This window comes from Pipra filicauda, unplaced genomic scaffold (assembly GCF_003945595.2).
Source record: "Pipra filicauda isolate LSUMZ 115617 unplaced genomic scaffold, ASM394559v2 scaffold331_size1881853_pilon, whole genome shotgun sequence".
Lineage (NCBI taxonomy): Eukaryota > Metazoa > Chordata > Aves > Passeriformes > Pipridae > Pipra > Pipra filicauda.
In genome coordinates this window covers 746,429-994,846 of record NW_024104456.1, presented here as the reverse complement: position 1 = coordinate 994,846, position 248,418 = coordinate 746,429, and the positions used below count along the sequence as shown (strand labels likewise).

Sequence of the window (248,418 nt, the reverse complement as noted above, 5' to 3'; positions counted from 1 at the left end):
TAGCCAGCTTTGCTTTCACTGACCCCACACTGCTCAAGGGGGCTTCTGGTCCCTGATGTACACTCAGATGATCTAAGAGATGGAAGGAGCTGCAGATGGGCTCTGAGGAGGCCACCTAACTGAGGGTCTTCACAACCAAGGGGTCTATCTATGTCTTCTTTTCTCCATCTATTCTCTCCTTTTGAATTGCATTGATTGTGCTTCCTGACTCCTTTGTTTTAGGACGGTCTGCAGAGATTAACTGTGGAAAAGGGCCCAAGCACAACCAGTGGTGGACACCTTGCTCTCTATCAATACATTTTGAATGGAAACAAGTGAAGTCCTTCCTTTTCTGTTTAATGTAGAAGCATTAAAACAAAACTTATTAAGTGTTGTCTTTATTTGTCATTATAAGGAGTTTCAGGGCTGACACGAGTATCTATCTCTTCCTACTTTTTTGGCAAGAACAATCTTTACCTCCAGAGTATGATTTTTTTGACTTTAACATGGGACTTTCACAGTTTACATCTGACTTTCTTTTATCCGTATAAGACCAGTGTGATCCACTACTGACAAAACAAACAGCTACAGACCTGAGTGATGTCAGCCCACCAAGCACCTCAGTACACCTTCATCTGTAATGGTCATATGAACCCTGAGAAATCCTGATTCTGGATTCAAAGCCAAAAGTAGTGAAGCCAGTCAGCAGGGCTCTGAGGGAAACTGCTGTAAGCAGGAGTGTATGGCAGAACCAGACTAGCAGGCATCAGCCTGAATCAAGATTTCACCAGCCCATGAACCAAGAAGTCACACCACAGCATGACCAAATATGGAGAGAAAACAAGCTGGAAATAGAAGTCAATCCTTAAAAAAAATTCTACTTGACTGTGCCCCTCTGAATGAGCAGGACTTGGCAGTGGAACACCTCACAGAGTTAACTGGAAATCTGTGTGTGCTGGCAGCAGCGTATTACTGGATTCCTTATTCTGCATGCTTTTGCCCTTGCAGTTACTAAGACTGCCTCCTTTTTGCCTTTTGCAGTCTTTTTGTTTGCCTGTTTTTAAGTCTAAGGTTTGAATCTATTCACATCTCCTTTGTTTAAACACATCCTTTATGCCTTCAGGTGTGTTTGTTGATCCCTTGAGCTGAAGCTAGAAAAAAAAAGTAGTGTTGGATAACAACGCATTGCATCATCCTCAGAGTGGGAAAGCACTTCACTTCCTCACAGCCTTTAGTCCGTGGATCCTTTCAGGTTTCTGCAGCAGCTCAGCAAGCTGACTTCACTCCCATGGTTCTTTCATCCTGATGGATTTTGTTCATTAATCTAAAGGAACTGGCAGTTTAGGAGAAAAAACTTTGATAGTAATGTTGAATAGGCTAGTAGTTAAAGCTGCATTCCTTGAAATTTCTCCAGCTAAAATTGCTAGTGTGCCAAGTTATCTTACCACTCTTTGCTTTTCGGAAATCTGCATTGTGTCTGACAGCAGTTACATGTCACTCAGAAATTACCCTGCCAGTGGATGCTTGAATTAGGTTTTGCCTAAAAGTATGCCATGACCTTTGGTTTGTGATCTTGAGAAATCAAAACGTTGAGTTACTGTGTAATTTAATTTAAAAGAACAAAACAAAACAAAACAAAAAACCCTCAACAACACATTAAAAGTTTAGTATCGTATCAGGAAATCTTGTTTTAGGATAAATTTCAAGTGGTCTACACAGATCGCCCAATTTTTCTAGGTAGTCATATGTTCAGCACTGGCATTGCTGTGTATCACCTTGTGGCTCCTCTTGCTTTTTATGTTCTAAGGAGTAGGTCTCAGAAAGACGATGTCCCAGGGTCATCCTGGAGTCTGCAGGGCACAGCTTAATGCAAACTGTTCATGCCCCTGTCTGAGAAAAGGAATGGAAAAGTGCAGCTAGAGAAACAAATGCAACCCTTTTGGTTCTGTGCAGTGTCTGGAAAGCAGAATTTGTATCAGTAAATGTTCACCTCAGAACCGGTCATGAGGTGTCCCCTTTACAGACAACGATGAGTGAATCAGTGCACAAAGGGAACTAGGGCATGGTTCGCCCCCTAAAAGAGAAGTCAGGAACAGCTCAGGCGACTTGCACCCTCAGTGTGCCTAGTGCTCTCCTCTGACTGTAGAGACCACCTCACATACAGGGATTTACACAACAGGTGTCCAAAACTCAGTACAACCTCTACTCAAAAAACATGGATGTAACAAGAGAACTTCCTAAAGCCTTTTAGACCTGGCAGTCCTGGGTCCAGCATGTGTTGTTCCTCTCATCTGCATGCAGTTGCTGTGGGTGTGTACTTCACTAATGCCATGCTTGGTATCTTTGTGTTTCATAACCTCACGGCTCATTTCTTCCAGGTTAAGGAAGCAGTTTCAGCACTGTTTCTCTCAAAAGTGAGCTTCATCCCTTCCAAAGAGAGCACTGGTTCCCTTTCCCCTCCTTGCCCCAGTCCTATACACTTGCTTTACAGCAGATGTTTACAGCAATACCTGGAAGCCTTTTTCAAACAAACATTATTCTACTGAATTGAGCATTTTAAGGTCCTTTGGTCAGAACAGAAAAGCAAAGATTACCCAAACGGTCTGGATGACACCATAACATGCCTCTCTGCACTAACGTATTCAGGACTTGATCTTCATATTGCACTGGCTAACAGAATTATTACCTGTAGTGGGAAATCTAGGGTGTTTAAAGAAACAATTGCTTAAACCTGTTCCATTTAAATGCCAATTAGTGTCTGCCCTCATACTTTTGGCATATTCCCAAATCAGTCTTACATTGAACAAACTTTGATCAGTTCCGTGGAAAGCTAATGACACATAATTGTAGGTTACAGACAGATACTGAGGTATCTGTCAAATGTAGCATTATAAGGAAGCAGATGAGAGGATGACTTGGTTATTTTGTCACTTCGGTGACAGAAGTGGAGACAAGCATCAATTGCACAGTTATTGTAAACCTGCGCTAGTTTTTTTTCAGACAATGATTATAATTATAGATATGAGCTTCTTGGAAGATCAAGGACCACAATTACGAGATGTTTGTCATTTGAATGGTCTTTGCAATAACTCACACACAAATGTATGCATCAGTTTGAATGTTTGGAGTCTGTCCAAAGACACATGGCTGATACCACTTCATACTCTAATTTCATGATTACAACAGAATGCTGTTGTGTACAAACTTAACTCTTCATAATGTTTTTGCTGAAGTTGACAGTACTGGTTCATTTAGCTTATTAGAAGGTTTTCAGATTTTAGGATTTGATGTTTAATCGAACATGTTCACTCATCCAAATGTTATCTCTAGCACCAAACAGCCTAGCTTCAATTGATACTTTTCACTTCTGTGCTATAAAAAGTTGGAATAAACTCACATTGCGCCTTCCATGTCCAAAGGCTGGCTAAGAGCTTTATTTCCTTACTTGTTCCATCCACAGGTAGAACTACAGCCCAACACAGAGAGAGAGAGAAAAAAAATTCCAAACTATTTATTGTGCAATTTTTATATTATCTCTCTACAAGAAGCCTTTCTTTTTTCCTATGAGTTCTTTCCACTGAAATTCAAATCAGACCACGCTAATCTGATGCCCAATATGAGTTTGATAATGTCACTCATTTGAGAATGTGATTATTGAGAACTCTTCTACTGCAACTGTATGTATTCAGATAATACAAATGAATACACACCCCTCTGCAAATGCACTTCCAAGAGTTTCTGATCTTACAGCTCTTAGTGATTCACTTCTTACTGTAAATTGTCAGTGCAGTATCCTTAGGACATCCTAGAACATGACTCTGAAGTTAATGTATTATGGAGTAAGAAGCAAGTAGGTTATACATTTATTATATACATTATTAGCCTGGTCTGTAATAAAGCTGGCTGGCCATGTTAAGTCATGTAGAGAATTACGTTTTAAGACTCAGGTAAGCTTTCAGAATGTGTCAGTATTAATGCACAATCAAGGGGCATTTCGTTAAAAGCTATTTCCCCACATCCAATTATCTCCGATTCAGCATTGCCCATCTTAATTTCTGGGCTATCACCCATGTTAAGGACTACCCAGGATTTCAGTCTAAGGAGGGCATGGATAAATACATATCTATTGAGAACTGTCTTACAGAAAGAGGATGCAGAGGGAACAAATTAGTAACTTCACTTCTTCCCAGACCACACAGACAATATAGTTCCTGAAAGCTTTTGCAGCTGCTGTCTTCCCAAGTAGAGCAGGTGAAAAATTATATTCTCTACACTCCAGAGGAAAGTTAGTTCACTGTTGTGCCCTTTGCAATTCTTTTCATCGAGGAAGGCTCCTCAGTGAGCAACTCTGTAGAAGTGGGCCGAATACATGCACAGAACCACGGAATGGTTTGGGTTGGAAGAGACCTTTAAAGACCATCTAGTCCAAGTCCTCTGCCATAGACAGGGACATCTTTTACTACACCAGGTAGTGGTGTAGCACTGACCGTCTGACCTTGGACACTTCCAATGGTGGAGCATCCACAACTTCTCTGAGTTCCTCTTTTGTTTCGTTGACTGAAGTATTAAAATAAGTACAAGGCTCCCATGTGAGTGAATTCAACCTCTGGGAAATACAACTTTGAATCAATCTGCTCAAGCTTACCTGCATATGAGAAAAAACATCCCACAATCTTTGTAAGTTTTGTTGAGTTATAGTTTTCAAAGAGAGAGAAAGAAAAAGAGGGTGAGGATTTAGACCTATTGAGTATAATGTAAGTACTCACAGGCTGTAAAACGAGATGTTTTATTTACCCAGGTGAGAGAAAAGCAGGAAATTGCCATATTACATCATTTTCCACTGAGGAACCTGTGGTGGACTTGCTGTTTCCAGGAGGGTGTAGTGTTCCTAGAAGTGAGAATTGATTTAGACTTTTCTCTCATCATTCCACTGTAAAAACAGAATCTGAACTTTTGCCAAAGGAGTCTCTCTTTTTTAAAATCATTATTACCATAAGGTCATGTTCCTCTTAAAACAAAACACTTTACATGTGTAAAATCTCACATGCTTGCTGTTTATTTTCTGCCTCATCACAATATTTTACAAGTGTGCAATAATGATAGCTTCCTCTTTCATGCTGCATTTTGTAAAGAGATATCAAAGCATTTTCCAAAGAAAGTGAACTATAATTATACATGTGTTAGAGATGGGCAAACAGAAACAGTAGGAGGTAAAGCAATTTGCCCGAGGTGACAGAGCAAATTAGAGGCAGAGCCAGGCATAAATCCCACGTCTCCTGCTTTTTGGTTCCTTGCTAACGACAGCCTTACTTACGACAGCCTTACTTGCACTCAGTGATGGTATCACCAGCTTGCAAAAGCAGCAGGAGTAGAGAACTGCTGTGGGGGTACTACAAGATGTGCCCTGATGTGAAGCTGATACAGGTCTTGATCAGGGTCCACCTGTAAACCCACTTGATCACAGGGGTAACAGATAAATGGAAAGTGAGCTGTGAGGAGCTTGCAGGGCAGTGTTGGGGGTTCCTCAGTGATAGGTGACCTATCACTGTGGATAGGTAGACATGGGCTGCTGAAAGGCAGAGCAACCTCCATGGTTCCTGCATGGAGGAATCCTCCCTGTAAACACTGAGGCACTAATAACCTCACGTTCCTGGGATTCATTTCTCAGAAACAAGGTCCATTCGATTTTTTCATATCAATGCGTTCAAGGCATATCAGAGTTGCTGTTAGTGGAGACAGAGGCCTCTGTAGCAGAGATATGGAGCTGCTTTGTCCCAGGGGACATCATGCCTTGCAGAAATGCGGTGGCAGCCCTCGCCACCTCATTGCACAGCAGAAGGATTCCTGCTCTCCTACAGCGGAGAAGCATCCAAATTATACCGCTAGCTGTGGTTTATTTGGCAAGTTAAGATTGATTTTAAATTATTTCCTGCGTATTTGCAAACCCAGCAAGTAGTTTCCTTTTAAAGTGCACCAACTGTGACATTGGACAGGTTCTATAATTTCAAATGAGGCGCTAAGAGACTACTCCTTTCAACAGCTTTTTTTTAATGAGGGTGGGTACCTGTTGCAATGAATCAATTAAAACTCTTCTGACACACAAGATGTGTGTTGCCAGACCTGTTTCGCAGGTTTCTCAGGAGGGAGGATAGCATGTGACAGCACACAGAAGCCAAGAGTAAAGAGAAGATCAGAAGCTTGCACGAGTGAGCTTAGCTTTCCAAAATATTTTCTTAAAGCGCTATTCAAAAGACCACTGACCTCTGCAACAGACAGCACCATGGTGGAGCAAGAGATGTTGCTGTCGTGTGCTTATCCTCAAGAAAAGTGTAAGTGACCAAATATGATTTTGTATAAGAAATGAAAACAGGACGCTGGAGAAAGGAAATGAAAGAAATGATCTAGCTTTATAATTGAAAAGACAAAGGGAATAGAGGGGAAACGCTGAAATAAGGAAGCTATTAACTTTGCATTGTAGGCATGCAATTGAAATATGATTAGTGTGCTTACAAGCAAAAGAAAGGGTGCTTGTAATGCAGAACTCTGATATAAAAACTTCTTGAAGAAACTTACTTTAATTTTTGACTTTCTACTTGTATTTGCAAAGTGCTGTGGTGTGGGGCTCCTTGTGTGTCAGCTTTGTGAACAATGAGCTTTGATTTAGTAACTTGAGTGGCAGACTGGAGTGTAAAGCGTTTTCTAGAAAGACATAGTGTGATTAAAAACAGGGGTTTAAGTTTGTGGGGGTTTTTTGACAGCGCAATGCCTCTTTTTCCAAGGCAATCAGCAAGCTTGCTGATACTTTATCCAAATGACAGCTGAGATTAGGGTACTGTGGGAATATTCCCAAATCCATCCCTCCCTCTTGAAAGCACACTGTCTCAGAACTTCTTTGCTAACCATAAATTTTGTTTTTATTACATGAAGATGTAATACAGGCAACATAACCAACAAAGCCAGTACATACTGGTTTTTAAAATCACTAGGAATGTTTTAAAAGACTAGTGAAAAAAACAAGTCAGATTTCCAGCATGCCAAACATGAGTATGACAGAAAGGTAGAAATGTAGCTGACTACAGTCAGGTAACTAAGTCTGGATTGGACTTGTCTGAACAAAATATTAAGTAAATGTAGAAATGGAACTGGTATGTCCTGAAGCCACTTCAGTACACTGCCAGAACAAAGTTCATTCCAAAAATCCCTCTTTCCCTCTCGACTCAAGAAATATTGCTTTTTGAATGGCCTGGTTTGCTTCAGCAACTTCAGGAGGATATTATTTAAAACTTACTCCAGATGGAAGGATCATCTTTGTTCTGTTTGTAGAAAGGTCACTTTGTACAGGGCTTTGTGTTGGTTATCAGGAGCAGAACAGGACATGGATGTCAGCAAAGATGCGGTTTACCTGTGGACAGCTGTTTTCTGTTTTGTCTTTTCTTCTGCTTCCTACTTTGTATCTGCAAAAGGCAACAGACAGATAAAAATCATCCTTATGCACAGTGTCCTACTGAGCTGACTTAGGAGCCAGTCTGCTCATAACCAGCTGTCTGTAAGAGAGCTTAAATGAAACCTGAAGTTAAAATATCTGTGCTACAAAAAAAAACAAAACAAAACAAAACAAAAACAATAAAAAAACCAAACCAAACCAAAAACTAACAAAAGCAAACAAACAAACAAATAAAAAGCAAAAACCAAAACAAAAAACCTCCCACACTTTCCTTTTTGTTGCCTAGTGTCCTATTAAAGGTTTTTGAAAAGCAGGATGACAATAATTTGGTTTTAACTTTACTGTACCTGAGCATTTTCCTGTTTCATGGACTGATTTGATTTTGAGTTTTTTTTTTCCTTTCTGTTGTTCACTTTTAACATAAAAAAGAAAACAAGAGTCATACTGGGTTAAAACCATCCAATTGCCTTTTATGGAAGACATAAAAGGTAATCAGAGCTCTCAAATGTCTGAGTTTTATACACAGAATTTAACTTTATACTGTGTGTCATTGTTTTTGCATGTGTGTAAGAGAGAAAAAAAGATTTCTCAATCTCAGTTTGGTCCTCAAATTCGAAGAGCCATGCTGCACTGTACGGGCTAAAAAATTTGCATGGAAAAGTCAAATCAAGCCCAAAGGGATCAAAACCGTAGAAGGAAGGAAGCCATGTAATACCTCAGAATGGATGAGCTGGATCTGTTAATTATACCTTTTTGGTGGTATGAATCAACAGTGACCCCCGCTGAGGCCAACTGGGTTACCCCATGGGCTGAAGAAAGGACTATATGGAGGACCAGCCTCACTGCATTTACAGTATTAAGAACTTGCCCAGAACAGGTAGAGCATGTATCTGACATGTTAAAAAGACAAATTAAGCACTGAATGGGCCCATTCTAGCTCTATAGGGTTGAATTTTGCCTCAGTGGGTGATTCATTTCAGCTCAAATCTAAGTGCTTTCTTGGATTGATCCAAAACATCAATGCGCTGTCGATTTTAGCTTATAAATAGAAAACTGAGTCTTTTAAGAAATTCCTTCTGCTAAATAAAACAAATATTGTGTGTCTTTGGGAGTTTGTAGATACTTGTTGGGAGTTGTTGGTTTTGTATCTGTTGCTATGTGAGGTCAGCAAAAACCTCAAAACTTTGTACCTGAACCAAAGTTCTAGCTATGTGTGAGATATATTTCCATGTGCTTTCTACTTAATGTCATTTGTCTTTCAAGATAAAACTAAGACATTCATGGTTTGTGGTTTGTTTGGTTTTTGGTTTTTTTTGTTCTCCAAGACACAGTAGGGTGGTCACAACATTGAAAGATTAACCCATAGCTGCCATGGGACATGGTTTTCATAGAACCATGAAGGTCCAGTGCTGTAGCACCAGGTATTCACTCCACAACTGAATACTTTCTCCTCCCTTGTGAATATGAATTGGGATTTTTCTATGGTCTGTCACCCTGTTTCACCTGGCAGTTGGGGCAAACTACTGATCAGTAATGTCTGGGGCCAAGTGTCTCCCCGGGAGGCTTGTCTCATGACAGATATGGCAATACCAGGAAGATAAAATGCCCTAAAACAGCAACACAGAGGTTAAGTTCCCATCATCCCCTGCTACTGTTGTGGGTTTTTTTCCTGTCTCAAAAATTCTCAATTACCAAAGCAATGTGGGAGGTGTACATATGGCATATAGGCACAGCTAACAAACTGGGCTAAGGACACTGCCTTCCCCATCAGCCTTTTTGAAGCCATTATAAATTGTCTTGACAGTGATGGTTTTCAAAGAAAAAAAAAAAACAAATTAGCTATTACAATGGATTTTACTCCTCTTAGAAGGCAAAATGTGTGTCAAATACGTGTTTCCTTCTAGACATAGACAAACAGACTTCTAAGGTATGTGACATAGTCCTAGGTATTCCTAAAGAGCTGTTTGCAAATGTAAATTTCCATGGAAAATAATAGAAGGTATCTTTTTGCACTTGTCCCTTTGTGGTTTTTTTAATAACAGTTTCATAATTTTTCATGTATTTTAACTATCTTCAGTTAGTCTGATTCTTTTGTAATATTTATATATTCCTAAAGCCCAGATATAGATTTTTTTTTTCTTAGCTCTAAAAGAGCATATGACAAATGCATACTGGTCTAAGCCTTTACAAAAAAAAAAAAAAGGCACTTTTTTGATTGTGTTTTAGTAATCTCTCACACACTTAATAACTACTGAAATTATATTTTTCAATCGCTCCAAAAGCCAATCACCTTTACATTAAAACTGAGTAAAGAAATTTCAACCAAAAATTATTTGGTTTTGGGACGAGGGTTTGTTTGCTTGTTCGCTTATTTTTATAAATATGTTTCTCACTTATAAAATGTCAAATGCATTTTCAGGATGGCTTGCTTAGATTGCAGATTTGAAAAAAAATCTCCAAAATTGTAAAATTAGTATATTCCATTTCTACTGCTTACGAATAGCACTGTGGTGTTATCTGTGTGCTGACGGGAAAATGTGGAAGATCTCTCTCTGTCTCGAGAAGGTAAAAATGTGGTGACTGCCTAGGAGGAATTTTTAAAAAGTCCTTAACTGGAACAGTTTTCCCAGACATTTGTTCACTCCCAGCCTCATTTTTATATTTTCATTTTTTGTTTTGAAATCTGAATTTTTTTGTTTGATCATGTCAGAATGCATTCTTTTAGACTTTGACTTTTAAATGAATGATCACCATCAAAGCAGGATGATTCCCTGTTAACGACAACTTACTTTATTTTTTAATTACTTATCAAATTCATCAGTAAAGACAACTTTGCTGTTGTTGTTGTTTTGTTCTGTTTGGATTGTGGATTGACATAATAAGTCATGTCAATCTAGAAACTGGTCTCATATGGATCACAAGAAAAATAGCCCCGGTTATCTCCTGATGAACAGCTACCTTTTTAAGATCTAACAGGGAATCAATTTTTAATCCATCTAACACACACCATGTAGTTTCCCATTAATGCACGTTTTAAATCAAAATGTCATGTACTGTTAAATTGCATGTCATGGAGAAATCAAAATATACTGTTTCCATACCGATACTGTCCGTGAACGGAACTGTCATGCTGTCAAAACAAAAGATTTATTTAAGGAAATCTGTTTTCCAGGGAACTGTGTTGCCTGACTGTCAGCTTTTTTGGCTCTGATTTTTTGATATCTTGCCAAATTAACACATCACTGTGTGTCAATCCAACCTATAGCTGTAGTCAGCTTATAGGAAATTAAGCCTGCGTTGTGCCTTACTTTTTGATGATTAGATATGTCCAAAGGAAATAAAAACAAACTGAAAATAAGCCAAAAGTAATACACATGCTTTTCACATGCTTCTCCTCTCAGAACCACATCAAAAGATATTTCTATGTGAATAGAAATATCTTTGTTGATTTATCTCTGGAAGAAGGGCTTATGCAATGCAAGGGAGGAGCCCAGGCAGATATATAAGAAGGACAAATCTACCTGTTAAAGGTTACAGAGAAGTATATTTGGGGAAACAGTTTAAGTTACACTCATTCTGAGTAGGTGGGCCACTAAAATTCTCTGCATAAAGTTGGTATAACCATTGCTAACTAATCGTTTTGCACACATTTTCTCAGTTGTCCCAGAAATACGCCAGGCTTCGCTGGAAAAGGAGAGGGAGCAAACACCTCAGCTCTGCAGGCTCCTCCAGGAGCCTGGCAGCTGCATAAAGGCTGCTCATGAACCTGGAGGATGCAGGGACTTTGCCCACGCAGCATCCTTGTGTTTAATGTTTTGCTGTTTCTGCTGCTGTGGTAACGCGAGTGGGAATGCTACTGGCAGCTGGAGGCATTCAGCTCCCTATGAAGGAAGATGGGCTCTGAGGGACAGTGGGCGGCTGGCCTAGGCTAACTTTGCAAGAAAGGGAAATGATGTTAAGGGAGAAAACAGCAGGAGTGAATTTAAAATGGACTTGGAATATATTTACAGTATCACTCAGTGTACATGTCACATCTCTAAGGCACCATATATACATTTATGGTCCACTGAAGTCCTGGGTCTGGGAAGGTTTCTGACTCAATTGAATTTTTTTTTCTTCAATCACATCTATGAGGTTTCTGCTGCAGTGGATTCCCAAGGAATAGAGGCTCTACTGCATTGACCACATAAAGCTGTTGATAGTGAGGGGTCTACTTGCATTTCATGCCATACCACAACGTGATTTTGCCTATGAAAAACAAAATGAAAAACTAAACAAAACAAAACCAGAGCAAACAAAATCAAACAAACAAAAACCCCAAACCAATTCTGCTATCATACTTTTGGCCAATTCTGTCAACTGCATCACCACCGAGTCAAAGTTGTATTGATGTAAATGAGAACAAAACTTTGCACCATATTTCCTTACAGAGGTATGGATTTTGGAGCACTGTGGTCTGCAGGAGACTCTATCCCTTGCTGCTCACTTAAAGGGAACTGTGTGTCAAAACTATGCAAGATTTTCTGACCTGGGACTTGACCCAACTGAGACACTGAAGACTAAAATCCAAACAAAGCTGGTGGTGATTAAGTCCAAGAACTTATCTGCTCTTCAGTTTACTGGGAGTTTGGAGCTGTACTTCTGAGCATATCCTGAGCTGTCCCAATCTTGGTGGAGTTGAGTGAACAATTCAAGGGTTGCTTTGTACATATCCCTAACTAAGCCTATTGTAGGGACAGTTGGTCCCACAAGTGTAGTCAAAGTACAGCTTTCAGGGACCCATTTCTCACCTTATTACACGCAGTGACTATTGCTTTTTGCTGCCAAAATGCAAAGTTCCTCTCCTCTGCCTAAGCATTACACAGTAGACTGAGTATTTATGTAGAGGACTTGGAAATTTTCCTTCACTATTTGAACAGGGAATAATCAAATATATTTTCACCCAAATATATTTGGGTTCAAATCTGTTCAGTCACTTGAGAGAAAGCCAGACCAGCAGCGGAAGGGCTACTCTGGCAACGGGCAGTCCTGCTTCAACCATGCCACCAGCCTGGTGCTGCTTACAGCACTCACTCCAAGAAGAGCTGGACAGACCTGAGTTTTAGTTTCCCTGCTGGGATTTCTTTTTCTTGTCATTCATTCAACTTACTGGTTAAAACACAGAAAACCAAGCACAGACATGGGCCAGAAACCTGGATGTCCTCATGCCAAGTGAGTGTCCTGAGCATGAGGAAACATGACTCGGTTGCTTCATATGCTCTTTCTCTTTATGGACTAATGAATATTGAAATGTTTTCTGCACAGTTGCAGATGGAGATGAAGAGCATATTCCTCCAGCCCACTCACACTGACCTACCTTAGAGCTGCTAACAGCATAATCTTGTGGTGGAGGCGGGCCGGAATTGAAACCCCCTTCCCACACACACTGCAGCCAAAGCAGGGAACCAAACTTAGGAAGGTTACTGCTTTAGCAGTAGGATGTTATATGAATGTGTGCCAAATGTGGTGAAGAGGGAAAAAAAGAAAAGCATAAGACCTGCTCAGTTCCCTGAAGGGAAGGAGAAAAAAAAAGGGGGGGGATAAAAAAAGGGAGAAAAAAGCCCACAACGTTTTATTTTGGAAGGAATCTGGTTTGCAGGTCCCAACTGAATGCAAATATCTTCTTGCAGGTCTGCCCAGTGGGTTTTAAGGTTCCTCTCCCTACCCAGTCAGCTTTATTGGCTAGGTCTAAGCAGGTACAGGCTAAGCTGCTTGGGGTTGTTACTGCAAGCATCTAACACTCTTTGTGCACTTTATAGATCTGTTGCTCAGGATTCAGACTCTGCTCAAAGGCCTGAGATCTTAAATACAAGGTATTACACCAACTTAACGCTGAGTCACCTAAGCCCTTTATTGAATCTGGCCCCAGTGCATTTTTCAGCTTTATTTGCAGAGCAGCAGGTATTATTACCAGCAGTAACTGGGTTAATAACAGGGCCTCCAAGAGAGAAAGCAATTTGTAACACCTATGATGCTTTGACTGAAACATGTTCATTATCCCTGTTCCCTGTTATGTAACATGGAGAACAATAAAAGACGGAAAAAAACCCAAACCAAACAAAAAAACAACCAACTTTTCTTTGCAGAAATCTCTGTGGAACCCACTGCCTGTATATGGCCACTGTATTCTGTTTGCTCAGTACTTGTGCAGTTACAGTTGCCTGGAACATCCTCATCAGAATGCCCCTGGAGTTTTAGTAACTAGGCATGGATTAAAAAAATAAATACAGCAAATGTCAGAAAAAAAAAAAGACATTTATCTTTATTGTGGACAGAGAGTTGTACACGCGAAGCCTGACAGATGTGGTTTTCTGGCAAGTAGGTGAGAAAAAAGCAATATCTTAAACCGTGTTTGGGGGAAGGGTGAGGCTTTTCTTCTTCAGTTTGAGAGAAAAAGGTTTGAAAACTTTCAAAGTTGTTCATAGCAGCTCTATATGCAACATATGGTCCTTCCTGAGCTTTTGACCATTCCCAATGTGGGACTTTGCCAAAAGAAAGTTAAACAAAAGCTACCCTTACAAAAATATTTAGGAAGCCCTGTTTTAGAAGTGAGTGCACATGTTGGCTGTGACTCAGAGCACACCCACACACTGGGTAGACAGATTAGCATCTAAACCACTAGGCAAGCTCCAATTCTTGCTCAGAAGGTCAAAAAAGCCTGGGAAATGTCCATTGCTCCCTTTCTCCTCAGCACAAATATTTTTTTCCAGATTACAAAGTCATTTTGGATGGCACTGCAGCAGTGAAGTCAACTGATTTATTGTCATAAACAATTGTGTTCCAAGCTGGGAATCCAATCTTGTAAATTCTGCACAGTAGAATAAAATGGAGATTAAATTAAAAAAAAAAAAAAAAAAAAAAAAAAAAAAGAGAGAGAAAAACACCACAATCCCAACACTCCAAAACCCAAACTTTTTCCTTTTAATATTTGTTTCTGCTCCACAGAAACCAGTGGGATTTGCTAGTAAGATGTTTGCTAGGGAGGCACATATTAATGGAAGAGAGATAAAAGCCAAAACCCTCCTTGATAATACATTTTGTCCAGAACTGGAAAAGGTCAAATCTGATGTAGGGATTTTTTTTTTTTTAATTTGTTGTCATATCAGTTCTCAACAGCTCAAAAGACCAAGACTGCCATATGCATTTCATTTGGTTTGTACATACTGTAGCTGGCCTGTTTCCAATACACCTGTGATTGAAGTCGCTGCAGCTCCCTTGGTGTTGCTAGGAAGGTAATAGATGTCCACCTTCCCTGCCCTCTTTCCTATGTTGAGGAGACATAGATTTCCAACCATAATATCTAATCAAAATCTGATTGCAAATGGAAAGTGGCTAGTCAGGCAATATGTGACATCAAGCATTCTAAGTTAGATCTAGGGTTTTTATTTGTGCTTCATTCTGTACTTTTACTGTTGTTGTTGAGATAATGAGAAGGCAAATAATATATGGTGGGCATGGAGGGTGACAGCAGAGTTTGAGTAGAAAAAAAACCTTTTCTTTTTAATGATAGTGGAGGAAAAAGGGTCAGAAAATCACAATTATGTGAGTTTCAGTAATATAAAAATGGCCCAGAGCTATATTCACTATTGCAGACTTGCTGTGGAGGAAATACAACAGATCTACAAGACCTATGGCTATTATTAATATTGCAGCTGTACAGGCAAAACAGAACTCAGTTAAATTTTTATGAATAGCTAACCCTTACAAAACCATGGGTGGAAATACTAACTCACCTTGCTGGTTTGCGGTTTGGATTTCCTTTCCCCCAATGTGGCTTTTCACTGAGCTGCCTATTGATCTCCGTGCTTCAGAGACAAATGGCCTTTTGGTCCCCCTAGAGAATTCTCTCCCAATATTAAAACCAGCAGGAATGAGAAACAGGAGAAATAAATGGCAAGGACGAGATGGCTTTTCTACTTTTATTCCTCCCACTGGTGCTGTGTCAGTGGTAGTCCAAGAACTCAGACAAACATCTACAGAAGTGTCTAGAACCAGTGCTCGGTAAAACCTGCTTTTCTTTTGCATTTGCAGTGCCATTTCAACAAGTTAGATCTTGTTCCCTCTTCCAGAGAAATCATTGAGTGTTCAGCAGGAAGGGTGCTCTTGCCAAAATCTTTTTCTTATCTGGATTATTCTTTTGCAGGATGAAATATCAAAGGCTAAGAATGATTAATCTTTTGAACTTTTCTTGTTAATAAATACAGAATTCTCTCTGGCCTCAGAAATGTTTTCCATTAACTCTTTTCCTTTGAATGGAAGTTTTGAAGTTTATCAGATCTATTTTAGAACACTATACTTATTTGGATTTTTCTTCTTTATTAAAAAACCCCCATCATTCATTAAGAATATTTTTCATTTTAATTTAATTTTATTTTACTTATTAAATTATTGAGGATAGATCCTCCCCTCCCTTCCTCCTGCTGCAAGGAGCTACCCAACCAGTCTGCAAGTAGTAGTTCACACTCAGAGAAAGCAATACTGGGCGATTTTGTTAGGCTTCACTAAAGAGAAATTACCCAGAAAAAAAAAGGAAAAAAAAACACAAAAAACCCAAACTAAACAAACAAACAAACAAAAAAAACCGAACAAAAAACAAAACACCAAAAACAGGTACTGTGCTATTTGTGAAGATCACCCTCAGGAGCAGTAGGTGACCACTGCTTCTCTGGAGCCGTGGTGTTCCCCAGGCGTGCAGTGTGACAACTGCTATGGTCATGACACAGGACAGCCTGGCAGCACCTGTGTCCCTGTTGTTTTGTAACCATCTGAGATAACAGGAAGTTATTGGCCATTAAGTCTGTTTTAATAGTTAAGTCATGGCTCCTGTGACCAAAAAGCCTATGGATACTGTGGTTCTCCTCTGCCAATTCAGATTTTGCCTGTGGCATTTGTTTATATGTTGTGGGAGGGCTCAGGCAAGTTATCTTCTTTCCACACCTCAGTATCATTATTTGCTGTTTTTCCTCACTGCTTCCTTGTTAGCTTTCTCTTCCTTTGCAGTACCATCTTCCCCTCACTGAGGATTAGAGACAGCTCCTCTCTTGTCTGTGGTGGGAGAAGACTAGACAACTGTCTAGACATCTGCCCTTCCCCCAGGGAGATCAGAAAGATGGAATCCTGTATTGGGTTTGCGTGGTGAATTTTTAGTTGCCAAGGGCAGGGGGAGGCGCACTACAGGCATGGGTTTTGTGAGAAGTTGCTAGAAACTTCCCCTGTGTTTGATGGAGCCAATGCCAGCAGGCTCCAAAATGGACCTGCTGCTGGCCAACACCAAACCAATCAGCAACGGTGGCAGCATCTTTGGAATAACATATTTAAGAACGGGAAAAAGCTACTGCACTACAGCAACTGCAGCTGGAGAAAGGGGTGAGAATATGTAAGAGGAACTGCCCTGCAGACACCAAGGTCAGTGAAGAAGGAGCAGGAGAAGGTGCTCCAGGTGACAGAGCACAGACTCCCCTGCAACCCATGGAGGTCCTTGGCGGAGAAGAGATCCACCTGCAGCCCATGGAAGACCCCACACCAGAGCAGGTGGATGTGCCTGAAGGAAACTGTAACCTCATGGGGAGCCCCCACTTGAACAGGTTCCTGGCAGGACCTGTGACTCTCCAGAGAGAGAAATCTACACTGGAGCAGGTTTGCTGCCAGGACTTGTAACCCTGTGGGGGACTCATGCTAGAGCAACCTGTTCCTGAAGGACTGCATCCTGCGGGAGGGACCTGCACTGGCTTTGATGGGCACCTGGCTTTAAGCCAGGGTCAACCTACCACAGATACCTTTTACCTCCAAAGTCCACCTGGTGGGGGAGTGTGCCTGGCCTTCCCACTGCCTGTGGACTCAGCTGGAGGCATCTGGCCTTGCTGCGAGGGCTTGATCCAAAGCTGTGTAGAAACATGGTATTCATTATCTGGTGAACCTCAGGTAACTCTTTCCATCAGTCCCACAGTTTTACTCAGACCACCTTGCTGGTGTGATTCACTCCAACTCTCCATGAAGAACTCACTGGCATTATGGTATTGGCAGCTAAAGTTCCCTGGTCAATTCAGAAGAAAGATGAGCAGGTTTCTCTCTAAGTGTCTCCTTGAATGACCTTCTGTAGCATGAGCTCACTTGCTGCACAGGTCAGCATGTGGAAAAGCATTCCTTTGGAACAAAGTGAGGCCACCAAATCTGTTCTTTGGTCAGACCTGATCTGAGTGAAAACTTGTGGAGAGCTATCAAGTTGATATGCCACAGACATGTCAGGAAAAAAGTGGGAAAATGTACAGGCTTCTGTTGGCATAGAGGACAATTCTTTCCAGGGTCCAGATGGACTATTAGTTGAATACCACTGTCATTTTATTTGCTGCTGTTGGGGTTTTTTTTCTGCTGTATAAAGGCTTAGCAGCAGTAACAACTGCCAGAGAGCAATCATCTGTCCCAGTTCTTGCTGAGAATATATAACATATATCTGTAAAGTGAAATATTAGTTTTTGGCTCTACGAAAAGGAAGAATTAGGGATAGTATCCAAAATAAAAAAAAAAAGCATTATAGCAATCTGAACTGTACTCTTATTAACATTGGAGTATGTTATTTTCTTAAGTATATTTGATTCCATTAAGCTGGAACTGGTTTCTTTAACCATTTTTTGTTGCTATTCTGGTATTATTGCTTGAATTTTTAAGGAGACCAATGAAACTATTCATCAGATTAATTTCTCTGAAGTATTTTGTCAATTCTAGGAAATTAACAAAAAATTATATAAAATAAATACTCTGAGACATGAAGCAGAGCATATTAGCAATAATCAAGTTCATCCTTATTATCTTTACAGTCCCATAGGTACCCATGGTGCTTTGTAAGCAAATATAATAACATGGCTGTGCTTTTTTTTCACTAGGCTATAATCTATCAGATGACTCATTCTGCCATCTTGATTTTATATCCTCAGATAATCTAATATTGAAAACCTGGAAAGATGCACCAGACTGGTTGCCGTGATGAGTAAGCAAACAGCATGTACCACAGGCTGTCAGTGAAAAGGCAGGGCTGTATTTTAATCTCAGACTCACAATTTGGTATTTTTATACTATGTATTTTTAAAGGTGGCCACCAAGCATTTTAAGAAATTAATTCATGCTTAACCAAGGGAGGAAAACATATCTGCAAGGCATTGTTTGAATCAAGTACACCTCTATAGCTGCATGTCAGCACCGTAACAAAACTCTTGCAAATTCTTCCTGCTGCCCCCATAGACATTGTCCTTTCCTGAACTGGAGTGCAAGTGTTTACAAAACATGAGTGTTGATTCCTAAGAGAGTAATAAGGAAGAGAAAGAAAGATAAAAAGTGACAACAGAGTGTATCTACTTGACAAGTTCTGGGAGCTTGAAGAAAAGACAGCTAGGACATTGGATGGGATATACTAGCGTCTTCCCTTCATATACTAGCTTATTCCCTCCAGAAAGATGCTTGCATCATTTTCCGCTGTTACTTCTCTGCATGGAATGTATCTGCTGTGTTTTGTGCCAGATAAAATGAGTTAAACAGAAATCTGATTCATGGAACTGGAATCTTGAGGGGAGAAGCTTCCTGGCAAAGGAGCCTCCTCTCCTCTGTGGTCTGATTAGCACTGATGATTCTGCTGGAAAGGAGTACTTAATAAATAACATACTATGGGTTATAGAGATATATAGGTGTAGAGGATGTTACCTCTGGGGCACAGTGGCAGCACAGCTTGCATATGTTAAGTGAAACAGGGCAATTCCCTGCCCTGCAGTCCATGTGACAGTGTGTACTGGAAAATTTGCCTTTATAAGGGCATGGCAAATTCCTTCCTCACTTTTTGTGCCACTGGAAGATGTGTCTACTGTGTCCAAGTGGGGTGTAGTGATTTTCCTGAATCTGAGTCACAAGACATCTGCTGGAGGACTAAAGGGAGGAGAATTTCTGTGAGTAATTGGTGGTGATGGATGATAACAGCTTCCACAGGGCTGTAGGCTCTCCACTGTAGGAGGGGACCAGGCTAGGCAGACAGCTGAGGTCCAGCCCGGCTCAGCAATACCACCTTCAAAACAGCTTGTGCTGCCTTCCTTCCTCACCTCTCTAGGGTTTCATCCCCATACCACTGCAGACCTGCTGCCAGCCAGGGGTCTGGAGACCCCTTGTGTGGTGCTCCACACGTAGGCTGACCGGTTCATGGCTTGTGCTCCCTCATGAGTCTCTGCAAAGACAGGGTCAGGTCATTGGCAGTGACAACTTTAGAAAAGCTTTGACAATGTCTGGTACCTCTAGAAACAGTGCTCATGAGTTTCTTTGTTGTCTTCAACAAAACACTTGTAGGCCATGTGTGGATACAGGACATTTTAAAGAATCTGAGTCTTTTGTGTATTCCACTACCAGTCAGGGACTGTAAAATGCAGAGTTGCATAGGTGTTTTGGAATCATAAGATTAGCAAAAAAAGCTCATTTAAAAAAAAAACAAACAACAGGGAGCTGGCTGTACAGTGTCTACAAATTGAGAACGGATTAGAAGCTATTAAAAAAGAGTCCATCATGTCTGCAAAGTACATAGGAAAGAATGGGAAAGAGCAGATAAAGCAAACAGGACAGGTGAAAGATACTACTTTCATTTTCTGGTAGGGTGCCAATTTGCAATTGCTAGATATTAGCAAGGTGAAAGGTGTGAATTACAATGACAAAAGAGTCATTAGACCAATTTTCAACAAATATCTTCAAACTTTGCCTTGTTTCTGATGTAATATAATCTCATTTTAGATCTATGTTTATGTTTAAAGGAGCAAATTAACCCTCTTGGTAATTGCAGACTAGTTTATCCTGCTTCTGCTTACTGTGAGGGAATACTGTCATGGGGCAGCTGCTACAGAGCACTCAGTACGCCTAGTTGTTTATATTGCCTTGCACAGGCAATCACACTGCCACCTGGCTCTGTACTGCCCCCCAAATCCCACCGATCAGTAAACCCAGGCAGCAAACCTGGAAAAGAACCACTTATGGTAGAGAGTTTTGTTTTGAAGAGAAAACGGTGAGGTGGGAAAACAGTCTGCTCAAAAAAAGAGAATTATTTCCTCTATCAATGATTCAAGAACTGTTGTTTCAAACTTTTTCTCTTTTAAAATGCCTTTTGGCTTTACACCTTGTTTCCCTCAGGCTTCCAGTGCAAACTGTGTTTTTTTTTAATCCCTACTTTCAACAGTTCTCAAGTGTGTTCTTTACTCTTCCTCTACCTTGGGCTCTATGAACCCCTAGTACAACCACTGCAAGTGGGAACCTAGTATTGCCATACCCTCCCCGTCTAGTGCACAGCAAAGCCCAGCTGCATTTGGAAGTTTAAGGCCATTCCTGTAGAAGATAATACCAGTGATTTACTAATAACCTGTGAATGGTTTTTTTATTGATTCTTCTACTCACAGTCATAATACATTATAACAATGGATGAAATGGGTCCGGTTCCCTATCTCTGAATATTTCCTTGAAAACATATGTATGTTCTTTTCAACCTAGATCTCTGTCGTTGTCTGGGAGCAATGTGCTGTGTGATGGGGAAGCTTTTTCTTTTCCAGGGCCTACCTTTTTGTACTTTAAACTTCTCCATAATTCTCACAGATGATTTAGCCTCAGTAGATTTCTAGATCCAAGCTGTAGCAAGAGTTTTGGGATCATTCTTTTTTCTTATTTTCTTTTTCATTTTTCCCCCCCCCACTATGGTCAGTTGTGGGAAGACAACATCCTTTTAGCACATTCCCAGCTGAACATAATTCCTCAATATTTGCCTTCCCAATTGTTTCTTTAGAGCCTTATCTTTGTCTCTATTTTGCTGTTTCTTGTTTCCTTAAAACTTTTGTTTTCACCCTATGCATTCAGCTAGAAGAACATCACACAAACAACCTGAGTTCCCCAACACTGATAATGGGCTGTTCTGTAAGTGATGGGACTGTACTGAGAAACTCTGGTTCTCAGATTTTCTCAGTATCATTTCAGAATCATGGCAGATTCTCCCATGCTTGATAAGATTCATATTTGTTTTCCTACCCTTAATGGTCTATTAATAGTCTTTCTTTTCCAACTCTACTTACCAGCCTACTTTCCTGAGATTGTGAGAATTGCAGAACATTCTGACAGACTTCATCAAAACTAGATTCAAAACCTTTTGAGCGTGTGGGAAGAGAGAAGGAAGGCAGGCAAACAGAGAAGCACAATGAGAACATGTAATGTAATCCTTATTTCCTTAGGACACCAGAACAAAGTGTATCACATTAATTTCTCCTCCTCCACAATATTCCAAAATAAAAAATTAGTGAATCTGAATAAAATGTCAAAATTTGAGTTTGTTGAATGGAAACATTTCAATGAGTTAAAAAAAGATGTGGATTTTTTAAATTCTTTTCATGTCAGCTCAAACCTCTCATCTAATTTTTTACTCACTGGCCGACATTCAAAAAAACCACTTAGATGAAAAGCAGGGAAATACAAATCTTTAGATTATGTAAGTAACAGGATCAGCTCTTTGTTTTCTGATTATAATGACAAATTGTAGCCATTCTGTTCATACATATTTCCAATCCAAAACCACTCTGAGAGTTGCTCTTTCTGACCAACAATGAAATTCTGCTGTTAGGATGGAAAGCTCCACAGCTTTCCCAAGTAGGGGATGCTACTGATGTTTGTGTTGGTTCTTTCTTTCTTTCTTTCTTTCTTTCTTTCTTTCTTTCTTTCTTTCTTTCTTTCTTTCTTTCTTTCTTTCTTTCTTTTTCTTCCTTCCTTCCTTCCTTCCTTCCTTCCTTCCTTCCTTCCTTTCTTTCTTTCTTTCTCTCTTCTCTCTTTCTCTCTTTCTCTCTTTCTTTCTTTCTTTCTTTCTTTCTTTCTTTCTTTCTTTCTTTCTTTCTTTCTTTCTTTCTTTCTCTTTCTTATGGACTTTCACAGAATCACAGAATCAACTAGATCAGAAAAGACCTCTGAGATCCATTAATCCAACCTTTGAACTTTTAACTTTGGTTAAACCTGATTAAAATGATAATTTTCCTTTTTATTAGGAATCCAAAGATTCTGAAAAAGGACAAAATATTCCACAGTGGCAGAACAAAAAAAAAATAAAAATTTGATGCAATCAAAGTCTTTTATTTAGGAATGAAATTGAGCTTTAAAGTTCACTTTCTACTCCTTCCATATGAATTTTAAGATCTAGTGAGAGGAGGGACCAGTTGTGAGATACATCTGGAAACTTCTGGTTGAATCAATTGGGATTTGAAGCTTCCCAGTTCTGTATTGCAGAGCCTAAAGCTAAGTTTCAGTGAAGCTAAAACCTCAAGATTACTGGACCCTTGTTTCTGTGGTAGGAACATTAGGGGGTTTTTTGCTCCATGTGACAAGGTTGTGCAGGAATCTGACTGGAAAACCCACAAGGAATATAAACATTGCAAGCTGTGGGAGCACCACAGCTCATTGGGTGTCTTCTCAGGATGCCTTGTTTCATTGGAAGCTTTGGGTGATTTATTTCTTTAACAGTCACACTTTGGAGAAGTATTTTAGGTTTCAGAAATGGAACTTTCCAGTAAAAGCATTTAATGACTCTGAATTTTGCTGCCTTTATCAGACAGGTTCATTCTAAGAGGATTTTTAGGAACAAGTAGGGTGTAAATGTGGTGGACTTGGAGAAGGTAGAGGGTTTACTACATAGACACCTTGAGGTTGCATTATAATGGGTGCTGTCCGACAGGGAGCTATGACTACATCTTGTGTATTATACAGGTTTAGCCACATTTTTGTGAGCTATTATTAATGCTGAGTTGCAGCATACGCCTTTGGAAGTAGTATAGTCAATGCATACCTGCTTACAGGGAGAAACAAAAAAGCCTCAAATTTCCTCTTGGCTGGCTCGTTCCTCCTCCACCCAACTCAGCCTGTGCCATTCAAAAACAGAAGTTGACATGAAGTAATTTTCTATTGTTGGAAAAACACTCATAAGAAAACCCACATCCCTTGTTGTAAAGGCATTGGAAGGTTGTGGAACAGGTAAATTTGGAGACTGATTCTTTTAAGATTGTTTGCAAATGTGTCATCTCCAGTTTTTACCCTCATCTAATATTATTTTAGCTGTGGTAGCAGGAATGGGCACCTTAGCCATTCTCTAATCAAATTAGCTAGGCCTCCTCCCACTCAGGTGGAAGTCTGGTTGGATTTTCCAGCTTGGATTTATACCCTATGGACATGAGTTCAGAGGCACTTTATGCTGTCTCACAGCTTTAGTTGTCTTGTCACTGAAGTGTAAGTACTGCAGTAGTTGCAAGTGTTACTTTTGTATGGCTGCACAAAGATTGATTAGCTATTGCACAAAAAGACTGACCTATTTAACTCAGCCAAGATGATCAGACTTGTTATTAAAAGTATTAAATCCAAAAATCAGACTTAAAATCAGAAGCAGAGAACAGGATAGTGGAGACTGGCAGGTTAACAAGGAAAATGACTGATGAATTCGGACTTGGCTCATTTTATTGTCAGGTCAAATCACACGGATTTTGAAATATCCATAGAATAGGCAGGTATCAAACTGCAGTTCTCTTCTGCACAGAAACCTGGATGACTCAGGTGCTCCGACGTGATTTATCAGTACAGCTCCAGTTATTTCAGTGGTGCTTTGATACTTCACAACAACAAAGGGGTTTTTGCCTAAGGTATGTTTTGTCTCACAGTCTTAATTTTGCAGATAAGAAAGATTATTTTTCAGGAATTTCTTATAGCCCATAATTTCAGCTTTACTGAGAAAGAAAAAAAAATACATTTTCTATTTTAGATATTTGTGTTCTAACAGCTTTGTATCTATTTTTGTATTAAAGATATGCTGATTTCCAGCTTCATTAATTAATTGGTGCCATGAGTGTTGCATCTGTAAAAGATTAATTTTCTAATGATCCCTTTGGAAGTGGTTCTTCTTAAACCACCAGGTATTTAAAGCTACCTTCCTGTCTGAGATTGGATTCACTCTGGGAACAATCCCTGCGTAATTAAAAATTATTTTTGGAATTTTTATTTATTCACAATTTTCTAATATGGCTGAAACTCATTAAGATGCAAGACTTCATTTATTAGAATATCCTTGAGCAGGAGCAATAGCAGTAAGATCCACTTCATTAAAGACAAATATAATCCTTACAGTAATCGACCTACTGTTCACAGTGAAGAACTTCATTAACCAATTTTAATTTGAGGCAGAAATCTGCAAAAGTAAAAAAAAAAAAAAAAATAACCTCAAAGTGAAGGTTACTGACTTTCTTTTGTCCTTTCTTCCTTAGTGGCTTTGCCATTCTGGGGTTGTCTTTCCACATATCATACAAGATGAAGCCAGGTAAATTAGCGATGGCTTCAATAAAGTTTTCCTGGATTATGGTAGCTGTACACCTAATCACAGTTGTGGTTTTACCTTTGGGAAGATTGGTAATATTTTGATTCTCACTGAACCAGTGTTGGATTCATTGTGTAAATAAATATATCTCTTTTAAAAGAAATAGTAGCTGTTCTCTTAAGGCTATCCTACTATTTCACATCAGTTCATCCTGTGTATCGAGGCATACAGAAAAGGTAAAAGCTGAAAGTGTGTTCTTCACCCTTGCTTCCTTCTTTTTCTGGAGAAATGCTGGAGGCTTCAGAGCTCTAATTCCCTGGAGTGCACTCCATACACCTTGTCCCATCAGGGCCCAGACTGGTGCAGGGCAGGAGGAGGAAACTACAGGCTTCCTTGCTACTTAGCCCTGCAAAGGTTCATACCTTTAGGAATGCCCTTTCTCTTCCAGGATAGGATCTGATACAGGGCTATATACCACTTTCTACTGCTTGCACTCTCACTTAGTATTTTCCAGTTGTCTTAGGGATGAAGAAGCCACGGGTTACACTATCTCTATGCAGCACCTAAATCATCATTCTCCTCTGAACACACTCTTCAAATTCACATAGTTTACTGACTAACAATGAATGTAAATCTCGAGGAGACCCACCCAAGCCCAAAGAGAATGTTTTCCTAATACAGAGGATTGAGCAAGTCTACACTAAGCCATAACTTCCAGTCACCATCAGGAGTTTCCACAAGCCTGTATATGAAGTTGCAGCATTCAGTGATGCTCTACGTTACATAGTATGAATATTTCCAGTGGCCAAGCTACAGATTAGCCAGGCAGCTAGGCATTTCTACCGTGACCAGCCTTTGTCAGGATGATATTTTACAGAATCACAGAATCACAGAAGGGGTCAGGTTGGAAGAGACCATAGTGAGTCACCTGGTCCAACCTCTGCTCAAGCAGGGTCATCCCAGAGCACATTGTACAGGATTGCATCCAGATGGTTGAGTATCTCTACTGAGAGTGAGGGAGACTCCATAAGCTCTCTGGGCAATCTGTTCCAGTGCACGGTCACCAGCACAGTAAAGAAGCTCTTCCTCATATTCAGGTGGAATTTTCTGGAAATCAGTTTCTGCCCATTGCCTCTTGTCCTATTGCTCAGCACCACTTAGAAGAACCTGGCTCCATTGATACTTATATTGATACTTCAGATACGTATCTGAATATCTCCAATTTTTGTTTTTCTTAATGTGATTTAAAACTGCAGCTGAGTGACCGCACACAGCAAACATTTCTTTACCAATGCTTTTATACCATTACAACTCTCAGCAGATTACTATAAGTTGTGCATGAAAAATAAAGTTATAAATGAAATCCTGCCTTGATTAATTCTGAAGGTCCAACTTCCACAGCAGTAAGTTTGGGATTTGTTATCACAAGACCCTGGAAATTCTGTGATTAAAAGATATTTAACACCATAATGAAATGGGAAAAGCTAAAGCCCCTGAAACAATGTTGTGTTTACTCTCATCAGGCCATATATTGGGATGAGGAGATATAGGATCATGTTTTCGCTCCACAAAACATCAGCAGGCAGCATTACAGCCTTATGAGTCTGGGGAACTGCAGTGCATGATGTTCTTGTGGATTTCCCTTTCAGCTGAGCACAAAAGCATTGAGGTCCAGGAAAATTATAAGAGAAAATAAGAGGTAAAGGACAGCATGTCTTGATCACATCTTCCTTCAAGCATGCAGTCCCTAAAAGGCCGTGACATTTACACCCTTGTTCATTTCTGAATTAATAGCCTCTGCTATTGGAGCTCCCTGTGACTCCCAAGATTCATTTATCCGAAGAAGCTTTATACGTTTGATACTTGATTCTATTCTGGACAGTGTTACTATTAGTCTTTCAGTTTTACAAACATCTGTGTGCAGATGAGATATACGAGCTTACTATTGTTCTATCCGTGTGCAGGGTGGTTCACTGCCCAGTCACCAGTCACAAGCCCAGTGGGCAGGCAGGAATCTTCATGGAGGCACAGCCATCACAGCAGCACTTAATATCAGATTTCAACATGGTTGTTGCCAACAAGGGTCTAAGTCAGTTACTGGTTGACAGGGATAACTGAGAGCAGAGGAAGGTTGCTTGGTTTTATCTTTGGAGATCACAGGTACTTAGATGCTGTCACTCTCTGATCACAGTACCAGGTTATCGGCAGCATGACTTTCTAGATAGCACCATGTATAAAAACTTCACAGCTCTGGGAAGACAGGGTTAGCTGTTTCCATGCAGGAGCTCACTCAGAGCTCATCTACAGCAGCTGCAGCAGTAAGGACAGTGCAGCCAGGCCAACCAGCACATACCAGCACGTCATCTGGGTCTGCAAGCAGGGTGTGAGCAGGCAGAGCTGAAGTCACTGCTACTGTGGGCAGTGCACAGTACATCCAGGGAAAGCAAGGGTAAACCCAGACCTAGACTTTTTTTTCTCTGGAAACAACTACAATTCAAATTTTACTGTAAAATAACACTAGTAATGGTATGAGCTGATCAAATCAGGTTAGTCATAGTTCATTTTCCCTCTCCTTCTCCAGTGTCAGAACTGGAATAGTACACTTTCTGCCTGTGATTATGTTTCCTATGGTATTTTTTCCACATCATAATACACTAACATTCATTAATTTTCTTAAAAAATGGAACGTTTACTTCCTTCCTGCATTTGGCATTAGTTAATGAAGTGCTAGTAAATGTTAACTGAATTCTCAAATTTGTGCATCTGTTCTTTCCTTTTTCTAATGTTCAATGCAGCCAAATGCGTGTGGTGAGAATCTTATTTCTCTTCTGGAAACAAATGCAAGATTCAGGATCAAATAAACGTTAATTTCAAAAGTCTTCATTGCTAAAAATAGGAGAAATTACTGTTATTTCAGAATCAACAACTGGAAGAGTATAACATTGATTTTGGGTTTAAAATCCAAAGGTCAGTGTTGTAGCCATCTTCAAACTGCTCATTAAGGAATGTTTAAAACCCATATTAAACTAATGCAATAGATATTGCTTTGAATTAATAGGAGGTTGAAAATTTGTGCTTGTATTTTCCAATTCATTATCTTTGGAAAAGGTGAAAGTAAAACTAGAAAATAACAGTAAGTGTCATAAATACTTGGTCAAGCCTGTTGTTCATCTGTTTCACTGATCCTACTGTGTTTCCTTAAATGTCACAAAAGAGCATTAATTTTACCTGGCTGTGCTGATTTTAATGCTCAGTGATAAAGGAGAACTACTTCTTTATCCAGTGTCAGGGAAGGAAAATGCTATGAAAGAACCTGTGGGGTGTAGTCTCCCTCATTTTGCTATAGTTAAATCTATGTAGCCCCTTAGTGGTCCTAGCAAAATCAAGAAGAAGTTTCCTATTACCTTCAGGGGAGAGATGGATCCAACCCCAAGCCTTCAGTCCAGCAAGTCTTCATGCACATTGACAGTTGCATCAAGGAGCCAAAGGGTTATCATAGTAAAAAATGCTAAAGAGAGGTTCAGGAACTGAGTAGGCAGTTGGGAGAAAGCTAGGAATCTAGCTCTTGGCCAGAAGAATTACAGCCATGGACACTGGCTATAAATGTAGGACAGGTTAAGTCTTTACCAAAAGTAAGTCATAAGCACTTATAGCTTGCAGGTCTTAGAGTTTCTGCTCTAGGTTATACAGGAACTGGTGGGTTTTTGTTTCCAATATGTCTCATTTGGAGCTAGGATTTGAACCTCCTCAGAGTTACAGTGGAGGTAAATCCTCAGACCTACCAGCAAAATAGATGGAGTGATAGGTAACCTCTCAATCTCTATGCATGTGACAGAAGCTGAACTGTGTGGCATTGTCCAAACACAGGTGAGCTATACATGAATATAAGCAGCTCTTCTTCCTTAGACTCTGCATGTGTATAAACAGTCGGGAGATAGAGACAGGAGTATTGTGGGTATAACCTCCTTTTATGACTATATGTGTCCAAAAATATTGCTGTCATTGGGGGTTCCTGAGAGTGGAGATGGTCACCATTACATGAAGTGACCCAGGACTGATATCTGGGCTGCAGTACTAAATAATTTAGACCAGGTTACCACAGTAGCTTGAAAACTAAAATTAAGATTTTACAGCTTTGTGGAGAATTCTAACACCTACACAAAGGTACTACCTGTGACAGAAACTATAATAGCATTGCTCATGTCCAAAGAGAGGTGAAGTCCTCTCTGTGATAAGCTTGTGTGTGCAGTTATGGGTGTATCTGTAATTATAGGCATTGAGAAAACGTATGGCTTCCTCAATAACATACCTCCACCCATCATGACAGACACAGACGGGATTGGTCACACTCTTATTCCTCCTCTTTTTCTCTGAGCTATTGGCTTCCCTCATCTCCTCTATTCAATATTGGTTCTGAGCTCTGCAGCCAGCTGCCTCCAGCAGCTCTGTACATGACGTGTCTCACAAGCTCTCATCTTAATTTACATTGTTTCCTCTCTTCAGGGAATCCCATTTGATCTACGTTGTAAGGCTCAAACACTTATAAAAGTGTATCATCATTACAGAGATAAGTAGCAAAAGAGAAGTAGAGTGTTTGGAAGCATTCTTGGGAAATGGCAAGCTGCTTTCCAGAAAAAAAATACAAAACTTGAAGATAACCTCAAAAGAAAGAACTCTGACGTGGGAGGGTTGCATTACACATCAGAAAGGGATTTGAGGAGAGAGGAAAAATGGAGCTATGGAATGAGATTCTTAGATAGGGGATTTGTACTTTGTGTTTAACTATTTTGGCTATTACTGCATATGATTTCAGTGTCAACACACCAGAAACCACAGGACCATCAGCAACAACAAACTCTCAGCTCAGTTTACCAGGGCTAATACAGCTGGGAATGCCAATGTTTTCCTTACAGCTAATGTCACATAGTTTAAAACAAAAACAAAAACAAAAAACCACCCAAATCAAAACCCCTTCATTTCCAGAAGTCGTAAATTGTTATTACCACGCTGCAACCTAGTGTAAACAGGTTCCTGGCCCATGACTAAGGCTGGTCGGCTGCCCTGCAACACAAACAGCAGTGTGCATGTCTTCCAAAGGCCTTGTTGGATGTAGGAAAGGCTCTGCTTGCTTGGAGTTCCAAGCTTCCACTTTAAAGCTTCTTGCTTGATTGAGAGCTTCAAATCTGGGACATTTCTACAGGAAATGGAAAGCTTGAGGGCTGCAAATCTGCGGCTTTATGGAAACTACTTTGCTCAGGAAAGAGGAAGCTGAAGGAGTACTGGGGACACCCCGGTCCGGGTCAATGGAAAGGGCACACCTTCAGCAAATGAAGGAATGAGTTTCTCAAGAGGTGCAAGTCTGTGTAAGTACCACCCAAGGTGAACTGAGCAGCACGGGCAGGATCGGCAATTTCTGCAGCAATGGTCTGTTTTTCTTCCTTTTCCCTGCGCCCCGCCCTTCCCCGCTCCCGGCGAAGGGAGCGGAGACGGGCCGCGGGCACCAGAGGGCGGCACAGGACTTGTGCAGAAGCACATCAGTATCTTCAGTAGAACGGGGAAAAAAACCCTTGCAAAGTTAAAATTGTAAACCAGGACTCTATTCTATCAAAGCCAGGACAAAGTGAATTAGGTTTTTTCAGTCTAAAAGCCAATTTTATGTTTATTTCATGCTCTCTTCCCTTTTTAGAGGGGAAAAACCTCCCAGCAAAACCTGCAGCAGTATTTCCAGAACCTTATGAACTCTCAGAAGTGCTAGGACTCTGAGAGGTTTTTAGGTTTGTTTTGGTTTGGTTTTTTGTCCAGTTCTTTTTGACAATGACCATTTTGTTCGTGACTTTCTTTTAGTAATTCAAGGCCACTTTTGCCACAAGGCTTGGCTCTTGTGGCCTGACTGATCTCGGCTCTCTGATTTGTGAAGACTTTTATTAGCAGAGTATTTGGTGTTGCAGACATGCATACTTTTGAAGGCAGTTTAAGTGTGAAGGGTTTATGCAAATTACAATTCTTGCAGGCTTGCCACCAGAGTTGTTCCTGACTCACCCATTAGTTACCAACCTGCAACACAGCACTCCTCTCTCACAACCAGCACATTCAAGCACAAAAGTACTCACAAATGTCTGGCTACTGTTGTTTACACTCACTCTTCAGTTCAAGTGTTGACTTTACTCAACAGATATTTCCTTTTGCATCCAACATAAGATTGTGCTCTTCTTTACTTGTAGTTCTAGAAAGAGGGCAGGGGTGAGCAGGAGCTTTGTCCTGTTCTTGTTAATCACCAAGCACTGTAAATTACCTGGTAAAATTCCTACAATGCATGCAGAAATGGAAGCAATCTGTTTTCTCTTTAGAAAGATGCTACAGACATTGCTGGTGTATACTATAGCCATGAGATTCCATGATCAAGCACAGCATGCTTGGTCTTTCAGTTTATCTAATAAAATTTTACTTCTTTCTACAAACGCTGCTTTTTTGAATTTTACCCTTCAGAATCCAATAGGAATCCAATAGGAATCCAATAGAAACCTGTAAACTTTGCAGTTTTGCACCATGTACAGTGTATCCATTTGACTGGATGTCACTGGAAGTAATGATTATGAGCTCCTCTGTCTCCTCTGCAAGTCAAGTATCCAGGCCATTAGATTTTAACATATACACTTACTATAAGTCCTAGTTGTAAATTTAAATAAAAGTCCACGATTACATCATGAGAAAGGTATTTTTGGCCTCCAAGGAAGCAGTGTATTGACTCACCAGCATGGTCTGCTGGCCAAGTATAGCTTTATTTCTTACCCTTTAGTTAAAGTACTGCGAAGGCAAGTAGCCAACAGAAAGACAGGGAAAATATGGACTGACACAAACCTAGAAAGACAAGATTGGCAGAAATCCACAGTATTTTTGGCTGTAAAAGACTAGTGGCTTTCCCGGCTCAAACTCCTTCAACAACATTCAGGATACCCTGGGATTTTTTTCATTTTAGGTTTTTTTCTTAAATCTTCATGAGCTTTTGGTGCCATCACAGGAAATGCTATACAACAGTTTCACATGTGCTTCCTAATTTATTATTTTCCTAATTGCCACACATTTCTGGTAATTTTCACTCCTTATAGTAATTTTCATCAGTATTCCAGACTACTGAGAACAGAGGGGGCAGTTCTTCAGAAGAAAAATATTTTCTGAAAGGTCATCACCTCCAAAAAAAAAAGAAAAAAAACAGAAAAAAAAGAAATGCCAGGCTTTTTCTTTAGTCTTTTAATTGAATCTAAATTGAACTAGGAGACCACAGCTAGCCTGTCAACAAATTAATTAATGTAACAAGAAAATAAAGTGATGCTTGTAGGTGTGCCCCAATACAACTCTGCCATTATGCATATAAACTATAACTTGAATTTTAGATGTTCCCAGCTCCTATTAAGATGATAGCATTTCATTTGTATTGGAACTATAAAATAAAATCATAACCTCTCTATGGTAAAGGAGAGGAGCTGGTGGGAAGAATGTTTTATGTTTGGGAGCAGGGGACTAGTCCTTTAAAGCATCATTCCTTAGATTAAACTTTCAATATGGATCACTTTAGTAGGCCCTAGAATTAGAACAAATGAGTTTCATATAGTTTTACTTCATATTAGTGAGAGGTCTTCAAACTGGGACAGAGTCAGAGAAAATATCTGTCTCCTCTGAGACGGCTAATAATAGCAGTTTAAGGGATTTTTTTTTCTGAACGTCACTCCAAGTCACCAGAAAAAGTGTTCTTTAAATATAATCTATTTTCTCATTCTCAGCTAAATGTGTGACCATATTAAAAGAGTTTTCATCTCTTCCACATGCTCAAAAAAATACATGTTGCAATTTCAGAATAGAAAGTTTTGTTTGGTTGATCATATCATCTTCTGTTAATTATAAGGTCAATTCCTTTCAGTAAAAACACGTAGAATTAAGTCTGGAAACCCATTCATCTATAGGCCCAATTATCTTTTTCCTTTAAAGCTATTTCCTCTGTAATGATGTACTTCTGTAAATGATAAAAAAAAAAATACAGTGCGTGGGCAGGTATGAGCTTTTGCTTGCATTTTAAAGTGGACTATTAAATCACAAAACCTCAGTCTTCCCTAGAAAAGTTTTTACATTACCAGAAAACAGCAACATGCGCCTTTCTTATCAAATAGAAAGGCCTGGTCTCCCAGGCAGTCACCGTCACAGAAACTTTTGCTATGACTCAGCTTTACCAAGTAATCTGAGTTCATGCTCAGTTTATTTTGTTGCCTTAATCCTTTTCAAGTTGTCCTCAGAAGTGACTGATAGGCAATGCTTTCCAGTGCTTAGATCCCTGGTGTCACTTTCTAAGTCTAAACTCTCATATTGTTTCCTGAGATGCAATCTGGAGGAGTGGCTTTAAAATATTGAAAGAACATGTCCCACACTAAACTTCTTATATAATTGTGCTGACAGTGATTTTTATTTCCTGAATTTCATTTATCTCCTGTGATGTGTAGAGTTACAGAGCAATTTTGTCTGATTAAAAAATATTTAAGATACCAAATGCATGTATCTTTAATACATTTTTTAAACTAGCTCTTAAGTTTGCAAGTGCTTAGGAGAATGCTTTAGTTCATGCATATGAAGAGACCTCTTCAGTTTCCATGGGACTCTTTATAGGCAGAGAAGAAAGCACACAGGCATATGCAGTTTAGAGTCCCTAAGTACATACTGTGCTTTTTTAATATACATTTTAATACAAAGATATTAGTTTTGTCACCAGGGGTCTTCTTATTTCCACCCTCTATTAGAATAGAAATAAATAATAAGTTTTAAAAGAGACTAAAATGGTTATTGATTTTTGGTGTATACCAAGGTCTGCCTGACTGAAAATTTTAATGAAAATCAGTCTTCATGTTTTATACCCTTTGCAGAGTATTATTTTCAGCAGTAAAATACTGCATTGAAACAACTTCTCTTTAGCACACAAAATACAAAAAAGATATTTCAAAAGTATCTACCTTCATACAAAAATGGCATAAGTTTTGCTCCAGTGTTACAGAGATTACCACTGTAAATTTCTTCAAATAATTTTTTAACAAACTTTAGCAAGTTTCTTATAATAACCCACTCAAAAAATCAGAGTTATAATGTTTTATTTAAGACTTTTTTTCTGGATCTTAACTATAAAAAGTAAATAACTAGTTCTGAACATTTACATGCTTTCTATGTGAAAATCTGTGCCATCATAATTAATATTTAGGCATTTGGTACTCAGAGTATCAACCAAGCTTTTGTATCAAGTTTGATAGTGCAAACTTATTGGTAATAGCATTCTACAGCTGATATCCCCCAAAACATTTCACATTCTAAATACTCCTATTCTGGCATGGACTACAAATTCTATTTAATTCTACACTAAGCTATGAACATTACGAAACCAGGTTATTTGAAACTTCATGTCTCTAAAAATTCTAGAAAAAATAGAGAGAGAGACAATATATGTCTAAGTGTATAACACACACATTTTCATTGTGGCAATTGCCTCATTGTGTGGAAGCAAGAAATTTAACTGCAGGGGATTCCTGGATAGATCTGTGAAAGCCCTCAAAGGTATGCACAGGTTACAAATGAAAGGTTGCATCGCCCTCCTGACTTGCAGGAAATGCCAGCTTATTGTTAGGACTCATCACATAAATAAACGCAGGGAGATCACAAGCTCTTCATTATTTGCTGCAGTACTGCTGTATCTGCTCCATTTCTTTGAGCTACACTTTCAGAATTTCACAATAGATGGGAGAAAAGAATTTTATGGATGTATGGTCTGTAACCCCAATGCTGGTTGTCGGCACTGTTGCCAGGGTTGAATTTATCGAATATGCTAACTCGAAGAAGCTCTGTTTTCTTGGTATTGAGAGGAAGAAATTAGTGAGGCCTGCATGCTATCACATAAAATAATGTTATGTTTCTGTACTACTTTTGTCTATGAACCTTCCAGCTTTACATATATGTTTTCAAGATGAAGTCATATACACACGCCAGATGATCTGAGTAGCGACAAAGGACAAGTTGAATTCGGGTACAGTTAAAATATTCTCTCTTAATTACTTCTTTGGTGTCATTATAACCAATTTAAACAGCGTTGTATTAACGAGCAATTGGAGAGCTTATAAAGAGTTTTTGCTAAATCAGCTTAAACTCTGAGCTCTATTGCTCTGACAGGATGAGCTTGGGCAATGGTGTGCAGAAGTCACCCACGCCAAGAGGCAAACCCCGTGCTCTCATGCTGTGTTCACTCCTAAGAGTAAGCCAATTCATTTGAACTGTAGACATGAGAAAGGCTGGCTGGATTGGTTCTTAATAGCTTTTAAATACCAGATGCTTTTTGTGGTTTCATATCAGTAAATGATGCCAATTTTTTCCAGAGAAAGAAGGTTGCTCTTCGTTTCATGTATTTTGAGAAATAAATCATTGTTTAAGTTTTTCTCTATGGACTTCTGCAGCAGAGCAGCAATGAAGTTCGTTCCTCTTATCTCTTTAGAAGTATGCATATGTGGCACAGAAGAGGGGAAATAGGAAAAAGAAATAGGTTACCATTTTTTTATCATTATTTTAAAGTTGCCTTTCACTTTTTCATGTGTGCAAAGAAATTCTCTTGAAGTGAAGAGACATACTTTTGCATATAAGCTCTCAGAAGCTTCTTATAGCAATAAATGGTCCTCCAAACCCACAAACCTTTTAGCAGACTATGTGAATTACTTTTTCACTTCATGCAAATTGTGGCTGAAATTAGAAATGACCCTCAGAGACAGCACTGCAAATGATAGGAAGAACATTTGCAATACAGTGTCTGGGTTTATGTTTCTGAAGGCCCTTGTAAAATTCTTCACTTTCTTGCCTGTAGTATTTTGGTGGCCAGCAGAGCAGGGGTCATTTTGTTTGTTTTACCTCTCTCATGTCTTTGTTTTGCCAGACATGTGTCTGTAAGACACATCACAGTTCTTTAAAAACAAATTGTGTCATCTAGTAAAAAAATCACTGTAAAAGCATTGTGTCAAAGGCTATTTCTGTTCCCAGCTGTTAAAATCCTAGCACGACTTTGCTATTTTCTTTGCCTTTAGAAAGCTGCTGATCTTATATTAGCAAGTGAGCCGAACTTTACAATTGGAACAGCTTATGAAATACAGTGAAATCAATAGTAACAGTGTTTAAATAAATATTGTGAAAATAAATGTTACTATTTATGCATCAGGAAAGGTCACAGGCTATAGAAAGTAATGAATGCATTTATCTGAACCACTGTATCATAGTCAAACTGAAAGGTCTCTGATCAGTGAGTCATCCCTTTGCAAATGTTTCTTTTTTATATCACCTATAATTGAAATTTCTTGTGTGGACTGTGCCTTTGTTGTCAGTGTGTGAGTCTCTGAGGCATGGCTGTATGAGCCCCATCATATAGCCCTCAATCCTCTTGAATTCAAGTGGAGCCTTGTTTGATGATAAAACTATTGCAGCAGGGAACTATATTTAAAACCCAGTGACTCATTCATCTTATGCCTTTTTTTGGAGTCATTAGTGGGTCATATAACTGTATATATTTCATTCAAATTCCCATTATAGTCCCTACCTATAATTGTCACTATTTTGCTCCATCTAATTCTCTTACCAGAACAGAAGTCTCTAAACCCACTGTAAGCAACCACCACCCCTCCACCCCTACTTTATTTTGTGGTCTGTTCTCTGACAGTTTTTTGACAGAGTCTAATCTGAAATTTCCAGATTAGCAGCATACCACATTACAGCAGTATTTGGCGTGTGCTACTTGGAGCTGTTGACTCATAAAGAAAGGTTTGAAGGAAAAACATCAGGAATCCTACTGTTCTATTGTAGTGAAACAACTGATTTTTTAATTGCATAAAGGCCATATAGCCTACTTTTATCAGCTTAGTTTGTTTCTTTCTGTACTTAAAATAGTCTTTCAGCAGTTAGAAAATTTAAAAAATTCTTTTGCTTTGCCATTTCCATCCAGCAAAGAAGTTGCTATCTTTTTTACTTTTCACTTTTGAATAGATACGAAAACTTAAGATATGTTTCAATAACAAACACATCAGTTTATACAGAATCTTATCACAATGAGATCAGCTCTGCTTTGAAAATAGATTTTGTTAGCTATCAGACTTTACAGAGTGATGTTACCAGTGGAAGGGTTTGTGATTATGCCATCTTTGTAGTTCGAGAATCATAAAAATCCCACATGAAGTCGAAGGCAGTAAAGGAAGAACATGTGATGGTGTTATATATATGTTTATTTATACAAAAGGTAGTTAAACAAAAATACACAAACTGCTGACATCAGCAAACTATCTCCACACAGGATCCACATGCATTGTAAACTGCAGATCCAGTGGAACTAGGTGCCCGGTGGCATCCAAAATCCTTGGTTTTTTCCTACACTTCCTAATAAAAATGGCAAAATATCTATACATAATCCTTTAAAAATCACCACGTCCTCACCCACCATTCTGAGGATTTCAGAGCCATTAGATGCCACTGTTACCACATGTTTAATCTAGAAATACTGGCATTCATTCTTTACTAGGAAAGTAGGAGGTAATGATTAGACTTGGTATTCTAACTAAAGCAATTCCAAAGATTGCATAGGCATCTGGTCACTCCCACTCTGTTTTGAATAATTAGGAATTGAGTCCACCTGATGAAGTGCTGGATTCTAGATAATAAATTTTGTTCCTGTTTACTCTGGAAAGGAATGAGTAAATCCAAGTATCTAAAATTGCACCTAAGAGTCTATTTTGCTATTTCTGCCTTACACAAACACTAGGTTCACTGCAAATTCTGTTACAAGGTGTTTCAGGAAGAGGAAAGCCAAATGCCATTGTCTGTGTAGCTTTGTGCTGACTCAAAGTCTAACTTTTGAGAAATCATGTTGAACCTGAGAAATGATTTTGCAACAAAGAGGAGAACAATCAGGAGGTTATGTTTCTTCTCGAAACCGGCTAATATTTTAGAAGGGTTCAATAACCCCCCAAAAGATAGCTCTGTGACAAGGAATATATAATATTCCAATGTTAAGTGGGACCCTGAAGTTGAGGACTTTGCCAAGAGGGCAGAATTATAAATCTTTGAATTAACACGTTTCAATTGATCTCTTTCAATTCTTCTCTGTCCATGTGTACAATCCACAGAATGATGACAGCCCTTTCAGAGCTTCAGGTCATTTCTCACAAGAGTTAGGATAAGTATGAACAAGGTCAGATGTAACATGGGTGTTACATGTCGCACGTTTAAATCCACTCCAAGTCCCACTGGAGTAGATTTAAAACTCTCATGTTATAATCCTTAGTGTTTATCAGACAGCAAATTAGAGACTTCAGGGGCATGTGGCTTCAACAATGCACAACGTATGTCCCTTGAGCTGTGCTCCTGCAGACACATTTGCACTAACAGGGCTGTGAAACCACAGTTAGGGTAATACCCAGTCCTGATTAGAATCCAGAAATAAGGGGCATAAATCCTACCTACATTCAAGACCACACTTGTGGAAACAGATCCCAAGTGAATAGAGGTGCCTCTGGAGCACCTGAGGCAGAGATGTAAGATTTAACAGGTACCTGTATAGGGAGTACTTCCAACCACTAACAGTGGCATCTCTCTGCTGAAGATGTTGACAAGCACTCCCAATTCAGTGTGTTGGCAGTTCTCCAACACAACACGAGCTGGAAAACTTTCCCTGCATACTCTGTCAAAGTAGCCTGAGAGCTGCATGTAGGATTTTGTTCCGGAGCTGGGCATCTGTAGGTTCAATGCTACAACATTCAGCTTCTAAGTCCTCTGATATACACTGCTTTTTGTGCATGTCATAACAAAAAACACCAGACATATCTGACATGTTTGGAGGGCTCATAGGAAAAAAACCTTTTCAGCTTTACATCCTAAATACCTGGAGCACAAGACCTCATAGTTACTCAAAGTTACTGAAAGTTCTCACTTAAATTTAGAACTTTTTCTCATCCCTCCAAAAAAGGGTCTCATTAGTATTTTCCCTGTATAGATTTTTAAAACATCAGTTGGAAATCAATTAGTCTAGTCAAGCTGTTGCCTTCCCCAGACTCCAGACCTAATTCTTTATGTCGTCTACCCTTAGGTACATTATAACACTGTGTGCTACTGGACTGAATTGTGCTGAATACAAAAATGCTGAGGCATTTGCACATTTCATTAAGAACCTCTGAATAGAAGTATAGTTAAGGTTTTTGGGGGTTTTCTTGCATTGATGGTAACCTTTAGAAAAAAAATCCTGTTCTCTTACTGATGTCCTGAAACATAGTTTCCTTGTCAGGGGGTGGGGAGTGGGACCTATTTTTTCGTGGTGGGTTTTTTTTTCAATTTTTGAAAGCGTTAATGAACACCACTGTATGATATCACAGGCAAAAGGGAAGGCTATTTGTTCTGTTCATATAGGATGCCAAATAACATGGAAGCACTAATGGTATTAATTGGTCTGTATGCCATCTGTTGGAAGGTGCTCTTGATTTTCACAATGGTCACTGCAATCAGCAGCGATGCAGCAAGAACAGTTACTCAGTTAAACACTGTGGGCAGAAATGGTTCACAAAAAACCAGTTAGTGCAGAGTTGTTCTACCTTTTTTTCTTAAAGTCTGATTTTTTTCCTAAAGCCAGCATACAATAGATGTGCATGTAGTAACAAATTAGGAGACTGATTCAACCCCTCTGAAATGGAGTGATTTTACAGGATGTCAAGCAGTGGCAAGACACGGTGATCTGATGGCAGTCAGATATGGCATACACTGCAATGTAAATCAGAACAGTAAAATAAGCTTTAGGAGGTTTTTTTTTCCTTTAGGGGACATATCAAGTCTCATGATTAAGGTTTGTTGTTTGTCTGCTAAATTCAGAGCAGTACTTCTCAAGGAACCAGGACGGTGACATGTTAAATTTAAAAACTTTTATTCCAGCTTGTTCATATGCATGTGAATCAAGAAAACAAAAAAGAGAAGGCACTTAATACAGAAGACTAATAATAATGTATTGCAGCTTATGATATATTGAGTTGACTTAAATATCGCACTTTTCAAGAGTGTAAATAGTGCTATTTTATTTATTTTGGCCTGCAGCACAGTGTCTGTTCTAAAGCTTGTATGCTCGCCCCTCACTTTAAAGTTGAGCTTGTGCTTCACTTTAAAGCTGACACAACTAGTACAAAATTAAAATGGACAGCCTGATCAACAACATTCCCCACCCACATCATGCAAATCAATCAACCAGAACGACAAGAAAAGTGCCCAACACTCCCTGAAGGCTCAATTCCATATCTTTTAAGCTTCAATTAAAGCAGCTTTCTTCAATGCTCCATCTCAAATTCAAATGACACAGAACTTAAAATGGACTCCTGTTATACTTCAGAGAGTGGTAATTTTGAAAGAAACAAAATACGTTTTACAGAAAATTAACATAGTGCCATGTTGTTTTTCCTATGCAGTTATATTAAATATATGTACTGGGTTGATTTAAATAAGGTCCATTTAAATATGCTTTTCATGGTTAATTGCTAAATGTAAAATATTTGCAAATTTTAGACAAAACAAAAATTATTTGACACTTCTTTCCTATGAATCATACTTTTTTAGAATAAAAAAGATATATCCTGGAGTGGGGAAATACTGTTATAGGTGAATGCAAGAAAATATTTGAGTTATAAAAAAATTTTTCCCTCTTTCATAATTTACAATAATTATATATTATTAATAAGAGGAAATCACTGAGCTGCCATAAGGAGAGGTAAAGGAAGACCAAACCAAAATGATAATTTGAGATGTATATTTGTCAGTGACAGAAAGGCCAATGTTCATGTAAATATATATTCACCCTACTGAATAGATCAGATAACCAAATAGGTATAAAAATGATTACTTGATTTTTTATACATGTACATATAGAGTAATTTCCCAGCAACATATGTTAATGTACTGATATTTAAATGGTTGAGTTGATTGTATTTTCACTGTTTCCCTTAGAAATACATTTTTACACTCTGGTACAACTTTCACTGTTTAAGATTAAGTGCAATATTGTAGGTACATCCTCAATGTCAATTTTTTCCTTCACCATTCCACTCTGTTTAACCAATATTTCATGATACATATTTCACAAATCACCACATAACATGACTTGCTTCATACATGCTTGTAAGTAAATGTAGGCACTTTTGAAAATGTCAGCCAAAGTGTGGGAGGAAGATAATATCCGTGGAGACTGTGCAAGCACATAAATTACTTTGGCCAGACAAGTTACTGTCTAACTGCTGGGAACGTTCATTGTCTGTGTATTCACACTCCCAGTCCGTACTCACATAAACTGGTGTTTTGTGATAATGAGAACATACTTTAAGACACTTAGAATTTTTTGGAAAGGTCATTGTTGGTTTATGTTTTTAAACATAAGGATGGTTGTCAGAACTTTAGTGTCTCTGGAAGTGGAGAGAAGCCTACTTTGTGCTCGCATATGCAGATCCATCTATAAGGCAGTGACCTCAATGTCTAGAGCTCAGATCACCAAACATTTTTCTTATGGAGATGCAGCTTCAGTTACAATTGTGCCAGAATTTAATTATTTAGGATGAAATGTCCCATCCTGAGTTTCTGCTTCAAGCTGATATGATCATAATTTAGTCTTTTCAAGAAGAGAAAGAATTACTAACTAAAACCAATCACACAAACTACATGTTTGTAACTATCTATTGAGAAGCTGTAGCATGTCCATGTTCTGACAGCAAGGAGTCTTTTGCTAACATGAAGGAATTCCTCTTAAATCTGGCTGATTAATTTCTGAAAATCTGTGTGTGTATATATATATATATATATATTTATATATATATTTATACACACACACATATTTCATAGAATCATAGAATGGTTTGGGTTGGAAGGAAACTTAAAGATCATCTACTTTAAACCTTTCTGCCAGGGACAGGGACACCTTCCACTAGACCAGGTAGCTCAGAACTCCATTGAACTTGGCCTTGAATACTCTCAGGGATGGGGTGTCAGCAAATTCTCTGGGCAACCTGTTCCAAAGATTCACCACCCTCACAGTAAAGAATTTTTTCCTAATATCTAATCTTCCAGTTTGAAGCCATTCCCTTCTGTCCTGTCACTACATACTCTTGAGTAAATAGTCTCTCTATCTGTCTTGCAGGCTCCCTTTAAGTGCTGGAAGGCCACAATTTGGTCACCTCAAAGCCTTCTCTTTTTCAGGCTGAACAAACCCAATTCTCTCAGCCTTTTCTCACAGGAGAGAGGCTCCATTCCTATAATCAACTCGGTGGTCCTCCTATAGACTTGTTCTAGCAGGTGGATGTACTTCATGTGCTGGGGACTCCAGAGCTGGATGCAGTACTCCAGGTGGGGTCTCACCAGAGCACAGCAGAGAGATAGAATCATCTCCCTTGAGCTGCTGGCCACACTGCTTTTGGTATTTACTCAGTAGAGGCTTGCTGGTCTTGACAACAGAAGTCTAAAGCATTTGCCTTCCACAGGTCATACAGGCTATGGACATGGACTGATAAGAGGCCTCAAGAAGTCTTTTTCTTTATTCCTCTCTAGTCCTTTGATAGAGGATATTTACTTAAGCTGCACTTAACATGTTGTGAAAGAGGTTCTGCCATTTGCCTAGATAGCTTGGTTTACACCTGAAAGATTTGTTCTATCATATAACTGTAATCTTTTCTTTGAAAGAAGCATTTTGCACTTCATCGCAGCCACAGGGGATAATGTACCTGACTAAAGACAGTTGACTTGTGCCCATACCCAGTCTGTTCAAATCTTTAAATTTTCCCCATTAGAGTTGTTTGCTAAAGCAGTTATTCATGTTTTCTTCCTCCAGGTTGTCCAAAACTGAATACCAAGTTTAACAGAATCATTTTATACCTCTCTTAAAACATGTTCTGTGCTTTGCCTCCACCTAAGTCACAGTCCAGCAGTGATCAAGATGTTTTCCTACTAATCTTTGCCTGGCTACTAACACTGAGAAAAGAAAACCAGTCTAAACTGTGAAATCAGACTGTGGTTTCACAAACTTGTTAATGGGGAGCATAAGCCAGCTATGCTACTCGGATAAGCAGCCTTCCCTTTTCCCTCAGCTTTTCGCAGTGGCACACTTTCCCTCGTACACTACAAGTTAACCTAACTGTAGAACTTGTCTATGTTAAAAGTAACACTACCCATAGGTTTTTTCCTCATCTAGTTTTAATCAGTACCTAATCCCTGGCTAGGCAGCTGCACAAACTGCTCTCAAAGATGTTTGTTACTGCAACAGCACTTCTGGGTGATGCTGAGGAAGTCACTCCAGCAGGACTTCTTCCCTCTGATCAGTAACTGAGAACTCTCCTTTTCAGAGTAAACTGAGCAGAGGTTCAGGTTGTGATTTTTTTTTTTTTAATTCACATCAGAGATGTGAATAAACACACTCAGGAACTTAGTTGAAAAACTGTGTCCTAGATGCCTTCAGCTGGATACTCAGCAAGACAAGAGTAGCTATCCGGTCTATAGGTGTTCACATGTGCAGTGAAAAGTAAAGGCATCTGTTGAGACAAGCAGTGAATGGCAGACAATCCTGCAAAAAAAGTGTGTGTTTATGTCATTACAGAAAATAATAATACTCAGCCACAAAAGGGGAAAATAACAGACACAACCTTTATCCTGTTATTTTTTGGGGGGTTAGTTAGGGGTTTTTTCAGAGGGGAATTGTCTTTTTTCTTTTTAACCTAAGGATGTTATTCTCATTGAATTAGTATTTTGTCCACATTTTTGATAGTGTGATAGAGAAATGACTGGCAGGAAATGAATTCATATTTATCTAATTTAGCACAACTTTAAGAAGTAGGTGATTTATAGGAACATTCACATACAGACGTATTTGTTATTACCTAGTATCACATTTGGAAGGACAGACCATCTATTGGTGAGAGAAATGCACCAGAGCTCCTATAGTATCCTGTGTGTGGCAGTCATAGGTCTTTTTCTTCCCTGCTCTTAATCACTATAGGTTTCTGCGCCTTTCCATAAAATCAAGTAATTTGGGAAAGTGCTTTCCAAGAACAGGATTTCAGAGTTGAAAGTAATTGTGTGCAACAGAAAGCTGTGGTTTGTTCCCATTAAATCTGTAATTCCCAGTCAAAAGTGGGGGATGCTTTTCTTCATTGGTATGACTAATAGTACTTGATACAGTAGGGAATAGTTTTAACATATGTGAAGATTGGGATTATGCATTTCCTTCAAGATTCATCAGTTGAATTTCTGATGTTTGTAGTGAAAGGGTTGTCTGCTGCACAGATTTGGTCCTACTGGAAATATAGGAATTGTACAACTAAATCAAATGCCTAATCTCTCGTACTTCACCTGTAAAAGTCATCAGGCCCTAACTATAAGTAATAGGAAAAGATTGGCTATCACACCTCTAAATTAATGCTCCTACAGAATTACATGTGAAGGGCAAGATGCAGTAACATTTAATATGAGGAGCAGCACCTTGGCCCTTGGCCATGGGTTAACTTTGTGTATCTGTTACGACGCATGTTTTACTGCATTCCCTCTAAAGGAAGAAGTGATGACTATTGCTTACAAAGTATTTTGTTTTGAAAATGTAGAGTATCAGTTTAAAGAAAGTTAAACTTCCTTCCATGGTATACAAAGCGTTATATGAGTCTAATCCTCACTTATTAAGTAGGAGAGGTTCTGGTGGAAACACGCTGACCTAATGGGCTCTTTCAGGATGGCAGTGGCAGTGCTTTTGTACAAACTCTAACCATTCCAGAGTTAAATAAAATCACACTCTGGAGGAATGTTATAGAATTAATGAGTGAACTTATTCCCACCTTGAGTCTCAGAAACAGTTAATTAGAATGAAGACTGTCAACTTTTAATATTTCATTAGGATTTAAGCGTGCAGAAGATGAAGTCTGTGTACCTTTAATAAATGAAGATTAGATTATTAGATGGCTCCCTCAAACTAGTCTTTGGGATAAATAGTTTTCCAGGGTAGATATTAATGAACGCGAGCATAAGATAGAACTGTCCAGATAAACCTGAAGGAAATCAGCTGTGCTGAGCAGCAGTGTGCATTGTCCCTGGTGGAAAAACATGTGACATAGCTATGCTACTCCCAGTACTCAAATTTAGATAGGCAGTACTGTATAGACATGCACAAACTGGCTTCCATTCTCCTGTCTTCACTAGAGCTGATGCCTTCAAGTTACTTTCCCTAAACTAGCCAACAACGTGGCATACAGAGGAATGGCTCACTACAGGAGCAGCAAAGATCAAGCAGATGGCAAGAGCTAAGATGGATTTTGGAAAGCCCCATCTTCACTGCAGGCATATTTATACTATTTAATGTAGTATTTAGGGACAGAGGTCCCTAAATTAAGCTTGAACAGGTAATTTGAAAATTGAATCAACAGAGTTATGCCAAGGAATGGTCTGATATGCTTTTCTCTGCCTTATCTCTGTGGGTTTTGTTCTGAATCTGTGTCTCTTGCAGGGAGCTCTCCCTGCTCCCATCCCTGCGTTTGTGTTAACAGAGATGGCTGAGGGCAGGGACCATAATAGATCAGGAAAACACCACCTAAGCTTCACACAGGTTTGGAGAGTTTTTCTGTATACTTTTACCCAGACTGTTTCATTGGTCCCATTTACAGTCGCATTAGCACAACTGCGCCATAAGGCTAGGAACAAGCATCTGGAAATGCCTTTAACCGGCTTTGCCGCTGAAGAAAGCATTGCTTGGCCATTGAGGTATCCTGCTTCAGCTAATTAGCTCTGCTGAAAGGCTCAGCTAATTAGCATGGGTGTAGAGTTGCTCTGACACAGTTACTCCGCTTGCAAGACCTGACCTAATCCCGCCGCACGGCGCTGAAGCACTAGTGCCCTGTGAGAAGTAGGGAAGCGAGAAGGAAGCAGGAGGCACGACGTGCATCCCCATGCCTTGAGGACCTCAGCCTCGGCCTCGCCGGCGGCCAGACCTGCCCAGCTCCCTTCAAGAGGAGCGAGCGGGCGGGTTGTGCAATAAATTGCTGGCTGTGGTGACACTTGGCATCTCTCTGTGTCGGCCCCGTTATTAAGCCCGACCATAGCACGACTGAACACCGCTTCTTCGTTCCCTCTCAGGGTCCGTCAGGCGGCGAAGGCAGGCTGTGCCAAGCTCGTGCCAGCCTCTGGAGCCGGGCACAACAACTCCTCGTGCCCCGGCCCAGGAGTAGCTGCCGGCAGGGACCCGGGCGGGACCGGGTCCGCCACGGCCGTGCGGGGACAGGTGGCCGCGGGACGGGAAAGGGGGTGAGGGAACAGCCCCCAGTCCAGCCGTCCGGGGGAACCCCGCTCCCGTTCTCCCTCACGGAAGCGGCGGAAAGAGCCGAAGGCGTCCGAGTGGAGCCGAAGCGGGGAGCAGCGCCGGGGGCACGGACGGCGGCGGGGCCCGGCCGGTCGCTCCCTCCGCGAGGGGGCGAGCGCGGGCGGGCGGGCGCGCTCCCCGCCGCCCCTCCTCGCCCCACCCCGCCCCGCCGCGCCCCGCCCGCCCAGCTCAGGCGCAGGAGCCGGAGCCAGAGCCGGCGGCGGGAGTGGGATCGGCTCTGTGGTCCCGGGCTCCGCACCTGCTCTCCTCGGTCCGCACGGTGGCGGCGGCCGCGACGGCCGTGACGGCCTTCTGCGCCCCCTGGGGCAGCGGGGCGGCGGCGGCGGCGCGGGGCGGCGCGGCAGGTACCGGGCTGGGCGGCGGCAGCGGCGCGGGGCACGGGGAAAAGTTGGCGCCGCCGGGGCGCCTCGGGGAGGCGGGGGCGGTGGTGCCGCCGGGGCCGCCCCCGCACCTCTCTCCTCCTCTTGCTCCTCGGCCGGGCGGGCAGCTGGCCCCGCGGTGGTGCCTGGCTGCCCGCCGGTCCCGCGGGAGAGCGGGGGCGAGCGCAGCTCCCGGCGGCTGGCGGGGCTGGGGCGGGGGAAAGCGGGCGGGAAGGTGCGCGGCGGTGCCGGGCTGGGTGTCAGCCTGGGTGTCAGCCTGTAGCGCACCGTGCCGTGCTGGCCCCTCGGGGCGCGGCGCAGCTCCGCTCCGCGTTGTCCCTCCGTGTTCTGTTTCCCTCCGCGCCTGGCGCGCTGGGCGTCGGGCACCGTCGGGCCTCGAGGGAGGGGAGGGGGAAGGTTCTGTCCCGTCCCCGTTGAACCCTGCGCTTGCTTTTGCTGACTGCTACTGTAGGGCGATTTCAGCTCCTTCCCTCAGACAACCTTTTTTTTCCCTGCAAATCGTTGTCGGAGCACCTGGCTTGAGAGTTCTTTCGAGCCCGTCCGAGCACCGAGTGCCTCGGGCGGGTTTCGGAGAGGAGCGCTGCGGGCGCAGAGCGCCCGTGCCCGGACGGACGGGGTGTGCCAAGAGACCAGAAGCCAATAGCTCGGAGCTAACTAGTCTGTGGTACTGTATCAGCAGCTGCCTCACCACAAAGGCTGCCGGGGCTCCACAGCGGTTACTTTTCAGCACTGTGGGTGCTTGGTGGAGATACATTGGAGATTTTTGTATCTGTAATCGATCTAAGTTATATATAATCTATCCATATATGTGAAGTGTGACAATTAGTTGCTTCATCGATGGTGTGGAACAGATGCAGCAGTAGTAAAATATGATACTTCTTTTAATATAAAATTCCCATTCATCTTGCCGCGTTTCCCGTTTCCTTTCTTGACTGAGCCTATCTGAAGTAATTAGTCAGTCTCTCCTTCTGTTTCTCCTTGCTTTCCTTTCTTTCAAAGATACAGTTGGGATTTTTTTGTTTTCCCTCCTAGGATCGTTGCTTCCCTTGTGGCTTTACAGCCTGTCACACAAATTGCTACTGCTGTAATACTTCTGTTACAGAAATCAGAACAATTTAGTGCCTTGATACTATTAAATATTTGTACTGCTACTTTGATAATCCAAAGCTGAGTTTTTAGTAGAAATATAGAATAATATTGCTGAAGCGCTAATTTTGCATAATATTGCATTGAAAGATTATTTATATAAAGTGCATTTAGATGTCTGGAATACCTATCTAGCTTTGGAGAGGAGCTGCACTTTCACTTCTTTTTTTTATCTCAATTTATCTGAAACTAATCTGTACAAGAAACAAATTGTCCCTATTACCTGGACAAGTTTGATCATGAGGGAAACCGTTAGCAAACAGGAGTGTGGGGAAGAAAGGTCTGTTTAATTACCATAGCTGGATAAACTTGCTAATGAAATACAAATGCTAAATTTTTACGATGCTGACATTCTTTGGTAATGTCTTGTGGCAAAAATGTCTTGATAGGTTGGTGACGAATACAGAGTACCTTTTTGTTTTCTAGTTCATAAGAAAAAATATCATATTCCACATAGTTCTAAGGACACTTAACAGAACAGCTCATTTGAAGAACCAACTTGTGATAAGACTGATTTTGTTTCATTAAACACTCTAATATTGCTGGCAGTAGATTCCTGGAAGAACTCTTAACACTTGTCGTCTCTCTTGTGATTTAATAAGCATTTCTAATGTGTCCATGATCACCTTTTTTTATTTGTACATTCTAAGACTGGGATGGTTAGTTCATGATTTCAGAACATAGGTTTGGGTAATATTGCAGTGACATGTTTTACTGTACAATACTTAGCTCTGTACCTCCCTGCTTCCAAAATACTAGTAGTACAAAGTAAGGTACTAATAAAACTATAGTTAACTTTCTGGATATGCTATTAAATTTTAAAACTCTATGATTGCTTCTTAATTATCAATTTATATTATTGATGTAGTCTTAATACGGCAGGTAATAACAAAGAAGCTAGTGGTAGTAGCATCACCTTCTTGCATATGTTTATGACTTATCACGTGATAAATCCTGTTTTTACCCAATCTTTAAATTGAATTTCATTCAATCTGAGTCTAAAATATAAACTAATTTCTAAAGATCTTGGGTGGACTTTTTTTAATAGTAGTATTGTAGCAGAGGTGGTTTTCCATACTTTTCTAAGCTTTGACCTACTTTTTGTACTGGTGGGTAAAGGATAGCTTTACATAGACACTGAGAGAGTAACCTTACATAGGCACAACACCAAAAGTGTTGTGCACAGAAGTCATTAATGTTAAATTCTCCGACGTGGACTAAATGCAGGTACAGTGAGCAGTTCTTCTATTTTGTCACTTTGTGTGTTCACCAGTAATATTTGTCATGCTGGCATCTAGGCATAGGGATAATTGTTCATTAAAAATCAATCAGTTAAAATTAAACTGTAGTTAATTGGTGACGAGGACCATAGTTACCAATCACATTGTCTTAGATATGGCAAATGTTCATTGTAAGTTCTATAGAAACCTTGTGGTGTGGGTTTGATTTTGGTTGGGGTTTTTTTGTTCATTTTTTGAATGAAAATCATGTTCCATAAGCTTTACAACTGAACCTGAGAACTGGTTTCTGTCAGAGCCAACACTGTGTGGTCATCTACTGAAAAGTTTGCACTAAAGTGGAGAAGTGCGAGAGCAACATTTTTCAGTTGTTTCCCCAAAACCATAGTATGAGTATACTAAGCAAAATTATTTATTTCACTTTCTCCTTGTATTAGTTTGTGTTAGTCTGTAGTATTTGTTTCTCTTATCTTCTGGCTACCTATGTGTAGCAGTGCAATGAATATTTTTTCCTATGGTATTGAGTGCATGACGTTAGTCAGGAAGAGGGATTTGGCACAGCATTGATGAGCACCCATAGCTCTGATGCTTGAGCTCCCAGAGAGTTGGGTACCTTGGGCTAGAGCATGGGATGACTCACTTGAATAGAAATCAATCAACAAGTAATTCCAGGCTAGGGAAGTGTCAGTATCAGCTAAAAACTCTGCCTGCATTTTTGTTTTGGTGTTGGGTTCTTTTCATGAGCTATAGTGTTTTCTTGTTATCAAGGCCTAAAAATCAGAAGATGTGTATGGTCTTATCTCACAACAACTGTGAATTAATGGGATGTAAACTATTCTTCTGTCAAGGTGTTTACTGAGGGGAAAGAGCAGGCACACAGGCAGTTGGAGTAGAGTAACAAATGTGCTGCAAGTTTCATCCTGACTTACCTTCGGATAATTTATTCTAATCTCCCCATGCCCTAAGATACTATTGCCTTCAATCAGCATGTACTGAACCTCACCGAGTTCTTATTTCTATTATTAGCATTGTAATATGAAACTTAGTCACGTGTCCAGTGTGGGACTTTGTGTTCCTTCTCCTTCTTCTTTTCATATCCCTGCAAAGAAAATGCTTCATGAAATGCTGTGAAATCAGATAATATAGAAAACACTCTCTAGTAGATTGCTTTATAAGGCTTTTCTTGGTCCTAATTTTTCTTCCTATTGAGAAACTACATTCACAATCTTGAAAAGCCTTCTCCCTAAGGAAAACACTGATACTTCTGTATATAATTTAGTTTCTTGAGCTGTGCTGAAATCACTGTGATGCTGAAGTCTGGTCATGCTTGTCTGCTAGGTTTTGGTTTACATTTCTAAACTTGAGTAATGGCAACAAAAGTTTCCCATCTTCTGGGCCAGGAAGAATCAAGAGACTTCAAAACCTTGTAGGTTCTTGGTGCATTGCTGTACTGTTGTTCATCTGGTGAGTCCCACACGCTCTTGGCTTGTAAGTTAGAGCTGTGCAAGCAAAATATGGACTCTGGGCATACATTTGGAATACAGATAATCCATCTGATACTCCTCAGCAAGATGTGAAGTATTTTTTAATCAGTTTTCAGGAAAAAATTGGAGAAGATACAAGCGGAAATGTATCTGCCTTTTCACTGATCTTAGAGTTCCTCTGGTTTTGACTGGCACACTTCCATAGTTCTAGGGCCTTCTTGTCTCACATCATCTTACTATCTCATATCAGCATGTATCTTCATCCAATAACAATACCTCTCCTTTTAATAAATGTAGTTCTTCTTTCCAAGAATCTTCACCGTTGGTTTAACAGGAGAGTATATCACTGTGTAAGGGATGTGATGGATCTCTGCAGGCTGGAGGTCCCTTTGTCTGAACCAGCACATTATCCTAATTGCCTTTTTTAAAATGAAAATCATTAGGAGTGGGCTAATCTGATGGGTTTCTCTGACTAGATTCCCTCTGTTCAACTTTTGCAAATGTCTGTGCAATATGAAGATTACAGAACATTACACAAGTAAAGCAGTTCTACAAACAAAACAGAAATCACAGAAACAGTGAAGCTTGCACATGCTACAGGCCTATGTTAATCTGCCATATTGACTGTAATTTTATCACTTCCCTCTCTTGGCAAGTTTAGGTTTGATACAAGTACAGCAACACACATGTTAAGGAGAGAGAGAGGGAGTGTCCCAAGCTTTGAATTAAAACTAAAAACCCTGCTGAGGAAACTGTGTTTGTCAGAATTCAGAACTGAGAGGAGCTTTTCGAGATAAGTGATCTTACTCTGTTTTCTAGCAGAAGGCATGTGGGGCTTTCTGAAAGGTGGTATTTTGCCAGAAGTGTAACAGGTACTTTTACTTGCATCACAGAGTAGAAATATAGCCAAGGTAATATGTCGCACGCTTGCTTGTATTGACCGAGTCAATTAGTGTGTTTCAAGAGATAATGTAGTAACCCTTGTAACAGCCACCTACTCTTTGTCAACAACTAGCTTTTATCTTACTGATTTGAGCGAGTGGCCTGTGCACTCTGAAATTGGTTAGATAGTTATTCTTAGTCAATACTGTATAGTATTAAGGTAAAACTTTAAAGTCATAGGGTTCTCTTGTATTTGTTTTTAGAATTTTCCCACTAACCTTTACTGATGTTGCTCATAGAAATTAATGAAAAATGAAGCAAAAGCCAATCCTGAATTGAAACCTGTACATGTGTGTTATCACAGTGGGTGGTAAAATTTTACAGAGGATTCCAGAGATTTTTCATTATTCAAGGTGAAAATAAAATCAATATGTTTTTAAATTATCTCCAAGAAGAGGAAAACTGAATGTACAGAAAGTGATTTCAAACTACTTTGTCTTCTATTGTAATGTAATATAAAACTAATTGTGTACTCTTTGAGTTCACATAAGTTTTCAAACAGGCTAAAAGGTTTCATTTCTGAAATATTCAGGTGGATAAGACTCTTATGTTTTCTGAAAGAGAAATAGTGGTAAAATTGGTGTGAAATCATAAAATGCTTTGGCCTCTGTAGTTGGCAAATGCCATTTCAATGGTTTTATGGCAGCTGATTTTAGTGATTCTGAAAAATACCAGTAGTACTAACCAAGGTGTGTGCCACAACAGCATGGTTAAAGATCAAATAAAACATGCCATGTGCACAAATAAGATTTTGTATTTCAAGAAGCAAAACGCTCATTTTCTTTCCAAGTAATTTATCATTTACGTTATCAATGACATCTTTTTCTCTTTTTTAACCTAAACAAGACTTTAAAAGGTAGCTTAAGAGAAAGAGCAGCTGTAAGCAGCTGAAATCAACAGTGAAGTATTTCACTACCAAGTCAAATGCTGTTTTGTTTGTAATTTAAAGTATGAAGGTAGTTAAGATTTGACATCTTGTTCATTGATTTCCTGCTATCCTCTCCCTCCACCCCCAGACAGATTTTAATCTGGCGTGTGTAGTGTTATGGAAAGCAAGCGGTTCATAACACCAAACTGTGATGAGTAACCATGGCTATTTCCCTAGCAAGTTACGTGCTACAGTTACGCTCTGTGGAATGACGCATTTTATGAATCAAAGCTGGGAGCCTGAGCTGTGACTTGCATACATGTGGGATTTTGTACTGTAGTGTTGTTCTTGTGTTGTTTTGCCTACAATGCTGTGAGTATAGATCCTATTGTTCAACATGGGATGTACCCCAGGGATTGGTCTGAGTATGCAGAGGTCTGATCTCTGCTCTTTCACTCAGTTTTGGTGCGTTCTTTTTTAAAGCTTTTTATCCAAAGTATTGGATGTACGTGCAGTTGGCTTCTATTTCCGTATCTTTGTCAGTATAAATGCTTTTGCTAATTTTTGTGATTTTTCTGGGTTTGTTTTTTTTTTTTTTCATGTTCTTGCATAGATGGGGAGGGACTGCACCTCTGGAACTATAATGGTGTAGGCAGAGGCACAGATTTTGGTTATAGGCAAATGTGGACATGTACCTGAAGTTAAGCACATGCAAGATTTTTTTTTTTTTTTGATTGCTGTGGTTGCTTCAATGCTAGTTGTTTGTCTGTAAGAAAGCAGCTTCTTGAATGTGTTGCTGATATTCTAAATAACACATTAAAAATCTCTAGCCTGTAGATAAAGCAGATTGTACTTTGGTCAAGTTGAAGATCAGCTAGCGCATGTTAAAGTACAGCTTCCCTTATCTTCACATTGTTGTTTCAGAATATGTCAGTCCATGTTCACTATAGGAAAGAACTAGGTTGCTCGAGCAACCTAGTGAGCAGAAGTTATCCTGATTGGCTTTCAGAGGTTGTTATAAGATGGGATTATTTCTAGTTTTTGCATATTATTCTAGCCATATATATATATATCAGGATATCAGTAAAGATTTATTAATGCACTTTGGAAACTCGTTTAAACAAAATTCATCCAACACCCTGGCCCAACTGTGTGCGTTAACCTCATAGTTATGGTATAGTTCAAACTTTTATCATGTCCCTGGTATCTTATTTTTAGGTTCAGTGTGTCAATGGATTGTGTTAATTGTCAGAAGACTGTAAGGAGATAAAGTTATTAAACTCTGATAGTTTCCTCTTTCATGTAGCGCCATCTAGACTACTGTTGTTCGATTAAGGTTTCCCACCCCTGCCTATGCCTGACTCAGTGTTAAGTCTTGATTCTCTCAATTCGTGAATTAGTGCAGTTATTTATTAGAACCATCCATCTATTAGTGATAGGGTAAGCTCAGGTGCAATTTTGGTCTCTGTTCTGCCCCTTGCCCCTTTCAACTACGACTTTCTCAGATGCCTAAAAAAGATGTCACAATTTTCACTTGATAGAAACCCATTGGTGAACTTTGTTTTGGGTAGAGAGTAAGCTACTCTCAAAATCATCTTGTTCATTATTCTATTAATAATTACTTTGAAAAGAGATTGTGTCTTTTGGGAAGACTTTACAGAAAGATCCTATTTTTTCATGAACATAAACCTTTCTATCTTCACAGTATGATTCTGTAATTATAGTTTATTTAGTCTGAAAAAGTCACTAAGAATTTAATTGTGTGTGAGTTTGACTACCTAGTTAAAAAACTTAAATTGTCCATGTATTTAATAAAACTACTTTAAAAACACAATAGTAGAACAAGACAACATAAGCTGCTCATCAAAATATGCATGCAGCATTTGGTGTCTGTTTCTTAGAATATTGAAAGCCAGTGATACAATTACAAATGTTTGTTTGCAATTTATAATTGTGGAGAATTGTTTGGGGGGGGGAATCAATATTTTCTGGTTTACTCCAAATGTAGAGGCAATTTGAGGTATCATTGAGAAAAATCAGATTTTTAAATATTGGGCAACTCTTAATCTGTGAAAATACTTGTGATACTGTACTTTGAGTATATCAAATTAACAGTAACTTTTAATAAGATTGCACCAAAGTGTAGGGTTTTATATGTGCAGCCATGATGGAGGTTTTTTATTCTTCTTACTTTCAGATTTGTTTGACTTTAGCAAGCCAGTAGTTCTTTGAGGTAGTTGCCAGAAAGTTTCACAAGCTGTGGGAATTTCTGTGGGACCACACCAGTCAGGGAACACTGCTGATGTGGCAAGAAACCAAAATTCCCTGACATATTTCAGTAAATACTCTTGTAGTAAAGCTGAACTCCCCAGCAATAGTCTTGTAGTAAAGCAGCTGTCTTAATTATAGCTTTCCATTCATTAAATTAAATGGTTTTTAAGTTTATTCTCCAGCTTTGGTTATGTATGCTTCCTATTCATATTGAAAATGCACACCTGGAGAAAAAGATAGCTATCTGAAGGAAGCTGGTGATTTGGCACTTGGGATCTGAAAGGTTTCCGGGATTAAGGGTAACACAGTGGTTTTTTGTTAACTAGGAAGTGATACAGTGTTTAATAATAGGAAAGGTTGCGGGTTGGTTTTTTTTTTTTTCTTTTTGTCTTATGACTTTTCTGAGCAGATATGACTTTATTATTTTTCAGATATATATTTAATCTTTCAATTAATTCATGTCCTGATATGTGTTACCTTTGGTCAAATAACTGATGAAACATGTGAGTGTCCTGTTACTATTCCATTACAGAGCACTGAACTGACCGACAGCATTCTGCTTCTAGCCAGTGCACTGTGTATATCAAGTAGTAGCTCCCTGAAATGAATTGGGGACATCATACTTTTGTTGTAGCTGGTTACATAGGCTTGAAACATCACAGTAAGTTGTTTCTCCTTGTCAGTATGAACAGAACACAATTACAGAGTTGTTTAAAATCTGTGGTAAACTGATAAACACTGTTTATTACACGCGAACATGTATCGCCTTTGGGTCCTGAGATAGCAGTACATTTGATTTTACAGTAAGTGTCACTTACTTAACTATACTTAATTTCTAAATAGTTTTATCTGACTTCTGAGCCATCAAAGGTTTTTGGTAATCAGGCAATGATGCAGTGAAATATGGAGCTGGGCATATTCAGAATAGACCTAGTAATTCCTAGATATTAGAAAAATTTTTTTCACAGAGAGTGTTGTCAAGCTTTGGAACAGGCTGTCCAGGGAAGTGGTGGAGTCACCATCCCGGGAGGTATTTAAAAGATGTGTAGATGTGGCATTTAGGGACATGGTGTGGTGGTGGACTTGTCAGTGGTGGATTAATGGTTGAACTCAATGATCTTAGTGATCTTTTCCAATCTAAATGACTCTATGATTCTAACAGAGGTAATTCATCACTAGAATAACTTGCTGTTATTTGTGTTGACTTTTTGATTCTGAAAACATGATATAAATAATGTTTCTTAAAAAACCCCGTCCATCTTTTTGTAGCAAAAGGATTGTAGAGGAGTTGTGATTGTTTTATATAGGAAACCAACCTTACTCATAATGTGTTACCCATTTTCCTCAGCTTACGAAGGAGGACTCTGACCCTTCATTAAAAGAAGTTTTGAAGGATAATATACTTTTCGAACAGAATCTGCAGAGAGTAGTTAATGAATTGAACTGTGGTCTTAAAAGTGAGCCTCTAGAATCTGATGTGTTGAGGTCTAAAGTTAGCTCTGCCATCAAGTACTCTCAAGAGAGGGAGATTCTGTTACTATTATCAGTTACAACCTCTGTAACTTGTTAACCAGCGCGGACTATGTTAGAATGACTTGGGAGTAGTGTCATGTTGTGTGCTACAGTCATCCTTGTTTGTTTGTTGTGGTTTTGTTTTTTGTTTTTTTGAGGTTTGTTTTCTGATTATCCAGGAAGTAAATCTTTCCCAGTATAAAACAACTGGCTTAAAATTTCTCTCTTGAGTGTCAAAGCAAGCAGACAAAGACAATTATAAGCTGTGGAAAGTGGATATGAAGAAAATAAATCTGAATGTTGCTTAGTCTACCAAGAGTCCAACACTGTAGCTTTATTATCAACTCATTTACCAAAGTAAAAGTAGCCTTTTTTTTTTTTTTGGTCCTGTGTTTGTCCCTCTGCTTTCTGTTCCCCTCCCCCCCCCGCCAACATTTATAAACAGAACACATTAACAGAAACACAAAACTTGATTTCATCTCCTCCACTGCTTACCATAGAATCATTGAATGGTTTGGATTGGAAGAGATGTTAAAGATCATCAAGTTCCAACCCCTATGGTGTGGGCAGGGACACCTTCCTTTAGACCAGGTTACTCAAAGCCCCATCCAGCCTGGCCTTGAACACTTTCAGGAATGGGGCATCCACACCATCTTAGGACAACCTATGCCACCAGTGCCTCATCACCCCCACAGTAAAGAATTTTACCCTAATATCTAATCTGAATCTACCCTCTCCGAGCTTAAAGCCATTTCTCCTTGTCCTGTCACTGTGTGCCCTTATAAAAAGTCTCGCTCCATCTTTCTTGTAGACTCCTTTTAGGGACTAAAGAGCTTAGTTTACTTAATTAAGTAAAATTACTTTTAAGCCCAAGATAACATGCTTATCCTTATAACTTTCTCTACAACAGTGAATTGTAGGCCTAATGTTGCAGAAGATCTGATGAAAGTGTTCACGTAGGTGTCACCTCAGTTGTGTGGATGGTCACAACACTGGATCAGTCCTGTGTGTGTCAATAGTCCTCAGCTGTCACATGCACTCACCTAGAATTGTGTAATGGCCTCTCTTGCTTAGAGGTGGCTCTCAGCCCACTACTTGAAGCACATTTGCTTTCCTTTTCTGGCACTGAGGAGAAAAACTGGCTTTACAACCATTTATATGCTATAAGGCAAAGTTGAACTCTTAACGTGGGTAATAAAAAAAGCCTGTTTTACTGGATTGATTAGCTGGCAACTTCAAGGCAATTTGCAAATGTGCCTCTTGCCAGCAGATATGGTCAGACTGTGAGAAGCCTGGCTTTATTAGTGTCCTTCATTTCCATCCATTGAGATCCCTTTTGGCAGTTGATGTGTGACAAGTAAACGAGGTGCAAGTTTCTGTTTCTTCCATACCTTGATGTGCTGTCAGGTGATCTGAAACAACATTGGATCAAATGAACACTCAACTCCTGAGTTTTGTTGTCCAAAGAGTGTGCTGGCTGTCCGTCTCTGCACCGGTAATGTCTGATTCTGTCTTTTAGTTTCAACACATTTTATATGTATAACGTCTTAAAGACCTTAAGCTGTGAACTATGTGAAAATGTTAGTGCCTGCCCTAAGGATAGGGCTTCTGTGAGAAGATCAGCAGATGTATATATTGCTTTGAGCACAGCGTAGTGAGTGAGCAGGTGCTTGACTTATGTTCAGTCACTGACTATGTTGCCTCGGTCTGCAGAGGAATGTGTGGGACTTACAGAGGCTTGGGATCTGGGAGAAGAAGGGAAGGGCTCAGGCTTGGAGAGGTGGCAGCCTAGGATCCTAAGAGATAAGAGTAGTAGTATGTGCATGATCAGAGGCATGCTGGGATGCCTGTGTGACTCAGTAGGACAGTGGATGATGCCAGAGATAGCCACCAAAAGGGATTACTGAAAGATTACCAAGTTATTCAGTAATAAATATTGAATTTAGGCAGTTACATCTACTATAAGCTGCAGTTACTTGAAATATATATTCTGCAGACATTACTTTCTATTATTCTGCTTTTATTTAGAGGAGGCTTATGTTGTTTATTTTTTTTCATTTTGTTTGTGGTTTGGGGGTTGTCGTTGTTGTTGTTTGGGTTTTTTGTTTTGTTTTGGGGTTTTTTTTTTTGTTCGTTTGTTTTTAATTAGATGCCTGCATATCGGGAAGAATAATCTTTGCCTTGAGAACTATTAAACTCTGGAATAGATTGACTAGAGAAGTGGTGAAGTCTTTCTTGCTGGAAGTATTCAAGGTTTGACCCAATGGGACCTTGTAAAATCTATTTTAAAGCCCTACTTTCAAGAAGAGTTATACTAGATGATCTCCAGAGGTCCCTTTCAACCTAGATTTTTCTATGATTCTGTGATTTAGGTCATATATAGCCATGCTTTTCTAATATATTGGTCATATTATAATGAAAATTATATTAATCTTGTTAAAATAAAATATATTTTTTATTTTGAAAATAAATGTGAAAAATAAGTTAGTCCACCAATGCAATAATATTGCCAACACGCAATGATAGCCTTATTAAAGGAGTTTACATTATTGTTCTATATTAGAGAAATAGCTATAATACTGATACTCAGTTACTTTTATTTATATGAGAGCAGAAAGAGCTCTCAGCGAGGTTGCATCCTATAAGGATTTTGCTTGATGTACACCATGCTGCCTGAGTAGTGTTTTAAACTAGTGTTTAAAACCCTAGTTCCAAACATAATCAGAAAGCATTTGATTATTAGTACCAAATACATTTTCCCCCTTTATTATGGGTTGTATGTAAATGATGATTGCCTGAATAAAGAAGATTTTATGGCTGAGTGCATGTTGTGTGTGTATACAGAGCAAATGTAATATATATATCTTATATGTTTCTTACAGAACAAATTGAGCATGTTAAGAGAAACTTAAAAATGATGGAGATACATGTTTCAAGACACTTTGAAGTAGACATATCCTGGTTTTGGTTGTTTAGGTTTATTTTGGGAATTTTTAAAGTTTGTTTATCTGTTTATTTTCCAAAATGACCAGCTGTAGTGGTTGGCCTTCCTGGTGTAAGTCTTTTTGGCTTTGTCCCAGCAGTTCATTGTAGAAATCATTAAAAAGTCAATTTAATCTTTTGACATTTGCTGTATGACATTCCAAACTAGCTTTTCAAATCTTGCCAGAGAAATTCTGCTGTCTACTGGCTCAGGAAATAATCCTAAGATCTGTGTTAGCATGGTGATGTCTGCCTGTATATTATGTGAAGTCAATACAGTACTGCAGAAAACCTAAAAATTTAGATCTGGCTTTCAGAATGGAATGTGAGTATCTCCTACTGGAGATAACAGAATCCTGTAAGCTACTTCATTGGAAAGTATACTAAATATTCAAACCCTTATGTGTTAACCTGTGACCAACTTGCATATAAAATTAGGTGTAGGGACTACTTGCTTTATTTATGATTTAGGTAGAATTTATGTAGCAGCTTTTGGGCACTGTTTTAAATGCTTAACTGTGCAATTGAAATGGAGCACATATATATGGATATACTTTATAATCCTGTTTTAGAATGACTCCTTGTCCCTTACGTCTGGATTTGGCTGTTGCTCTCAGGCTCTTTTTTTTTTGTCCTCTTTCATTAAGGGGAAACCATGACAGTTGTCTTAGCTAATATAATAAAAGCATTTCAGCAGGGAAAAACCCAGTTACAAGGTCAGCATTTCTCCACGTGAAAACTTTCTATTTTTTTACCTGGTGTTGCTATTGATTTTTGTTTGCTTGTTTAAATTATTTAATATCTTTATTTTTCTTTGTATTGAGATTAACACTACCTTTTTTTTCCCGTGGCACTTAACTATTTTAGGACCTGTTCTTGCAGTGGAGAGCAAGGTGTTTCCATTGTGCTTGCCTGCAAGAAGAGATGTTTGATGTAGATGTTTCTTTTCTTCTGTGACTCCTTAGCATAATTGCAACTGTCACAGACCATGTTCAAACAGGTAACACTACTTCAGGCACTGGTGTGCTGCAACCTTTCTGTATGGATAGCTAGATTTATAATTAACTACTATTTGCACAGTTACAAATATAATTATTTAGCCAACAGCTTTCCTTGACAGCCCAGGGAAAGAAGGGGGGAAAGATCCTCAAATAGACTAGCCCTAAAATAAAGGAGTTGGTGGTTTGAAATGCCTGCTAGCAGCAGTGAGTCCATTTCCTCAAGGCAGGCAGCCCACAGGCTTCGCCTAGAGTTTGTTCTGGGTGATGAGGCAGTGAACCTGCTGTGTTAGCACACCTTGCAGGTGCTCGGGAAACACCATCTCTTGGCGTTGTTCATGAGCCTGCTGCTCGGGCCCTGATGCGGAGTTATGGCCTCTTGGTTAATGAGTTGCTTGAACATCCGTGTTCACATTTAGTGGCAGCAGCATGGAGTAGTCTGACAGTGTTGCACTGTGGCAGCAGTGTAGGCAGAGGTGTTCTAGGGTTTGGGGCCACTGGAGCCACTCTTTTGGGGAGCGGGGGCAGGGGAGTGTCCAGCACTGCCAGAGTTCTCTTCCTAACTCCGCTTTCAAGCCTAGTTTGTGGTCCACTTTTTGAGGTTTGCGTGGGTGAAAACCAGAGGAAAGTAGCCAGCCTGCATTTTGAATAATAACATGGACCTGAGGAGTTGGCCTGCAAGTGTTGAAAGTGAATGATGGCAAAATATTTTACACTGTGGCAGGTCAAACCTTTATCTTTTTATAAAACAAGAAGTTAAGACCTGTATTTAGGGGTAGTAGTGCGTGTCCAGCAGAGAAATTAATGTGTGTAGTGGTCACTGTTAGCTGTCTATACAGTAAGTGTTTGAGTTATGCTGGAGAAAAAGGTGACAAATTCAGCAGTAAGAGAATGCCAGACAGTTGAATGAGATGCATCCAACTCCTCACCCAGCTGTGTAGATAACATTGTTCGAGACTGGCTGGGACTAAAAAGCAGTGCTGTCAAGGAAACACTTCAGACTCAGCATGAAATCATACTGTCTAACATTTATGAAGGGAAACCCACAAGAGATACTGAAACTTCAAAGGGCATTTAAAAAAATCAACCCCCCCTCCACTCACTTGACCCAAATAACTCCCAAACTACCAAAACAAACAAACAAACAAACAAACAAAAAACCCCAAAGCCATGGTAATTGACAGTCTAGCCTCTCCACTTTTTTTTTTTTATTGGTGCTAATAGGAATTTGTAGAGGTCCTAAATACTTTTTACTTTTTTGTCTGGCACTGATCTAGTTCCTTAGGAATGAAATTCATTAATTGTTTTAAAGATACCAGATAACTCTCCTCCATTACCTTATCTAATTTTTTCATCCTCTAGTCTCTGCATTGTTGTCATACTCTTGTTACAGTTTGCTTTTATTCATCCAGTACTTGTTTTCATGTTTGATCTTCTGCTTATTCTCCTTGAAACCCCCTATATTCTTCAGAGCCTGCATTAATTGCTGATTCAATTAGCCTTATCAGTTCTGATTTATTTTTACATTTGAATATTATCTGATACAATGCTTTTGAAATTTATGGAAAGGGGAGTCCTTTCTTCATGAATGCAATAAGAAATGAACTAGGAGGCATTCTCTTTGTGATTTTTTCCTCAAGGTTTTGAACTGCTTCCCAGCCAGAGCTCTGCTGTGAAGTTCTCTCAGACTTCCCTTCCAAACATGCTGCTGTGATTTACTTTGGCTGCTTTGTGTTTGCTGGCTCAGGGTAGGCAGCCAGGCTATCATTGCATTCAGTACCCAACAAAACTCTTCTACCACTTATTCTGTGTAGTCTTGAAAATTTAATTCTTTGAAAGAATTCTGTTCATGTCATATTGCTTCAAAAGGGGTACTGTATGCTGCTGCATGAATTTAACCTGCTTGAAGGTTATTTCAATTGTTTATCAATTTTGGTGAAGTTTTGGCTAGCTTTGGCAGTTAATTCCCAGTATATGCTGAAACTGAACCCCTGTCCTATTTTTGCAAGGAACAAACTTGCTTAGGTGAAATTCTAAGTTTAAGTAGTAGTAGGACAGTGTATGTGGTGTAGGCCAGAATTTGTACTTTGATTCCAAAGATCAGGTGGGGGTTGAGAGCATTCAGCATGTGTAAATATTGATGTCACATTCAGAAAGCTCTTGTGGGCAAGCAGAACACATACCTGGTCATGACAAGGTACATTTTGCACTAGGAAAGCAATTAAGATTAAATAAACTAAGCTGAGTATTTTTATTTAGGTGTAATTTAGGGTAGGCAATCTGGAGTAGGGGTCATTACCTTTGTTACTGATTACATAAGCTTAAATATTAGAGATCTATGTAAAGGTTTAGCTAATAACATTCAAAATCAAGTTGTTAATCTACTTTATTCAGTTACTAAGGTAAAATAAGCTTGATGACATTGAAGAATCAATTTCAAATTAATTTCTCCTTTAAAGTTCTCACAAAAGTCAGTTCTTTCCAGGAAAAAAAGGGCTGTTTTGTCATTGATTTGCTGTGTTGCTTAAATTTGGTCAATTGACTAGTCTTATGCAAAACCAGAAATACAGTATTGTGTTTTCAAGTAGTCCTTGTTTTGATGCTTTTCCTTTAAAATACGCTTCCGGTGTGTTGCGGGGTTGAGAAAGAAACATGAAGGAAAGAAAGCGTTAGTGGTTGTGGACTGCTGTCCTCTGTGCTATTTTTCATTCCAGCTGTTCTGTGATCACAGCTCCAACTTGATAAGGTGCTGCAGTCAACTCCCTCTTTACGACTCCCAGCTCTTCCATGTTAAGTTTTGAGGAATTTTCCTACTGGGAGACATTGCCCATTATCACTGCCCTGCAAAAATGCTGAACAGTGGGGAAACTGGGGGAGAGATACCAGATCTCAGCACTAGAAGCAGAGCTCTCCCTTTTTTGCTCCTGCTTCAGTATAAACCAGCAATGCTGGCCCAGTGCCTGCATTCCTCTGTAATCGGTTGCCACAGCATGCTAAGATTGCTTTGTGGGAAGTACATAAATATTGTACCTGCCAGCCAGGAATACAAAAGCTGAAAAAGGAAGGATTGGGGAATGTCAGATCTACTTGGCGAAATTTGGTGTTTAAAAATGCTTGGCATTATCTTGTGCATTAAGTGATTTGAAACTTAAAAACTAAACTAGCTTCTGAGTTACAAACTCTGAAAAATAGCAGCAGTTGATACATAAGTTGATAATAAGGATGCATTCTCAAACAATGAGGTGATTTAATTCTGTAAATTATGTGAGCCTGGCTGTGCATGAGAGCTTCAACAACCTTGTAAATAAAGGGTTGAAGAGACTTGTATTACTTCAGATAGCAGCAGGAGGCTTTGTTACAAGTGCTCATTTGTTGGATAGCTGTGTTTAAAATGAACAAATATGATCTAAGTGGGCTTAAATTATTTGTGAAGGCACTGTATGTCAGTAGGAGAGTTGGAGAAGAAACAACAAAACCAACAGAACACCAAAAAACCTAAACCAAAACAACACCCCCTTCCCCACCTTTTCCCACCCATCCCCCCCCAAACCCAAATGAGTACTTCACTCAAGAGCAGTTCTTTACCAGGCTCCTTTACAGAATCACACTCTACCCCACTCCATTTTACTCCCCCAAACTCCAGCTGCGGCTTGCACGGCTTCTGCTCACTCCTCTCCTTCCCTTGACCTCCTGATGGGTATCATCTTCACTGGCATCAGGTTTCTAGCTTGCCAGTGTGTTCCCTTTTGTGTTGTACACCAGCTGCCAGAACAGCACCAGTGCTTGTTCACCTCATTTGTAACAACTGGAATAGGCAGCCTCACCTCTGTGAATTAAAAGCTCACATGACTGAGAAAAGGAAGCGTATCTCTTTGGTGGCTTCGTGGCAGAAGGTTTGGCAGGTGTTTGTCTAAAAGTTGGCCCAATATTCTCACCCACCCTGTGATGGTGGAAGAATGCTCTGCTTGCTCTGGTCCAGGGAGGTGTCTGTGCTGCCAGGGACATGGCTGTCCAGCCAGGCTGCAGCTTGTGGCTGAGCTTGGCACCACAGCTGCATTGAATGCCAACTGAGCAGCTGCTTTTAGGCGGTCTGGGGGCTTATGTGAAATATTCTACTGAAAAGAAAGAGCTGACCAAAAGATAGCTGCCACTGCATTTATGGTGGAGGGAAGATGTGGGAGTGTCTATCTTATAGATGAAAGCTTTTTGAAGCGTTTATCTTCTGGTATGGTACACCATGGTCACAGGGAGCATGTTAGTCTTTTAGGATGATGAAAAAATTGCGTAACAGGGATGTAAAGATGTAAATGTTTACATTTTGCTGGTCTGAAACATACACTGTTTAAATACTGATGGAAACACGGAAAGCACAAATTGTTTGCAAGCTAGGACTGTCTTGTAGCATGTTTATTCTATTTTTTTCTTCACTGTGTGCAGGAATTGCTTTCTTCTTTTAAAGTGAGGACACCCAAGCATGTGCAGGAATTGGAAATATGTCTAGCCAGTTTGGGTGGCAGTGTTGCTATTTTTTTGTTTGCCTATTGTCTTTGTGCAGGAGGAGGAGGACTTCTGCTACCTGTATGAAGTCAGTGCTACTGCAGGTCCTGGAGAACAGTTTGATCTCATTGATAAAACAAATCTTGTGATACTAGATGTTTTGAAGTCTGTGCAACAAACTGAAAAGGGAAGAAAGAGGTGTGCTTGGGTAAGGTTAAAATACAAATTTGTCAGCTGTTCATAGATGGGGAAGAAGATGAAATGAAGACGGATAGGGAAGAAAAACAGAAAACTGTTCATCCATGGCAATTGTTTTCAAAGTGCAGACATTCCCAAGCTGGCTTTTCGCAGTGTCTGTTTGCTTTTTCTTCTTGAAGACTTAGAAATTAATCATAGAATGGCTTGGGTTGGAAGGGACCTTAAAGATCATCTACTTCCAACCCTTCTGTCATGGGCGGGGATATGTTTCACTACACCAGGTTGCTCAAAACCCCATCCAACCTGGCCCTGAACACTTCCAGAGATGGGACATCCACAACTTCCCTGTGTTCCAGATCCCTTTGTGGACCTTTTGAAGCCGTAAGTTTTATAGCAGAAGTCCTCTGTCATGCTTGAAGGAATATATTTTAAAAGCTCGTGTCAACACGTGGATTATAAAATAGATGATGCATGAATTTATAGACAACGCTCACATGAAGTTTGAAGCTTTAAGGTCTAAAAGAAAGTCTGGGTGCAGAAAGATAATTCATAATAATTCTAAAGAGTGTTTTTTGTTCATTAACGCAACTTACAAAATAGGCTTTATTTTGAGATCTGGAATGGTTTCTTCCAAAAATTGTGGACTGAGTTTTTTTTGCTGCCAGTGATGAAACTTTCTTCCCAAGTTTGATTGGCACAGTTCTCTATTCAGAAGCAGATTGAGTAATGCCCACCAATGGAGAACACCAGGTAATAGTGGCAAGTCTTGATCCACTACTCAACTGTCCTCACGCAGGAAGGAAACCTCAGAGATCTCTAATTTCAGGCTATTTTTCAAGTTTAGTAACAATCCAGCACCAAAATTTGTGTGGAATTTGTTCTATTTAAAAGTGGAGTTAGCTTTCTGTGGCATTAATACTCTCAGAGCCATGATAAGGTGTTTGCTCTTCTTTTCCTGCCTCAGCAACAGATGGCAGTCACCACTGCCAGCAGCATCTATCTGCTGACAGATTTAAGCTCCATTTAGTTCTGAAGTTTATTCATAAACCAGTTACCTACCACACACTACCTGCTTTTTCAAGCTTTTAAAAAGTATGCTTTGGCAATTATTTTGGTGATGATCTGTGTTTAATTTGGAGAGGAGGAAAGCGACTGGTTCACAAAATGCCATTAGGGGCAACATCAGAAATAGAATATGAACATTAGGATTCACAGCCTTGTATTGAGTCTATAATCTCTTTTGTCTACAATTTGCTGCTTTCCTGCTCTTTAAAAAACAGCTTGAACTTCATTTGCTCTGAAGAAAGAGAATGAAATGTGAGGTATGATGACATCAGTCCTGTTGAAAAGACTGAAATCTTAGGTAACTGTAGCTTTTACGTACTAAATGTACTGTGTTAATAGGAGGCAAAAATTACAGAAACAGGTCTTTTGTTTGACTGGTTAATATGTAGATGAAAAAATTACTTTGAACATGCATTTGAGATATGAGGAGAAGCTTGTTTGGGAAAGCTAGTGGATTTTTTAACATGCCTGTACTTATAAGAGGCATTATTTTCTGCAAGTCATGATTATTTTTTTAAAGGCCATCATTGCTACATTGTTAAATGAAATGTTTCAACATAGATCAGTAGTCTTTAAACTCATAGGTAAAGGACAACAGTTCAAAATTACTATCAGAAAACAACATGTCTCGCATAGGGAACATTATATGGGGACTTGATGCTTTTCTGACATTCTCAGCAACATTCTCAAAAGTGAAATTTATAGTTATTTCTTTTACCCTGTAGGAGGTAGAGATTAATATTGACCTGCAAGCATAGTGAATAGTGTGACATTTGTGTGAGTAATCCCTGTCTTACTTTAAGGTGTTTTTTTTCTGTTTTAAAAACCAGTAGAAGTAGCACAGGTAGTTTCTAGACTGTTTGATTAGTACCATACTATGGATATAATAGAAAAGTAGAATTTCCCTCTAAAAGCATGTTTCGGATATGCGTTTTACTTTGTAGAGCTTTGATTATTTTTCTAAATCCCTTCCTGAATCTATTATGCAGATGATTAAAATTCTGTTTAATTAGCACAGCTTTACTTGGCAATAAAATTGACACGATGGTTCTTATCTGTCATACATAAGTTTCATGACATACAGTTTATTGCCTGCAAATAGAATATGAGAACTTTTTGTATTTCAATTTTGTTATGGTGATTAATTTGATAACTGAGGTTTTTGAATATTTTAGTAGCTTGTCTTCATAAATTTCAGTGGTGAAAGATTACTTACTTGGTTTTGAAAATTTGAAAGCATAAATTATTCTATATAAACTAATATATTAATGGGAAATGTTGGTAGCTGGGCTCTGCAGTCCTCAGCTTCCATTTTGGCTCAGTGTTCATGTTCTTCTGCTCTTCAATGTTGTTAGTGTGAGACACTACCAAGTCAAGGAAGGTGAACTTCAGTTTTCCCTCTGCAGTTTTAATGTTGAGTTCATGCAACACTGTTTGCAGCCTCCAAAAGGCATTATTTACAAAAATAAAGCAGTGACAGCCCTTGCATTTTCAGTGAGGTGGTTGTCTTTTGTGCTATTGTACTGTTTAAAGCTGAGGCAGGTGATAGAGGAACCACAGAGTTCCTGAATTATTCAATTGGCATGGTGCAGGAAATGGAGCAATGAGCCATTTACTGCTCTCAATACACTGGCTGAAGGTGTTATTTTATAAATATTAGTGGGTTTTTTTAAATAAACATCATAAAGGTCTCTGACATGAGCAATAAAGACTGCAGAAAATTTGAAAGCATTACAAGTGTGTCTCATTCTCATCTGTATTTTATAGCACTTGAACAGTGTGGGGAGCAGGGATCTTGAGATGCCTTTTCCTCCCACTGTTTTTCTTCTAATCTTACTTATTCCTCATGCAGTGGATATCTCTGTACTTTGGTTTAGTTCTATGTATGTAAAGCAACATCTGTGAAGTTAGCATGACCAGATTCACACCCTTGAAGTTAAAAAGAGTCATTCATACAATCTGGTTTGATCCTTTGCAAATGTGACCAAAATATTTGCTTCAGAAGTTAGAATAAAGGATGTTAAGAACCCAAGTATTGAAATTGATGTTCAGTATTGTTTTTCTACCAATAAGCTCTTCTAGAATTGAATTACCTTTAGGTTGTCTGATTTCAAGATTAAGTTTTCAGACAACCAGTCTATATGCTACTGAACATGTTGCTGAAAGGCTGGGATGATTCTTCCCCCTCAACCCCTCTCCCCCACATGTAAAGGCTATTACTCTGTAAATAATATAATTATTTTGGTCAAATAATCTTCATTAACCTGTAATGGTAACTTGCCCTGCTTTATTGCCATGAAGTCTATGTCTTCAGTTTTAACAGCAAGAACTGTTGGGATGCCTGAAGCTGTGCACATTTTAAGACTTAACAGGTAAAAATCTGTAGGATGCAGGTAATGTAAATCTTTTTCAAAAGGGAAGGGGGAAGAGGAAAAAGGATCTCAGAAAAGTTCAGGTGTAGTTTTTGTCTCTAAAGCTTCTCTTGGAATGAATATATATGTAATACATATACGAACAAAACATTTGGCATAAATACTCCTTTTTTTTAAGGATAATTCATGCCCTTAGAGTTTTTATTCTGTCACTGTAAGTGCAGCTCTGCTTTCTGTAACTTAACAATATTAATGTATAATTAATGGTCTGAAGAGGGTAAAGCCTTTTCTGTTACGCCTATACTGTACTTCAAGAACACTGAGTCTGTCATCAAGTCCCTCTTTGCCATCCATTGAGACACTGGGTAATCCCCAACAGAAATATTGTCCCCAGTCCAGCTGCATGAGTATATGTAGGTACCACACAGCAGAACTGAAATAAGAATACTGTGTTGCATGTCTTCTCTGCAACAGATATTGCTGCTTCTCACACTGCTTGCTTTTCCTTCAGTATGTTATTGATTTAGTGGGATCTCAGGGACATGTCAGTCAGGATACGGTATAATTCTAAAACTAAAACTCAGGCTTATTTCTTCTCCCATCCATCTCTTGTTGTCCAGCTTTGACATTCATGTGTGGTCTTGCTGAATCCAGAGTTCAAAATAGTTGGATTTCTCATGAAAGCACTGTGCAGTATGAGTTTACCAGAGATGTGTTATAAGGAAAAGCTAAATGAAATGCAGGGAAGGCTTGCAAACCACTTAATAACTCCATTTTCTGCACTAATTAAGCACCTAACCTCTTGTAGTGGTGTGAGGATTTTTTTTTAATTTATTCAACTGCATATATTGGATTCACTTCTAAGAGGCAATGACTACTGTTGGTAGGTACCTTATTTCTAGACAGGAGAACAAATCCAGTTTCTCTACTTACTTATTGGCTTTTAAAAGTGAAATAAAAAGTTAAGTTCCATTTTTATGGAGGTTAGAAGAGGAAAGAGTATTCAAAATTACTGGTGGTTTGGTTTTTGTGTTTAAAACCAGTCTCTTTTCCTTGTAACTACCCTCATTGAAACTAAAATGCTTTCAAGTATATTCTAAATAAACAAATAGAGGTATGATCATGTATGCAGTCTGCCCTGAAGGATTATTTGTGGGTGAACTCCAGCGTTAAGGTCTGTTAGATGAAGAAGAGGTATAATTATATTGGACTATGGAAGAACGTTTTTTCTTTGCTCAGTTCTGTACTAGTTCTGGTAAATATTGGGCTGGCAGTATGTGTTATACCTGTTTAGGATAGAACTTTTAAATGCCTATGTTTTTGCTTATATGGACTTATTTTCTGTAACGAATCTCTTCCCATAGGTTCTATTTTTCTGGGAAACTTAATAACTAAAATGATTTAAGCCTTGTTAGTGCAATTTTTGATAGCATTGTCAGAATGCTTTGCAAGACCTATTGGTTACTTATATGACATAATTCTGGTGTGCTTGAAAATATCACAGGTGTCAGCCACTGGAAGCAAGTATAAGAAAGCCAAATCTTTAATTTGTTTCATCTTCATTTTTAACTTTAGGGTGGTGAGCTTTTATTGTAATAATATTGCTTTCTGTCCTAAAAGTGATAGTTTGAAAACTTGCAGCTACTGCTTTTGCGTTTGCATGTGTGTCTACACACATGCACAGACTTTCAGTGTAGATATTAACCTTTATTCTTATTCTGAGTAAGACTGCTACAACAAGTCTTTTATTCTTTGTAGCTCAGTTTGGAGGTATTTTTACACCGTAAGCTGTAATGCTTAATCATCTAAGGCTTTCATGATTATTCTCTATTTATATTTAATTTATTTTGTTTTTTCAAGTGATGCAAAATTCGTCATGGTATGATGCTTCTGGCTTCCACATTTACTTTCTATATAACTTACAGGAGAACTTTGTGGGGAAATAACTACAGATAAGGAGCAAGTGGTGACTTGCACACGCTGCTTAAAATGAACTTTATCTTTTACTTCGGTTGTTGCTTTAGTAATGCCCAATAATTTGTATGGAAACTTGCAAATAATGTTTTGTGGTAAATATGCCATAGGATTTTCCTGTGAAATAGAAGAGTTGAATTTTATATTAGTGGCAAAACATGTAGTTTCTCATTGGGAATGTAGAAAAGATGAAGCATTTCCTCTGCAGAAGGGGAAAGCAGAAGCTGGTTTCAATAGGTATTGAGTTAAACTTAATTCTTCTTTTTGGAAAATCTGATTGAATAATTTAATCTCCATTAAAGTGCACTGTTGATAGATATGACCTTGAGGTGAGTAATTTTTAGCTACCTGGGCTGAAGCATGCTAGAGAGCACTTTTATTGGTTGTCTTAGGATTATATATTGTTAGAAAGACATGTTTAATTTGTTATACCTCTTTCTACTCCTGTTTAATTTATTTGTTATATTTAAGTGAAGGAACAGATAACCATGAAATGTAACTCTTGTTGAAAGGACATACAAGACCTGGCCATGTCTTTACTACTGCAGTTTTGCCTTTCATTGTCAGGGATGGTCACTCATAAAATGGAAGAAGCACTACCCTTTCATAAATGATGTTCCCACGGATTCTGTAATATTTATGATTTTTGAGAAGCCAACGTGCAACTATACTATATTCTCAGTCAAGACTACAAAGAAACTCTTGAGAATACTTAGATTAAAGTAGTACCCTTCTAGGAAAAAGCATGAGTGTACACACTTGCAGGAGTAAATTATCCTCATTTACCCAGTGAAATGAAGGTAATAAATGATTTATTAAAAAAAACCAAAACAAAACGACAAAAAAAAACCCACAACAAAACAAAAAGTAAATAAGGCACAAAGCAAAACAGACCATTCACAGTTATGCATAACGTGATTATAAGTAGAAGGTCCTTGAGTATATACTCAGCAAATCTTCCCTTGATTTAATTCCATGGTGAGAAAGAAGTTAATGGTAGTTATACTGAGAATCAGGTCTTATGTTTTTTTAAGAACAATTTCCAAGCAAGTTGGAAAGAAATTAAATGCTGGTATGGAAAAAGTATTTTTAAAAGTCAGTCTTCAATACAAAAGATGAGGAAAACATGTTATTTTTGTTCTGCTTGACTGCAGTGTTACAGTAGGAGAAGGCATGCATAACCAACCTTGTCCAGAAATGTGTTTAATGTACTTGGAAAACATTAACTTCTGTCTGTAGCTGTATTTGTTTCTCCTGTAAGCCTATTGCATGATTTCATTATGGGATAGAATTCCACATTTGTTTTATACCTTAGGGTGAAAATAACTGTGTTTTGGGGTCGGTTTTTTGTTTGCTTAATTAAAATATATCTCTCAGCTTTGTATATTTGACATGTTTATTTTAGGGAAAGTATTGACTTGTTGATAATGTTCAAATTTGTCTTACAGGTTTTTTTGCTGGTTTCATTTGTGTATCAGCTTCTTGCCTGAGGCTACAAAGCAGGAGCTGAGATTTGCATGTAATGGCTGGTCCTGGTTGCTCAGGGCTGGAGGCTGATTGCTGGTGCTTAAGAGCTGGCTTCCGGTCTTGCCAGAGATCTCAGTGACCCCACTGCCTATCCCAAAAGCAGTTGCCACTGCAGATTGCTTCATGTACTTCCATGTGCCCCTTTATATTGCACTGGGGTCGATAAGCCATTTCAGTCATCTGGCCCTATTTAAAATACAGCTTTAAACACAGGTTATGTATAGATGAAAAGCTGTAGAGCAGGTGCTAACAACTCATCTGCTTACCTCCATCCTGTTCTCCTTCCCTTGCCCTTTAGGCTATGAATTTTCCAAGTTGTTTCCTTATAGACTTACTGAGCTTACGGCACATTAGGATGGGATGTGGAAAATGGTGTAGGCAGGTGCCTGTGGTGTGACACCTGTAACATAGCTCCCTCCCTTAGGAGCTTACTTGCTGCAGAGTGAAGCTAAAGACCATGTAGGTGACAAGTACAAGGTATGGCTTTCTCTGCTCAGGATTCCTAGTGGATGGTGGTTTCCTGGGGTTTGATTAGGCCCCTTGAGCTCTGGTTGACTGATGGTGGTGACATCCAAACACTCAGCCATTTATCCCTGTCTCAGCAGTTTCCATGGTCAGCTGGCTCTCAAGGACAGCCTCAGCTGAGACTCTTTGCTTGCCTTAAACACAAACCATGAACTCTGTGTTGCAGGTGTGATTTTATATGAAATTGTAAAAATCAAGGAATTACAAGTTTTCGTTTGTGAACCCAATGCAAATTGGCCACTCTAGCAGCAACCACTCCTGAATTAGAAAACCCATTTCCTGGATACTAAAATTAGAAATTAACATACTGTGACTAACTGCAGACTGTATATCAAGAAAAATTCCAAAGCAATGGGAGTGTATGGTGGTTGATATGGAAATACTGTTCATAATTCTCCTAAATATTACCCCTTCCTTTTTATCCCCTCCTTTAAAAAAAAAAAGGAAAAAAACCGAAGCAAACAAACACCTAAAACCCCAAACCACACCTTCTCCTAAGAAAAAATGCAAAATGCTGACTAAATAAATGTCTTGACAGCTTACAGCTCTGATTTTAGAAAATATACAATAGCTAGCTATCAATTGGCTGACAAAAAAACATCCTATGAGAGTATTGTTGAAAGTGTTGAATGCTTATGTGTGTCTGAATTCTGAGCTGTCTGTGAGAAGGCAATTGTCTTAGCTGCTTCTGAGTATACATTACACATAGTTGTGTGAATATGGATGACTGTGCTGCTTTGTTGCCTTTGCAACCCCCCAAACCCTGCTTTATACAATTTTGCATCTCATGGCTTTTCATGCTTTTCATGTTTGCCTTTTGTAGTGATGTGTCGTAGATGCAGTTCTTCAGTATTTGAAGTGATTTTTTCCCCCCCTAAATCATTCCATTTCTTTAGGTGCTTAAAAGAAAAGCCAGCCTGTGTTTTAAGGCAGATACACAAATATAGGGAGATTGCAAAATAGTCCTGATATTGGACCTATCTAGCTTGGCCAGCAGTCTAGGAAACACTCATATTATGCAAGACTCTTTGTAGCTGGCCCCTAATAAGTGAGGTATGATTTGGTAATTGGTATGGTAATTAACCTGGAAAACTATCCTCTTCTTTGCTTGCCAACTGGCTTTAAACACTGTGATGTTAATTGGTAAACGGATCCAGTGGAGAGAGGCTTGAAATGTTTACAGGCTGGTCTGTATTTAATTCAACTCTTATTTCAATGAATGGCTTTCTTCTCATTAGTGGGATTTTTGTTTGTTTGTTTGTTTTAATTTGTAGATACTGGTTTTCAGAGTTTTGGTGAAACCTGAACAACAATTTTTTTTTCTTTGTGGCATATTCTTCTCTGATATGAACGTCTGGCTTCATGAATTTATGTATGTTAGACTGTAAAATATTGACATGTTTTAAGGTTGCTTCTGCTTGCCTTACATATGGTGTTTGTATATATATTCCCAAAACAAAGTGTTACTTGATAGAACTTGATCTGCATTAACTCAAAACTGTTTTGTCAATTGAGAGTAAACAGAATTATTTTATTGTGGTTAAACTTGCACTATAAATGCAGAAATATGTAGGAAATTTATAAGGGAGTGAGTGATTTACTAGTTACAGATGATAAAAACTTGTCTTGACATTATCTTCCTGCTTTATAATAGGTGATTGGAATTTTTTACCAATTTGCACTAAGGCAGTGGCCCATGCCTAATCTAAGTATACACTGTGGGATTATCTGTAATTCTCTTGAGACTGTTAACAGTTAGAACATGGAAGCTCCCCTATATATATGCATTTATATTCTGGTTTACAACAAACTAATTTTACAACTTATTCTTCTCTGTAACAAGCATTTGTTCATTTGGGGTGTAGTGAGGTCTTCATGATGTTGTAGGTTACTCTGAAAAATCATAGATCAAACATAGAGAATTATAAGAACTGTTATTAAACATAATTTTTGTTTTATAGGTTATTCAACAATAGTTATGAACTCCCGTTTACGAGCCTTAGGTGGGAGGATAAATAACATACGAGCATCAGAGCTACCAAAAGAGAAAACCCGATCAGAGATAATCTGTCACGTCCACTTTTTGGATGGCTCAGTACAAAGCTTCAAAGTCAACGTAAGTTTGGAAAACTACTTTATTTTTAAATACATAGAAATTTGTTTGAAAGCTGGAGATCAAATGTGGGACCCTGAGGCTTGGTGTATCCCAAAGATGTAGAAGACGTAACTTTGCCATTACCAATTGCAGAATTACTGCTTATGTAATGGGTTTATGAGGAGCTATTTTAATTTACTTTCAAGTCAACCAACTGAAATATCAAAAAATCATGGCATGCAGATTGTATCTGGAAAAAAGTCTTGTGTATGATATGGGAACCACAAAGAAAGAGATCTGCTGATCATTGTCAACTATGAATAAGTAATTAATATTTAAAAGGAACCCCCAAATTTAGATGTGCTCCTCCTTTTCTCCCATTAAAGGACTGGTAAAAAGGAGGAGGCCTTGTAAATTCCTGCAGTGATGTCAGTTACATATTTTCTGAAATGCAAAGATGATGTGAATAGTGAAGACATTGTGGCTTAGCAGGACAGTTTTGTTCAGTCTTTTGTACTTCGATATAGCCTCTTTATTTGGGTGTGGGGAGGGAAAGAGGATTAATGGAGGTTTGCACTTTGTATTTTTACTGTATTTTATTCTAGCAATATTTTGGTTTATAACTTTTAGTATTGATTAACAATATTAGCTCATTTTTAAATGAAAACAAAGGAAATAGCTTCAGTTGTCAAGCAACTTTCATTGAAATTATCTGACCCTGAAAAAAACCTGTAGATGAATTTAAATAGAATTGTGTGTATTTGTGTATATGATACTTATTTTATCCAATATACCCTATTTGAGAAGAAGCATTTTGCTGAGGAAGGTATGTTGCTACATCTTTTAGATTACACAATGTTTTCTTACAGGAGATTCAAAACTGCACCCAAAAGTTGTATTTTCCCAAGTCTTATTACAGTTCACTTTGCAGACTGATAGCTTTGTCTATTGGATATTAGTTGAAGTAGGAATTATTTGATAGGTTAAATATATTATTTTCATTCTAATATATACAGAATTAGTCTTGTATTAGTATATATTTTATATGCTGTGTATGTATATATGTGTGTGTCTATGAAGTAGCTAACATTGGGAGGCACAGTACAAGGTAAGTAGGTATGTAAGAGAAGAGCAACACATTAGTATACAATTGTTTGTCTCTAGTATGCCCTAAGAATTGCCTTGTCTGTCAGTGAGCTGGCATAATTACCATATACCACCCCCCCCGCACAAGGATCTGTGAAAAATGAGAAATTCAAAATGTTTTTAAATCCATGCGTAGTAGTATATTCATTCTTTGTAAGCAAGTGTTTACACAGCTTTACATTTAGTGCTAGGCTGTAAGTCCAGCACTGTACAAGTGAAAATTGTTTCTCATTTCACCCTTTAAGCAGTGACCACAATATGGGAACCATTGAGAAGGAACTGGCTAGACCTTGTTAGGCCTTCCAGTACCTAAAGAAAGCTGGAGAGGGACTTTGTACAAGGACATGTAGTGATTGTACAAGGACATGTAGTGATAGAACAAGAGGGAAATGGCTTTAAACTGAGAGAGGGTAGATTTAGACTAGATATTAGGAAGAAACTCTTTGCTGTGAGGGTGGTGAGACACTGGAATGGGTTGCCCAGAGTAACTGTGGGTGCTCCATCCCTGAAAGTGTTCAAGGCCAGGCTGGGTGGGGCTTTGAACAACCTGGGTTACTTGAAGGTGTCCCTGCCCACAGCAGGGGAGTTGGAATGAGGTGATCTTTAAGGTCTTTTTCAACCCAAACCATTCTATGATTCTGATTTTTCTGAAACTGCAAACCCAGCTGATTGCTCTCCCTACCTTCAGCGTACCCCTAGGGTATCCCTGCTGGTTACCTCCTGCATCCAAGAATTAGAAGAGCCTCCTTTGCTACAGCTGTAATGCTGAACTGTGTAGGAGTGACATAGGACTCATTACTGCTTTACTGAAAACAAGCAGGGAGCATGGCTGCCCCACTGTGTTATGGGCTAAAAAAGGAAGTTTCACAGCAGATTTATTTCTTTGAGTACTGAGCTGTCATACTGGTACTGAGGGAGGCCACACTTATCTGCCAGGATGGCCCTTCTTGGTTATCTAACCCTGAAGTCTGCCTAAGAATAGTTTTTGCCATGCTCTGGTAGTATCACAAGGTCCATTTCTCAAAAGGGTTTGAAGCCAGCTGCAGAAAATTCGCAACCAAGTTCTGCCTACAATAGCAGAAAAATTTGGCTTTGTGAAGTTTGTGCCTGACTCTGTGTGTTTATTTTAGTTGCTAAAATCGTTCAGTTTTATGTCTGTGAGCAAAGAGTGACTCTGGTCTGTGGTCAGTCTGGGAATCAACTAGGCACATACTGAAGGAAAGTAAGTTTTGCTCTGAACAGATTTTCCCCACTAATTAAGTCTTTCTCTGTTGCTTTAGAGAAACTGTTTCTCATATCAAGAAGTTCTTCTCTACATTTAATTAATTTCTCAATGACAGGTTAGCTGATAATTCTATATTTTAAAGAAAATAAATATGCATATCACATGGCACAATTATCCAGAAGACAAATTGACAGCAATGTATTTAATAATTTAGTAGTATATTATTAAAATGAAGGTGCTTTCCAAAGTGACTAGACATACATACAAGATACTTGGATAAAAAGACTTACTATGTCTTGTGAATTTTGTAAATATGCCTTCTAGTTTTTTACTTTATCAGTTTTTACCAGTATCGCTGAAATCTGTTGAATTTTTTTCTCCTGGAGCTGAACAGGGTCATCTCTTCTAAAGCATAGGGTGTAGTGTTTTCTCTTTAAAAGAATTTCAACGTATCAGTGGAAAACTAAGATTGGGTGGTGTGTTTGGGGTCTAGTGGTACTGGGTTCTGATCTGTGAAGGCTCAAGTTTCGATATATGTTACACTTTGAACTAGTATTAGTCTAATATTCATGTATACATAAGTATGATTTATGTTCATAGACTTTTCTTTGACAAATAGTGGAAAGTGAACAGGGAAAATCAGTGTACTTGAATCTTGGTCTTTATCGATTCAATAATGTAAATGGAACTGGAGACTTCTCCCTTTCTAATGACAATGTACTGAAAAATACTGAGCATTGCTTTGTCATGTAGCAGCCACCTGAACATGGAATTCTTATAAAAACAAGGTTTCTTTCCAAGTCGCAAGGAGATTATATAGGAAAACAACATCAAAGAAAAGAAACATTAAGGGTAAGGGAAACTTGAGATGAATTTGCTTTAATTTTAAACAAATAGATATTCTTCTATGTTGCCATTTCAAGTATCTTGTTGACAATGCACAGATGCTCAAGGCTACAAAATATGGGCTGGATTTAAATTTAATACAAAGATGATAGATTAAATAGTCTAAATTTACAACCTGACACTGAAAACAACTTATGTATTTTGAAATTTTGAACTAGTGCTGAGATCTTTAAAATGATGGTAGAACATTCATGGTATCTTCAAATAGTGAACCTTTCAGAGAACAGGGAGAATAGAGATATATCTTTCTTTTCATTCTGTAACAACAGGGTCTTTATAGAGCCCACAAAGCTGATTTTCATCAAATTTAGTTAGCAAATTGCATGGGCTCATGGCACTTTTGTAGTTATACCTATAGGACTGCTAAATGGTATTTTGATTTTCCAGTGGTTTAATCAGTAGCAGGGTGAATGAAAATCAAATATCCTAAATCTGGACAAAGGAAGAAGGATGGTGGATTTTGCATATGGAAATGACCAGAGGGACTTTCTATCTATTGAGAAACCTGAAGATAGCTGCATAATTTGATTCCTGAAAATTCTTATTAAGCACTTAGCCCAAAGAATAGCAGTATCCTGACCAACTGTAAATAAAGACTTAGTTGCAAGAGAACAGTGCCAGTTTTCTCCTGGATTTTTTGCTTTGGCAGAGTAGTGAAGTGATTTGGCTTTTTTGTTCATAGTTTTTATTTAAAGGTTTTTATACTGCACTTTTGGTGAATCTGAAATTTGTATTGATGGTATCGCAAAGAGTTAATGAGTGTAACTTGCTGCATGTGCTGTTCTTAGGTCACCATTATCAGGAAAGTTCACATGGGAGTACAGACAGACACATTCCACTACATTGCTTACAGTCCAAAGAGAAATGTATGTTAACTATGCAAGGCTGAAATGGCCTTCCTTGTCTTTCCACCATTAAGTGCTTCAGTACTTAGATGGAACATGTCCAAAGTCCAGGCAAAGAATAAAAGGTGCTTGTAAGCTAACAGTTGGAAATGTTCTTTCAAAACCCCATTTGAGACAAAGATTTGACTGCATTTAGTACTGAATGTTGCACTTGACTTTAATTTCATCCAAGTTTTCTTGAAGCCTCCCAGTAAATTTGAGGTGTTTGAATTTTGTGATAAGGTTAACTCACCTCTGTCTCTGATGTTACCTCTGTCTTGTTCTAAGGCTATAATGCATGGGCTTTCCACATGGAGAAAATGCTAGTTGTCATTCTAATATATACAGAATGCGCTCACATGCCATGTTTGAGTGTGTTTAATAGGTGTATATTGAGCAATAATGCAAATTTATTTGTATTTTTTCATATAAACATGCAAGAATTTTCTGGTTTTTCTCTACTTTGACTCATTTAGCAGGAATGACCACTTGGGAAGCTCACCTCTCAATTTCCAGTAAACTGACTTTTGTGAAAGGATAAAATTTATAGCATCAGATGACTTCTATATTACATTGTCTTTCTGAATTGACACTTTTAACTAAGTACCTGTGATTTTTGCTTTTAGAGTAGTTGGCTTTTAATAATAGGGTTGCCTTCTAGAAATAAGATGATGAGGCTATAATAATTCAATAAGTTGGAGGACGTAGTGTTCAAATTGTAAGGAATGTTTTTCCTTCTCTGCCAGCTCAGTTAAGCTCCTTCCAGGATTTGAGAAGGAACATGATTGTTAAAGTTAACACAAACAATTACTATTGGTATATTTATAATAATATTGGTGTATTTATAATTGGTATAACAGAGATACAAGCCTTAAAGGTTCTTTTTAATTGTGGGTCAGAGTTTTATAATTTTAAACAGCTCATAGAAGAATCCAATAATGCAGAATTGTTGTATCTTTCTCACCAAGTTTTCCTACTGGATATTGTTTGATAATATAAGACAGTTTAGTGCTACTCTGTGTCCCCGCATGTTGAAAGAGAAAGAACTGCTGTAAAAAGTCCCAGGCTAGCAACAAATATTTAGGTTTATATTGAGCCAGATCAGTATATTCTATGACTGGAAAACAATAAGACACTATGAAATTTGATGATGCCTTTGAGGACAGTGAGAAAGTGAGCCACCCTACAGCAGGCTTGTTAGTCTTAGCCCTTTGTGGGGCCTGACTTGATAATAAATGCTGAAGGAAAGAATTAAAGGAAGGGGATATTTTTCCAAAGTTAGAACTGAAATGACTAATCTCATGTATATGTTTATTTTAAATCATTTTTGAGGCAGAAGAAATGCATTGTGTCAAAACTCTGTCCTTGGATAAATATTTTGTATGACCTTTATATAGGAAATACTGCGCTACTGAGTATGGAATCTAGAAAGTTATGGGATGGGCAGGGAGTTGGCCTGAGAGGTGACAGTAGACCTTGCTGAAAAGGAGATGTTAAACAGTGCAAGGGCATTAATGTGTTGCTATTGAATCTTTTTCAGTAAATCAAAAATTTGAGGTTTGAGGCCTTATTAACAATAAAAAGATACAGGTAGCAAGTAGGCTATCTTGAACAAGGAGTAATTGCAGTGAGGGAAATCAGTAGTGTAAACTAATAGCTTTTATAAGATGAGGTAATATTTTTTTAAGCTCAATTTTCAGTTGCTAACAATAGAAGAGGAGAACACTGGTAGTTTGCAGGCTGGGCTGATCATGTGTTATCATTCTGAAAAAGGTGAGTGCTACTATGCACCAGGCGGGATTCTTCAGCCAGTATCAAGGAAGTATTAACAGTGTTAATCTTGGCATTGAGGCCACCCCCTAGGGAAGGTCATAAGTGGATCCTGGCTACTTGCAGGCAAAAGAGGGAAATTCCAGTCAGGCAGGCATAGAAAGCAAAGCTAGGATGCTCTGCAGAAGTCTGGGCCTTAGGAGAGAAAAGGCTGTTCTGTTTATTTTGGCTGAACAAAATCTTCCATACTCTGAGTAAGAGTGGGTATCATATGGGTAAATAAATTCCAGTAAGAGAAAAGGATAGAGTTAGCAGAAGACCAAATGAATTGATTGTGTGTAAAATTAGTGTGGAAATGGAAAGAAAGTTGTAGCACTTTGTTCAGGCTCATAGGTGTTTTGGGACCAAAGAACACAGTCTGTTTGCTTGTGGGTGAGTGTTACAGACTGAATTAGGAAAGGATGACCTCAAACAGCACATGAGGGGTGGTGAGTATTGTGTCTGAAGTGAGACTGAATTTGCAAAAGCTTAGGTGGTGTTTAAGTGGGAGGTTATCATTACCAGAAAGTGGGGACAAAACTTCTGTAGAGGAGAGGGACAGGCAGAGGTGCAATATGTTTCACTGTCCTCTTAAAGTGTCTCTTTGTAGTAATTAATTTGTAGAAGCTAACAAATTGAAAAACTTTACATGCATATTTACACCTTCACTCTAAAGAACTAAGAGTCTTACCTTATGTTTATGCAGTTCTTAGGACAGTGAGTCTTCATCACCCCAGCTTCTAGGCACTATTTGACATTAAAAAAAAAAAAAGGGATTTTTTTTCCTCTTCACAATTGTTTGACTTACTAGACATTGAACTTGACTAATCTAAATTCCCTAAATATAGTAGAAAATTTTTTTGACATGGTTAGAATGTAATAGGTGCTAATTATGACTGCTTTAAATATTAATATTTGGCCTATCCAACATAAATTGTAATTGATTTGAAGACATTTAAATGGAGGTGAATAATGTGTGGTTATGAGGTGGCTGATACAAAGCTTTTAACAGTTCAGAATAAGGATTAGTAGATGTTGTGAAGGTGAAATAGATGGAAAATTCTTTTCAGAGTAGAAACATGCAAACTTCTTGAAAATGTTTCTTTTCACTAGAAAACTTCAAAATTCTTAAAATTATCTTAAGAGCTTGTGTCATTGTAACAGTGTAGGCTAGTGACGAGAGTGCATATTTTTTTTAATCTCATTGTAGAAAGGCAAGAACTTTGTTAGGACTGTCTTAGCTACTTGCTCTAATGGTTGATAGGGTTAAGGAGAACTTGGTTCTAATGCCCAGTATAGCTGAGCACTGTTTATGTTGTTTTGCCCTCTTCCTATGGCACAGGGGAGTGAAAATATGTGTTGTAATATTGACACATAGTAATATTAGAATATGTTGTGGCCATGATCTTTCTGTATTGGAAAGCATGTCAAAATTCAAAAGCGGTGATGTGACATCCTTAGCCTGCCTCACTTTACACTTAGGTCTCGGGACTGTTTATGGGCAAACTAGATTGAAGATTGTGCAGCATGAGCTGTGGGGTCATTTTTAGGTATATAGGCTGAAAAGTAATTCAGGTGTTTCTTAAAATAATGCCAAAGCAAAGGAAATAAACATGTCCTTGAAAAACAAAAAAAAACTTTATCTTTGGAAATTTTAACAGAAGACTTGAACAATTTAAAAGGACATCTTAGCTTAGATTTCTGGAGTGGGTGCTTGATCTAGGCACTGTGAAAGCAACTTTGTACATTTAACCTCAGAGGGCAAGAACTGTAACCACATAAAAGTAGTGTTAGAAATTATTTTTTTTTCTAGGAAACATCTCCATGTTTCCTAGGAAGAGAAGTAAATAGTAGGTATGTAGGTGAATGAGTCTAGTACTGGCTGAGCAGCTGGTTTTAGGATTAGGAGACCCAGGGAATATTGCAGAGTGAACTGTGACTGCTGAGCAGGAATATCATAGCAGGGAGCTTGCTTATAGGTAAGCAATGAGAAGGGTTAGCAATTCATGTATGCTGGGGAAGAGGGGTAATGCAATTGTGAGGGGGTGAGGAGAGAGAAGGTGAAGGCATGTGAATTGGGATGAAGGACTGGAAGCATGAAAAAATAGAAGGAAATTAGGAGATAATGCTGTTGCAGAGAAAGGAGACCAAAAGGAATAAGAACTGTTGAAATTCAAACCAAAAATTAGCAGAAGAATCTGCCCTCTGTGGTCTTGTCCTGCCCGATTTGAAATGAAACCTGAGATTCCTGGGCACCTTCTTTCAACAAAGTATCTGTCCCAGCCCCTGTAATTACTGCTCTTAGTCACAATATAACTTCAGTTGCTCATTTAGGTCCTGTCAAAAGTATGCAGCACAGGTGGTGCAATTGTTGTTGTTTTGCAGGTATCATGTGGTGTCACTTGGAAGTGTTTTAACATTTTGCTTTTAAAAACCCAACTCTGGGGAAATGAATGTGGTATATATACTAAGGCAGTGCTAAAGACGAACTTATATATGTCAGGAAATCCCCATTATTTCAGAGGGTTAGGGTGGCATCTGCTGTTTCCGTAGGGCCCTCTTGTGTACATATAGGGATAATTTCTGATAGACAAATCTCAGTCTTTATTGTGAAGGCAATTTCATTGATTGTGCTGGACAGAACTGCCTGACAGGTGCATGGTGCCATGGCTTTGTGTGACAAGGAATGCATGGTCATGTGATCCTCACCTGTTGCCAAGAGTTCAGTTTCTAAGCTGAATTCTAGGCCTATGCTATTTCATTTAAAAATGGTGTTTGATCTATCATGGGTTTACTATCCTATGGAATGGTAGCCTGTTTGAAAGGAGAGGAGTGGGAATGTGCAGCTGGGGAAGAAGGAGGGGACAGAGCTGCTGCTTTTAGTGCCCACACAGCCCTACAGGCCTGAGTGGATTCACATTTATTATGAGACCTCAATTGTCTGTTGTGAAAGTTAAACAAGATGGGAGACTGCTGGAGGGGAAAGGGTACTCTCAACAGTCGAGTGTTGCCTACATTGTTTTCTGCACATGTGACTACTCGAAAAATGGGCACAGCTTTTCACAGGAGGCCAACAGCCTGAGGTAGTAACACTGAGCATTCAAGTCACAAATAAGATGCTAGGAGTTCTGCTCTAGCAGTAGAAAATGTTGGATAATATTCCATCCTCCAAAATAAGGTGGGCCAAGTGGGTGTCCTTAGCTTGAATTTTTGTTTTTCTTTTCCCATCTTTTTAAATAGGAAGAGTACTTCTATGAGATAAGGGAAGACTATGGAATATATTACTGTTTAAAGCACTCAATCACAACAGTGTGGTACCCTATAAAAAAATAATAAAAATCTGTCTTCTGAATTGGACTTACTAAACTGTTGTATAATAAAAAAGGTCTAAGCAAAGAATTGGGTTGGCTTATTAAGTAGACACTCTTATGAACTGAGCAAGATGAGGACCACCCACAAAAATGTTGTCACTATCACACTTGTACATGAAGTCCTTTGTTTCAGGAGATTATTTTTAAAAATTAAGAAATTTGTTCAAAAAATCAGAACTTGATGAAACCAGAACTCAGGTTTTAAGAAATTTGTTCCAGAACAAAGTGCTTGTCTTTTGCAGTCTAAATAATTTTTCCTCTGGTTGTGTTTTTTGTTTTGGTCTGTTGTTTTTTTTGTTTTGTTTTTTTTTTTTTTTTAAATGTGTGCCATTTGTTTCTGCTTTTAAGGGTGAGATTTGGAAAAATCTCACTCAAACTAATTTGAAAAATTTAGTTTTCTGTGATTTTTCTTGAATAGAAAAAATATGAAGCAAACTAGTCTGATTTTTATTCTATCTAGCAATTCTGTACCTAAAAATCTAGAGCTAAGATGCCATACAGTTTTGCAAGTGTGGTGGGTTGACTGTGACTGGATGCCAGTTACCCACCAAAGCTGCTCTATCACTCCCCTCTGCAACTGGACAGGGGAGAGAAATTATAGCAAAAGGTTTATGAGTTGAGGGAGAGATCGCTCACCAAACAGACTGAGATCGCTCAGTCTGTTTTGTCATGGGCAAAACAGACTGAATTTGGGGATATTCACTAAATTTGTTACTAACAAAATCAGTGGGATAATGAGAAGTAAAATTAATCTTAAAAACCTCTTTCCCCCACTCATCCCTCCTTTCCAGGATTTACCTCCTCCCCCCCAGCAGTGCACGGAGACGGGGAATGGGGGTTACGGTCAGTTCATCACATATTGTTCCTGCCACTGCTCAGGGAGAAGAGTTCTTCCCCTGCTCCAGTGTAGGATCCCTCTCATGGGAGACAGTCCTCCATGAACTTCTCCAGTGTAAGTCCATCCCTCAGGCAACAGTTCTTCACGAACTGCTCCAGTACGGGTCACTCTACCATGAGGTGCGATCCTTCAGGCACAGGCTGCTCCAGTGTGGGACCTCACAGGGCCACGGGTTCTACCAGGAAATCTATTCCAACTTGGGCTCCTCTCCCCATGGGTCAGCAGGTCCCTGCCAGGACCCTGCTCCAGCACAGGTTTCCCATGGGCTCACAGCCCTATTTCAGGCATCCACTTGCTCTGGCATGGGTCTTCTCCACAGGCTGTAGGTGGATCTTTTCACCCCCGTGGACCTCCCTGAGTTGTGGGAGCACAGCTGCCCCACTATGGTCTGCACCATGGGCTGCAAGGGAACCTCAGTTTTGGTGCCTGGAGCACCTCCTTCCCGTCCTTCTCCACTGACCTTGGTGTCTGCAGGGCTGTTCCTCTCACGTATTCTCACTCCACTCTTCTCTGGCCACAATTACATCTGCACAATAAGTTTTTTTTTTCCTTCTTTAATATGTTATCACAGAGGCATCACTATCATCCCTGATTGACTCGGCCTTGGCCAGTGGCAAGTCCTTCGTGAAGGCAGCTGGCATTGGCTTTACCAGACATTAAGGAAACTTCCAGCAGCTTCTCACAGAAGCCACTCATGTAGTCCCCCTGCTACCAGAACCTGGCCACACAGACCCAATACTGCAAGCTACTTATTACTTATTAGCATATTTCGGATTGCAGTCTTGTTGAGGGGATTTTGTTTCTTTCTTTTTGTGGTTGGTGGTTTGTGGTTGGTTTGTTTTTTTTAATAGGACTGGTTCACAGAGTTCTTTGGTAAAAGTTGGTTAATCTGTTCTCCACAATGCCATGGCATGGAGATCCTTTTTGATTTGGGAAAAATTATACCTTATACTTCTGATTTCTGCTGCCTGTAATTTCCTGTTGCACCAATTCTTCTCTGATACCTGTCACGAGAGACATCTATGCAGAAAATGGGGTCACTGAATGACAGCTGAGCATGTGAAGGCGGAGAGGCAGGTGAGAGTACAGGCTGAAGTACAGGATCTTATGGTTGGAGCACAGCATCCTCCTTCTTTTTTCCCCCATCCTAGTGTATACTCACTTGCCTTTTGGCAGATGATGTGGAAACAGAGTGTGCTGGTGGTGACAGCAGGGGCCAGAGCAACCTCATGTGTCTGTTAGCCATCCCTGCAGGCTACCACTCCAGAGAAGGGCATTGCTCCCACTGTGGGCAAGAGAGAGGTGGTCTGCTTACAATTAAATTGCTGCCCCCGCTTCAAGGGCTGCAATACATGTCAGTTCACATTCGGAAATTTCATGTGCTTAATGTATTTTGGAAAGAAAACCAAACTTTTATCAGAATAAAGTTTTTATTGCTGAGAAACTTTGAATTGATGAATTAGCAGCTATTTTTATTCATGAGTTACATTCAAAAAAGATATTTCAGTTAATTGTATCTTAAAATGTATAAGAGTTGCAGAGTTTCACTTCTAAGGTTTTCTCATTTTCAGAAACAAGACACTGGACAGATTTTGTTGGATATGACCTATAACCAGTTGGGTGTGACGGAGAAGGAATACTTTGGTTTACAGCAAAATGAAACTTCAGTAGATTCACCTGTAAGTACAGTTAATAATAAATGTGTGTGCATGTATATGTATGTATAAATATATATACATATGTGCATACACATATATGTATACACACATATTCATGCACACACATGCACATAAAGAAACAGTATTTATTTGTAAATATTTTAATCCATCTAATAGTTTTTCATTTCACAGCGATGGCTTGAACCAAGCAAACCTATTAGAAAACAGTTAAAAGGTAAGACTTGTTTTTAATATCTTGATTGTAACTTTGTAGTGCTGGTTTTCTGTGTTCTTATGATTAGAAAAAATGCAGTTTGTCCAGATGGCAAATTTTCATCAGGAACAAGTCTTATCTCTACCAGTCTCTTCAAGAGAGCTTTCTACTACTCCTTACTCCTATCCGACCTGCTAGGTCACTAACTTTGATGTTGTAATAGCATCTAAACCTGGCTTCTGAGCAGTGTTAGACTTCATGGCCATGAAAGCAGCAGTCATATTGTTGTGCCAGTGAATTCCTCCTGATAGGGAAGATAAGGAAGAAGGGGTTTGATTGAGGGAAGCATAGCCAATTTCCTGTATGGCAATTTCTTGTCTCAAGTACAGCAAGAAAAAACAAATTTTTGCTTTTTTATTAAAAACTAATGAAACAAAAAACACCACACACTTCCAAGTGTATGTGTTTTTCTAGTGTGTCTTGTTTATAAACAGCTTTGGGTAACACAGAATGCTTACCAAGAAGTACAGGTGGGCCAGTATGATGGTGCCAGATAGCAGCTTAGGAGGACTGAGTGACACTATTGCAATTTATGCTGTGGCACTTGAGCTATGCTTTTCAGCTCTCTTATTTTTACCCTGTGTTACAAATTATGTTTGTTTTGTTTTTTTTTTCAATTCATACACAAGGTTAGCATGGTGAACTTCTGTAATGTCAGGTATTTATATGTAAGATAGAATTGAGCGTTATGCCAGTTGAGACACCTTAAGCATATTTGGTTCTTTTCTCTCTTCTAATACTTATGAGGCAAAGGTACCTTAATAACACCTTTTATGCAAAGTAGCATATACTTTAAATGAAAGCATTACAGCATTTGAGTGTTTTCTTCTCAAAGTTGGTGTTAGGGGATCAGGAGAGACTTCTCATAGTTTCTTCTAGTTTCATGAGAAAAATACATGAGATTTCCCTGTGGTTGTTCAGGTAATTTTTCTGGAAATATAGAAATTAAAACTGTTTTCTGTTTTAAACTAAAAATTTTATTTGCTCTTCTAAAATATTGCAGGAGGTTTTCCCTGCACCCTTCGTTTTCGTGTAAGGTTTTTTATACCTGATCCGAACACACTTCAGCAAGAACAAACCAGGTAACTTCTCTTTGTTTGCTTCTATGAACTAGGAATGTGTAAAACCCTCCTTTCGCATGTCCAAAGCTTTGCAAACTATGCTCTATTACATAAATAACTTTGTATAACTCTTAATATTAAATGTGTTTGGATTGGACAGCTTGATGCAATGCTCACGATGAATGGTTTCTGCTACACACAGCCTACAACTCCAAAATACAGTAGGAATATAAGCAAGTACAAAGATGTCAGTTGGTTTATTTGCACCTTGAATTCTTTGGGTTTTTTGAGCCTGCATGCCCTAGATCTATCTTAGAAGTTTTGTATCAACATTGAGTCAGTTTTGAACATGTGCAGTAGATTTAATGCCAAGGGTGTGGAAGGGTGGGGTTTATTTTGTTTCAGGAAGAACAGATAACAGTTCTTGTTTCCTAGTTTGCCCATTACACTTGTAACATGCAAAGATCTATAGTCCTTTGGTTTACAGTAGACTTTTTTTTTTTTACCTGTCTCTGAGTTTTTAGGGTGATGGGGTACATGAATTATAAGCAATTTTCAATTAATTTGTCACAAGATTTTAATTGAATACTTGTTTTGTTCAGTGCCTTTGATTTGGAATTTAGAATTTGAGGGCACCCATTAATCTGGTATTTTTGTAACATTTTCACTGCTTGTTGATTTCAGTGTCTTGAGAATATAAATAACTATTGACCTGTTTTGATATTTGTTAATCATGCAGTTTTAAGCTGCTCTGCAGTTTAAAACTGAAATTATTTGGTGATCCGTTCTTTATGCTTCTTCATATCTCATTTCTTCAGTAGCACTAAAAAGTAACATTGTCAAATACACTAATAAGAGCAAGACTGAACTGCTCTTGGAGAATTGTTTAAGAGCTTTTTGTCATCATATACTGCTAGAGAAATGTCTCATTCTCAATTGAGTTGTTGCAAGATAGGCTTTCACAGTCTATCTTGATGGGGGTTGTTTGTTTGTTTGTTTGTTTGTTTTTGTTTTTGGATTTTTTTTAGTGTTGCATTCAAAGTCAATATTCCAGGAAGAAAGAGAGCCCAGTTCTGTAGTGGTTTGGTTTTTGTAGTGTTAGTTGTGACATTAATACTATGATCCTGGAGTTGCAGTACAGACTGCCAAAGATCTTTAAAACTTTTATCGGACTAAGTGGGTGTATGATTGCATATTTGTCAATGCCACTAATCTTTATTCATCTGTTTGTATAGTTTGCTGAGATATCTAATAAAATAAAACTAATATATGTAGCCATTTAAACCATACCTTTTAAAATAAATGTACATTTTTTCTTTTCCTAAAATACCTTTTCTAGGCACTTATTCTTTCTGCAATTGAAGATTGATATTGCAGAAGGAAGGTAAGAAGAAGAATCTTCAATTTCTCTATAATTATTTTAAAAATAAAATAAAAATGCCTTTTTCTGAGGGTATTGTTGCTATAAAAATGTGCCTTGTGAAACATTGCTTTAAGGGAAAATTAAATTGCTAGGAAATGTTACAAATTGTCACATAGCTTACTCATTAAGAACATTTGAGAAGTCTGTTGTAAATGAGCTGTAGGAGATGCCATGTGTCTGCAGGCACAATGTTAGCTGAATAGATATTTATGCAAGGCTTGCTGTGACAGGCATGGAATTCCACGTGGGACCAACTATCCACTGTGGTAAGCAGGAGGGAGTAGCAAAGAGCAGTTCATACTATCGTTTCTTCTGATTTCAGGGTTATATTACCTATATGGTGGGTATATACCCAGTAGTTCCTTTGACTGCAATTCCTGTGTGTTTGTACATTAAAAAAAAAAGGGGGGGGAGAAAGATAGTCCAAGTACTTCTGCCAAACGTAAATTGCATTTAGGATTTGTTTTTTTTCTTCTATAGAGTCAGTTTTGGTCATAAGATAAGAGCTGTCTTTGTGCTCGGCATTGGCTAATTTTAGTGTTTATGTCTAGTTTTAAAAAAACCAGAATGCAACTATTAAAGTAATGTCCAGAGCCTCATAAAAATCTCATCTCCTTTTTCTTTTCTGAATAATCATCTAGTAAGAATTCGAACATATTATTTTAGAACTACTTACTTCCATTCAGTTAAGAAACTGTTTAATGTCCAGTCCTACTGTGCTTTGACAATCAAACTTAGAAAAAATCAGATACTCCTTGAAGATAAACAAGTCTTCATATACTGAACTAATTGCAGAGACATTTTAATAAGTCATTTATACAGTCTAAGTAATAAAAAACATATTTATATATAATATTATATATAATAACTACATTATTATATAATATAATAATTATATATAGTATTATGTATAATAAATACAAATATTTCCTCTCCTTTCCAGGTTGTCATGCCCCATTAGTTCTGCTGTTGTCCTGGCATCGTATGCAGTACAATGTAAGTAATAAACAATCATTATTTTGTTAGTAAATATATTTGACCAATGACCTTCTCTGCTGTTTGGCACTGGAAAATCAGGAGAGATTTCTTTCTTTACCTATTTGTGTGGAGTATTCAACATGCTATGGCTGAAGTTTTGTAAAGCAGGTTCAGGTTGTTAAAGCAGCCTTCAGATAGCCTAAATAGAAAAAGTGTACTTGCTAGGCCTGTCAAAAAGTAAAAAAGTTGATACAAGGGTAATATTGTTCTTATTTATGTGTACTTGTACTGCTGACAAAAAAGTCAGGTTTTCATTGTCATCGGAAACAAAATAGTGAAACTTACTGTGTATTGCAATGCTATGGGAAAGCATTCCAGGGGAATAAGTGGCCATGTAGAGAACAGTTAAGAGGAAGGTAAACTCATTATTAAGAAATTACAGTGTTCTTATGTAATTTTTTTAATGGTATTTAGTTTGTTAGTTGTGTAAAACTGGCACTTTGCAATACATTTAAGGTGACTCTACATACAAGAACTTGCATCCTTCTCATCTGCCTGCAACTGGGTAAAAAATTACTGAAAGGTTGATACTAGAAAAACATCTTCTGTAGGAAAACCAAAATGGAGTCTGATCCAATGCCTCACAAGCATACTGGACAGATAGTGAAAAACAGCTGGAGGAAAAGCTTTCTCATTAAGCAAACAAAGAAAAAAAACAATGTTGAGGGTTTGATGGATGGAGTTTGCACATTTGTTAAAATAGTTGTCAGGGGAAAGTATGCTTAGAATAGTTACGTAATTATTTGGATGAATCTCATTTCTTTATGGAACGCTAGCAAGACCCACAGAAATGATTGAGGTAATTTTTGTTTGAAATAAGGGTGAAGCTAAATAATTTAAATGTGAGTTTCAAAGAAGAATGTGATAAACTCTTGGTATCTATTAAAATCCTAAGTGGCTATAAAACATTAACTTTTATGTTTAAGCATGTCAGATATTGCAACCTTTCATAAAATGGAACTGTAATCACATTCAAGCTTAGTAAGAAGAATTGAAACCAGAACAAGTTTTCCATAGTAGGGTGCAGTCTCAGTTTTGTTGCCAAATGAAACACATTCTGCTCTGGTGTTCCTGAAGAACAGTAAGGGTACTTGAAGGCTGAAACACTCTGTTAGGACTGTTAAATATACTTCTGCTGACCAATTGTGCTAAAGCTCAAAAATGCAAAGGGGCACTGAAGAATGTAAATATCTTATCACAAAGTAAAATTAATCATGCCACATCTAGTGTGCCACAAATCCCTAAGTAGTTTCTGTTTCCCCTTCAGTTCTATGACTGTTACCTTTTTAGTGCTTAGGATACCTACTAATGCATTTGTCTATACTGAAGGGAAATGATAGAAGGACAGTGAAGATTGTCAAAGGGTGCTAGTGTGTTTTAATCTTTTATGGTGGATTCTGGAATTTCCTATCCAGCTATTTGCCTGGTTTTTCAGCTCATAGATAATACTGATGTTACCAGGTGGTAGGGGTTTTTTTGTGGTGTTTTTTTGTTGTTTTGTTTTTTAATTAAAAGAAAAAAACGACAGAAAAAACACAAACCCAAAAAAACCCCCTAACCTTTCTTTTTTAGCTCACTGATGTCCTTTTTGTTGCTGTTTGTATGATGCCAATATTTATTCTCTTCATTCATAAAGGATGAAACATTAAAAAAAAAAGATGTATTCCCTTAAAAAAAATTAAAAGTTTTTGTTTTCCTACCAGGTTGTTGCTGTTTACCTAAAGGCGATGGCATAGGAAAGACTTTCTGAAATCTGAGGGAAATCTGTGTCTCCTTATCGAGTTATGTTTGGTGGGATTCTTGTCAACTGAAATTGTTTTAAATCCTATTCTATTACTGTTTTAATTTCTAATCATACTTAGAAAGGAGAGAAGAAGTTCTTGGATATGAGGTATCTGCTTATGAAAAATCCATTGTCTGAAGTTACCATGAATTGGTTCTACCTGAGCTGTTTATTGCCACTTCATGGTGACTTTCAATTTACTCTCTCCTGCAGTAACTTCCCTTGTATGCAGAAGGGAAAATCGTTGTTTGACGATCTCGTGGGTTATTTATTTAAAAGGTGTAGCAGTTGAAGCTGATGGGAGGGCTGAAGCAAGTGTCTTTCATTGTGTATGAAGGCTTGTGTTTGATATTTCCACTCTTACTTCTTAACTATAGTTTTTACATGTGCCAGTTGTATGGTTGACCTTCACAGGCTTTGTCTGAGTTTTGCGAAGGGACAGTTTTTGGTCAAATCTTTTGTGCCACTGGAATGCTGCTTCTCTGTACTGCCCTTTTGCAGGCATTAGGGTTCAGCACTGTGGTTCTGAAGTAAAGTTCTGATGTGTTATTCTGCACTGCTATAGCACACCCTGTGTTGCCTGGTGGTACTAACTTACAGGGGAATGCAAGTGGGTATGACTACTGTGTCTAAATAACGTGACTAAACCTGATTATGAATGCAGCTCAGACAACTCAAAAATAAGTTGTTAGTGTTTTATCAGTAGTGTACTTTGTGACAAAATGATCAGTGGATTTTGAAATCTTTTTTTAAAAAGGAAATTGTTAAGCTACGTTACAAATAATTTCAAAATTAAGTCAGAAGGATACTCTCATACTGAAAAAAATCTAATGATGAAGTGTACATCTTGGTTTTTACTAGTGTAAAATAGGAATGTTGTGCAGTGTATAAAATTAAATAAGAAAACCTTTACACTATGTCTATTACTTTTTTTTATTTAAAATGTCACAAAACTGATTTAGCAGCACTTGTTTTCTATCACTTCATGTAGTAAATTACCTTTTTCAGGCCATTATTTAAATGACTACCTACTGGTATGTAAGAAGTCCCACGAGTTTCATAAGAATATGCTCTTATGTGCATAAATCCATTGCTGAATTGGTACTTGAATCTAAAGCACAGCAACAAAGCCAACAAAGATGTTATGAATGCTTCTAAGCTTGCTTTTTCCTGAGCATCAGTTGCTCTTGTCTCCTGTGATCATGTTGCCCTCACAGCTCTGCTTTAAGAATCAGAAAGTTTCTCTAGCAGACTGCTATCTATCTTTGAGAGTTTGTCCAGAAAGAGGTTAACTTGCTTGAGATTCAAATGGACTTTAACCTCTTCTAAGAAGGCTAGCAAGGGTAAGGGTTCAAGGAAAGCTGAGCTTAATATGCAAGTCCCTCAGGAACTAGGCATAAGAGAGTTAGAATTCTGAGAATACCAGAAAACTGAGATCCCAGAAGAAGAGTTGGGCCGTAAGATTTAGAGAAACGTCAACAGTAGCTCCACGGTGAGGGTCACACTACACAATTCCCCCATCGACTTTCTTTTTGACTGACTCTTTTCTTCTAACTTGCCTTCATTTTGCCCCTCTTTCTTTTTATAGAAATTAGATTGAAACCTCAGACTTCCTAATTAGCCTCTTCATTTGGGGGTTTTCCTCTGTATGTGCTCCCCACCCATACTTTCTTGAAGTGCAATAGTGCTCAGAAGGACATAATCTAAGCTGAGACATTTGCTAAGAGGTCAGTCAGGTTTCTGCTACTTTCTGGGGCATCTGTAACCCTTATGCCTCAGAATAAAAATCAGATTGGATGAATAAAGAGAACTTTGAGCCTCAAGTTGCGCCAAGGAAGTTTTAGATTGGATATTCAGAAAAATTTCTTCACCAAAAGGGTTGTCAGGCTTTGGAACAGGCTGTCCAGGGAAGTAACCAAGTCACCATTCCTGGAGGTAGTTAAAAAACATGTAGAAGTGGCACTGAAGAATATGGTTTAGCCATGGACTTGGCAGTGCTGGGTTAATGGCTGGACTTGATGATCTTAGAGATCTTGTCCAACCAAAATGATTCTGTGATTCTAAAATGAGTAGTGGTGAGTGCTGAGAGACAACATAAATGACAGAAGATAAATGCATTGGTTCTGCAAAACCTTGTAACATTTGGGGAGTACTGATAACTACTCCCTGAAGTCTTTTATCACCATACTTTTTCAAAATGTACTTTGGATTACACTTTGCTTTTCTCATTAATTTTTTTTTATTGTGTCAGTATAGTTTCTGAAGTACATGTTGTATTTGAGATGCAGAAAAAGCAACTCAGTATAGCTTATATTTTCTAATTTGTTTCTTCCTTTTTCTTGTGATTATTTTTTGTGTTGTTGTTTAACTGTGTCCAGGGTTTGAGCTGCTGATTTTTATTTTTTTAATTCTTTTAATAAAGGACATTACAATGACTGGCTCATTTTTCATTCTGGAGTGGTAAATAACTTGGAGACCACCATTGTGTATGCATAGCTTTCTTTTTTTTCCCCTACAAGTGTTCCTTTGTTTTTATTAATGCCTAATTTCTCATTCTGTCTTACCACAAAATGACCAGCTGTCGTAAGTGGTCATAAGGAGCTATTTACAGTCATGTCTAGGCTGAACATTTTTTTAAGGGCTCTTGAGTGTGAGGCATTATTTCCTTTTACAAAACAAGTTAGTTTTACCCACGATAGCTAGTTCTGCTTGTCCAGTAGTGACATCAAAATTACTTACTGGCTGAGTGGGTTAGTATTCATGCTCTTGTTCTTATTTGGATGCCAGTTCCACTTGTTGAAATACCTTTCCTTCTCTCAACATTCCCTTTTGAGGGTTTTGGTCCTTTTAGGAGTTTCTCTCTGAAAACAATTTTCAACATGGTGTCTTTAATTGCTACGTCTACATCTCAATGAACCTTTTTAGTCTCTCTTTAATAATAATCTATGGTTTTATGTTCATTTTTAGAAACTGAATTCTACTGTAGCAGATTATTTTCTGATTCCAGAAGCATTTTACTACCTGAATACTTTGTAGTTACTGTTGAGAATCAGTAACTTCTTTGGTTTTCTCTACTAAACTATTTGATTAGATTCTTTTCTGGTGCACTTCTTAGGTCTTCAGAAAGTTGATATTAAACTAGATTTCAAAGACTAGCTTTTGTAGGCATTCCTTTGGACCAAAGTGTCCATATTATTTATAACTGATTTCCCATCATGGTTGCCCCGTGAGCCATTCATACATTTCCCTTCTCACATCTGTAGTTACTTGAAATGCCCATGTGCAGAAATAATGCTATTTCTTTGTATGCAAATTTTGTTTTAGTTATTATTTACAAGCAAAGTCTGTAGAATTGGAGACCCACTTTTCTTCTGTAGAGTTGGAGACCAACATGTCATCTGTACCTTGAAGAACATCACATATATGGGAAGTAGAAATCTGTCAACCTTTAAGTTATACAAAGCTAAAGACTTATCTTTTTTAAATTATGTTTTCTGGGACTGTAGAAATTGGGCCAGATTGAAAGTTGGTATTTTGGTACTGTTAGCATTCAAAATAACAACCAAATTAATTTCTAAGCTGGAACCAAACAAATAATTATTTTGATCATGTAGTGGAAAGCTTGGATGTCAACAATAACTTCATGTAAGTAAGAACCACAGACAAATTTGGCTTGGAAGGGGCTTCTTCAGTGTCAGATCAAGTTGCCCATATTCATTTTGCATTTCTAATGCTGCAATTTCTGTTGTCTGTCACTGTTTTGGTTTGCAACTCAAAGAAGAGTCAAACTGTCTTTCTTGCACCCTCTCCCTGGGGTAGTGGAGTACAGAAATGAGATCAGTGCTACCTTAGTCTAATATATAAACTGACTTATCAATGATTTCTTGGAAAAAACCCACTGTATAAACGAAGCCTCAGCAAGTACTGTAAAAGCTGTTGCATCAGTGACCTTTTTTTTGCTTCCGTATGTGTAAGATCTTCCCTCTATAAAACTCTCTTTTTTACCTTTTTTTTTTTTGTCATCTTCTTAAGTTCAGTAATATATCTACTACTCGAGCTTCTCTGTCTAGGGAAGATACATCTGTGCCCATAGAATTCTTATTGAAATCTATCAATGCTACATAAATACACTTCTTCCTGGTCTTCTCCTCCTCTGTATCATAATATTATTAAAATGTGTACGTTTAAAAAAAAAATTTAAATAACACTTTTCTTTGATGCTTTCCTTCACAGGAGTCTTTCTACTGCTAGGAGACAGAGACAAAAATGTACACATTTGTTCTAACTGAACAAATTCTTTTTTAAAGGTCTGAATAGATGGCTTGTTTAGACTTCAATAAGGCATAGGCAGATCATATGCTGTGTAAACGTATATGATCTCAAGACTTTATTTGTGTTTCAAGAATTTATAAACTCTTGTTGTATTGAAAGCTTGTAGAACTAGTGTTTTGGTATGTCAACATGGCTACTTGGCTATTGCACTCTTCTTTTACTGGGAGTTATAAAACAAATGTCTTCTTTTTATTAAATATGGTCTTCTAAATGAATGGTTTATCAAATTCTTTTCTTTGAAGCCTTTCATGTTAGATCTGACATTCAAATAGCAGGATTTTATTTGTTTTTTTGACTCATCCTTGGTTCAATTTTCGTTCATTTTACTCTATATTGTTTCCCAGTTATAACGTATTAAAGAGCAGCAATGGTCTAGAATGGAGAAATGTAAAAGTATGCTTTTTTTTTATACTGTAACTTTATCTTCACTGAGTATCTGCTGGCTCATGTCATCGGAACAGAAACTATGTCAGGAGAAGCTCAGATTAGAAATAAGTCTTTAAAATTTCCTTCTTCTCTTTTCTCTTCTAGAGAAATCCAGTAAAGAGATAGAAACATCATAGGTTATCATTCTTACTGATGTCTTGATATGCCCTAACTTTTTTTTCCCTACTTGGATAATTAAATCCTGTACACGATCATTAGTCTTCCAGGATGTTTACAAATCAGCATTTATAGTTTCTCTTCAATTGTGACAGTTGTCTAGGGAGTTGGAGAAGCAAGTAGTACTCTAAATTGCTCCCCTTGTTGGCATGACCTCAGGTAGCTAGGAGGAAGAGGAAAAAAGACCAGAACGACCTTCATATTTGGAATATGAGAAAGAAGACTCTACCTCATAATGTATGAAGGAACAGCAGTTGCCCTCTTTAGAGAAGGTAAAATTACAGTAAAAATATCTTTTCCTATTGCAAATAAAATTGAAGTGGACAACTACATTATCTTATTCTTGGCAATCTGGCCTTTTCCTACTGGCAAGATTGTAGTTCAAACTAGCTGCAACAAATCTTAAAAACATAGATTATTTCATAGAAAAGCTGGGTTGTGTTCATGACTAGTAAAGGAAAAGGTCCTCAATCAACTACTGTCATCTATGAAATTGTGTGTTTTATTTGACAGTGTTATTAGAATGCCTACTTTGTTCTAAAAACTTTTAATTTTTGTTTTTATTGTTGTTGCTTTAGTCTTAGTCTTGGCAGACTTAGACTTTTGTTAATATATAGATATTCCTAAAAATTATTTCAGCTTCTTGTAATAATTCTGAATCTTCTGTCTAGTTTTTTTGTGGTAGGTTTTTTTGGTTGGTTGGTTTGGTGGTTTTGTTTGTTTTATTGTCATTGTTGTTATGATGTTCTTCTTCAGATAAATATTATTTGACAGAAATGTTCAAACATGTTTTGGTTCTAATAGTAAATATTTAGTTTTGCTAAGTGATTTAAAGTTCAGGTTCCCTGTCAAAAAAAGGACTAGAGCAAATCAGGAACATCTGCATTCAAAGTAAATTACTTACTGTTTATAATTCACTTTTTTATTGAAATATTTGCCATGATGCTGACAATTAGATGTGCCACAATATTAGCTTTAGACCACAGTTGCCTGGGAATTGTTTTGTGTCACAGTAGTTCCGTTTTCTGGGCCGTAGAAATCATACTTTTTTAATATATATAAGGGGCAAATATTAGTTATCCCCTGCATTATAGATCCTCTGTAGTTGTTGTAGCTGTAAGTTATTTCTGATGCACACCCCCATCCCTCAACATGAATCATTTAAATATTGCTTTTATACTTTTTTTTTTCCTAGAAAATAATTTTAATAGTATTATTCCTAAAAGTATGCTCTTGAACTTTGATTTAGTTGAGGGGCTTTCTATGCTGAATTCTTTGCAGTCAATCAATTATTTTCTTTTGTGTTAATTTTCAAGTTATACAAATAACTTCTGGGAAACTTAAGTCTTTATATTCATTATTTCACACTCTTCAGAAAAAAGCAGATTAGTACAGGTTAGAGTGATTTGCTTATACATACATACCATCATTTTTGGTGTTTAATCTCCAACTGTTTAATCAAAACACAGATTTCAAGAAATATGAGGTTTGAATTAGTTGCTTAATTGAAACTAGGTAAATTTGTGGTAATTAGACAAGTAATTTGTTTGAAGCAGTCTCCTTGCTGCCCCAAACCTTGCTACTTCATAACAGCTAAAAGGTTTGTGTACATTTTCCAGGGTGTAAACTTATGCTGACCTAGATTTTAAACAAAACTTACACAGACTGAGGCTATGAACTTACGGTTTACATTCATTGCTTTTCAGATATGCCACTGACGACGGATAGGAATTAGCTTTTTACCTAGTAACTGTTTAAAAATATCTACTAATCAGTATCACTCTTGAAGGAATAAGGTTTTAGAGAATTTCTTTTTGGCTATAAACATATATATACTTTTTGTAGAAGCTAGGTAATATTATATGTAAATCAGCAGTTATTTCACATGCTTTGTTAAGTAACTTATGTTCAGCTGAGGAAGGTTTTGACAATTGAATTTCTAGGACAGCACCATAGTTGGGAGTTGAACAATTTCTATCTGACTGTGTGAAGAGTAGATGCTTTCTAGTTGACAGATCTTGTTGAAGACTTCTAATATACTATGGTCAAGTAAACATGTATCAAATTGATTTCATTTACCATCTCTTACTGAAGCAATTTGGTGTTCTCTAATGTTACAGTACTGCACATCTGTGCCATCATGGCATATAATGCCTGTCTGGTGGTGTTACAGCTTGTGGTGCAAAAGTGGGGCTATATAAGTAACTAAATAAATTACTGAGTCATTCAGTGCCTGAGATTACGGTAAGTGTATTTTGAAAAAAATCTTTTTTCACTGTGTTCAACACTGCTTGTCTGTTGGAAAATAGTTTGTAATTCCTGCACTTCCCCATATGTGTATGTGTTTCAATGAGAAGGAATTTTTTCTAAATAAAGATCAATTAACTATGAAAACTTTGTGTATGTGTTTCTTGTTTCCTAACAGCACAACTTGGAGACTATAATGCTTCTGTGCATCATTCAGGATATCTCTCAAATTATAACTTTATACCAGAGCAGAACAAAGATTTTCTTACCAAAGTAGAATCTCTACATGAGCAACACAGGTAATATGAACTTTTACTTCTCTCTCACCTCTTGAGTTTTTAAAGAAAAAACAAGATGTTAAAAGGAAGACTTAGGGTCTTAGTAGTTTTGGTACAATAGCTGTTTATATTTCATTACCTTCTGTTAAGTGAAATAGGTGCTAGCCTAATTATATTCAGAGTATAAGGTTAATGTGTTGAAACATTTAAATAAATATCTAGTTATAATCTCCGGTAAATCAGTTAGCCTTATACATTATTAATGGCAACCATCTAGAACACTGTATTAGATGTTTGAGGAACAAGGACATTTGACCATTTTTCAAATTCTATAGATTTTTTTGTCTATCTGTGTGAAAAAAAAACCAAAACAACAAACAAACCCACCATAACCATAAAACACCTCAATTAATATTGTGCTTTCTCTCCACTCTCATGAGTGTAATATAAATACAACATATTATTCCAGTCAGTGTACTGCTAATTACTCTTTCTGACCCTGATGATTTGTCTCTTGTAAGACTGCAATTTTAGAATTAGAGGTGTTGATCAGATATTTGCAAGCCGAATGCAAATATGCCAATCTAAGAAATTGTCTGTGAACATTTGGGAAAATGAAATCCAAATCTCTATGGACTTGTTTTCTTTGTCTGTATTTTAACTGTAGTAGAGCTAATTCCTCACTCTTTTAGTTTCTTTGATTCATAGCCTGAAATATTTCCATTTTCATCTCCTCCTAATGTTCCTCAGCTCTTTTTTTTATCTTTCAATACTCTTACCTCTCCCTCTTGTTTTTTTACTGATAGTGGGTGTAGTGAATAGTTCTGAATTTCACGTGTTCCCTAGCAGTCCAGAACATGCATTGGCATTTATGAAGTAGAGGAGAGATAACCACTGAACTCTTAACTGCAACTTCCCTTCTGATGTAGATACTAATCTTGATTGCTTTCATAGCAGTTCATATTCAGAAGCACAGCAGCTGATGCCTCTACTCCTTCCATATTAATTTGCAGTTTCCAGTGGGCTCAGTAGTTTTTAGAGGGGGACTTGTGGACAGGAAAAAAATAAATCTGCTTGTCTTTAGGAAGCAGTCATCTTGGAGGGAAGATTCTCAAGAGACTCGAAGTGGTTGGGTTGAACTCATATCTTTAGTGCTATGGTAGCAAGAGATATAAAACTGGTTATGTCCTACAGAGACCAGAAGGTACCTTTGGTCCTAAGATGTGGTGGAGTCTGTCTTTTCAATGAAATCAATGCTTTTATTGAGTGACTGTGGCAGAGTGAACCCTTGATGACTGAGAAGTTTAACTGCTGTATTTGAATTAGCGTAGATTGTGGTATTTGAAGTTCTGAATAAAAATACTGAGTAGACTGGACTAGAAGAAATATTTATTGTTTTAACACCTTTTTTTAAACTTGGCTCTTCAGGCCTATTTAATTCAGAGTGCAGGGAGAGGCAGACAAGTTATTATTTATCCTGGCAGTATTTCTTGCATACTCCTTTGGCGTGTATAGAGAATACTTAGGTCTGAGACATGATTTTGACTAATTCAATGCCATAATATGCTTGAAGAGAATGGTTCTGGTGCTCACCAGGCCTTTGGGAAGGAAAGACAGAAGGGGAGAATTTACTTTCTTACCCTTTGAGGAGAACATTCTTGCTTTGGAATGAGATTTCTGCTGATCTGTAGCAAATAATATTTGCTGTAGACCATATAAGTTATCTGTAAATTATTGAACCTTTGAATTAGTATCCTTAGATTACAGGATTTTCATTCTTTAGTGTCTGTCCTTTAGGAAACTTTCACAAAGGAAGATTAAAAGGCTTGAATTGGTGAAACACACAGACTTGAGAAGTTATGTCTTGTGTGTTGTAACTCGATGCAAGATTTTTGTTACCCAGGATTTATGTTACTTTGCAAACCTGAGGAAGTAGTTCTCTGAACATGTTCATGGCAGACACTATTCAATGGACAGTACATAACTGCTGAGAAAGTCACTGTTGTCATATTGAACTGGTATAGCTTCAGAAATTTTTCTTCTGTATTCATCCCTAAAACCGTGTGGGGGGGTTATGTATGTAGGTTCTTCTAACATGGTTTCCTTTTTTGTTTCTTGTTTAGTGCATAAGCAGCCTGAGATCTTAGGATGAAAACATTGTCCAAATTTATAAAGTTTTTGTATTACTTGCAAGATCCAGCCATCAGTTTGAGGAGAAGGATGCATTTGAAGCTTCATAGGATGCTTATATATATGCCAGATAAGATTTGTTAGGCCTTGGGTATCAACAGCTATAAAAATTGGGAAGAGACACCAAGACCAGTTTCCTCTTGCCTGTTTATCTCACCAAATAACTACCATCTGCTTAGGGACCTCAAAGTTTTGTTTCATCTGTAATTGAGTAGGAGGGTGTAACAAAAAACCCCATAAGTCTGTGCTGAGATACTTTTTCTTGTTGGCCTTTTAAGATACAAGGTCAGGTGTGGATGACATATGCAAATTGAGAATTAACATTTACAGACATTTCTTGTTGGTATGCAACAGACTTTCTGAACAAAATTCTTGATCAATTTTTTTTAAATGAAGGTGATGTACTCTTGCAAATATATTCAGCATCCTATAGTATAATAATTTTTTTGTTTTTTGTCCTTACTCTTTTTTTCCAATATTGTGATATCCTCAAGCCACACTACTGGCTATTGCTTTCAAATTCAAGGTAGCTTTAAGTTTCCTGGAGCATGATCTAATATTTCCTCAAGTGTCTGTTTCAAGGCATAGTGTTTTGATGGCTTGGCATTTAAAAGGATGGATATTAATTGGAAGTAATAGATGCCTACCTTTTGAGTTAAAACCTCTTTCAAAAATGAGAATTACTGAGTTATGTGGAATGCCTTTGTAGCTGCAGTTCTTAACACAATGTTATGTCAGCTTTTTGCAGGTTCTATTTAAATTGGGTTTGATTAACATAATTTGATGCATGTCATTTTGGAAGCTTACCTAGCAAAGTGTTGTTTTTACCTGCACTTAGTTGTAGATATGACAGGATGATATCAGATGTCTTTTCTACTTAAGTGTGTGCAGATATTACATGCATCACTCAGCTTCTGTTCTCACAGTTACTGCAATGGGGTGTAGCAGTGCCTGAATCACTGCTCTGTGCTGTGAGTCCAGGATCACTGTGGGCACAGCACAATGTCAGTAGGCTATGGCAGATTCCAGGATAGAGCTGCCTCTTGTCTGATTGTTTCTTTACAGGTCTTGGCCCTGCAGTTTATTGGAGAGGACTACTTTCATTATCACACCTAAAGGAATCTTGTTTAGGCCTCGTTGCATTCCTCTCATGTGAATGATTAGTAGGCTGCGTGGGAGAACCAGCTAAATGGGGATCACTGATGAACTCTTTGGGTTTTAAAACTCTTAGTAGATTCTATCCTTCCATAAGGATACGTAACCTGATTATTGAAGGTGTGGGGATTTTTGATTTTTTTGTGTCTGTTAAAAAAAAAAAATTAAAAAAATGTGTAAGTCTCAGAATTGTAGAAGCTTTCTAGAAGATCAGAAGATCAAATCCTTGTATGTCTTGCTGCACATAGCAGCAGGAGAAAGAAGTATTTTAGGACTTATAGATTGTAGGTAAACTCAGATGGCTTTTCCTTGGTGAGTTTCATAACTTTATTAATCTACTTTCTCCCTTTTATTTTATTAATACATTCCTGCTGCTAATCTTTCTTCTAAATGACTTCCTTCTGAGGGACCATGTAATATAGAATATTTACAGATAAAGCTTCTTGCTGTAAAGTAAGGTTTTAGGGGAGTAGTTTCCTCATACCTTTGAACATAAGAGATAAAAATTATTTTTCTAAAAAGAGCTGGTCCAGAATGGCTAAGGTAATAACATTGTGTATAATTTGCTCAATTTTTTGATAGGACTTTAGGAGGATTTTCTCCAGTGAAGAACTTGTGGTACTAGTTAGTGAGATTTATTTCTCAGACAGTGGGCTTTGGGATTCTTCTCTTTTTCTGCCTTTAAACAAATACAATATAATTTTTTTTATTTGCCTGTGGTTCATATTTATTATTTTTCCCCTCTTTTAGTGGCCTCAAGCAATCTGAAGCAGAGTCCTGCTATATAAATATAGCACGAACACTTGAATTCTATGGAGTGGAATTGCACAGTGGTAGAGTATGTTTATATTGTAATTTTTCACTTGGAAAATAAATTCATATTCTTTTTTTTTTCACATGAATGTAATAGCAGTAAAAAAAAAAGTACTGACTTTACCAGGTGTTCCTTCTAATTATAAGAGTTGGGTAATTTTTCAGTAATTTCTGTGTAACATAGGTGTTGGAATTTCAACCAAATAAGCTAGCTCTCCTTGAAAGAGTAACAATGTATTTTTAAGATAAATTGTTTCATTACTACAATATATTTTACTTAATAATTTTAGTAAAGTTTCTGAATGTCTTAGCACAAAAGAAGATGAATGCTCTGTTCTGTACTGTTAGTTGGCAGGTGTTTTAAGAATTAAATTTAAGAATTAATCTGAATTTCTAACACTAATTTCTTAAGTGTTAAGAATACAGAGATTTCTTTTAAAATTCCTTTATTCCCTGACACCAGGCTAAATCTAAGCAGTATTTAGCAGCTTGAGTGATGACCACTAAAAATGTATTTGAAATCTTTCAGATACGGGGTGTGCATTGATGAGAAACATGCCCTAGTATTTCACTAGTACTGGCATTTAATTGTCTGATCACACTATTCATTTGAGGCGAATCCCCAAAATTCTTTTTTATTGGCATTCCAGTGCACAAGTTACCGTTTGTGCTTATATCTAATAGTAAATTGTTTTGGCATAAAGCTTGTAGTATAAAAACTAAATTAAGTGACTGCAGATGAATGATATCCTCAATGAAGATGACTATTGTTTTTTCTAACATTTTTCTGAGTTTTGCTAATAATTCTGACACTGAGAATTTTAATGAAAAACTCATAAATTTCTGAATGATGAGGAAGGAATACAATAACTAAGTTACTTTCTTCGACGTGATGCTTTCTTCTGTTTTTTCTTTATACTACCACAAATAAGTGAGTGTTGCATTAGATGTCTAGGAATTCCTAAAGTACTCCTGTGTGAAGCCACTGTAACTACATTCAAATTATGAAATACAATGCTCAAACAGTAGAGGCTTTTCTTAAAAATACGGAAAAATACAAAGGAAAGGAAATAATTAAAGTGCTCCATCTCATATGAGTATCAGGAGAGGCATCTGTTAAATGTGATCAGATATCTTCCTTCACGTACATTGGTTGTGTGTAAGTAATGTAGCATATATGAACAAATTTCTTGTGTTCTTGTGTCTTCTGACAATGTAAAAACTTTCATGATTTCTAGTAAAAACCTTCTTGATTTCTAGGAAGTAATTAACTTTAAATGGCAAATGGGCATCTTATTAAATTTGACTTTGCCTAGGTTCATTTTCTATTGGGTCATCTGCCACCTTTCTGCTTTATTGATGAACTCTTTACTGTTACACTTGAGATTTCCCTATATACACTTAACTTGATCAGTCTACGCCTTTTAGCTTCTACTCTAGCCTAGTATTTTGATAAACCAACTTAAGTTCCAAGACTATCACTATGTGGCTATTCTCTTAATATTCATGGGATGCTATCTCTGAAAATTCTTCCGGTTTTCATTATTCTTCCTGAGTTGTAAGCCACTGAACTACATGCAGGATGTCAGTAGTCATCATGCCGGTGCCAAGTAGTGAAGATAAAGTTGACTCAGACATTTTCAACTAAAGGAAATTTCATTGCAGTGTACTGGGCTGCTCTGTCTCAGCAGAAATACCTTCTGAAGATATCTGCCTAAACAGTGTTTTGTTGGTTGTTTTTTTTTCTTTCCCTAATGCATTGTTTCATATTTAATGACCTCAGTCTCACAGGTTGTCAGAATATTAGTCATGAACTCCTACCCTGCTTGACACTGAACTGTATGATCTGAATCAATTAGAGTACAGATTTGAATCAAAGCCTAGTCTATTCCAGACTGCTAAAATGCAGACTGTCTTGCTACTGTTTCAATCCAAAATAATATTTTCATCACAATTCAATTTTTTTTGAAGCATGAAATGTTTGAAGTGATCTATTTTTTCTGGCACTTGAACTGAAGATCTAGACATTTAGAAACTGCTAGGAAGGTAATAGAAAGCAAAACAGAAAATATCATGCTACCTTTTAAATCTGAGTTTTGATATAATTTGAATGTTGAGCTTCATTCTTCCACTCCCTTCCTTATCTCAAAGTGGGTAATGGAAAAAGAAAAATACAGAGAAGTATAATAATCGTGAATGTCTTAAGGAAAAGCCTTCTGTAGCAGGTGAATAGCATGCAAAATGTGAATAGCCAACAATTTTTAATTTTTTTACTTTTATTTTTTTGCTTTGGTACTAAAAGATTTACAAAACTTCAGTCTACCTACAAAGTGACAGGTTTAAGTAAAAGGAACTTTTTTCATATGGCTGCAGTTGAACTGTAGGCATTACTGCTATTTTAATGGACGACCAAGGTGAATTAGGTATCAGGAGCAGTTAGACAGTCAGTGGAAGAATGATTCACTGGGGTCCATTAAACATCCAAGAAATCCTCTAGCTATAAGGCACCACAAGCTGAGAAGAGGCATTATTTATTAGTAGGAGTGTAATTGGTTGTCTCTGGAATTTGGTACTTACAAAACATCAGTTACAAGTCATTATTTGGACTGAATGCCATGAGGTAAACCTCTCAGCCAACATGTTATTGTTGATTATGTTCCTCAAGGCCTACAAAAAGTTTGCATTGAAGGTTAGATTTCTCCCCCAATATGCTGCTTCTTCACAGAGGCTACCCCTGCTTTGGCACAGATGTTTGCAGTGCCTCCTGATGTCCTCCCCCTACTTGTACTGCTCCTTAAATCAGCCTTCCAGTTTTCTCACATCCTAGTGCTTTGAACAGATTTGGCAGGGGCTAATTAAACTGTGGCTTTGTGAAAGGCTTTATATCTGTGGATTCTGATGATTGAGGTCTTTACTACTAAGCTAGTCTTAGTCCTCTTAGATTGTGTATGGCAGAAGAACCAGGTAACACCCGGCTCTTATACAACGGCCAGAAGAAGCTGGTGCTCCTGTACTGCTGCTTGAGAGTGGAATACTTTTGGATAATGTTTCTTGAAGACCAGATGAATATATAATTTCCTCATTTATTTTCATGATACAAAGTTAAATATTTTCCAGAAGCTGAGTGTGAGCTTTCTTTTTAGCAACTTGCTAAACATGGAACTTTAATCTGAGCTCAGTTTTTGTCAGCAAACACTTCTGCTTTTTTCTGATGATAAATCTGAACTGCTAAAATTGTAGTATTTAAAAATGAAATAGTTTTATGAAACTCAGGAGAGTGAATTCAATATCTTAAAACTGTATTGACATTTCTTGAATTCCTAATCTCCTTTTGACTCTGGACCACTATCTCATTGGCTCAATAATTAGTCTGCTGTTGTCATCTTTCATTTTTACTCAGAGACTCAAAGATAGGAAATTTGTTGAATTAGTATTATTTCCATATCTACCAAAATCAAGATGGTAATGGTAAATTAAATCAAATCTGAATCAGTACTTAATGATCTACATGCTCATGATAATTTTGGCATGATAATTTTTTATCTTTACAACTTTTTTTTATTATTATTTCTTTCATGTTACCTGTTTCTTTTTACAAACAGATGCATGTTATTTCTTTGCTGTGCAATTTAACAGCATAGATATTTTGAAGGGAAATAACTGCACATCAACATCATATTTCTTTTGGAGACCCTCTCTTTATGCTAGTCCAAGATCTAGGTTACAATAACAAATAACAAATAGCATGGGAGGTTAGTGGTTTGTACTGGTGCAGAGAGAGGGGTAGGGAATGAACTTTGTTCTGACAAAGCTCTTGGAGAAAATAGAGTAGTTTAGCCTAATTAATCCCTATCAAATGTTTAGCTAATCCTTTATTTATACTAAATCATTTCAATTTTCAGCTTTCTCCTAAAGCTGTTTTTCAAGGCAGAGACAGCTTAATTACATGCAGTTCATCTCCTGAAATACCTCAGTTTTCTCCCCATACATTAAAATAAAGGGGTGTCAGTTCTTAATTCCTGTATTATGCTGGCATAAACTGGCACTTTGGGAGCTTCTTCCAATGAAGATTCAACCAACTCCTCTAGCAGAAGTTCTTGGCAAAGTGAGGCAGTAGTGTGCTGAGGGTTCTGGGTTACTTTGAGTGTATTTGGCCTGCTACCTATTTACTGATTTTTCTTTTTCTATTCTCTCAGAGACAGGTCTGGTATTCCTCTCATCTTGCTAGAATTCAGTGCGCCAGTATTCAGTGTTAATGCACAGTGTATTAAACAGGTTGTGCTCATTCTCTGTGAACCACTGTGGTATTTCACTAAAGGTTTATAAATCACTTTGCAAATTTGGTTAAGCTTCACTTATTCATATGCCTGAATCACTTCTATTCAACTGTTTTTGAGGGATTTATTGTAGACTTTCTACAGTATTGTCAGAACACATGCTACCTGTTCTATTCTTCTGTACCTTACTAATATAGAGAAATTGGGATTGGACATGGAGGAAAACTATATATTAATTGAGGACAGAGTACCATCTAGAGGAGCAGCTATGCTACTGAAGGCTTTCAGAGAATCCATTACCATTGGCAATCCTTTACAAAACAGTCTGAAACTGCTTTTGAGTCAAACCTGATATTTTAAACAGTGGGTTCTACTCTTACATGTGGATTTATATAGCTGTTGAGCTCTGTTTAGAAATTTGTGTAATAACATATTAGTATGTATCGATCATAAGAAATAGGAAGCCAATACTTCTAACTTCTGTAACATCAATGAGGGTTTATACCGAAAGTGACCATCCAGAGTCCTCCTCTCTCTCTTTTTTCTTATTTTTTTTAAACTCAAATATCTGCTTATATGGAAGAATGTGTTTTCTCTTGAGTATCTCAATACCTGGAAAACATTATAAATTTATGATTTTTTTTTCCCACTTGAGCATTAAGGAAATGCACCATTTTTGTTTAGTTAATAATGGATTTAGTTGAGTGTATCAAAGATTCATGTATACATGTATATCTCTCCAACATACTCTCATATGCAAAATTGTGGTCATCTCTCCTGTCAGTCTTTATTGCTAAGACTTTTTTTTGGAAAAAGTAAGGAATTATTTTCCCTCTCTTTTTAAACTGCTTATAATCAGGAATTTTGTATTCAGTTCCCAAAATTCTGTGACATTTATCTAACTGATCTTGGGAAGTACTTCAACTTCTTTTTTATGCTGAAATTAATAAGGCTAGACTTGCGAATTTAGTTTGATACTGACCTAAAGAATATCCAGTGTAGTAGGATGGACTTTACAACTTGTTTTACTGAATGAAATTTAGAATACCTATTAGATAACATCAAAGGAAAGAGAGGCATGAAAACCAAAGCTCAAATATGTTGTTGAATTTTTTCCTCAAGAATAGCAATTTAAATCTAGAAAGCTTGAAAATTAAATTTATGAGTAGATAAATGGGAATGACACAAACTGCATCTGTATTCTTGCAATGTCTTTCTCTTGCAGGATCTCCATAATCTAGATCTTATGATTGGGATTGCATCTGGTGGAATTGCTGTATACAGAAAACTCATCTGTACAAGCTTCTATGCCTGGTAAATTCCTTTACTAGTAAAGAAATATGTCTAATTTTTTCCAACTTTTTTCCATTTGCTTTCACATTTATTCCAAAGAAGCCTACAGTAGGTAAATTTGTTCTTTATGGAGTATCGTTGTATTTCGTTGTGTTGAGATAAAAATGAAACCTGTTGCCTAGGCTTTTAATTCCATAAGGCTTCTGAACTTCTTGCACTGTGTGAAGTCTTGATAAAGTTAATTCACATACAAGTATGTGTACATGATTAGGAGGACCCTGTGATCTTAGAGATTTTTTGCTGTTATGCTCAATAATATGTCTTTAAAAAAAACTCAGAAAAACAAAACAAGAAACAAAACCAATAAGCACTACTATTAAAGCTCAGCAGGTAACTATCTGAACATTTTATCCTGACATTCAGAAAGAAGATATTTTCTTCTTCGAAAAGAAACATAAAATGAGTTATTTGGTGTTTGAGATATACTGGAACTAGGATAATATGATTTAGGCAAATTTCTAAATGTCAGCAAAAAAGGCTATATAACATTAACAAGGTTTGGAATCAGCAGGGGAGAGACCTTTACATTATTCTTTAATACTGAAAACATTAGAATGCATGATACTGTCATAGAAAATAATCTCTACAAAAAACAATGTGCACTAGAAATCTAAAGTGAATGACATGAGAAATTATTTAAGCTATAGTTTTTGATAGTACTTTTGGGCTTTATTAGTTATACCATGCTAAAAATGATAACATAAATTAGAAAATTATATGGAGGCTGGGCATCATAAGGTTTTTGGATTGAATCAGAATGGATTTTTCTCAGTCTTTCTTTTTTAAAGTAAGGATGAATTTGTTTTTTATACTTGATAAACTATAACTTTGTCTTGTTATGCATAATTTCTTCATATGTTTTGTAACCATTTTTCTGGAGAACTGTTTCCGTAAGATGATATACTGTTCTTAATTATGACAGAAAAATGCACCCTAATGCATTCTACTTGCTTTTTGCCCCTTAGAGACAGTCCTTAGAAGCATTCTTTAAATACTTGAGTCATTCCATCCTTTCATTTATGAACCCAACTAAACAGCTATTTCCTATAGAAAAGCAATAAAATCAGCTTCAATTTAAATTTTAGTGGAGAATAAATAGTGCAGAGTCTCTGGATTTTTCTTTTTTAATTTGCTGTCAGTTGCATTTCAACTCCCTTGGTTGTACTGCAGTCATCCTAGATAAATGTATGTCAGTAATAATGCTCTCACACAGCAGCACAGTGAAAACTTATGGGTTTCCATTGCTAATGCACATTAAAGCACAAAAGACTTTTATTTTTCATCTTTGTACCCTGGGCGTTGCTCTTTCATACCTCAATCTCTCGGCTTCTTTAAACAACTGCAGGTTTTAAAAACTGTCAGCTGGAGGCACATTTTCTGTCTTCTGCAAGTCTTGTTCTGCTAACTTAGTGACCTAAGTAAGGTATGAATGGATAATAGTTATTTCTGAAAACCATAGCAATGGCATTTTAAAATCTTTGACTATATGATTATTTTAGAGAAGGGAAAGAGAGTTTATAGCACACAAGACAGGAGGAATCCACAACTTCCTGTGCTACTTTTACTCCTGGAAAGCACAGAGGAATAAAATACAGGCCTATTCTCATTTACAGGAAGAAGTTGAGGGGGAAAAAAAAACCCACAGGTTTTTCAGTTCAGATAACTTCCACTTTAAAATAAAAGGTTTAGGCAGTAATATTTTCAGCTGACAGCTATTGCAATTGTTCCCAAGCTGTCCTACACAGTCTCCCTCTCCCTCTCTCTCTGAGAATATCTTCTCAACTTGAAAACAAGAGCTCCCTATATAGGGGCTAATTTTTGATATTTTATTTCTGGCATCTTGCACAGGTTAGTCATAATTCTTCATGAAAGAATGGTGTCCATTCCCTGCTCCCCTCCAAAACAAGCAAACACCGAAAGTCACCACCGCAGAGTAGCTTGGGGTGCATTTGTAGTATGCACTCTCACTTTCATTTTAGACTTCAAAGGAGAATATATTTCTATAATGCCCTTTCACCTGATTGAAGTGGTACTTATTTAGGCTTTTTATGTAACACTATTTGTACTAAATAGTTTTTCCTACGTCACTATTAATATGATAGAACTCAAGGTGGCAGCAAACACCATCAAGACGCTCTTTCCAAAATTTTAAGTAAAGTACTCTATAGCATTAATGGATGACAACAATACAACTATGCCATATGGTAGTAGTCAAAGGGGACCAAAAGTTTTCTGGAACAGAAGCAGTGAGAATTTTGCTTTGGCAAAAGGAGGATTTTCAATCAAAGCAACCTACGTGAGAAGCTGACTGATCACTCAGAGGCAATGCAAGCTAAGATAGGTTTAAAAAATAACTCCAGATATAACACAGTATTTTATGTGCTCTGGAAAGTTATTCCTGAGGGTGCTTAACTGTTCTGTGGTAATTTCCAAATTGATTTTGCAGGTAAAGTATTATCTTAATGGCAAAGACATACAAACACTCTCTACATCAGCAGCAATTAAGGTTATTTATTAAATACTATTCTGTGTATGCAGTTTCATTGCTTTGAAAGCTTCAGAGAAACTGCTAGAGGAATGCATACTGCAGTGCTAGTCAAAATTTGAAAAACATCTCAACTACCTTGAATAACAAATTTGACAGAACCTTTCCTACTGAATCTGTCAATGGCAAAGTGTGAACTTACGGGTAAAGAAACATTTTTTTCTTCGGGTCACAAGTACCAACTGCTAGTACTAAGTACTAGGACAGGACTGGCAGTTTAATCAGAAAGTAGCAATTATGTGGCCCACTGAGTGACAAATCTATTTTGATCCTATGAATGACAGGAAGATGGGACCCAAAAGATGTATCATTTTTAATATGTTACAACTATGAAGTGCTTTATAAGTAGACCATGAAATTTAATGATTTGTGAATGTTGCTTAGTCACTGGACAGACTATTGGTGAGAGAGGACAGCTGAGCCACCAGTTAGAATAACAGTAACTGCCTTCTATTCAGATAATTTTTGATTATGGCATCTTCAAGCACTTGTTAAATCTAAATCCTTTGATCCCTTAATCTCTTGGATCTTTTTATCGTCTTTCTTGGATCCTTTGGATTTTGCTGGATATGAACATTCACTCAATTTGTAGGCATAACGTTGCAAATGATTTTTAGTTAATGCTAAATAAAACTGTCAGATTAACAAGTGTTCTTTGTCCCTGAACTAAATAGGTTTAGTTGTACTTTAAGAAGAATGAAGGGAATTGAGAGGGGTGCTCTACTTAGAGGAGTGTAAAAATAAAGAGAATTAAAGCCCTGATTTGGTTTGAAGTGATTATGTGATCATGCAGTGAATCAAGGTTTAAAAAAAAAAAAACAGGGAATAGAGCAGAGAGATTAAGAGAGTTTTAGTATTTTGGGATGCTGGCTCCCTTTTTGTTCTTGGGTGGAGGAGTTTTTGCTTAGTCTGCAAGGTTACGTTTTTGTGTCCTGCATTTCTGCTGGCTCGATGTTAGGATAAGAGCAGATCATGGAAGCAACTGTGCAAGCTGAGAATGACTGCAAAAATTTGTTTGTTGAAGTTTAATCTAAGTCAAGAAATGTGGTAAGAACGAACCAGAAGCACAAAACTTGAGTGCTACTAGTTCAAGCAGAGTAGCACTAGAATCAAGGAAGGATTTATATATAATGGGTTGCAACTTTTCATTGATTTGCACACTGGTTTACCTGGTTGTGAAAGAATAGTGTTAATAAAATTCTTGTTTCTCTGTGGTTCTGTAATTGATGGAGAAAAGCATTTTCTGAAATTGGTACATACTCAATTTTCCACCTCTTGTGCAGGAACGGGGATTGTTCATTGCATTACCTTTCTTGTTAGTAACTGGCAAATATATTGTCCTGTATTCAGGAATGATGTTGCTCTATAACTCAAGTGCATCTCCCATGGGCAGTGGGGAATGAATTTTACGCCATTTATCCCGCTTGCTGAGAGTCATGCAAGAACTGAGATGACTTTCAAAATAGTTCATACCTGATGATATCTAATGTCCTGTGAAACAGTCTCATCAACAGGACTTTCAGCAGCAAACTTCCAAAACCCTTTTATGATTTTTTTCCTTACAAGTATGACTTGATCAAAACTTAAAAAGATTTCCTTTAGGCATCCATATGATTCCAGATGACCACAAGAGAATTCTTTTTTCTGAAAAATGTAGCTTTTCAGTTACTGAAGTAGAACTACAGCAGAGAAAAATTAGGTATTTTAGACAAATCTTGTTTTGCTGTAGGAAGGTGCGTAGGTAGGTAGAATTTTGTTTAATTTAGCAAAACTGATAAGCTCATAATTAAAATGAAAATTGCTTGAGCACCAATTCCAATTGTAATCTTTACCTTATAAAATATGTGTTCATACTGTGTATATGTAGACAAGAGGTGTTCAGTTCTAAAATTACCACATAATTTACATAGCAATGTTAATGAAGTGAAAAATATATTAACACTCTTTCTTACAGTTTTCATTCTTCTACAATTATGATTTTATCTACAAGATGTGTTTCGTTATTAACACAAGTACACAATATTTTTCACATTATGAAGTCAGTTCTGTGAAGCCTCTGGGAAGTTTCCATTGTTGTATGACCAACCTTGTCATGTCTTTAGGGTCTTAAATTTTGTTCCTTTAGTCACAGTTGTCATATGACTCTAAAGTTATACAAAACTTGACACATTTAACATTTGTGCAGCTTAGTAAAAGGATGTCATCAAGCTTTTGCTGCAAGAATAGATTTGGTGGGAGAGAACTGCTGTGAACTATTTAAAGAGTAAATGAGGATATCTATTTGCCACTCAACACAGGAGATGGCTGCATAATATTCATTGAATATTTAACAGCTATAATCTTTCGGGCTCACTGTATGCAGTATTATTTTTCATTGTTTTATCCCTCTAAATATTATTCAATATTTTATGGTCTGTTTCTTTCTTTTAGGGTGAACATATTAAAAATTTCCTTTAAAAGGAAAAAGTTTTTTATACAACAACGGCAGAAACATGTAAGTAATCATCTAATTTTGTTTTGGTCAGGTGATCATACTCAATATTTTTGCCTTACATATAAGCAATAAAGTGCTGATCAAAAGCTTCTTTTGTGGTAACTTGCCTTTGAAATTCTGGTTTTTCTAACTTGGTCTTGCTATTCTGGTCCTCTTATCTTCTCTGTTTCCCATTTTTTGTTTCCTTTTCAACACTGAATCCTTCCACTTTTGGTCTATTACACTGTATCTTTCCTATGAAGGTTTCTTCTCCCTTGGAGACTTGGGATAAATGCAGGTCTCCATCTTTTCTCCAATATTTATTAAACTAGCATATTTCCTTTTTCTTGCCAGCATCTGCTGCTTTTTCTTTTGTCGCTCTCCCTGCCCTGTAGAGTTACTCAATGCAGTGAATCTACTAAACAACTGCTGTGTGTAACATGGAGGGCTTCAGAAGTTGGCAAAGTATGTGAAGATATTTGATAAAACTAATGTAATTTTTCTGCTGTTAAGGGTTTGCTTCATAATGCTGTGTGCTCTTTGCAGAGCAGCTGAAATATTAGTCTATTTAATGGGAGGGGGGAATCTTGATTACTGATTATTATTGTGCTGACACAATACAAAAATAAATTAAGATATCTTTTTACAAAGACCATAGAATATTTAATATGACAGTAAAAACCAAAAAAACCCCTGCAGAAACTAGGGACCAGCAGACGTATAAGTATTTTAATTCAGTTCAAGACAGAACTCAGACATAGTAAAACTATTAACTTATAGCTAAACTTCATGAAGGCTCTTTCTGGCTCTTTCTTAAACTGATAGGAGCTGTGTTACAAGAAGACCTCATGACCCACATATACTAGAGAGTCTGCTAAACACAGGTTTCTATAGAGACTTTTTTTACCCAAAAGAAAAATATTTTCATATTATTTCTTTCCTGTATGTCCTTCTTTTTTCCCAGTTTGGTGGGTTCTTTGAAATTTGAGTAGTGTGCAAGCATGTACATGTTGTTACTGCTCAGGATTCACATGTAAACCAAGTTAGTATCTAGAGAGGGTGTTACTGCACTAATGCTTGCACAGATGCATAGCATGCATAGAGTGCATCCCAACCAAATCTAAGGGGATATTCAGGTTTTTTGTTATCTGTAAGTTTCTAAATATATGGTTTATATGCAAACATGTCACAGTCTGTTCATATGTATTTCACTGCATGAAGAAAGGAGGGCTTGGCAAATTAGTGGTTTGTGAGTGCAATAATATTACACTTGCAAGTATTACCTTCCTCTGGGTTTGCGGGTTAAAAATTCACTGATAAATCTAAATAGCTTCATATACACAAATATGGAAGGCTTATGGGCAGCAATTTCCAGATGTGCCTGTGAGAATAAATGTAGTAACAGAACTCTTTGAGAGTGATTAGTAAAATGGAGGTTGGAACTACATGATCTTCAAGGTCCCTTCCAACCCAAACCATTCTTTGATACTTACAGTGTTTTTGAAATATGGAAAAATGAAGTGTCCATAGACAACAGTCTCTGTACTTAATATAAAATATCTGTATTCATTACATAAAGAAAGACTTGACTGCGGTCAAAAAATGAATTTTTCTTTCTGGAGACTTGTGTCACCTTTGAAGAGAGCAGCAATTTTAATTTGTTAAATTAAACATTTGATAAGTGATAGTTCAAGGCTCTTGATTCTTTTAACTTATCTCCCCTTAAGTGATCATAATTCTTTGGTTTTTATCTATGTAGATTACAGTAATACACACAGTATTATGCTTAAAAAGCTACAGAAAAAGAAGGCTAGCTGCATGACCTTTTTATTCTTTCTCAGTGCCTACTAGAAAGCAGACCAGGTGTACTACTAAATCTGTGGATATACCCATCCTTGTCAGCCCCCTTTGCTTGGAAGTTAGGGCAGTAAGTCTGCAGTACTCCAGTGGTATTGCTTGAAAAAACTTACTGATGCAGTGCATTGGGAGTGAAGTCCTGGGGGGTTTTGCCAGAACAGTGGGTCACTTGAGGGGCTTGTGAGGGCAGATGACTGAGTTGGTGTGAGTCTTTGGATTGATTAGCTCCTCGCTTGGAAATACAGGAGGAAATAATAAATGAGGTCGAAAGTAAGGAAGATGAAAGAATGTGGGGAAAACAGAGCAGATACTGTATTTTCATAGACAAGGTTTGACTAAAGATGATCATAGTGCTATAGCACTTCTTTTATGTTTTGTATGTCATATGTATATTCTTTACAAAAATCTACAGGAAGCTCTCAAAGGCAATGAGTTTGCAGTCCTCTGGGATCTGCCATGTTCCATTGATTTATTCTCCTTATTTCTTTTACTTCATTTTTCTTTTCTTATGTGCCTTTTTTGAAAACCCAACTTACCTTATCTCACTCTTTTCCTGCTACTTGCATTCTCTTTTACCCTCCTACTGCTTCAGTCCATTGATCAGCTACTTGATTAGGAGTATGCAGTATTCAGTTTCTACTGAAGAGGTAGGTAAGGACTGGGGAGCAAGACTGCTGAATCAGTGAGTGTCTGTTGCTATAAAGTCTTGCACCCTTCATTATGTCTACATCAGATTTAAGGTAGGAATAGGAACTGTGCTGTTTACAAACAACATTTTGAACCTTTCAGAAACAAAATTTTCTTTTCAGTGTGCTTATATAATGCTTGAAGACAACTTCATTTTCTGCATATTAAAATATATCTTTACTTTCTATGTTGTAGATATTTTCAGGTATGTGATAAGCATACAACTGATGCAAAGTTCTTCCATATGCTGAACTAGCAAGACACTCACTTTAGCTATAGAGGATTGTTTTCTTTACCTTAATGGCCACAAAATTCTCTAATCCCCATTTCTTGGTAATTATTAAAATGCCATTTTTGGAACTTGAGAGGTATGATGGGTATTAGATCCTTGGATTCCACTAGAACTCTCTTCACCTTTAAAACAGATTCAATAGCATGACTTGCAATGGTAGCCGTTAGTGAGGCAGATTATGTAAATATAAAAATTGAATAAGTTTTTCTGCAACTTCTGAAAATATTTTTCCTACTTTAAGTTCATATTAAAACTCTTAGCTTGCTTAGAGCCTGCTAAGAAGTTTCAGTGATAACAGTTGGGAAAAACACACTTGTTTTAAATTTACATAAATTTAAAAACAATATTAGGTGTACTTAATTCTTTATCTTTACATTATGGCTTTTCAGGATGATTGAGATGTTTGGGTAAAATAATTTTTGTGGCAATTGAAAAGCTAGTGCTTCAGGCCAACAAAAATATCTATACACTTCAATTTTTTTGTCTACTGGAGTAGTAAACCCTTCAAGTGGTATTCAACCAATAGGAAGTATGTCAGAAATGGCATTTGTCATAAAGTCTTTCACTGATGTGTGCTTTTTATATTTCAAGAAATTCTGGGTTAAAGTGGGCAAGCATAATTATATCTTATTTTATATAAGCTACTCAGAAGCAACTGTGGAGAACTGAAAAAGATGAATTGGTTGCAGTATACAAGAGACAAATAAAAAACTCTACATCTGAAAAGAAAATATTTTATAAATGTTTTAATAGTTATAGGGAAAGCAATCCTAAAAGATTGCAATCAGTTAAATGTTTTTCAATGCTTCTGTAAAATCAAGAGGCAAATCTTTTTTTCTTTCTCTTGAGATTCTCTTTTTTTTTTTTAAATAGCAACTGAGATGTAGTAGGTTCTCTGAACTAGACATGAAGTGATTTGCAGAATGTGGGATTGATCTCTGATACATGGCATTTGTAAAATGTTGCCTAGAAATAAAAAGAACACAAGAAAAATAGATTGAGTATTCCAGCCAAAGTGGTCTGTAGTTACTTCCCAACAGGATTGTTGCTGTGAACAAGCAAAAGGTTGCCTGCTTAATTATGTGTTGAGATGCCAAAATCAGTTATAACTCAGAGCAGCTGGAAAAGATGAGTGATGAAAACTTGCTTTTTTTTCCACTGAAGTGCTGAGCTGCGATAGCCACTGACTCGGGTCTCATGTTATCTTTATTTCTTCTCTTTGTTTTGCTCCCATTCCACTTTCTCTGCATCAATAATTAGATTAACTAACCAAAGCTATATCTTGTGCAAAACTCTTGGGCATAACTGTGGGTGGCACAATTGTGTTACACCTGTGTTTCACTGGCACTTTGGCACTGAAGTTACTTGTGAGAGTTTGCACCAAGACACGCAAGTTTTGTATTCTACTCCCTTCTGATCCTCCTCATTGCGTCCTCATCCAGGAAGCAGGATTGGATTTTAATAACAGTAGCAGCAGCTCCAGTCTCATCACAGCTACTTTCTTTCCCCCAAGGTGGATCACTGTTAACATCTTCAGTTTCTTCCAAAAGACTATCAGGAATATACTTTTTGCATACTATGGCACTTGAAAGAACATTATTGAACTAAAGCCTTCTGTGAAGAATTTGAATTCAAAGAATGAAGGCTTTTCCTTTTTACATTGTACCTTTAATGGAATGTTTTAAAAAATTTTGTTAGTCTTAGGAGGTCAAGATCTGACTGGAAACCTGAAAATCTATTTAGTTGTTTAACATGACACTCATATATATAAGGTCTTTACCACTTTAGGCTTACTTATTTCATTAACTTTTAAATTGAACATTTTGCAGTTTAGAATGTCACATGGTCACAGGATTATTTTGGCCATATCCAGCTCAAAATCTACTATATGCTGATTTTTTTTTTTTCCCCTAGATGTATTTTTCCTGTTTAAGCTTAAAATAATTTTATTGTTGTTTTATGAGTGTGTTTACTGTTTCATCTGCTTGTATATATTGAAACATGGTATTTCCTCCTGTTACAGAATGAATCCAGAGAGCATATTGTTGCTTTCAACATGTTAAATTACAGAGCATGCAAAAATCTTTGGAAATCTTGTGTAGAGCATCACACATTTTTTCAGGCAAAGAAGTCACTACCTCATGAAAAAAAGATATTATCAAATTATTGGACCCTGGGTTCTAGAAATCCAACAAAGTAAGTATTGTGTGAAAGCATGTTTTGCTCCATTAATGGGAATGGGAGGATTTGTCAGTGGTAGCTCAAGTTGGAGTGGCAGAGCTCAGTTCTGTCAATAGCTCTGTCCCAGTCTGTATATGAACCATTTGAAAAGTTATATGGCTGTGGTTTCAGTTTCTGCAACATGGTATCATTACAGTAGAACTTGTCCTATAATTTCCTAAAAAGGTGTTTGAATATATGTTTTACTGGTATTTTTTCAACTTTGCTGGTTCAACTTGTGGTATAAAAACACGAGAAAGTAAAAATGTCATGTAGATAATGATCCAGTAAGAGAATTTGCTGAACACATTTGTTTTGAAATGTTTAGCCCTCAGTGTCATGTACACATTCTATTTAATATGTTAGGGCAATTTTTGCAGTGCATCATACCAACCACTTATTACTGACATAAAGATGAAAAGCTTTGTCCCATTCAGGTATCCAAGATACCCCTTTTGAGACACTTCTAATCCTTCATTTGTCTTGTTAGGTTCTTCTAGTCATGGAGTTGATAGTTTCATGATGTTACCTAAGGTCTAGTGATGAAGTTGGTATTATTCCTTCCCATATGCAGTAACTGGGCCCTGTCTTCATTAAAGTTAAGCTGCCAGTTTATTGCCTAGTCATTTGACATTATAATGTCTTTCTCCATTTCTTTGCAATTGACCTTTATTTTTGCCATCCTGTGTGATTTTTAAAGTGGGAGGTTTTATGGAAGTAGTTCTACTCTTTTATCTTAGAGGCTTTTAGACTTTTTTTGATAAGTATCAGTTCCAGTGACATTTCATTATGTTGATTTGTTCTGTTCTTTCACTTATCAGCAATTCAGCTACAAATGTGTCGTGTGCTGTGTCTTCATTGTCTCATCGATACCTGGTCCCCACCCCCCAAAAACATTCTCTAATGAAAAATAAAGTCTTATGTCATTATCTTCTGTGAATGTTAGATTCTGGAGTGTTCTTTGATCCTTTGATCATCTGCATTCTTTGTAGACTCTCTAGAAACCTGCTTGTTCTGATGATTTTGGAAAAGTATTCATTTTATTGTTTTCTTTTTGATTTTGTGTGGTGCATGTCCGTGTGGGTTTTTATGTAGTGTGTTCCCTTAACAGTTTAACTTTACATTTAATTTGTCAGGCTGATTCTCACTTTTCTATTTGGATAAGCTTCAATTTTTGAATGATATCATACTTCAAATAGTCTCAGACTTTGGTGGCTCTCTGACTTTTCATACTCTCATGACTCTTTATATACTGCAGAAATTAATACTGAGTGGAACGGTATTACTTGTAAATGAAGTAGTTAACCCATGAGGGCTGTCTAACTGTCGGAAGTCTGATAAAATATTGTGTTTTCTGCTGGAGTGGAATTCCAGGCTTTCACATAGTACTAGATCATAGCTAGATGGTCTGGTTTCTAGATAATAGAAAACAAGTTGTTGTATGAACAGTATTCTAATTTTCTATTGGTTTACAGATCCATACTTTTAGAACTATCTCCTTTATGGAGTGATATGAACTTGTTCTTTCTATAGTGGATGTGTTGAAGAGGGGACTCTCAAAGTTTGTAGGGTTGTCAGGTCCTGGAGTCCTTTATTTCTCTCAAATTTGCAAAGAGATTCAAAATCCCAATCCTCCTATATACATATATACACACAGGGATTGCACTGCATTTGTAATGTTAGGAAAGAAAACAGCATGGCTTCCAACGGGTCCCAGTTTACTATTGTTCCAATTTTTACTGAACATTTTATTTTTTAAAATCTGCTGTTACAGTTTCTTAATAGCCTGTAGCATGCAGGATGGTTCTCATTGTTGATCTGAGTTACTAAAACAGAATTCTCTTCAAGTAATTTCGTGTTCCAAGGCCCTGTGTCTGCTGAATTGCTTACTTAGTCTCTTAAAGAATCTCTAGGGTGATCTATTTGTGATCTCTTCCATCAGCTTAATGATATCCTCTGTACTAATGCATTCTTTGGCCCTATTTATACCAGCAACAAGCATGAAGTTTAGGATCCACATGAGGGAGAAGTGACTCAGCAACCATTGCTATGAAAGATGGCTAAAGTACAGAAGAAGCAACAGTAATTTTGAAAGGCTTTGAGTAGTTCCTATGAACTTGGCCAATGTCACTCAGCAAAATTAATTTCTCAAAAGATTTGAGAAAAGAGGTGAACAAGTAACTTTTGAAGTCATATGTCACATATTGAAAATTTTTACTTTCCTAATTGTTTGTGGTTGTGGAATGTTGTAAGAGACAACATGAGTTTCCATGCTGCTTTTCAAGGATGGCTCTGATCTCATGGTGGAAGCTACACAACGAAAAAAGAGATTCTGCATTCTCCCTTATGAAAGGCATCAAATTTTTGCATTGCACAAATCAAACAAACACAAATAGACAAACAAAACCACAAAATAAAACACTCACACAAAAACCTCACCAACCACATCATGCAACCCTGGAGGTTTTGAGATTGACTTGTGTTCAGTAATTCTTTCCATGCAACTTCTGTTAGCTTTAAAGGTGGCTACAGTCAGGTTTTACCATCTTAAATATCACAAGTTTTCCTATGGAATTTGTGGCTTTCTTATATTATGTTCTTCTACCTTATGTGAGGCAAATAGCCTAGCATTTATTGCATCAGTTCAAATAGTTGAACTCTTACAATACTTGAGTACAATCTCTTATTCGCAAATCTCTGTGCCTTTCTAGATTCTTTTAGCTTAAGGTACTAGTGGAATTCTATTTAAATTAGGCTTCTGAGTTGTATAAATCACCTGAAAGCCTTATTCTAGGAGCAGACTGAATCACATCTCTCAGGTTCTGAGAGGTTAGTTCATTCAAGCTTCTGAATTGAATGCTGAATAACCTCTCCTAGGCACATTCTCATTCCTTTCTGAAAAGCTAAAATTGTATCTATTTTTTTCACCAAGGATAGCCTCAGTAATAAATGAGAGAAAGGAACTGTCACTTCAAGATATTATAGCCCATTCCAGAAAAGCTTTGGCAGCCTCCCAGAGTGTTTGCTGAGAAATATCCTGGTATTTGGCATCTGAAGGGCAGCTACTTGGAGTTCAGGAGATTATTTATCTTAGGTGTCTTAACTGAAATATCTAGAGAACATACTGTATAAGTGATTTTGTGGTCAGGGTTAGGGGTTTGGGATTAGAGTTAGGGTTTAGGGCTCTGGCTCCTGTCACATGAGTAATGTTGCACTTCAAAAGTCAACTGCATTGGAAAATGCATGAACAGGCACTTGTAAAAAAGAAAGGCTGATTAATGTGTAATTCTTCAAAATGCATTTTTCATAATGCATCCTCTTTTTCCAGTCTCCCTCTCTGCTCCAACCATGTAAGCCTTCTTTGAAAGAACTCTTTGTTTCTCTAGATGACCAGAGTAGTTGGTGCCTTGTCACTGGTATTTAAAAGAATTAGAAAAATAAATTGGATAATACAGGCAAAAGCTTCTCCTGAGTTCATGGACTTTTTTTACTAAGCAAAAACCATTCATGGGTAGCTGATTTTGATACGCAGACAGTTCATATTAGTTTTCCCTCTTTGTTTTTCATACATTTGGAAGATGAAGGAATTGATTTCCTTTAAAATCATGAACAAGATATGTGAAATACTTCGGTGTATATTAAAAAAAAGTCTTGGATTGCATTTTCTTTTACTTATAAAAACAAAAAGCAGTACAATGCAAAGTCTGCTTAAGGTTTGATATAGTGTGAGTAATATCCATGGCATAAGCAACATTTTTCTCTTAATGCCATGTAAAATTGAGACTTTTCAGCTCTATAGTAGAGTACTCACATACTCTTTGCTATCCCAGCTGCTCATTATGTACAGCTCAGGTTGTAATAAGCTAAAGGTGGTTTCTCTGTAACTCATAAATTGCTTGTTTTCCATGAGAAATCCTAGGCCTATGAACTCAAGGATGAGCAGCTTATTTCCCTTTTCTTGTGGAATGCTCTATAAAAAGAAGCATAAAAGTTAGTTTATCTCAGTTTCAGTCTACTTAAAAATTTTCCTTATGCTGTATAATTTCACTAGCAATACATTTTTTTTGCTTTCCTATCTGAGGTTCTGGTTCTGATGCAACGCTTATCTTGTCAGAATCTTGTCCCAGGAAGCAGTCCAGACCTGGAGATTCTATTTGCATGTCAAATCTTTTACTAATGACTTATTCCTATAAGGAACACATCAATCAAATGTGACTTCTTTCCAGAAATAGTGTTGCCTGGTGTAGCTCTTACTTGATGAGGCTGCAGATAGATGTGTAAAGTTGTCCTGTGAGCAGTGAAGCTGTTGGTGAATTGCTATCCCTTTATGCATATTAACAGGGAATCTCTAGAATATTTTACCTGTATTTGAACTGTGTTTTGTCAGGCACTTGGTTCAGTGCCAGTAGGACATACAGATTTCCTTTCCCCCTCTGTCTTCTTAAACACAATTGGTTTAAAAATCATTCTTAGAAAAAGTTATTTTTACTCAGACTTGTGATTAGCAATGTAGCAGGGATTAACAATCAGTTTTATTGGCACAAGTGAGGGACAGCAGATGTCTCTGGGAGAATGTAAATGCATAAGTAAGGAGGGGTAAGCACAGGGCACTCTTTAAAATATGCGAATTGTAAAGTTGACTTTCTTAAGTGTATTTTATTTCATTTAAGTTTTCTAGGCAAAATAATTCACATATAGTTGTTTTGTTTCTTTTCAGGTCTGCAAACAACCAGTACTGCAGAAAAGTGATAGGAGGGATGGTTTGGAACCCATCTATGAGACGGTCCTTATCTGTTGAGCATCTAGAGACCAAAAGCCTTCCTTCTCGATCACCTCCTGTTACCCCTAATTGGTAAATCCAGTTTTAGGTTTCCCAATACCTTCTAACCTCCTACTGTTTCTAATTGTGTGCACTCTAGCAGAATAATTATGTAGTGTGTACATATATATTTAAACATTGTCATTCTGAGAATAGATATGATGATAGAAGAGTGGGTATCACTTACCTTAACTTCAGCAAGGCTTTTGATACTGTCTGCCAAAATCTTATATCCAAGTTAAGACATTATGTTCAGGATGGGTGGACAGCAGGGTGGTTTGAAAAAACATTAAAATGGTTGGATGACTGGACTCAGAGGGGAGTTGTTAATGGATCATACTCTACCTAGAGGGACAATAACAAGTAGATGACTGTAGGGATCTGTCTTTGGACCTGTCCTACTTAACATCTTTATGATCTGGAGGAGGCAATGGAGTACTTGACCATATAGTTTGCAGATGACACCAAACTGGAGGGATGAATCAATAAGCCATGTGATAGGGCTGCCCTCTAAAGCGACCTTGAAAATCTGGAGAAATGGCCCAATAGGAAATGTGTGAAATTCAGTAGAGACAAACTCAGAGTCCTGGGAAGGAAGAACCCAGTGCAACAGTATTGTCTGCAGTGCTATACTCTGGAAAAGGGCCTGATATTCTTCATAGGCAGAAGTGATACACAAGCTGCCTGGTGTGCCGACAGCAAAGTCCACTTTAACCTGGCAATATTAACAGAATTGTAGATGCTGAGTCAGTGGAAGTGATAGCCCCCTTTTGCTCAGCACTTATTAGACCTTATTAGAATACTGCAGCCCTTTAGTGTCCACTCATACAAAAAAGACACTGACAATCTAGAGTGAGCTCAGCAAAGACCACGGGCCACCAAGGTAGTCAGGAGGCTGCAGCACTTACCCAATGAGGAGAGGCTGAGATAACTGCACTTGTTCAGCCTGGAGAAGCAAAGGTTTCCCAGATGCCTAATAACAGCCTGGCATTACTTAGGAGGAAGCTAGCTAGAAGATGAGACCAGATTCTTCAGTATTGCATGGTGAGAGGATGAGGCAACAAGTAAGTGTTGAAATAAGTGAGATTCTGTCTGGATATAATGCAAAAACTGCTTCATCACATGGACAGTCATTGCTTGGAGAAGCTGTGTAGTCTCATCATTCAGATTTTTTTGAGATATGACTAGATAAAGCCTTAAGCAGCCTCCTCTGACCTTAGTTGACCCTGCTTTGAGCAGAAGATTGGACTAGATGACCCCCATAAGTCCATTCTGACTTGAATTATCCTATAATTAAAACTGTAACAATATAGGTTGCATTTTACAGGGGGGAAACACCAAATCAGTTCCATGTACTGAACCTAGTACATTACCTAGTATACCATACAAAATGCTTAAAAATTTATTATTTAAAATGAGGCTTATAGGCCTGCCATGAAGATTCTGGTCATAACTGCAGTAGGATAGAAATTTTATTTCTATAAAATTTTGTGAAATATTCTAATCTTCCCACTTGTGTTTGTATTCTGTATTTTAAAGGCGGAGTCCTAGACTACGTCATGAAATTCGTAAGCCACGACACTCATCTGTAGATAACCTTACAAATGAGATTAGTTATATCACTGAAACAGAGGATGTTTTTTATACATATAAGGGCTCTCCCACATCAAAGGACAGTGATTCGGAGTTCTCTCAGAACCGCAGTCCGCAGAGGAGGTAAGGATTTCTGCAAACAATCCACTGCCTGTTTTGATTTTTTTCTAAAAGCACCAAACAAAAAAATCAAAGAGCTTTAGTGTAAAACAATCAGCATAAGTTGTAATATTAAGATAGGTTCAGTCAGTTTTCTGTTTGCATAAGCTCTATTTTGACCAGTTGCTGTACTGCAAATGCCATGACACAAAATGACAACTTAAAACCAAACCAACTCTTCATCCCTAAAGTTCTAAGTAAAATTAGAGAAGCTATTAAGGCCTGCCTGTGATATTCTGTTTCCTAGTAGCTTTTGCAATGCTTTTCTACCTGACATAAAGTCTTCTTTTTTTGTGGGGGGAAAAACTGAAATCTTATAAGAGTTCACTCATATTCCACACCATCAGCTGAGCACTGTCAGTTGAAAAAGGTATTGCATTTGAGTAAACATAAGAACATAATAATGCTAGTGGTCATCCATTTTTTTCTTCCGCAGAGGAACTGTCAATGGCTCATCTAAAGGCAGTCTCTGCTTTTTGTATTGAGTTATTTTGGCTGTATTCCTTGATGACCAACTTTGTTCTCCTCTATAGTGGTCTTCTAGCCACTGCTATGTTTGCTTCCAGGGCTTGAAGCATATGTATTACATTTTACGTGTGGTTTCCCCATATTTCTTAATGAATATCTTCAGATTATCACAATATTAACTTCAGAAATAATGTACAAAGACATTAATTGTTCAGTCCCAAAAAGAAAACAACTACCTTAAAACTTTGAGCTGGGGGGAATGCTATGTATTAAAATGCAGGTTCGTTTGTACTGTTACAAAACGAAAATGGTTTCTGGTGATGCCTAGTGACTTAAAGGCAAGATGTGTTTTGAGAAGCAATGTCTTAATGGAAGCTGATAGGACTCACCTGCCTCTCTGACAGTATGCAGCTGGTAACTGTAGCTTTAAATTCTGGATTGAAACTGTTTTCTGTAAATTTTATACTAATATTGTTATTACATTACAGCAGAGAGTTTTCTATGAAAAAAAAGAACAATTGACATGTGGTATGCATATTTGGAGTTTGTCACTGGGGTGTTCTAAATTGGTTTTCTATTTTTCTGATTGGAAGCCAGCTGAACCTTAATACTACTTATTAGTACTGATGACACTAGTAGCCATGACAGTACATAAGTGATGTCTCTAGGTGTTGTGAATAGTCATAGATAGGAAATCATGTATTTCCTGCATTTTAAAGTTTGCAGATGATACGCTTTAAGAAGTATTTTCTGAGTAAAAATACTGAGAGATAGGCATAAGAAGAGATGATGGTGGTACATGCTGTAGACAGAAAACTAAGTTACCATGCTGTGTTCTGTGACTGGCAGATTGTGACCTGCCAGTTGGATTTTTATTTTTTTTTTACTTTTCTTTACTTCCCATGTAGTTTTTCCCTTTCCTTTCTGTTTCAGTCATCCTATACCTACTGAGAATAGATTGGAAAAGCCTACCTTTATGCTCTTTCTCAGACAGTGAAAATAGGGTGTGTTAAATTTGAAAATAACACATTCCTTTATTTTCTGAGCCCTAAATGTCTGTGTAGTGTCTAAGTAATATCACTCACTTTGGAGATAATTACTGTTACTACCTCATATAAACCAAATTTTCCATGCATCTTAGCCCAAACATGTTCTTGGTTTCTTGGGTATGTTTATAATATTTGATACTCTGCAGGTAAATGAAAAAATCCTTGCATAAATCTGATTAATTTAAATTCAAGTTGTGTGTTTTGTAAGAAGAATGTAATGCAAGGAATGAATGATCCTTTGTTGTACTGACTGTTAGACTTTCTTGAAGTAAAATAGTCACTAACAATTTCCTTTTTAACAACTGAGGTAAAATACAAAGTAACTGTAGAAATAAAAAAAAAAAGCTTTTTCTCTACACTGAAGTTTTCACCTGTTTATGTTAGTTCACCTTCCAGTTTTTTTTCTTTTGCATTCTTACAGTAGTTTTTACTTGCTCCATTCCCCTTGTTGAAAAATGTAAAGTAAAATTAAGTATGTATGCGTAGTAAAATTTTTCTTGCCCCGAATGCTTTATTGATAGAAGGAATCTTACCCTATCACCTAAGTTAGTTTTTTAAGAAAAAAAGTTTACCTTGTATATCTTCAGTATTGAATATGGACACTTGCTCTGGGCTTTTTCCACGCATTCTGAATATTTGAATATTAACTATAAAACACCTTCCAGTGTACCGATAAATCTTGTAAAGTCAACCTACCTATTTTTGCCATGCGGGTCTTCAGTAGATTTGAATTGACATAATGGAAATATGCTATGGAAAAACCCTCAGATTTGCAATTTCAGTATTTCTCTTTCATTAGAGGAGAGCAGAGAGTAGCTTCTCATAGTCGTGCTAATACACATTGGCTTTCGAGGGCTTTTTTTACTGTGTAGCCCACTGTCTGAGACTGTTGATAAAGGTGTTAGTTAATGCTAATTATAACTACTGGATAGCTTTGGTCTCAAAAAAAAAATCTGAAACATTTTTGGAGAGCTACTAGGAAACAACTGTAAATGCTGATATTTAATCACTGAATGGTTATGTCTATCTTAATAATAATAATACTACTAATAATAATAATCATGCAACAGCTTGATTTCTGTAAAGTAAACATCAATTTAATTTACTATTTCTGAAGCTCAAGACTGTGCAAGCTGCAGTTAGCATAGAATATGGCTCTTCACTTATTTTTCCAGTTACCATCAGCATTTCAGGGGTAGTCAATAGTTTTTACCCTTTTTCAGCTTTTTTTTAAAACAAGTGGTCCAAGATAGACCTGCTTTCAAAGTGATGTGTTGTGATGTAGTGCTTTTTGAGGTAAATCGTAGATAAACTCGTGTAACAAGACTTGCTGCCTACCTAATGCTACCAAGGCACATTCAGAACCTTAGTGGATATCAGAAATGTAGAAGCCACCACTGCTGGCAAAGTACATACACCTGAATTTATTTCCCTATACACTCTTTTTCTCTCCTGACAGTACCAAGTATATTTATTTTCTTAATAATCGATTTTCTTCCTTGCTCTATTTACTCACTCACAGGAATCAATCAAGTTCTATATTCTTTCTATAAAACAGTACACAATTTAGAAAACAAATTATCTTGAACAGCTCTTAGTTTAGAGAGCATAAAACATAGCAGTTGTCAATATTTCTTCTTCAATTTCTTTAAATATATTGTACTGTATAAACATGTCAACATCTAGAGCTATGTTTGCTGTTAAATACTTTAAAGGAACGTACTGGAGATGAGGGTCAAGAATATTTGGTCATTTATTATATTTCTCTGAAGGACAAAATGATTTTTTTTTTTAAATGTGCTTTGTGTGAATGTTCTGCCTTCTAACTGAAAGTTGAGGAGTATACTGCAGTCTCTGACTGGAAAAAAGAAAATTGGAAAATAGAAAAAACCATATTCACAGGTGAACTACAGAAACCCAGGGCAAGCTTGCGAGCATTATGTTATGTGTAGGTAGGTTGCTTCTGCTACCCAAATTATCTAAGGTGCTTTCACATTCAAGAAAAATCTGAGGCTCAGACATAGTGAAAAGAAGAAATTTTTCTCTCTGATTAGCGTCTGCAGAAAAGATTGGAGCTGTCTATTACATATGTAGTATAGACAAAAAATTACTCTAACTCCAAATCAACATATATTATAGAACTTTATTCACAGGGCATGAATAGGTTTGCCTATTTAATCCAACTGTCTCAAGTCACAGCTGCTTACAACACCTGTCAGAGAAAACAGTGCTGAAGAGGACTTCAGGAGGACTTTTGTTTAGCCCAGGGCTCCCCAGTGTTTGTGAAGAAAGTATCCCCTACCAGTAGTTCTTGCTTTTTGTTGCCCTGCTGCTGTGCACCTCATCTGACTGCTACTGCGACTGAAAAATTAACACTAACATAGACATGGAGCCTACACTTAGCCTTCTAAAGTTTCATAGATTGCTTTCTCTGCTGTGTAACACTTTGTTATGGCTGTGCCTCACCAGTTCAGAACAGGTAATCCAGTCTATCTTCTCACTGTATGTTGTACTCACTCTGTCACTATTTGTACCATGCTTACATGCATATGCACATGGTACTGTTATTATTTTGGCTTTTAAAATTATTTCAAGAATAACACTGAGATAAAACATACCAAGTAATGAGTGCATTTGTTTGATAACAAGTTTTCCAGTTAAAATTTGCTTTCTCTAGTCTTGATGCAGCTTCCCTGAAGATGTTTTCTTCGAGACGTTTACATTTGCTTCATTGAAGCACTGTTGCTACTGACTTCTCAGGATCCCTTCCACCCTAAATTACTTTAAGTCTAAAATTCTACTTGTTATAAATGCAACATATTCCTTCATAAACTTTTCTCTTAAATGGTTGTAAAGCTATAAACCTCTTTTAACTTATATTGTAAAACTGTCTTTTGTTAGTGATATAGATGGCATAATGTGTACAACCCCAGAGTTGGAGGGGAAGGAAATGGAATGATGAACTAGTGTACAAAAAGGAAATTCACTTGCACTGTGCTATGAATTTCTGGAAGTGCACATACGTTCCTGGTGTGAGTGTGATGCATCATCTGGTGAAGGTATTGCACTGAAAATAGATTTCCTGAACGGATGCTGCATTTGTTCAATTCTTTTAGCTTACCATTTTGATAGACAATAAACTGTAGCTGCATAGTGAGCTTTGGTGAATGTACTATAGGAACACATCATTATTTTAACTAAAATACAATTTGTTTTGTAAGCGAAACTTTTAAAACTTTACTGTTGATAAAAATACTCTTCAGATTTACCCAGCCATGTCCTAGTAATTGCTTTCTTGGTATAAAATTGCAAAAGATTATAAATATCCCACATTTTAAACTGTTATTTATCCTTCATTCTTAATCATATACAGATATGATAATTTCTTTGTTCTTAGAAAATCTATTGCATTTCACAAAAGTTCGTTGTCCTCGTTTGTATACTCCAACCTTTCTTAAGGAATATATCCTAAAACTAGATGGTGGATCTGAGAATATTTCAATTAGTTTTAAATTAGGATTTTAAGGCTACTATTAATAGACTAAGTTTTATGTGCTTTCCCACTCAAATATACACAAAAAATTGTACATAGGTATATTTTGGTTAGATGTAAACGTCTCTTTTTAAATATATATCCTTATTCAAATACACTACACTTTCCGTGCCAGTTCAAAAAGCTACATTTTGCATCCAGATGAAAAGTTTTGAAGTTGAATTACAAATCTGTGATGAGGCAAATGTTGCAGCAATCCAAGCAGTTACTGTGTATCAGAATACGTGAAACTTTCATAGCAAGTCAGTAAACTGAATATGGTCAATAGTGGCAATGCAGAGTAACAAAGTATCCCTTTAGTGGTGATGGCAGCAGTTTACAAATGTGAATGTTTGGAACTTCTAGAAAATCACTGAAAAACTCGTGTACGTCCTCAAGTTTTTCTGTAATGGTACTCTTATATATGCAGCACAAAGAACTTGTGTCACCTTCTTACAGTCTTTCACAGAAATGCTGAATATTCTGTGCATAAACTTCTCTAAAAGACAGTAGAAAAGTGTTTCTGAAAATATCTTCCACTTGTTTTGCTTATGAATAATAATCCCAGGTTTAATGGTAAGTACTCCAAAAAGTGGTAACTGAAGTGCTGGCACACTCAATGTCCCCAGCCCTCCAGGTGTTACAATAAAAGAAGCTTTAAGAACTTCAAGAACAGCACAAGGGCAAAACCTACAGATGTTTCCTTCAGTTGTTTGTAAAAGGAGAGTTTTGCTACAGTGCTATTGTTTCACTTGTCCCTTTTCTCTTGGGGTTTTATTCTGCTGTAGTTTGTCATCCTCAGTTCTCAGAATAGCAGAATTCACTGGTAGGTCACACCAAAATGGGGGGGAGGGGTCTTTCCTTAAGACCTTTCTATCCTTCTGACAGAAGAGGAGAGTTAGACTTCTCAGGGAAACAGTTTTAGTACAAAGGTCATTATCAACAGAGCAATCCATAGCGAGTGTAAGATTGAAATGACATAGTTTTAGATATATTGTGAAGTGTGAAAGAGAAATTACCTGCAATTTTGAAGTGTTTGCTTGTTAGCTGCACCAATGGAAAGCTTAATCTCCTTGCAAAGAAGGGCTCTCTTTCTCAATGAAAAAGTTGAGTGGCTGGTCTGGTGAGTGTTGTCTTTCATTGACTTAAAATTAAGTCCTTGTCATATGTTGTGAAATGAGGAAGATAGGTCAGTAAAATGTGTAATACTGTGTAGCCAGAAAATATCATCTAGGTATTCATGTTCAAGGTATTTTATTATATTTGTGAGTAATTACATGCTAGAAATACTATTTAACTCTGTTGTGGTGCAAAATTCTGCAGCTCTAGCATGCTGACCTACTAAGGACTTTAGGAAGATGCAGCTGCATTGTCTGTGATAAATTCTTCTAGACTTCGAGTTTGGTCACTTTCTCAGTCAAATATTTAGTTACGTTTCTTCCCATTTCAAAAGGTTACAGAGTTTTCAGTAACTCATTTAGAGCTAGTATGTTTGAATTAAAGTGTAATAATTTAACAGATAAATCATCATCAAATAGTACTAAGAATTTATATCTCACATTTAAGCCTCCAAAGCTATTACTGAGATAATGGAAAATTTACTGTACACTTATACATGGTATAATAATTTTTTTCTCAAATTGCCTCTTTCTATTGGGAAGAAAGAGGGGAGATAATATCTTAAAATTGGGACATTGTATCTATTTGCATCACAATTTTATGCATGTAAATTTTTCATGAAGGCCCTTTAAAGAGTTAACTTATGACAACTTGAATTCTGCACAGAATTTGGTAATAGAGGTGTATCTCTACTGTGGCAAAATGTAGAAAAGATGTACAGTTTCATTGTTCTTTGCCTCATCAAAAAATCTGTTAGCTTAAATGCAAATAAATACAATGTTTCTTTATTTTTAGCATAACTTCCTAAGGAAAGAAGGCTTATGTCCTAGCACTGCCTGTCTGCCTCTGTTCCCGCTTCAGAACATTTGGACAATGCGGTCAAATGTAGTGTAGGAGCCAAATTTTCAAAGGTGCAAAGTTTTCTGCAAGATTAGTGAAAGTCAGTGACTAGACGGGGGGGGGGGGAACCAAAACCTTAAGCTGACATTCTCCTCTCAGTACAAGTTCAGTGGTTGTCCCATGTAGATATGGGCTGGTCAGGGAGCAAGTGAGTACACATTCCCATAGGATCTGCATATATTTAGGGGGTAAAAATTCTCTGGCAATTGTGGACAAAGAGAGCCAGAGGTATTTGTGGGAAAGTGGGGGTGGATATCAGTGGAGTCAGAAGTCGGGTATGACTGCAATAAAAAAGGAAGAAGTTAATGTTTTAAAAATATTAAAAGTATATAGAACCCAAACATCTACAAAGTCTGTGGGGATCAAGTTTTACAATCTCTGCCTCTCAAGGAAGAATTTCTTCATGTTGTCCAATTACATATAAGGAAACCTAAATAGACTGATGCTGTTGCTATTTTACCTGCAGTTTTGATGAATCATAGTACATAATTCTTAGTATTGAGGATGTTTTAGGGAATGATATTTGAAATTTTAACTGTATACTGTGAACTGCCTCCAATTACTTGACAATCAGCAATTCTACATTCCAACTGAACTACTTCATATTTGTATTTTTCCAGTATGGACTTAGACCACTCCAGGCTTTTTAGTCACTGCTTAATTGAATTTGTAAAGCTGTCCCATCCGCCTTAAACTTACTTTGCTTTGCAAGCACCTTTTTGGTAAATTTTACATTAAAATTTGCCTTAGTATTACAGTTATTGTTTTAATTGATGTAGTAACATTTAGCTCACTGTTTCAGGTGATTTCTGATGAACATAATTGAATGCATTGGAAAAATGCTATGTACTGCAAATTTTGATTTCCATTCTAGATCGTCCTCATTTGATGTAACCACTTCTGCTTTTGTTATGCTTTGTCTTAAAGTTCTCTGTAAACACTTGCTCTGCTCTCACATCATGAGAATGACCATTAGAAATGTCATGCTTCTGAAGTCTCCTATGCTCGTTTCTGGTTACCTAAATGTAAAGAACTTTCCGTGTTTTGGCATTTTGCAAAATACTGTCAGTGATGTCTGTAGTCATTGTGATCTACATCTAAAGCTTTCTAAAATGACATGGTGTGTCTGGCTAAATAATTGCCCCTGTAAACTCCTGCATAGTTCAAGTTGTGGTAGCAGATGTGTGTTACCTGTAGTTGGGCTTGTGCCAGAAGCACGAGTGAGTGGTTAGAACTGCCCTGGGATTTTTGTTGAGTGTTTCATAAATACCATAGTTATCTGATTCAGACATTCAGCACAGGGTTAAGTAGTCTTTAATTTACTATGAGCATAACTTTTGGCTTTTTTTTTTTTAATTGAACTTAGTTTTTGTTTTCTTGAAGATTTAACTTGTAATCATTTAATGTTAGTTTTCTGTTGTTTTTAACAGGTCATCTGAACAAGAATCACCAAAGTGAGTTTTCTTTAAACTTTCTACTATAGAATCTCTAACTTTAGGACTAATAGTGAAATACATAACTTCAAGTGATTTTTCAAGGTAGTGATCTTGTATGGTCAAAAGACACAAATAAACATATGTATAAACCAAGGAAGATTGTAAAGATTTGTGGGGAAAAAATATATTTTGGGGTTAGGATGTGGAAAGTCTTAAGTTCTAATAGATACCTAATCACTGTTAACAAAAAAGTTGGTTAAAAACTGTTGCAAAACTTAAATGATGCAAAAATTCACTGGTAATTTTATCTAGTGACTCTTTATATAGTGCCAGATGACATTAACTGAAATATATTGTAATATTTTCCTGATGTTATTTTTTTTTCTACATTGAAAAATTGTTATGATCTGTAATTTCAACTTCTAAGTGAAATGGTTTTTTAACAATTACTATGTTCCGGAAAACCTATTAGATTGTATTTACATATATAATGTTCCTCTGCTTAATGCAGACCTCGAAGGAATCGTGAAATGTCCTGGGAGCTATCAGATAAAAACATCATTTTGACAGTATGATTCCTTGAAGTGTCATTATAGTTCACTACTTCAAAGTATTCTGAAATTATGGACAGCAACAAATAGATAAGATTTCCCAAACATTGAAAACATATTTTCTGTAATAACTGAAAAATCTGCAAATGTTGCACAAAACACCTCATTCCCATTGCCAAGTGCACATAATCAGAAGCAAGAATATGTTTGCTTGATGGCATCTTTCAGAACGTTTACATTTGTTGCAATCACATTTTCCTAAGCTGAAAAATAAGTGTTTGCATTATCAAAGTTCACTGTAATGCAAGTCCTGTCTGTTAAAATCCTAAGGTACATTCTTCTCTAGTGTAGTATTACTTCTTTATTGACAGCTAGCAATGGCTGCTGGAAATGGTTCAAAAAAGCTCATGTACCAAAAAAAGCTCTAGTACCAAAGCAGAAGTAAATGTTTGAATTTACAAATTTTAATGCCAGGGTTTACCAGCATATACTTCTGCTACTTTAATACTGTCAGAATTTGATGGTGCTATACCTAAGCTTTCCCCAGGACAGATATTTTCACAGTAGATAGGATTTATCAAGAAGGAGCAGTTATTCTGTATGAGTTTGATCCAATTAAGGGAGAGGTTTGGTTTTATTAATGGTCTGCATTTCATCCTTTTCATAAGAGAGAATGTAGCTAAATGAATGTTTGAAAGGTCCTGGAGCACCATCAGGCAACTTGGCCAATTCTCAGATTTGAGTGTTTATATTAGTGACTTCAGTTATCCTTGAATGTTAAGGTTCTTCAATGCCAGATCTGCACCCTAATTTAATTCTGGTTTGTTCTACGTGGTTGTAACTACTCAGTAACACAATATATTAACTGTAATTAAATCTTTCATTGTCACTTCACTTCCTATTTCTCTGACAATTTACCACAGCTTTTCTGCAAATTGCCTTCTCCCACAGGGATAAGTTTGAGATGGCACTCATAAGAAGGAGGAATTGCAAAAAGAAACAAAACAAAAAAAAAGTTACTTTTCAGGAATGAGAGTAGAATCAGAGCAAAAGATTTTTCATGGGTAGAGTTGGCAACTGTGGTGCCTTTCACTTGCAGTTCAGCTCTCTTTATGTGTTACCATGATTTACTATAGCACTGCAACAGTACCTTTCAGTGCTAACATCAAAATATTTTGCTAAAAGTGGTTTTACTACTCTAGTTTTGCTTTGTCCATTCTTCTGGATGTCCACTGATCAAATGATAGGCTTAAATCACACTTCAATCCTGTTTCCCTGAACCTCAAGAAGTGGTGTTAAATCTAAGTATAAAGTTGTCTTGCTTTTTTAACTGGGCAGTACATTTGTATGTTTTACTATTTAATTTAAAAATCTGAATAACAATATCTTTTGTAATATTTATCCTTTTTAAATAAAGGAATGTATTGGATAACAGTCCAGCGCGAAGTTCTCTGACCCATATCTCACCTAAAGCCTTGGCTCAGTCTCCCAATGGAGTTGGCAACATTTCTGGCTCTTACCCTTTGGAAGGGGTGGATAAACAGTTCTTAGAAACATATGACAATGTTACAAAAAGTAGCTCAACAGAAGATTCCGGTCAGTACTACTGCGATAAGGTATGTTCAATTGTGTGCTTTTGAAATTAAAACTAGTAGTGAGTGTAACTTTGAAATGTAGCTTAAGAATGAACAAAAGTTGTGGTTTATATATTAGGATGAGCATATTTTGTGCACTAATAAGAATAGATCTTGTCTTACTACTCAAATTTATCCAAGGTTGTGCATACAGAATGATTGACAAGCTTGCCAACTTCATTGATTTCCAAAGTGTCCAATATTCTAGAAGCATCTGCAGGGGAAGTTCCTAGTGGAATAGGAATACTCACGTGATTAAATCTTATTTCCTCCGAGGAGAAAGATCAGATAACTCAAGTTGCTATATGTCTGAATAGCAGGAACATCTCTGCCTTATCCCAGGCGTGTGTTAAGGATGGCTAAAGATCATTTGAATTCTGAACTGACTGGAAAGCAGCTGCTCCCCACTAATGTTATGGTAGTGGATCACTTTTGTCCTGTCTCCAGCCTGTTCCAGAGGTGTTCTGAAGAACTTCCTAACCTACCTGTCCATTAGCTGCTGACACCTTTTAATCCATCTGCTTTGTGGTTCTGTTGCAGAAAATAAAAATGCACCCATTTACAGGAGAAAAATCAGGGGAAAAGTAGTTACCTCATAGTTCTTAGAGCAGAATCAATTTTACTCATGGGTTACACTTAACATTTTGGTGACAACATATTGAAAATGTAATAGGAGTTATCAAACTAAGGTGAGAGTAGCGGTGTTAGTACAGAGCAACCAGAGAATGTTTGCTGTGAGGTATGTTGCTATTTTTACAATTTAAAAGATTACTACCATAGGTATATTCTACAACCATACCTTTTTCTTATTTTAAAGGTGGATTTACATAGAGTGTTTTTGTTCAGCACATCTAAATTTGGATGCACTATTCCCTATTTTGCTGCTATTTTCTTTTAAAAATTAGAAAATCTGTGGGTTTTTTCTATGTATTACAGAATGACCTAACTGAAGGAGATTTACTTTTGGTGCGTATCATACCAGATGAAGATGGAAAGTTTGGATTTAATCTAAAGGTAAACAAGCAGTCTTTTACATATTTTTAAATACTTTTTAAATATAATGGTTTGAGTTTACTTTTTTGGGTTTTTTTAATGTAATGATTTGGAGAAAACGGTATATTCTGCAGGAATTTCTCGTGTCTTTAGAAGTGACAGCCTAATCCTTAAATGCTAAAACAACACTTAGAAAAATAAACCACTACTAGTTCTCTGGTTTGCAGTTGCATATACTATGGGCATGGCACATTTCCAAAGCAGACTGCCTATTTGGCTGCTTAAATATGAACTTGAAAGCCTTATTTAAGGCATGAACATTTGAAAAATTGGACCTCTGTATTGTAAAACAATTTAAATAGTTTGTGCTATTCAATTTAATATATCTATTGTAAATCCTATAGGAAAGTTGAAAATTAATTTCTGAAGAAAATGGAAATTACTATTAATAACTGACTATTGTAAATGTTTTACATTCCCTCACTGAAATTCCATTTAAGCAGAGTAGTGTAAATTAGCAGGGCAGAGTTTGATCTTTTCATCTCAGGCATTTACTGGTGCAGCAGTGATCAAATGTCATGTGAAGAGAATAAGGGAGTACAGTTGTCTGGCACTTTGATCCTACCATGTTCCTTGCACGTTCATCACAACACCTAAGATGGCTGTCCACCTTGCCAGTTCAAGTGTTGAATTAGGCTTGTTTGATGGACAGGGTTACAATAAATGTTGCATTTTATCTGTTTATTGCTCACTAAAATATATGGCCAAAGACGCTGGATCTAGTCTACTGGAAACTGGTAAATATAAAGACACCACAACCCACCCCTTAGTCCCCCATTTAGTGATGAAAATTCAGTCCTACTAACCCTACCTATATAGAAACAAAAATAATTGATTACTTGTTTTAAATGTTGCTTATGCTTAATGATATATTTATGGTTGTTATTTACTTCACATTCCCTTAGGGTGGAGTAGATCAAAAAATGCCACTAGTAGTATCAAGAATAACTCCAGGATCACCTGTAAGTAAATTTGTAAGGCTTTTACTCCTTCCTTTATTACTCCCTCCCCTCTCAGAGGTCTATACAAACAGTAATTTGGATACCCATAACTAGTGTGAGATAACAGCTGAGCTGTTCTCTTTAGGAGTTGGTTTGACCAGCGGTTTCTTAAACCACAGATTAAAGGATCTAGAATTGTTACCCAAACAAGACAAGTAGAAAGCATATTTGTGTCCTCTTGTCATCTCAAAAAGTGCATCTGGAACTGGAAAATGCTTGATGAGGGGCAAGGATTTGAGATAGGGAACAGCATTCACTGAAGAAATAAATAATTTGGGCCCCTGCAGCCTAGAAAAAAAAGCTAGTTTGAGAGAGATGTAGTAGAGATCTGTAAGATTGGGAGCACTGAGAACAGGGAATTCCAGCAGAACTGTGGGCTATCAAATTAAGTTTGCAAAAGTCATGTTATTCATGTTTAGTGAAGCAGTTCTTGATGCATAAGATTGTAGACTTGTGAAACTCCTTGACAAAGGATGCCGTGGTTAAAATAATTTTGTGGGTGGTCAGGAGAGGACAAGTACTTGGGGGGGGAAAACTGCTGTTATTTACTAGGCAAACCACAATAGGCTGAGGAAATCCTCAGTGCTAAAAATATTTATAGGCTGGAAGGATATCTGGCAGGGGAGAGGGAGCAGAGTATGTTTGCTTTGTTTCTATTTTGCCATAGATTTTTGCTCATGGAAATGTTTATGGACTAAGTTAAATGTTTATAAGAATCAATAGAGTCATTGGATTCTTCTGTTGAATTGTGAAATAATAGTAGTAACATATCATCTTTTTAACTTTTTTTCTTAATAATTAGTACATAAATTTGTAGGGACATTTGTTATCTCAAATTTTTTCATTCCCCTTTTTCCAAACTGTATTTCCAACTCTCATAAAATAATTTTAGTGCAGACTTGATATTGCTGACTTAATCCTAAAAATATGATATATACTCTTGTAGACTCTTTTTGAAATTTAATAAGGAGTCGCAGGACTGATATCTAAATGTCACGATGCAAATCAAGCTAAAACAGATTGCTCGAGAGGTTGTTTTTGTCACATTTATGATTTGTGACTTGACTTATGCAGTCATTTATAAACTATAGTAATTATTTGAATAAAAAATTAGTAGAAAATTATAATTATAACTTAAATCTACAAAGTGAAAATAAAACAGTCCTTAAAACATTTCATGGTCAACCTAGCAAACTTTTTAAGGGTGATTTGAGATACTGAAATTAAATAAGGGAAGCAGACTCATTCCACAGTCAGAGAATGAAAGATGTTTCTCCAGAGGCAGTCATTTCCTTTGGCAGATTCAGATTGTCTTCTGGAAAGTATTGATCTTTTTTTTTTTCTCTCTTGGATTGGAAAAGGAACGCGTTTCTAACTTGCACACTTCATTTAAGTGTCTGCCACTGGTGGCAAGTGACTAATTAGACCTCTAGCCTAGTAAGCAACTGAGTAAATTGTCAGGATCACAGAAAAAATTGGAATCGGTTACCCAATGTAATATACTCCATAACAGTGCTATAGAAATCATGTCGTTATCACAAGAGGAAAAAAAATACTTATTTTCAGAACAAAGCAGTATTAACATTGATTATATTGTTTACCATAAATGAAATTTCACCTGCTCTTTATTGTTTAAAGAAATGTAGCTGATATTTGAAAGTTCAAATTAAACAGTCTATGGTATGCAATTTTACATTATTTTAGCTCAGTGATGTCTTTTCTTCATTGCTGCTATTTTAACTTGATCTAGATTCACTCATTACCCTGAAAATTGCCCTCACAGATGCTGTTTGTTAGTATTATTTGCTAAGATTATTTCTCAGGCTTTTAGATAATTTTTTTCCATTTTTCTACAAAAATATGTGTATTTTTTGTAGAGGAGAGGAAACGAATCTACTCACCAAAAATAAGACGATATTTTTCTTTACACATCCTAAAATTCTTCTAAAAATTCCCCGCTAATAAAGCAGCATTCTAGTATGCTGGGAAAACTGTAGGACAGAGCAGTGTCAAAAGTGTTGTGAGAGCACATTATAGCTAAGGAACAACCACTTATTGCAGCTGTTGAGTTTTTGTTTGTTTTAATTAAAGCCTTATACTGTTTTGTGGGTTTTTTTTCACAAATAGTATTTATGTCCTAAGGTGCTAAAGACATCATTATGGTTTTATTTAATAAAGCTTTCAATTGAAAAAGATTTCATGCTTCTTTAAGCAATAACAAGGTGATTAGCATAAAATGCAGCATTGGATGTGTCAATAGGACAGGAAGCCTTTGACATAATTAATTGTGTGGAAAAGCTTAGTATCTGAAAAATCTACAAATTATGCTTGCGTAGAAGGAATTAATTCTCATTCAAGATGTATTTTATATACATCTTGTATTTTATAGTCAGATGATTCACATAAAAGAGCTGAGGCATTAACATATCGCATGATTAACAAAGTTTGTTTCAGCAAAGATATTAATCTCTATCTGTAATAAAGAGTAATAGTCACCAGCCAACCAAGAAATCTTAATTATAGACAAATATAGGAGACTAGAAACCATTTTCTCCATGTTCTTGTTGACTTCTTGACTCTACTAGACTGACTGGATGCAGCCTTTATATTTGCTATCTTTTCAAATATTTATATTTCAGAGAGAATAACTAATATCTCAGTAATATTTGAGAGTTATTAAATTATTCAGTCATTCATAGTTACATTCTTCAGTCTTGCCTTTTCTAAATTTTACACATGGCAAGGATATTCTTGGGGAGCTATGAATACCTCGTTAAATCAGTGTTGAAGAACACCATAGCTGTTCTTAATTCCCATTCTTTTTCTGTTTGTTTGTTATGAATCATTGTCAATCTTCCCTCACCTTCATTATTTTCTTTCCTTAATTCTATGGAAAAGTTGGGGGAAACTCTTCCTTCTTTGAATTTTTAAGCAACTTTTATGCTTGGGATATTTTCCTCTTGCATACATCTTTCTTTTCTCTTGCTTCTTTCTCTTCTTCTTTGTCTGTTTTGTGGCACTAAGACAGGTCTTAAGTTTTCTTTCCTTTTACTTTATACTCCGGCACAAGTGGCTCCCAATTTATTTTCTTCTTCACATCCTCGCCTCTATTTTTTTTTTATTCTGCATTTTTCTTGTTGTTTTTCTTTTCATTATCACTTCTCCTTTCCACTTCTTCCTAATTTTGGTTGGTAATATAGTACATCATTGACAAACGTATGTTAGGAGCCATCAGTGCAAGGCATAATTCAGATATAATCTAATTTTAATGTCTTCTTCCCACTCAGGGGGTTGGTGATGGTTGTTTGGCAGGGGTAACGATATTGGATGAATAAAATTCAGGGAACCTGTGCTGGCATTAAGGAAAAACAAGGAAGAACTATGAATAGAGAATAACAGTAAAGGTCTATGTCTTCATTTCATTTGTTGTATGAATGAGTGTTTATATATCACTCTTGTGTTGCTGGGCACTTCCTAGACAAAATAAAAATTTGGATAGCAATGAAAAAAAGTTGTTACAATACTTAACACTCAAAGATTGTAGAATCCTGCACATTCATATTAGAGAATGACAGAAGATTGGAAGGGACCTGGAGGTCATCTTGTCCCACCCCCTCTGCTTGAGGTTCATCTAGAGTCAGTTGCCCAGGACTGTATCCCAGATGGCTTTTGAATACTCCGAAGTGAGAGATTCCACAGTGTCTCTGGGCAACCTGCTCCAGTGCTCAGTCACCCTCAGAGTAAAAAAGTGTTTCCTGATGCTCAGATGTAGCCTCCTGTATTTCATTTCGAGCCCGTTGCCTCTGATCTTGTCACTGGGCACCACTGAGAGCCTGACTTCAATTTCTCTGTGCCTTCCCCTTCAAGTATTTAAGTATATTGACAAGATCTCTCTGAGGCTTTTCTCCTCTAGGCTAAACACTCCCAGCTCTTTAGTCTTCCCTCATGCTAATGATGCTCTAGTCCTTAATCATATTAGTACCATCATCATCATATTCTGACCATAGCTTGAATGGCTTTTTGCTGAACTTAGAGCTAAACATACTAAGAAATGTGGCAGAAAAAAAGCCAAACAAGCCCTGGAGTTCAGCAGTTAATCTAAATTGTGGTATCCAAGACCATACATAATGTAAGTTTTCATCTGAGATGGGGAAAACCTTGTTTTAGTGTTCCCTGCAGCACAGGTAGCAAAAGAATTTTTCACAAATGCAGAAGATTTGAGCATCATAGTTTGAGTACTTGCCTGCATCTTCCTGTTAAAACTTTCAGTAAATGAAGAGAGGAAGAATGTTCTCTATTTGTAGATATCCTTTAATATCCACCAAACAAGAATCTGCTAAATAACAGAAATACGAAATGTGTATGGATTTCTTTGAATTTTAAAAAGTACGTGCCTAGGCAATGTCATGTTATTTAAATTATGTTCATGAAAATCATATTTGAACTTCTCAGTATTTACTGCATCAAAACTGAAATTGTTATCTTATGTGCCCAAAACACTTTTTCCAGAAATTCAGTGGCTGTTGAGGCTTGGAGCCTGATCTTCAAGAGCAATCTGATGGTGGCTGTTTGATTAACATGAATTCCTTTTATAGCTATCGATATGCTGTTTGAACTGTTTCTTATCTTCATTGGGAGGCTTTGAAGCGCGAAAAACACCTTTAGATCTGAATCCTTTGATAGAATTTCTGATACAAAAGATGAAATCTTGTCAGGAGAACTGTGAAGACTTTGCTTACATGATGAACTTAATATCCTGATGTGTTCCTACTTACACAACTAGATGCAATGACATTAATGTGTTTCTTTGGTCTTGAAACAGGCTGATAAATGCATTCCAAAGCTGAATGAAGGTGATCAGATAGTATTAATTAATGGCCGAGATATCTCAGAGCACACACATGACCAGGTGGTCATGTTCATAAAAGCCAGCAGAGAATCTCACACAAGAGAGCTTGCACTTTTGGTCAGACGGAAAGGTAACTGGGCTAATTTTATTCACTTCTAATGTTTTTGAGACTGTTGCTCTTATGCTTGACATTATACCCTCTTCTGTTTACATAAATGTGTTCTCAATGCACTTGAAGTAGGTCTGTGCTAAAAAGTAGGTCTGGCCACATTCGAATGAGTAGTACAAATACTTTAAACTATATAGGTTTTTACCACTGCAATAAAGAATCTATCAAGTTAGAAATTTTTCTTATTTTTTAAGTCTAAACATTTATGAGAACAAATAGTCCCTTGAAAAAGTTTTTTTGGTGGTTTGGGGTGCTGGGGGTTTTTTGTAAATAAAGCATAATTTCCCAAATCCCCAATTGCAGGTTTACAAATCTCATGGGCTGTTCCCCAGCACAATTATACGATGAAACAAGTAGAATAAGCTGTTCCCCACCTCAGTCTTACAACAGACATTTTATGACAATACTGAGAAAAGGCTGTGCTGCCTGCTTGCTAAACTAGTGCCAACAAAGAGGAGACATTATTTGAAACATGCAACCTTAAGCCTGTATATTTAAAATATGGGTAACTCCTCCACCTTGACTTTGTTTTCTATATTTAAACACATGTAGATACCAAGAGCTTTCAGATACTGTGAAACTCCTAGTTTATTATTTACTTTCCTTAAGACCTATGGGAAGACCTTAAACACACTATTATGGAAGGGCTTTGCATGAAATTTCTGATTACATTAAGACTTAAAAATCTGAAGGCATTATGCATCACTTGGAAACAGGAGGGAATGAAACTGCCTAAATGATATGTACTTCCGTAACATTGACTTTATTTAAAGCTTCTTGTGTTTCTAGGAAGATGGATGGGCTCTTGATCTTGTTTTCCCTGTTGTAGGCCTTTCCACTGGCTTTATGCAGCATTTAGTCTTCCCTTAGCTCTTCTAGTCCCCTTCCTACTTGCAGATAAGAGAAGTCTGCTTTTATCTAAAGATAACCTGTGGCCCCACGCCAGTCATTTCTATAGGCATGTGTATGAACAGCTTCCCATTTTCTGAAGTTTGGCAGGTATGAAGTGTTCTGATATTGCAGAGAATAACCACAGCTGAGCATGTTTGGTTATGCAATATGATTCATAGAGACAGAACTGCTATGTAGATTGCTTCATTAATGTTCGTCATGTTCTTCAATATCTTATCAAGGAACGTCATAGAAAACAGACTATTTTTTTTTTAAAGTTTATTTAGTTAGTTTCTTCAATGTTAGCATAAAAAATTGCAAAAGATAATTCAGTTGCTTCTCTAATGGCAAGAGGGTACTATACAAGAATTTTTGCATTCATTTTGCTGTTGGAGGTCCAAACTTATACAATTTTCTTGTAGAGATATTCCATTAATTATACTCTAAACTTTTTTAGGCAAAACTCCATTGTTTTTTTTACCATGCTGTGATTCATTAGTCTATTTAGCAGTTCATTCTGTAAGACAAGATGGCAAAAACTCCTTGTGCTTGGAATTCAATTTCTTTGTCTTCATAGGATAGGCATTTTGAGTTTCTCTTTCCGAAAGGTCGTAAGGACTTTTTACTCCTAGCAATTTCTAGAGTAATGTAGTGCAAAAAGAAATGCAATTAAATGTGTTACTATTTACTTTCCTGAGGCTTTGGAAACTTTGTTGTTTTTTCAAACTTGTAAATTTTTATATCTGTTACAAACACATTAATGCTGCATGCAATGGATTTTAATTGTCTACACATCTTTCAGTAGTTAAACAGTTTGTGGAATCCAAATCAGAAGACGAAGCTGATTCCCACAATCTCCCGGAATGTATTCTTCCTGTCTGTTCTGAATATGGTGGTGATACACTGGAGGAGTCTATGGAACAGCTAAGAAGAGGGCTAGAAAGTGGGACTGTCCTTATTCAGTTTGAGGTAGGTAATACTCAATTCTCAAATGTCATTAATATAGACCAATAGCTGTAATCAGCAAATAATGTAGGGGTTTAATTAATTGCAAATTTCATTGTTCCTCTTCAGTCCTGTCTCAAGGGAGCAACATTTTTACTTGCCCATCAGTTTCACCCTTCACTACTTACAACAAGGAAGAATGAGTTATCAGTTGTACACAAAATATCATCTGCTGAGAAAAATGCATTTGAATTACCATGTTTCTAGCTCAAGTACCTAAAGCTCACTAAATTAATATTTTTTCCTTAGTTATTTTATTCAATAGAGTAGTGGGGTTTTCACAGAGGTCAGTCTTGTACTTTGTTTCTTTTTCTATGTTCTTCAATGTGTTAGCAAAGAATGTCATAGAAAACTGACTAATAACATGTTTTTATAATTTATTATATTAATTCCTTAATTGTTAGTGTAAGAAATTACAAAAGATAATTCATCTGCTTCTCTAATGGCAAGGGAGTACAGTATATGTATGTTTGTGCTTGTTTTGCTGTAGTGGATTCAAACATTTATAGTAACTCTGGAGAAACCCTAGTTATTATGATTTATAAAATTGACATTGAGTTCAGGAGTAACCATTTCTGTCACTGAAAATTTGTAGAACAGCAAAAAAATTTTTCCCCGTTTTGATATTTTTTCCTTGACTCTTTTTCAAATGGTGTCAAATTTAATGGTAGGGGCTGAAGAGTTCTGATATTTGTAATTTTATAACCACTTTTTTTAATGAAATTTGCTTTGTTTCCAAGATTTCTGAGAATTAAATTTCCCCTTCTCTTAAGAAATTGTAGACTATGGTTCATAACTGCTTTCCAAAATCCACAGCACTGAATACAATCAATCAATTGCAATGAGTGCTGGCTATTGAAACAGTAGCTCAAAATATGTGAACTGGTCTTTCAGTACTTTCTTAATTGTCAAATTTGTTGACTAAATTTGTGCACAATATCCTGTAATAATCTTCATAGGATATTTGCTCCTTTATGACTTTTTTTTCATGTCAGCATTTATAAAAGGATATTACAGAAAAAGTTCAAAACGTTTTTGAAATATAACAAATCTAGGGTACAGCTTAGTGGCCTTGTTTCTTTGAGTTCATTGTTTCATGATCAGAGACAATTGCAGTGACACCTCGTCAGCCTTGGTGACTCTCAAACTCTCCATTCACTTCAGTAAAATAGTAAATAATTAGCCAGTAGACTATGAATAATAAAATTTTTCCAGAATATCTTCCTCCATTTAATCAGAATTTAACAAGTCTGTCAATAGCAAATGACTATTTGCCAGGCAACAATAATGAAGCTGGAGAATGATTACTTGACTTTAAATTATTCTTAAATTATTTTTTCAGTCTGTATGTTTCCATGTGAGTGTATTTAATTTGTGTATAACATAATCAGATCCCTCAAAATTGTATGATTTTTCATTCTTTTTTGCAGCAACTTTATAGAAAGAAACCAGGTTTGGCTGTTACATGTGCAAAGGTACCTCAGAATATGGACAAGAATAGATACAAAGATGTTCTACCTTGTGAGTCTAAAGTACAGTTCCTGCCTATTTTGCTTTATCCTTTATATGGTAGCTATTTAAACTGTTGTATGGAACTTATTGATTGAAGATTTCATTATATAATTGAAGTCATATAATTTTTCATTTTATGTTCTAAAATGTAATGTATTCTGGTTTGTATTCTGCTGTTTGTGTCTCTGCAATTCCTCAATTGTTTTTTAACTTAATAGAAGGGAAACATGCCCATTAATTGCTAATTTTATTCCCTCTTTTTTTTGTGCGTGTGTCTGTGTGTGCAGATGATGCCACAAGGATAATATTGCGAGGAGATGAAGATTACATTAATGCAAATTACGTGAATGTAAGTCATACAGAGACCTGCATTTACTCGCTCTCTGTATTACTAACGCAGATTGAATTTGGCTTTTTTGAGGAAAAAGGATATTTTCTTTTATATTTTGGGGATTTGCAAACGTAGAAGATGTAAAGTTTCATAGTGTAAAAGATGAAGTGTCTCTTGTGAAACAAGTAGCCATCCTAATACAAAGTAAATACAACCATGTGGTTGGTATAAACTTTGATATGTGCAGAGTCTTTAACCAGTAAAAATTGTTTTACCTTTCCATAGGCTTCAAATGCTGAGGTTGTATCCTTAAAATTAAGCACTCGTCTCTCTAGAGACACTTATGGCATACCAGCTATGCTATGAAGGAATACAGAAGACAAATCAGGGCCATAATTGCCATAATCAATCAAGTGTAGACTGGGGGTTAGGGAAAAGAGGGGAAAATGTCTATATATTTGTGTCAGATCCATAAGTTAAGCACCTCAATCAGAGTTGATTCTTCACTTACTGTGTTTGGTATCAGGCAATAAACAGCTTTTGCTAGCATACCTTTGGCGTATATGCCTTGCCATACTTCCTTACTAGGTATTAAAGAAAATCTGGAAAGCTTTGCAGTTTCAAATTTTCAAATACATTGTCACTAATAATCTTCTATTTATGGTTCAGCATGAAGGACTATAGAATCTTTACATCTGTTTTAAATTAATGATTTAAAATTTTTTCACATAACAAAGTGTGATCTTGATTGTCTTATTACTTATTACTTGCTGCATTAGTCTTCCCTCAAAATTTTCTGTTTGAATGAAATGCTGAGTTAAAATAGTACTTGAGCAATGAGAACAAGATTTACATAGAACTTTTCTTCCGCTCTATAGATGGAAATTCCTTCTGTGGGCATTGTGAACAGGTACATTGCTACTCAGGGGCCTCTTCCACACACATGTGCACACTTTTGGCAAGTAGTCTGGGATCACAAATTGTCCCTGATCATCATGTTAACAACTCTTACTGAACGAGGACGGGTAAGTGTCCAGGCTCTTTATATGCTGAAGAAATATACTGTACTTTTGAACATTTTTCCATTGTTATGATTAAATAACCCTAAAATAGGCCGACTTATTCCATTGAATCATTTTTCTGAAGGCCAGACTTTCTGAATTACTTAGGAAGAGATTGTCTGCAACTTGCTTTTTGTTTTGCTACTTTGTAAACAAACCAGCTGTTTGTTTACAATTTGTTTACTACATTCACTCTGTTATGCTGAACAGACAGGTACTACGTGTTGTTATTTTTCCCCCTGAGTGCTGGGCTCCATGTGGCAGTTGCTCTCCAAGCCATTCAGCAGATGTCTGGAAGCACTGAGCAGGCTGAGCAAACCCTGTAGTCTGGTTTTAAAAAAGAGTCTGCCATCATGCTATTTACTAGTAGCGGTCAGAGTTTAACCTGCTTATTTTTATTTACATTTTAAGTTCTTTCCCAAAATTACTCTGATAATTCTGGCACGCCATTACTTTTGGAATAGTACAGTGAAAATCTGGTATATTGTTTTGTACTTTGATCTAACATATCCTTTGTAGTTTTAAAGATTAAGTGTTTTAGATTAAACGTAAAGGTAGTTTGAAGTTTTAGAAGCTGAAAGCTGAACAGTTGGGTTTTATAAGAGGTAGAGAAGGTAGTGAAGCTCTTGTATGCCTACTCTGTAGCCTTTATCTATCTTTCCTATGTGATCTATCCTACACTATAAAATTTATCTGGCATCTCAGTCAAAATCTAGTGTTTTTAGAAAGCAAGGCAGTGAATATTGAAGGTCCTAAACAGCATGAAGATTGAGATGTAAGGAAGGACAGTTAATCAGCCATCAGATTTTAGTCATGGTCAGGTTATGTAGCTGTTCGTGGAAACAGACATTGAACATCATCTGACACAAAAATGCTCCCTTCATCTTTTGACTGTATTGCAGTCAAAATAGCTTGCTGCTTTCATTTCCTTGTGTTGAGTAGAAACACATATTAGTAATAGTCTGTAGTTTGCCCAGTCAGTTGGAAACTTCAAGGCAATTGTTGATAGCTTCTAATCATCCTGCTGGTACCTTTACCCACTAGGCACTTTTTCTGAGTTGTGTTTAATTTCAGAAATTATTTACATTTGCCCAGTTTGTGGGTGAACTTTCAGGAATAGAAAAAAAATGTATATTCTTGTCAAGAGTATCCCTGCTGGCAAATGCCAAACCTTTTCGCAAAAACCTAGAGGTTTTACACTCCAACCTGTTTCTTTCCAGTGATCTTAAGATTTGTATTATAGAATTTTATTTTTTGCTCCACAGTAATGTTACTTTTTTAGAAATGGATACGTTATTTTGGCTTAAATTTGAAAAGGAAAGTATTTCAGCTAAACTACCACAGTAAAAATTTCAGGCATAATGGTTATAATTTGGATTTCAAGCCACTGAAAATTGAGTTTATTAAAGGTAGAATTAAGAAATTTTAACATTTCAAAATTTCCAGCTCTTGCTAGTCTGTTCCAGTTAAAAGTTGCAGACAAAACCATCTTTGAACTTTACAGTTACAGTCTCACATCAGTTAAGTTTTGATTATTTCTATAGGTGGAGATTCCACAGCCTCATAGGGTTTCTTGTTTCTGTGCTTGACCATCCTCATGGAAATTTTTTTGCCAACATCTAATCAGAATTTCCCTTGTTGCATCTTTTTTCAGTTGCCTCTTATCCTTTCATTGTTCCCTTTCAAGAAATATGTGGCTCTGCCTTTGCTGTAAGCTGTTATTAGATGGCTAAAGATAGTTGTAAGTTTAACCTCTACGCTTCTCTTCTTATGATGAAATAAATCCATCTTTCTCCTCCTACCTTATACCTTGAGAAGTCATTTTAGCGATTGCGGATGAGCACCAGACAAAGCATCATGCCTCCAAATACCTGAATATTTATTACAAATCACTAAAACAGATATTTATGGAGACTTTAGCCTATTTTGTTGTTTTTCAATTTGGATGCAAAAATCTTGCCAGCAAACCAGAACAGATTTTATATTGCTCCTTGAGTTCCCTGAACCACAGCATAGGATGGAATGCTGGAAACAGAAGTGCTTGTATACTGTCTTGACATGTGCTTAATTTTCCTTACAGACCAAATGTCACCAGTATTGGCCTGATCCACCAGATGTAATGGAATATGGCAGCTTTCGTGTCAGATGCCACTCTGAAGACTGTACGATTGCTTATGTTGTTAGAGAAATGGTGATTACAAATGTTGAGGTAAATGTCCCTTATCCCCAAGCAAGCTGAATGAATACAGGTAGAGATAGGTAGATAAAGACTCTGTCTTTGATAACATATATCTCTGTGTGTGAATATACACATGTGTGTATATAGACACACACAGTTTTTAAAAAAGAATATTTGTATATTATATGAATCAAGATAGTACGATTATTTATTTAGAGCTTCACAAACATACTTTTTGAAGTTCTATAATACGTGATGCTGTACAGATATTGTAATAACCTTCATAAAGAAGTTTAGTGCTTTTTTTTAAACAGTTTTGCAATCACTGGATTCACAAGTAGTTTGATTTATAATGTGAGGTTTTTTTCTAAGTAACCGTGCTCTTTCAGGGATGAAATACGGGTCACTTGGTTAATGGTACATGCAGCTAGAATGGCTATTTAAGAAGTGAAGCATAATAATGTTGTTTTGAGAGAAGATACAGAATCTCACCAGTTCCTTTCCATTATCTTTAGTCAAATTTTAAAAAAAGAAAAAAAAATCCATATATATCTCAATTGAAATGTGCTCAATTTATATAAGATACATATATTCCATAGCTCCTAATACTTTATGCTAATGTCAGAGTTGGAAAGCAAAGAAAAGGTTAAACACATGCATATTCTCTTGTGTTGTCAAATGTGTGTGCAGGTCACATCTAGACTTCCCACAACCTGAGTTATAGGGGATGAAGTCTGACTTTTGTTTCTAAGTTGTCCTGGATTTCTTATGTTTCCTCTCCTCATCTCTTTTCCAAAATTCTACAGCCACAGGTATTCTCTAAAAAGATGAAGGGTTTATGCTTTCCTAAGATATGTAAGAAATGACTGTATACTGACCAAAGACTAATTTGCAGTTCCATTATTAGTACGTCTTTTAAACTTCTGTATAGTTTAGTAGCTTTTATAGTTACCAGAATGGCTAGTAGTCAAAAAAAAGAGGAAATATCTGTTTTAAAATATAACATGTAATCAGTGTTCCTACAGCAAGATGACCAATCCTTTAGTCTCATACATTTGTAACTGAATCTGTCACTTGGCAGCCCATCCAAATTTGTTTTAATGTAATTAAGATTTCCTTTGTAGTCATAAAGTGAGATGTCAGATGTCAGTACTTAAAGGTCTTTCAGTTGAGTAGAGTGTTTCAGTTTTTAGCTGTGAGAAACCACATAGTCAGGGAGCAGCATGATATTTCTTTCTGTATTTTGGCCAATTAATCTGTAAGTTATAAACTTGAATGTCAGCACAGAAGAAATTAAGCTCATAAAAGTAGTACTGCAAGTAAATATGCACAAACTTTTAGTCCCTGTCACTCAAATTATTTATTTTTAACCTTTCTAAGCCTCATGAAATAAAGAAAGGATTAATTTCCTGCCTTTTCAAGACCAAGATTGAAAGCTGTACTGTAGCAAAATGAAAGGAGAGCAAAAAAAGCACTAAGTTTGGGGTTTTTTTGAGGTTGATTAGGGTTGGGTTTTTTTTGGTTTTTTAAAGCTTCAGAACACTTTGGAGATCAGAACAAACAGACAAAAGGAAAGAAATTGTGTAGTGTGAGTGCAGAGTTATCACACAGTGCACTGTTTTGTAAAACAAAATATGAATTTCTTTTTAATCATTGAAAAAAATAGCATGAGGAGCCTAAAACAAACTTTTATTCAGTTTCCTTTAAGAGAAATGCCTTGCAACATTAAATCTCATCAATTTCATTCAATTATGTTTTGAAGAAAACTTTTTTGCTACTTTCCCTTCTTCAAACAAGCATTTGTTCTTGATTTCACTTAAGTGAAATAGAACACAGAACTTAACGAGGCTGTGGAGATAATACTTGCTGAACCACGTAACTCACATTACTTTGAAGGACTGTAATTTTTCAGGGTTTTGGTTTATTTGTTTTGTTTTTTATTCTCCCACACTTTATGTTAGTTGTTGCCACAATTTGTTTGTTGTTTTCAAACTGCCCTGTCATTCTTTCACCTGATAAATTTTACTAAGTAAACAAGAGGCTGAAGAGCAGTGCTGCAGAAAGGGGTCTGGGGGTCCTGGTCGATGGCAGGTTGAATCTGAGTCAGCAGTGCCCTGGCAGCCAGGAGGGCCAACCGTGTCCTGGGGGGCATCAGGCAAAACATCACCAGCCGGTCGAGGGAGGGGATTGTCCCACTCTACTCTGCACTGGGGCAGCCTCAGCTGGAGTTCTGTGTGCAGTTTTGGGCACCAAAATAGAAAAATGACATTAAACTACTACAGAGCATCCAAGAAAGGGCCATAAGGATTGTGAAGGGTCTTGAGGGGAAGCCATACAAAGAGTAGCTGAGGTCACTTGGTTTTTTCAACCTGGAGAAGAGGAGACTGAGGGGAGACCTCATTGCAGACTTCGGCATCCTCATGTGAGGGGAAGTGGAGGGGTGGACACCAATCTCTTCCCTGTGGTGACCAGTGACAGGAAACAGCATGAATCTGAGTCAGGGGAGGTTTAAGTTAGGTATTAGAAAATGGTTGTCCACCCAGAGGGTGGTCAGGCACAGGAACAGGCTCCCCGGGGAAGTGGTCACAACACCATGATTGTCTGAGTTCAAGAAGCATTTGGACAATTCTCTCAGGTACATGGTGTGATTCTTGGGGTGCCTGCACAGGGCCAGGAGTTGGACTCGATGATCCTGATGGGTCCCTTCCAACTCAGTATATTCTATGATTCTATGAAATTATTCAAAGAAAAAGAAAAAATTTCAAGATGTTTAAAAATTGATTGAATTTCATCCATGAAAGACAAGTTATATGATTGCTATAATGAATGAGTGTGAGAGCCATGACAGAGTACTTACATCTTATAAACAACCCAGGTCAAGTTAATTAAAACAATTCCTTGTGTCATAATATGGATTTTTTTAGCGTGATTGTGCAGGCAGTGACAATGCAAATAGAAGGATTTGGAGTGATAAGCTTCTTTTTCATTTAAAAGCTATCACTTTCCATGGAAATAATGGACTAACAAAGCCAGATTAGATAAATTATACATCTATCAGACATTAAGATGCTAGAATAATGACTGTCACTGAAAACATCAGTGCAAAAAAAATTGTGGAAAAGACTTAAAAGGAGTTTCACAGAATGATGGTTTGATGAGCAACACGAGTGTAATGAGAAGTTACCTCTTCTTTTCTATTGCTAGGTTTGTACAAAGAAGCAGGGTCTGGCAGAAATAGTGTGTTTAAAAATAAGTATTGTTAGCAAAACATGTAGAGTGGGGCTAACTATGGAACCAGTAACTACAATTTGGCATTTTCTTTCATGTATGAGTGCTAGATTTTAGTAAGTGTGATGGTCTTTTAATGTTAGTTATTTCCATGTGGGGTGTTATTTGGCTGACATTCTCTGAATTTAAAAGCTGACTTTCCTTGTGAATGTAAAGACTTGAAGATTTTTTTTAAATAAAAAAAAAGGCAAAAAAAGCCCACTAAAAATAGCTTTAAAAAAATCTGGACTTTGTAGAGTACTGATTTGATATTTTCTGCATGAGACAGAAAAGCTTAGACTTAGAAAAAGTTCTAACATATATGACTATAACTACTGTTTACAATAGGTTAATATGAAGTGTTTTAAAATACTTGTGCATTTTGAAAAGCGAGTGACATAACAGTCAAATGTTAATTTGGATCATCTCAGAAGAGCTCAACCAAAAGAATCAAAACTGATTGTATTAAAACACAAATAACTAGAAAACTACACTGAAGCTTGAGGCATACCTGGAATAATTAACAAACACCTCTGTTGGTCTCTATGGATGGTTAGGGCATGCAATAGAAAATGAAGATGATTGCACCAAAAGCAGCAGCTCTGGGGACCAAGTGCATGTTCTCAGAGTATATTCTCACTCTGAATAAGTCTTATATAACGTGATTGTGTTACTTTATGTCTGTGAACTATTTAAATAAATGCAACTCACTATATTTGAGTCTGTAATGATAAGTAGAAATTAAATTAACTCTTTCCTTTTTTTCTGAGCTTGTAAAATGACTTTTTGATGCTACAGATTACTATTAGTGGTTCTCAGGTGGGCCACTGGCACTTATCCATGCTGTATGGCTTTAAGTTCTTGAAGCACATGGAAGGCAACTCACTCTTGTATAGTTTTAGAATGAATCAAGGATGCTATAATTCAAATGTCTCTGATTTAAGAGAATCAGCTCAAACAGTTACGTGTAATTGCTGCATTATCTCATTTCCCTTTAGAAGAGGTTCTGATTAAGCATGCACAGATTTCGAAAGGAGAACTTTTTAATTACATTTTCTTGACATGTTTATGTATTTTTTTTAATCTTGGCATTTCAGAAAAATGTGAATTGTAATCATTGGTCAGGATCAACTGTTCCTACTCGGCAAAGCTGAGTAGCAAAAGGCCATGCTTTTTCCTGCAGAGGTCCTGGTCATTGTGGACCTTTTGATAACCTGGCTGATAGATCCCAATGCAATTCATATTACAGGGAGCTTGATTATTAATGTTAGATTACGTTGTCCCCTTGGGCCTTATGCTGGGCCTTTTAATTGTGATTGCTCAGGCTGTGCCTTCAAGGGGCAAAGTATCATTTATCTTTTGGTCCCTGGAGGCAATTATAAATTTCTGCAATTGCTTTAACTGGAATTGCATTTCCTAAGACTCTACTTAGTAGGCAGTAGTTATTCTATCTTTTGTGTTCTACTAGCCTGCTCCCTGGTAGTAGAACCGCTTCCTCAAGCAGAAGAGGAAAGCAAGCAGTTGAAGGCATTCTATATTTCAGCAGCTGTGCACTTAGCTTTTGAAGTCACCAGCATCACAAAAAACATTCTTATGTGGACCCCTAGAGAGAGGCCAGCTTTTATAGACTAATCTAGTGATAAAGGAGATGTCAGTAGGGTGTCAAATGTTAAGTATGGTAATGGACATAAATAACATGCAGGTCTAACTATTGCAAAATGTGTGGAAGAAATAAAGGAACATGAAGGTTTGTCTCAGCTTGTAAAGAGCAAGATCCTCATTGCATGATACAGCAGAGCTCAGGAGCATCTTAAGTTTTTTCCTTCCTACCCTAAGTATTAATTACATCTGTAATGTATCAGTTGAGCCCAATCTGCATGCAAAGATGATTGAGTGGTTTCATAATCAAAGTTAACAAAAGGCTAAACTGAAAGAACTTCTCTAAAATCGTTTTTATTTTGAGGTATAATTGAACCAAAAAGAACTCTTTGTGCAACAGAATCTTTTAACTAATTATATTGCTTCCATACAGAAAAGTATCCTTCTGTGGATCATACAGAAGTCATTGCTATATGTAAAATGAGCATGTATGAATGATATATGTTTTCTGACAGAAACCAGATTTAGCAAATGTTGCAGACAACTTTATTATAGCTGAATCTGTAAGTATGCACAGACATATTTACAACAGATTGTGTAGCCCCAAGCCTCTGTTATTTTGATACTGATCTCAATAGTCCTGCTGTTCTCTGTTGTTTCTTTCAACCTATTCTAAACTATTATATAGTACTATTGTTTCATTTTACCTCAGGATTTCAAAGTACAATAGGTCAATAATCAATAAATCCAAAAAATTAAAATCTGTTTAGATCACGGAAGTTAAGTTTGATATCTCATTTATTTAGAAAATGTTATGCATCATATATGCTTTCTGACAATTACGTCTTCATACTTCATACTGAGTTTTAAAATGACAAACATTTTCTACATCTACCTCTTATTGCATCTGCAGAATACTTTGACTGTGAAAAATGTGACTTTTGTCTAGTAAACATGAATACAGCAGTCCTAGCACTGGACATTTTCTGAAAACTTTACTGTATTTTAGACAGAACAACAACACACCGTCACCCATCTCCAGTATGTAGCTTGGCCTGATCATGGCGTTCCTGATGACTCCATGGACTTCTTGGAGTTTGTGACCTGTATGAGGCCAAAGAGAGTAAAGAATGAGCCAGTTCTTGTTCACTGCAGGTACTTGTGTTTTAAAATTCTAATTATAGATCTACTTCAGCCTTAGAATAAGCATTTCATGTGAAACGTCTGTCTCCAAGACGGGAGATTCCTTGAATTAGATGAAAATCTTAAATTGTGCAATACAAGTGTTCACTGCTGAAGAGAGAAACTGATGTTATATGTAAACGATGAGTTTCCTTTGTCTCCCTTTCTCCTGCAACCTTTTGGTGAAATGGCTTAGTCACGTAATTATCACAGAGCTGATAAATCTGCAGTGTAATTTGTTCTCTGGTTTTTATCCTCTACCACTGTCATAACCTCATTCTGAACAGCACTGCAAAGGCTTTTTTGCTGCTGTTCAAGTGCCTCTCATAAAAACAGTTTTTTTAAAGTCAAAAATACCAAACCAATACATTTAGATTTTTAAGCAGTTATAATTGTTTAAAAATGCGTTTACTTTAAGTAAGGTTTTAGTTTTATTTATATTAAAAGATATTTTCTTTTTAGTAATTGCCGGAAAATATTACTGAATTTGCTGTAAAAATAAACTTTGCACTCTGATTAAATTTTACTAAGATCTTTCTGTAATTCCTGAGGTTGTTTAGCATCCTAGTATTAAGACTATGATATGAATCTAGTGCATTGCAAAATCCCAGTTTTATAGACTATTTTCCTGTTACATTTCACAGTGCAGGAATCGGTCGTACTGGTGTATTGGTCACTATGGAAACAGCCATGTGTTTAATTGAAAGGAACCAACCTGTTTATCCACTGGATATTGTAAGAAAAATGCGAGACCAACGAGCTATGATGGTGCAAACATCAGTAAGTGATGGAAAGGAAGCCTGATTTTCTGTGTATACTGCACTTGTCAAGGTTTAAAACAGATTCAAAAATTTTTTAGATATAGGAGTCTCGTATGAGTCTTCAGTTGCCATTATATTTCAAACTTCATAAATTCAGCACAAGGTAGCACGCTGGCATAGGCTGCTTTGCTATGATGTATGTATTTAAAACACAGCCTGTAGCCTGAGGTGTCAGGTGTGCCCTGGGCAGCTGTTGCAAATGACCCGTTATTAACAGTCCATCAGAAATTACATAGAGGATGTAGAATACACAGTTTTGGTTATACCCACATAGTGATAAACTGATCCAGGTCCCTGTAACTAAGACACATGGTTTGAAGAGAGGAAATGGCTTTTCAACAGGTCACTTTGAGTAGAAATTCTATAAGAACAATATTTATTTACTTTTTTCATTTTGCCTCTACCCAGTTTGGAAAAACAAAGGGCAAGTTGGGTAGTATCAGTAACTGAAATATAAAAGTAGACAGTGATATTAAGATGAAAGTGGTTCAAAGACAACTTGAGATCATTAAGGCAATTTTGTATCAGCTTTGGAAATGAATATATTTGAAGTTAGAGACTAAGGCTGAAGGATGAGAGACTGTTCTTTCTTGGGGACAGATTGGATGACAAGAATACTAAGTGTGGGTTATCTTGGAGAGCTAAATGTCCTAGGAGAGATGGAAGTAAGGGGGGTTAGACCCACAAAGACAACAGTTAAATTGGGCATTTCTGTCTCTAATGTTCAAAAGAAAATGCCTTGGTTTCCATTTGATCAAGGAAAAAGTAAATTATGAAGAAAAATTCTGTTCATTAACGGGTTAATGACTGCAGGACCTAGCATTGTGATTGCCTAGACAGGGAGAAAAAGGGGTGTAAAGGCATCAGGATTTATAGTTGCCTGTGTAACATTATACTGCTCAGTGAGCAGAGTTTGGTCGTGCATGCTGCTGGGACTCTTTTCATTGCAGTATGAGTGCACTGTCTGGAAGAGTGTCAGGACTGTATGGTTGAGAAGGGATTTGTTTGAAGGGTCTCCTGCCTGTTCCTTTCAGAAGTGGAAGCTGAGATAATGACAAAGGTTGTCATCAAATGAAGTTTAAGGAAGCTGAATGTTGACTTCTGGACTTGCACCTATCTACACCCCTCAGTTTCTAAAACTATCTGAGCAACTTCAGGCTTAGTCTAGAGGTGGTGCTCTTTTTGAAAATCAGATATGAGAACCTGAAGTAAGCTTCAGCTTGTTGGGAAGGCCGAGTCCCTTTTGTTACAACAGAAATCAGCAAGAATTGTTCTTGCACTCCACAGTTTGACATAACTGAAGAATACAAGGAATAGCAATAAATATACTGATAATCAGACCCCCTGTGTGGAAAATGAATACCTAAAATAGGATTCTTTACCTTGCTTGCTGTGTGTCACACAGTTCACTGTCAGCACAATCAGGAGAGGGATGATCTGTAGCAGCAATACTGTGAAACTAAATTCACTTGTTATTTCCAAAGTAGGTAGGTACTGTTGTGAAAAGCCAATGAGCAGAATTGTCATACGGTGCTATAAATGAGACACAGAAGCAAGCACTCAGCTGTGGGAAAACAAACTACCAAAGAGCTACATGTTAATATTTCAATCTATCCTGGGTGCTCTATGGCATTCCCATGCTTGTGTTCTAGCTAGCCCCACTCATATTTGCTCATATTTGATATTCAGCTTAGGGCTTCTGGGAGAAGACATTAGAGGTGGTTCAGTTGTAATATAGAGATTGTTCAGTTTTAATAGCCTTGCCTGAAGCATGTTCAGCTGCCCTGTGGGGATTGTGTGTGTGCTCCAATTCTAAGATGATACACTTTGCCAGATGCATGTTGTGAGTTAATACCAGACAGGGCATATTTGTTAAGAATGGACCCATCAGAGCTATTAACTGGTCAGTTTAGTGTCTGTTTTTAGTCATGTGAAAGCTGTAGTTTCTCAAAAACCAATACTTTGGTTATCAGGAGCAGCAAAACAGAAGTTTCAACCAAAATTATAAAGCTACAACGAAATTGGTATAACACTAGGCCTTTCACTGAAAAAAAGAAAAATTAACCATTATGTTCCATTAAAAAGAAATTAGAAAAACTAAACAATACAGAAAACAGAGCTTTAGGATGCGCATAATAGAACTAGCTACCAGCTGACTGAGCAGGAAGAATACGTGCAACAGGTAAGAGAAAACAAAATAAGTAGTCAGAGACTGAGTCAGAGTAAGCAATGCTGAAGTGCTCATTCTTTTATTTGTTCAGTAATTCGATCCCACAAGTTAACAGAAGTATTGAACAGAGAGCTAAATATCACACCTGACTTGTTCAAGCAGTAGAAATATGGAAATTACTATAACGGTGAAGAGAAAAGTCAAGGTAATTAAGAAATAAAGACAAAAGAACAGAGTGATATTGAAGGTGGGAGTAATTGACTGAAAGGTTAAAAGAAAAGGCAGAAAAATTGAGATGCAGAAAACTCATTTCCACCTCCCAGTTTCCCTTAAGTTTTTCTGTATCTGAGGGAAAATGTTTTACAGTTTATGGACGAGAATAGCATTCCTAACTGCTGGTATTTACTTGCACTCTAAGGTCCTTCACAGTCCAAATATTATCTTTGAGCCCAGCCCTTTGGGAGATAATGGGGCAATGTTTCCAGATGTTTCTGTAGAGTTGATGGGAGCTGACAGTACAAGGGCAGCTGGGAGAACAGTTCAAATATGGAAAAAGGGATTTAAAAAATGTGAAGCTGTGCTTCTCTGAGTATGACATGGAGTTGGAGGAAGGTGTTCATTTGGGGGTTTTGTCAATGGTACTTTCAGAGAAGAGGGAAGGATGCTGTCAATCTTTGCAAGTTCTTTTAAATTTCAATCATCTTGCATTCTCAGGATTGTGTTAGTCATACAAATTTTTTCAGTCTATGTGGATTTTTAGTCCTATTGGTAATGTCTCCTTGTATCACTTTTCAGAAAGAGGCTTGCAGGCTAATTGATTTTAATAAGTAGTTACATCACAAGGTGATGAAAGGAATAGTCTTTGTAATAGTAGAATGCAGAAAAGAAACACTAATTTGTGAAGACTTTATAAGATCTAATTGAGATCAAAATGTTGGGTGATAAAAAAATTGATGTGCCTGCTGCTCTTCAAAACTATTTATTTGAAAGGTTTTGATCCCCTTCAGTTGCAAAAGGAGATATGTGGTCTGATCAAAAATTGAAAATGAAGTGACTCCTTTTTCTGCAGTAGTGTGGTTTGGGAAAAAAGGTAGTTTTTAGTTAGGTAGTTGCATCTATATATCCTATATGGTAACTTTAAATGTGGTTTTGGTCATGTAACTTAGATGTGCCAGTAACATGGAACTGTAAGATTGGCAAGCTCAGAATACTCATGGTAATCAGATAACTGGAGAAAAAAAAAAAAGATAGAAAAAAAGATGAGATATGTAAGGAATGTAAATAACTAATTAAACTAGCTATTATTTAACTAGTTAGCAAAATCATATAAATATGTGTAGGTTTTACAAATAAATCCTATTCCCTGAAAATTAATTATGAATGCTTTTAATACTGGGGACTGTGTTTTCCTCGGTATATGATTTTTAATGCTTGTTCTTCAAGGAAGAGTAAATGTTACCTTTGTTTATTGTGAACACAGCCAGGGGAGTAGGATTTTCTCCTCCCATCTTTGTATTTCCTCTCCTGTCATTGTCCAGGAAAAAAGGAAGCCATGGGACTGTTAGTCCTATTCAATACTATGATCTGATCAGGAGTTTACCTGAACATCCATAAATGTTTTTCTGTTTTCTTTCTTTTACAGAGTCAATACAAATTTGTTTGTGAAGCTATACTTCGTGTTTACAAAGAAGGATTGGTTCGACCACTGGATTCCAGTTAGCACAGCAGTGAAGAATGAATTCTTTTTTCACCTAAAAAAGACTGCTCTTTAGTTAAGAAAGGGCTCATTTCTCAAAGCAACTAGAATGGACTAGAAGCCCATGAAAAGACGTATGAGCACATTTGAACTGTGGCACTTTAAATTTCTCAAGAAGATTGCTAAATCATGTACAGTGTAACAAAGTCACGTAGATAAATATATGACAGTAATTGTGTGTAATATGCTTTATTCACATAGATGACCATAAACAATCATGGAAACCTTAATACATATCTTTTACTGCCTTAAAACACCCTCCACTTTGGAAGTTACAAAATTCCTTGTATTTAATTTGAAATAGCAAAAAGAAAACTCATAGTATTGAAATGATTCAGCTTAAGAAGATATTTTAATATATTTGTATTGTATGAAAGTTCATTGAAGGTGAATATATGTAATTTCCTTATTGGGATACTAAATATTCAAGGAAATTCAGCCTTGACTACTAAAAGGATGACGAACAGCTTTAAAGGCTAATGCATAACTACTGTACATTAAGAGCTGGAGAAATTTAGTATTCATTTACCATAAATCTATTAGTGAGTTTACCAGCTGTTATAATATGCTTAGAAATCACATCTACTGTATGTGATGTGAAAATAATGCTGCATTTAGGCATTTATGCAAATGGTACAGTCTACATCTTCTGTTGATCAGTTTTAATTGCAACTTGCCCTTGTAACAGTGACCTACTTCTTACAGTTTTGGTTATTGTACTCCTTTTCTTCTGTTTCTGCTGTCCATCTACTTTATACTTGTTTTTCAGTCATGTGGACTGAAAACATTGTAACTTAAAATGAGTTTTAAATCTCTGTCATGTTTGTTTCCATGTATATTTATGAGTTCTCAGATGTAAATGTGGATTAATGCTGCACACAAGTACTAGACTTTTGACTTACTGTATATGCAAAGTAGTCTAATCCAATACTGGAAGAAAAATTACTACTGAACCCATCAAATATGTTGCTGCTATTTCAAGGTGTGAAGCTTACAAGGGCACAGGTGTTGCTAGTGTTCAGACGGTGATAAAATGATGACTTGCTGCCCTCCAGCAAAAATGCTCTTATCCAGTGGAACACAGCTCCCTTTTGCAAGAGTTCTGCGGATTTACTGTGTTTCTTGCTTATGCAGAAATGCAGCTAAATTCACATGAAGATTTATGTGGAAAGAGAGAACATATTTGTATATCGATGAATAATTCACCCTAAGGTACACTGGTCTCTATTTCATTTCAGATGGGAGAATTAGACTTTCTGAACAATATAACCACATTTGTATGATGTTAATTTATTTTGTGTGTGCTTTTTGATTACCCTAAGATAGTTCTTAACTTTTTAATAGCGTTTAAAAATTATTCTAAGGGACTGTTTAAAACTCTGTTATTTAAAAGATTAGTCCTAAGTAAGGAAAAATTTTTATGGGGCATATTAGCCAGATGTTTATATGTGTATAAAAGAGAAAATGAAATAATTTTTGAGAGATATATATGCACACACATATTCAGATATATTTTAGAATTATGGTTTGTATTATGGATATTATCATTTGTATCTGGAGTTTCATTATAGAAACTATCACAACTGTACAATATGCATCTCTCATGTTACCAAAGGTTATGGTTTTTTTCCCCAGGAGATAACTAAAAAGTGAATGTAGGATGTGCTAAATTACTGACTCTTGTCTTCTGTAGGCTTGGATCTTTCTCTGAGATTGCATTATTAGTTGTAGCTAAAGAAAATACCTGGTTACTATTGATCAAAAATTTTAGTTGCAACACTATGGGTAATTGGCAACATGGAAACCTTCTTGGCTTTGTTAGGTTGAAGGCTGAATAGGTTTGTGGTCATTCTTATATACTGCATTCCAAATTTTACTTTGAATGAAGTTTTTGTAGTATTTTGGATCATTGTCCTCTTGCTTGATTAGGCATAGATTAGGAGGCAAAAGACCGTACCTCTGGTTCACTTTGATCTTGCTAAACTGCATCAGATCGCTCAATCTATCTGTGTGACCAAATGTAAAATGATACGGGACATGCACATATAGCTCGGGAAGCTTCTTTGAAAAATGCATGTGGAAAAGCTTTGCACAAGTGCAGGCCACTTGCTGCTGTTAGAATATTGAGCAGTGAGAAAACCTAGTGGATCTTTCCCAGGGAAGGAGTAGTGGGCAGTAAAGAATATATAGTCTCCTGGATGGTTAACAAAAGCCTCCTTTTTGTTATGTGTGTGCCTGTCTGTTAAAACAGTTTTTTGTTTGTTTTCTTTTTTTCATGTTTTGTTGTGCCCAGGTCTCAGAGTCATCCCTTGCAGTTGGCATGACTTGCATTTAATAGTTTGTCAAGAAGTGAAAAAGGCAAAAAAATAAATTGCAAAAAAATATTTAGAGCATCTTGTGACATCCATTTCTTTCATGGAAGTATTTACGATATATTTGTGTTCAAGGTTATTGCTATATTCCTATTGTTATTTATGTTTCTTCATGTTGAATATGTACTTACCAAAGCACTGTAAATTTATTCCTTATTTAACTCCAGTCTCAAAATATATGGTATAGGCTTGACTTACGTTAGTATGTGTGTGTTTAAATGATGATGGTCATAGTGTGACAACAGATGCTGCTTTTGTTGGGTTTGGTAATACCATTGGTGAGTTCTTACTTGGATTTTAATAATTATTTGAAATTGCTAGCCATGGAGAGACTATTTAAAGCTATAAAAATAGTAATCTCTGTAAGACTTTTTTTTTTTAAACGTTAGAGGAAATATTAACTACACAAATATCTTGTACATTGTGTCCATCTTTATTTCAGTCTTGCTGGGTTTTGCACATGTACCTATAGGGTCCATAGGGGAGAATGAAGGGGTTTTGTCTTCTCTCTGTAGTGTGTAATGACTTTGCACTGAATGAAGTATGCCTTAGATCTGATCTTGCAATGAAAGCATAATTATGAAAACATCTTCTTAATGCCAGCTTTTGTTTCCACAAGAATTAAGAAATTAAAAAGACATACATTTGATTGATCATTCTGGGGTTTTTTTGTAGGAGTTAAAATTCCTAACACAAAGTTTTTAACTGTCAAGCAATTGACAAATGGCAGAAAATGCTGTGAAGTCAAGATACTATATAACCTTCATAAACAGTTTAACCTTGATTTTACCTGTGCTGGCATGATCATGACAATAAGTATTCAAAATGTCTAGTGTGGTGGTGGATGAAGAGGGAGCAATAAACCTTTGAGGTTTTCATCACTGTGAAATACACTAACATTTATTCTAGAGAATTAAACAAATTTTAACTATGTGGCTTTATATTTAATACAGAAGTAACTTATCTGCTTATTTAGAGTGTCTTCAGAACTCTCATATGGGAACACTTCTGAGACAGAGGGACAGATCTTGCCATGTATTGAAAATTAAAAAAAAAAAAAAATGAGTGCCCTAAACCATGAATGCCTTTTGTGTAACCAGATGGATGAAATATGAATCATTAAAATACAAACAAACCTTGAATAGTGGTGGCGTTTTGCAGAAAAAAAATAAAATTAAAAGAGTAATTTTGTGATCCAGTGGTTTGCTTTCAGTAATCCTGTCTTCTGGGTGTTGGTACTAAATTATATGCAGTCAAAATGTACCTAAGAATTCAGCAATAACTCTTCATACACACTCAGTTTTTTTAACAGTTGGTTTTCTTTTTTCCCTTCTTTTTTCTACTATGCAGTACTTGGTTAAATATATATGTATTTAAAAAAAATTGTTGTTCTGGACTATATAACGAACTATGCATTGAATTTATTACAAGTATAAGATTATATTGTTTTACAACAAAAGCTCTTCCCTGCCGATAGTATTCTTGTGTGTCAGACTGAATGCATAAATGGCCCCGAATGAAAATGTTGAAAATAGGCGCACATGGTTAATATTCAATCAATTATAGTTTAAACATTGTCATTTCACTGATAATGGCCTTACTTTTATATCCTAAAATGTAGCATCCAAGTGCAAGTTTATTTTACTCCATCACATAAGGCCTTTCCAGAGAGAACACGTGCTGAGAAATGTTTGTATTTCGATTAGTAACCTGCAATCAGCCTATTTGGTTAAAAGCATTTATTAATTGAAGCTATATAGAAGATAAAGTTGTGTCATGAAATACTTTGTTCAAAGGCAGTTGAAAGCCAAATGAATGATTAATTCATTATATAAAACATAATGTTTTGATTAAATGGATTCTCTTGCATTTAAGTTCTGACACTGATAGTGTTAAGCCATCTCAGATAACTGTCTGTTTTAACAATAGTATTACATTAACAGTTTAAATATAGCAATCTAATGCAATATGATTTAGTTATAGTGTACTTTAACATATTTAATATTCCAGCTGTTTGGTAGCTGTGCAAGCTTCGAACAGTAGTACCCACAGTCAGTGAAACTTACCATCCTAAAAAAAAAAAAGTAAGTTTCTCTGAATGAAAAGGAAGGAGTAGCCCATAATATTGATAGATTTAACCATTTTTCAGCTTCAACTAACCATGTCACAATAGTGATCTTACCACTCATATAAAAAAAATATTGAGGATCAGTAATATTATGGAAATATGGAAAAGACAAGTTGTGTGGACTGTTGATGTTGTTTAGTTTTGGCTGTAGTTAAGAGACCAGTAATTATTGTCATCTTTTTTTTTTTTTTTTTTTGACATTCATATCAAGAGGTGACTGTGGGAATGGAGAGCAGAATGTGGGTTTATTGACTCTCTCCTAATTCACTTGCAGCCTACTTGGATAAGAGTCTTAAATTGTGTGTTATTGTGGGCTTAGCTGCAAGTTTTGTGTCTTTAATTAGCTTTGTATTTAAAATATTAACGCACTGATTTTAATAGACACTAGTGAAGCACTTCAGTTTACTGTTAGCTGTTCAACTTCTATTTACTTGGCTTTCATGGTTTTGTTTACTGAACTGTCATTGTTTTACCTTATAAAAACACTTCGAGGTTTCCCACGACTGTAAAACTGGCTTTGTCCTAAATGGGCAAAGTGTTGTTACCATTGCTTAAGATAGGATGTTACTTACACCTGCTGAAGGTGCAATGTGGTTTTCAGACCAGCCTGAACTGAGCTCCTTTCTGAGGAATTTAAACAGTGCTACCAAATGGTGGTAGAAATTTCTACCAGTGGTAGAAATCATAAAGATATATGAAAATGCATATAGGAAATGCTTTGTTCAGGGCAGATAAGACCTGAGTTTTATTTAAAAATAAAAACAGACAAAAAAATTTGTGAAGATGAAAATGTTTTTAATAGCTAAGGTAGGGATGGGAAATACATTATTTTGTCCTTTTGCAGACCACTTCTGTGTTTTAAACACATCAATTCTTTTGGAGCAATTTCTGTAGTAAAGAGCCCTACTGTTGGTGGGATTTAATTTTTGTCAAACTGACCTAGAAAATAATTTTAAGTGGAACATTTTCCTCATTTACTGGTTTGTGCTTTCAAGTAACATTAAAAAACAAAACAAAACAAAACAAAAAACCAAAACAAACAAACAAACACCTGAAATCTCTTCCCTTTAAAATTATTTTGGCTGTTGTCATTTGATATCTTTTTCTGATATATAAATGAAATCCAAATGTGGCTGGATAACTAGTTAGGTTGCCCCACATGCTGGGAGGAAGCAGATGCTTTTCTAATTCTGTTAAATCCCTTACCTAACATCAGGTACCAGCTGAAACCAATGTTGCATCGTATTTCTATCAGCCTTTTGCAGAATAAACATTCTGTAAATAGGAATTCCTTGGAGCTTGCTCTCCCAAACATCAGAAGTCGTCTTGCGTCAAGCTAGAATTTATGCTTAAAAAAAAAAAAGTTAAAATCTGAATCTTCAAGTAAAGAATGACTGTTTACCAAATTCTATACAAGGCATACCTTTTACAAGGAAAAAGAATTGGTGAAAAGGCTAGCTGCTAGAATTATCTTCTTTGCTGTGAGTGCATCTTAAGTAGTCATAAAACAAACTAGTTCTCAGCTAGTATGCACTATGGCCACTAAAGCACAAAAATTGCATCATCAGCCTAACTGCTTGGATAACTTCTCAACTTTCTTGCAAAGGGTTGATTGCAATCCTGATTTGGGAGGAAGGAGAAAGGGCTACTTTCCTTAGGGAAGAGACTGAAAGCCTGCTCAGTAAATCCAGTCTATATTGATCTTAGTGGGATTGTAGTTGTGTTATCTAACCTGTCTAGTTGAAAGTAAGATCAGGTGTATCTATATGAGTTTGCAAGAATATTGAGGCCCTCCATTCTAGAAAAAAGGTGTGGGCTTCGTTTGCTTCAGTTCAGCAGCAGGTTGGTGTGGTAGCAGTTGAGATGCTCTTTATCTTGATTGCCCTTCCAATTCAGAGCTTTGCACACGTAAATGAAACTTGCCTTTTAGCAGGAATTAAATTACCATCAGTAGAAATTACTTGGGGAATTATTATATGCACTCTAATGTAAATTGATTTCTAATCTAGGTTTTGCAAAATAAATGACAGGTAGTGCTTATATTCCAGTGACCTGTGCAGTGAACATTTTCACACTCCATTGTGTAACCTTAATAGAGAGATACAAGTTAAATAATGGGGACAGTCCTATAAAGGCTTTGAAAATCTGCCAGCTGTTCATTCTATCAAATGATGTATTGTATAAAACTGACCTTGATTATGACTGAGACATAAATGTGCTTAATAGTGTAGAATCAATTACATAACAGTTGGGAAAGCCAAAGTTGTTTGGGTTTTTTTGCAAGTTTTGCAAAAGATTTAACATTCTAGTCACTAAGTTTGTATTTTCATATATGTTCAGTTAGTGTTTTTCTGAGGGATGTAGAAAAATCTTGGAAGATATTATCCATTCAGGAACTCTGTCTGGTTTTGTTTTTTTGTTTTTTTGGTTTGTTTGTTTTTTTTTTTTTTTTTTTTTTTTTTTTTTTTTTTTTTTTTTTTTTTTTTTTTTTTTTTTTTTTTTTTTTTTTTTTTTTGGGTTTTTTTTTTTTTGTTTGTTTTTTTTTTGTTTGTTTTTTGTTTTTTGGTTTTTTTTGGTTTTTTTTGTTTTTTTAATTTTTCTTTTTCCTGTAGCACTCTGTAGTTTCTTCTAAGATCCTAGGTGCCAGTGCATTAAAGGAACAAAAGAATGTATTTGAAAGGTAAGGAAAGAGATTATTTTGTATCCTACGCTGTACTTTTCATTTAAATCATTTGAAATGTAAATTGATGTTGATATTACAAAGTTTAATTTATTGTTTAAAAGTGTAGACACTTCTTGAAATGAATGTATACTTTTTCTTTTTTATTTTTATAGGAATAAAGTGTTGCTTAATGTTTTCAGTATAGCTTTCTTGGGTTCTGGAACTGTTTTGAACAAAAATATAGCCAGCATTTTATGCATATTGGTTATATGGCTAATGGTGAAATAAAGCATTTTTGGCTATATGGTTTTACTGTGGCGTTAGAAAGTTACTGACCTTTTTAATTGAAAGAAACCAAACAAGTCACAAATTCTTAGTAATATTTCACTTGTAATAAGTTTTATAAAAGAGGATGAAGATTGTCTTGATCAATTATGCAAATAAACCTTTGCACTCATGCACATAAGGCTGATAACTAATTGTTTGAGTGTATATTTTCTTTTTTGCTACTATCTAGAAAACCTACAGGCTGTCCTTCCTTTTGGGATTTCGTGTGTCTTCACAGTACTCCCCAGGCATGTCTGAGTACTCATATCTTCTACACTGTCTGTTGACCCATGGTGGTTGTCGTATTTTCACAACAAATCAGAGCCCAGTAATGCTGTCCTTGGATTATTCCTGCTCACACGCCTATTAAAATGCAAGTTTACAGATTTCAAAGTAGAAAATACATTGAGTCCAACACTACCAGATGGATAGAGCATTGACCTTAAAATATATTTGGGATTTGGTTAAGAACTGGGATGGTTCTTAGCAAGCACTTTTTGCTGTTTACAAGGCGTGACTCTGCCTACTGATTAGTCTTTTCAAGCTTGAGGCCAATAACTCTTCATGATGAAGTTATTAATTCAATTAAATCTTGGTGAAAGAAAGTACAAGGCCAAAACCAACTATCTGGACAGCTTGGACATGGGATATGCATGCAGGCTGGAATTTCTTAGAGGTGCATAGAAAGCTACAATGATAAAGGTTTTGCTGGAAATCCATGTAAAACAGTTTATGGAAAGATATACTGGTGTCTTCACAGCTTGAATGCAAGATAAGGTGCGGAAGAGCTTCTTGGAGAACTGCAGAGCTGATTGATAGAAGGGGAATGAGGGCTTTAACTTGCCTAGTGTTATGGATGATTTTGGACTTAATGCTGAGCACCAAGGTGCTCCACTCCTATGTACAAGGCAAACCCACAGAGGAATGAGGTGCTCCATCAGGGAGCCAGCAGTATGGAAGAAGTGCCTTTACATAATTCATAAAACTCCTAACGAGCAGTCACAGGCAAGAAAACCTCACTTTTAACAGTCTTGCTTGAATTTGTAACAACTGGGAATATAAATGTCACACTGTCATTTCCTAGTATATGTATTATTTCCATGTGTAGCTTTTTCATGCCATAATTCAATGATATAAGCATTTACAAGCAGTGACTCAGTTTAGCTTATCTTCCTTATAGTACTCAAAATATTTTAAGTAATATAATAAAAATGATCAAGTAACTGATTTTATCTTGATTTGGGATTAAATTCCTTTTTTTCTCAGTCCTAGTATAGTGTAATTAAACTGGTTTTCATGTACTAAAAGATAAATATTCAACGGTAGCATGTGCAAAACCCAATCTGCTAACATAACTTGTTTCTTCATTTGAATGGCAAAATTCAAAGTTCACAATTCATAAAAAGAGCCCTGTGAGACTATCTGAGAGGTGTTTGGGGAGGCTGGGATCACTGCTGCTGATCTCTGGGTTCAAAGCCAGTTCAGATTCCTAGGTCCATCTCCAGGGATGAGGGACATCAGTATTTCACCAGGACATGCTAAAAGGTCAGACTCCTCTCTACACTCACATGCAGACTTATGTTATTCTGACACTGCTACTTGGGAGCTTGAACACCTGCAACACTCTGTATTGTAAAGCAAAGATATTCTGATTTACTTTTCCTCTTGCATTGACTTTAGCACCCACCCACAAAAGATGCAATATTATCAATAACAGGAGCCTTTTAGTTCTTCCATGCATCAACTACAATTTAAAAAATTTGTTATTTGACACTGATAGGAAAAGGCTTCCTCAGCATTAGCTCTGTCTCTCAAGCCCAGGGGTTAATTTCTCAAGGACAGTCAGGTTGCACTGGCACAAGTGATGGTGTGAACTGGAGTGTCAGATGGTAATAACGAGATGGAAGGGTGTGAGAAAAACTTCACTGTATACTTCGATGTAGCCCACAGAGTACTGTGGGAATAGCAATACCGACTGCTAATGGGTTTTATCCTGCTTAAGTGTAACTGTCCTTCAGAGCTTTCTGTGTCAGCAAAAATGCCCTGAGCTTTTAGATTTGATAAATTCTCATTTAAATACTGAATGTTACTTCTTTCAAAGCGATTTGTCCTTTTTGAGTATGTGGGTCCTAAGCTCTGATGTGGGTAACTTTGTTCATGCATGTTCATACAAATGTCATGCAAATGTAGTGTAGCTCTTTGGCTTTGCATTTCTTTTTATAGATTCCAAGTTAGCATAAGCTCACTGGTTTCAGATGGGACCAGCTTGCTTACATATAATACTTAGTCTAAAAGGATGTAGTGATGCCAGCCTTCTGATTACAAGCTGAAAACTGAAATGCCTTGTGTGTATGAAGATACTTGTCAATGTATCCAAACAGGCTGCAAGTATAATTTTTTGTTCAGAAGAATCAGGGCTATATTACTTTGTGCTACTGGGGTTTGTTTTTGGTTTTTAGTTTAAGAAAGACTGTTGCAAGAAAATCTACTGGCTTTGCTTTAAGTGTTCTTCAGAAATCCTATTGATGAGGACACTTGCATTTTGAATAAAGGATGCGATTTTGTCCTCTGTGAGAATGGCTTGCAGTAAATGTACTGAGCTATTGCACTTCTGCTACTTTAGTAACTGCCCTGCTGTATCAAATGAGATGTCAGGGCATGGGCAAGTGTTTCAAGCTGTCTCAGGCACCCAGCTGGGCATATGCCACCTCTGTAGGAACTCTTCCTTATACAGTGACTAATTTCCCTACTTTTGTAAGTAAAACAGGAACTGAGGAGAAGTAGAACTTCAAGCTCAAGGGAAGTTAGGACTGAACAGAGCCTAGATGCTATGCAGAAAACCTACAGAACCAAAGTGTTACTAGACCTTCTGCAGAAGTCAGGATGATAACCATTTACAAGGAACTTCTTCCTCTTCTTCCCTCTCCCCATTCCCCTTGGATTTTTACTAAGGAAAACAGTCCTGGTGGCAGGAGTCTGAACCAATCTGAGCTCTCTTTGGAGTAGGAAGGTTTCTTCACTCTTACAAAGTTGTCTGTTCCTTCATGGCCTGATGCAGATCATACTGTTATTTTTCTGTTTGACCTACTGCTCAGAACTGGCCTGGTTTTAAGCTTCTCAGTTGTATAACTAAGAAAACCCATGTTGGCAAGTGCTCTTATAGGGGTCTTAAAGATTTGTTTAAATTACATTACTTTCAAATATTGTATCCTTATCAAATGGGTAGGAAGGGGGTGGGTGTATATAGAGAGATTTAGATGTGTATGCATGCATATATATAAAAAGATAAAACAAAATATATAGGTGAATAACAAAGGTAGTTCCAAAAAAGGCAAAAAATGCATAAATTCAGTTTGACAAAACAACCATAAACAGTATTAAAAAGGAGTGAGTCTCAAATGAAGGTGGCAATGCAAGTAATATAAATAATGTATAAATAAGGAGTGGGATTTTTTAGCATGCTAAAGTAATCTTTGTACTAAAGTAAAAACTTGATTCAAACTATTGAGAAAATCTGTATATAACATGGGTTCTATTATTTCTATGCATAGGATTTTGCTTTTGTAGATTCCTGTAATACATGCATAATTTACTTCTTCAATTAGCACTGAATATGGCTTGCTTTATTGCCATCTGTGTAAACTGTTTACTTTTTTGTCATTATGAGGTAATGTAGATTGTGTACTTTGTTGTTTTTTTAAAGGTAATGACTTAGAAAAGTGATTTCCTGGTATTTGAGGGAGTTTAGATGTCAGAGAATAGGGAAAATAAAATACTTCATGTAGCAATGATTACATTCAGCATATATTCAAACAGATTGATTTACATTTCGTGCTTTTTGCCCTAATCAAACCTATTCAAGTTTATAATTTGATGCAATTGGGGTACTTGGTGCTGAGCAAATAATTATCAAATGCAACCCCACTTCTCATGGGGTTTCAGGTTAGTTCAGAGGAGAGACAAAACAGCTTATACATGCACAGTGATGGTATGCAAGGAAAGAGGTGTGATATTCTCCTTCCAGTCAGGTTAAGTATGGAAAAAAGTAACTGTGCTTTTCCTTAATAAGTGCTCAGTAACAAATGAGGCTACAAATAATTTCAGCAGTTATTTGAAGAGAAGAATTGAGCCATGTAAACTGATGGAGTTACCAAAGCATCCAAGTGCAAAGGGAATGATATTGCATGGAGCCTGGATTATCTGAGTTTAGTAAGCAAGAAAGCAGAAATTCACAGAAACTGGGAGTACAGCACTGGCAACATGGCTTGAGAGGAAGCGCACAGTGGAGAGCCCTTTCTGCAAAGAGAATTGAAACCCTGGGCAGAAACTCGTTCTCACTGTGTTCCTATTGCTTCAGAGAAATTGGACCTGGATGGAATTGTGCTAGTTGTTTAAAAAATTCATACAAAAAAAGATCTTGGTAGCTTTCTTGTATTCCCTGTTGGGGTCAGTGGGGAAAGCAGCAATATCTGACATTCGGGAGAAGATAATGTTTTACAGTGGTGTGAGATGCAGTTATTTATATTTTTCTCCAAGTGGGTAAGGATAGGTGCAGAGAATTGCAGCCAGGGAGCAAACCCGTCAGATCAGGGAAGTGAATTTGTGGGCTAAGTTGTGGTCCTCTGCCCTTGCCAGGGCTGATTCCGGAATTCCCAGGCTGATTATCAGTATGATTTACACATGTTCCATGGGATGCCCTATCTGTGGAAAAATGTTCTGTACTGGAGGAGTTTCATACTAAAAATGATTGCATTGCTGGCTGTGGCTCATGGCAAAGAAGCAATAGGATTGGGTGGCTGCACCAGGACTAAGGAGTTTACAAGACGGTGAAACATTTGCTTCTCCCAGGATGAGTTTTCCTCACCCTTCTTGAGTGTGGCCAACTTGGGGTCCTCTCAAAGAGAAGGATTCATTTCAGCTGCACTCTGCTCCCTCTCTAGCAGTGATTGTCCCTTTCTTATCCTAGTTTGCTCTCCTCCATCACTCACAACACATGTGCCTCCCCTGCACACACAGCATGCAGTGCAAAATTCTGGTCATGCTGAGTGGGTAGAAGTGGGTGAGTTGCTGTTGTGCTGGAACAGATGGTGTCTGCAATGCAGCCACCAGTTATGTGCATGTGTTGTAGGAGGTTGCTAAAGGAAAAGGGGAAAATTTATATGTTTTGTTGAAAAGGTTGGTTATTTTTCTCTTATTTATTGGGATTGGAACGATTAGAAAGCTGAGGTTAGTTTGTTGGGTTCTTTCAGTTGCCAGTGGTTGTCAGTTGTTTGGTTTATTTAGATGATGTGCATTACCTTGGCACATTGCACCTAGGTAACCCAATATGGATGGGTAAGAGGAGAGGAATTTAACCAATGATTTTTTGTGTCTTGATAACTTGCAAGTACTCAAATTTCTGGACCACAGTCCACAACTTCCAGGTGTTCCCATCTTCTTCTGTTATCTCTCCATCACTTCTTGCAAGCAAGACCCCTCTTCAGATCACCTGCCACTCGCACCTTGCCTGCCCAACCTGGTACCACAGCCTGCAAGCTGGCCCATTTCTACCTCTCCCCCAGAGTGAAAAGCCCATAGCCACCCACCAGGTTTCTTCTCCTGTGGGTCCGTGGAGTCTCTCAGTCTCCTGCCTCTTACCAGAAATTCCCTGGGCCTACGTGTCCGTCCTCAGGCAGCTGCAGCACTGAGAAGGTCCTCACCAGCCCCTGGCAGAGTAACCACCTGGTCCCCTCTCCAGGCGCTGACATACTGTGCCCCTGTCTTGCAGATCCCCCCCTCCATATGGAGGTGTTTTAAAAAAAAAAGCACAAAGGAGCCATTAAGGGCAATGGCTGGCAAGTCACCCCAAGGGCATTGGTGACTGGTAGTGGGCCACTCCTGGCCACTGGATTTGTAGCCCTGTGTTGGGTTTTGTGGCAGTTTGGATACATCTCATGAGATCCCAGTTGACTCATCTGTGCTGTTGGTTTTAGTTGATAAAGAGCATCAAAGGTTGATTGGTTGGATGTGGATTTAAAAAGTTTCTATGTAGTCATAACGACTATCTTGATAAAAATGCTTTTTCTTTTAGTGTTTCATTTGTGGTGGATATGGGTTTTTAGCTAAAGAGATTTTAATCTACATAGAATCATAGAACGGTTTGTGTTGGAAGGGTCCTTAAAGATTATTTGGTTCCAACCCCCATGCCATGGGGGATGATCTGGCAAAACCTGGATGAGGAGATAGAGTATTTGTGCTCAGCAGCTCGCAAAAAAAAATTATTTTTTTTTATGAAACAAATTGCAGATGTCCCTTGAAGACTTGTGGTACCAACAGTAGGCACTGAATTCCCTTGTTCACTTGTGCATCAAAGAAGTCTGACTTCTTGGGAATTGCAACACAAGCTTTACTGACTTCTCAGTAATATTGTACTGCGAGCTCCTATTTAATAAAATTAGAAGATAATTCATGTATGTTGTATGGATCACAACTTAATTTTTCATGCTGAGTGGTGTAAGGTATTTATCAACTGGTTTGCTAGATTAGATCTCTGCCTGCACCTCCCCGCACTCAGCTACGCGTGGATGGAGGCTGACAACTCTGCCTTTATAAAAGCTTTCCTTGCTCAACCCCATGACTAATGCACATAATTATTTTTAAAACAGCTTTGGTTGCCACTGCAGTACATTTTCATGTGCACACAGAAATGTGTATTTATGTTCATCTGGAGTTTGTGAACCCCAGGGTTCCATGTAAACCTTACTCTTACTCTGTCGTTTAAAGAAATACTTTGCAGCTCTAGTGTCACAGTGGGGAACCAACTCTTGTGATCTGGACAGTGGGACATACAAAGCAGTGACTGTAAAAATATATGAATAAACACTTAAAGATATCTAATTTCATGTCACATTATTAAACTCCTGTATTACTGAAGTCCCCTGAGGTTGTTCTGTTTCCCTCCGTGACCAATTATTTCTCCTTTCAAAATGTAGCTGGATGTGGAAGAAAAAAAAAGCAAAACAAACATTTCAAAACAAGAACAATAGGGAGGGGGATCACAAAACAAAACAAAGAAACCTCAAGCCTCTCTCAGGTTTTATATCCTTTTATGGCAATGAGTTAAAAACTAGATTGATTTGATGTGGTCTTTTTTAATGAGTTGGTGATGGTGGTTGCTTGTAACTTGCTTGCTTACTACATGGTCACATCTAATTAGATAATTTGTTCCGTGCTTTTCTAGAAATTGCAATCATTGGACATTTCAGTAATTTTGTTAAGGTGACCATCTTGCTCTTCTCTTTTCCCGTTATCCAGTGCCCCTCTTTCTTCAAGTGCTCAAAAAAAATTTTTGGTGGTTCTGACAAATTCACCCTGTGTGCCTTTCCTCACATCTAGCCAGTAAAACAAGCTTTTAGGCATTTTCTACCTTACCAGACTACTCTATGACCTGCTCTTTTCTGGTAGCTCTTTTACCCTTTTCCTAGGTGTTATACTTCTGCCTATCCACGTCCTAGAGGTGTCCTTTTCAATGAATTCGTGCAGAGTAACATGAATTGTTTTAATGCGCAGGGCTAGCTGCTCCCTTTCCCACTGAGAAGTGATCATTATTGTCTTGCTAATTTATTAATTTGTATACTTTCCTGATAATATTGCTGTTCTCTGGGTCTGTTCTGCATCTTGAACCTTTGATTTTACCCTTATAAATTCATGCTCTTCTGTCATGTTTCTGCTGAATAACTTACCTTATGTCCTATTTTTCTTATTCTTCTCAAGTTTCAGGCTGTTTCATAGCTCCTAGCAGAGCCAAGTTGCTCTCCTGCTATGCTTCCTCCGCACTGGCAGAGCATGTGTGTGTGTGCTTTTAATACAGTTTCTTCTGAGAGCTACCCATCCTCCAGAACTCCCTCTTCCCTTTACTTTGCAGAAAATCATTGCCATCGTATCCCAACAAGCTCTTGAATCTCTCGCCTGTTTCATAGCTTTGAGTTGGAAAGAAAAAGGCTACCAGAGTTTTCAGCTAATGCCTTAAAAAGATTTAGAAAAAAAATAAATATAAATAAATTAAAACTATTTATCCATGCTGCTTGTTAGATGACCTGTAGCAGAACTCTCATGTGTCTCATGCTGCTTCTTTCATTTTCATTACCAAGTAGAGACTTCTAAGTTTATCCTGTGCCCTGTCAGAATAAAACCAGAATATATATATATATATTAAAAAAATATTCATTGACACAAAAAATATTATTTTAATCTTGCTGGCCCTTCCTAAACAGCTATGAATTTGTTTCATAATAGTCTAGTCACATGTCACCTATCAAGCTTTTGGTATTCTAGTTGCTTTGTAATCAATTACTTCAGTTCCTTTACAAGTGGTCTGTGTTTTAAAGGAAAGTTTTCCTCAGAGTGTTTTTATTTTTAAAATAAATTAAAAACCAAAAGCAGTAAGTTTTGCTAAAAACCTTTTTATTTTCATTTTGATTCATTTAATGGTCAAATTAATCCCAGAAATGGTGGTGGCTTTCTTTGCATTCTTAGTGCACACAAGGTATGGAGCATAGAGGGAGCCTGATACAAAGGGATGGGAGAAGCCTCTGTGTGTGGCAGTGAGACAGGGAAAGCACAGTGGTGTCAGGGTAAGCAGATAGCTGTGGTAAATAGAGGGGACAGGTCATCCTCCCTGAATAGCCCGAAGCTCTGTTCATATTTAAAAACAAACAAACAAAAAACAAAACAAGAAAACAAAACAAAAAACCCCACACACCAAGAGCTCTAACTTGGTTCACTCATCTAGCCCTTGGAACAAACACAGAGTAAATGGCTTGACATGTCCTTCTCACCGCCTGAGACTTTCAGCAGTCCTGAGCCCTAACGCTGCTACAGCATTAGCTCAGGGGGAGACTCCTGAGGAGGCTCTCGTCCTTCCTGGAGCATGTCTGCTGCTGCTTGGTGAGGACAGAGGAAGAAGCCTAACAGTTGACTGATGTAAGCACTGGCAATGCAGCTGGCAGAGAAGCGTGAGGGAGCTGCTGTGTCTGGTCTTGATCATACCAGAGCATTTAGCTTGTAGCTGTGCCTGCTCTGAAGGCTGACCAGCAGAGATGAGAAGTTAAGCAAGTGGTTTCCCTTCATTTTTGTTATTTAACCTCTTCTGTTTAGCAGCAGCTAAGCATAAAACCCCAAAAAGTTTCAGAAGAATGTTATTGTGAATTAATAGGTCTGTTTTCTTTTGCTTTGCAGCCAACATCATTGATTAGCTCAAGTAAAACATGTCATTGTGACATTTTATCCCTTTCCTTGAAAATGGATCAAGGTCACTGGCAGGCTGGAGAAGCAGGTTACCTCAGCTGTATCCTGCCTCACCAGGAGCTCCATTGAAATCTCTTGGGCCAGCTTGGATTTTATATGGGGTTTGTTGTTGGGTGTTCTTTTTGCACATCAGTTTATTACTCATAATGAATCCAAGAACAATAAAGATGAATTTCCGCAGTCACCATCCCTCTCTTTCAAGGAGGCAACATGGTAGTGCATGCAGTGATTTTTTAATGCACCAAATATCTTTTCCCTCTTCTGATGATGAAGCCATGAGCTGAGCGGCTGATCTGTGTGCTAAAAACAACTTGCTGTCCAATCCACCTGACCTGTAGAACAAGAAAACTACTTTGCTTGCTGTTTTCATAGTACAAGGTGGGATTCTGAAAGCTGACCTAAATGATTTCCATCGACATTTCTGTTGGATAAATTGGGCTTTCACAGTTCTTGTGGAGAGTGCTAGCTATTTACAGGAGTAAAGAACTTCTCACTATGAAAAAGAATACATCCAATAGAGATAATGATTTTTAGTCAGATATCATAATGCATCCTGAATTATGTTTTAGCTTTTACCAGACAAGCTCTCTTGCCTGACATTGCCCATGGGGAGCAGTATCCCTATACCCAGTGAGGAACACTTTGTGTGAACCTGAGTGGGAGCCTCTGTGCAAAAGAGACTGGTCTCGAAAATGCCAAGGTACAGCTCTTATTAGGCCCTCAGTGGCACTTGGAGCTAAAACCACTCCCAGTATTATTTTTTTATCCCCATTTTCATCTCATTTTCAAGGAAAACTATTAACAATGTGACTTTTTTCATCAAAAGTTTTCCCTCAGGCTAGAAATTCATTTGCTGCCCTCTTGAAATTCTTGTTTGTTAGACACCAGGGGAGGAATGCAATATCTGAGCCTGGGATACTGAAGTAGCACATGTACAATATTCCAACAAGCAATTGGAAAGTGAATCCATTGTATTTGCATCTCACAGTAGCTGATATTAATGTGCAAAATTAAAATAAATCCAGGCAAGTTCATAGATTTATGATCAGTACTTACGCAAGTTGTTTTCTTAGTAATCAGAAAGGCTAATGATGATTAGTTCTGTCTGGAAGTACGCTGGCCTGCAATAGGTAACCTCCTTGCATAACAGAATTATATCTTTAAGCAGTGAACGGCTTAAAAAGTAAACAAAATTTTTCCTTCCAGCTGTGTGTATGCTTATGAAAGCCTTAGAGACAGTCTGTGTTTTTTTTAAACAGCAGTAAGGGCATTAAAAGCTAAGCCTGTTGGAACACTTCTGCAAACAGCCATTTGAAAGAGAAATGCCATGAACAGAGCCAATCCAGAGCAGCAGTTTCAGCCTGGCATGGCCATTACCTGAGTTAAGTGCCAAGCAGTGCAGGCCCATGTCCCTCCATTTGTACAAGTGTTGAGAGATTCCCTGGAGCCTGTGAAAGGCAATGGAAGGCCTCTGTGTTCCCTCTCCTTCACTCTTTCCTTTTTCTGGTTTCTAGATGTACAGTGTCTTGAGACAGCAGGGGCGCATGTGTATTCTAAGGCAGCAAATGAGGGGTTCACAAAATCTCTTAGGGCTCTTTATTTTCCAGCCTCTGTGCACTTTGTGCCTGAAACTAGAATAACACTGAAGGAAACATCTGCAACTTGTCAGAGCAGGGAGACAGGTAGCTCCCATGGCACTGTGGCACCCATAAAACATAAAACGGATGCTCAGGCAGCCCAGGTTACAATATGTCTTAGACAAGCATTTTCCCATCCGATGGAGTGGGATGCCATTTTCCTGGCTACAGTGGGTGCCCAGGTTGATTCAGCAGCTCTTAAAAAGGGGCTTGCTGCAGTTTAGTCCAGCCAACCCTCTGGTTAGAGAAGACCAAAGAGTGGAGACACACAACACTCTGGGCCAGTGCAGGAGGCAGAGCTGAGCCCACAGCAAGGACAGGGACATCTCCTCCGTGAAAGGCAGAAGAGGCTGCTGAGAGGGTGCATAAGAAATGCTGCCAGCAGGTAAAGCCACCCACGCTTTGAGGCTGGTGGGCCGCGGTGTTACACTCCTGCAAAGCTAATCAGTAGCAATCAGGGTTGGCCACAGGCAGGGGAAGGCAAGGGGTTATGCTGGGCCACTGGCACCTGGTGAATGTCGGAAGCCTGCTGGGAAATGGTCACAGATTAAAATGGCTGTAAGTCTGGAGCTCACAGGTTTGCTACTCAAGAGGATTGTCTCCTAGAGCAGAGACTGCTTGAAAGGGAAGAGCTGGCACTCTGAGCAACGTTGGGGATGTTGCTATGGCCACCAGGAAAGTGGAGAGGGGGTGCATACAGGAGCACAGAATGGTGGTGACATGGCAGCTGCAAAGAAAACCGGTATTAATTTGGGGTTAGTTCCTGCTAATCAGCAGCACGGAGCAGCCCAACCTCCAGCTGAGGCCATTCTGAAACCTCTGAAAGAAGTTTACCTGTTGTTTTGCTGCATATGAGCACAGCACCTATGCAGAAGTGTAAAGAATGTGTGTGTGTGTGTCTGTGTGTGTAGCCTATGTCTGTGTCTGCTATTGAATCAGTGAAGGGGTATTTAGTTAATAACAGAAGAAATGCAAAATTTTTTGCCTCCTTCAGTCCTCTGTAGCCAAGCTGGTATGATTCTCTGCTATGGTGCACTGGACTTGCATGTAACTGGAAAAATGTTTTCCAGTCCCATGTATTATTCACTGTAAGATTTGAATATTTTATCTAAGGCAGGTTCTTGTTACTCACACTCACTTTTCCTTTCGCTTTCCTCCCCCACAGCCCTGAGAACAACTAAGGTGAAAACACGCAGTCAGTATCCAACTCATCTCCTGCAAGCAAGAAGAGTGAGAGATGCTGATGAAAGCTGGCTGTAATTGGAAAAAAACTGTTGCATGAAGAAGGCAGAGAGAGACATGTAAAAAGCCTTTGTGTTTGCTTCAGTGCTTAGAAATACGTGGATAATTTATTCCTGGGATGAGAACTGCTACTGTTGAAGAAAGGCATGAAGGCAGAGAAAACATCTTGGAGGTTTTCTTGCATTAAGTATTCTTTAATTTCAATATCTGCTGCATGTAGCATCTTGGTGCTTAACAGGGGACACATTCTCAATTTTAAGAAGAGTGGCTGAAAGATGACATGTTTCTGTATAGCTCAGCTTACAGCTAGTCATACCTGCTGACTTTAAAGACCACTGCAGCTCCTGTAGTGCTTGGGAGGGAACTCTGTCACTGGAATAGGAACTGGACACACCACTTGATCCTCTGTAATAATGAGAATTTCTAAGTGGTAAATGCCTCTTGTTGTGTCAAATTGCCTTGCCACTTCTAATTGCAAAACTTTCCTTGGAGCAATAGGTAAGCAAAGGGGATTCTCAGACAACTCAGACAGCAGGTTTTACATCTGTTTTCCAGTCTCTGACACTATGTGATGACTTAATTTATGCAAGTGGAAGGCTAGAACAAGAAAATAACCCCTGGAAGGCCCTGCAAATGGCCAGAAAGGTGGTCATGGGCTCATCTCAAAGCTCTGCTTGACTGGAAGTTGTGTCCTCAGGAAAGGAAGGGATCCTAGAGGCTGCCTAATCTTACATGTGGTGTGAGCTTTCCTAACAGCCTCCCAGCTCCCAGCACTGTGGAAGTCAAATGGCTTCACAAAATTGGAGGGGTTTGTTGTGGGTCTTGAGCCAGACCATTTATGTTTTTGTTAGTCAGGATATTCAGAACTGAAATGTTCTGCTTTGAAAACTTGAGCTTTGTTCGCTTACTGAGGATGAAGCTGTTTCAGCATCCAAAGAGCAATCACCAGCATTTCTGCAGTATCCAGGACAGATTCCCCTCCATTAGCATTAGCAGATGTCACTGGTGGATTTGCTGACTTGACACAAATGGAGAAAGCCCACTCCTTGCTTTTTTGTTCCATGTAAAAACAGTGAGCATTTTAAACTGCATAATTTTTCTGGCTATATTGTGCCAGCTGGACAAATATGCTCTCTGTCCACTCCCCTCCCCCTTGACACCTTGCTGGGGACAAAGATTTGCTCTGTTTATTTCTGTGAATAAATTGGAGACATGTGTCTTCTCTGCTCATTGGTTTTTATCATCTCCTTGACTTGTGCTCTGGCAGCTGGTCTTCTTTAGTATGCACAATCTTTAATTACAGCAATTATCAAGTGTTTAGATGGTGAGGTCAGCTTACTGCTGAAGAGCCTAACTGGTCTTTGGGTTTTCCTTTATTGATGGTGCACCAGCCACTCTGGTAGCAGAGGTGGCTGCTTGCAGGAAAAACTCATCAGTAACTTTTGGGAGTTTGCATTGCTCACTTCCATGCAGTACGTCCTCTGGTCCCACTGCTTCTCCCAGGCACTACTGGTTTCTTCTTTTCTGACCTTTTATGTCTCCCTTCTCCCAGCAGACCCAAAAGCAGTTCAGCACATATGCTGATGCTCAGTGCTCTTCTTAAAATTCACAACACTGAGTAGTCAAGTAGCTGCACATGGAATGAAACACAGAGCCCTGGTGTAGCTCCTCAATGCTGGGGGATATGATTGTGGGACTTTTTTCTAGTTATAAACTCTTTCACTCCTATGCTGCCTTCAAATTGCAGCTATATGGTTGCAAACTTCACTATACAAACAGTCTTGGGCTTTTTAATGGGAAATGATTGTGATGAAAAGCTGAATGTTGCAATGGCCTTCCAGAGAAGCACAAGTAACCTTTTCGAGGAAGAGGAAAGGTAACATATGACAGAATTACAAAGATGGTATGTTGTCCTTCTGCACTGCAGGCCCAGATAAATGCAGGGGTCCATGTAAATGTTCCTTTTCTTCCTGACACTGAGCCAAACTGTAGAAAACTTCTGGTTTACCTTTCTATTGAAACAGACTGGAGTATCAGCTGCTCAAAGCCCATCTTCTTTTATTTATATGCATTTACTAGCTTTAGCGCAAAGGTCATCTCAAACAGCATACAAAGAAACCTTTTCTCAAAGAAAATTCATTCTTATGAGCCCAGAGTTGTGGTTTTGAAGGTTTTTCTCTCTAAATGCGGAAAATAAACCTCAGAGCAAGCTCCCAGCTTCAAGCCATGATTTCTCTCAAAATTCGAGTCTTTTATTAAAAAAAAAAAGAAAAAAAGAAAATTAAAAATAATGATAAAAATATCCCAATCCTTAACAGTACATTATTTTTTTGAAGATTAAAAACTTGCTCAGAAGAAATAGACAACCCAACAGGGCCACCTAGTGATACCACCAGTGACAAGGCACAGCAAGGACCATGGCAGATCCCAGCCTAATTGCCAATCTGCTCCATGCAGCAGAAGAGGAACCAAGAAAGACAAGCTGGTGCCTGTGTTCCCAGGCACTCTGGGATCCCCATCAGAAACTGGTCTCATAGGTCTCTTTACAGCACCTAGCTCAACTGGAGCACCTGGATGGACTAATGCTATTTCTAAGGAGAGGAAATCAATCATGAGTGTTGTGAAAGTCTGCAACAGATTCTGCCTCCTAAAGCTCAGGTTAATACCTTGTCTGCAAAGGTATTAACCACATTGTTTTGAGGCAAAATTGTGACTAAACCTAGGTGCTTTTAAGCTTTTTTCCTTTTCTTTTTTTTAAGGCCATCTGACAAACCATATAATCATTTTATTGCTTTTTGCTGCCTGATTTCTCCATGCTTTAAGGGTAGTGTAGGTATCATACTTCAGGCTGCACCTTTGCATAAAAAGTCTGACATTTAACTATGCTTCAAGGAAAGCCATTTATTTCTCCTATCAGTTTCCCTACAGCCAGATGCACCTCACCTCCTGACTCATAAAACAGTAAGCATTATAGGGTTCATGCCTGAGGAAGCAAGAAAAAGCCTTGAGACAACAGAGTTAGAACACTGAGGAGGTTCACTAGTCTCTTGTGGAACTTGCACAGGGGCTGTTTAGGCAGACACTGTGGTCACCTTTTGCAGGAATACCGGTGAGTAAAACCATCTTGCCTGCACACCCTATGAGCATTTGTGGGGTGGCAGTTATGTTATAACCCCTTTCAATGATTTAGATGGGGACAGACCATGAGGTCTTAACCTGTGCAGAAGTTGGCAAATTGACATAACAGAGCTTTAGTATCTATTTCCTGCTAGGAAAAAGCTGGGCCAGGTCAACCGAGGCAATCTTTTTTGGCAGCCCACTGTTTTCTGGGACTGTGGGAATGCGTGCATGTTTTCCAAGGAGCAAATTTGGTTTCAGTGATCATCTGATGAAGCCCACGCTTCATGTGCAAACTGCCTTCATCAAGCACGATCAAGGAACTTGCACTGAGACCTGGCAGGGTTGTGCCAGGGGTCCCTGTTGCTCTGACAGGTCATGAGACTTTCTCAGGCAACAGGATGAAGCCCTGCTGGCAGTATGTCACATCATTAGTACAGGAGGTTGATGAAAATTCATTTAACTTTCCTTGAGCTCCCTGTTACATTCATTTTTCTATGACTCTCATCTCAAATAATACCATGGGTCCGTGTGTGTCACATTTGCATATAACTTGTACAGATTTTAAATACAAAGATACATGTGTCCTGGGCTTTATTTGAGCATACTTCTAATTATGAGGAAAATGAAATTAAACAGTCTTTGGAGTCTTTTGCTCCACAAGAAGGCAGAATCTCAAAAAAATTAGCAGTTTCACTTCATGCTCTCTTTGCTGGGTTACACTAATATTTGCAGAGGTATATTATGTTTGATCAAACATTTTGCATTACTTAGAACAAAATCTCCACTAGTAAGTCTTTAAAGAGAATGTTTGATTTTTTTTAAATCTAAGTTTTGCTCCTAGAAAGACCTGAAAATATCCCTTCGGTTTAGCAATGCCATGGGAAATTCACGGTCACCATCTGTTTTGTAGAACAATGGAGTGGCAGAGATGGATGCTGACTGATTTGCCCAAAACCAGTTCAACAGCAATGTCAGGCAAATGAGCAGGATCCTGACTCTGTGACCTGCTCTAGAAGCTTGAACAAGGCTCTGGATCATTATTAATATGCATGAGCTCCATCAAGTCCCTAAAGAATAACATTTCATATGATCTTCTGGAAAATTATTTGTCTGGCCAGCTGTTGTCTGGCATGTGTTGTACTAAGTACGACGTACTTTTGCTTTCTCTCTCTTGTTTGTAGGAACTGCTGCACTGGACTCTGGGATCTCAAAGTTACCCAAACATGTCCAAGGTGCACTGCAGAGGGACCTTCAGACGTCAGATGCCGCACAGCGAAAAACAAGCAGCAGTCACAACTTCTCCTATTAAGGGTTTTACTGCGGCACCCAATATATAATATTCACAATGTTCTAAATACCAGTATAATAACCCAGATACGTGATCTCAGATCAGCTTCCAATGTTTTATATCAGAACAACTTAAGCTAATTACTTTTTCCTCAATTCATTCTGCTTTACTTCTTTTAGGTAGGCAGAATTGGAAGAGCTGGATTTGATATTTAGTTAACTAAATTCCTCATAGCCTGATGAGCAGTAATGTAAATGAGGTGCATAGATTGTAAGCATCCCTGCTGAAAGGAAGATGGAAATGTGACATCACAACTGTGAGAGGTAGGGAATCACCACAATTCTGAGGTCCCGTGCGTCGCTTGGGACCATACAGCATTCAAACAGTGGTTAAGACCTATAAATTCCAAAGCAGACAAATTAGCCATGAAATACTTCTCTTTCAGGAGTTTTATTCACAAACATTCCTGCTGCTTTTTCAGTGGTTATAGGAGATATTGTTCCTGGACAGCTGTTATTTACATGGCAAGACAAAACCAAACCATTTGTGCTCAGGGATGTTCTGCAATGATGCAACTGCCACAGTCAAACTCTGGCTGCACTGGAAGAGACTGCACTGCATCATGGGCTGTGGGCAGAGGACAGTGGAGCATGAATCCCTCTGAGACATCTTGGCATTGTATCATAAATGAGCTATACTGGACTTGGACTTGAACACTTGGGTTTAAATTTATTCACTCAAATGCAACACCTTCTTTTCTCTTTCAGCTGGCTGCCCCGTTTCTCCCACAGCAGTGCACCAGCGTGCCAATGAATGCAGGCTTGCAATAAGGTGCCATGCTGTGAACACTGGTGGAAGGGGTGAGGGATGTACCCTGCTCTGCTGCAGGTGTGCTTGCTAACCCATAGTAAAGGAGTGAGACCAGTGGGCAGCGATGCCTGAAACCTGGACAGACAGCCTTCTGGGCAGGGCACCTGACTGGGTGTAAGGGGCAGGCAGCTGGGCAGGAATGGAAAGATGTGACTCCTGTTGGCTGAGGCGGAGTTTCCCCAGAGTTTTTGTCCATTCAGTCACCTTGTGTCTGTTCTCTTACTGGTAACCAGAAAGATCAAGCCTTGGATATATATACACACAAAGGCTCTCCTGCAATTATGCCTATTCCCCGAGCAAAGGTTCAGGGGTTTGCCTGCCACAGTCAGAAACTATTAGAGAGACACAGATGCTCTCCAAGTTTTTTGCTAATGGAGGGTGGTTTGTGCTTTTATGTTACCTTCTGAAAGAAGCTTGATTTAACACCTAAGGAGTTACAAGAGTGCCATGCTGATGTCTTTCTGTTTCTTGGAGCTGTGACACCTTGAAAATAGTCTCCTTCTCATAGTCATATTGGCAGCTTTCATGCAAAACTCTACATGCCATTTAATAAAAGTCTGAATGACCTTCATTAGGCCAAGAGGTTTTTCTGTGGCAATGATGCTAGGGAAACTGCAGGCTCTTCTTTGCATTTATAACACAGTATAGTTGTGATGAAGGAAAGGATGTGCTGTAGACCACCCAGCACGCTGTAGGACTCTGGGCTTACAGGCAGGCCACACCAGCAAAACCCAGCCCTGGGTACAATATAGCTGGCTTTGTCATCCAGCTATTGCAGAGTTACATCTACTCCTACATTTCCTGTGACACACAGGAGATGTATTGCAGAGAGGGCACTTAGAGGAGCAGCCCACAAATGAGGAACAGGGGAAGCAGGAGGTCAGTAGCTTCTACTGCTACTAGAAGCTTCTGACCCAACCCTAGCAGGACAGAGTGATTAGTTTGCCTCAAGTAAACTGGGACATGACTTGTCACAGGGCAATGCTAACTTAGAATACATGGCTGTGTTTATAAGCAAAGAGATTTAAAGAAAATAAACTTTTGGAAGCATCTTGTCCAACCCATTCTGAATTTGTGTGTGTATGTGAGGATTGTTGGTTTCCCCTGGAGAGCCTTTTCTCTGCAGATTGGTGTATCTGAAAAAGGAAAAACCTCGAACCCTAAACAGAGTTAGCTTTCATATTCGAGAGCTAAAATCTGCCCCCAGTCATATCTGTGAGGCATTTTTATATTACTGAGGCCTCCCTGGCACAGTGTATCAGAGTGTAAAATGTGCAGTCAGTGACAATGCACAGCTTAGATCAATGATACTTCTCGTGCTGTTTGCAGGTGACGCTGTTGCCACACCTCATCATCCTTGTGTACCTGCAGGCATACCTGGCAGTGCTAATCAAACCCGGGATTGCTGGAGAGCAGAGAGGCTGCATAGAGGCCAGGGTTGGGCATCCAGTTAAACAGCTGTGAGGGCAAGACTTGCAGGCAGTGTTTAATTAGGTGACCATGTCTCTCAGGTCTCACATGCTCAACACATGGTTTCTCCTTTGGTCTCCTACTGAGGTGCTCAAACCTTGTGGATGCTACTGCACCTCGTTCACATTAGGAGATGAGATGTCACCATCATAGAATCATAGAATCAGTTGGGTTGGAAGGGACCTCTGAGATCACCAAGTCCAACCCTTGATCCACTTCAGCTGTGGTTGCTAGACCATGGCACTAAGTGCTGTATCCAGTCTCATCTTAAAAACCTCCAGGGACGGAGAATCCACCACCTCCCTGGGCAGTCCATTCCAATGCCTGATTACCCTCTCATGTGTGCTGTCAGGACAGCCTGGTGCTGCCAGCCCTCTCCAATGCCTGCCTGGGGGCCCCCTGGCACCAGACAGGGATGCTCCATCTGTCCAGCTGCACAGCAGAACACAGCACAACACAACACCTGTGCCATGACCAAGCGTGACCCTGTTGAAGGAGTCCTGGATGCTGACCCACGAGTTAGGGAAGGTTTTTTTCAAACAGTATGTAAAAAGGGTATTTTACATACTGTAAAAAAGCTGTATTTCCAGAGGAAGGAAACAATGGAAAGAGAGCAATAATTCAGTGGTTTGACCTTATGCGGACTGTGAGCAGCTCCAACTCCCAGTGTTCATAATTGAAAGATGAAAAACTTTTCTTTCACAGGTCACAGAGTAATTGCAAAGAAAAGAGCTACGCAGCCAGCCTCAAGCAGGTGGGAAGGTGTTCATGCCTTGGCTGCCGTTCCCCTGCTCTCACATCCAGCGGGCAGCCCCATCTGGAATCCAGTCAGAGGGAAAGGGCTTGAAAGCATTGGGTGTGTTTGTCTGGCAAAGAGAACAAGCTCCATCTGTCACTGCAAGTATTGTTCACCTGCAGTAATCACACCCTTTCACTTCCTCCTCTGACCACAAGGTCATCTCCAGGACATGTTTATATATATATAACTGAATTTTTGTTTTCTCCGGTAAAAATTAACAGGTTTTAGTATGCTCATTTGTACTTTTACCCTTTTCATTTGGAATTTACTTGAAATGCTTTCACATGCTGCTTTCACAACACAGATATACAAAAGATAAAACAGAAGATAGGAAGAAGCAAATTTGTCTGAAAGGTCTGAAATCACCTTTGTGAAAGTGAACAACTAGATCGACAGGGTTGCCCACAGCAGTAAAAGATGTTAGATGGTTGCATTTGATGGAAAAGTGTATTCATGCAGCCGTTCAACAGAGTGAGTCCAATATCAATAAAATCAATCATTCAGCAAATAATTTCTATCACTATGTTTGGATGATGTGCATACACATATAAATGTGTGTGTGTTGACTGTGTGTATGCCTCACCACACCATTACTTAGTTTTCTTACTGTCTTAGGCTACCTATTAGCTCTTTACTTCATTTTCTAATTAATCACCATCTGTAAATGTCATGAACACGTTATTCATCTTGTCCAGGTCACTCATGCAGATGTTAAATAGGACCCATACCGAAGAGGGTTTCTCCCTGTAAGCCTTTGTCATATTTCTGATGACCCAAGAACTATGAATTTCCCAAGCAAATGGGTGAACCTGCCCTATGGCCATTACCTTTGTGGTTGAGAGATGTGGTTGAGACAAAGCAAATTTTTCTCTAAAAGTACCCTTCCCATATCTCTTCTCTCAGCATCCTGGGCCCATTGAACCTTCCAGAGTCTGACAGAGCCTAGTGTCAGAAACTTTTGAGGCAGCATTGATCCTTTACATTTCTCTGAAATAGAGAGGACTACACCTCTGTGCTTTTCTGGGTGGGGGTGTAAAGTTTGCTGCAGCTACTCATAAAATTTGATTTCTTTAAAAATCTTCTGTTGTGTGCTGACAGCTACCTCCCCAAACAAGGCCATTCTTTTATATGGTCAATGCTTGAAGTCACATCTAATAGCTCCTGGGGCAGACCTTTTAAAAAAGTGGTCTGAATCAGCACAACGTGTGGGACTCACACGCTTATCCTGTGGTACCTTCAAATTCTACCTCACCTATATTGCTCAAAAAAACACCTAGAATTTGTATGATAAGCTAGATACTAGTTGAAAGCTTTTCTATCTTGTTCTGTAACATTTTGTTTCCTTTTAGATTTTTTGTTTACTTTTTTTGCTACTGACAGATTGTCCAGAGATTGTCACTAAATTCTCTGTTAAAATACACTGATGTCTCTTCTGAATTGATGTACTCCAATCAGTACCTAGCACCATTTGGAAAGAGTTCAAACTGCATATATTTAATCTGACAATGTTTTGTCTGTTTTTCCACCTTTTTTTCCATTTCCCCTGGAATATACCCAAAACAGCTCAGTGTCATCAGCAAATCTTGGAAATGGAACTCAGACAATGGAGAACTGTTTATGGACATTGGTGTATTCCAGCTGCTCTTTTTTTTAAAAGAATTCATGTAATGGTTAATTGAGCACAATCTATCTTCATTTTTAAGCCAGTGTTTAGGTGTTAATGACAAACTATGAAGGCCCCATAAATTCTGTAATCTTCTGTATCAACAAAACCTGGTCCCACCCAAAAGACTCGAATATTTTGAGAGTGGAGGCCATCTTCTGTACTGATGAACAGGCTGCTGGGACTACCTTCTTCCTGGGGCCTGATCTTCCTGTTGCACAAAACCCTTGAACATTTCAAAACCAGTTTAAGAAACATATCTGTTATTTTTCTAATTGTCTCAGTTTAAAGAGACTGGAATGTTTGCTAAGGAGGATGAGTCATGAGATAGACCAAACTCCTCTCTCTCAGCAATTGTAAGTCCAACATTAAGAGCCTCCAATCGAGGAAGTATGGAAAAAAAAGGAAGAAATAACAACCCTTTATTAAAATATATATGTACGTTGGCAAAGACAGTAACAGAACACAAAAAACAACTAGACAATAGTCCTGTACCCAGAAGTCCCTTCAAACAAAAGAAACAGTCTGATACTTCTCTGTCCTTAGCGCAGCTCTAACCACGGCCGGCAGGGGGCGCTGTCGGGTCACTGGATGTGCAGAGCCTGCAGTGCTCGGTGTTGGCCTGCAGGGGGCGCTGTCGGGCTCTGGGGTCACCGCGTGAGGCCTCGGATCACGGGAGAAGCCGGAGTGGGGCCTTCTCCCACCAAGAGGGAGAAGGGAAGAAAGGGAAAGAAGAGCAGTCCACTTTCCATGGAACTCACCGCTGTCCTCGGCTGGCGGTGCTCAAGGCTCCTCTTTATCCCCCAATGAGCACAAACTCTCCAATGAAATCGCAGCAGGTTCGGGCTGGAGGCAGGAGCAGCGTGCAGGCAAGCCGAGGCGAGTGGTCAGAAATTACCAAGTTGAAAGCAAGAAAAAACGACCTCAAAGCTTTTCCAAATGCACACAGACTCGCCGTCTCCGTTCAAGCAGAGAAACCAAACTGTTCTCCCGTTTGTGAGGAGGGTAGCAAAAACTCCTCCTCCCTCCCTCCAGTCTTAGGTGGGCCATTAGCCGGGAATGCAGTTTTTGCCAGCCAACTCTTTTGTACAGTCAAGTGCCCCTTCCCCCTCTCCCACAGCGGGGCAGGGGAAAGGAAAAAAATTCCTGCTTGAGTTTTTTGAACAAGTCAACCTATGACACTAAATTTTCTAATCTGTAAACCAGTGGCCTGGGACTTTGCCTAGATTTCAAATATCAAAGAGCTGACTGAAATGCTCTGGACTGACCCCATAAGGAACACTCTGTAATCCTTTTCTTATGCAGGCATTAGTTTCCCTTGAGCTATGATGATTTATGGATTCAGGAAGATAGTGTTTTCTCTGTGAACCAAAAGCTGTATATTTTTTTTCAGGAGTCAGAAGTTCCTTTGGACCTTATCATATGCATCAGGGATGGTGTTTGTCACTAACAGCTTTACAAAGGTGTTACTTCTCATCCTCTGCAATGTGTCCCACTGCTGTCACACACCTAACCTCTTCCCGTGATTACATGGTTCATGAACACCTCTTCAGAAGGCTGGATTTCCCAAATACACACACACAAAGTGTGGGTGGTGCAGCCAGCTAAGCTGGTGTTTATGCACAGGTAAGTCCCTGTTTGTTCCCAACCAGGTACAAGGCTGGATGAAATGCTACAAGAGTGGCAGCTTCCTTCCATACTCAGTTTTCAGAAATAAGCTAGAGCACAGCTGCTTTTGCCACTTGGCCCTGAGCAGGTCTCCCCTGAGGCAGGAAAAGAGCAGTGGTGTCCTCAGAAGAGGCGATGGTGAGGGAGGCCCGTTGTTTTTATTGCCCTGCAGTCCCAGCATCATGTGTTGCTTGTTGAACATCCCCATCCCAAAGAAGAAATATCCCCTCTCTGCACATTCTGGTGATTGGCAAAAAAAAAAAATAAAAAAAATATAAAAAGCAGCCCAGAGCTGTGTGAAAATGCCAAGTAAATAAATGAAGACCTCTTGCCACAAGCAAAACATTCATGACTCAGGGAGTTTAATTTAATTTAATTAATTTCCAAATAACATAACCTTTTAATAACCGGTTTGGTTATTGAGGGAAAAAATAAGGGGCTGATTGATAAAACAAACACTGAGGGAAATGCCTTTCTTCTCCTTTCCCCATGCTGAGCTTCAGTCCAACACTTCTCCACCTTTTCTGATATCCACATCCCACTTATTTTCACTGCATGTTCCACTTGGTCCCTCCCCATCCCTTTGGGTGAGGTGACAGGTGACACAGGATGTTGGGCTGGTGCATAGCAGGTTTTCCTCTGCTGATCCATGCTACCCACTGCTCCTCATCTTGGTGTGGGTTCTTTGTGGGCTGCAATCGCTCTAGGGTCTCCCTCAGCAAAGAGATCCACCTTCCAGCTGTGTCTCTCCAGCCCTGTCCCCAGCTGCTTGCCTCCCATATGTAATTTCTCCAAATTTTGGAAGTCATAGCGGTGAAGCATTATTGTCCCTGTACTGTCCAAATTTATTCTCTTCCTGACATATCAAGCTTTTTCTTCAAATCAAGTTATTTCTCTTTCCCTTGAGCCATTGCAGGCTGCCTACACCAGCCCATTTTTTTTTCCACCTTACGGTAGTCCTCAAATTTCTTTTAGTGTTTCTTTTTCCATGTGGAAGCGCTAGTAAGACCCAAGTTCTCACTGGCAATTCCTGGCTGAACAGTTCATATCTTGACACACATCAAAACCTCTCTTTTTCAAGTATTCAAGGCCATGCATTTCAGGGGTGTGACTCTTAGATATCCTCTCTGAAGTTTACGTTGGAAATTTGTGGAGTGTGTGCTCAATTGAAGGAGCACTTTTCTGTGGTTGAAATGAAAAGGTGTGAGTGCTCTCTGGTAAGTAGAAACTGCTCAGCACATAGAGCAATACACTTGAGCCACTGTGATGCAAAAATAGCTCCTTTCTTCTGTTCCTCTTGAGGGATTCAAGACACAGGAGTTTGTTTATATAGATTAATTAGTAACTGTGCAGCTTACTAGTGTTTTCAAGCTGAGAATTAGCTATGTCCAAACAAATGTCCAAACAAAAGTGACAAAGGATTGTAGCAGAAGTATCTGAAAAATAGTCATGTAATACAAAGAATGATTTTTTTGGTCATAGGTTCACTGACAGAACTGTGCTTCCTATCTACATGTAGAAATGGATGAAGAACAATTTTCTTGGTCATTTAATAATGCAGGGAAACATGGCAACATGTCTATCTATTCAGGTCAAAGTTCCTCAACTCTGTCATTGTGCTTGGATACAGGTACAAAAATGGTCCTCTTTGGTTGACTGAGAAGTCTTTGCAAACAAAAAGTGCTCCAGTCTAAGACCTTCAATCCAGTGATCCAGAAAAATACTTTTTTATTTCTTCAGATATTGTGGCTTTGAGAAGAGAACTTCAGCTTTATCTCCATGTTCCCATATCAGTTTCAGTGCAGGTAGGTTGGTCCAGTACAAATTGTTGTTACAAAGCAGTTTGATATGAAGCAAATACTCTTCCCAACTGAAGCAAAATGTACATGCTAAAAGGATATACATGTTGCCCTGAACTAATTGCCATCCTTATGATGGTTCTGCTGTGACATGGAGGAGTGAGGAGGTTGACGCAGGCTATCACTTTTACAGATGGGCCCTTCAGAAATTGCTCTCACATATTGGACAGCACAGCAGGCAAGGTCATCTTCGCTGCAGCATGTATCCAAAATCCCTCTCCGAATGAACATTGTTGCTCACAGTTGGCCTGGTGGAAATGATCTGTGTCCACTTCCAATGCAGTTAGCTATCCTCAGAGGGGTAAAAAGAGACAGAAAACAGTGGGCAGTCTGCCCATTCTATGCTTTGCATATAAAGTCCTGGGCACAGGGCCCTTACATTGCAGATGCCCTGAAAAACCCCAACAACTGCTGTCCAGATGTTACGGTGACCCTAGAATTGCTTGCCCCTCTGCCCCACCGTTATTCCACCCATAGAATACCCCATTCTCCTTAGACTCCTCAACAGGACTGCTCACAGGCAGGTAATCCAGCCAGAGCTGGCTATCTCCTCTGCTGGACTCCATCTCTAGTGCACACAGCCGCACCATGGTTTCAGCAAGTGCTCTACCCATGAGTCTCTGAGTTTTTCACCTTCAGCTATGGAGAGCTGGGCATTCTCTTATCTAATCTCAAGCTTGAGAAAATTACCTCTGTTGAAACACGGTTTTTATGTTAGATTGTTCTTTGATACTGCTTTGGGAAAGGCTGGGCCAGTTCTGTGTTGTTCTGTGTTACTTCAGTGCAGTGCTAGTTGCTGTACCCTGATTTTTCTGGATGGGCCAGGAGAAGGTGGCAGGTCTTATAAAATCTAAATATTAAATCTTATTTGACTGCCCCTCATGAGGATAAAATCCCAGGGAAAAAGTTCCATTATTTGGAACAGAAGCCCAACCAGTGTCATTTGTCTGTGAAGGCACACTCCTGAATCCTTTTTCAGCTAAAAAACAAGTATAAAATAAGTAAAAGAAAACAAGCAAACCAAACCAAACCAAACACAAAAAAAAACAAAACAAAAAACAACCCATGAAAAAAACAACCCAACACACAATAGAAAAAAACCCACACAGATTTTCTCAACTGTATATTAACATCTGAGCTGTTTACTTACATATGTAAGAGCTAGGGACCTGACTGTGCTGCAGTCATTGAACTTCATCTTAGGGATGAAATGAAAGTTGTTTTCATGAAAAATTTCTTTGACCCATCTACAGGCAAAGTCACTCCTGGTCTTTTTATCTTGTCTTCACATCCTGCTGAGATAGCAATGCTGAAGCCAGAAGCTGTTGAAATGAGAGGTTTTGCTGCCTGTTTTGTCACAGTAAATGGGTTGTGGAAAGGAAACATTTGAGGGTAGTGACTCCAAGAAGTCATCCCAGCATTAGTTTCTGTTGCAGGAGTGCCAGACATCTCTTAAAAACAGCTCTCGTAGCCCGTGGAGACGACATTCATGGAAGACAGATCCACCTTCAACTTCTATGTGCTTTTCTAGCAGTAAAAATACTTATTTTCTGGAAACTTTAGTTTAACTCTTTGGAATAAGTTTGCAGGGAGAAAATAACTAACAAACTTTTAATATACAACAAATTGAGCTGGATATAGCTATTTGTTGCTGGTTCCGCTCTTTCAGCTGCACCAGCCATGGGAATAAATCAAATCTGTTTTGAAAGAGGAACACGCTCCTAATCCTTAGATGTACAGAAAAGCTTTTTAAATTCAAAATGTAGCTTGAAAATTATTGGAAAGCTCAGATAGCAAAAATTATCGCAGATCTGTGCAAGACGTCTCATTCCTTATATTCAAGGAATGCAAGTGATGCAACCTTCTTAGCATTAGAATTAACTAACACTGACAGCTGAAGCTAAAATAAAATTGTCACCTACCACCGGAATATCTAAGATCTTTAAACATGATGTGTGCTGACTTCTTAAAAGTCATCTCTATCTGTTAAGCATTTTAAAGAATGGAGTTTCTTCATAAACAGGTTGGGGGACATATCTATTTTTCCTCCCCAGTAGCTGCACTGTGTCGTCATTTGCATGTTAGACAGCTTTGTAGCTACAGCAAACTAATATTAGCTCTCTTTATATTGGTGAAAATAATAAGATCATTCTGATTTATACCAGCAGGCTTTTATTTTGTCCATTTCTGACACAACTCAGTTTGTAGATGTGTGTAAGGACCTTAACTTTTAAGGATTTGCATGACACAAGTCATGAAGGCACCCCAGTTATTGCTGCCAGAAGGGAAGCTTTGCCTGGGCAGCGAGCTGTACTCTTCCAAGCACCCCACTGCTGTATCCCAGCCATTGCTACACAAACTCCATTGTGCATGAAATACAATAGCAGAATATTATTCCATGCTAATAACAGCAGCCAGCTGAAGTACTGTCTGCTGTGGGATGAGAGTGAGCTAAACCAGCTGCATAGCTAAGGATGTGAAACCAGGGGGAAATTGGTACAGATTGGTGAAACTCCCTCCAAAACCACTGACGATGTGAAATATGGATTTCCTAAAATATGAAAGGAATTACTTGTTCTCCCATCATTAGTGGCTGAAGGCAAATACTCATGATACTGAATTAACAAAACTACTACCTTTATAATGCCATGGCTGAAGGCTCTTCAGGGAAGACACTGACTCATATGACTGCTCTTGCTCATCCTTTTCAGCCTGAGCAGGAGAAGGACGTGCACAGAGGTATGACACATGCTGCTTTGAATCTCAAGCAAGTGGGGGAGGTACCATTGTTTCAGATACTAACCTCAGTGTCAGGAACAAATTGATATGCTGGTCAATTCTAGGATTTTGAATGTGAATATTTGCATTAGTAAAATAGGCAACCTTATTTTGCATTAATTTTCAATTTCTCTTCTTATTTACCCCTTTTCTAAAAAATGAAAGGTCAAAAGTGGAGATGAACAGGTAAATTGGAGGAGGAGAGACATTGGAATTGATAGTTGAATCAAAAATTTGGAGGGGAAAATAATTGTCTTGCATCTTCTTTTTCTTTGGTTGGAGTTTTTTTTACTTTAAAGTGAAGGGCGGGAAAAAGCCCATCAGTTTGAATTCAAAGAAGGCCTTTTGTATGAAACCTGCTCTGTGAAGTTTTGGGGTTATTGCACTACTTTGCGGATGCATTTTCACAATTTAAAAATGTTATGCACAGGTGAAAATACAAAAGGATCTTTTTTTTTTTTATTATTGAGAAAGCAAAACCAAACTGGTTTAGTTCCTTCAAATCCTTCCCCTAACCTCTTTGGTTTTGACAAAAGCTGTTATTTTGATTTGCTCTGGATTTCTGGGTTGTTTTAGTAGAGATTTTTGTTTCTGGTCAATCTTACTATATGTCCATATCCATGCAGCCGGTGTGTAGTAATAAAGAAGACAAAAATAAGGATCTATTTTCATAACTCTCAGAAGAATTTTCTAAAAACTTGTCTTCCTGCTTTCTAATTAATTGAAATTTCCTTCCCTTGACTCACTACTTTCAAGGGCAAAACCAAAGGACATCTTCTGGGCTCAGTTCCCATAGAGGAATGTGCATGTAGTTGCTGCCCACTGCCTGGGAATGTATTTTCTAAAGATCTCTCCTGGCTGTTTTAAATATATTTTTTTTTTTTTTATTTTGTTTAATCAACTGTTTTCTCATTGGTTTTATTTACACAGTGTAACACGCATACAAATTGCAGTATATAAACTATAACATGAAATTACCACATAGCCAAATTTCTGCTAATACATGCTTACTTTTTCTTCTCCACCCCCCAAAACATCCCAACATTAAAGCAAAATAAAAGAAAAATACAAGCCAAAACCCTCGAAAAAAACCAACAAAGACTTATTAACATTTTGGAAAATAAAAATAGGCCTAGTAATGCTCATTAGAAAATTGAAGCTATTCCTATTCTTTTCTAGCTGAAGGGGCAGACGTTCTCCTTTCCATGGTGGTATCTTACAGAAAGAAAGGTGAGTCCTCAGGCAACCAGATCAAATAGAGGACGTTGGTTAAAAGCCTACTATTACTGCTTGGAAATGTGCTGAAATTGCAGTAACATGTCCTGTGATAAATTTACAAGCAGTTGTGCCATTGCTTCTCACTGTGTATCTACACAGATTCTTGAGGTGTGAAAATAGATAAATCCTGGGTAAAGAAATCAAAGTTTTTCTGTCTGGTAATACATGGCTTAGAAAAAGGTGAGGCATGCAATAGTGTCTCTGTGTGTGGGAAATACTTATCTGCAGCTATATTTTAATTTTTGACAGTCATGGATTTTTTTAAAAAAGCTTTTTCCTCAGGTCTTGTATGGAAGGCCCAGTAATGGAGGTACCTGCATGCTTTCCCGACTGATCTTGGACTTAGGCATGTGCTCTGGACATACATCACAGAAATGTGAAGGATTATAAGGACAAGGGAAAGATCAGAACAGGATAATACAGCCTAGGATGTGTTTCATAATGCCATGACATATTACAAACCCCTACAAGGTATAACCTTACTCACTGTGTAACACCTGCAGGACTCTGTTGTACCATGCCCTTCTCAGTAATTTGCTGACATTTGGCTACTGGAAACCAAATGCATATCTTTTTATGTTTTTGTACATCCATATTCTCTTAAATAAAACCTATTAACTTGAAAATGCTGGAGTTAGATTTTTATCTCTCCTTCATGCTTGATTCTGAAAAATGTTCCCTAGTCCTTTCAGGTCTACTATAATTCAGACGTCATCTTTAAATTAACATAAAATATTCAGAGAGAAGGATTTAGGTGAAAATACAATGGATGTAACATCCTCCTCTGTTCACCACACATTTTCCATTGATGCCTCCCAATTATGAGAAATGCACTATTATGTACATTGCTTCCCGGGATTTTCAGTTTCTGTGTATCATTTTTGGGTTAAGTGCTCCTTTGGTAATCCACATCTAGCTGTATTTTTATCATGAACCCGATGTCAAGTAAATGCAAGTTCTCAGCTAATGAACACCTTGACCTCTGCTTTCAAGAGGAACTGAAAGAAGCACAAAACAAATAATACACTTCCTTTACTGTTTAATATATATTTAATATATAAACTGTGTCATACTCCACAAGGTTTTTCTTTGAACCTTCTCCTAAAACTAAATTTGTAATCAGAGCAGATGTCACAATTTTTACTTCTGTGTACATCTCTCCATAGTGCAATGAGATGCTGTCTATTTACATATGAAAACTCAAGTCATCAACTGGCCCAGGTGGTTGTACTTATTTGACTTAAGCCAATGTGGGTGTGAGAAACCTTGGAATGAAAATACACACGTTGCTTGTACTGCTGCACAAATAACATCCCTGAAGAGAACTGAAAGGAAATGGTAAAGCTGAGCTAACCTAATATGCTCTGTTTAATAAGGGGCTCTGTGGCTTTGGAGTAATGACATCTCTGTATTGCAGGATCACTTTTATTCCCCACTAGATTCTTAACAGCCAGAACAACACATGAGCCTGTGTGGCATTGCTATCAGCCTAGAAAATACTTTTGGGTCTGACCTGGTTCTGACCTGCCCTGCCAGACACCCAGAGACATGTTCCCAATTTGCTTCACCTGCTGTTAGCCAGTACACCCTAGGAGCCACCACATGGTGCTGGGGGGAGCCCAAACACACCCACAGGCTGCTGGGCAGCCAGTCCTTAGCTGTGCCAAGACCATGGGTGAACACCATCCTCTTGCCCGCCCCTCAGCACCTCCAGAGGCAGAAGCTCCACACTCCTTTTGCTCCAAGCAAGCTCATACATTCACACTTTTCAGTGCTAAGGCTTTGCTTTTTGCTCCAAGCAGCGGCTTGCATTTTAAGTGGAGGGGTCGGGGATGGTGGTTTTTCTGGGGGGGAGGGGGTTGTTTTTTGGGGGGCAGTGTGGTTGTTGTTGTTTTATTGTTGTTGTCCTATTATTTTTTAACAATTGTAGAAAAAATACCAGCAAATATTTTCTTGGTGTTTCACTTTTTATGACAATATTTACAATACTTTCTGTTGCAAATTTGTGTTGAGGAGGTTCTGCAAATGAATATTGCCTTAATGTAAATTTCTAACTTTTCCTTAGGAGAAAATAAAGTTTTTCAAGATATTTTGCAGTCTTTTTCTAAATGTTTTTCTCTCATGAAATCCAATATAACCAGTCTTTATTTTTTGGATTGCCACTTTGCTGCTGTCCTCTTTGGAGAGAAAAAAAAAATTGAAATAGACTGAGGTAGGACAGAGGAGAAATAAAATAGAAAAATGTCTCCCAGGCATAAGTTACACTTTTTAAAATTGGTACATTTGGGAATCTCCAAAAAGGAAATATTAAAGTATGTGATTTCCCATATCTCTGCTTCTGACAGACTCTGATGGTGTGTTTTCAATAGCATTTTAAATTTAACCTATAGAGTATCAGAAAAAGATAATTATCATTCTGAGGTTTTAAATTGCTTCCCAGAAAGATACAGAGATGAATTCCAGGCAGATCATGTTTGTCTTTTTAGGGGTGAGTAGAGGACAGTGGCTGGATTTTTCATTAGGTCTTGCCATTTTCAGCTGTTTTTGCCTTAAGATGTATTTCTAAAAACCTGAACCTATAGCAGGGATGGTGGGAAGATGTCCCTCGTCATTGTGCTTTGGGTTAAATGCAGATTTTGACCCTGGATCACGGTGATTTAGGAAATTTAGAGACTCGAGCCTGGGTTCCTCCTTTAGGCTTTCCTTTAAGAGTTTTGTATCATGATGACAGGTTGGATGTCAGCTGTTTTGGACAGTGCCTTATACTATGGGGATGAGTTTTAAAGTATTCCCAACTCCAAATGGATTTATTTAAGTCTGTGTATTAAATAACTGCAATAGGATTGTATTCACATAGATCTTATATGGACCTAGAGAAAGCAAGACGAGTAGCGTTCACTTCTGTATTGTATTTGTGTTTGTGTGTGTGTGCGTAAAATGTGGGGTAGGAATACTGGCAATTCCCTGTGTTCACTCATAGATGGCACTAGAAATTCTTGTAATTACTTTCTTTGGAAAGTGAGTAAAATCATTTTTACTCTTCTACCAATAGGTGGAACTAGTAATGCCTTTGCTACTTACAATCTGACTCAAGGAGCAATGCTTTCCTCTTCCTTGCTCCATTTAATAAAAAAGCAAAATGCAAGAAAACAATCCTCTATCATCCCAATTTTCCCATCAATGCCTCTCAAAGAGTAACCCTATCTCCTAAAACAATGAATAGTTTTGAGTTTATTTCAATATAGAGCCAGAGCAGGGTAGCAGAGGCAGAAGAAGAAATCAATGTCATTTAGAAGGCAGATTGCTGGCATTCCTCCATTCCCAGACAAGCTGGAAAGCCAGATATTTTATTCTATCATTCATTTTTATAAATCTAGCTTTCCATTTGAAAGCAAACTTTGAAAGTGGTGCAGCACAGTGACCATGCTGCCTGCCAGCTGCTCTCAGGTGTTCACTAGATCCTTATCAGTATTCTTGAGATAATGCTAAATGCATGAAAATTAGGGCAAACAGTCTAATTTCATCACATCTAAATTAGGTTATACTCATCTCTAATAGCTAAACTTAGGTATTGGCCTCCTTAGTCTTTCAGCATTTTTGCTTCCTATACAATGTAGATGTTGCTGATTTAATTGGAAATGATCAAGTATGCAGGGCTGATGGCCTCCTAGATTAATGTTACTGGAATTAAGCACTTCAGGAGCAGGTGAATGAGGCACTGTCCAAAATGAAAGGATGTACTGAGAGCCCCTGAAAGGGTGAATACATCTCTTATTAACGTACAGCAAGGATGCCAGGATGAATGGGGCTGTGTGTGTATCTCTTCGCCTTTTGATGGGCTGAATGAATTAGGCAAGCTCAAAGGTTTATCAGTTCCCTTTCTTGGCTGAGTGAGATTTTCCTTTGACAGAATAAGGGAAGAGACCCAAAAGTCATCAGCTGTATTTTTCTCACCTCATATTCCATGGTTGCCTTTCAATGATGATATGTTTGTCTGTGTGTTCATGAGGAAAATAACCAAAAAGACCTTGAAATCTGAACATGTGGGAAAATAATTCCTATTTTTAAGAACTAGCTGAACAACTCAGAAAGCAGCACATTCTCAGACACTGCAGCACTGAAAACAACCTCCTTTCCAGATATGTTCCTACCATGTAGCTTAGTGGTGGTTAAAACTGAACACGGGAGTCCCGGACACAGGACAATTTATAGATTGCCCACTGCTCTGTGCTACATAACCTCTTCTGCTTTTCAAGGGTTACAAATGGTAGCAACGACAAGGCATTATCACTGTGCAGGTAGGGCTTGTAGGGATCTCTCAAGTTACTCTCCATTTAGGAAATCATTGCAAACCCCTAACCTGCTCACTTTCATATGCCTTGGCAAGCTCTCCTGTAGGGCCATACCTCGGGGAAGTGCTTTCCAGCAATGGGAACATTTCACTCCATGCCAAAATAGTACAGACAAATCTTCTCCAGGAGTTATTTTTCAGTAGGGTCCCCAGCATACGGATCTTGGGGGAGAAGAAAGTGGGGGGAAAAAAGCAGTTTTCAATATAATTTTGTCATTAAAAAAAATGTTTCAGTTTTATTTTTAAATAATCATCCTCTCTTTCCTCAGAATGAGTCTTCTTTACAGCTTTTTTAAATGCTACATTCTCTGTATTACCTTGACTTTTAACATCATCCCTGTACTCGATGCCTGAAATATTCATTTGTACAATTGTATTGGCTATAGCAAAAAGAAAAAAATGAATGAAAATAAGAGTGAATAATATTGAGAAATAACTAGGATTTTGCTTGTTTTCAAGGTCAGTAAAGCTGGTAGGTCAAAATGTCAATATAGCTAACAAAAGGATGAGCTCTATGGTACTGAGGGCTACAGTTTCTTTATATTATGAAGTTCAAAAGCCTAACATTAGTTTGTTTGGCTGAGTTGTTTTTTTGTTTGTTTGTTTGCTTTATTTTTCTCTACTCTGGATTTCTCTGCAGAGCTGCTCCAGAACTTTATCTTTTTGATAGTTAGAAACCTTTAATTTCCATAATGTTCATTTACGGGTATTTTATTCTTAGCATAACTATTTTTAGTTGGCTCTCTCCTCTCGGAGTCTGTTTACTTTTCAGTGGGGAGAACTGAGCTGCTGGTGTCCATTTGCACTCTGAGGATGAACATATACATAAAGTATTGTCTACCATATTACCTTAAAAACAGCTGGTTTTTTCACACAGAGAGAGAAAAAAAGGAAAAACTAGTTCAGAGGAGGAGTTACATTTAGAGAAGGCACATCTTCAGGCAGCACACCTGTGTGTCCCGGCACAAGTTTGTTTGTTTGTTGTGCTGAACACCCTGATATTTGTGCTGCTCAGAGGACCAGTACTCCTAAGGCTGGTATATCAGTCTTGTACTATTTTCATCACAGTCACACTAGCAATGCAGTATGTTTCCTTACAGAGACCATCGGAAAAGCAGTTTTCTAATGAAGAGATTGTATGAACAAAGGCTACCTCATCCCATGAAAAGAAGTTATATCAACTTCAATACATTTCCTGTTCTACCTGTCTAGAAACCTGCAAATTTAGCTCCAAAAAATGAGAATATTTCTTAGACCAGCACATCCAGCTACCTAGTGGTTAGAAAATTCATCTAAGGGGAAAATACCCAGATTCAGTTCTCTACTCTGCCCTGCTACAGTGTCCCACTTGAACACAAGTTATTAATTTATTTTCAGTCAGCGAACAGCTTCTTAGTGGTTCAAGTAGCATCCATAAGTCGTGTTGGTTGTGCTCAGAAATTTCACCCAGAGCATGAATAACTTTGCTGTTAAATGTTTCCATTTGGAGGAATCATCATGAATAACTATGTTGTCAAAACAACCTCTGCCGGCGCCTGATGAGCGACCAAGGAGCTCTTACACAAAAGCAGGCAGGAGTGTGTGCAGTAGGGACATTAAATGTCAAGTGTTCATAAACATATTTTCTTGTAAATCATGGGGAAAGCTGATTGAATCTCTGAACTTACTGTGCATGAACTCACAGTGTATGGAGTGCCCTCAGTTTCCTCAAGGAAAAATGGGAGGCGCCTCCTGCTTCTGTGGTAGGGGGACACTAACCTGTGACAACTTATTTATGCTCTTTGTAAATGCAGAAAAAGCTGTAGGACAGCAGCTGCAGAAAAGCTGTCTGAAGGTCGAGTGTCTGCGGCCACACAGGCCTTCAGCCAGATCCGCATTCAGTCATGAGCCACAAATGCACTTGGAACCAGTAAGAGCTCTTCCTGGGCAATACCCAAGAGCAAGATCATGTCCCAGCTACTTAATATTACTGTCTCCACACTATTATTTAGTTTTCCCATTGAAGCATCACAGTAAATAGCAACGCGAAAGAGAAAAAAATACTTCTGAATGAGGCAAGGGGAGAATGACTGGACTTGGTAGTTTTTACTTGTTGTACATTGAACCTGAATTCAAAAGCAAAATGATTCTAGGGGGGAGAGTGCTTGTATTGTTAGCTGTTGTGTGAAGTGGGTTTTGACATATATTCATTCGTACTTACATGAAAATACAAGTTTCTTCATGCAACGTTTTAGAGACACACAGTTTAAAATCACAGGACTACTAGGTGTTGGGTTTTTTTTTATATTACTGCAAATGATATATAACTAAAAGACATTTAAGGGGAAAAACCTCACACTTCCACTTGTCCAGACTAAGTATTTAATTCTATTTTGTACAAAATTTCCAGTTTGCATCTCCCATCAGTAGAGGAGAAAAAGGTATTTTAAAGAATGGCAAAGCCCAGCTGGCAGTGTGACAGACAAAGAGAAGAGACAGATGCTTCCCAAACTCACCCCTCAGGTTTTAAGTTAACTGTACCCTTAAGAGAAACAAAAGTTCATTTGTTCCTGTTCTAAGGCTACTCAACAGCTACAATGCATCTAGAACAAATATGTAACCCGACCTGTTATCTTGTACACATAAAACAAACCCCAAACTCATTGTTCTGAATGTGGGTATTGCTGCCCTGGTAAACAGAAACAGAGATTTTTGATAACCAGGAATATTGTTAAAGTAATAAAAGTTCATGAAAGCTGCAACCAGAGAGAATTTAGATACAGAATAATTAACCATGAAATTATGATCTCAGCCAAGAAAGAAGTGCCAAGATTCATTCAACTAATTTCGGAGGCTTTTTTTCACGGTCATTAAAAAGACAGATAGGAGAAAAACGATCGTATCTTTCTTTTCTCCTCCCACTGTGCAAGAGAGGGATTGCCATTACTTCCTAAGCTGATTTGTCTGTAATTACATTCATTGGTAAAAAGATAAGACAGTTTAGGGTATAAAAATGAAATAACAAGCCTGGTTTGTTGGTGTCAGTTGCTCACAGCAGTATCACAGGGATTTGTGCACAAAGATCAAAGACTGGAAAGTCCTGCCAGCTGATGGCAGGGAGGCAGGATCACATCACTGCGGCAGTACTCATATCACGGTCAAGCCTGACTTGACTTGTACAGAACCACCTGGAAATTTTCAGGACTTTGAATTGACCTTGATTTCTAAATTTTCTTCATTTTTTTTCCATCTATGTTGATCTGAAAATCACTCTGTGAAAAGGATTCTGTGATTAGACCTGTGGAAGTTGAACATGTGTGTGGGTGCTCCAAACTATTCACAGTGGTCGTGGGCTGGAATACAAGAGTGGGTGAAGTTTCTGCCGCAGAGGAAAAAGCATTTAAAAATGGCAAATAACTTAAATAGAGACCACATCATCTTTGAATGTTTTTTTTACTTTGTTTCCTGAGAAATACATTTCATCTTTTTATTTTGTGAAATATCTGTCTTATAGACTATATTGCAAAATGCGTTTTCATGGCTGAACCTTATGAAGTTAAAATTAAATATGACAACTTGGAAATTAAAAAGGTGGGCCAGATGGAAGATCTGGGGAGGTACAAAAACACTGTGCAGTTGATAAAAGTTAACCAAAAAAATAACATGTTGACTAAGAATTGACATGTCCAGGTGCAGGAACAGAGGCAAGACCTGGTTTGGAGAGAAAAAAAAAAACAAAAAGAGATGTAGTTTGAGACTGATCTGTAGCCACTCCATGAAGAGGTTGTGGATAGTTTGAAACTGAATCGGAAAATAAAGGTGGAAGTATTTAAGATTGAGAACAACATGAAGATGCTTCTTATTGAGGGCAGAAGCTACAAATATGGATAGACTTTAAATTTTTGGTGGAACATACTGATATAGAACTTGTTTTTTCTTACAAGAGCATGACAAATCATGCTTAATAAACGCTGTCTCATTTGCAGTTAAATTCTGCCTTCAATTTGAAGGAAAAGGGAGTGTCTTTCATAGAATCACATAACCATCAAGACTGGAAGAAACCTTCAAGCACATCTAGTTCAACTGTTTAGCAAGCACCACCATAATCACCCCTAAATCATATCCCCAAGTGCCATATCCATATGTCACTTCTCTTCCAGAAATGACTTCACCATTTCCCCAGGCAACTTATTCCAATACCTGATCACTCCTTCAGTGAATTTTAATTTTCTAATATCTAATCTGAACCTTCTTTGGTGCAACTTAAAGTTGTTTCCCCTCATTCTTTCACTTGAGACATGGCAGAAGAGACTGACCCCCATCTCACTGTGACCTCCTTTCCAGTGGTTATAGAGAGCAATGAGATCCCCCCTGAGCCTCCTCTTCTCCAGGCTAAACAACTCCGGTTTCATTAGCCTCTCCTCATAAGATATGTTTTCTAGACCCTTCACCAGCTTCATTGCCCTTCTCTGGACACGCTCCAGCACCTCAATGTTCTTTTCAGGTGAGGGGTCCAAAACTGAACACAGGATTTGAGGTACCACCTCACCAACTGTTAGTGAATTTCTAAACAGGAAAGGGAAGAGGATTGCTTGAAGCTTCTGAGTGCTGTGTACATTTGTGAAATTCTAAGGCATTTCAATTGTAATATGTGACAATGGAACATGAACAACAAAACATTTACCAAGCATGATTTTTAATGTTATCAGAGCATTTTCCAACTAATTCAGGGAAAACCCAAAATTAAACTAGTAGTGGGAAAAAAGTAGATACCATGTGGAATTAGTGCTGGCTTAGACACAAGAAGCCTTGGTTCATGTAGCAACCTGGGTGACATGCCTGGCTGGCTGGAGGCCTGATGATTGGAAGAGCTCTTCTAATACACAGCTTATGTTGGACAAACTTTGACCTTGGTGCACAGTGAGCAAAGCCCTGTGCAATGATGGGTGTGGGGCCCTTCCCACAGCAGGCTCAGCAGGCAGGAACTCTGCCTTCAGGTCACACGGTGCTCCTGCAGCCTGGAGGGGATGGTGCCTGCAGGGCACTGCTGTTGCGAGTGACACCCGAGTGCAGCTACCTCCAGAAAAGAAAGGCCACGGGGAACAAAAGGGAATAAAATATTAATTTAAATTGTATTTGATCAATTTTTAACACTGTAAGACCAATGAATTGAAGGCCAAAGCTACTTTCATTAGAAAATGGAATTACAGTATTTTGTAAAATGAAACCAAAGCTGGGATTTTGTAGAGCAGGGATTTTTCTGAGCTCTACTCCAGTGGCAATACTGTGAGTCATTCCTTTCAGTGAATAATAGCCCTGTGTTCCACTCCTTGGTGCTTTCACATAATTTACATTAATTTGTGAATGCAGCTCTCTTGTACTGGATAAGCTGCTTATCAAGGTGACATACAGCCATTGTGGCTTCACACAGAATCTGTGACAATTAGGAGATTTTCTGTTTTACCTATTTTCATTCTGGGAACACTAAATATGGCAAATCAAGATAAAATATTGACCTGTCTGAGAAAATAAATGTGATTCAGTCTGAAGAATAGGGTGTTCACACATGAAGAACATTACATCCTTTCCTTTAACCAAGTGTTTTGCAGGCCTAGGGTTAATGTGCAGTCTGAATTTGTTCCTGCTGGCAAAGGGCTTATCAATGTACAATATATTTTCCTTCAGATCCAGGAGCAATTAATATCTTTTCCTTCAAATTGTAAGATATATGTTGAAACAAATAAATGGTCTCAGATCTTTTAGGAAGAGAGAAGATAGTAAGTTGGAAAGACTGACGTTCTAGTTGCAGTGTTTTATTATTATTGGGTTTTTCTACCTGACTAACTAGAATCAGGCAAGATGGACAAACAGATTAAATCAGAATCTATCATTTCTATTGCATGCCAGCTGCAAGAGAAAGATCTTATTTATTCCAGTCTTACAGGTAACATTTTTCCAAACATCTATACTAAAAAAAGAAAAAGGTAAGAAAAAAGGCACCCTGAACATTTTTTGTTTGACTTAGACATCTGTATTCCAAAACTAGGCAAAAGCTTTGATTATGCAGCCCTTATAGAAAGCACCAAGGCACATACATTGGCTTTGATAATGAGAGGAAAAAACACAGATCACAATCTGCATTTTCTAGCATACAGTAGCGCTTTTTCCAAACCCCAAAAGATAGTCTTTGGTCTTTTAACAAAATCGGTGGAAATCTTATCCTCTAAATATGCTACAGTTTTCTTTAAAACTACAGTGCATAAATGTGGCATCCAGAAATTAAGTCAGCTGGGAGCTGCACAGTAGTGATGAAGGGACGTGGGTGCAAACCTCTGCAAGTAACTCAGAGCAACAGTTCATGAAGTTTCCACAAACCTGTGGCTGTCAGGCATGATTGTTCACTCTTTGTCTTATTCTGCACTGATGAACTTCCTACTTTATTTCATCTTTAAATTTGAACAAGAAATAATCATATGCAGAATTATGTATGCATATGCCTGGTGTCTTAGAGTCTGCCAAGCAAGCTGCTGCTGACATATTCCCTGTGAATGGCAGGGCCCTTCCAGCTGCTGCCTCCATCCCTGCCCCTGTCCTCCTCTCCCTGCCCCTGAGGTACATGCCCTCAGTCAACAGTTGCTGCTGAGGCCAGGACAGTGGCTGAAAAAGCTGGACCACTGGTTAGGAGTGTGCTTTTCATAGCTTTCAAGTCTTGTATCATCTTTTGGTGTCAGTGGGGGTGGAGAGAGAGGGGGAGAGACTAGCACTGAAACACACTCAAGCTTGTCCGTGGTTTGTTATTTATGTGTTATGCTTCCTCAAGCTCCTGTTCAATTGTATTTCTCTTCCTCTACTGTCTTTTGATGGGCTTCGCTCAGGGTCTTGGGCTGGCTGTCTTGTTTATTCATTTATCACAACCCCTTTGCTGCAGAGGAGACTTCTGGCTGGTGTGGCCCCACCAAGCCACTGCAGGTCTGACCAGTAGCTGTGGCTTTCACTTGGCTTTCAAGATGAACATAATTTTTCTAAAGGTAATTTTTTGTTCTACAGTTTTTCCATACATCTAGTGTGCTTGGTAGTTGAAATGTATGGCACATTTAAGAGCCATAAAGATCTTTGAAAATGGGAAAAAAATACCCATCTTTCTTCTTAGACTACTGATTTATTTTTATTTCAACTAGGACTTTGGCTCTGAAGCACTGCTAACTGGCTCTTGCTACCTTTTAACTTCCTTTTCCTACTGCTTTAAAGCTCTGTTGCCAACAGCAGGGTCAGACCTAAACTATAGAGGAGCTGCTGAGGACATTTACAGACCCTGTGAGCTATCATCTGCCAAAGTCTCTGGGGTACTGATACACAGTGACTTTACAGCAGGAGTTGAAAGTCTCACGGGTGCACTCTTGTGGACCTCAGCAGACTTAGGAAATGGCTCCTCATGCATCTGCTGTGGGCATTGTTCCTGCTCCTTGCCCCCATCCCTTGCCTCCTAGGTTGGGCTTAAGAGCTGCCTGAAAACAAAACTTACTTTAATACTCCAGGTCAGTATCTGTGCATCGCTGACTACCCAGAGGACCAAATAACCTCTGTTCCTCAGAGGGACTCCATGCCATCAACAAGTCCAAAGTACATATGATGTCCTGTGCCTGTCTGAGTAGGGGGACCTGACATCAGGGCACCCAAAAAAATATGGTGGTTCAACACACCTCCCCATGCAGTTTGCTACTGGACTACAAAAGATCTCCACTTAATTTTTTTTCAGAAATGTATGAATAAATTTTCCATGTTTATTCCCTACCTTGATTTCTTTTCTTATTCAGGCAGTCAGTGTGTGTTTTAGCTTTTAGATCCCAGCTGGGAGGGGTTTTGTTTGATGTTGTTGTTAATTGTACTGAATTGGAAAGTGCTTCTGTGAAGGATGTTGTCTGAATGAGCAGTGTTGTTATTTATTAGTGCACACACATTTGCACATGGATAATGAAGGATGAGATGATTTCTATCAAAGTTGGGAAAAGACAGCATTTTTTCAGGCAGAAACTAACCTTGAAAGTGCCAAGAGAGAATGAAGTTGCCTCACTAGATGGGGAATAGTAGGGAAATTTGCTATATTGAGCAAGAGTGAGCAGGATTTAGTGAACAGAGAGAAGGATAAATTGTTATTTTAAGGACGTATTCTGGTTGTATAGTACCTCTACTTTCAAGGGATCATTCTCTGTTACAGTTAGCATATATGTACTGCTTTTATATAAACAAGTCAGTGTAACTAATGTAAGACTTTTGCATCTAGGCTTTGTATGACTATTAGAAATATATTTGCTCAGTATTTATAGTATTCCATATGCATGCATACATATTGTTGAACTTATGTGTACACTACATTACTACAAGTTTACAAATTATAAACCCATAATAGAAAAAGTTGTAATGGTTGATATTTTATCAGGTAAATTCTCACTATTAGGAGTAGAATAAATCTCCTGCCCATTTAAGAGTAAGGCAGTACAGTAAGGGGAGTACAGCTGCAAATGAAGGACATTTTGTTATTTTGCATCCCTTTGTAGTATCAAAACTCTTATAAAAGCACATTTTTTTCTCTCAAAAGGTGCTGATTCATCTAAGTTGAAAACTCTTGGTTAAATTGAAACAATTTGTTTTCACTCAGTTGTGAGGGTTTTTATTTTGATCTGGTGGAAACGCAGAGGGTTTGATGAAATTGGAATGGATTATGTCAACTTTACATTTCCTATATAATGATAGTATTTAGTAAGTTTTAGGTTTCATACTATTCACTTAATCAGATTTAAGTGTAATTTTATTCCATTCTGTGGCAGTACCCATGTCTGTTTTTCTGTCCTGGTTCTAGACAAGCAAATAGAACCTGGAGAAATCAGATTTTCCTAATGGTGTCAGAAGTGATTTTCACTGACCTTAATTCTCTTATATTGAGGTTTGATTTGATGAAAACCTGATTAATATTTTCTTCATTTCTGTGGGGCTTGCATTCAGTGTAGTGAGTGCCACACCCCCATCAATGTCATTTGGCACAAAATGAGTGCAGAATGAGACTGATCTGGTAGGGGAGTAGGTGGATGTGAGCAACTCTTCAGGGTAAAAAAGAAGCAGGCCTGAAGAGATATGCTCAGAATCACAAATGAGTTGTTCTGTACTGGATCAAAATGCCACAATTCAGGAGTTCCTGGCCCTAACTCTTTTCTCAGGCCTCAAGGCTCAGAGAGGTATTTTGGCAACCATCCATACAGGTAGGGGAAAGAGAAGCAATTGCTAGCAGCTGGCTGCAGAGTCACTTGTAAGACAGAAATACAGAAGAGCTTGCCTGGATTTTTTTTCCCCTCCTAATTAGGTGATTTGTGACTATATTCTTATCAGTGACCTTGTTAATGCATCTGTAACCATTCTCATTAGCTTCTGAGTTATCCTTGGGATTTGCCTAATGAGAGTATGCACTATCAGGACGTCAGATACTTTGCACACTAGCCCTCACTAGCAATACTATTTCCAGAGAGAACAGTCTATGTGGGACCATCTAGGAGAGAAGAAATGGGCTATGTGAAATAGATGCATTCGCTGGCAGCCATAACACGTTTTGCAATATCCTAATTCATCAATAAACCTGAATCATGACAAGACAAGGTGTTTAAGTGCCCTCTATGCTGTAAAGAAGGTTGTGGCAATGCTAAGAGTAATCATGCAGGCAAGTAGGAGGGATGGGTAACACCTGGGAGGTGTTTGCTGCACACTGCAAATTCTATTATGGTAGTAAATACTTTAGGAATTATGTTTTGGTCTATCACCTATTTAGAAGTGTCAGCTTTCAACAATTACAGAAAAAAAAAAACAAAACCAAAAACCAAACAAACCAAAAAAACCCCACAAAAACTCTAATTTCATTAGAGCAAATACTTGGAAAATGGGCCACAAAGTGTCATGTGCCATGAAGTATTTAGTTTGATTTCTTAAAGTGGAACAGAAATTAGAATTCTAAAGGCTATTTGACGAGAATCAGAAAGACCTGAGGGAAATTGAATCACATATGAGAGAGAAAGTGATTCTTCTTTGACTTGATCTCTGCTGTAGTCCTGAATACTCATGCAAATGGTGAGTAAAATGCAGCCAGATCAGAAAGGGTCCATTTTATACACGTGGAAGATCATAGAACATAGTGAGTTGGAAGAGACCCATCAGGATCATCGAATCCAACTCCTGGCCCTTCACAGGACACCCCAAGAATCACACCATGTGCATGAAAGCTTTGTCCAAATGCTTCTTGAACTCAAGCAGTCTTGGTGCTGTGACCACTTCCCTGGGGAGCCTGTTCCAGCGCTCAACCACCCTCTGGGTGAAAAATCTTTTCCCGAAATCTAACCTGAACATCCCCCAACTCAGCTTCATGCTGTTTCCTCATGTCTTGTCACTTGTCATGCGAGTGAACAGATCAGTACCTGCCCTTCTGCTTCCCTTTGTGAGAATGTTGAAGACCACAATCAGGTCTCCCCTCAGTCTCCTCTTCTCTAGATTGAAGAAACTAAATTACCTCAGCTGCTCTTCATAAGGCTTCCCCTCCAGACCCTTCACTATCCTCACAGCCCTCATTTGGATACTCTCTAATAGCTTAATATCCTTTTTATATTGTGGCACCCAAAACTGCACACAAAATTCAAGGTGAGGCCACACCAGTGCAGAGCAGAGTGGGACAATCACCAACCTTAACTGGCTGGCGATGCTTTGCCTGATGCCCCCCCGGACACAGTTGGCCCTCCTGGCTGTCAGGGCACTGCTGACTCATATTCAACCTGCCATCAACACATGGTATAGATAGACTTGTGGAGAATCTCTCTGCATTAACCATCTGCAGCAATTTATATGCTTGCTGTCCAAGCTGGGGTTGAAATTTGCAATGAACTGATCTAACAGAGGTCTAAATCATATCCTGCAGCAGTAAGGCCCTCTTACCACATGCAAAGGCACTGCATTGAGGTGAAGTCTTGCTGATGCACTTGCAGAGTACCACAGCAACATATCCTCAGCTATGCAATGTGTTGTCCTTGGCTGTCAACTCATCTTGAATGTGTCTCACTGGCAGTGTGTCACCCTGGTCATTGACCATCTTCTCCAAGCCTTTCTTGTGTCATCCTCTTGGGAAAATGGGGAGCAGTGATGCCAACTCCACAATAGGAAACGCACAGGCAGTGAGTGACAAGGACACTGCTGGATGCCAGACACATAGTCTTCTCCTGGGCACCATTCTCGAAATACTAAACTGTTTGACTTGTCACATCACTCACCATGCAGGCAGTGCTACGACCTTTCCTCTAGTGACAGCTTTTGCTGTTTGCTTCAAAGTTGATAAAGCTGTTGTTCTCCATGAGTCCTATATTGGCAGTGTTACTAATATACTTAGGCCATATCCACTCCAACATGCTTATTGAACATGGACTTTAATTTTATGAATCTTCCCTGGTGCCAAGCAGCAGATCTTTGTGCTACCAGGGCATGTGAGGAGGGTGGAACTTTTCTGTGTCAGGGGACAAATTTAGAAGTGATGGCAAGGCAGCTCAGCCCTGAATTAATAAAAGTGCACTTGATTGCTTGATCTGCTGCCAAGTTACTCTCAGCCTGGAGCAAAACTAAGGCCTGGAATAGGCACATGTCGCTGAAGGAAACTCATTTGCAAGCTGAGGACTTAGAGGGGGAAATTAAAAAAAAAAAAATTCTCCCTGGATAGGTCTCTCTTTTTCCCCCTCTTTCTATCTTTCCTTCCATAAAGAACTTGAAACTGGCAACCACCAATGGAAACAACACACTACACTTCAACCAGAGCCCTGAAAGTGTATGACACACCACCACACACTTAGCTCTTCCCATTCTTTACTATGCAAATTGGCTTCTTCCTTTTGCTTTGGGTAGTTTCATGTTCAGTTTGTCCCAGGAGAGGGAGTTAAGTCTTGCATTATGAATACATTAGCTGTATCCTTCTTCCTCTTTGTGTCAGTTTTGTCTCTTCGTCATTAGATTCCCCAGCCCTTTCCAGAACCTAATATATTCTCATTTAGTAGTCAAAAAATTTCATTCTGCAAGTACTGAGACTATTGTCCCTCCATCTGCAGTGCCAGAATAGATGTGCTTCAAGGGATGGACTATTTTTCAAGTGATACATCCCCATTCTGGGACTGAGGGTTGCAGGAAGAAGCACTCTTAGTCTGCCTTGTGGAAATGGCTCACCTTTAGAGCTTGCAATCAGACCTTGGAAGGCAAGAAGGAAAATTCCACTGGCTGCTTTTCCCCAAGCTGAAGCACAGGCAGCAGGCAAAAAAGCAAATTACATCATATATGAACAAATAAGGAGCAAGACCACACCATGCATCCCAGAGGTACGGTCAGTTCCTTATATACAGTTTGCTTTTTCAGGGGTAACGGCCAAGCCAGGGTGCAGTCAGCAAGTTTGGTGTCAGCAGCCTTATATGTATCTCCAGAGGGAAACCTGGGGACCTAAATGTACTGTCAGGCTATACCAAATGCTAGTTATTAGTGTGTTAACCATGTGAACATAATTCATTCTTCTTCTCTATTGTCTTGAGTGGACAGTTTACAAGCCAATGTAAACTGATTTCCTGTTGAAACTTCATATGTAGAGAAGAAAGCAGACTCCAAAATGCTCCAGGATCTGTATTCTGTGTTGTGCCCAAACTGGATTTTGTTTGCTCTGTGTCTTTTACGACTCAGATTAGAGGCACTTAGCAGTTGTGCATCTCCTGTATTACAGTCTCTATGTTCCTACCTTCCACGTGCTGCAGGGAGAGGAGGAGGGGAAGGATGAGCAGTGAAACTGCAGCAGCACTAAGGAGCACAGCAATGTCAGTGCCAGCAGGCAGAGAGGGTCGACATGCAGAGAGAGCAATTTAGCCGTGCTGAGCCAAGGGCTCGCTTCAGCTGAACAGAGCCAGATATAAACTTTGCTTCCTAGTAAGTGCCTTTGTGTTATGCTTTCATAGCAGCTAGATAAGGGTACTCTGGCAGAACCTAGGGACGTTTATGACTTTCAGCAGGATCACACATAGCTTTGACTCAAAATACATCCTTTCATCCTTTGGCTGTGATCTTAAAACCAGTTGAATAAGTGAGAGATATACTACTTTTTTTTTTTTTTTTTTGAGTTATTGTGGAATTGATAAATAGAGGCACTCAGCCAGTTTTGGGGCTAAATCCCATTACAAGAAGTGGAACGTGGTACTCAGATAAACAGCTTAAACAAAGAACTGCCATTATCTTGTCCGTAAGGTGCTAGTAAGGATTCTCTACATCATTTCAAACCGTAAGGCTTATGCAGGAAAGGTATAACTCTACAGTGTCACTACAATACAGAGTGCAGCCAAAAGAAGACTTGGATGTGAATATTGATCTTAAGTGAGCAAATACTGTAGTAGACATGCTTTTTAAAATAGGAGTGTATTTGCTTTCGCAGGTGCAGCAGTAATAAAGTCAAGAAGTTTCTGCTTGCTTCGTTTGTTCTACATGGTTTATCTGTTGGGAAGAAACTTATAAGGGACTTGGTATCTACAGTATTGTTGTGCTAATTTTTAAAAATTATCGTTATTTGATAGATTAGCTCAGATATAGTTCTGCTCACTGAGTCATTCCCTGTTCTTTCGGTAGAACTGTGTATGCCAACGTACTGAAATTACATGTGAGCTATGTGTGCATGTCTTTTTTTTCCATTGCTCTCATCAAACCGTCTGTGTTTGACCAATGGAAGCAATATTCCTCACACTGTGGCAAAGCAAAGCTATATGCCAAAGCAATATGCTCATGATATGAAATCTGAGGATCTTTTTACTGAATATGTAACACTGCCATGGATTTGCAAATATTATTGCATCTTTATCAAAATTACAGAATTTTCAAACCATATTTTCAAGTCCTATTAGGAATTATGAGAGCACAACATGCATGTGGGATTTTTTTCTGGTAACTGTTGTAATTTTATTTCTAGCAAAAATAGATTCTGCTTTTTCTGGACACATTATTTTTCTTATTTAAAGGACAAGAGACATATTATCAATATTTCATTTCTTCGCTCTCCTATCTTCTAAAAAAACCCATTAATACTTATCTCTCAGCATTTCCTCTAAAACAACTGCATTATAGAATGTTTAATAGCTTTATCTTCTTTAGTTAATTCCCCATGATTTAGATAATTCCCAGTCTGACAGTGCCTTGTCAGCACTCCTCATTGGAGGATCCCAGAGCTCTTTCCCAGCAAGTCTAAATACAACTTCACATTACTTTGAGTAAAAAAAGGGAAAGTAAGAAAAATTTGGATGTGGAAGGAAACATAGTGACTAAAGCTGAGGAAAAGCCTGAGGTGCTTTATGCCTTCTTTGCCTCAGTCTTAAATAGTAAGACCAGTTGTTTGCTGGGTACTCAGTCCCATGAGCTGGGACATGGACAGGGAACAGTATGAAGCATAATCCAAGGGAAAATGGTCAGTCACCTGTCATGAGACTTAGATGTGCACAAGTCTATGGGGCCAGATGGGATCCACCCGAGGGTACAGAGGGAGCTGGTGGATGTGCTCACTGAGCCGCTTTCTATCAGCAGCCCTGGCTAACTGATGAAGTCCCAGTTGACAGGATGTGAGCAAATGTGATGGCTGTCTATAAGAAGGGTCAAAGCAGAATGCAGTGAACCACAAGCCTGTCAGCTGGGAAGGTCATGGAGCAGACCATCCTGAGTGCCATCACATGGCATTTGCAGGACAACCAGGGAATAAGGCCCAGCCAATGTGCGATTATGAAAAGCAGGTCCTGCTTGACCAACCTGATCTCCTTCTATGACAAGGTGACCCACTTAATTGATGAGGGAAAGTCTGTGGGTGTTCATCTGGATTTTAGTAAAGACTTAGACACCCTTTCCTACAGCATTCTCCTGGAGAAACTGGCTGCTCATGGCTTGGACATATGCACTGTTCACTGGGTAAAAAAACATCTGAATGGACAAGCCCAGAGAACGATGCTGAATGGAGGTACATCCAGCTGATGGCAGGTCACTAGTGGTGTTCCCCAGGGCTCAATATTGGGGCCAGTCCTGTTTAATATATTTATCAACAACCTGGATCAAGCGCACCCTCAGTCAGTTTGCAGACAACACCAAATTGGGTGGGAGTGTTGGTTTGCTGGAGGGCAGGAAGGCTCTTCAGAGGGATCTGGACAGGCTGGATCAATGGAACAAGGCCAGTGGTATGCAGTTCAATAAGGTGAAGTACTGCTGCATTCTGCACGTGGGTTGCAACAGCCCCATGCAGCTCTACAGGCTTGGGGCCGAGTAGCTGGAAAGCTGCCTGGCAGAAAAGGACCTGGGGGTGCTAAGGACCTGGCTAAACATGAGCCAGCAGTGTGCCCAGGTGGCCAAGAAGGCCAATGGCATCCTGTCTTGTATCAGGAATAGTGTGGCAAACAGAACTAGGGCACTTATCATGCCCCTGTACTTGGAACTCATGAAGCTGCACCTGGAATCTTGTGTTCAGTTTTGGGCCCCTCACAACATGGAGAACACTGAGGTGCTGGAGCATGTACAAAGAAGGGCAATAAAGTTGGTGAAGAGTCTGAAACACAAGTCTGATGAGGAGCAGCTGCGGGAGCTGGGGTTGTTTAGCCTGGAGAAAAAGAGGCTCAGGGGAGACCTTATCACTCTCTACAACCACCTGAAAAGAGGTTGTAAAGTGATGGGGTTTGGCCTCTTCTCCCAGGTAACGAGTGACAGGATGGGAGGAAATGACCTCAAATTGTGCCACGAGGAGTTTAGAGAAAAATTCTACACTGAGTTTTCAAGCATTGGCATAAGCTGCCCAGGCAAGAGGTTGAGTCACCATCCCTGGAGATATTTAAAAGATGAGGTACTGAGGGACAAGGTTTAATGGCATGTGCTTCATTTAAAGCTGGACTCGATGATTTTAAAGGTTGTTTCCAATCTAAATGATCTATGGAAATTGTATCTGGTCAAGATCAGGAAGCCAAAGGGCCTGTTCGGTTCTGCTCTTCAGATTTCAGCCATTCTAGTCTACATAGTGACATTCTCTTCTCTTGAATACTTTATCTTCTTTCTTTGCTTCCATTAATGGTATTTTTCAATCTAGTCAGTCCATCTTTGGCACATTGAGATAAAGCATGTTTTGGAGAGCTTCTAGCACACACCTGCCTCTGCAGTCTGATTAATCAGGATCTGAGATTTTGAGTGAGAAGTTATGCAGTGCAAGCTGCTGCTACATGGAGCTGGTAACCGAACTGTCTATCTCCTGCAATGTACGTTACAGAAAGAAGTCACAGCAGTTTGGATTTTTCCTCACAAAGTTTATTAGTTTGGTAAATTAACCGAGTACAAGCAAATCTTAAGGAGTTGTATTTACACAAATCTGCCGTAATAATTAGCCAAAGAAGAGAATCAAATCCGAAGCAGGTGTGGATTAGTTATAAACACATGAATCAAAAGTCTCTGAACACTATGCTATATGTGTACCTTGAACTTGAGTCTCAGACCTGAGCCTGGGCCTCCCTTCTACTGTGATTTTACCCTTCTGGCTTGTGCAGACCTTGAAACATCAGTTAGGGACATTCAACTTACAGGCTGTGAAAAGTTCCCTCTTCTGAAGTACAGACTTCTGTAGGCCGCCAACAATTCTGTTTGGTCCTGCTGGACAGTGAGACAGAACCTCAAAAGGAAGGTAACAGGAAGATTTGGCAATGCCAGCTCACTGTAGCATGGTTGTGACAGTAGTGATTCTCCTCACAAGTTCATTGATAAAGCATTTGTAAATTAAATTGGAGACTTAAGCACTAACATACCCTTACATTAAAACTTGCTTTTGAATTGGAGACCAGAGCACCGGGATGCAAAAGTCAAATCCAAGTCAAATTGCTGTCTGCAATTGCTAATGGCCTAATCTAGGGTCCAAACAAGATAACTGAAAGGTTTTCCCCGCTTCCTGATTCCAAATAAAGCCATTATTGGAAACAGTGAAACTAGAGCATATAGTGATATCCAGGAGCCTGTATTTACTGGGGAAACCCAGGAACAATCCTGAGGATGCCAAGCTATTTGTGGCAAGCCACTATGTGTTGGTGAGTCAAGGCAGGCAGTCCTTGCAGCTCAGTATCAAAAAAGTAGTAAAAGCTGACTTATTTGTTAGGTAACAAAAAACTCTGTTGGGTACAGGACTGTAGTCTCTGCCTAGTTTTGTAGCTCTGACCTCTTTAATTAGCAGTATGTGGTGAATTAACATTTTAGGGATTCACAGAGGAATAATTAATATGCTAATATTGTTGGTAATAATCTACATAAAAGCCTTGGCCAGAACAATTAAAAAGCCTCAAATAAGCAATTCCTTCTCTTCAGGAAAAGATATTTCTAATATCAGTGCCATGACAAATGACTTATTATTAGCACCAGCAATGAAAGAGGAAAGGACAACAAATTAGTAAAATTTTAGTAGAAGGGCAGCTGTGTTTTGGTTTATAGCCATCTTCATTGGAAAGAATTGCAAGAGAAGAGGTAGCACAGTGTGAATAGTAGACATTGAACAAATCCAGCAGGCAGGAGACAGTCTTCTCCTACTTCTGCAAGGACCATTGCCTGAAGGCTAGAAGATGAGTATATGCATTCAGGCCTGGAGGTGATGCTTTCTCTGCGGTCTACACAGGATGGATTTAGCCTGAACCAGGAATTATCATTTCTGGAAGTAAGATCCTCTCTCCCATGTTGCCTTGTTTGATTACAACTCAAAGCCATAGCACCAGAAGGACAGAGGAAACTCACAGTATATAGGGTTTGACTTCTAAAGTCTACATGTAAGGACTGCTTGTGAACATGAGTAGGAGAGAAGGATGTAGCTGATGGGGAAAGAAACCCCAAAACATATTTCACTAGAATTAAGTAACGTTGTCCCAGTAGCTCACCCAAGAGTAGAGATATGTACATGTTATAAAGAAACAAAATGGATTTCTCCACTCTAAGTGCTCACCTTGCAGTATCTGATGTAGTGTATTTACCCCCTATACAGAAAGGGGGATATTAAAAGCAGTGACAAGCTGCTGTTCAACAGTTGCTGTTCACTCCTCCAGAGACAGACAAATATTTCCAACCCAGTTTTGTAAATCAAAATCATCCAGGCACAATCCTAACTACATTTGCCCGTGTGTCTCAATGCTAATCCAGCCAAGTCTCCAACCTCCTTCAGGTTTACATAGAGGAGAGGTCCCTAGGGATAAGCGGTAGGGACTGCAAATGAAACAGGCTTTAAATCCTTAGGGGGAAAACTTTGCATCCATGCAAACCTATTTATAATGATAGGTGTCACTTTTCTACTCAATACATGTTTATTTAAAAAATTTACATAGCCTGTAAATATAAATCAGTATGTGAGTGCTCATTTAATAAAAAATAAACCACTGCAGATATTCCACTGGGAAAGCTAGGGTATATTTTTCATGATCCCTGAAGCCAAGAAACTCTCATCTGCTTCATTTAAGAAGTAATAGTTATTTGTTTTTGCTCTTGGAGGCAGAGGCGCTAAATCAGAAGGGAGTTAGGAGGACTCCATCTTGCGGGACTCGGGGGGATTCTGCATATGTAGCACATAATAAACTCAAATTCAGCACTTTGTAATTGTTGGTTTCTGTTGTTTTCTGGCTACACCCTGCCTTGATTGAGGCATAGCTATATTTGCGAATGGCACTTTGGGTTCTGTGCCAGGGAACAGTAATGGTAATGACAGGTCTCATTGCAAAGACATGTTGAGGTTAATCAAAAAGCAGATGACAAGTTGCTAAACTCTTCTTAAGCTGAGTTGTGCGTATGAGACCGTTGAATAACTGTTTTGCATTATGGATATTAATGACAGTGAAGGTCAGCAAGGAAGAATAAGCTGATATTCTCCATGCAGAAATTGCTACTGTGTTAGAGCAATGCAATACAACGTCCTACCTGTTTCCACTCACCATTTAGTTAAACTGAGTTTCAGCTGTTGAAAACATTAAGTAAAACCAATTCCAGTGTGTATTGGAGTATAGTGGCAAGATGTTACCAGTGCTGGGAAGCCTATTATCTGGTCAAAGTCTTCTTAAACATGCAATAAGAAGTGGCCAGTGACTGTCCTGTGCCAGACACAGCCATCTCTGCGATGAACCAACCACAGCACATAGCTGAACCCATCAGCTGTCACTTATTTGTATGGTGGATTTTTAAGGAGACTTACCTCAGAAATTAATGACTGTATCAGGCGAATCTATGACACATAAAGGGAAATATCAGGATGTACTCATCCAGGAAACAAGAGAAAGTAGGACAAAACTTGGGTAAATATTTACCTCAAGGGGTGATTAAATTTATTATTAGATAGAGACAGATTAGTGATGAGTTAATATACTGAGTTTCTTTCTACTACATCCAAAAATGGGTGAGGTACATCCATCAGTGTGTGAGCACAAAGGTGATTTCCTCTCTTCCTTTACATTCTAGCAGAAACATTTTATGATTAAGTTAGTGACATATAAATTACAAAGCTGACCAGATGGTTAGGCTAGGCAGATAACTAAGTGACTGAGCCATATTTAATGTTGTATCTTGTCAAATTCACTTGGTAGGTACTGTAAAAATACCATCTCTTACAAATAATCTGGCACTCTGAAGTGCTTCCGCCTCTGACTGAATTGCACGTTTACTTCTCTACCAACATCTATAGAGCTACTGAACCTTCACTGAAGTGAATGGTGTTTCACCCACCACAGTGTCTCTCAATGAATACTCTGTTTAGCATTAGACCTCCTTGTCCTGTAGCTAAATCTCTACTATGGATATGAAGTCTACAGAAGGGTAGCTTAAGATATGTGCTGGCTTTTTGCACAGGTGAATTTTCACACGCAGGTGAATGTCTCTTTGTTACACATGCTGCCTTCCATCCTATCACCTACCACAAATATAAGCATCTGGATCACTCAAATTTAAACTTTCAGCAAATTAACCTGAGAAAAAACCAAGAGGGTTGGTGAAAAATATAAATTAAAATTTATTTAATGGAGTGACCCAAAGCCTCAGTCAAACTAATAGGACAAAATCACTTCTGTGTAGATGTGAATTCTAGCCAGTGCGTGAAATGAGATATATTTGGCAAAAGACTTTTATTCTTTCCTTTCAAAACTGGTGTATTATGAATAATCACATCATCTTAATTTCTATTCTCATTTTAGCAATGATTATTTGGAATAGTTACTTGGGACATTTTTATTTACTGACTTTCTCTGCAAATCATCTAGCAGAATAACATCTATGAGCATTGTTCTGTGATCTTTCCTCAGACCTTAAAGACAGGCTGAAAAACTTTCTGACGTTCCTACGAGCATTGAAGTTCTGTGGCAGGATCATAATTTTATGGAAGAAGAGTTCCTTGTTTGTCAGATTTATTCAGAATTGTAAAACTCAAATTCCCTTTTAAGTAAAATGCCCAAACAATCAAGGGTAGTGTTAGGCATTTCACCACACCTGAATGCCAGGTCTCACTTTTAGAGCTGATAAGGAGTCTGTCTAATTCCCACAGCTTCTCATGATCCAGGAAGGCTGAGATTTCAAATATGCATTCAGATGCCACCTGTGTGTCAGCTGAGCCACTGTGCTCAGCTGGACATGCCTCCCTGGCCTGGAACAAACAGCTGCAAAACTTTTTAATTCAGGATACTTTAACTGTGAATTTGAGCCCCGTATCTCTTTTCAAAGAGTATCTTATGTCATCTCCTCATAGTCTGGAAAACCTTAAAATCATAAAAAACATGCCAGAATGGCTGCTGTAAATAAACAGCCATTATTGTTGCTCACTAAAAGTAATTTTCATCTCAAGAAATAAAAAGCAAACATTCGCTTCATAGATGAGTTTTTTAAATTAAGCTCTTCATATAATTCCAGGAATCCAAGATCCATTTTCTTTTCCTCATTCAAGGTCTAATCAACACCTGCAGAGACAGTATTGTGCTACTTGGGTTTGTAGAGATGAGAGTCACCTTCCTTAATTAATGGGCTGGAAGGTTTTATATTGATTTATCTAAATTCACTATTAGTGGTTATAATGAAGCTAGCAAGGCAATGGAATAAAGAACTTTAGACTTTCCCAAAGTATAAGCGGAGGGCTTGAATGCCTTTGAAGACTGAGACTTCTGTTGCAACTTGTACAAACACTCGGATTCAGGATAAAAGTGGAGCACAGAAGGTTTTATTTGTAATATTTTTCTTAGTAAAATTGGGAGATATTTCTAATGTAATTTTGAACTTCTTGAAGTGAGGGTCTAGTCTAAGCAAATTCTCTCTCCTACAGAGAGAATTCAGTTACTGAAGAGTGGTTTGTAGTTTCGGATAACGATTCTTCCTTCTGATCTTAAGCAGCTGACAGTGCCTGTCTGTGGAGCATGGATAGGCTATATGGACCATAGGGATCAGGGCAGGTAACTTAGAGTTAGGTGCTGATTTTTCAGACTTTTGTAAGCTAGAGTGGGAAGCCCAAAATTAAGGGCTTCTGAAACAAAATTACTCGAGACAAACACACTGTGGGTAACAGAAAGCATTGCCCACTACTTACTTTGGAAATGAGTTTTAGAAAGAATGAAAGAAGCAGCTGTGTGTAGTGCAGACTACAATGCTTGGCCTGATTCTCCACCCACAGACATGCTGCATCATTTTAGGTATTTCAAACTACCTGGTCCTCAGCTGTTTCCCCAGAAGTGCAGTGGTCTCCTGTGAGGTTTAAGTGATGTCCTGCTAGTCCTGTCTCTGCTAGATGGTGTAGTGGATTGACCTTAGCCAGATGCCAGGTGCCCACTAAAGCCACTCTCTCACTCTCCCTCTGCAACTGGACAGAGGAGATTAAAAAAAACAGCTAAGGATTCATGAGTTGAGATAAGCGGTGGGAGAGGTCACTTACTGATTACCTTCACATGCAAAACAGACTCACAGTGGGTATAGTACTTAAATTTATTACTAGCAGGATAAAAGCAAAAGAGAAAGAAATAAAATAATCTTAAAAACACCTTCCACCCACCCCTCCTTCCATGTTCTCTCTCCTCCCCCCAGCGGTGCAGGGGGACGGGAATGGGGGTTATGGTCAGTTGTTGTTTCTGCCACTGCTCAGGGAGAGGAGTCCTTCCACTGTTCCCATGGGGTCCCTCCCACAGGAGGTAGTCCTTGATGAACCTCTCCAGTGTGAGTCCATCCCTTGGGCAACAGTTCTTCCCAAACTGCTGTCCCGTGGGTCACTCCTCCACAGGGTGCAGTCCTTCATGAATGAGCTGTACCAGTGTGGGTCCCCCACAGGTGTCACAAGTCCTACTCAGGAAAAACCTGCTCCAGCCTCAGCTTCCCTCTCCACAGGCTGCAGGTCTCCAGCAGGACCCTGCTCCATCTTGGTCCTTCCACAGGGTCACAGCCTCCTTCCTGCATCCACCTGCTCCAGTGTGGGCTCCTCCATGGGCTGCAGGTGGGTCTCTGCACCCTGATGGTCCTCCATGGGCTGCAGGGGCACAGCTGTTCCACCATGGTCTGCACCACGGGCTGCAGGGGCCTCAGCTCCAGCGCCTGGAGCACCTCCTGCCCCTCCTTCTGCACTGACCTTGGTGTCTACCTTGTTGTTCCCATGTTCTTACTCCACTCTTCCCTGGATGGAATTCCTCTTCGCAACAACCTTCTGTTCTTAAATATATTATCACAGAGGCGTTACTGTCACTCCTGATTGGCTTGGCCTTGGCCAGCAGCAGGAAGTCCGTCGTGGAGCCTGCTGGCATTGGCTCCATCAGACAGGGGAAGCTTCTAGCAGCTTCTAAGAGAAGTCAACCGTGTAGTGCCCCCCCTCTACCAAAACCTACCCACAGAAACCCACTAGAGATGGGTAGTCTCATGCCTATCCAAGATGCTGTGTGATATCTAAAAAGGCCATAGGAGCCCATGTTGAAGTATTTGAATCCTCTCCACAGCATATTCTATTAGCAAACTACCCCTTCTTCAATAACCTCAGCTCTGGGCATCTTTGCAACATAGAATAGGAGAAGATACACCAACCGTGTTCACAGCATAGGCCTAGATGAGGCTTACAAAGACAGGCCATAGAGTATTTTGAAAGCTTCTATTGTTCTGGCCCTTCAAGTAAGCTGCAAACCAGTTGTGGGGTTTGGGTTTTTTTTGTGGGTTTGTTTTTTTTTTTAAAACTCTAGGAGTTTCTCTTTAGTTTCTGTGTCAATTGGAGCTTTCTCCACAATATTATTTGAAATTCCAGATATAGCTGTGGTTTGTATTCATGTTTAGTAAGGGATTTAGGCTGGAAAGGGGAACTATGCATAATAGTATCCCTCTACATCTGTCAGAAAAAGCCATATTGCAGCAGGATGCTGAAAATATGATATTGTGAACAAATGGATATGGGAAACCAACATACCTCCAGTATCCTCCTTAATACCCTGTCCTCCTCCTTGATCAGCGATAGTCAATCCCCAGATGTTTTGAAACCTTCAAAAGCATAAAAGAAACAAGTGGTATCATCCTTTGAAGAAGATGAAAACTGGCCTATTTCCCTCTCTCTCATGGAAGAAAAGGAAGTGGTGGTTTCCTTTTTCAGGTTGTGCCTTTTGTAGCTTGTCTTTACCGAGACCAAACTTCCTTAGATTATTTTGTAGGTAAGCTCAGGAAATGTGAATCAGATGAATGGACACTGAGGTGGATTAAGAACTGGCTGAATGTCAGAGCTCAGAGTCGTGATCAGTGGAGTACAACCCAATTGGAGGCCTGTAGTCAGTGATGTTCCCCAGGGATCAATACTGAGTCCAGTCTTATTCAATTTGTTTAGCAACGACCTGGGAAAAGGTACCCTCAGCAAGTTTGCTGATGATCCAAAACTGGGGGGAGTGGCTGATACACCTAAAGGTTGTGCTGCCATTCAGTGAGACATTGATATGCTGGACAATAGGGCAGAGAAAAATCTGAGAAGGTTCAACAAAGGCAGGTGGAGGGTCCCGCCCCTGGGAAGGAATAACACTAAGTACCAGTACAGGTTGGGGGCTGACCTACCAGGGAGGTCTGCAGAGAAGGACCTGGGAGGCTTAGTGAATGACAAGCATTCCACGAGCCAGTGTGCCCTTATGGCCAGGAGGAACAATGGTATCCAAAGGGTGAATTGGGAAGTGTGGGGCTGGTAGGTCAAGGAAGGTGATCCTCCCCCTCTACTCGGACCTAGTGAGGTCACATCTGGAATACTGCAGGGACATCTGTGGCCTCCTGATCATTCACAGTAACTAGTGTCAGCAAGACCAATGAATGTCACAGTTGCCTGTGAGGAGAAAACTGCAGTTCTCCTGCCCTGCAACTGAGGATGTGTTCTTCAGGTGTAAGCAGCAAACTGTTGCAATTCCCAATACCAGTCACTTGGGAGCATGAACACAGATATACACAAAAACGTGCTAAATCAATTGGGTTACAGGTGATCCCAGTGTCTTCCTCAGCATGGGAAGAGAGATTAATTTTGCATTCCTGAAAGGAGCACACCAAACCACAGATCCACTTGTCCCACAGCTATGAAGGATTTGGGATCTAGACCTAGATCAGCACTCAACAACTTGCCAAATTCTAACCACTTGCCAATTTCTAACCACTTGCCAATATCTTCTTACTGTTTCTTTTCCTTTTGTTTCATTTAACCATGTGTCAAAGCACTGAAGCAGCTTGTTGCTCTGCTACGATTGCCAGCTGCTCAAGCATAGATGGCACAATAGCAGTTTTGGTGCTTGGATAGGAAAATATTGTTGGCTGTATTGGATACCGGCAGATGGCAATTTCCCTCTTTCTGTCATCACATAACACATTTTCAGTGAGTTGTTTCAGCCAAAAAATGAAAAACAACCATGTGCTTTAAGTAATCTGAGTTCATTTTGACCAAACTTGACTCTTTCCCTTCCTCCTTATCCATCCTTACGTCATTTCAGTTCCCCAGGAACTGGACATGGCTTCAGCCTCCAGAAAGCACAGGTTATCTGGGGACAATATTGACAGCCTCCTGGCAAGACCATGGTCACGTGTAGGTTCCCTATGAATTTGCACTGTTTCTCTGTGCTTGTTTCCATTTCTTTTTCACTTTGGTGAAAAATGTCTTCTTGCAGTATTTAGTCCTTCAGTGAGCTGCATTGTTCGCATGTCCTGTGCCGAGTCAGAAAATAGCAATATATAAGGCTATTGTACATAGCAGGAAGTGCTAGAGGGTCATGATGCTCACCAAGTAAAGAACTACAACAGTGGAAAGGGAGGGATTGTCATCCCCCCATGCAGATGACAAAATCTTTTGTTGTATGACCTCATAGTTTTATTCCCACGAAACTGTGCCTGTCACACAAAGCGGATGGTACCTAGTTTATGAGTAAACATAAATTTTTGTTGTTCTTTTATTGTTTAATGGGCTACTTGCCAAGTGCTGTACAATCTCAGTTCTGGCAAATAAGTTACTCTGGTTTTTGGGCCTTCATGCAGCACTAGACAAACACTTTTTTTTGTCGTGGTCCTTCAGATTAGAGAGGGACCATCCTGATGGATGCACTCTGACAGTAGTGACTCCACAGTTCATGGTCAGTGCAGAAGAGCTTGGTTTGCCTTCTTCAGCAGAGGTAGGGAGAGAAACCAGCCCTTGAGGACTTCATTCAGGAACTGTGACCTTGTGATGGACTAGGACAGCGGGGACCACTCCTTGCACTTCATAGCTTGCTTTGCTAGTTTGTAACACAAATGGTTTTTAGCAGAGATTAAAAGATGTATTTTAAAACCAGCAGGTCCACAGGCTGGTCTATCCTGGACCAGAGTTCTCTGAAAAATGCAGGAGACATGATAGAGACAAATCAGCAAGCTGGTACACAGCATTGAAGTAGAGAAGTGAAATACTTTTAAATTTCTTTAATGATTTCAGTGTTAACACAGCTAAGGTTTGACATTTCACTTTGAAAGCTTGTTTTTTTTAATGTATATATTAGTTTTACCCTTTTATTTATCACCTAATTCTAGGAGGTATGCTATATCATGCCTTAGGTTTTTAAAATATGAATGGGAAAATGCAAGCCCATTTCTTTTCCCCCTCACCACTGCTCAGGGATAAAACAAGGTCCTACTCACATAAATGACCCATTCAAATCTATGTGCTACACAATGTCTTTGTTCTAATTTAGTACCTAAAGTAAAGGAAAGGCCTTTCTAGGGAGGTGTGGGGCTATCGTAGCTTTTCAAGTGAGCCATCTTGCACTAGGTCAGCAATAGGATAGGGCATCCAGCAGTGGGGCAGCACCAGGATAGTGCCTGATCTGTAACCAGGTACTTGTGAAACTTGCTGCACTGAACTTGCCCATGCTGGTCACAAAATAAGGTCCTACAGACTATGACCTATGAGATCTGAGGAGTGGCCCAGCTGTTAAATTGTTCAAAAATATTATTACATGTTATTTTTCCTCTTTTCCTTCATTCAAGGCATTTCCTTTTCTCCTCATTTAAAGCTGGAATAAAGAAAACCAATTTGTAAACATTTTGTCATGTCAGGCTTCAGCTTTGCCCTAAATTTTATGTTCTTTCATGGCCAGATAAAATCAAACATTTCACTTTATTTCAAGGAGTTCTAGTAAATTTTTTGCATGATTGCCATGACTTAAAACCAGTATTTTATTTCTGTAAAACTGATTTTCTTTCTCAAAAAAAGTTTTATCATTTTTTTTTCTGTTTTATCCCTCTCTATGTTCAGTTCTTTTCCAGTCACCCTGACAACAGCAAGGCTAAGTATCATAAGTCTGTTTTTTTCATGTAGCACTATGAAAAGTCTCCTCAGCTAGCTGGAGTGATTGCTGCCAGGCTGATTATTGCCTGATCACCATATTGTTCTGTGTCTAAAAAGAGAGTACAAGTGTTCTTCTATGGGCATTCCCCTTAATGAGTCTACTCAGGACACAGTTGTCATTGATGATGTTGTCTTAGCCTTGAAGGGATCTGACTTGTAAAGATTTACACTTTGAAATGTTTGGATTTTTCTGAGGTTTTATCTAGACTTATGTTTTTTCACTTTCTAGTGTGTGCTTGTTAACTGTCTCCTTGTTTCCCTTTTTCCATATGCTATGGATACCTATAGCAACTTAAGGGAAGACAACTTTTGTTGACAATTCATGTTATACTTCCCCTAAGTAATAAATGTTAGTCCAGACCTAGAAGAAGTGGACCCATCTCCTTGAGGTATGATCAGGTCATATTTTTTCAGTCTCTGACAGAACATCCACCAAATATGAGTAAAATAGAAATTAAGCAGTTGGACTTCTGTAAATAAAACCGGCTACATAGATGGTAAATATTCAATATCATTATATTGCTATTTTATGTCTGTACACACTTAAATTAACAAAGCATTAAACAAGGCTCTCAAAACTGTGAACATAATACAATGCCAACAACATATACAGAAGTTTTGAAAGCCTCCTTGCTGCATGTGACAAGTAATATAAGAAAAAGTGAGCTGTAGAGAAATAATTTCCTATTTAATTTTATTAATTTCTTTAGCTCAGTTGTTTATGTAATAAACAATAGATGCTATCAATGTATAGGAGTGCAGCCAAACATGCATTTAGTTGCCAAAGAAGAAAAGTTTGCCTGTTTCTAGGGGAACATTAAAAATGTTTGCATGAGATCAAATAATGGGGTTTGAGCATCTGTTTTACGTTATTAGCATATGTGTGCAAACACACACCCTGCTATGTTGCCTTTCTAAAAGGTACCTGAGTATTCACCAGTATAATATGGTTGTTTCTGGAGAAAAGACACTTCTTAAGAAAGCTAAGGCCCATTTGGGTGTGTATCTGCCTAATCTCTGAAGCATCAGCCTGAATCTCCTGTGTAGCAGAGGTGCCAAGCTGTGAGTCATTAGGGTGGTGGGCACATATATTCTGCCCTGCAGCAATGGAGGTGTGCCCTGGCTTGCCAGACAGCACACGACACAAAGTCTTCAGCAGGACCCCAGCTCCCGGGACACCAGCCTGTTCCTGGACAAAAGATGATGTCTTCGACCTCTGCCTCAGATGGCTGGTAGGGAGCTAGCTGCAAGGACACCCTGTGACACAGGCAGGAGACAGCTGACAGGGCGATGGCAATTAGGAACAAACAGGACCTGTGAAGCTGTGGACATCATGTCCTGGAGCCTCCTGAGGGCCTGGCCACCCTTCCACTGCAGCACCATTCTGTATTCAGGCCCACAGCATTTTTAATGATAGTTGTGTGGGGAGGGACAGACATCTCCCCTCGTCTCTCTCTTACAACCCCAGGCAGCTGACGTAGTTTTGGCAATTGAAGAGAGGTGGCTGACTCACTGTGGTTCTGGAGGCATTGGGGGAAACATGCCAGCGACAATTCAGGGTGATGGATTTTGGTCCCAGCAGGTTCTCCCTGTAGCTCTGACAATAAACCTCGGCAGCATGTTCTGGCCAGTCAGAGTGGTTTTATTACTGATACTTATATTTTTTAGAGTTTGTGCTATGATAAAGCACCAAGTCCTAACCCCCCAAACAAAGCATGATTAATATCCCAGGTAGGGCTGATGGTTCTAAAATTATAGATTGCATTTTCAGTTTGAAGATCCTAATTTAGTGAGTGAAGTTCCTGCCACTGACATCCCCGGTACTCCCAAATGCATTGAGGCAGAATAAGGAGAGAACAATAAACCCTTGAGGGAGAAAATAAAAGTTGAGGAAATTTGATTAGAATTAAGCAATTAAACAGAAAAAAACAGAAGGAAAGGAGTTTCTTAAGGTGTAAAGCACTTGCACAACAACTTTTTCCACTATTCTGTTAAGGGTCCTGATGTAGCTGCTTTAACAGCTACCCATGAGATTGAACAAGGCCAGAACAGAGGGCTGATCCAGCATTAGATTTCCTTTTTATTTAAAAACCAAATCATTTCTGTATCCCTTTCCTCGGTACTCAAAACAGATTTCTGTTGTTTTATTTATAAAACCCAGGCAGTTTCCGCTGTATTTCTTGCTCACTTTGGCAGGACCGTATGTGTTAGAGCACAACCTTGGTACAGGCCTTTCCTGTTGTTTTGGGGAAGGGGGTTAGGTATGTTTCCTTGGGACTATGGAGTGCAAACGTCTCATAGGGGACCAATACAGATTATTTTATATAATTATAATATAAACATATTATAATTACTTTTATAGCAAAAGAGCAAAGAAAAAGAAGCGTGGCTTCTCACAAATCTAGAACTCTCCGTGTTCCCCCAAAAAACTTAAGCCCAAACTTCACTGGGGAATATGAGAGTGATGGTGAGATGAATAGGATGACTTTCTGATTCCACAAAGAAAATGTTACATGTATTATGCATTCCCCAAGCATCAAATGTGAGGCTTTGACAGCTTTCTGCTGTAATTTTAATTCAGTTCTTCTACTGTATCTCATAATGGTGAATGTATCTTCATTTGTTTATTTAAATAACCACTGAAACATATACTGAGCAAACAAATAAATGTCTTTATATGCACATGCTGTAGCAGCAGTTCTCTTTTTTCCTGTGAAAACTATAAACAAAAGCTGACACAGCATTTATAAGCTACTGTCAGTGTAATTAATATGAAGAAGAGACACATTTCCCAAAGGAATGCCTAATCCTTTTCATTTCTGTTTATCACAGCAGCTTACTAGTAAACAAATCTGTGTTTATTTTACTCCATGTAACCTGTGCACTGTTATATCAAAAATAGGGCTCACTCTTGCAAAGACTTGCTACCATAGCTACCAGGCTACCTATACTTACAGCAAGAGCTGTGTCCTCTTCTTGTTCGCATCTGCAGGGGGGAGTTAATCTGTGTGAGCATAAAGGAGCAAAGTCAGTTTCAGTGACTGAAAGAATAAACATTGGTTTAGTGTGGGAGATCGTTTTAAGAAATGAGAATTATATCAAGATACTTTATGATATTATTAGTAATAGCATATAGGCTTGAAACACAGGAATATCTAATTGCAGCATTCAGTGTGATTATACCTACACACTGGTGTAGACCATGGCTTTTTGTATAGTTAAATAACAACTCTGCAGCTGGGAAAGTGTTTTTTACAAACTTCTGAGGACTTTCATGCTGTTGCAAGGATTCTGGAGTTGGTAGCGTGTCAGTCAAACCCAGCTTTTGCCTCAGTAGAGATAAGGAAGCTTGAGTAGCAAGGCTGGGAGGAACCCTTCAGGCACCTGTGGGTGCAAGGGTGGGTAATCAGTGCTCATATGACTTGATACTCAGCTGCAGCCTCTGCTAGCAACCTCTGAATCAAATGTGCCTGCCATTTCCCTCAATTCAAGGAGTTAATGATGAGAAAATTTAATGGAAAATGAATAGTGCTTATCTGGTCATGGAATAATGGTGTTACTTATAAACACTGAAGCAGACACAGGAAGTTTAAAAGCAATATATTAAAGGAAAATTTAAATGCAGACTGCTTAGACAGATTTTTTTTAATATCAAAAAGTCACTTTTATCAAAAAAATTGATCAGTCTGCCAGTCACTCTAGATACGTTCAAAATGCAATTGTAAATATATTACATTGAGATAGTGTCTGGTATTTCCAAAAAGCAATACAGGGCACGGAGCCGGTGAATTGCAGGGGTTTTATGAGGATGTAGTGTGTAGTGCCTGTAAGTAATGGATGGTCAAAGCTTTTAAGTGCTGTTCTACCCAGAAGAGAATCACTCTCAGCCTGGCTGGGGAGGTAACTGTTTCTACCCAAGTAACTTCATACCACAAAATCATCATGCTCAAACAGGTGATGGTCTTCATTCAGGTATTTCATTAAGGTTCTGCTATATTAATATTAAAATTATACACATTAATTAGTCAAGTCAAGTCAGTCATGGCCAGTTTTTGTGAACGAAGATTTGGGAAAGGTCTTTTACCCTTCAAGCCTGCACAGTGGATTTTTTAGGTGTGACACAGTGTGCGCTGAACTGAGCCCACCCTTTAATCCTGAGGTTCATCTGCCGGGGCCGAGCGAGCTTGGACAGTGGCAGCGAGGTCCTCAGGACGTAGGTTTGTTTAGAGTGACCTTCTCTTAGATGGATGGCCTTACAGGGCTGACGAGCTCCATCTGCCCGGAGAAGTTCCCTGACCAGGAATCGAACCCAGGCCGCGGCGGTGAGAGCGCCGCATCCTAACCACTAGACCACCGGGGGACATTAATTAGTAATGCTACATTATGTCCCTTTCCAAAAGCCTGAAAGTAACAGTGATTGGATGGTTACTTATACACTTGATTCTGCATCTCCTAAAACCAGTAATCAGGAATCAGTAAGTGCCCTGGCAGTACTGGTACTAAAAAAAGAAAAGCAGTGCCTGTGGCATCATGAGCAAGCACTGTGTATCTTCTTACCACTGCACACTGTAACCTCAGCTTACCCCATGGTTATCAATCTACCAGAAAAAGTAAAAAGATGGAATACTACAAAACAGCTTGCGTCCAATGACTAATTTTTTATCTTACCAGCCTGTCACACACTATTCTAATTTATTTCTAATACTTATTCCATCCACTGTCCCAAACATGATTCATTAAGGTTAACGATTCTTCTGTCCATGTGCATCAGTCATTCTAAGCTGCATTAGTTCAACTCCAGTGTATTTAAGGACTTATCATTAATTAAATACAGCTTGTACTGAGATTTGTAAATGTAAAGTGCTATCTGAAGACTAACTATTAATAACTGTCAGATCCTTCTTAAAATTACAGAAGTACATCCATATTTCCCCCCATCTGCTATCCTTGGTGGAAATACAATTCCTCCATCAAATTTTATCTGTAGAGAGATGGATGTGAATCTTCCAGAGTAATTTGTTTCAGACACCTGCATTTGGTGCAAGCTCCATCTTGCACATATAATCCTCATCTCTGTCTGAAGGCCCCTTTCTGTGTGTATGCTCAACAATAGTGTGCATAATCTCAGAAGCTAGGGGCTTGTTCCCCACCTTCCTGGAAACATCGACTACTCTTCATCATGGACACAGCATTTTCTGTGCTGTAATTTTGTCTACAGATGTGATTTTGGAACATCCTGTGAATGAAGGGGCAGTGTGGGACAATTTTTCTGCTCCTCCTGCAGTCCATTTGTAAATAGCTGGTTAGTCCAGATGTGATAACATCTTGCTTGGATTGTATTTTATATACACTTGCCTGCTAGTGAACAAAAACAAAGATAACTGATACAGAGAATTCCCTCAGGGAAGAAGTAGAGAGACCAGACCAAAAGCTTATTCCTAGACCATTTCCATACCTCAGACATGAAGTCTGCTTTTGCGAATTTGCTGAGGTGAGATGCACAGACCATTGGTTTAATGATATTTATGGAGGAGCATAGCACTGTATACCAAAGCCATTATGATTTCTGTGGAGCTCTTTTTTCAGGTGATATTACTGCAAGGTTGAGCGAGCCAGTGTTTGGCAAGTTGGAGCTGCAGAATTTCACAAGTGACTTTGACAGAAGGTAAGAAGATTTTGTATTTTCCTATCAAAAAATGCAATGCTTAGAAAAATTTCGGGTGGTCTTGGAAGTACATCAAGAAGAATGCTTCATCCAGGGAACCCCTAATCTTGCTGTGGGCTGGCAGCATATGCCTCATTTCCACTCCTTTTTGTGTTCATATTGTCCACTAGAGTAGGGAACACTTCCAGCAGACCTACTCCAAAGACACTTCAAGGCCACATGCAAAGCCTTGATGGGAAGATAGGTTTGCAAAGGAATAACTAGCACCAAAACCTAGGAAAAAAAGATAGTTACGTTTGGTTTTTTATCTTCCAAATCATATCCCATCACACGTAGATGATTTGTTCTGACAGTTGATGACCAGATGAGAGTGTTAAAGTTTCGTCTTCACTTGAGAAGAGTTTGATGGAGCTTTGCTTCTATTTTCAAAATATTTTCTATAATCAAAATCTCTCAAGTACCACACTGCTGATCTCTATTGGACATCAAAAGTTGACCCAAATCTGCAATAGACTAGTAGACATCATCTCATCATCCAGTGGTATTGAAATAAACCCCCAACATAGGATATGAGATAAAAGTGTAATGAGTGATAAATTAATGCCATTTACAGGACATATAAAACCAGTTCGATCATAGGATTATTAAATATTAAACTGTGGCGTTTTTCCACTATTGTACATATTAGGTATGTGTACATGTTTTAGTCAGGAACAAGCAGATTCCCTTTTACAGCAGGAAAGAAAAAGGCTTCTTTTTCTGTGAATGCTAGAAAATGTAAAATATATTTGCTTACATTTCCTGCACTGCTAGAACTTGAACAAGAACTTTTGATTTGTTCAACTTGAGAATCAGTATCTTGTTTCTCTATAGACATATTACTCTTTAGTTAATTCAATAAAAGCCATAGACTTGAAAATCTAAGCATTCTCCTACTATTAAAAAGAAGGTCAATAGTTATTTTAAGTAGCCCACTACGAATCCATTCTTAATTAGCAAAATATTGTTAGTGGACTTTATACTGATTTTTGTTTATTTTAATTTTATTCTCACACTGCTGCAATAATTCCCACACTGCTGAAATAGTACATCTATTCGGTAGAATAATTAAACCTTTAATGAAATCTAAAGCCTCCATAGATCTTATGAAAAAGTCTTCAATCACATTTAGCTTTATATTGCCACAACTAAAACCTATACCTGAATGGGAGCAGATGATGAGACAACACAGAAATACAATTGCTGCCGTGGAGAAAGTGTTTAAGCTACAAAGACTGTAAGTGAAATAGTCTTGACAGAAAGGAAAAATGAAATGTGGATCTAGAATCAGGAAAGATAAAATATACAGTAAACAACATTCTGAGAATACTAAAATGTAATAAGCGAGATTTAACACGGTCTATTTGCACATTTTTCATCTTTTTTTATTACAGATTTTGTTATGATTTAGCTGCCAGGCTCTCCAAAATCCAGACAAACCACTTCATAGTGTACGCTATAATAAATATGTCTGGGAAAAGTCTTTGGTGAACAAGTCAGTTTAAAAATACTCTTCAGTGGATAGTATTTGTTTTGGTGGTTGTTACTCACCACTTCTCAGAGCCCTGAGCAATTCATTAACACTTTTTCAGCTAGTACATTTTATCTTGCAACAGTTCGTTTCTTTCTGCCATAGGTACATGTGTTTGTGGGAGTGTGCAGAGAATAAATACTATGAACCAAAATACTTTAACAAGAGAAAAAAGAAGTTAATTAATCCAAATGTCCAATAGAAATGGCAAATTAATCCCACTATTCATAAAAATGTGCAATGGATACTAAATAGATTTCCATGTAAGATTATGATTTCTCTCTTTTTTTGCTATACCACCACCACTTTATAACATATCTTTTTTCATCGGACCTATCCACAGAAACCTTTTCAAGTCTCATCATTTGCTTTTGACCCACATACTTGATTGGTGAATCCCATCCAACCTTCATCTGACCTCTATGCTCTGCCCCACTCTTGCCTTGTGGCAGGGACATTTTTCCTCAGCTCCTGTCTACCTCTTGATGCTCCTGTCCAACAGCAAAATGTCTCTCTCATATCTGTCATTGTTTCTGTCCTAGGCCTTCATCCCTCCAGATCATTTCTCCTTGCATATCTCTTTCTTGTAAAAAACTTTCCTTTACCCTGTACCCGGTGGCTCCTGATGTTCCTGTCCCGTCACTCTCAGCTTCTCCTCTCACCCCTGTGGCCAGACAGACCTGCAGTTGTTGTGTCTAGACTTCTTCGGCAAGTCCAATGCTTACCCCTTCTTTAATTAAATCAGAAATTTCTTTGGCAAAGGTCAGCTAGGATGCATGGAGAGCTCGGAGTAGACATGTGGGACATGTAAGTAAGGTTTTACAATGGATCTTGTGGAACAACCTCTGTAACAGGAAATGGATTTATTTTATGAATTTATTTTTTATAAGTTATGTGTGCCCACTGGTTCAAAAACAGGTGAAAGTTTTTGAAGGAATTTGAAATGCAGGTTGAGCACACAGCTATGTACACACAAATATGTGCATGTGCTTAGGTTAATCCTGATGTATTATTTTAAAGAAGAATTCTATGATTTAGATGTAAACTTTTATGATTCATTTACTAGCTCTTTTATTTATTCATGTAGCTTCACTCTACACTCTTAAGCTATCATGGATATTTTATATGACAGTACTCAATTGTGTTCATCCACCAGAAATGCTGATTGAAAATTAAAATGTTCCTGCTCATTTCTTTCTGGGGATATGCACATTGAAGACTAATAGATTCATTTTTATTATGTGCAAGAAAAAAGAGGAGTCGTTAAGATGGTGAAATGCTTAAATTAATAGTTCCATAGCTAGAAATTCTGAAGCAGATAGTTTGGGCTTTAATAGGTGTTCGACTTCAGCCATGATCAGGTTGCTAACAGTCCTAGTACTTGAACTTTATCTTCATTATTGGTTTAATGAATTGAAGAAAAAAAGATCAAGCTAAATACATGTAAACCTTCCATGAAAGTATACTAAAACTCATTATAAGCAAGGTAAATTCATTAAGCAGGGTGCAAACTGACTTTCATGGCAGGTGAAATGCATTCCTGCATTTTCCTGGGAAAGGAAGAGTGGAGAAGGAATGAGGGATCCCACAATATACCACATTGGAAGAACTGGATGAAGAGTGTTCTCCTTTTAGCACGTCCCACTGCAAATATGTTGGTGCCTGTCAAGTGAGTTGAACAGATGGCAAGGCTAGGCTGTCCTCATCCTCTTTCTCCTGTCTTCAAGGTTGGCCTCAAGGAATAGTGGGAGCAGTGTCGTTGTTAATGCCTATCCCCTGCACCTTATCTTTGGAGAAGCGATGTTTGCATTCCCTTCCCTTACAGAAGTCGACCAAGGGTTTTGAGGGGCACAACCAGTGCTGAAGCCTCTCAATAACATAAGACCCTTCAAGGTGTGAGTACCCTACAGTTGCCCTGGACTACCAGGCAGCAAGCATTTCCCTTGCTGCTGTCATCCTCCCTGAGGTAAAGAGGGAAAGAGAAAAATGAGGCTGGGCCTAAGGTTCAGAGACCTCCCTGCTTCTTTCCTGGCTGAGGGAAATCACATCCCAGTTTCAGTCTCAAAGAAAAATATTCATCCACTTTTCCTTCTCTGCTGAGGCTCAAGGAGACAAGCTATGATTGGGAGGGACGACTAGAGAGGCACTGCCTATAGGACAAGTATATTAGAAAAATACAATCTAAATTCATGACTTGCTGAAAATCTGAACTGCTGGATGTGGAATTACCATTTTGGGCTTCAACCCACCCAGTTCCTCAAAGGTTAGGTTGGGGAAAAAAAGAGGAATATTTGGTATAGCTACACATTTAACCCCAGGGACAGCATGCCTTTGACCTTGAATGACAACAGCAAATTGTTCCCTTTTGAATTAGGCCTTTCCTAGTTGGGAATTGAATGTTGAATATCTTCAGCTGCCAGTGAATTCATTTATGCCTGAAATGAAACTAAAAGGGGGTAACATGGCAGGTTCTTACAGGTAGATGCCTGTCCAAAGTCTGGGTTTGGTATGTTGGGTATGCAACAACTGACTGTGAAATGCTTGCCCTGCTCCCAGATATCTTGTGTTTCCCAGTATTTCAGTGTTTGAATACCTCACTTCCTGTGACACAGCCATGTACTGTCTTCTTGTACCAAATCAGAAATACTGGTAGATAAATAGAAAGGATTTTGTCTTCTTTGGATTTCATTAGCTTGTTCTAAAAATCCAAGCAGAAATTTTTCTTTCCCTTGTTCGCTGTAAAAGACGGATGTTGAACAGGGAGGGGGAAGGGGTGATTGACTATACAAAAGAACTAGCTGGCTGACCTGTATTCCAGACTAATGGCCCATCCAAACCTGCAGAGAAGGGAGAGGAGTTTTTTTTTCTCCTCCTCTCCTTGCAAATGGAGGACACTTCACTTTTTGCTTTAACGAGGGCAAGGTGTGTTGGAAGAGCTCGGAGGCCGTTTTGCTCTCGACCTGGTCATCTGGCTGCTCTCCAGCCTCGGCTTGCCTGCACACTGCCCCGTCCCCAGCCCAAATCTGCTCAGAATTCATCAGAGAGTTTGTGCTCATCGACGAAAAAGGGAGAGTCCTGATCACAGCGAGCCGCAGACAGTGGGAGTTTAGTGGGAAGGAAACCGCTCTTCTTTCCCCTGTTCCCCTTCCCCTTCTCAGTGGGGGGTGGGAAAAATCTCCATTTTCCAGCTTCTCCTGCGGTCCAGGGCCCCCACGTGGCGACAGCTGGAGCCCAACATCGCCCCCTGCTGACCGCCACTGAGCACTGCAGGCTCTGCACCTCCAGTGATCCAACAGCGCTCCTGCCAACCGTGATTAGAATTGCGCTAGAGAACAGAGAAGTATCAAACTGTTTCCTTTTTGAAGGGGACTTTTGGGTACAGAATTATTGTTTAGTTGTTTTTGTGTTCTATTACTGTTTTTGCTAATATACATATATCCTTTCATCAAGGGTTGTTATTTCTTCCTTTTTCCATACTTCCTCGATTGGAGCCTCTTAATTTCGAACTTACAATTGCTGAGAGAGAGGAGTTTGGTCTACTTCATATCTCATCCTCCTTAGCAAAACACTCCAGTCTCTTTAAACTGAGACACCCAGTTGCATAATATTAGTCAATACGGTCTTACACTAAGAGAGTTTTTACCAGAACTATAATTCTTGTGCTTGAAATTAGGCTACTATGAGTGAAACATCTTCTTTTGCTGCAATAGGTTTGCCTGCTGGCCACAGGCAAAGAAAATTGGGAACAGGAAATCCCCTTCTGAATTACAAAATCAAAAAAGAGAACAATGGGGAAAACTGGGTGTGTTTCCAGATTTTATGGTTTGCCCTCAGTTCTAGCTTTGGGACTAGCAGTAATGTACCATGTAGAAGCAAAGACGGATAAAATATCCTGAGTACAAGACAAAAGTGGTTTAGGGGCTTCACTGAAATTGCACCGAACTACACAGAGGGAGCATGAAAACTATTTTGAAATGTTAAATATTTTGGAATTCAGCGCATTGCTCTTCTCTGTAAACACATGCATCAGAGCTGTGAAAAAGTGACAGTAGTCATAAGTTCAAGCTCCATGCCCAATAGCCCCCAACTGGCAAGTGTTTAATTACATTAACATTCACATTTGCTTGCTTCCATGTTCCTAAAATGAAGATTAATTTTCATCGTGTCAAAGATCTGAATGTTACAGGATTTCTGTAGTCATCATTTACAGTACTTGCTGGCAAATAATAGTGAAAGCAATTCCAGATGTTGGTATGTGTCATAGGTTGAAATTGGCCCCCCTGAGAGGCTGGGGGGGCTCAGAGGTGATTGGGTGCCAGGACAGTGTTCCCTGGAGAGCCAATCACCACTCATGTTGTTCGCTTCTGCTCAAAATCATATATCACAGCACCGTAAGCTGTTGGCAGTGCAGTCTTGGTTGTTTTGCTGTTGGTGTCTGCTGCGTGTAGGTGGACAAGGCCACCTACTGGGCTCCCTCTCTTCCCCTCCAGGGGGGAGAGGGGAGCCCTGCGACCCCCCAACTCAGCCTTTGGCTAGAGTTAGAGTCAGCATTTGGAGTGTGTGCTGTGAAGGAAGAATTTCACAGCACCTGAGGTAAGAGGGAGGAGGCCAGGCCTTCTTTCCCCCCCCCTGCAGCTGCGGGACGCTTGGGACAGTGCAGAACTGAACCGAGCTGCCTGTGGCCAAGGCTAGGGGGCTTTTTCCCCCCACTGCATTTAGACTGGTGGGGGGTGGATTTTAAGGCTCAGCACTTGAGCAGAGCCAAGTGGACGGGCTGATAAATCAGCTCGGTGCTTGGGAGAAGAATCCCAGGCAAAATTGGAGACGAGCCAAGAGCTCAAGAGTTGCCTACCAAAGCTGACCAGGGGCAGCTGAGAACTGATGTGGAGGAATGAAGATTCCAGGATGTGGACGCTTGATAAGCTAAGCTACACTGCAGCAGCTTACGAACCGAGGTGAGACACCGAGAGGGAGAAATCACCAGCAGCAGGAGAGCAAGGACTCAAAGCTATCTTCTTGGACTTCATGAGGAGGAGACACTACAACAAACAACTGCTGGAACTTGGTGAGGAGGGAGTGTTCAGGAGCCCAGAACACTCCCACAGCAAAAGACTGTGTTACATATCAGCCTTAAAGGCTGCTCCTGGACTAAAGTTAAAGGAGGGGCTTGAAAGGACTGACTGATAGTAATGTAATATATATATATATATAGTTGCCTTTAGTTTGTATAGTATTTATTTGTGTAAATAAATGTATATACTTCCCCCTTCCCCTACAGAAGCCTCTGGCCTGAACGTTTCTCTCCGGTGTTAGGATAAATTGTTGAGAAGGGGTGGGGGAAGCCTAAAAATTGGATTTTAGGTTTCTAATGTGGCTCAAACTGCCACAGTATGAAAGTCTGGAGGTTCATGAGGAATAATTACACAATCTTTTGAGAAGAACTACATCGTGCTAACCCACTTCTTGGCATGTATAACTTTGAAAACCCTATGCTTAAATTTTGAAGTAACAATATGATTTCTAAAAATTGTAATGCATGTTGTGTTCCTAATTAGCGACTGCAGGCAGTAGAATCACTGGGGGTATACTAGTAGGTAGAGAAGGTAAATTGCTATAAATTGAAAAAAATAATTGAAAGTTCTGAGTTGTGAATAAGAATTATTCTCTGTGGTATAATTTGGGTGGAGGGACAATCATGATTTATGCTAACAATAAAGAAAAGAAGTTATAATAATGCTTTATTAATGTAGTTATTAATTTATTCTTTATTATGCATATGAAGAGAGGTGGATGGTCTCATAAACATCCTTTCCTGAAGGCTATGCAGGAAACAAATGGTAAATGAGACCATTGTTGCAGCAGCAGGTAGGAATAGGAAAAATGTTGTTGTGCAGAGCAAGATAATGAATGCCTTGGATTGAGAACCAGCATCAGAGGCCTGCATTGCTGTTATGGCTTTCAAACTTTCTAATCAACTGAAGTTGCTTTCCTGTTTCTCCTTGTTTCTTGTTGACAGCATATTACAGGCAAGCTTTGCAAGTTCCTGAAGCCCAAGTGACAGCAGAACAGGACAAGTAAAAGAAAACCTAACAACTACTACAACAGCTCCATGTCTTGATGCACAAGAAGCATTTGAGCTGCTGCTTCAGCCCCTACGAAATCTCTCCAGAATATGAGCAATGGCTGTCTTTTTTTCTTTTCTATTTTTTTTTTTTTTGTCAAGGAGGAAGTCAAAACACTGGTGGTGATGTTTTAAACACCCAATCTTTTCATAAGGAGAGGGCTAAATAGGCCATGTTCTGCTCGGGCCACTGAAATGTTCATGTGCCACCACTGAAAAGTTCAAACCTAGTGCCAAGCTGATGGCTGAGGGCTTCAGTCGTTGCTATGGGACTTCTGAAACTGCCCTGCACTGGCATTTATTCTGAACTGACAGAAAGGTTGTTCAGCTACTAAATTACCTTGCCCAGATATGGTCCAGATGAAGAGAAAGGTGCTGGAGGCAGTTCTCACAAGTCTGCTTGCACACATTAACTCGGTACCTTGTGAAGCAGTAGGTCACAGTTCCTGTGCTTGTTCTGAGCGAGCCTTTGCAAGAACTAAACTTCCTCCCACAAGTTCATTAACCAGGAGGTGTGGATGCTTGGCAGAGATGCAACACAAGGAAGTCAGAAAGCAGAGCACGGATAAAGCGGAAAGACATCACTCTGGTCTGACATTGTGCAGTAGAAGGGAATTGAATGCTCTCCTGGATCAGCAGTTGGGAAGGAGACAGACTAATTTCTTTCAGATACAATAACTTAACATCACATTTCCTAAATGTAGCTTGGACTTTACCTGTTGTTCTTTCCCACACTGATAGTTTGAAAGGCAAAACCACACCAAGATGGTTGATTTTCAGTCATCAAGCTTAACCAGCTCTCATTTATTGAAAGTTGAGTTCACTGCTTACCTGCCGTTGTTGCACTTCTGTAGCTCTGCCAAGACAACTTCTGCCTTTCCAGCATCCTCTAGACAATGCAGAAGTGCTCACTGCAGAAAGGAGATTTGTGCTGCTTCTGCAACGCATTCCCTACTTTGTGCTATTACCAGTTTGAAAGCTTTCAGTATGATTCTTCTCTGTGTATTTGACCAGACAGGAGAGGACTTCTGTCCTTCCAGGTTGTCCCCTCAGCAGGGGAACACCAGGGGTAGTCTGGCTACCGCTCTGCATCAAGCAAGACCCTGTCAGAAGAGATCCCTCCTTCGACCTTGTGTTTTCCTGCCCTTCTGTTTGAGTCAGGCACAGGGACTTGAAACCGCAAGTCGGAAAAGGGAATAAGACATCATTTGCAGCAGCAATAGTCTTATATCAGCTTAAACTGACATAGAAATGGCACTCTCCACAGCAGTGCAAGGTTATGCACAGATATCTAGCAGAACTGGTCCATTGAGGTATGACCTTGTTTGCAGGGGAGGCCACATCCTAATGACATGAAATTCAATTTTTATCTATCCATTACTGATAACAAGCTGGTTTATGACTATTTCACCAATTATCTTACATCAAGTATTTTCTGCTCATGCCTAACCAAAGTACCAGTATTTCATTGCCATCATGGTACTGCAGTCTCTGTTACTGTCAGGGGCTGCTGAGCATGTGGATATGAACACAGTTCATCACAATCCCATCTGAAATTCAGGAATTCCCATGCTCAGAGGGATTGCTAGGCCTGCCTTGAAAAGAGCTGACTATCCAAGACCACTTCTGGATCAAGATTACTCTATGCTGGAAGCCATCTCAGATGCTGACTGAAGATCATTTTGTGTTGCTTGCACAGAGGAAGGGGTTTTATAGGGAAGATGTATATAATGAGGTTTTGGACAGGGCAGAGAGGGAGATGGTAAAAGAGACATCATAATATCACATATTTATTAAGCAATTTAGGAGTAATTGATTACTTACAAGAAGAGCAATCTAACCATTTTAGGAACCTTTGTTTTCAATTCGCTTGTATCTGGCAATCAAAAGGAATAATAGATATGTGGGGGGGTATGATTGATAGACTGACTTGCATTACAACTTGCTGGAATAGCATAAATGCTTGATCTAGGCTTAATTTACTTATGTTAAAAACTGTAAAATACATGCTGATTTTGTGTTAACAGTGGTAAGAACTATATACTGGTTGGACACAAACTCTATATCTCAGAAGATGCACTGAGCCTGAAACCACAAACAGATACTTATTTGCCCTTGTGAAAAGGCAACATCCTGCTTGAAATAGATCTGCTCGGGATCTCTCACAGTTTCTCAGAAATGCACTTATCTCCTCCCTGAAGTGTGTTTTAGGGAAATAAATTTATTTAAAATGTAAGCAAAGGATTTCCAAAATGCAGATAAATTATGAAATGCTCAATATCACAAACTGGGAGAGTGGTTGCAGTATCTTTTGTATATTTTCCAAGACATTTGGGATTCAAATACATACCTGGTGAGGTCTGCAGAGGTATCACAGTGAGATGAAACCCACAGAAATAAATTACAAACCATTTAGAAAATGGCTTCAGAAAATCCTCCTAAATGCATAATCATTTTCTTTAGGAACCCAGTGCTTCCAGAAATCTTACCCACTTCTCATATCTGCAAATGCCTATACAATGCAGGAAACAGCTCCAAGGCAAAGGAAAGGAATTTACTGTAAACCAGTCCTTCTCAAAAGTGATTTGGATGAGCTGAGTGAGATTTAGTATTTGAGCATTACTGTCAAATAGCTGAGCTCCAGCCTTCAGGATAATGAAATGTTTTTTGAAACCTTCTAGCCTATCCCTGTTTACAAGAACATTTTTTTTATTTTCATATTTAAAAAAAAAATCAGTACATTTTTTCCTTTGCAAAAGGATCAATACTACAATAATTGCATAAATGAGGCCTTGATGGTGAATGCAAATGCTTTTTGCTTCGCTTGACTGTATTGCTTTGCTAGATTTGTTATTGGTTTGCAATATTTTGGCTTCATTTCTCTCTCTTCAGTTACTGTGTCATCAAAAGGTTTTCCTCCCCTACCGTTACATCATTAACGTTCTCCTAAAAACTCTAATGGACAAGCTCTACTCCAAAATTATTGTCTAGTGATAGATAATAGCAATGAGTAGTTAGTTAGTAATCCTTATAACTGTGGCTTGGAAAACAGACTGCCAAGCTAAGCCATGTGGCCTGAAGCTATAGAGACACAGATTTCTTTGCCTCTAACAGCTGGTGAGCACTGAGCAAGACAACCACTGAAAAGATCATTTTTTTCTAAGAGCTTTCTTGCTTGTTATGTTGTGATGTGCAAAATCATAGAATTATGGAACAGGTTGGAAGGACCTTGAAGATCTTCTAGTTCTAACCCCCTACCATGGGCAAGGATGTCACCTACTATACCAGGTTGCTCCATCCAGCCTGGCCTTGAACACTTCCAGGGATGGGACATCCACAGCTTCTCTGGGCAACCTGTTCCAGTGTCACAAGTGTCAAAGGCTTTGCACAACTCAAGTAGATGTCATTTGATTTAGTAGCTTAACTAACTGTAATAGGGAATAAAGTCCTGGATTTCTGCTGATTTTGGTCTTTGGTGATGATATGTGATCCTGGATAGATCTGAGGTAGAAGGTGGCACTGGGCTGGCTCTCTTAGTGAGTGTTAGATCTAACAGGATCCTGCCTGGTGCTGCAGAGAGTAGTAGAAGTTCTGAGTTAGTTCAGTGAGGCCCGTTCTCCTTAGCCACCAGCCAAAGCAAAAAATCATAAAGGGAGACGAACAGCAGAGGCGGATGGTATTGCCTGAGTTATAGAGACAGCTTTAGCCACTGTACCTCTAACACTGGGATTACATTGCTTCCAACCCAAACTATAAATTGCCCTAAGCACAACAGAAACTGAGAAAAAGTGGGGTCCAAGACACTTCTACATTGAATGTTCAACCTAGTTACAGGGGACACGAGTTAATAGGCTATTCTTGATTGACTGACTTTTTATTTAGCGTTTGTCATCAAAGCTCATCCTACCAGTTGTACGTAGATACCTCACTGGTGTTGATAAAAAAATTATTTTAGCCTTGTCTGACAGTATATCAGAATGAGATTTTTTCATGCTGCAAGGATGCCTCAAACTAACTTGTTTGCATTTAATTGTTTGAAGAAAGGGATCCAATCTTAGCTGACACAGTTTAGCCACTTCCAAAAGCAAGACAGAAATTTTGGAAACCTTTCTCTAAAAAGCTCTGTTGTGTTACTGCTTGTGGACCAGCTTAGTCCTGGTCACTGTGTAGAAAAGGCTTTTTAGTGCCTAATCTGTATAGGACTAGAGAAGAATCACCTCTAATAGGATGCTGAGGTAGAGAACTACACCACCCGGATGGGACATGCTATCAGTGGTGTCATTTCACTTTAAAGATGACATATAAGGCTTTCATTTTAAAGATGATCTTTTGTTGTTCAGTGACTTCACTTCTTGGCTAAATCTCCAGTTTTACTTTGCTCTTTGATTTATGCTAAGCTATAATGACTGGTATCTGGCTTTTTCCTCTTACAGTCTTGCTCTAACTGACTAACTGTCCAGAAGAAAAGTTTCCTTCTTACCTCACATTACTGCATTACACTTAGCCAGGTGTCCTGGTTCCAACTAGGATAGAATTAATTTTCTTCCTAGTAGCTGGTACAGCACTGTGTTTTAGGTTTACTATTAGAATAATGTTGATAGCACACTGATATTTTGGTTGTGGTCAGCATTGCTTAACCCTAAATCAAGGACTTTCAGTGTCCCGTGTGCTGCCAGAAAAAGGTGCACAAGAAGCCAGTAGGGAGCATAACTGGAACAGGTGACTTGAACTGTCCAAAGGGATATTCTATATCACAGAACATCACGCCCAGTATGTAAACTGGAGGGAGTTGACTGGGAGGGAGCGATTGCTGCTCGGGGACAGGCTGAGCACTGGGCACAGGGTAGTGAGTGATTGTATTGTGCATCACTTGTCTTTCTTGTATTTTATTCCTCTCGGTTTTTATTACCTCCCTTTTCATTACATTTATTGTTATTATTGTTGTTGTTGTTATTTATTTATTAAATTTCATTTATTAAATTGTTCTTATCTCAACTCACAGGTTTTATCTTTTTTTTCCCTCTCTCTTCCCCATCCCACTGGGGGAAAGGTGAGGGTAGAGACTGAGCAAGAAACTGCATCATACTTAGCTGCCAGCTGGGGTTAAACCATGACAAAAGGTTACTTTTTAAAGTCTGGTGTCAGCTGAACACTCTTCCTAGAAACCACAGGAGTGCCACTGAAGAGTGAATTGGTGGATAAAGGTCTACTGATACCCCATGCAAAAGTGTTGTAGATAGAGCATCTCACAGTGAGATTCCTTTGTAGTCTTTGTGCAATGTGGGATAAGACATTACTCCTCTATCTCCCTAGATGATACAGCACTCTTGTGGGAGTCAGAAGTTTGCTTCTCCTATTTTAGTATAAATTTCCAAGAAACGTATGTTTTGTTTACTGAAAAGTTCAACATTTTTTTTAAAAAGGAGATTGATACATCTTCATACCATCAAGGTTATATCTGAATTTTGTAGTGCTGAGACTTTGTGGCACTGAAGTGTATTATCTGATTGCTGAAGATTGCAACCAGATGGAAAAGCCACCCTGTAGTGTAGGAAGGACAAGGAAATGGACAGTAAGATTTGGAAAGTTACACAATGAAGGACTTTATTTCCAAAATCTCAGCTAACCCCGTAGAGTGATAAAATACCATACTGCTTAAAAACAGAACCTGCACAGAACAGAGGAGGCAAATTTGATGCAAAATCCATTGTCAGTAAAGAGTTACCTTTAAAACTGTGTTTTAAGCTTGATTTCTGAGATAATTGCAAAACTTAAGAGTGTCTATTTTTAATATAGTTCCTCCTACCACAGAAATCCCTCAAGAATGAGGTGTAGCACCTGTTTATAGGCAAAATTAGTGCTTACTGTAGTAATGTTACATGCCAGACTGCTACATAAAGCTTGCTCAAGTCTCACACAGCTATCTGCAGGTCAGTGGCCTCTGAAGGTCTCCGAAGTGATACACAGCATTATGGCAGGACTACCAAAGTGTCCTCAAATTTCTTGATATGAGAAAGAGAGCGAAAAAGAAATAAATTATTCTCCCCCATGTATGACTTATAACATAGCAGACAATTGTACATGATTTTTATTACGAAGTGATGGTTGTGAGACAATCAAGCTGTAATGTGCTGTACTGGACACAAGCATATATGAGAAAGTCCAAAAGATTCTGGATAAAGGAATTCAAACAGATATGC

The 248,418-nt window shown here is 38.4% G+C and overlaps 1 protein-coding gene across 1 annotated transcript; it reads left to right on the top strand.

Moving 5' to 3' along the window:
- The first annotated feature begins 46,491 nt into the window (after positions 1–46,491).
- PTPN3 (protein tyrosine phosphatase non-receptor type 3) lies at positions 46,492–162,485 on the top strand. Its single transcript, XM_027715750.2, has 27 exons — positions 46,492–46,562; positions 74,159–74,313; positions 86,103–86,210; positions 86,382–86,424; positions 87,467–87,545; positions 88,864–88,908; positions 89,891–89,943; positions 99,129–99,249; positions 103,324–103,411; positions 108,889–108,977; positions 113,992–114,055; positions 118,894–119,066; positions 123,808–123,942; positions 125,449–125,625; positions 134,160–134,183; positions 136,134–136,332; positions 137,287–137,364; positions 138,309–138,365; positions 143,227–143,383; positions 145,116–145,282; positions 146,749–146,839; positions 147,118–147,179; positions 148,040–148,186; positions 150,303–150,431; positions 156,277–156,422; positions 157,094–157,229; positions 161,083–162,485. The coding sequence occupies exons 2-27, from the start codon at positions 74,176–74,178 to the stop codon at positions 161,158–161,160; spliced, it is 2,784 nt and encodes a 927-aa protein (XP_027571551.1). The 5' UTR covers positions 46,492–46,562; positions 74,159–74,175; the 3' UTR covers positions 161,161–162,485.
- The last annotated feature ends 85,933 nt before the right edge of the window (positions 162,486–248,418 follow it).

Excerpts from the sequence above, each read along its gene's own strand:
- PTPN3 (XM_027715750.2), top strand. The coding sequence starts at position 74,176 with ATGAACTCCCGTTTACGAGCCTTAGGTGGGAGGATAAATAACATACGA. Across the intron at positions 99,250-103,323 it reads TCTCTACATGAGCAACACAG|TGGCCTCAAGCAATCTGAAG; the intron begins GTAATATGAACT and ends CCCCTCTTTTAG. Across the intron at positions 119,067-123,807 it reads GGTTCTAGAAATCCAACAAA|GTCTGCAAACAACCAGTACT; the intron begins GTAAGTATTGTG and ends GTTTCTTTTCAG.